Genomic DNA, 288,358 nt, shown 5'->3' on the forward strand with positions numbered 1-288,358 from the left:
TCATAGAGTAGTTCTATCTTTAACTTTTTGAAGAACCTCCATACTATTTCCCAGAGTGGCTACACCAGTCTGCATGCCCACCAACACTGCAAGACAGTTCCCCTTTCTCTACATCCTCACCAAACACCTGTTGTTTCTTGTATTGTTGATTTTTTTTTTTTTAGCCATTTGACAGGTGTAAAGAGATATCTCATTGTAGTTTCGATTTGCATTTCCCTGATGATGTGTGATGTTGAGCATCTTTTCATGTGTCTGTTGACCATCTGCAGGTTGTCTTTGGAGAAAAGTGTATTCATGTCTTCTGCCCATTTTTTAATTGGATTATTTGTTGTTTGGGTGTTGAGTTTTATAAGTTCTTTATATATTTTAGATAATAACCCTTTATCAAATATGTCATTGGCAAATATCTTCTCCCATTCTGTAGGTTGCCTTTAGTTTTGTTGATTGTTCCCTTTCCTGTACAGAAGCTGTTTACATTTCTATACACGAATAATGAAGCAGCAGAAAGAGAAATTAAGAAAACAATCTCATTTACAATTGAACCAAAAACTATAAGATACCTAGAAATACACCTAACCAAAGAGGTGAAAGATCTGTGCTCTGAAAACTATAAAACACTGATGAAGAATGTTGAAGATGACACAAAGAAATGGAAAGATAGTCCATGCTCATTGGTTAGAAAAACAAATATTGTAAAAATGTCCATACTACCCAGAGCAATCTATACATTTAATGCAATCCCTATCAAAATACCAACAGCATTTTTCACACAGCTAGAACAGTCCTAAAATTTGTATGGAACCACAAAAGACCCTGAATAGCCAAAGCAACCTTGAAAAAAGAAAATCAAAGCTGGAGGCATCACAATTCCAGGCTTCAAGTTATATTACAAAGCGGTAGTGATCAAGGCAGTATGGTACTGGCACAAAAATACACACATAGATCATTAGAACAGAAAAAAAATAAAAAATGAACCCACAGCTACATGGTCAATTTATCTTCAACAAAGCAGGAAAGAATATCCCATAAGAAAAAAAAGTCTCTTCAACAAATGGTGTCGGTTTCACTGGACAGAAACATCAGAAGAATGAAACTAGACCACTTTCTTACACCATAAACAAAAATAAATTGAAAATGGCGAAAGACCTACATATGAGACCTGAAACGATAAAAATCATAGAAGAGAACGCAGGCAGGAACTTCTTTGAAATCAGCTGTCGCAACTTCTTTCTAGATAGGTCTCCTGAGGCAAGGGAAACAAAAGCAAAAATAAACTATTGGGAGTATTGGTAATTTATATTTAGCTCTCTGATTCTTGTTTCATCCTGTTGGGGGCTATCAGTTTTATTAATCTTTTGAAGAATGAATTTTGAGCTTTGTTAATTTTTTGTGTTTAAATCATGGACTTATGTATTGACTCCATTATTTTTTCCTTCTGCTTATTTCGAGTTTAATTTACTCTTTGTACATTAAGATTTTTAAAACTTCCTTCTCTTATTACAATCATTTAAAGCTATAAATTTCTGGGGTACCTGGGTGGCTCAGTCAGTTGAGCATCCAACTCTTGACTGCAGCTCAGATCATGATCCCAGAGTCATGGGATTGAACCCTGTACCAGACTCCACACTGAACATGGAATTTGCTTAAGATTCTTTCTCTCTCCCTCCACCCATCTCCCCTGGGCATGCTTGCTCTCTCCCACTCTCTAAAAATAAAAAAATAAAATAAAAATAATAAAAAATAAAATAAAGCTATAAATTTCCCTCTAATGCCTTTGCCATATCCCATAAATTTCTATATGTTGTACTTTTGTTATTCAAGTCAAAATATTTTCTTATTTGCTTATAATTTTGTCTTTGAGCCATGGGATACTTAGACATGTGTTATTTAATTTCCAAATGTTTGGACAATTTCTAAATATTTTAGTTATTGATTTCTGATTTGGCTCTGTTATAAAATATAATATACATAGAATATATTCTATAATATACTAATCTTTGAAAATTTATTGAGATTTCTTTTATGACCTAGTCTATGTCTACTTTGATGAACATTCCATATGCATTTGAACACAATGTTCCTTCCAGAGTTATTGGGTAGAATGTGTTATAAATGTCAATTGGCTCAAATTGGTTGATGGTCTGCTCAGATCTATCCTCAAACTAATTTTGGTCTACCTCCATGAATACTCAGAAAGTGGTATTAAACTCTCCAACTATATTTTCCATTTGTTCTGTCAGTTTTCGCTTCATTAACTTTGAAGCTTTGTTATTAGATGCATACATATTTATGATTATGTCTTCCTAATGAATTGGTCCTTTTGTGATTTGTAAATGTACTTCTTTATCTCTTGAAAAATGCTTTGTCTTAAGCAGGAGGCATCACAATCCCAGACTTTAGCCTCTACTACAAAGCTGTCATCATCAAGACAGCATGGTATTGGCACAAAAACAGACACATAGACCAATGGAATAGAATAGAAACCCCAGAACTAGACCCACAAACGTATGGCCAACTCATCTTTGACAAAGCAGGAAAGAACATCCAATGGAAAAAAGACAGTCTCTTTAACAAATGGTGCTGGGAGAACTGGACAGCAACATGCAGAAGGTTGAAACTAGACCACTTTCTCACACCATTCACAAAAATAAACTCAAAATGGATAAAGGACCTGAATGTGAGACAGGAAACCATCAAAACCTTAGAGGAGAAAGCAGGAAAAGACCTCTCTGAACTCAGCCGTAGCAATCTCTTACTCGACACATCCCCAAAGGCAAGGGAATTAAAAGCAAAAGTGAATTACTGGGACCTTATGAAGATCAAAAGCTTCTGCACAGCAAAGGAAACAACCAACAAAACTAAAAGGCAACCAACGGAATGGGAAAAGATATTTGCAAATGACATATCGGACAAAGGGCTAGTATCCAAAATCTATAAAGAGCTCACCAAACTCCACACCCGAAAAGCAAATAACCCAGTGAAGAAATGGGCGGACAACATGAATAGACACTTCTCTAAAGAAGACATCCGGATGGCCAACAGGCACATGAAAAGATGTTCAGCGTCGCTCCTTATCAGGGAAATACAAATCAAAACCACACTCAGGTATCACCTCACGCCAGTCAGAGTGGCCAAAATGAACAAATCAGGAGACTATAGATGCTGGAGAGGATGTGGAGAAACGGGAACCCTCTTGCACTGTTGGTGGGAATGCAAATTGGTGCAGCCGCTCTGGAAAGCAGTGTGGAGGTTCCTCAGAAAATTAAAAATAGACCTACCCTATGACCCAGCAATAGCACTGCTAGGAATTTATCCAAGGGACACAGGAGTACTGATGCATAGGGGCACTTGTACCCCAATGTTCATAGCAGCACTCTCAACAATAGCCAAATTATGGAAAGAGCCTAAATGTCCATCAACTGATGAATGCATAAAGAAATTGTGGTTTATATACACAATGGAGTACTACGTGGCAATGAGAAAAAATGAAATATGGCCTTTTGTAGCAACGTGGATGGAACTGGAGAGTGTGATGCTAAGTGAAATAAGCCATACAGAGAAAGACAGATACCATATGGTTTCACTCTTATGTGGATCCTGAGAAACTTAACAGGAACCCATGGGGGAGGGGAAGGAAAAAAAAAAAAAAAAGGTTAGAGTGGGAGAGAGCCAAAGCATAAGAGACTGTTGAGAACTGAGAACAAACTAAGGGTTGATGGGGGGTGGGAGGGAGGAGAGGGTGGGTGATGGGTATTGAGGAGGGCACCTGTTGGGATGAGCACTGGGTGTTGTATGGAAACCAATTTGACAATAAATTTCATATATAAATAAAAAAAAAAAAAAGAAAAATGCTTTGTCTTAAAGACTACTTTTTCTGAAATTTATATAAACATTATCTGATGCCATTTGCTTGGTATATCACTTTCAGTCCTTTTTAAATGTATATTTATTACTGAAGTTGGCATGCAGTATCATATTAGTTTGAGGTGTACAACATAGTGGCTTGACAACTCTTTTCATTACTGAATGCTTAGCACAATAAGTGTAGTCACCATCTGTCACCACAACGTTATTACAATATTATTTTCTAATTTTTTTAATGTTTGTTTATTTTTGAGACGGAGACAGAGCGTGAGTGGGGGAGGGGCATAGAGAGAGAGAGACACAGAATCTGAAACAGGATCCAGGCTCTGAGTTGTCAGCACAGAGCCCCACACGGGGCTCAAACCCACGAACCGTGAGATCATGACCTGAGCAGAAGTCAGACGGTTAATCGATTGAGCCACCCAGGCGCCCCTACAATATAATTGACTATATTTCCTATGCTGTACTTTTCATCTCTGTGACTTACTAATTTTATAACTGGAGGTTTGTACCTTTTAATCACCTTCACCTATTTTGCCCATCTCTCAAACCTCCTGCCCTCTAGCAACCACCATTTGCTCTCTGTATTTATGTGTCTGCTTATTTTTTGTGTGTTTGTTTTCTTAAATTCTACATTGGAGTGAAATTATATGGTATTTGACTTTCTCTGACTTATTTCACTTAGCATAATACCCCCTAGATCCAACCATATTGTCTTAGATGGAAGATTATCCTCTTTTTATAACTGAGTAATACTCCATTCTGAATATATACTATATCTTCTTTATCCATTCATCTATCAGTGGATACTTGGGTTGCTTCTATATCTTGACTATTGTAAATAATGCTGAAGTAAACATAGGGGTGCGTATATCTTTTCAAATTAGTGTTTTCATTTTCTTTAAGTAACTACTCAGTAATAAAATTATTAGATCATATGGTATTTCTACTTTTAAATTTTTGGGGAAACATCCATACTTTTTTTCGCAGTGGCTGCACCAATTTACATTTCCACCAACTGTGCACAAGTGTTCCCTTTTCTTGGCATCTTTACCAATACTTGTTATTTCTTGTCTTTTTTATTTTAGCCATTCTACTTGTGTGAAGTACTACCTCATCGCAGTTTTGATTTGAATTTCAAGTGTCAGCCAACTGTATGTCTTTTTTGGAAAAAAAAAAAAGTCATTCAATTCCTCTGCCCATTTTGTAATCAGATTGGTTTTTCAGTTTTGAATTATATAAGTTCTTTATATTTTTTAGATATTAACCCCTTTTTGGATACATTATTTGCAAATATCTTCTCCCAGTCAGTAGGTTCTTTTCATTTTGTCGGTGGCTTCCTTTGCTGTGTAGTTTCCATCCTTTCACGTTCTGTTTACATGTAACTTTAAATTTAAAATGCATCTCTAATAGGTGCATATACTTCTGTCTTGCGTTCTTATCTAATCTAGCAATCCGACCTTCATTTGGAACATTTTACATTTAATGTAATTATTGCAATGGTGTGTTTGTTTTTCACTTGTCTCTTCGGTTTTTTCATTCTGTTGGCTCTTTTAATTGGTACTTTTATTCTGTTCCTTCTATTTCTCAGCTTTTTATAAAATTAATTTTTAGTATTCTTCCAGTGACAACAATGCATTCTTGTCAGAGTCTATTTGGAGTCAAAATTGTACTACTTCACAGTAGACACTTGTTACTTTACTCTTGACTCACCCCTCTTCACACTTCATACTCCACAAATCTAACTAGCCTTACAATAATATTCCATTTATCCATCACTCCCAACTTTTGCGTTTCTTGTGGTGATATATTTACTTCCATGTATATTATAAAGTCCACCTTACACTGCTATTAGTTTTGTTATAAAAAATTGGGTGCCTTTTAAGGAAATTATGAAGTAACAAAAATAATCTTGTATACCACCCATTTGTTTGCCATTTCTGGCACTCTTTTTAGCTATTCCTTTCTTTAGATTTGATTTTCCATATGGTACGATTCCTCTATCAGTCTAAAGAATGCTTTTAACACGTTTTGTTTTGCATTTCTGCCAGATCCAATTTATTACTGTGTTTGCATTTATCAGGAAAATGTCTTTATTTCACTCCATTTTTAAGGGGTATTTTCTCCAGATATAGAATTTTGAGGATTTTTTCCCCATCAGCATTTTATAGACATTTCCACTGTCTTGTGAAGTGCACTGTTTCTGACAAGAACTCAGTAAATATTTTTATTGTTTACTTTAGTGTTATGTGACTTTTTTCCTCTGGTTATTTTCAACAGTCTGACCATGATATGCTTAAGTGCAGCTTTCTGAGTATTTTTCATTGAATTCAGCAATTTTCTTGTATTTGCAAGTCAACATTTTCCATCAAATTTGGGAAAATTTGGTATTTAATTATATATTTGTTTCCACAAATTCTTTCTTTCTAGCACTCCTATAACATATATATTAAGCAAGTTGATAATATTCATGTGAGCCTCAGGTTCTGCTCCTCTGTTTCCTTTACCTTCTCCCATCTGCTGTGAAGCCTATCCAGTGAATTTTTTCACTTTAGTTACAGTACTTTCCTGTTTAAGAATTTCCATTTGGTTCTTTTTTATGGTTTTCATTTCTCTACTGAGATGCCTAATCTGTTGGTTCAATCAAACTACATTTTAATTCTATGAATATATGTTATCTTTTAGTTGCTTTAAAGTGTTTGCTAAGTCCAACATTTGAGTCATATCACATTCTGCTTCTGTGTACTACTCCTTTTCTAATTGACTATGGATCCTATTTTCCTGTATCTTTGCATGTCTGGTAATTTTTTTAATTGCATACTGGACATTGATAGTGACCTGTTACAGAGATTCTGGATTCTGTTATCCTCTCTGAAGGGTATTGATTCTTGTTCTGGCAGGAAGTTCAATTACTAGCTAATAACCTTTAAATGTGTAGGTTTGGTTTTATGCTTTGATATGGAGGATATGTGGAAATCCAAGACATTTCCCAAGCACTCTAACTTGGCAGAATCCAACCTCCAATGTCTATCTCCTCTGAAGATCTTGTTGGGGTTTAGTTTTAGGCTTTGTTAGGATAAATGTAGAGCAGAGGTGTTCAACTAAAGATGATTTTCTCCCCAGGTGACATTTGGTAATACCTGAAGATGATTTTAGTTGTCAAAACAGGGAATCGATGGGGAGCTACTGACATTTAGTAGGTAGAGGCCGGGGATGCTGCTAAACACCCTCAAACACACAAAGCAGATCTATACAACCAGAATTACCTGGCCCACAATATCACTAGTGACAAGGTTGAAAAACTTTCTTCTAACTTACTTGAGGGCATAGTCCTTACTTCTGCCTGGAGGATTAACAAGGTATTAACAAGGACCTCTAGTGACTTTCATCACTACTTGATATCTAATATCTCTGGTTTCCGGTGAGCCTACTATAGTCATGCTCTGAGGATGGTATTTCTGACAAGATGATCTGTAACATCACATTGCAAAGAAATGAGCACAATCTGCAGTCATTTTTACAACATAGCCATCTCTGCTTTTAATGCTAATCATTTTTAGTTCATATCAATTTTTCAATGTAAATCTTTACTTTTTTTGTTCACTGACCTTAATAAATGGAATCACTAAAAGTATATCATTATATTTTTATTATGATGTATATTTGATGTTTGTGACTTTGTTGAATATCAGATTCTTAAATTCAAAAGATACCTTAATCTGATGATACAAAAAGGTATATGTACTAGCCACATCCCTGAAAATTTACCTATCTGATTGATTAGGAATTAACTTATATACATGGATGTGAATATTTCTGTTAGCATGGAAACCTGACCCTTTGCATTACATTTCATTAACATCTTTATATTTTCATCCATACTATCGGTTTCTCTTAATAAGGGAATTTAAAGACAGCACCTTGTAATCAAGGAGTCAATGTGTAAATAATGAGTACAGTAAAATGCTGAAAAAAAAATTCTAACCTTCCCAAAGGAGCTTTATGATGAGGTTTTCTGGATGAGATACACTGCCTAGTGGAAGCAGAGTAGATCAGGGCCCATCATAAGTATGTTTTGTCTCAAGCTCCACATGTTCTTGTCATCATATACCTCAGAGCCTGCTCTACCCTGCTGCTTTTGACCCATATGTCAGTCCTTCCTCTCTCCTAAGACAAAATCCAGGGCTCAACTCAAATGCAAGTAATCTAAGATATTTCTTTCATCAATGCACTACCCTTCTAATCCATGAAGTGAGTTCTCTTTCTCTCCCCTATCCATTTTCACAATGTCATACACAATTAAAACTATTATCCTCACTCTAGAAATTATACTTCCTTACTTGGTTTGGAACCCTGTCTAGTGTTGGGTTACCACAAGTATGGTAAATTAGAAAATCAAAACATTCTGATATGAATACATAGAGAATAACAATATAAATGAGCCAAATATTTGGCATAAACAATATGAAGGTTATAACTAAATATCAATTCACTCATTGCATTAATTTGACTTTTGTGTCCATACCATGGTGTCTTTTCCTTTTCTGAGCATATGACATCATTTGCCTTTCCATGGGTAGTCAATATTGTTGCTTTTTGACTTGCTAGCAAATTCAGGGAAAATAAAGTCAATTAGGTACTCATTTGCTTTGTTCATTGTAAAATAAAAGTAGTATTCAGTTTCTTTTGACGATTAGAATAATGGTTAAGCTTCGCAAGGCTAGAAATATGGATGGTAACTTGAATATCCATAACTCAATAAAAGAGCTCTATCAAAAATATACATAAATATCATAAAAGTAATCTTTGAAACCCAGTAAAAATGTAACAAAACTATTTTGAAAAAACAATATTCTCTTGGTATTTATCATTTTCATGCCTATCCCATTAGGTAGCTGCCAAATAATCTCTTTAATGGTCAACAGCAATATGTTATTCTTTAACCTGACACTCATTTTAATGATAAAATTGTGTATTTAAATAAATCATGAGTCAGTAATTGTTATAAGGAAAATATGCCATCTTGTAAGCTAAATATATTGAATACCTAATTTCTGCTTATTTTACTCCTTCCAATTAGCACAGTATACTTTGATTTTAAATGAAAATAAATCTTGGGTTTTTTTGTTGTTTTTTGAGAAAGCGAGCAAGCATGAGAGGGGCAGGTGCAAAGAAAGAGGGGGACAGAGGATCCAAAGTGGCTCCACACTGACAGCAGAGAGCCCAATGCAGGGCTCAAACCCACAAACCCTGAGATCATAAGCCGAAGTTGGACACTCAATCAACTGAGTCACCCAGGTGCCCCAATAAATCTGTTTTCTCAAAAAAGATTACAAAATTGGTACTTTTATAGTTCATATTGATTATCCAATTACTTTTATTGATCTTACAAGTAGAATAGTATCTTGATCTACTACATTAAACAACACCAAAATATCTACAACTCTGGTGTCAATATTAATAATAACTAAAAATCAAGCAAGCATTTATAACTATCTGCAATTAAGGAAAACAGATTCAAAAGGCATATAATTGCAATAACAATAAAATAGTATTTATGTATTAAGACATACACAGCCAACCTAAATTTAGTACCTCAGACATTTTTATAATTATGATATTTATACAAACTTTGGAAACTGAGGAGCACACTGGCCAGTCACCAATGATCTTGAAACAAAATAGATAAAAGTGCTTATTTTGCTAATAGTATATGTTTAGCTCTTTAGTTTGACATTGTGTGGTACTGTTATCCCTTCTAAAGCATTAGAAATCAATACTACATGTGCCTCAAGCTTTTGTACAGATGAATGATCTGATGAAGATGCCCTCATTTCAGAAACTAAGGTCATTAACCTTTATCTTCACTTGAGCAATTTTAGGTTTGCTGAACCTAAAGAATGCCCGATCTCAGACTACTATGTGAACAGTGGCATCTAGTGGTCATTATGTCCCCTAACATTTTATAAGTCTAAACCCATGGGTATGCATGAAACAAGTGAAATCACCATGATGCATCATCTTTAATATTGACACAAGCATATTTCCAATGAAACCATATCAGAAAATTATACTTCCCAGTAGACTTTCTCTGATTCAGTAAATTTAAGGAAAAGCCATCACTGGGCTTCTAATCTTTATTCTTGATCAACAACTTTTACATAGGTAAATACCCTTTGTAGATTTTTATAAAAATCCAACTTTGTCTTCTTCATGTCTGAATTCTTGCTTCTCGCAGGGTGATATAAAGATCTCTGAAACACTATAAACTACTGAATAATCAGTTTTGTGGCTCTTTTATGAACATAGGGATTGGAATGTCCCAGCAACAAACAAATCCAACTACTCTATATGACAGTGCACGGGAGGGGCAAAATTAAGACATTCTAAAAGCCGCCAGTCTGTTCGTTATTATTGGATTAAGTTTACACTGAGATGTTATCAATTTTTGTAAACAAGGAACATCCATTTCCTCAAGATTTTCTAAAAAAAACTGATTCATGAAATGGAATTATAGACTCATTTTACCATCAAAAGTCATTGTTTCCTAAGTTTGACTGTTTCCTATTAATAAAAAAAGTCAGTACATTCTTTGGCTATTTTGCAGAGCCAGCCTGAGGCAATCCAAGCTTTTGTTATTTTCTTGAACCTTAGCTCATCATTCTCTATACATACTTCCTGCCAGAGACCTAAAACTATCCCCCCAATTCCTTTCAGGGCAATGCCAGGGAAACTGTATCTTGCTGTCACCATGAAAAATTTTTCCTAAGCACAAACTGTATGACTCCATAGTTGTTCATGGGACACACTGGGATTATCCCTTCCAGATGGACTGAGGTACCCCTGAAATGCCTAGACACACATGAAGAATACAAGTGGACATCACTATTGGCTTATTTCATTTCCCCTAACGGGCTAAGACTACACTTTTCTCTTTCTCTCTTTTTCTTTCTCTTTAACCTTTTAAGGCCCTGCTAATAACAATAAACAGATGCAAGGCCTAGACAACAGTTTTTTAACACACCAGCTTCTTCAAAATCAGAATAAGCATATTTAGTGCTCCCAGATCATTCAAACACCTACTACCTAGCCACATGCCATGCTAGGGATTAGCAGGGACCTTCACCTGACTCCCACTTGTGTGCTAAAAGAGGCTGTAGAAGCCAGGACCCCCAGTGACTGGAGAAAACGGTTCATAGGAGTGATATTTCTCAGGCAGCATCCAATTAGGGAACTATGAGGAAAAGAAAGGAACCATTTTATGTCATGTAAATGCTAAGCAGAAATGTTCCAGTAAGCATTTCACACCCAAGTACATAAGCGGTTAATCTTACTAAAATAGTGTGATTCATATGCATTTAAAATTAATACTAAGGTCAGATGAGGAGCTCTGGGTGTAAAGCCCAGGGTTTTCTCCAGTCCACTCCCCCAGTAACTCCCTAGTCTCTTCCCAAGTTTCTCAATTACAGGAAGATATGTGGGCAATGGCCACAAGTAGTCAAATGTAATGTTTACTAAGGGGACAGGCAGCCATGAATTGTGTTGGAGGCACCTGGCAGTTGCCTTCTACCGCTCTTCACTATACAGACTTCATTTTCCCTCTTGTCGTTCTCCCTGTTCCCTTTGTGTTACTTATTTCTGCCTGAAGCTAACAGTGATCATATGACGTGCTCCTGTGCCCCTGCCACTATCTGAACTGGTTTAAAACAAAGGTGATCTCTGAATTTCCAGTGGAAAATGTTGCTAACTACTCAACACTCAGCACATCCAGATAGTCTCAAATGAACAGCTATGGGCAATCACAGGCTATTACCGTCTGCTTATAGTAAGAACCTTCTCCCCCAAAATAATTCAGAACTTGAACTGACATTTTGAGTTGAAGGTCTGACTCTCTGTCACATTCACATTATCTTGACCTTGCACATTTTAAGGATGGATTAGTTCAGGTTATCAAATAAGTGACCTCAAAGTTACCAGCCCACAAAAACACTTTCATTATCTCCTCTCCCCACATAAACTATCCAAAGAGTAAAGTAAATTATGCTTTTTACTAATTGCCCAGGGTCATTCTCCACTGGGCCTGGAAAAGTGGACAAGGGTCTAGTTGAATAGCTGGATGAGTTGCCACCATGAGATCCCTACAAGCCTAGAAATAATTTGGTCTGGGTCTAAGTGCTAATATCATGCTGCCAAGTCTCTTTCTGAAAAGCATAAAAGCAAAATATCCCATTCCTGCAAGCAAACCAACCACAAGGGTGGTGCCAAGAACTTTTGGGGCCCTTTTCTTGGCCACCCGGAACGCTGTTGGCAGCACTGCAGAGATTAATATATTGTTGACATGTCCTAAAACCTTGTTAAATGTTTTTCTCTTCAAGACACGTTCGTAATAGGTTTCCAAGTTTGGTCGCTTTCCATTTCCCCAGTTTCTCCTCGCAAACCCCAGGAACTTCAGCCGATGCAATGTGACAGCGAGTGAAACGTCTGCCAGGGTGAAGGATTCTCCGCAGAGCCAAGGCTGGCGGCCCTCTTCTAATCAGAGAAAGGGACACGGAGAGTTAGGGGCAAGTGCTGTACAAAGAGACTCTGGCTGGCATCTTTTATCTCGGTCTTGAGGGCGAGTGTGAGTACAGCAAACGATGAAGGCCATGGTACGTTTTCTTGACAATCAAACTCAGCAAGTAATTGTATCCTAAAACAAAGCCCATGCCAATGTATCCCAAGCTAAGGGAAATTTGCTTGATATCTGTCAGTCACCTACATCCCTGGGTCAAACTAGAGCCATTTGAGCTCAAAGCCTTTCATTTTCAAAAGGATTCTGAGGAAGTGAGAGCCTCCAACCCAGAGGAGTCAACAGATCTTTCTTCCTGGTTTAGGAAAACAGCAGATAAGCTTTAGAAACACCCATAAAATTGGGCCTGAAATGTCACTCAAGTGACTGCAGCTCCTAGTTACTTATATAAAGCAGAAGTTCATATTGGGAAGCAACTTTCACATAACATGGTCTTCAACTTTGTTGCCAATTAGAATGGCACAAATGGTCCATGTGCATGTACCTGGGCAATGGCTTGGTGATGCACTTAAGCCCCAAAGTACAATACACGGATGCTCACCAGCCAACCTGCAGATATACACAGGCCAGGACCTGTTTTATACTCCAGATTGGAAGTACTGTCCCTGCCCAGAAAAAAAACTAGAGGGAACATTCAAGCAACTACTCAGGTTATTCAACCAAATGAACTACTGTAATTAAAAATGTGTGAAATGGGCTAAGTAGGAATCTCCCAGCTATAACTTCAAATTGTGCGGAAAAATCCTCCACCAGTCACATTTCACATATACACAGACTGGGATACCATGAGTTGCCTGGGTTTTGCTGAGTTCAGTATTATTGTTGCCATGATAATTTAAACTGCCCATGAATAAAAATAATAAAAACAGATTACAGGATGTTTTTGGCAAAATCTAAAAATATTCCCATAAATAGCCTGGTGTCCAGCAAAAGAGAAAAAAAAAAAAAACCCACAAATGAGAACCTACCTGGAGTTTCTTCATTTCTTCTTTGCAACTCAGTTTCAACCTGATCCAAGACTTTCTCCAATTCATCAAGAATTTTCTTCAAATATTTGACATTGTCATGGTCAAGAAGCTTTGACTAATTAGCAAAAATTACAAAAGAGGTTATTGATGCCTGCAAAAAAACAATCAATATAGAGCAAAGCAGATATAAACTCTTCCAGAGCTGGAGTCTATTTATTCGAGACAATGAGAAGATACAGAATAATGTTAAAGCAAAAGCAAACTTGAGGGAAAATACTCTGGCTTGGAGAATACTCCACGGGCCAGATCCAATGCTCACTGGCAACCCCTGTGGGACCAGCGGACCAGAAATGGCAAGGAATATGAGGGGCACAAAGGGACTCCTCTCAACCCCAACTAATGAATGGAACTTAAGCAGCTTTTGAGGAATGAAGGACTGAAGGGTCAGGCACGAAGAATGCAGAGAATTAAGGAAGAGTGGGTTCCTGAGAAACGGGAACTCTTGCACTTTTGGTGGGAATGCAAACTGGTGCAGCCACTCTGGAAAATAGTGTGGAGGTTCCTCAAAAAATTAAAACTAGATCTACCCTATGACCCAGCAATAGCACTGCTAAAATTTACCCAAGGGATACAGGAGTGCTGATGCATAGGGGCACTTGTACCCCAACGTTTATAGCAGCACTTTCAACAATAGCCAAATTATGGAAAGAGCCTAAATTTCCATCAACTGATGAATGGATAAAGAAATTGTGGGGCGCCTGGGTGGCGCAGTTGGTTAAGCGTCCGACTTCAGCCAGGTCACGATCTCACGGTCCGTGAGTTCGAGCCCCGCGTCGGGCTCTGGGCTGATGGCTCAGAGCCTGGAGCCTGTTTCCGATTCTGTGTCTCCCTCTCTCTCTGCCCCTCCCCCGTTCATGCTCTGTCTCTCTCTGTCCCAAAAATAAATAAACGTTGAAAAAAAAATTAAAAAAAAAAAATTGTGGTTTATATATACAATGGAATACTATATGGCAATGAGAGAGAATGAAATATGTCCTTTTGTAGCAACGTGGATGGAACTGGAGGGTGTTATGCTAAGTGAAATAAGTCATACAGAGAAAGACAGATACCATATGGTATCAGTCTTAGGTAGATCCTGAAAACTTAACAGAAGACTATGGGGGAGGGGAAGGAAAAAAAAAAACTTAGGCAAACCATAAGAGACTCTTAAAAAAGAATAAACTGAGGGTTGATGGGGGGTGGTAGGGAAGGGGAAGTGGATGATAGGCATTGAGGAGGGCAACTGTTGGGATGAGCACTGGGTGTTGTATTGAAACCAATTTGACAATAAATTTCATTAAAAATAAATAAAGGCAAAGATAATTCTATCAAAAAAATTCTATCTCTTCTTTCAAAGAGTGGAAAGTAAGGGGTGCTGTGTATGAAGTCATTTCCTTTGAGAAGCTCCCTTAGCTAAGATAAGATGACGGAAGATGGGAGGTTGAGGAGGGCGAAGAGTGTTGATGTTGGCTACATTTTTAATGTGCCAGAAGCGTGCATGTGTTCTTGGACCATGAGGAAAGAATCACTGGAGAGAGAAAGGCTGACTGTAACTGATGAATCAAAGCCCACGGCCTCCTTAGGAGGCAGACAAGTCAAAATGGATTAACTGAAAATGGATTAAAGCCTTGAACATAAGACTTAAAACTAGAAAGCTCCTAGAAGGAAACATAGGTGGTAAACTCCTTGACATAGGTCTTGGCAATAATTTTATGAATCTGACACCAAAAACAAAAGCCACAAAAGCAAAAGTAAACAAGTGGGACAGCATCTAACTAAAAAGTTTCTGCACAACAGAGAAAACCATCAATAAAATGAAAAGGCAGGCTATTAAACGGGAGAAAATACTTGCAAATTACATGTATGATAAGGGCTAACGTGCAAAATATATAAAGAACTCCTAAACACAATAACAAAAAAAAAAAAATCTGATTTTAAAACGTGCAGAGGATCTGAACACTTTTCCAAAGAAGACATACAGATGGCCAACAGGTACATAAAAAGATGCTCAACATCACTAATTATCAGGGAAATGCAAATCAAAACCACAAGATATCACCTCACACCCATTAGAATGGCTATTATCAAAAAGGCAAGTAAGAAGTGGTGGGAATGTAAACTGGTACAGCCATTATGGAAAACAGAATAGAGGTTCCTCAAAAAATTAAAAAAAGAACCACCAGGTGATCCAGCAATTCTACTTCTGGGTATTTATCCAAAAAAAAAAAAAAAATGAAAACACTAAGTTGAAAAGATGTATGCACCCCAGGTTCTTTGCAACTTCATTTACAATATCCAAGATATGGAAACAACCTAAGTGTCCATCCATGGATGAATGAATAGATGTGGTATATACACACAATGCAGTATTATTCAAGCATAAAAAAGTGAAATTTTGCCATTTTCAATAACATAAATGGACCTCAAGGGTATTATGCTAAGTAAAATAGGTCAGACAGAGAAAGACAAATACTGTGGGATCTCTCTTATATGTGATATCTAAAAGCAACAACAACAACAAGACAAAACACCAAGCTCACAGAGACAGAGAACAGATTGATGGTTGCCAGAGGTGGGGGTTAGAGGAGGAAGAAATGGGTGAAAGATAAAAAGAAAAAAAAATGAGGGAGGGGAGTATATATAGAATAAGCTTGCCAATTGCCTTATTGGTATTAAAAAACAAAAGTCAAAGGTCTAGTTAAGTGGAATACCTGAAGTGACAGATTCCCAGTACATATTATGAACTTGCTTTTTACGTTTTATAACTTTCCTTGGCAACCAGCATGGGCAATACCTGCCTTTTTATAGGCAACTGTCATTAGGTTTGAATATCAAATCTAACAAAGAAAACTTCTTTCTAAAAGCAGAGCATAAGCCAAAGGTAACATGCACTGGTGACCTGCAATATTTAAGTGAAGATGTTCTAGAAATAGTGATACTTTACCAACAGTGGAACATTTAATACAAACAGTGGATGTCAATTGAGGACAGCCTGGCTTACTCACTTTAAGTCGCTTCTGTTTTGCGATGTATGCCTCTTGTAAATCCGGGTTTTCTTCAGCAAGTTTTTTCAGTTCAGATTCTGTGTTACCAATTTGGCCTGAGAACAAAATCATTTTTGAAATAGTAAGTTATTTCCTCCCTTCTACACAAGAAACAAGGAGAAACTGGGAAACTCCATGATAAGAATACGAGCTCTGGGATTCACCCCCTCCCTCTGCCATGGCCTTACCCTCTCTGTGCCTCAGTTTTCTCAAATGCAAGAAAATGCTTCAGTTTTAATTTCAGTTTTCTCAAATGCTTCTCAGAGCATCTGCTGCATAGGTTAAGGATTAAATGTGAGACACCCAGGAAAGCACTCAGAGCAAGGCCAGCACATTAGAAGTGCTCAGTGCACGGGGCGCCTGGGTGGCGCAGTCGGTTAAGCGTCCGACTTCAGCCAGGTCACGATCTCGCGGTCCGGGAGTTCGAGCCCCGCATCAGGCTCTGGGCTGATGGCTCAGAGCCTGGAGCCTGTTTCCGATTCTGTGTCTCCCTCTCTCTCTGCCCCTCCCCCGTTCATGCTCTGTCTCTCTCTGTCCCAAAAATAAATAAACGTTGAAAAAAAAAAAATAAAAAAAAAAAAAGAAGTGCTCAGTAGTTGTTCTATCTTTCAATACCTTTCAAGTTTTCTATAATGGATTTCTATATGAAGGGAAGGCAAAAGACTCATTTGAAAAAATATTAACTCTAAATGATGGAATTATAGTCAGAACACTTGCTTCAAATCATATAATGAGTATTTATGTAGGGAAGGAGGAGGAACAAGACGTAAAGTGGGAAGAGGAAAAGGAGGACGGGGAAAGAAGAGGAGAAAAAGGTGGAAAAGTACAAAACGAAAGAAAAGTAACATTAAAAGAATTATAAAGGTGAGATATGATGTAATGGAAAGAATGTAGTTTCTGGAATTAGAAGATCTGCATTTGAGTGTTTCTAGTCAAACATCCCCAGAGTCCGACCACAGCCACCTTCCCTTACTTTCCTATCCCAGTCACATGTGCCATAGAGCACATCTCCTTCTCCACATCCCATGCACTGACCATACTCTGTCCTCAGAAAAGGAGAGAGCTGGTTATCACAACTCAAATCAATCCCAAATCATTGAATTTAGAGGTAGAATAATGGTTACACAGCCTGCAGTCTGGCTCCCTCGCGTAATGAAACAAGAATTAAGGACAAGAAATGTGAACTCAGTTCCACTTAATCCCCAGCAGTTTCCAGATTTCATGATTCTTAGTCCACATGTCTGTTAGAACATGTTATGTTCTTTTCTTTTCCACAGGCCTCTTTTCTGAGTTTTATCCAAACGTGGCCCTCAAGACTAGGAGCTGGAAAATCAGCTCCTATAGATAATAAAAGTCCAACTGAACAGCTGAAGCACATATTAATCTAGTGCATGGATCAATCTGTAACATGAGCATCCATGCAACAAACTCAACAACCCTGTGCCCAGGTCTTCATGAGATGTGCCAGGTCTCAAAAATGAATTAAAAGAAACTTGAGACAGAATTCCAAGTCTTTAAGATCATTACATACTGCGAATCCTTGTGGTTGCATAAGCTGGGATCATGGAGTCGACAGTTAGCTCAGGATGTAAAATGCAGCCATGTGTATAGGCATCCATTGGCAATGAGTCAAGAAGTTCTCGATAATGTTGTACCCGTGGATAATACATGCTTCCTTTATCAGGCATTAACCTGGGTGTTTTTTCTAAAAACATATATACAAACATTGAAGAAAAAGTTACAAATGAGATGTTACATCCAAAAGCAAAATCAAAAACCCAAATCTCCTCATCAATGTTTTCAATATTATATCAAGGCATTTAAAAGATGGTATCTCCCCCGCCCAGATATTCAAAATTTGAAATGGGCAGATGTACGAGGCTAGATCCCAAACGATGATCACACTGCAGTTCTCTCACTTCTCTACCTTACAAATTGCTACTCAACCCTCAAGGTCCAGTTATTTATGCCAACTCCTCTGTGGAACATTCCCTAACATCCTACAACCACCAATATCTGATTGGGTCAAATGTACCTCCTCGGTACATGCAAAATACCTTGTACGTATACCTTCATAGCCTTATCACCTTAATTAGTTGTTTGTATCTTTTTGACCCATGAGCTTCTTCAGGGCAGGGAGCCTATGACCTAGGGTCTACCACAGTGTCCATTATACTTTAGGCCATTGATAGAGGTTGGTTAGGTGAATGAAAGACCATTATGGAAAGATAAACAAGGACCACTCTTTCTGAGGTTCCAATTAATACCAAGAGTGGCCCTGCTGATGCTAGGTGAATGTGAATTGACAATCTTCACAGAATTCACCATGAATTTCTAGTATTTTATCTCTAGAAAGTGGGTTCTGCATGAATCCTCATGTGCTGGTTAAACTCTAGACTACTTGAAGGCAGGGACCATGTACTGTTCTCTGTTGAGTTCCCAGTGGCTAATATAATGTTTGGCTCATAGTAGATGTTCAGTAAGTTTCAACTAATGAACATATTCCCAAATTTCTAGTTGCTATAGAATGTTTGAGCTGGAGAAGCTCTGCAGCAGTTAACAAAGACACTGAGACATAGAGGCTGAGGCATTCTCCCCAAGATCCCACAGCTAATTAAAGGCAGAACAACAACTAAAGTCAGTAAGTCCTAATGCAGTGCTCTGTCTTATAACATCATTGTAACATCTCTAAAGGGTTCACAATTCACAGATTATCTAAAAAGAATAAATATGAACCAAATGATTCAAAGATCAGGGCTATGTCCCTTCAGAATCACTTCTTACTTTTGACCCTGAAACAGGCCCTGAAAAATGCCAACAAGCTCATTCCAACAAGTAAAAAGAACAGCCTCAATTTTATTAATTTATTTCTTAGTTTGGGTTATTTAATTTAGAATCCTTTTGAGCACCCCACACTCATTTATAAGTGTTGACAATTCAGAGTTGGTTGCAGAGCATTTCAGACAAGATCTCATAATGCCATAATCCAAGTGGAACAAGTTTTTTAAGCCAACAGACTATTTCTGACTCTCTAAGAAAAAATAAGATGGATTACTCCTCAAACCAGCAGACAAATATCTAATTCCCTGCTGGGAAGTCCAACTCTGAAATCTACATTGGAATAACTGACAATGAAGTGTCAGCCACATACTGCTTGTCAACAGTGAATTTACCCAACTAGAGCACACTTCCTTGGTGATCTTTGAGAATTTCAGTTTATCACTAAGATCCCAACCAATGCATGGTAGAAATTTCCATGAGGACAACAGACTGGAGTCCTTCTCAGGCCCTTGAAATACTAAAGAGTTCTTAACCTAATGTCCTTAAGTGCATACAAGACATAGGATTGCAAAGGAAATTGATTATATTGAAATATATTTATCAAATTATTTTTAAATTATAAAACATTAGTATGGGTGCCTTTTTTAACACATTAACAATATCTAGAAGCAGGTCTAATAACTACCATAATTTCAAAGTAATTATGAGCATAAGTTATTTTTAAGATATCTACAATAACTTGATATGCTATGAACATACCTGTGATTTCTATTGGTAACAAAGTCACAGGCACTCCTGATCAATTGCTGTGATTTATCCCTACACTAGAAATGAAAGGAAGTAATGTTTCTGTTGGAAATTAGTGAAAATAAAGATATAATAATTTTTCTCCTCTAGGATCTCAAATCTCCTGAATGCTATTCATAGACCACTAAGGGCAACAGTTCTCAAAGCGTGGTCTAAGAATCCCTGAGCTTCCCCAAGACACTCTCAGGGGGTCCACAAAGTCAAAGCTACTTTCATAGTAATACTACAATGTTAATTGGTTTTCACTCCTATTCTCTCTCAAGGATACACCAGAGTTTTCCAGAGGCTACAGGACATGTGATGGCTCCATCACTCTGACAGTTAATGAGGTGTGGGATTATTTGCGTGTTTCAAATTTTTCTCAGTTTTAATTTCTAATTTGGTAAATGTTGATAGATACAGCCCACAGAAACTAAAGCTCTCCAGTGTTCTCCATAACGTTTATGATAAAGGGGCCTGGAAACCAAACAGTTTAAGAACCACTGCTCTGAGGGTCCAAAAACCTCAAGTTAATAACCAAAAATGGTACAGTATTTTAAAATGCTTACAAGTGGTTAAATTTATGGCCAGTGGCTCAGGCTACTTTCTGGTGCCAGGCCTGGGGCATGTCTTCAGAAGAGCATACCACTTCCTTCTGGGAAAGTGAATAAAAGCAGGAAAAACACTGTCTAGTAATTGCTTTCTGGGGAAGTTCCATCTGCCTATGCCTGAGTTCTCAAAGGAATATAAATGTTTAAATCCATGAAAATAAGTTTCTTCTACTCAAGGCACCATTACAATACAACTATCTCCTCTAACACTTTGTCAGACAGACCATAAAATATCCACTGAACCAAAGCTCTCATCCAGCCTCAGGGTCTCTCTTCCAGGACCTCCAGAGCAACACCTGCCATGTGTTGTCATTGTCCTCCTCAACACCAAAGCACAATAGTGTCCACTGCCTCTGGAAACAGTTTTTCAAAAAGCAATTGGGAATTTCCTTTTAATTATACAGATCTTCCCTCTCTCATTCTATTTTATTTTTCAATCCTTCCATAAAGCATTTGTGTTAGAACACTAAAAGGAGAAGGAGAAGAAGAAGAAAAGGGATCACCTGGCTAGCTTAGAGCTATGCAACTCTTGATCTTGGGGTCATGAGATTGAGGCCCACGTTGGGTGTAGGGAATGAATGAATGAATGAATGAATGAATGAATAAATAAATAAATAAATAAATAAATAAATAAATAAAAACTGTTCTTGCTATTCTACCTCAGTCAGGAACGAAAAAGCAAAAGCAATAGAAGGCCTAAAGGGGCAGGGCAAGGAATCAGGGGACCTTTAAGAAGCAGGCATTGAAAAGAGTTTCCAGCATTAGGGAATAGGTTTGCTGTACTGGAAACCAGGATTAGTGACTAAGCTGGAAGAAAAAATAAGAATAAATGAATAAATTGGCAGAAGACCTGACTTCCTAGAAGAACTGAGTAGGGGACAAAGGCAGGTCTTGTATTGCACCAAAATTTTGGCAGCAAATTAGAAACAGACGGGTAGACACAAAGCAGAAATATGAGATAACGAGAGAAAAACATAGTTTTTTAAAACCAGAAAGAGGCGCGCCTGGGTGGCGCAGTCGGTTAAGCGTCCGACTTCAGCCAGGTCACGATCTCGCGGTCCTGTGAGTTCGAGCCCCGCGTCGGGCTCTGGGCTGATGGCTCGGAGCCTGGAACCTGTTTCCGATTCTGTGTCTCCCTCTCTCTCTGCCCCACCCCCATTCATGCTCTGTCTCTCTGTGTCCCAAAAATAAATAAAAACGTTGAAAAAAAATTTTAAAAAATAAAAAATAAAACCAGAAAGAAAAGACACAATGCAAGTGTTCTGCAGCTATTTAACAGGGACAAACAGTTCCCCACATTCTCAAGTCCCTATACTGCCTTGTAGAATAACCATGGCCTTGAGCCATTAAAAAAAAATTACATTGTTTATATTACATTACACTGTTTACCCAAGAGCAAAAATTTAAAAGAATTTAGGGTCTTACAGGCTAAGCTTCCATTATTTTACTACATTGACTACTCTGATTTCCTACGTTCCCCAGTGATGGCAGACAAAGAAGGCATAATTATGTCTTGTTTTCAAGAAAGACTTCCCCCTAGGTCTATTTGAATAATTTTCAGTTCTTACTATTAGTAGTTCAATGAAAACAGACCTCATTTCTATCTTTACCCCTTTGCTGATTTTTTAATTTTACTTATTAGATCACTTTGTGATGACATCGATATATAAGAAGGTGTGCATCATGTAGCAGAAAAAAACTGTACCCTTCAACTAGTCAAACACCAGGCTATTAAAAAAATATAATAATGTAAATAAGTTATAACCTGAGGCAAAAGTTATGGTTACAAACTGACTACAATTCAAAGCTGTTACAACTTTGGAATGAGAACAATCAAATCTAAACACAGATGAGGAAAAAACACATAATGTCAAATTATAGAAGTTCACTATATGCAGTCATGATCTGCTGAGACAGAGACAAATTTATACCATCATTTTCAATAAGCTTTATACCTTAAATGTTTAACTTCTCTTTATTGGTATTTAAGGCTTTTAACAGAAACATTTGTAATTGGGAGCAAAACTCCTTTATCAGACAGTTTGTTCCAATTATTGTTTGCACATAATATAGAACTAGAGTCTCTGCATTTTGACACCCCTACCTGTCCACTGAAATTGGACAAATCAAAGAGGGGAGAAAAAGTTAATTTTTAAAGCCACTTTCATTGGCACAATCATGAGTTTTAAAAGGTTCGTTTTCTTTTCCTTACCACATATATTTTCTCCACACTTGGTTAGAACCTTTGTGCTACTCTACAATTTCAGTAGATGTGCTAAAATACATATAAAGTAATTCAACTATTTATGAGAGGCTTTTATTAATATACAAAAATATTGTATAATTGGAATAATTGGAAACCCTTACATAAATAACTTTTTAATGTAACAGTGACTTCAGAATTAATGTTCTTTTTTTTTTTTTAATTTTTTTTTTCAAACGTTTATTTATTTTTGGGACCGAGAGAGACAGAGCATGAACGGGGGAGGGGCAGAGAGAGAGGGAGACACAGAATCGGAAACAGGCTCCAGGCTCTGAGCCATCAGCCCAGAGCCTGACGCGGGGCTCGAACTCACGGACTGCGAGATCGTGACCTGGCTGAAGTCGGACGCTTAACCGACTGCGCCACCCAGGCGCCCCGAGAATTAATGTTCTTTTTAAAAATCTGAGTTGATATTCAATAGATATTGACAAAGATTTTATCTATAAAATATATTTCCTAATGAGACTTATATACAATATTTTAATATCATACCAGAATACTTTATTTCCAAACCAAATTCCATTTCCTAAGAATAAATGATGTATATACAGACCTAAGGTATCAGATATGATCTTCAGAGAACTGTTCTACATTAAATTACCAAAATTCGATATCACCATATGAGATCCTTGATTCCAAGTTACCACTGAGTCATTTGGCAATAATAAATAGTAATGTTCTAGTATTCTGTAGTTATTTCATACTCATTTTTTCAAGTTATCTAGAGGTCAGATTAAATTCACTGAATGAGGTTATGAACAGTATTAGAAATATCCAGATTTTTAAATCTATATTAATAGTGCATATATTCAATTGTTATATCCACTGTTCCTGAGTTTCCCTAGTTTGCTTCATATCATGCCTTACCTAGTTTAATGAATTTCATGCTTTAATATATCTACTCTTCTTTACATGCACAAAGAGAAATAGGTGTCATGTATGTGAAAAAGTCTGTAAAAGTGAGTAGTAATAGCACATGCATGTAGTAAAGACAGGTTTGGTACTATTTTCAAGTTTATAGAATGAAACTATCTTTTTAGATTAGTAAGATTCCAATGATTAGGAATCTTTGAAATATTCCAGGTCCTTGCACCAATTAACACCCCCAAAAAATAGCTACTAAAAGAATAAAGAGATTGTTCTTCACCAGCCCTTGGTTGAGCAGCCATAACTGAATACTTCTAAATTCTTTGTTTAACCCATGTTCTGACCTCAAGAATAACACTGATATCTACAACCCATGTTCTGACCTCAAGAGTAACACTGATATCTACATCTATAGCTTCTTTCAAAAAAAAAAAAGCCATCATCCAATTTAGATATTAACTATTTTTAGGCTAAGACTTGAAAAAGATTGCCTTGGCTACCAGATTTCTCCCCTACTACTATTAGCTATCTAATGGACTTATCCCAAAAGCATAAGGATGTAAATAGCGATTATATACAAATGTTGAGAAATGTCTACAAGTCAGCAAGCCATCATTTTTAGTACAATTTCTAGCTGGTAAGCAAATAAGGTATGACAAATAACAGCAAAAGAGATACCAGTTGACTATATTCTTCAGGTGAATAAATTCACTTAAACTCTCCTCTTATAACCATGGGCAACTATACATCTCATGAAATCAATTCACTCATTATTCTAAGTTGTAAATGTTCTTTTAAGTTCCACTCATAATTGAACAAAATGTTGCATATTCTGACCAGTTCACAATTTGCCATGTTCCAGATAGAACCTATACTTTTAAAACAACTTCAGATCATACCAGCCTTTTATTATTAGCTTAAATTATTGATAACTTTTTAGCAAGCTAGGTCTCCCATCCTTCATTAATGCAGCCGATTTTTAAAAATAAAATTCACATACTACATTTAGTCTTGTTAAACTTCATCTTAATTATTTTTCCCTTTTATTGTTCCATGACAAACATTTCACAAGCTAGCCATTAACTATCCCAGCTTTTGTCATCCCTTATTTCCACAATGTCTTATTCAAGTCATTTATAGAATTGTTAGGCTCAAGTCAGAGAACAGAAACCTATAAGGACATCAGTAGAGATCCCTGTCCAGGCTCACGTCTATTTTCAAAAGTTCATTTTAATCATTTTAATGATTCATTTTAATCATTCAGAAGTATTAATTAAGCTCCTGTTAAAGAGCTTATATGAAGCACTATATGAAGAACTGGGGATTCAGCTGTTAGTGAGACAGACACTGCCTCTGACCTTATGGTGTTTACCGTGGTCTACCAGTAATTGAAATAAATGTAATAAAATTATATAGGATAAATCTTTAGCTAAATGGGCAACATGTGTAAGACATTTATAAATAAATATTCTTCAGTATGGTGGTTTGAATGTACATCACTTTTATCAGCCATATTTGGTCCTTCGTTCCACAAGGGTATCTTCTGAGACAATCTGAAGTGCTCTACTTAAACCAAGATACGTTATATCTAGAACCATGCCCAGTACACAATAGATTCTTTTTTTTTTTTTTTTTTAGGTGTTAAAGCCATTCTTCAGTAATGTAAAACTTAGGCTGGTTCCTTTTAACGGAGATACTCAAAAGTTATATATGTGTATAGACATATATAAAATTATATATGTGTGTATATATAAGTAATTTATAGTGCTGCTTAAAGCTTAAGCAATTAACACACAGTAATTTGCATTAGTGCTTCTGAAACTTTATATATGAATCACTTAAGGATCTTGTTAAAATGCAAATTGTGATTCAAGAGATCTGCAGTAGAGTTTAGGAGTCTGCATTTCTAACAAGTTCCAGGTGATATCAATGCAGCTGGTCAATGGAACACACTTTAAGTAGCAAGGATTGCTAGAATTCACTTTACCCCATCCTTGACAATTAGGATAGTAATATCTGTCTTGTCTGGTTCTTTTCCTAATATCCATAAGTTCTTAATGACAAATATAAATTATCTTAATGATAATTGTGATAACCCACACGTTTATTTTTTATTTTAATACTTTGGGATAAACTTCATCTGTAGACTACCTTTCATTTGGAGCATCTGGGTGAATCAGTCAGTTGAGCATCCAATTCCTGGTTTCAGCTTAAGTCATCATCTCGGGGTTCCTAAGATCAAGCTCTATACTTAGCATGGAGCCTGCTTAGGATTCTCTCTCTCCTTTCTCTCTGCCCCTCCCTCATTCTCTCTGTCTCCCTCTCTCAGAATAAATAAATAAACATTTAAAAAAGAATTAAATAGACTAGCCTTCATTTATATAACTTTTCTTGCTGTCTTCATATCTAAGTGTTTGGGGTCCCATAATCTTCTTTTAACTCTTCCCAATGGAGTGACTAATCTCCTGGGAAAGAGAAAAGAGTGAAGTAAGAGTTTATTGGACTTGCTTTATCTCTGCAATCGATAAAGCCCTATTACCTAATCTAAGAGGATAAACAGAGAAGGCAAGTCACCAAGGATATGCAACAAGTTAGCCAAAACTTCAGACTAAGAGCTAGGATCCTTGATTGTTTATTCTATTGGTATAGCCAGAGTTAAAGTCCTTAGTTTCCATATTTTCATCTTAACATTTAGCCCACAGTGCCTTCTCCTCTGATTCCATAAGTAGTAAGAAGAAGAATTTAATATTTCCCTTCTTTGAGTAGGGCTCAAAATGTATTTCAGTTTTGTTTTTATACAATCAAAGTAAAAGAAAAAGCCTAACAAACACTTTAAGAAAGCCTAATAATCATCATTACCATGTTGTAAAGTAACATATTTTATATTACTGAATATCTTAGAGAAGAAAGAATGCAAGAAGAGGAGAAAGAAGTGGAGAATGGTTAGCAATAGTAGTTCAAAGGATGCCAACAAGATATTTAAGTATGATTTTCCATTTATGTATCTTTTGGAGACTTTTGATGATTTAAAACAGAATTATTATACCATGATTTTGCTTTACTCACATTATAACCACTTCTCTCAAGAAATACAAATTACTTAACAGACCTGTCCATTTCCAAAAAGCTCAAGGTTGAGAAAAATTGTCTTAAATCAATTTGCCACCATTTTCAGTACTGTCCCCAGCATATAGATATAAAGAATAGGAAGTAATTATAAAGGAGAAACAGTTCATGACACTCTTTGGTTTAGGGGTGCCTGGGTGGCTCAGTCAGTTAAGCATTTGACTCTTGGTTTCAGCTCAGATAATGATCTCACAGTTCAAGAGTTTGGGCCTGTGTTTGGCTCTGTGCTGACAGCGTGGAGCCTACTTAGGATTCTGTCTCCCTCTCTCCCTGCCCCTCCCCTGCTCTATCTCTCTCTCTCTCTCTCTCTCCCTCCCTCCCTCTCTCTCTCTCTCAAAAATAAATAAACTTTTTTTTTAATCTTAAAAAGAAAATAATTCTTCGGTTTACACCAATGGCCAACTCTAATTAAAACCTCCAATCAGAATCCTAGGAAACCAAACACTCGGAATAAGAATAGGGGCAGCCCACTGTCAATCTAATTCCCTGGGGTTCCCTCTACACACTTTTAGGTCCCATACCTATTTTCCTTCTAAGTACCTCAGGCACTTTTTTAGCCTAGTAAGTTCCTTTCTCAGTTTCCAGGAATGTGGGGTTATATTCTGGTTTTATCCTGCCCAGTTAACATCAATGTAACTAGTGGCAGATGGAAAGCAACTAGATCTCATGTAGCTTCTTTTTCAGAAGAGCACTCAGCTGAAAGCTAGGAGCCTTCTGTTCTCTCAGTTGTGCCAGTGATCAGCTGTATGATCTTTGGCAAATATTCAAGATTTGGTTCATCTCAAAGGATTGTCATCAGGAGCAAGCAAGATGATACACAAGTGGCAATGACTATGGGAGACAACTGGTATAACATGAAGGTATGGATAGGAAAGACCTGCATCTCAGCCCCACTCTGCCATTAAATATCTGCATTACCAAACAAAGGCAACTGCTTTGTTTCTCTTTCCTCATGTACAGTGGGAATAACTAGTCCATCATGCCTGTCTCAGATGGGTTCTTTTGAAGACTAAATATAACAGAATTATAAGGCACCTGACATAAAACAGGCTGTCAATAAATGATTATTACTTAAAAGCATTTTACAAAGTTAAGTCTTAAAATTCTTCACAAAAGATATAAATTTAAACTATAGAGCAAAGATCTCCACATATACCAACATTCTATTCTCCCCTGCCTACATTTGATTCCTCTTTTTTTCTCCTATGGTGTTTAAGGTGGAACTATTTGGTAGACTATATAAAGCTGATTTTCATAGTGTACATTTCAAATAATTCTGAACTTTTACTTCGAGGCTAAAAATTCATCACCACAAACCACACACCTACAGAGGTGTTTCGGAAGTGAATTTAAAAGGAAAGTTCCAACATTAAAATTTGTAGTTTATATAAATTCTTTTAAATGGAGTTACACTGGCTTACATAAAATTTATGGTATTGACCTATTTTATATTTGTGTGCTTATGGAAATGGAAAAGGTTTTTAGCATGAAACCATCATCATAAAACCAAAAAAGGAAGGAAGGGAGGGAGGGAGGGAGGGGGAAAGGAAGGAGGGAAGGAAGGGAGAAGGAAGGGGGGACATACATATTTGTGTTGAAAGTAAATCCAAGAAATCACAAATAGCCTTAACATTACCATCCAGGAAAGTCTGTTCAAGATAATCAATGATCTGAGTGGCCTCACAAATAATGTTTTCCCCGTGGATAAGGACAGGCACTTCTCCAGTTGAGTTCAAACGCATAAACCAAGGCTCATTGTGCTCACTCAGGGGCAGACTTACATCATGTTCCTCGCACTTCAATGCCTTTTCAGCAATTACCAATCGCACCTGAAAGAGTTCACACTGGTTACTACAACACATGTAGGCTTTGAATTAAATGACATCCTGGATACCATTAAGCAGACTTTCTGTGCTTCCCTACGTTATTAATATTCTCCACATTCTTTTTAACTATTCCTAGTCTAGGAATTAACAAGTGAGATATATTCTAGCATCTTACTCATATAAATTAGGATAATAAAATAAGGAATGAAAATAATTCTGGCTATATTTATTCCACAGTGACTCTTCATCACCACTACTATCTTTGCGTCCTAAACCTAATTATGTGTCCTCCCCAGACAAGAATCTGATATATAGATGTGCTAGGCCTTGTTGACGAGAGCGAATGCGTACCAGAAAGAGTAAAAGAAGGAATTGTAAATTATGCATGTGGTTGCATGAAGGAACTTCCCTCTGCCTCACTCCCCTAAGCCCAGGGGACAAGGCCTCCTGCCCGAATACCTAAAGTGATGTTTTTTGTTTTTTGTTTTTTGTCGCATCTCATGAGTGGCAAAGCCTGAGTCATACCCTTTCCATCCCAGACTGATCATCCGAGCTCCCTCACAGCGCGCATCCCTGCCCTCAGGGAGCGCCTGCCCGGGTTAGGGCTTTAGGGGCCTACTTGCAGATGCGCCGGAGTACCCGAGAGAGCCCTGAGGGAGCTGTCCCGGTGCTGAAACCCGAGCCGCGCCGCCCGCCCCAGCAGAGGCCTGTAATTACCTTTTGAGAGCTGAAAGAATGTGTCCAGTGGTACAGAATGAGCCTAACCTCCGCGTCCGACTTGCCTTCCGCCATCAAGGGCGCGCCCCCTCTCTGCTCGTCCTGCTTCCGAGCCATTTTGGGGTGCGCGAGTACAGTAGGGCCTTGCCCGTCGGCCCTTTATTTCTCCCACCCACACTGCCCCGCAAAGCGTCGTTAGTTTTTCCGAGTTGCCGCCCGGATCCGGGAAAGATGGGTTCGCGCGGACGAACAGACCACTGGGAAGTGTAGTTTCACCGGCAAGAAAGCTGCAGCGCCGCGTCCGCCGAGATGCGGGCGTGTCTGCGCGCTTGGAAGTCTCTCGCGTGTGGAAGACACATGAAAGGCGCAAGTGGATGTGTTTGGGGAAATAATCTAAAATTAGAGTCCCTGTATACTAAGGTTAGTAATGAATAATGTCGAGTGCAAATTACTCATTGGTTTGGTAGGGTGGAGTAGAGGTTGCTCACGTATAAAAGCAGCAACTTCCTAGAATACTTAGGTTTCCTCTTGGAGGGTTTGTGCCCCAAGCGGAAAGGAAGCTCTGGTTGACAAAACAGGGTGAAGATCCGTGAGTTTTCATTAGAAGATGCTCTTATGGAGTCATGCAAAGGAATAATAATAAATGATAATAGATCTCATAACCAACGACGACTTAAAACAGCCTAGTTGTTAAACAGAATTTTTAAAGCAGAACTACCCGGGTTCATGTACTGGTTTTTGAAGTGGAGGTGATAATTCTCTTTAACCCATAAGGTTTTCCTGACAAATAAGTAAATACAATGTTGAACCCTCAAAATAGCCTGACATGATGTAGACAATAATATTCACAAGTTCGGTTGCTTTATAATATCCTCTTCATAGCCAGAGTGAAAACCATAATTTTATACTAGTTATCATTGTAGACCTCTTAAAATTTGGTATAATATTAAATTAATAAAAATTCTCCATTAGCCAATGTGTTAATATGACCATAAAATGAATGTTTGTATAACTCATTCAGTAAATCCTTACTGAACACCTACTACATTCCAAGCAATGCAGTAGGCTCTAAGAATACAAAGACCGGGCACTCAAGAAATGTCTGGTGGCAGAGACAACAATATAAATAGACAACACAATAGAGATGAGAACTGTCAGCCTTAGAATGAACACAAGGTTCTATAAGAAAAGAGAGGCAAGTATGCAACTCAGGTCAAAAAGGAAAGACAGGGGCGCCTGGGTGGCGCAGTCGGTTAAGCGTCCGACTTCAGCCAGGTCACGATCTCGCGGTCCGTGAGTTCGAGCCCCGCGTCGGGCTCTGGGCTGATGGCTCGGAGCCTGGAGCCTGTTTCCGATTCTGTGTCTCCCTCTCTCCCTGCCCCTCCCCCGTTCATGCTCTGTCTCTCTCTGTCCCAAAAATAAATAAAAAAAGTTGAAAAAAAAATTTAATAAAATAAATAAATAAATAAATAAATAAATAAATAAAAAGGAAAGACAAAATCTCATGAGGTCTTTCCTCCCCTTTACAACATTTCACTGTTCTCTATAATTCTTTTATAATTTTTAAAGATTTTAAAATGTCTTTTTATGGATATAAGCTCTGGGTTAATAAATTAATATGTTAATTCAATATGCAAAATGACCCTTACCAAACTTGTTTGTTTGTTTTTTGTTAATCAGTTCACTCTTTATAGTAGAAGGAAAAGTAAGACTTTGAAATGAGACAGAGTGAGGTTTAAATTCTGACTCCACCCCTAACTTGACCTCTCCTGAGACTTCGCTTTGTCATGTGTAAAATATGGATATATAAAAATATATGGCTGCTGTGGGAATTTAGTAAGAGAATGTATATAAAGCACTTAGGATATTGCCTGGAATATAGCGGTTGATGAAAGTATATGTGGAAACCTCCTCCATGAGATTAAGAGGACATAATATACTTTCAAAATTTTTACAACTACCTATATAATCCTCCATTTCCATTCCTCTTCAGAAAAAACTTCCTTTTAAATTCTTCAACTTCAGTTTCCAACAAATACTATACAGTTACCTTTCTTTAATTCACTCGCCTCACTATCTGAATAGAATCAACACTCTTGGCAGCTCTTTTGTCACTTGCTGCTGAAAGCATTCTCACAATAAATCTCAGGTCTGTCAAACACTGAGTACTTTCTCTATCATATCTTCCACAAAGCCATATAGCGAACACTGAATGAACTGATCCATTACTGTGTGGGTGTTTAATGTTAAGTATTCATAGATGTCTTTGGGAGTACAAATGTATACATAGCTTCTGAAGGGAAATTCATACATATGCATCAGAAACCTTGAAAATGGGCATAACTTCTAACCTAGCTATTCTTCTATTTTCAGTTTAACTAAGGAAGTAACTTTTAGCAAATCCCAGCAGATGGCCCTAAAAGTCTACTTTCTCTTTCGTCAGTGGTAATAGAAATTTTAGCTAAGCACATACCTGCTGAGAATAAAGACTGCATGTCCCAGGTTCCATCACACCTAAATGTGACTTTATGACTACATTCTAATAAATGGGATGTAATGGACATCCCATAGAGCAAGTTATGGGAAGTTTTCTTAAGAAAACTGTTAGTCCTGTGCCTCTTCTTCTTTATCCCATCCTGCTTCTGCGAGGGTGAATGCTGATTTGGACCATGAGGGATGGGACCACATCCCAGGGATGACCAAAGCCATGAGCTGCAGGGTAATTGAGCCCCTAAGGACCTGGGAGCAGAACCAACCACCACACCAATCTCAGTCTGCAAACCTCCAATTATTAGCTAAGCCATTGTAATTTTTTGTGATTACCAGGTGCTATTGCCTTAACCCATCCTCAAGAATATATCAATCTTATAAAATACAGATGGCTTTTATGTCTTTATGCTTCTACATATAGTAATTTTTCTATAAACAGATATGTGTTGCTTTTACCTCTTAAAGATGTGAACATTAAAACAACATCATTAAGTAAACAAGATAAGGAAACATGGTGGTGTTTGGGGGTTTCGTTCTGTTTTAATCATGCTAGGGGTAGGAAAAAAACTGTTATATCTTTACTCATTGATCCATAATTCCTGTTATTTTCCATCCCACTAAAATCCACTTGTAGGTTATATGAAAAATTTATTATCCATTCACTTGTTTATTCAGAGATTTGACTAAATTGTATATGTATTCTGCAGCTGTGTGTCCATAATAATAGATGGTGGGTTCCTGGAGAACAGCAGCCAGATAAAGGTCAATTTATCTCTTCAATATGCATTGTTGATCTTGTCCCAGGAACAAGGGACTGTGCTAGATACAGAAGACAAGGAGTTCAAACTCATAGTCACTGGGAACTCAAGTGTGAGGAAGAGAAATGAGATTTCAACATATGTGGTAATTGCTTTGATATTTAGGAGATTATGGTAGGAATACAGACAAGGCACCTCATACAGATGGTCTTCCCAGAAGAGGTGATGATCTTTACTGTAACTAGTACCATAGTAGTGCAATTACCAGTATATCCATTGTTATGCCGCCTCTGGCTCATACAGGCTCTTGAGAGCTGATGGTTACATTTTCAGGAATTTTACAAGCTGGATGTTCAACCCAGCCATTTCTAAAAATTATGTAAAATTGAACTGCATTTAAACGAATGATTTTTAAAATAAAGCTAACAAGAACTCAAAACTCCTATTTTGTTATTATTTATACTCTTGAGTTTATTTATGTCTCTTATATCTGTGATGGAAATCATATATAAGGGTGTGCTACAATGCATCCCTTCCTAACTCCCTGTTCAGGGATGTCATGTTAGTAACTTGAAATTAGTCATGGTAGGGGTACTGACACTACAGAAATCAGCAAGTAGTATATATAATGTGTTTTTTTTTTCAAGAAAGTTGGTTTTTAAATATTTACCAGCACACCACTGAATGCACATATTTAATATTTAATAAACTGTCTTGATCAGGAGAACTCTAAGTATATTTGTGAATGCATACATTTGTATGTTAATTTGTACTTGGTACCTTTCCCAACCGGCTTTAGTTCTGCTTCCTTCTCCACTTCTCAGACAACCACTCCCTACTTCCTTTTCATTCTTTTCACTGTGTTTAGGGAATAAGTAGATATGCATGCATCTATCAGCCCACTTTCAAACAATGAGCACTTTCTCTAGCACATCTTCCCAGCAGCACAACCATGAAACACAGTAAACACTGAGTGAATTGAATAGTGCATTGGTGTTTAATACTAATAATACCTTCTAAACAAAAGGCAAAATGTAGAATTTTTTTGCATTAAAGATCACAGACACTTTCTTACAGTTTCATTTGATCCCCATCATAGCCTGTAAGGCAGCTACTGCCCCTAATTTATAATTGAGGAAATAAGTTTAGCGACTGAGAGACTAGTCCAAAATCCTATAGTAAGTGAAAGAACTATAACTCAAATGTGACTTTTCTGACTACTCATCAAGGTATTATTTTCTACTACATTATGCTAGCTTTAAGCCAAAGTTGTGGACTTTCAAGCTTTACACAGCCTGTGATAGACTTTGAGGAAAATACAGTCACCTTCTTGAAGATTAGCCCCACAGTTACACATACTTCTATTAAAGCATAAACTGTCATATTAAATTACTGTTTACATATCTTCCTTCTGTGTTGCATTCTGAGCCTTGGTATCCCTAGGAACCCTAAATAGTGCTTGGTATATAAAAAAAATGCTCCAAACTGCTTTTTAAAAATTTATTAAATATTTATTTACTTATTTTGAGAGAAAGAGCTAGGGAGGGGCAGAGAAAAGGGGAGATAACATCTCAAGCAGGCTCCACCCTGTCACAACAGAGCCTTACACTGGCTCCATCTCACGAATCACAAGACATGACCTGAGCCAAAATCAAGGGAGACACTCAACCAACTGAGCCACCCAAGTGCCCCATCCAAACTGTTTTTTAATTAATAGAAAAAAATAGTAGCTAGCCATCACCGCCACCACAAGCAGCAAATAATGACAACAAAAAATAATAATTAATAATAAATTGTAGCATGTTTGGTTTACTGCTCTAGAAATTCTGTGTAAAGCTAATTTTATTTGACAGAATTTGATATTTACAAATCTGGACTGTGGATCCTGACTCTGAACTCTGACTCTGAACTCATGACTCTAAAGTGAACTGCCTTTATGTTAATATGTACTGAAGTTCTTTATTCATTTAAATATTTTAAAGAATGAAGTGAAAGTGAATTTGATTAATGTTAGAAATAATAGATCACATAACCTCTCCGTGCCTGAGTCACCTGACCTATACAATTACGATAAAAATCCTCCAGATATTCTGGCTATGCAGATATAACCAGTTTGGGAAAAGTCCTTGTGCTAGACAGTTATAATATGTCCCTTTGGTGTCCTCTGCTTCAATCAAGTCTTGATTTATCATAAAGAACTGTCATGAAGGAATGATGTATATATTTATAAAAGTTACTATTATTCAAGGTCCTACCAGTCATCTATTTTGGCAGGTATTAGGTAATATACGTATATGTGTGTGTATATATATATATATATATATATATATATATATATATATAATATATAATATATATTATTTTAACGTATATCAACTAAGCCAGAGATCTTGAAACCTTTTGACAAATTGTTAATACTCTAGGTTTCTGTTTTTTAAAGTACTTTTATGAATGACCACAAGAGGTCTCTATTTTTTTAAGAATAGTCTTTTTTTTTTTTTTTTTTTTTTTTTTTTGCTTTGCAAATTAGAAAACAGAAATGGTGGTATTCCCAGGAGAGTACATTTAACTAATTAAGCTATCTCATTCAAAATCAAATTTTCCAAAATCAGAAGAAAATCTTTTACTCATATGTAGAAAAACAGCATTGTCTCCACTTCCTCCTGATAATAGCAACCTTCTTACTAAGCACCCAGAAGCTACTTCCCCTCCTCTGCTTTGACCCATGCCAGTTATCTGACCCATGTGAATTGCATAGGATTTGTAATTGGTGTGAGCATAAGAAAAAAGGAGGGGAAGTCCTTATTTAGAAATTATTTTTGAGATTTTTTTTTTTTTCAAACGTGAATAAATCCTGTTGTCTAACATTCTCAAGCATCTGCAGGACTCAAGGTATTATCTAATTGAATGGGCTAAGAGATGGCTCATGGAGTACATTGATTTGGTAAAAGAACTGCAATAATTCTGGCTAGTTGACCAGAGCTCTAATCAATGTGACTCCTGTACTTGATTTATCATAGTGGTTCTCAAAGTGTGAACCCCTGACAGATCAACCTCACTTGGCAGCTTGCTACCCATTCTACTGAATCAGAAACTCTGGAGCAACTGGTGTTTTAAAAAGGCATCCAGGGGCGCCTGGATGGCTCAGTCGGTTAAGCGTCCGACTTCAGCTCAGGTCACGATCTCGCGGTCCATGAGTTCGAGCCCTGCGTCGGGCTCTGGGCTGATGGCTCAGAGCCTGGAGCCTGCTTCCGATTCTGTGTCTCCCTCTCTCTCTGACCCTCCCCCGTTCATGCTCTGTCTCTCTCTGTCTCAAAAATAAATAAACTTAAGAAAAAAAAATTTTTTTTTAAGCCCTCCAGGTTTCTCTGATGCCGGTAGAGTTTAAGAACTACCAATTCAGTATAAAATTGATGAACGGTTCCAATTCTCCATCCCTGCTTTGCCCCATCTGTAAAATTTATAAGGAACAGGGTATGGAAGTCAAAGCCTGACTTATGGTATCTGGGGAAAAAAGGCAAATAATTTGAAACTACTTCCACAAAACAGTCTGGTAAAACCATGGTGCCAAGTTACCAGTTATAGTTTATAGGTCCAAGATGCCAAGACACCTCCACCTTCCTCTCCAAAAATGCAGATTACCTACTGCAGGCTTCTGAGCAAAAGTCCCAATGACCTTAGAATAGCCCAAACTTGCTTCTGAAATTCTAAAATGTTGCCTCTGGTCTTTCTTGCATCCCAGAGCAAATAATCATATTCAATACCAAGTGCAACTTATTAATTCAGGAGGCTCTAGCTGTGAGGTTACTGTAGACTTATAATAATTTGATTAATTTTCTAGTCCCTCAAAGAATGGCTACTAATGTTAATGCACTAAGTTCTTTATTTTTGAGTAGAGAACTCACTTTGAGCCATATTTCTGGTGGAAAAAATTTGACATATCTGTTCACCCTCTCATCTATCTCATCTATCTCTGTGATGAATGGTATACACTTCAGAATAAACACATGAATATGGACTAATATATACTTTGAAGAAAGATGTATTTGTCTTACATGGTTGCTAATATTTTTTGGAGTGTTTACTGTGTGCCAGGAACTGTTTCAAGCACTTACGTGTAGATTGTATTTAACAGTTGCAAAATCCCTTAAGACAGGGAGAAATATCATCCCCATTTTGTAGATGAGGATATTGAGACATAGACAGGTCACAAAATTTCCCAAACCCACACTATTAACCCCAGAAGTCTGGTCTAGAGATCATGTTCATGCCACTACAAGATGCAGCCTCAGTATATGAGGGACAACCATAGCGTCATCAGCTCTGATTTCTCTAGCCTCATATGCAAATATTACCTATTCCTTCAGTCATCAACTGTTTTAGCTCAGGAATTTTTTGTCCAGGATTGTTTAGAGTTCATAGAAAACAATGGGGAATAACAGGACGGAAAAACTATGCTCTTAAAACTAAACACTTACTACAAATTTCTACCAACACCCCTCTAATAGTATCTAATATCTTTCAAAAGTTTACAAAGTGCCTTAAAAACAGTATTCATTTGATTTTCCCAACAATCCCCCTTTTAGAGATAAGGAATCAGCACTGAGATATGACGTATACCACCTCACTGATCATTGGTAGAGCAGGAACTAAAGGCTTCCAGCTCTAAATCCTATGCACATCCTATGCCACCCCACATCTTCCAAGAGGCTCCCCACTTGCCTCAGCCAAGATACGGGCCAACCCAAGAGCCCTCCATTGTTTATTACATCACAGTCTGACTTCGGTCCATTTCTTGACTGTCCAATGAAGGATTTGGACATAGCGATCCCATATCTATCATGGGATCCTCTCATTGTATGGGTGTGGTGCCTGCAGTTATACTTCACTGTGTAACTTGTCCACTTTAATTTAGTGCCACCCCCCACTGCAGACCACAGCATAGCAGTTAAGAGCTCGGACTCTAAAGTCAGAGCAGGAAACAAATCCTTGCTCCACCGCTCACCAGCTATGTGATCATGGGCATAGCTTCCTCACTTATAAACCAGGAAAAACAATCATATCACTTTCATTGGGATAGATTGAGGATTAATTGTGACTTATAAAATGTTAAGTATTTAACACAATTTTTTGCATAGGATATATAAGAATTAGAATAGTGATAGGATGGTAAAAGTAACCGGTATTTTTTTAACACACTGGGTAAATGTTACCTCTCCAGTCAGAGGAGTTTCGCTGCCACATTGGCTGAAACTTGGAACTTCATTTTTGGCAATTCTCTCTAATAATTTCATGTAAATTTTAGCTATTTACACTTCACAAATACATATTAAAACATCAGCATTAGGTGGAAATTAAATATTTCCAATGAAAGAAATAACAATAAAATACTTAGGTACTACGCATAGATCTACACAAGTTCATTTCTAGACTTGATGCTAGCCACTGGAGTAGATCACTAGAAGAACATTTTGATGATTGTATTAATCATATTAGGCAAACATCAATTATAATATGAAGGTAAGAGAGGTCAAGGAGAAAAAAAGGAGTCGCTTCCCAGTGTGCTTAACTAGTATTTGGATAATATCACTAATGTTTCTTTCATTAATGACAATAATAAAAAGGTCTATTTATAAATGTTTGTAGCTCTAAAAGCCTCTAGGATACTCAGACACAGTCTTAGAAAAAAGCATGTTCCCTACAAGATACTTACAGCTTGGCTCTGAAATTACAGCTTTGTACTAGTTATCTTTCCTATAGTTAAGAGTTTTCTTACCAATTTACAATGTGCTTGTGTAGTGTTTACCCTTTCACGGCAGAATGCCATTGTCTCAGTGGAAAGTGACTTTTTCTCCCCATTTCCCAATAAGTGCCTCAGGTAGCCTTCCCAAACACCTTATCATTCTCTTTTTATGTTTAAAGGAATCTTTCCAGGGATGTAAGATCATTCAGCGCTTATCTTTGTAATTCAAATTAGAATATTCAATAATACATTGGAATTTATTTTTCCAATACCCTCCCTTTTGTGTTCTTTCAGTCACTAAATAATAAGTGGAGAAGTTAATTTATGCCTACACTGTCTCTGGCCACATGAGAAAAATGGCATAAAAACTCAGAGACATAAGCTTTAAAGAAAGAAAATGCTAATGTTGCAAGGATTGCTCTAAGTAAGATTTTGCTTTGTTAATGTATAAATAGGACAAGATAAGGTTCTGGGCAGCAGCGTATCCTGGGCACCAAATAGTCGTCTATGTTCCTTTGGCACCAACTCCAACACAATGGAATGACTTTCTTCTTAACCACCCAATGTCACCAGGGATGCTGGGAGAACAAACATAAGAGCTAATGCTACAGAAACGACTTCATTTATCTTGTTGATCTTAACAAGATCCTAAAGAAGAATAAGATAATAGTGACAATAGAATAAAGTGCGGAATCTTACATGGAGATAGCAAAGTCTAAAGGAGCATTTGCTTTAATTTTTACATGCCTTTTTTTTTCAGATAAAAGCAATATTCTGGTTCATAGAGAAAAGATTAATTTAAATCCTAAGCATATAACTGAGACGAATGACAGCATGGAATTGAATCTGTACTTATTAAAGCTGCGTGAGAGAAATGGGTGACGTGACCACAACGAACCTGTTTACGACAACTCCCTAAGTGACATTGGGGACTGGTTGGGGAGACCAGTGAGCCTCACAGAGAAAAGGAGCTTGGCTTTAGAAGGAATTACATCTTTTTAGGGCATGGCAGTTTATTTTTTTTTTTTTATTTTTTTTTTTAACGTTTATTTATTTTTTGGGGGGACAGAGAGAGACAGAGCATGAACGGGGGAGGGGCAGAGAGAGAGGGAGACACAGAATCAGAAACAGGCTCCAGGCTCTGAGCCATCAGCCCAGAGCCCGACGCGGGGCTCGAACTCACGGACCGCGAGATCGTGACCTGGCTGAAGTCGGACGCTTAACCGACTGCGCCACCCAGGCGCCCCAGGGCATGGCAGTTTAATAGAAAGAAAAAAAAAACTGGTCAAATTCAGGTGATACTTTGGGTTCCAAAAAGATGTGTATGTCAACTTTTCAGCCTAAAAGACTAGTGTTCCATGCAAGTTCTGCAACCTAAAAGCCCAGTTTTGCCAATTCCAAGTGGCAAAACGATATGAAGATAGTAAGATCACAAGCACTCGGAGAAATGACCATACAGTATATGACACTGAAATACACACGAAGTGGGACAGATGAAGATGAAGCGCCATGAGTCCCAGAAATGTCGAGAGCCCAGAAACTTGGTCTGGATAGGAGACTTGAGTAGCTTTAGAGGGAGGGAGACGCCCCTTCCTCCCAGACTTTCCCAGAGCGAAGGTGCTGATTCCGTACAATGAAGTAGCTGAAATCCGATGGGCCCTCCTCAAATAACCGATGACCAACAAGAGCCCTCTTTTTCACCTTCCTCGTTACACAGGTGCCTTGATGGCTGTGGCAGCTGCAGATAACAGCAAGTTCTCAGGCAGACGTGCAAGGAAGTTCACGGCTCAGCTCTCAAGAGTCCTGAGCCAGCTGTCCTAAAAGCTGATTTAGAACTTAGTCCCCTGGGGCCAGAAGGCTGCAGGGCCCCGTCTAGCTCTGTGGTGGGTTCTGTGCCCTCTCATGTCGTGTGCTAAATCACAGCTCCAAAATCAAGCCTCTCAGTCAGCATCAGCTTTTGTACATGTCTCCTCCCAACTCCTGAGCCAGCCCCCCATCGCCAGGAGGCCTGCTTGGTGCTGCAAATGTGATCCTGTCTGTCGTTTCGGCCTCAGCAGAAGAGCGACATGACCATATTTATTGCTGTTGCTATTCTGGGGCCCGGATGACGTTTTTCTCCCCTTGTGGCTGAGCACTGCCCGTTCATCTTTCACCACTCCCTCCAAGTCTGCTAAGGCTAAAACCAGGGATACAAATAGACTCTATCAGGAGGAGAGTTATAATGAGAAGTTCTTAAGTATTCCCAGTCTATTTGCTTTAACGCTATGGCTTTAAAAGCTTTAAATTCTGTAGTCCTAAGTTTTACATGTGTACCGTTTGCATCTCACTGTTATCATAAACTGCTGTTGGTGGTAACTTTGCTCAGGAAAGAAAACTTTGCAAAGCTGGAGTGGGGGGGTGGGGGCGGGGATGGAGGGAAACCTGACTGATAAACACAATTTGGAAATTTGGCAAATGTTGAGTTTTCCACTGCTGTCTGTTGGGAATGTCCAAATGTTACCAGAGCACTTGAAGACCTCACTTGGTTCCATCCCTTCACTCCTCGTTACTAAGACACTCCCCTCTTGGGACATGGAAGGGACCAAATGACAAGCCGCAGAAATTCCTATTAAGGATACAATGATACAGGGCACAGGTGACAGCTCCTGGAAAGTAACTATATACAGATTTTCTAAATGAAGAACGTGGACACATAAATAACTAATTACCACATGCATTACCCCATGCACCAGAAGTGAGTGGCTCTGACTTTACCACTGGCCCCTAGTCATTTCCCAGTCCGTCAGGTCTTCAGCAAAGCTCATAATCCGTCCACGTTAGTGCTCACCTTGGCTGATCATCTGCACTTGGCAATAACCACGTCTCTAGCTTTGCTAACAGGACTCTTTAGGTTTCAATTGCCCTGACACAAATCACATTGGTAATGGACACAGAAGCAGAAAGCGTGGGGGAAGCAGTGGGGTGCAGGGGTGACATGTGTGCCTGTGTGGGCTAGGAACCAGCCACCTGGGTTTGAAGCCCTGCTCAATCAAGGCCCCGCTGGGGGACCTCTTTAAGCTTCCATTTCCTCTATAAAAATCAGGATGATAATAGTAGCCCCTCAGGGGTGGTTGTAAGAATTAAATGACAAAACTATATGGAAACACAGGAAGATTAAAAGGCTGAGAACGGAAGCCTTGTTTTTTCATTTTAGGGCAGAGAAATTTGCCCTCACTCTAGCACATTGTGGTTCTCCTTCCGTCTGGGCCTCTTAAAATGACAATACGCAGGAGTTGTGCTCCAGATTCTGATGTTTCTGGCTGCCAGCCGGGGAAATACCTTTTCAATGTCCAGGGTAGTATTTAAAGTGTACTATCAGCTGGCACTTGGATAATTTTCACCTGGACAGTCCATAAATTACAGAACAATTTAAATAGAGGCCCTTAAAACAAGGCCTGATTCTTAGTGTTAAAGTGATATAAATATATATCACATATGCAGCCTTCTGTGCCCTGATTTATGTTTTTGTCTTTACTCCCTCTTTTCAGTTGCATATTTCTGCATTCATTTCCACTGATGGTGGAATAACTAAATAAGAGACCCATTTCCACCCATTTCCTCTTAATTTTGTCCCTTTCCTGGTAATTCAGGCACCTGCCATATAATACAAGTCTCTCTGAGGTAAATACTCATTCTCCATTATCCCTCTCTCTGGTGGTGCGCATGGGGGCGGGGAATGGGTCTAGTGTTCTGGTGCCTTAGTTTTCACCCGACCTCAAGAAAAGGGACATCTGACTTGACAATCAGCCTCTTGTCCTCACTGGCCTCCCTGAGGTGTCTTGTCCAGGTGGATCTTTGGAACTTGAGCTCTGGCCTTGCTGCATGTGCTGGAGGGTTTATGTCTGAGGTCATGCATGGCCGGTCCCTCCAGCATGGGCAGGCGTAGTCAGCGTGTGGCGGTCTCCCCTCCCCAGCGCGGACTCAATCTTGACTCTAACTAATCGTCTGGAATTCAACCACATCTTCCATCCAGTCCCTGCCCTTGTGTCATCTACGCCACTGCTGATGGATGGGAAGACTTGTGACAACTTCCAACAGTAAACTTTAGTTGACATTCCACCTATATTAACCTGATCAATTTACTACTACATCATCTTCTGCCTTGTCAGGAAATGCACATTTATTTTACCGGCTCTTCTTTGCATTTGGAAAATTATACAAACTGTTGAGTGCTCAGTTTTACAGAGTCCCCACTCACATTTCTTTGAAAGCTGTTCTTTATGTGCCTGAGGGCAGAGCTAAGCTTTCCCAGGACCCTTAATATTTTCTTCCCACACTCCAATGGATGGGTTTGTGTACCTGACTTGGGAAGCTAGTGCTAGAAGCCTTTTCACCCACAAGGCCAGGGAGGCAGAGACCTCTGGATTGCCTCTTTCTGATCTTGTCTTCCTTGCCGTAAACAGGAACCATGGGCACTTGTTGACGACACCCCAGTTGGTCTCTCCTTAGGCTCAAAACTTAATGATCCCTCTTGACTCCACCAAACCTTGGATTCCAAAGATCCCTTTGGAGACTGTTAAAAGAAACAATTCATCCTGTCCCCATGGCTCTGTGAGAAGGAATAGTTTCCTCTAGGAAGACTCTGGGAATAACCCACTCTCATATAGAACTGTCTTCCAAACAGAAGTCTACATGCCCGTGGGAGTTAACCCATGTATTCTAAGGGGTCTAGTAATTCCAGATTTTTCCATCTCCATGGACTGTTGCTGATCTTGTATTAACGTTTAGGCTAACTTTGGCACTGAGTCTTTCTACTTTGTTTATGACTAATGAGAAGAGAGGCAGACCTAGTTGTAAATGATACACTTCTACCAAGCAATAGTCAAATGGCATGCCAGTACACCGTACAAAGAAAGGCTTCCTAATAGATCCCATACAGGAGTCCTCAAAGGCATCACCATGTGCTGAATCAGGAGAAGCTATGTCTCTGTGGGCATGGCTATAATTTTTTAAAATGTAAGCATTAGTTTCAATTCATCAAAACATCACCTGTCACATTAAATTCAGGTTGTTAATTTCAGTATTGCTTTCAACTTATGTTGTTTTATGTTGTAAATAAACTAAGCATACAGAAGTATACTTTGTGGTTTACATATTTAAGTATACATATGCAATGATCACACATTCAAATAAAAATAAAATTATTTAAACCACCATGGGAAGAAGATCTGGATAAATTTTTTTTTTCCTTCAAAAGCTATTTGTACATCTCTCAAGATTGAAAAACACCGTTCTCTAGAAGAGGGGGTCACATCTTGCTTCAGGGTGTGTATCAGAATGAACAAGGAGAGGTTGGCATTTAGCACTAATTTCGTATTTTTCTTTCCAGCACTACCCTTCTTCCTCTTTTTTTTTCTCTGCCTTACCTCCAACTATGGCGTAAGTGACAAAACAGTCGTCATTTCTTACTGACCTCTTAGAATAAGATCACAAATATGCCCTCATTCCTGCCTCCCTCCCCACTATCATCTCTCACCAAGATCCTCTCCTTTGCTCAGTGAGCCTCAGCATATTTTCCCACTTCAGTTCCTTCTATGTGCCAAGCTCTGTTCTACCTCACAGTTATTTCCTCTTCTCCAGCTGATCTCCTATGTATTTTCCAGGCTATTTCCTACTCGTTCTTCAGAGCTTAGCTTAAATGTCACTTTGTTAGAGAAGCATCTGAGCAGTATCTATTGGTATGATGGATGGGTAGATGGGTGGGGAGGCCTTTCCTGACCCTGCAATCTAAATGAAAGTATTGCTTGACATTCCTTTCCATAGCATTACTTTTTCTTCTATATTACAGCGATTTTCAATGATATATTAACTTACTATCTATCCACACCCCCCTCAGTGGACTGTACATTACATGATTATTACATGTAATTAAATATATATTACATAATATATATTATATATATAGTATATATACTATATGATATATATAACATATATATAGCAAATGAACAGAAGGAAAACCTGAAGACTACATTCACAGGAGTAAAGTAACTGAAAACACTTTAATGTCTTTTAAATAATGATGACATTAACATGGGACAATCTAAAGAATGATAAATTTTGAGGAAAATGATAAATCTTGGCCTTGGAGGTGAAAAAGAACCACAAACTAAAACCGCCCTTGCATACAGCCAGCCCCCTGAGACTCTAATCAAAGAAAAAATATACACATTATAGCCAGTGTGAAACTGACTATAAAGACTACAGATTTTTTTTTAGTAAAATTCAGTTAGCGATTGGGCAGAATGGCTCTTAAGATATGTATGATTCAGTCTTCTCTAAACCATTTGCTCATAATAGATTTTTTTTTCACTTAACGGATATAATTATTTTTTTTTAATCTAGAAGACGTGGTCCCAGGTTCATTTGGACACATTTTCTTCCCATGTGTTTAACCCTAAGCCCCTCCTATCTCAACACTGCTCTAAACTCCCAAGAGTGACAGAAAATCCAGCTAATCCAGGTACCAATAATCAGTAGCAGGGGGCAGGCCAGTGTGCCCAGTTGCCACAGTGCCCAGCTAGTCCAAGGCCACATGACACTTGCCAGGTAATTCTAAACTGTCTGGAAACCTCAGGAGCTGGGGCTCGAGGTCCTTTGCTGTGTGGTAACCCTCAGGTCTTCCCATCTTAGCCCAGACTCTGTGCCCTGCTGCTTCAAGATGGATGAAGGAGACAGTCCTCTCAAAGCCAGTGATCACTAAAGATAGCATAACTCCCTGAGTCAATGCTCCAGAGATGTTAGGGAAACGAATGGAGATTGTCCCTGGCCACCAACTGATTTGGTCTAGAGTTATCAGATTTTTGTTAAGGTCTAGATTGCAAGGCCACCCCATTAATGGCTTGTTTTATTTTGTAAGTATTCACTGTCTGCTGTGCATTTATCCTCAGGAGACAGGCTTTTACATAGTACTTTTGAATTTTGCTTTTAAAATGATGGGAGAATATTATTTGTAATATCAAAGCATTCTGAAAGAGAATCCATGCAAGAAAGATGAACTTATATTAGGATCACTGGTGTCAGGCAACATTGAATTTGTTTTATCAATTTATGGACTATAAGGTAGTCCACATGGAGGGACTGCCTGCCCTACAGTGTTTCCCTGAAGAACACTCTGATTCCTGAGCCCCAACTGAAACCCACTAAATCAGAATTCACCATGGGAGACACTTGGGCATGTGTATTATTTCACAAGTAACCCCTGGTGATTGTCATGAGGGGAGTTTTGGAAATTGCCCTACATAAGTGATTCTTCATCAGGGAAATACATTAGGATCATGGGGATGCTCTCAGAATGTATGTGATGAGATTTTGCTAGGGGAGGGGGGAACCTGAACAAGCATCTTTTGAAAATGTTCACCAAGAGATTCGAACCTGCACTTTGATGAAGTATCAGTCCTAAAGGAATATTTCATATGGATCTGAGGTGTGGAAATGAGGCATAATTTAGCCTAGGCTGTAACACAGAAGAAAAAACACGGTGGTGCCTACTTCCTCCTAGAAGTAGAAAACTTTTCAGACCAGCAAACACAGCAGGAATGATACACCAGTATACAGCTGGAGGTTTCTAAATGTCCACTCTGCCACAGCCAGGCAGACAACCTATGAATTATTCAATCAGTTGGTGAGTCAGAAATCACTCATGCCATCTGGACTACCCAGTCTTTTTCCATTTGGGACGCTGTTTTTGAGGGTCATAAAATTCATTAGGTCCACTCACTACTATACACATTACTGTGTCATACGCCAACCAGCAGTCTATGCAATCATGTATAAAGTACTGACTTTTAAAATAACATGCTAAGATGCAAAATTGATTACAATTATCAATAGGTAGTACAATTTCAAGGTTCAAATTAAAAGCAAATCAAAATGCTCTTCAGGGAGCACTGCCACCTGCTTCCCTTTATTTTTCTCTGTATCTTTACAGGTTTTTACATACATACAAATAAAAATACAGCCATGTTACACACACTATACCTTGTTTTTTGCATTTAATAGATCTTAGGGAGTTTTCCATATCATTTCATAGAGAACTTTATTCTTTTTTTCAAAAAAATGTTTATTTTTGAGAGGGAGAGAGAGAGCGAGACAGAGAGAGCGCACACGCAATTAGGGGAGGGGCAGAGAAAGAGGGAGAGAAAGAATCCCAAGCAGGGTCCGTTCTTTCAGTGCAGAGCCTGACGCAGGGCTCGATCTCACAACCGACCCTCAAAGATCATGACCTGAGCAGAAATCAAGAGTCACTTAACTGACTGAGCCACCCAGGCACCCCTAGGGAGCTCTCTTCTTAAGGGAAAGCTTAGAAAAGGGGAGTTAATGGGACAAATAGGAGCCCTGTAGTAGGTCCACAGTAGCAGTAGACTGTAGTAGGTCTTGGGGCTGTGAATGATTATCTTCTCCCTTTCCTCTAACCATTCTAAATTCCCCTCACCTACCTTAGCGGCAGGTTCTAGTGGTTTACCTGGTGGTGTGACCTAAACTTTCATTCCTAGAGGGTCTGAATCTTGGTAAACCATGCCTTTCTCATACCTGGGATGCTGAATGTGTGCATCCATAGTCATAAAGGGTCAGTGGAGTACCAGAAAGCACCCAATGGACCACCTGTGTTCCACATATCTTCCCTACTGTCCCCATTATAGAAAAGCCTCTTCCTCCTCAAAACTTGCAGTTAAACAGGACTCTCATTTTGTCCTCTTACAAAAGTACTTCCCTACTAGACACCCTGCAAAGCCCAGACTTACAGGGACAGGAAGAAAAAAGACCATGAACAGGTCATTGGACATGAGGTTGAGTGAGGTACACTTGCTTCCACCTCTTAGTTCCCAGGCCTATGGGTTCTTCCTACTGAGCATAGTGCTACACAGAAGCTGATTTAGTGAATATACTGCATCCTGAAGGGCACCACTCCACCTTTGCAGATCACTACCAGCAAACTGGAACTTGAGCTGTGCCTTTAGACCATTCCATCACTCTGTGAGGCTAGCTCCTCATAGACAATAGAGGTATGCAGTATCTAATATGTAATGCAGCATGTAGTAAGACCAATGGATCCCATGGTCACGGCTCATTTTAGGATCTCATTCACTCTGAAGTAGGTCCCCTGGTCACTCGTGACGTGCGAAATTCCATGCCTGTGATCAGGTATTCTATAAGTTCCTGGCTAGTGGTGATACTGGTTGAGAGAGTCTCTCCCTAGAGAGGATAAACCACTGGCTCTTCCAGGCTGGAAGGGGCTCAATATATAGTCAACTCGGCACCAAGCAAATTATTGGTATTCTCAAGAACTAGTCTCTGTTGCTGACAGGTTGGATATTCAGAGGCAGAAGTAGCTAAATTGGCCTTGATAAGCCTGAGTCCTTCTTGGCGGGCCCATGTATAACCTCCATCTCTGCCACTGAGGCCACTAAATTCATATGTCCCTTGTTCCAGATCTGGGGTGGTTGACAAGGAAGAGGGCTGACATCAACTGGCTGAGTACTTTTGTCTGCTTGGGTTTTCAGTGCTTCTCCCATGGAAGGCATTGGCATGCAACACAAAACTCTTTACATTTCCTGTCTATTCCCATGTGTTCATTCCCACGTCTCTACCCTAAACTTCCAGGTCTCCAATCTTCCAGTCTTTTTCCTTCCAGGCCTCTGACTAGATGCCCAGGCTGTTGGCCATTACCTAGAAGTCTACATGCATTCCTACCTCAGACCACTTTTCCTTCCACACAAAATAGATGACCAGGTTTACCACTCACAACTCTGCCCCTCTGAAAGATTCTCCCTCTCTAGAGACTTTCAAGACCACTCCTGAGTGCAGCCTCCATTCATTTTCAGCTTCACCCGCATACTGAGCCTGTCCATCTATAAACCAAGTGTGGCTTTTCTTCCTTTTTCAGCTAGTTGTATAGAACCCCAATCTTCCCACAGGTGAGAGTTAGGGAAGGGGTCCTAGTGCAACACTACAGATATGGGGGTCTGGGCAACCTGTTCTGGTAACTTACTCATGCCCCCTGCTTCCACTCAGCTTGATTCTGTACATACTGTATCCAACTTACAGTATACTATTTTGACCTCTTCTGATTTTTGTTTTGGCAGGCTCCACAAGACCCAGTTTATAATGGGAAATTCTAGATGACTGGTCCCTTGGTGTCCTATGGTCAAGCATTCCTTTTCTACCAAGGTCAAGCAACTTACCAGGAACTGTTTCTCAAAAGATAAACAATTCTAGGGGCTCTTAGGTGGCTCATCAGTTAAGTGTCCAGCTCTTGATTTCAGGTCAGGTGATCTCAAGGTTCGTGAGATCAAGCCCCGTGTTGGGCTCTGTGCTGACGGCATGGAGCCTGCTTATGATTTTCTCTCTCCCTCTGCCCCTCTCCCCCCAAAATAAATAAACTTTTTTTTTTTTAAATAAAGATAGACAATTCTCTTTTGCAGATGATATAGCCTTGCCTCAGATCCCCCACGGACCTGCACTGTGATTCTTCCACTGGGGCTTGCCATGATCTCCCTACTGTATCTTTTCTCACCACTGACACCAAACACCAACACGAAAGGATCTGCCTGATCATATGGCCCAAGAGGCAGGGGTGCCTGCATTACAGCTTGGGCCTTCTGCAAAACTCTTCCCTGCTCTGAGCTCTCTCCAAGATGGTAGCTTTCCTCCGTGTCACTCAGCACATAGGCTGCAGCAGTTTGCAAGTGTGATCTGTGTTGCTTCCAGGGCCCAAGAGGGCTACCTTTCTGGATAAGAAGGCATAAGACACAGCAGTTTGCCTTTTGTTTTGGAGGGGGCATCCTGGGAAGAATGCAGCCTTGATGTGACCACCACAGCAGATCCGAAGTTGCACCAGCTAGAGGCTGTCTGATAAGTACCCTCCTCACTGCAGGGTCTCTCTAAGGGAGATCTGAGTGCTGCTCTCCATGGCCACCCCATAGAGTGTTTCTACTTCTCAGTAAGCTTTACCAAGTGCTTGCCATGGGAAAGTAATAAGGAAAACGCCAGCGATGACAAAAATGCTAGGACATGTTTAAGGAAAGGAAGAGGAATTTAAGCTTTATCTGGAACACAGTCAGCACCTGAAGAATCCAACAAGGCTTCGAAGTGTGCATGTTGAGGTGAGCTGTGGATCAGGACAGCAACAGTTGGCAAGGATAAAACATTCTCCTGTGTCATTCAGTTAGAAGACAGCCTTTTCTATTATTGGCTATTATTTCAAATTCCATTCCAGAGCTCTTCATTCCCCAATTGTAACTTACCTTTCTTTTTACTGCCTAATAATTGATTTTTTTTTTCTCTCCTTCAGCTATCAGGCATCTACCAGCTACTTACCTTTAGTTGTGCCTTCAGCAAACTGTGTGCCTCCCTTCTTTATTCAATTCATTATAAAAGGGTTATCTCATCAATTTTCAAAACTTTTAACATCTTAATACCAACACTTCCATGAGCACCGGGTGTTGTACAAAGTGTTGAATCACTATATTGTACACTGGACAATAACACTACACTGTGTATTAACTAACTATATTTTAAGTAAAAATCGAAAAAATGCCAGCACTTCCAAATATGTTTTTATATTCCTTTGTCACCCCCAATGTGTGCTATTTCCAATATCCAGTTGCCTCAACATCTTCCTATTTTCAGAATAAAGCACTGTGACTTTCCAGGTAGCACAAGAGAAATGAACTTATCACCTTATGTCTGCAGATTCCAGGAGGCCTCCTCTTGCTCACCATCGCAGGCGTGGGTTCCCTTCACTCCCTCCCTCTGTAGGGCAGCTCTTCATGCAAGAAGGTCATCCTGTATAGATTTCTGCAAGAGAGCCCCTTCTTTTTTACCCACAGAGTGAAGCAATATGTATGTGATTCCTACAAACAGCTTCAGGTACCGTAGCCCACAAAAATCACTCTGTCCTCTGAGCTCCTAGGACACTTGGCATCTATTTGCTGCTTGTAGTTGCCTCCCTTGTCCCTTTATTACTTTTCTTTTTAGATCTTCTGCCTCTAAAGAGATGTTTTATACCCTTAGGAGCAAGGGCTGAGCCTTCTACTTCTCTGCGTCTCCAAACTTAACCCACTACTCATATATACATGTACATATCTGCACACATATGCACATAAACACAGACACACATACATTTTATGTTTGGCTTCATTCAGGTACTGGGTCTTTGGTACAGACCTGCAGTCCACACGGTGTCTTCAAGCTTACTGCCTGTTTTAAGTCTCCCTTTAGTCTGTTTTCATCTTTGTCACTGTGAGAACTTTCCTGAAACCTTTTGTAAGCCTTATCATTGGACATGTACACTAAGTCCACGTGGATCTCTGCCCATTAGGAAGAGCAGGCAGAGAGCCACAAGGGACAAGTCATGAGAAGAAACCAAAGCACTGCCCTTAAGACTTAAATAAGGCTCAGCTGGTGTTTTTATACCTGAATTAGACTATTTCTAAATTAGACTCATAGCCCCTAGGGCAGGATTGCCTAGTTGGATAAGATAATTCAACAAGTATCCAGCAATTATACAAAATTCTGCTACCAAGAAGCTAATGCTTAGAACACAAAAGACAGCCTAAAATTAAGGAGACTAGAAAGGGATAAGAAGAACATACAGGGGATGAGACAGCCGAAGTGGTGGGAGAGGTACAGAGCGAGCAGAGGCGAGAGATGCGGGTTTTTCAGAAGCTGAGGGAGAGAACTGCTCACAAGTATCAAATTCACAGCTGCCACTAGTGGGATAGAAATTGAAGAGCTGCCATTATATCTATCAGCTAGGAGGTCCCTAATGGTGAGATTAGCTTCATTAGACTCGTGAGGACAGAACCCAAATCGAGAGGCCTGCGAATGAGAGCTGGGATACGTAAATGTATATATGAACATATATGATACTTGAGTATGTATGTTTTATGAATGTAATAGACTTTCAAGGAGGTCAGCAGTTTCGAGAAGAACAAACATAGAGCACTTGAGGTGCACCAGGAAATTCGGACTGTTTTTACATGGAGGACACATGAGCATGTTTGTTGGACAGAAGAAAAGAAATTACAGCATATTCAAATGAGAGGAGGAATTGACCCAGAACAAGGAAAAGAAAAGGGATATCTTTTCCTCTGGGACAGAGTAGGTGGGAAAAGGAAGAAAATGAGAACCAATGTTAAGTTTCAAAGAGAGGAAAAAGAGGGAAGATGTTCCCAAGTTAGCCCTTCTCCTCTGTGAGGGAAAAGAAAGGCCCCTGTTCAACGGGAAGCAGCTGGGGCTGAGAGGGGAGCAGATGACAGGCATCTGGAAGTTTCCTGGGAAGAGATCTGCTGTGTGTGTGGAAAGACTGACATTTGCCATGGCAATGGCATTTAGTACATGATGTGATTGTCTCCAGAAGGGGCTTCCTAAGAGCAGGGGATGAGATTGGGGATTGGGCAGGCACCAGGAGATCACTGTGTAAAGCACAGTGTGGTAGAAATCATTCACCAGGGCCTTCAGGCAGAGTAGAGAAGGGCTAGGAGGATATGTAGTGCATGAAAGGAGTAAAGACTGGCTAGTCAAGGGCTTGTTCAGTGTGTGGAAAAGACCAGACAGTGTTGTCAAAGAGTAGGATTGTAAACTTCCAGCTTTCAAGCTGGCCTACGTCACAGTCAAAGTAAGGTCCAGACTGTGTCTGATGATACATTAGGATAAAGGTCATGATGCTAAGAAAGACAATGGACTGTGAGGCAGGACAAAGCTGCTCAGGACAATGACAGGGAACAGTGTGTGGGGTGAAGAGGGCATGAGCCACCAGTCCTGGATGAACATGGGGCAGTGACCTAGAGAAGATGGAGCCAAGTTAAGAATTATTTACTTATTGACTAATTGATTTCTAGTTTTTGACCTGCATTACCCAACTGTCTACTGAACATCTCCCCGGGATATATTTCTGAATCTTTTTCTCCTTAACAAACCTATCTTCCCACCTCTGTAATTTACTCTTCTTCCTCCATTTCTCTATTATTTCTTTAAATGTGTGTTTATTTTTGAGAGAGCACAAGCAGGGGAGTGGCAGAGAGCAAGGGAGACATAGAATCTGAAGCAGGCTCCAGGATCTGAGGTGTCAGCACAGAACCTGATGTCGAGGGGGCTCTCATGAACTGCAAGATCACAACCTGAGCCAAAGTCAGCCACTTAACCCACTGAGCCACCCAGGTGCCCCTTTCCTCCACTTCTTTGATTTTATACAGTAGCATCACCATTCATCTGTCCAGCTAGTCTAAAATATAAGAAATAAATGTCACCTTCACCAGCCCTTCCTGCTCTCCACCCAGCCACTTCCTTCCCTCATTTGAAAGCTCTAATCCTTGCTCCAGTGAAGGATGGTAATAAAGAGAACCATGTCTGAGGTGCCTGGGTGGCTCAGCCAGTTGAGCATTTGGCTCAGGACATAATCTTATGGTTCTGAGATCAAGCCCCACGTCAGGTTCCATGCTGAGTGTAGAGCCTGTTTGGGATATTCTCTCTCTCTCTCTCTCTCTCTCTCTCTCTTTCTCTCTCTCTCTCTCCATTCCCTGCCCCTCTCCCCAGCTTTCTCATACTCTCTCTCAAATTAGAGAGAGAGAGGGAACGAACTACCTCTAGAGTCAGACAGACCTGGTTTGAATCCCAGCTGGACCATTTCTACCCAGAATGATCTCAGGCACATAAATGTCTTAAACTTTATTTTCTTCTTCTGTTAAAAAAAAATTATACCACTAATATTAATCACATGGGTATTATGTTATTATGAGATTTAAATGAATTAATGCATGTAAAGAACTTAGCACTGCATCTGGCACTTAGTATTTGCCTTCAAAGTTTTGAAGACCATTAATTTTGGAATTTTCTTCCCCTTTTGATATCAAGTTGTCTGCAGAGCTTATAACCATATTTCTTAACTTTTATATCTATTCCACACTACATTAAATTTTTATGAATGCTGTATTACAAATGTGATAATGATACTCAGTTTGATTTATTTACCTAATGCAGTAATTAATTGCATGTGATTTTTTTACACACGTTGAAGCAACAAACACGCTTTAGACCATACACACCTACAGATTAGACTTTGTCATTTATAAATATTTACCAAGAATTTCAACAATTAATTCCAATATGTAAATAAAATGGGGTCCCCCAATACATTTTTAAGCACATCTTCATCATAAAGTATTAAATTCTAAACAAAACATCCTCACCAACAGGTTGTCACTAGACATTCACACTCAAAATGGCTTACGTTTTGTTACAAATTTTTTTTTAGAATAGAAGCCTATAATAGTTGAATTTTGAGCATGGAGAAAAAGAAACTGCTAGAGTGGTTGTTGGCCCCTGGGCTTTGATGGCCTCCCCCATCCCACCTGTCAAACCAACATTCACATTCTCTTCTTACTAATCCCTTCTTAAAGCTAAATTCAACTCCCCCTTATCCAGGGCAAAGGTTCAGAGTGAGAGGGAAAATAAGGACATTACTAACCCCGACTAGTGAACTGCAACATTATTCCACTGCTTACTATATGCAATGCCCTCACTGTCAGCACCTCTTCCTTCTACTTCTCTTTCCCAGTCTTCTCCAACCATTGAACCTGAACACTTACATTAACAAACACATCAGTGTGACTGGGGAAACATTCCATTGTGATGGCAGCAGGTAAGTGGAAGCATGGCTTAAATGGTTACTGTGCCAAAGTTGTTCTTTTGAATTTTGAACCAAAAATTCAATACTAATTTCCTCCCATGAAGAGAGCCAATGGCAGACTCAGATTAGGATTGTAATTACTTGAAATGGAATACCACATATCTGGTGGTGGATTATCTCTTTTAATGAAGATTCCTTCCAAAGAAGACATCTATTACGGACAGCAAGAGATAAAGAGACAAATGGCCTTGTCTCTTATCTTCCCCTAATCTCCATATTCTATCCAGATATGTGTGCATCATCATCCTCTGTCCACCCACCACAGATGGAGTAGACATCAGTCACAGAAGCCAGACACTTGCTCAGTGAGAGTTTATTTCAGAAAAATCCATCATTTGCATGAGAGCTCATTAGGAAAAGTTTTTTTTAAAAAGTGTTTCTGGGGGCGCCTGGGTGACTCAGTCGGTTAAGCGTCCGACTTCAGCTCAGGTCACCATCTCTCGGTCCGTGAGTTCGAGCCCCGCGTCGGGCTCTGGGCTGATGGCTCAGAGCCTGGAGCCGGCTTCCGATTCTGTGTCTCCCTCTCTCTCTGCCCCTCCCCCGTTCATGCTCTGTCTCTCTCTGTCTCAAAAATAAATAAACGTTAAAAAAAATTTTTTTTTAAAGTGTTTCTGGGGTGCCTGGGTGGCTCAGTTGGTCAAGTGTCCGACTTTGGCTCAGGTCATGATCGCACGGTTCGTGGGTTCAAGCCCCACATTGGGCTCTGTGCTGACAGCTTGGAGACTGGAGCCTGCTTCAGATTCTGTGTCTCCCTCTGCCCCTTTCCTACTGTGCGCGCGCACGCGCTCTCTCTCTCTCTCAAAAATAAACATTAAAAAAAATTTTTTTTAAAGTGTTTCCACCATGCTTGCAAACAAAAACTTAGCCGTGAGATGTTCATATATGGATTCTAACACAAACGGGTGTGTTATTTTTTAAACAATAAAAAGGCAAAAGGACAAAAGTTACTTCATGAGAAAAACAGTTTAAAAAGAAGAAAAAGATGTTGACTTGAGTAACTACACTGTTTTTCACATCAAATAGAACCCCAGAATAGATGGCAATGTGCGTCTCTATGCTAGATCCTGATCGTGGTGTACCCCATAACAGAGAAATGGAATTATGGCTCAGCTGCAAAGTCCTGGGCCCTTGTTTTCCCAGTGGCCTAAATCAATCCCTAGTCCAGGACAAGATGCTGAGCAAGACGCGTAATTATTCCAGGCCACTAGGGTAAGCACTATTCCGGGCGACTCTGCAGGCTGTGCCGTGGATGAGGGTTTCTAATTCTCTTTGGTGATTTGGTTCTGTGTAAACTGAGATTTTTCTTTCAGTATTTCAGCCAGATAAGCAGGAAAGGCCAGCTCCAATCCTGAGATAGAGCCAATCAAGGTCAATTTCGGTTCCTTTCCTGTGTAGTTTAATCTATTTTTCTCCTGCTCCCTTACCCTGACACCCTGACATCAGATCATTTTTATCTGATTATCAAATACCTACTGAGAGAAACTTTGGCAGCCTCTGGTGCTCCCCCAGTCATCCAAAAGCCTCTCAGCCTAGGAATATCATGAATACTCTGCAAAGCAGTGTCCTTGAGAGGCCAACCTAAGACTCCAGGCGATGAACCACAGAGAGGTGTCTCCCATAAATATTTTGAGGGTGAGGTTGAGACCAATGCCTGCTTTCACCAGAGACAATACTAACTTATTCAACTTGCCTTTTACCAAATCCCTAATTCTTGGTTTTGCACTATACCACAACATACTCAGTTATTATCTAACATAGAGAGGGGCAAACAAATCTTGTCATTCCCATTAGGCAGATAGTGACACAGAGGTTTGCAAGTTCAAAAGAGTTGCCTAAAGTGAATTCAACAAAGCAGTGTTGTAGCTGGAAAGTAGATCAGCTGACACCTGTCCCCAGTTTTTTAGGTCACAGGCTTTTTGTAAGTTTAGATTAAGCACTGTCTTACTTACCATATTCCTCCTTGAGATCTTCTATTTACTTTGGTAAACTGTGGATACCGGTGGAGAGGTACCAGGTGTACATTCCAGATACTTACACAATATTCAAAGACTGCTCTGTCTGCCTGTTGGGTACATAGCTCCTGACTGAAGAATTTCTAAGGTTGTCAGAAGAACAAATGAGGCATTAGGGGCTCTGATGTGAAAGGAAATAGCTCATACCCCTGGAAAGACAGATGAAAAACATCCTCTTCGTTATTACAAATAAAAAGCTAATCTATTTAGTCTGCGCCTTTTCAAATTTCATTGCTCCCCCCGCCCAGTATCTTCATTAAATAAATGCAAACACATGTGCTTAGAAATGGGTAGGTGTAAAAGAACATTCTGCACAATTATATCTAGGCTGCCGGAGATTTATATCACATGCATACATCTATCTAGGAGCTGTTAATTCACGATGACAGCTGAGCATGACAAATGCAACAGTACACAAGTTGGAATGCCGAAAAAATGCAACTACAAACCCCATGCAGACAAACACGCATACAGGAGTTTTCCCTCAACGCACACGTGGTCGCACTTACAGGAGCTTAACCACTTTGATAAACCCCAAACACAAACACAGGAGGCTCCGCCGCCCGCGAGCTGCCCCCACACATGCAGCCGCGCCTTCGTCTACCGGCAGGGATTCTCGCGCGTCCCTGGGTACACTCGCCCCCCACCGGCATCCCACTGCGCGAACACACGCGCGCCAACCGCTCCCCGCGCTCGCCCGCCCGCCGGGGAAGCGTTGGCTCCCGGGGCTGGGGGCAGGGCCGGGTGGGGCCGGAGCGCCGCGGGGCCGGGCCTCGGCGCCCGGGGAGGGGACGAGGGGCGGGCGCGGGGCGGCGCCCGGCTCACGTGGGCGGGCGGGAGCAGCTGAAGGTCCGCTCCGGAGCCTGGGCTGTCCTCTCGCGCGCGGCGCTGGCCGGGGCGGCGGCGGGGAAGGAGGAGGAGGAGGAGGAAGGCGGCGGTGGCGGCGGCGAAAGAAGAGGGGAGGACGGGGGCGGCGTCGGACTGGAGCCGAGCGGCGGCGCGAGCTGCCCGGGGCGCTGTCGTGAGCTCGCCCGCCGGGCCCCCATCCCCGAGCTACACCCTGCCGTGCCCAGCTCTGCCCGCGTCCGTGCCCCCGCGGGGAGCGCGCCGGGGCTGCCCCCCGAATGACGGGCGGAAGGTTCGACTTCGACGATGGCGGCACCTACTGCGGCGGCTGGGAGGAGGGCAAGGCGCACGGGCATGGCATCTGCACGGGGCCCAAGGGCCAGGGCGAGTACTCGGGCTCCTGGTCGCACGGCTTCGAGGTGGCTGGAGGCTACACCTGGCCCAGCGGCAACACCTACCAGGGCTACTGGGCGCAGGGCAAGCGGCACGGGCTGGGGGTGGAGACGAAGGGCAAGTGGATGTACCGGGGGGAGTGGTCACATGGTTTCAAGGGGCGCTACGGGGTCCGGCAGAGCCTGTGCACCCCCGCTCGCTACGAGGGTACCTGGAGTAACGGGCTGCAGGACGGGTACGGCGTGGAGACCTACGGGGACGGAGGTGAGCAGCGTCGCAGGCGGCTCGGCTGCTCCGTGAGCTGGTGCGGTGGGCTTTGCCCAGGCTGCGGGGAAGCGGGGAGGACGAGAGGCGCACGTGTCCGGAAACCCGCCAAAACACCTGGGAAAGCCTCCCACCCACCTCCCGCGCCAGCGTGGAGACGCGACTAGTGCGCGGGGGTTTGATCTGCCCTGGTTCTTGGAACGGGCTGTGTGTCCACACCCGGGGGAGCAAGGCGTGAATATACCTGGCCGGCGCCAGCGCTGCACTGCCACCAGGAGGGAGCGCCGCCCGGGTGGGTTGGGCTGGAGAGAGGACGCTGTCACTTGAGCCCGTCACATTACGTTCCTGATCCCTCCCTCTCCCGGCCGGGTTTGAAAACGCCACTCCCGTGGAGTTAGAGCGAACGCCCTGGGCTTGTGAGCCTGGCGGTCGGTGCTGACCGCTCCCCGGATTGGTTTCACGTGGAGTCGTATTTCGCTTCTGGTCCTCTCGTAGCCTAAAGATAGAAAACAGAACCCCATAACTAGGATGTAGGGGAATTGTGCCTTATTTGGAGTGCATTTGGAAATATCCTAGCTATGGAAGTGGAGAGGCCACCTGATGCAGGTGGGGCTCAGAGGGTGTGGGTTTTTCTTCCTAGTTTTCATTCGTTCCTTAAAGTAGTGGCTTTCAATCAAAAGAATGGTTGGTAGTCATTGTTGACCTGGAGAGCTTTGGGCAAATTACTAGGAAAATGTCTCAGAAAGGAAAGAGGAAGCCTCCGTTTTAAGAAATATATTAGAAAGCTCTGGTCCTGCAGTTGCTAAGTTAGCCACTTTACTCCAGAGAGTGGCAATATGGAATCACCAAATTGCATTAAGTTGTATGACCTCAACATGCTGGCTATGCACAAAATCACCTTATTTTAATATTTAACAGTATTTGCAAAATGAATTGTGTAGAGGCAGAGTCCTTTTTTTTTTAAATTACAAAAAGTATACATTACTGAAACAGGTGCAAAACCTGATGAATTTCCTTGTGCAATAAGTGGAGGATGAATGGGTTATACTTTGGCAAAATACATTTTCTGGTAATAAACATAATCATAGTTAATTGAAAAGGGTTATAGGAGGCAGTGTCAGCTTCGTAATTATGCAGCTCAGAGCTGAAGGGTATGAAAAGGATCCAATTAAAAGTTTCTCCAGCCCACTGCAACCTCAGTTAGGCCACTACTTATATAAAAGCTTATACAATTTGTACACTTCAGTTACTCAGAACACTTGGGCTGTATTTCAGATGCAAAACAGTACAATGGTAGAATTCGATAAAACGGACATCTTTCCATCCCACAGTATAAATAAAGGATATGGTTCTCATGGATTAAGGCGGGGGGGACTGTTTCCATAATACTTTTATAAGGGTCGCATGGGTCTTGAGCTCCACAGTAGTTAATTCGGGCCCTTAAATGTTCTGAATGGGCATATAGTGCCTTGGTTGACAGCCCTATAAATATGCTAGCTTGTGATTGGATTTTATTGGAGGCCCCAGATCTGTAATATAACTAAATTCCATGCTCAAAAGTAGAATGCAAAATTTATTTTTTAAATGTGCGTGTTATTTTACAACCTTTTAGGAAGGACAAGGATCGTTCTCTTCAGTTTGGGAAGGTTAAAAATAAATTCGTCTTTTAAAAGTTACTACTCATTAAACAACATCTCTTAGTTTAGAATATTCATTACACTTAGCAATAAAATACATGTATATATATATATAATATGTAGCAATAAAATACATGTGTGTATGTATATATATATATATATAAAATATGCAGCATAGCAAAGGTCCTCTATGTGTTTTAGAAGCTCAGTTAAGTGACTGGGATGACTTTATGGATAATCTGCCTTCTGCTTTAAAACTAACTTAAAAATTTTTTAAACCCTTAAAATTTGGCATCACCATAGGACTGTGGTTTTCCTTTTCTATTAAAAGAAATCAAATATGCTACCAATTAGGAAGGGAAAAAAAAACCCTTAAAAATCACTTTCAGGGTCTCCTCTGTGCAAGTTGATTTTCTGCTTTCTTTCATATGTCACTCCATTTAATTAGAAGGTCCTTAATCATGAAGTGGTGCTCTAAGTAGAGGTATATTGCAAGAACTTATTTTATACAAAAGTTTGGGCCAAAATAGGAAATATCACCTTCCCTATTCTTACTTAAGAATTAGCTTATTTTTGTCTCTGCACCACCACATGCCCATCCCTGTGCACCTTCTGTCAAACTTAGGGAAAATATGATTCCATGTATTTTGTGATGACATTAAACTAGAAGTTTCATGTGGGAAGTACCACTTATTTTATCAGTAATTTGTGTGAAGTGTTGCTGGCATAGAACTTGCCTGAAAATTAATTAAAAATAAATTAGTACCATAGTAATGAAATCACATCTAGGTGCCCAGAATTTTTTGCATAACTTCTGATCTGCACCTCATTTTTTTCCACCAGTCATAAAACTATTGAAAATATCTAGGAAGATGCATTGCTTTATCAACTGTATATGCTTGCATATGCCCATTCATAGCACGTAAATGTAAGTTTGGCATAGCACAGTATACATTTTACTGGAACTGGATGCCTTCCACTACAAGTTAAAATGTAGTTAAAATGGCTATATCTAGAAAACCAGCTCCCAGATGAAAAATCATAGAACGTAACTTAAAACCCATCAAAATACTTTTTACACTTGTGAAATACGCATCTTTATTTGAGGAATGGAGAGGAACTAATTAGAACTTTATTTGGACAGCGGGGAGAAGTTGGTACCCACCTGCTTCATAAAAATAGAAACCCTTTTTTCCTAAGTTCATTGACTAACCCTATTTTAAATTTCAGATGAACTACTAACAGTTTGACTGTAAATTGGTTTTTAGCAATTCTATGGAGGAAGTCTTCCATATACTGTGATTTAACAAAATAGGATGGGAATGTGGCCAATGCTGTTGCCCACCCCCCACTTCCCTGTTTGACAGTTAAGCATAGAGATAAACTTTCTAATTACTGCTATTGCCTCAAACTGCTTGGATTTTCAAGCAGTACTTATTTGGAAATTCTGAATGCTTGTCTTACTTTTGGAGATACCAGTTCAAGGAAGCTACTTATTAATTCTCCCTCACTGTTAAACATTTACTAAGATGATATGGTTGCATTTTAAAAGTATAAAACTTAATTGATCTCAAATAGCACCTTTGGAAACTATTTTTGCAAAATTAACTTGCCATGATGTAGAAAGGTAGGAGATGATTATAGGATCCCTTGTTTATCTAAACAAAATATTTTTTAAAAAGGTTGTTTTAGTACATGTAAGTCAAGTTGTAGAACTTTTATCCTAGAACTTGTATTTTATCTATATAGACAAAGGAAAAGTCAAACTTCAAATATCCTAATAATTTAATTCCCTTCCCTGTTAAGGTGGTGTATTTGGAAATGGCTAATATTCAGTAGAAACCTTCTTAACCTGAATTGTCTAAATGACTATCTTATCCTTTTGGGTTTACTCCTTTTGAGAAAGCTATGGCCCACCTACCTTCTTAGAAGTTCATAAAGGTCAGGTTCAAACTTTTACATTTGCCTAGAATAGGACATTCACAGTACCAGGCATCCTAGAATTTCATTGTTGCCCTGCTGTTAGGTCTGTTTATAGGACATAAATATATCAGAATAAACAAAAAGAGAAGGTAGTCTTGAAATGAGTCAAAACTTTTGATTTTGGATCCATTACAGTTTTAACGTCTAAATGTAATGAAATAATCACGTATTAACACAATGGTACAAAACCACTAGCATCATTGCTCAGTATTTAAAAAGTAAATGTATGCCACACAGTGGAAATCTGTGTGTAGCAATATAAAATGAAAGGCGACTGCAAGGTGGATCTATATAATCAGAAACTGAGAGAGGTCAAGACATTTGATTACATCAAATAATTATATCGCTGTAATTTATTTTCTATGATATTGTGAGTTACTATGAATCATACAGAAATACTTACATCTTAAAATTTCTAGATAACTTCTGGGGGATACTGTAATTTAAAATGTGCCTCGGGGCGCCTGGGTGGCGCAGTCGGTTAAGCGTCCGACTTCAGCCAGGTCAGGATCTCGCAGTCCGTGAGTTCGAGCCCCGCGTCAGGCTCTGGGCTGATGGCTCAGAGCCTGGAGCCTGTTTCCGATTCTGTGTCTCCCTCTCTCTCTGCCCCTCCCCCGTTCATGCTCTGTCTCTCTCTGTCCCAAAAAAAATAAATAAACGTTGAAAAAAAAAATTTTAAATGTGCCTTTAAGTAAAGGAAATGGCCTTGATTTTGAAAAGAAAATTCTAAACTCCTAAATTCAATTTTTTCCCTATGTTCCCTAATATTTTTTAAAGTTTACTTATATTTATTTTGAGAGAGAGAGAGAGCAGGTAAGGGGCAGAGAGAATCCCAAGCAGGCTCCATACCACCAGGGCAGAGCCCAACGCGGGGCTCAAACTCCCAAACTGTGAGGTCATGACCTGAGCTAAAAATCAAGAGTCCTGCAGCTGACTGAGCCACCCATAAGTTCCCTAATTTTAGTATTCAGTTTTTCATGTGATTATTTTAAAAGCAGCACTATGTTATTTTGCTAACTTGTTTAATAGAAAAGTCTACTGAGCACAAATGCTTTAGATTAGAGATTATCCTATTCCTAAAAAGGCATAATATTCATTGAAGTGATCTGGTGTCAACAGAGTTTTGAGGGACACTGTCAAACACCCCTTTGCTCTGAGATGAATTCCAGACTGTTAAAGAATGGAAGTTTTACTTTGGCCTTAGTCCAGTTTTTCTAGGGGTAAATAGCATATTCTTTTGAGCCATCATAGCTGTTTACTATAAAGTCATCAACACCTGCAGACCACAAGACACATAAGCCGTGAGACTGGAAATTTTGCTCTCGCTTAGGAGGGAACTCCTGCTCTCTGAGTGCTTCTAGTCCATGATGTGGCTCATGTAGTGGCAGTGACTAGGGAAATCCATGAAGAGAATGACGGGAGAAAGCAGAAATCTGGCAACGAGTACAGGGCAAATCTTTGACCATTTCACCTGGAAGTACAAAATGTTAAATTGCCCGTTTTTTTCATGTCCCACAATATTCAGGATCTGTATCATATATGTCAAATCAGTCTTTGCTTCAAAAATTTCTCCCAAATCTAATCCTAAATATTAAAGTTTTCCCTGCCCTAAAAAAAGATGGTGAACATGAAAGAAAGAAAATGTAAAGTAAAATAATGTGTTTGATGACCCATGTCCCGATCATTAACAATTTTAAGTCTTTTAGCTTGTTGGAATGTTATTGTGACAGACCTAGAGCTTTTAGAGCTTTTCAGCTGAATGAGTAAAATTAAAATTCAGGAAGAGAACTCATTTCATCTTCTGTGACACTGCCTTCCTATGAGGGATTTTGATCAGGGGAGAAAAGTTGTTTTCTAACGATCACTCTTTTTGTATTAGAAAGTGGTGGTTTCATCTGAAACATTCGTATAAATTTTTAAATGAAAAGGAAAATGACCAAACTTGGAAAATGCTAAACAATTACATTGAAACCACTGACACAAAATTACAGGGCGGGAACCCACAAGTGGATGAAACGTAAGGTGTCACTTAGAGTTGACTTGGATACGTGTAGGATTTGACCGTGAACCTGCCTGCTCTGAGTACCGGGCTCTCCTGGGACGCACCCAGGTGCTGGCAGGCGAGATCGCACCCCTTCCGCCCCCAACTCACATTGTGCTTTCTTGCCGTCTCTCTCGAAGGTACTTACCAGGGCCAATGGGCCGGCGGCATGCGGCATGGCTACGGCGTGCGCCAGAGCGTGCCCTACGGCATGGCCACCGTGATCCGCTCGCCGCTGCGCACGTCCATGGCCTCGCTGCGCAGCGAGCAGAGCAATGGCAGCGTGCTCCACGATGCCGCGGCCGCTGCCGACAGCCCCGCCGGCACCCGCGGCGGCTTCGTGCTCAACTTCCACGCCGACGCGGAGCTCGCGGGCAAGAAGAAGGGCGGCCTCTTCCGAAGGGGCTCCCTTCTCGGAAGCATGAAACTTCGCAAGTCCGAATCCAAGTCTTCCATCTCCAGCAAACGCAGCTCGGTCCGCAGCGACGCGGCCATGAGCAGAATTAGTTCCAGCGATGCCAACTCTACGATCAGCTTCGGCGACGTAGATTGTGATTTTTGCCCGGTGGAAGACCACGTCGATGCCACCACCACGGAAACCTACATGGGCGAGTGGAAGAACGACAAGCGAAATGGTTTTGGCGTTAGCGAGCGCTCCAACGGCATGAAATATGAAGGAGAGTGGGCAAATAACAAGAGGCATGGATATGGCTGCACCGTGTTTCCCGACGGCTCCAAAGAAGAGGGGAAATACAAAAATAATATTCTGGTCCGTGGAATAAGGAAGCAGCTTATACCAATAAGAAATACAAAAACTAGGGAGAAGGTGGACCGAGCAATTGAAGGCGCGCAAAGGGCAGCTGCCATGGCGAGAACCAAAGTGGAAATAGCAAATTCAAGGTATGTAAATGCAGGGCGGGTGGTTGTGCATGGTCGTTCAAAACAGTGGGATATCAAATATTTTGGTTGTCATTCTGTTGGTAACATCACCATATTTGCTTCTGTAACTATCAGAATCAAAGTTAGAAAATGATTAATTCCAATGGAATGAGAGTCAGAAATGTACCTGCACTATTCTGAACCTGGCCGTCATCGCAAAATGTGGAAGCACGTTGAGATCCCCCTGCTGTCACAAACGACTTCCCTAATACTTAACGTCGGGTCACTCAGACTGTGCACATATTCAGGAATCGAGAAAGTTACTTTCAGGGGTGTGTTGTTTTGTTTTAATACTACCACAGAGAATGATTTTTTCTTTTTTTCTTTCTTTTTCTTTTTTCTTTCTTTTTTTTTTTTTTTTTTTTTTGAGAAAGCCACCAAGATCTAGATATGGCAGAAATGGAAAGTTACAAGACCAAATCTCCTATGCATTGTTTACAACAACAGAGCTCAACTGTATGGGAATGGCAGAGGGACTAAGGCCGATACAAATTGTCACATTCTATGCTGGAATGATTAGATCACCGGTGTATTAAAAGGAAAGGGGTGGGGGGAACCTGCCATGGACAGATGGGACTGTCAGCGTGCCAAAGTTGGAAGAAAGTAGAGCAGTAGAGAAGGGATGGAGTGAGTAGGAGATCGCGATGAATTATAGATTGAGAAGTGGGGTGTATGTGGGCACAGAAGGACTATGTGCTTGAAGTTTTGCCATGAATAGCTGGATTTGGGGTCCAAAGAGAGGGATGGAGAAATCTATTGGGAATAGAATTGTCATATTGTAGACAAAAAAAGGAAAAAAAAGATGGTTATAAATGGAAAATATGATTTTTAGGCTTATTTACATGGCCACCGAATGGCCACAGTATCATGTGACTTGAGGCGTACATTTAGCATAGAATATTAAAAACCCTTTTCTTGCTTCAGTAATATTTTCCTGTAGAAGTAAATGTCCTTTGGAAGCCACAGAATATTAGCGTGTCTTCAGATTTTTATTCTTAGCATTGTATTAAGCTTCTCTTTTCTTTGGTTGAACCATACAAAATTTCTGATACTTGAACTTCTTGGTGTTCAAAAAATGGCGCTTGCGCAAGGTTCAACCTTATACTTTCAGACTTTTGACGTTTCTTTAAAAAATAAAAACTTTATGGTCACTGTTTACTTCTGAGTATCTGAAACATTACTTGGAAAATGAAGAGGTCATGTTTTTTGTGTTATATTGAGATAGGTGTCAAAAGTTTTCAGGGTTTCCATCTTTATCCCAAACTCCTCCTATTTTAAAGTTAATATTGCTTATTGTTAATTAGCATAAACTTTTGGGAAGGGCCTCTCTGCCCTTCTCTGTTGAGCATATTTTATTTTAGACCACAGTTTCCCTAATAGCCAAGCGTTGAATTACTTGCTTTTCGGTTTGCTTATAGATGGGATACTTGGCACCTCTAATCTTACTGGCTTCCTGGCCCTCAGCTAACTTTTGAGCTAGTGCTATACCTTTGGTTATGCCCTGGCGTCTAATTTTAAATGCACTCCTGGATTTTTCCATTTGCTTTCACCTTACAACCTAGTGATCCTAGTAGAAGCAGTTTGATCTCTGCAGATGCAAAGTAAAACTGTGCAGGACACTCTAGCAAATGATTTTCTTAAGCTTGTTTTAATTATTGACTTTTATGATTAGTTTAAATGGGAGGAATCTACATAATGAAAGGGAAAGGCTTGTAATGCAAGGATGTCGGATTATACTAGTATCATAAACTCCTACCCAAGTGCTAGCCACATCCTCTCTGTTGAAAATCTTTTGGGGGTACTGGTAATATAGTTTGAGATTACTGTGTTGTATAGTTTTTAATCAAATATACTTTTGGCCAGTTAACTACTTCCTAAAAATTTCACCTAGCTATCTTTTCAATGCTCAATTCATTATAGTAAGTGAAATAAGCCAGTCACAGGACAGATATTGCATGATTCCACTTAAGTGAGGTGTCTAAAATGGCCAGACTCCTAGAAATAGAGACTAAAATTGTGGTCGTCAATGGCTGGAGGGAGGAGGAAATGGGAAGCTGCTGTTGAACAGGTATAAAGTTTCAGTTAAGCAAGACGATTGTGCATGCAGTTAACAATACTGTATTGTGCACATAAAAATTTGTTACGAGGGTACATATCATGTTAACTCTTCTAACTACAGTAAAAAATATATGTATACTATTTGGATAATGCAATAGAGAAAACAAAATTCTCAGGTAACCTTTTATGTCTTCCTTACTTTCATTGTTTACTCCTCTTTCCAGATTCCTTGCTTTAATGACACTTCAGATATAGAGTTTTGCCACTTGTTTTTGTAGAAAATAGCTGATGGATTGACATTCCCCTTCAGTAGCTCTGAGTTTAAAGTTCTACATTCTTTTGAAAGCTTTTTTGTTTTTTTGTTTTTTAAACAAAGAGAGGGACACCTGGCTGACTTCATTGGTTGAGCCTCAGACTCTTGATTTTGGCCCAGGATCATGGGATTGAGCCCAACACTGGGCTCCATGCTTAGCCTGGAGCCTGCTTGGGATTCTCCATCTCTCCTTCTGTATCTCCCCTGCCCCAGCATGAAAGCATGCTCTCATTAAATGAATGAATGAATAAATAATAGAAAAAAAAAAAGCTTCCATTAAGGTTTTGGAGATTGCTGGGGGGTGGGGGGACTTCTTGCTATATTGTCATAAACCATGGCTCTTTATAATGTCTCAGTATCTGCTCAGTACTTCCTGGACCCTCCAGTAGTTACTGTTAGTGTTTTGGTTTTACAAAATAGCAAAAGTTTAACAACATAAGGTGACATTCTCCCCCTCATCCTGCCCCAGTAATGGCAAACTAACAACTAGAAATAACTACCTCCTGGCAGCTGCTGCTCTCAAAATCACTTGTTCGCCATTAGCAACAGAGGGAGATGATAACTTTAATAGTTACTGACCATCTTAGTTTGCCACCCAGATAGTGCTAATCATTATTCTGTTGCTGTTATTTCATAGGCTGTGGAGAATTTTTGTTACTTAAGTATCAGGGAGTTGGATCCATTTGTGTACCATCACCTTATATTATTCTGAAGCAAAGCTTCAAGTTGGCTTTGAGAGAAAATAATTATATCCTCCTCGGGGAGATCAGGGGACATGGAACCAACCAACTTGAGCTCAGAAACTCAAGAAGGTCTGTGGACCTTTCTTTTGCTTCGTTGAATAGGGAGTAGTGGTGTATCTCCGTAGGAAATGCACAGGAGGCGTATTTCAGAAGACTTATTGTGGCCCCTGTTTAATTCTTACAGATAAGAGAACGTGGGGAATAATGTTACCAGTAGATAGTAAAAATAATTCAGCAGATAAAGAATCAGTAGATACTGATCCTTTACTAGCAGGTTAGCACTTAAAAAGTGACAGCTCTGAGGCGTCTGGTGGCTCAGTTGGCTGAGCATCTGACTTCAACTCTGGTCATGATTTCACAGTTTGTGAGTTCAAGCCCCGCATTGGGCTCACTGCTGTCAGCGTGCAGAACCTGCTTTGGAACCTCTGTCCCCCTCTCTCTCTGCCCCTCCTCTGCTCACACTGTCTCTCTCAAAAATAAACATTTTTTAAAAGAAAGAGTGAAAACTCTAAGGGGTACTATTAATTTGCTGACTCCTGTAACTTTTCCTCAGGTTTCTGTTCTGATCTAAAAAGTACCAGCTGTGTAAGATTTAACAAAATGTTTTCTCCCCTTTTTGTCTTGGTCCTGTGGGTAAAAATCACCTGCTAGAATTGAGAAACTGTCTCACCCTTGTTTTTAAAGAAAGGTTCCAGATGTAGGGGAGCAGCTCTGAATATCTCAAGCCCCTCACATTCAGAGGCTGAGACCAGCGCTGTGCCCAAGATCACCCTTCCATACCTGTTGTTTCAATGACAGTTCTCATTTGGGCATTTTTACCCCATTTAACTCTTGTCTTCAGTAATTTCTTAAGACATGTTCAGAGTACTGTTTCTTGAGAAAAATATTTTAAGGAGTTTTAAAGTGAGGCATTTGGCTGAGATAGCATATGAGTGGCCCTCAGAGAACCACTCTTCTCTGGAAAAAGATCGTTTAGAAAAGGATGTAGACAAAAGAAGAGGTTTGTAGACTCTGAGCCCCAGAGGACATGGTTATCATGCTAAAGGATGGAAGAGAGCTGGCTTAAAGCAGTTGAGAACCTGGGGCACCTGGGGGGCCCAGTCAGTTGAGTTTTGAACTTTGGTCCAGCTCATGATCTCACGGTTTGTGAGTTCAAGCCCCACATCGGGCTCACTGCTGTCAGCACAGAGCCCACTTCGGATCCTCTGTCCCCCCCTCTCTTTGCCCCTCCCCCATTTCCACTCTCTCTCAAAAATAAATAAACATTTGAAAAAAATTTAAAGCAATTGAGAACCTTAGGCATTTGTTTGTACTGCCTTCGTTGAAGCACACAGATTCAAAGAAAGGAAGTAAGGTGGGAGTGTAGAGTGGAATGGAATAGTTACCCTGTTCTCTGACTCTGTGGCCAGACTGCCTGAAGCTGGGACGGTGCTCACTCGACTGGGCAGGCTTCCAGGACTACCGTGACATGTCAGTGACTGCTGCTCCCAGCCTCTCCTGAACTTCAGGGGGTAACAGCAGGGCCAGTAATGTCAGGAGGGAGCCCTGTGCTGTCCCTGGCCCAGCACTCTCCCTGCCAGCTTGTCACAGATGCAGTTGTACAGGGGACAGAAGCACCAGGTCGAATGTGGAGGCCTGAAGCCCAAGGAACTGGTGCACAGGTGTGCCTGCTGCACCTGTTTTCACAACTAGAGATTGGATTCCATGTTGCCAGGTTTGGACTTGAATATGAAAAATGACATCATTTTTTTCAAAACTCCTACATAAAAGACATATTTTCCATACTTTTTTTAATGTTTATTTTTGAGAGAGGGATAGGGAAAGAATGAGGGGGGGAGAGGCAGAGAGAGGGGGATGCAGAATCTGAAGCAGGCTCCAGGCTCTGAGCTGTCAGAACAGAGCCTGACATGAGGCTTGAACCCATGAACCTGCGTGAGCCAAATTTGGATGCTTAACCCAGGCACCCCATGCTTTTTCATTTAAAAAGGTATTTTAAGGGGCGCCTGGGTGGCTCAGTCGGTTAAGCGTCCGACTTCCGCTCAGGTCATGATCTCACAGTCCATGAGTTTGAGCCCTGTGTCGGGCCCTGTGCTGACACCTCAGAGCCTGGAGCCCGTTTCAGATTGTGTGTCTCCCTCTGTCTCTGCCCCTCCCCAACTCATGCTCTGTCTCTCTCACTGTCAAAAATGAATAAATGTTTAAAAAAAATTTTTTTAAATAAAAAGGTATTTTATGATTTCTTACCACTCTCCCTGTTTCTTCCATGGCTTGAATGATTCAGCCACGACAGCTTTCCTGAAGTTCTAAAGGACATCTTTGCTCATCCCTTCCCTCTTCCTGGTGCCCTGGCCCCAGCCAGCTGCTCAGGGCTGCTCTGTCTTCAGGTCTAGGCATCAAGTCTCCTCTTCATGGAGGGTTTACCCAACCTCATACCCTCCCACTCTACTGCCACCCCCTTCCACCTAAAGGCCCATTTGTCTGAGCTCTCGTCTAGTTCAGTATGTTTGTTTCACATCTCTTTCTCCAACTAGATCAGAAAGCCAGGCCCTGAAAGCAGCTTTGCTCACTTTGGTACACCCAAGGAGCTAGTTTAGATCAGGGCACTTTGGTAAGGGCTCCGGTAAATATTTGATGAATGAGTGAATTAAATTCTCACTACTTAGGCTATAAACACTTCTAATTCTGTTTTCTTGGGCATTTATAAACCAGCTTTAAAGGAAGGAAACAGCTCTCATAATTCATCATGCTATAATCTGACCGTAGTGAAGGAAGTACAGAAAATGCAAAAGTGCATGTTACAGGTACCTTTTTCCTTAACTGTGTCAACAGCATTAAAAAATCATAACAAAGGCAAGGCTGGGAAATAAGAACTTGAGGTTAAGGCAAACTCTTATCTCCATTCTTCATAAGTGTGAGCTGGTCCAGTGATACATGTGAGTGCTTCCCGTAAACAGATATGGAAACTCCAGGAAGTCAGCTTATACTCACTATAAAAATATTAGCTCATCCCTACCTGGTTGACATCACCAAAATATGGGATAAATCAGAGCAGAGCCTAAGAGCTTACTGTTTTTTAAAAACCTGTTCGCCGAATGCTCACTTGTCTTTTTTTCCTTTTGAAAGTTTTTCTTGTCTTACCTCTTTCTTTTTCCTGGTCATTTTTCTTAAGCTCAAAAAATAGCATTCAATGGAACAGTTCCTCACAAGATTACTTGACTTGATTCACTTCACTTATTAGTAATTAAAACCCAGAGTCAACCATGAGTCAGTGCACATTATGGATCCAAATTAAACTTCTCCCAATTTTAGAAAAAAAAAGCTGAGTCTCTTCCAAGTTATTGTGAAGAGCCAGGAATTTGAAATTCTTAAATTCAGTTGGAGAAAAGGATTCTCGTTCTCTTTTGCAAATCAAAATTCTACTTTATATTCTATCTTTCTTTTCTGTAATGTTAGTAGTCCTATCATATCTTTAAAAACCATTGTAGATTATCAGACCATTGTAGATGATCTGCTGGGGCTCTGGTTAATGTTCAGTTTTTAACGTCAGTGGTTTTTTTTTTTTTCAGGAAGGTTGAATTTTTCTGTAATGCCTTGTAAGCCATTTTAATGAAGAGGCTGTTAAGTAGGTAAAGTGATTTTGGAGGAAATCACCTAAAATATGGGAATTCACTACTGAGGAGAGCATTAATTATTTGCCTTATTTAGGCCTCCTGTACTCTTCCATATCAACCTCTGCTACCCGTCACCCCTTTCCCTGTTATCACCAGCTCTTCTACAAGCAGCTTCCAGAGGCTTCATTAATACACTCAGGCCGGGGTGCAAAAAAGTTATTGTAAATGGGAATTGATAGTTGCCTCTTTCTTTACAGGAGAGTTGTTTTAACAGTTGAATGAGAGAGTGGGTATCATAGGGCTTTATAAACTGTAAATAACCACATATAGTTTACGTTTTGTGAGATGTGTCGCCATTTAGGGGGTCATTACACATAACAGGGGAACCTACTGTGTTATGGGAACCTTGTGAAAATTTAGTGGGTCATTACACATAACAGGGGAACCTACTGTGTTATGGGAATCTTGTTTCTGAAGATCTTTCTTGAAAAAACTCTTCCACCTGCCCTCTCGAGTCCAGCCCCGTTCAGAAACTGAGGCCTGGAGGTGGCCGGGTGTTCTAATGATTTAACAAGTAGGTTCAAGCAATACAAATGTCACGAAAATTAGTCTTATGCCGTAATAATGAGAGGGTCACACAGTTATCCAGACTTCCGGGCCATTAGAAACATACTTTTTTAAACCTGGGGATCATAGAGGCATGGCTTTCCACTTTGATTAAACAGAGAACATAAGGAGGAGATGCTGTGTGTGGTGTGCATGGGATACGAGGTAGTGTTCAGTCCAGCGGAGATCAACTTGGTGAAAACTGGAGCAAAAAGACAACGTTCTAAGGGGAGGGTAAGCCAGGTTTTGGGGACACATGTCACCCTTGTTTTAACTATAGAAATCAGAGTTGGCTTAGACGGTACAAACCGCAGCAGGTTCGATCTCCTTTATCTCTGAAACGTGACATTTTCCTGATGCCGTAAATACGAAGAGTTAAAGCAGCAATGACTTTCTCACATACATGATGAAAGCCACAAGTGTGATAGCATCCATGTTCCATCCCATGTGCTCCTGGAGACAGAGCCTCTGTCTGCGGGTGAGTGGCAGAGCTCTGCGTGCACGCTCACAGAGCCAGGAGACTCCTCTGAGCGGCAGCTGCCCGACAGCCAGAGGACCCCGCTCACAACTTTCCATCATGGATTAAGCTGACTCCGCCAATCTCACTTTACTCAAGACACCAAACTGGCCGCTTGCAAGACTAGTGCCTTGCAAATCTTTGAGATGCTTTTCTTATTATAGATGAAATATGAACATTGTGTTTAGGAACAGGATCCAACAAATGCCAAAGGTATTTATGTAACTCATTCAGCTTTAGTACAACGGCCCCTTGAGAATAAAACTAAATAAGCCTTTAATAATTTTGCCCTTCTATTTTAGTTGGTGTTTCACATTTATTTGTATAATATGCTTCAATTCAAAATAAGCTTCTTTATCAGAAATTTAATTAAGATGTAAGGAATCAAGATTGCCTCCAAAAGAGTGCAACTCTTTGAAGTCAGATCTTCTTAGGAATTCCCTGTGTGCCGAAAGAAACTTATTCAAGTCAAGTAAAATACATTAATTCATTTTCTAACATTTTAAAAATAATTGTGCCAGAGATTAACAAATAACTGTTAGATTTTTGTCAGTTTTCTTTTGAATAAGGTTAAAATTTTGCTGAGTTTTACTACATAAAGTCCATCAAATTTTGATCTCAATTGGCTTGGTCCAGAGATCCCTGTTTAATTTTTTACATTGGTGTAAGAGCTTTTTGAATTAGTATTTCAAGATTTCCTACACTCACTTCCATCCATTGAAGGAAAGGTTTGATATTCATGTGGGGACCCTACTAAGTCAAAACATGTTAAGGAAAAATCCCATAGAAGCTGGACTTTCAGGTTAAGGAGTAGGAATGGAGGAGTGTCTGGTGACGCGGCCATACCCACCCACTGCCGGCCCTTGACCCTCATTCCCACCCCTCCTGTTCACCCTAGCAATTTGAGAATGAGTTGAGCTGTGACTGATATATACCTTGCAAAGATGAAAATGCCCTGGAAGGGTCATTAGCTAACACGTTAGTTAACACCCTGGTCTGAACTTGCAGAAAAGACTCTAAGTTACCAGCCCATTTTATAAGGTTTGGTTTTTTATCTCAGGGAAATAATGATTTTAATCACTCTTATAATATTAATCGATGACATACTATGTAAATGTAGTATTATGATTAGGATCCAGCTCTTCTAATCATACAGCCTGGTTAGGACAGATAAAATTGCAATTACCCAGGCACCTGGGTGGCTCAGTCCATTATGCAGCCAACTCTTGATTTCTGCTCAGGTCATGATCTCACACTTATGAGATCCCTCCCTCATTTGCTCACACATGCACATGTGTTTTCTCTCTCTCAAAAAATAAAAATGCAGTTACCTCTCAGGTGATTGGCACCTGGCTACAAGCTTGGCACATAGGAGGAGCTTAGTCATAGCCTGGGGCCGGAGGCATGATTGTGCAGGTGGTATCCAGCTGGTACAAAGGATAATGGCCCACATGTATTTGGGGTATTGTAAAATGTTTGGTATGGCTGGAAAAAAGACTACTTAGGTGTGGGGGGTGTTGAGAGATGAAGTGGAGATGAGATGAGGGGCTCACTGACCTATAAAGGGGGAGTTTGGACATTATCCCAAAGTCCGAGGAGAGCTACTGATAGTTTTAGGCAGAATTAAATGATCAAATTTAGAAAGATCACTCTGGATGCAGGTGATACAGGGACTGGGGAGAGTAAGGGGCAATACAATTGGAGGCCGATTAAGTGGTAATGTGCTAACTAGCAATCTAGGTAAGAGCCCATGGGCTGAGCTAAGCAGTGACAGCGGGGATAGAAAGAAGAAAATGTATGGTGACAGCGTCCCGGGCAGACTCCATAGGACTTGATGGTTGGTTGAATAAATGTGGCAAACCTAGAAGAGGCAGAGTCAGAGTGACCCCTGAGTTTCAGGATTGGCCAACTGGATGGATGCTAGTAGTGTTTATTCAGACAGGGACCGGAGAGGAAAGTATGGGTTTAGAGAGGGAAATTGGTTTGGATTTTGACTTCTTGAATTGGGAGATGCTGGCCCCAAAGACAAAAGGGAACATAGCCTGGAATTCAGATTTGTACCATACATAGAGAGCTCAGACCCAACCCTGAGGAACAAAGACATTTATGAGGCACATTGCAAAAGAGGAATTCCATGTCCAGGATACTGGAGGCAGCTCTTTTAAAGAAGCACAAATAAAGCACTTCTCATGTTAAGGACTAGGAGGAATCTGTTGCCTTAAGACCATGCAATTCAGGTATCAGAATATCTATTCTTGAATTTGTGAAATTATGCTTTCTAAGATTTGTGCTCAAAGGACCTACCCAGTGAGCAAGATCTGTTGGCCTGTTTCTTTCTTGGCAACATCCTGGAACAAAATATCACCCTCACAAATTATTGTGCCGAAGAAACATCCTTTGGCAAACATTTATTTAGTGCCAGCTCTGTCCAAATACGATACTAGGCCCCAGGAATACAAAGATGAATAAGAAACAAAACTTGCCATTGAGAGCAAATACCCTGGGGTGGTGTGTGTTGGGGGTGGGGGGGTGTCATAGCACTTCCGTGTGGCAGGTTGGGAGCTGTGAGCCAGATGGGGGCTGTGAGTTGGAAGCACCCACTGGGAAGCACCTGACCCGCTTGGGTGAGCTTGTCACCAACACTCCCCTGTGCTGTTTGCACAAGCAGCTCTCTGCCTGGAACGCCCTCACACCCACGCCCCTTTGCCTAACCTCTCTTAGTCCTTTGTGATCACGCTCAAGGTCCATACGGGACTGAATTAAGAAAACCTAACAAAATGTCTTTTCGTATATGTAATTTTACCCCTGACAGTAGCAGTGCTATCAATAGAATATACATAGGTAAGAGTTGAATAGTACTAGGGAGAAGATGACTAGCACTTTCTTTAAAAAACAACAGCAACAACTAATGGGGCCCCTGGGTGGCTCAGTCACTTGAGTGTCCAACTTTGGCTCAGGTCACGATCTGACAGTTCATGAGTTCGAGCCCCGCATCGGGCTTGCTGCTGTCGGCAGAGTCCACTTCAGCTCCTCCATCTCCCTGTCTCTCTGCCCCTCCCAGGCTTGCGTGCAGGCGTGCATGCTCTCTGTCTCTCTTTTTCTCTCAAAAGTAAACATTAAAAAAAAACTATTAAATTTTTCAGGGTGCCTGAGTGGCTTGATCTGTTAAGCATCCAACTCTTGGTTTCGGCTCAGGTCATGATCTCACGGTTTGTGGGTTCTAGCTGCATATCAGGCTCTGTGCTGACAGCGCAGGGTCTGCTTCGGATTCTCTCTCTCCCTCTTTCTCTGCCCCTCCCCCACTAGCTCTCTCTGTCTCTCTCTTAAAAATAAACTTAAAAAAAATTTTAAGTTTTTCAATAGTTAAATAATTTTAAATCACATTTTAACTCATCTCTGCATAGAGTCTGTAAGATGTGATTTTTGATGGTAGCAGAATCCCAGCATCATTTGGACATAGAAACATCAAAGTTAGCTATTTTGTGGTAAGTTGATTTTTTGGCGGTGTTTCCAGCTAAGGAAGCAGTGTCGACACCGCTAAACATTTCCCCCACGTATCCTACGCACCAGTGCAAGCACCCTTCCCCTTTTGCTCTGAGGATTGCAATTTCGGTGATGCCTTTTGGCCACATACAAACAAAGCTGACCTGGTTGAGTGCTCACCTGGTGTCTGAACCTGTGCCATGACCTTGGCATCTGTAACCTCCCTTAATCCCCATAGCAACCCCATTAGTGACGTAGAAAGTTCACAAAACAAGTAGGTGCCCTGTGTAGGGTGGACCCCAGGCAGTACAGCATCAGAGCCCAAGCCTTTAATGTCCACTAGATTTTGAGAGTTGGGGTAGGAAGTTTTTTCCTTTTACCCCACATACCTACCTTAGGCTCATAAAGGAAGATCTATCTGGGAGCAGTGTGATTTAGTCACATACTTCATTTTGCCAGTTTCATTTAACCAATATTCGATTGATAGCCACAAATCTTGTGGATGAGACAGACGGATTATGTCAGTTTAATATGGTAAATTCTAAGAAAAACTGAAACCACATCAGAAGAAAGAACACTGAACACATGTGGGGCTGAGCCTGTGCTGTGGAGAGTGAATCGAGATTCCGCAGGAAGCAAATGGTGGCAAGGATGCCCCAGACGGAAGGAGTATCTGGAGGAAGATGGAGTGGGATAAAAGTACATAGGATAGGTTCCTACCGGCCTTTGGATAGAGGTGACATTGCCTCTCCAGGTGTGGTCCATCCACCCCCTGCAGCAGATCAGAAGGGGCACTTAAAATCTTCTGGCTCCCACCTACTGCTGATTTCACATCTCTTTGGGTGAGGCTCAGAAGTTTGGTTTTACAAGCTTCCCAGGTTATTCTGAGGTATGCTGAAGGTTGATAAATGTAGGTTAAGATAGGATAGGAAATGATGTCATGAAGGTTTGGGAGCTGGATTGTCTACCGTTTGTTGGCCTTGGGGAGTCTTTGAAGGAAGGTGAGCAGGGAACCATCTGTCTCTGAGATGGCTATAAGTGGGGCCAAGGCTGTGGAGGCCTGGGCTGTGGACAGATGATAAAGACCCATGCCCTTGCCTGAGAAGCAGGAAATGAAATTAGCAGGAACTGGTGGGTAGAAGTGGTGGGCAAGGAACAGAGGCACATCTAAGACATTTGTGCGTGTGATATTCTAATGTTTCTGAATAAGATCAGTGAAAAGGTTCATCATTCCTGGAATGTGGCTCATTTATTTCAAACATATAAAGTAATCTTTCTGGGTCTCTCGTCAGTGGAGATGAGGAAGTGAGGAACTGGACCACACTGTCACAGAAAGCCCAAGTCTGGGCCTCCACTGTTGTGTGAATTCCCTTCCTTTGCCAGTTTTTGCACTTCACAAAACCACACCAACAATATTTCTTACAGAAATTATTCAGATAGGAAACATGGTGGAACATATCACTGACGTTTCACTTTTCCAACTCCAGATTTGTTCCTCAGTCAGAAGATGGTGTACTGAAAGGACAAATGTCCTATTGTGTATACTGTTAGGAACAAGATTATAGTGAGGGACATATCACCAAAATCAAAACCATTTTTGAAGTACCCATAAACATTCCAGGAGCAAAACTCACATGCCAGTCATTCTTGATCATCTGAGGGGTATTATTCAATGCTTACACACTTAGTACTGCCCTAGACCTGCAGTGAGAGAAAGGAAGCATGGGCCTGAATCTTCCACAAGTTTAGGGTTGATTGAAGAGACCTCATACCTGTAGGGAGTCGTTAAATAATGAGACACCAATTCATTCAGTCAGCTGTTTATTAGTGCCTGCCTCATCCCATACAGGTCTTGAAGTAGTTTATGTAAATGAATGGTCAGTCTTACGGGAATTAAAAAAGAATAGATGGACCAGTCCATAAAGCACCTCCCAAGGTTTTTTTTTTTTTTTTAAATTTTTTTTTTCCAACGTTTATTTATTTTTGGGACAGAGAGAGACAGAGCATGAACAGGGGAGGGGCAGAGAGAGAGGGAGACACAGAATCGGAAACAGGCTCCAGGCTCTGAGCCATCAGCCCAGAGCCCGATGCGGGGCTCGAACTCACGGACCGCGAGATCGTGACCTGGCTGAAGTCGGACGCTTAACCGACTGCGCCACCCAGGCGCCCCCCAAGGTTTTTTTTCTTGGCCTCTAGGAATATTTTGAGTTCTTTTTTTTTTTTCATGTTACCTCACAAACTTGACAGAGCATTTTTCAAAATTATGTTATTCTTCTTAACTCCTCACTAAATCAGAATAACTTTCAGCCCATTGTTGGAATGATTAAAATCTAATTATAGAGTGAGCAGACAGTCTCTAATGTTTCATTCTATAAATGAAAACAAAGGAAAGACAACCATGTGTAACAGTTTTCTCCCCGCCCCCTTCGGAATCTCCAGTAATAGGTTAATTTTGTGGTGTTAAAGTTCAGTTACTAACGTTTACTCTTGAAAAGTTTTCTTTAAATTACAGTTTGCTATATTTGTAACAGTTACAGAGCCTCCTCTATTCAGTGCCTGATAATGGAAATTTCAAAGGAAACAGAAGGCATAAGCCAACAAAGGGAAGGAAAAAAAAAGCCTCAAGAATCCCCCCATAAACAGTGTCTATGTGAACGTGTATGCATATGAATCTATGTAAATTCATGTGTATAAGATGCTGGTCCTAAGGGAATGCCGAGTAATGAGAAGGGGGAGAAAAATGAGAGAGACAGCATGAGTAAAGGATGTTCTGGTATAATTGGCGTGTCTGGTGTCAGGTGGAATTGGTCTGGAAAGATTTCATAAGGAGTTTGAGCCTTGAGCGATATTTTGAAGGGAAGCAAAGGCATGATTTGTCACAGAGGCAACAGAGATTTTACCAGGTAGGGCAAGAATAGTGTCTCTGATGACTCACAGCCTGAAGAGAAAGAAAAATGCTTCAAGGCAGTAGAGATCACCAGTGTTCATTATCTATGGGCATTACTGTGTCCTTGTGCTTCGCTGCAGTGGGTATTACTTTTGGCCTCATTGCCTTATTAACCTTTTGATGTTCTATGTTGATATTCCGCGGTGACTCCCATGGCCAACAGAACCTGAAAACAAGGGTCTTTCACATGCAGACCCTTCCCTCTCCCCCTCCTCCTACCACCCAGGAAAAAAAAAACTATCCAGAAAGTTAGTAAATTTGGGCGTAGCAGTAGTGGTGCTAGTCTGAAGTTCCTGAAGGCTAATGCGGTTGGTTTGTAGAAAAGAACAAAAATCATAGGAAGGTGGGAGGCTAGGGACACCGGATCTAACATTTCTGTTAGATCTTTACTCTGAAGCTTCGTCCTCTTTTGAGAAATCTTACAATATGTGTACAAAAACGTACTCAAAACCCTTCTGGATTGTACACCCCACTGCTGGTGTGTAGAATGTAAGAGGCACAGTATTTTGCTTTGTAGTGGGTGGTGTAGAGTACAGCTGAGTCATGGTGAGAGAGGAGGACAATTAGATAAGGGTGCTGACTATTGAAGGATCTTAAAAGCTCTAATCAGGTGTTATGCAACACACAAGTGGAAACCGTTTCAGAGTCCTGAGGAAGTTAGTAACATGATCAAAACAACATCTGAGGAGAATGGTTTTAGCTGTCATGCACAAGGTGGACTGGAAGCAGAGTTGGGACAGGACCATCAAGGGCATGAACAAATCAGTCTACATGTGAAAAACTGGATCCTTGAAAATGGTAAAGGAGAACTCATCTTGTATATCACTGGTTGTGTGCAAGAGAGTTAAAACCCTAAGGATCTGAGCATAGTCAGCTAAGAGCACACATGGACCGTATATAATGATGGTGACACTTTGGGGAGAGGGATAATGAATCTTTGAGTCCCGGACTTTCAAAGAAGAACAAAACAGAGATTCCTGTAAGGATGGTGCTCAGAAGCCTCTAAATGGTGCATTTAAGAGCTTCCAACGGAAATGAAAACATCAACATCAAAGATTTCCATAGTCACTTGTAATAGTTGTTAGGAAAATGAGTAGATAAGGCTGGGGTAGAGAAATGTAGAAGGAATCATTGGAGATAGCCATTTGTGGAAACAGGAATTATTTTATACTAAGATAAGTTTTAGGCAAGACACTGGCCAAGGTTTGGGGTTATAACCCACATCTCTATTCTCATAATTCCATTGTCTGAAATCAAGTCAAATTAGCAAATCCTTTTAATTTTTTATTTACTCTATTAATAGAGTAGCCATCGAAGTATCTAGATGGTCAGCCGTATAGTAATCAGAGCTTTCATTAACTCTTTATGCTGCCTGTTGTAAAAGGTTGAAATTGACATCTATGATTTTCTTTGCCTTAGAAAAGGTATCTTTGATTTTTGATTCATTGTTGTATATACAAAATGAATCAAGAAAATAAGCACATGACTTGCATGAAGATGCCTGAGTTACTAATTAAACAAAAAGCTTGAAAACTTTGCAGAAGCTAATTTCAGGCCCCAAACCTTATCAGCTGGGACCTCCCTCCAGAAGGACATTAGTAGGCATTTTACCCACACAGAGGAGGTAGGACCAAGAGCAGAGAGTTACGAGTCTTACAAAGAGCACGTGAGTTCAGCTTAAGATCAAAACCACGGGAGAACCGGGCGTCTGTTTTGTGATGATTATGTTCCACAGTAGCATCTACATTTTTTTCTCCCCCAGGTCTCTGCTGTAACTCGTTGCAAGTTTATTTTGTTTGACCCCTCTCTGGTTTGTAATAGAGAATCTGCGTGTCCTCCCAGAGCAGGAGTATCCAGGAACACAGTCCACCCTGCCTGCAAATTCTTGCAGTGGCAAGTCCCAGCTTGAAGAGGCCCCCTGCTCAGCAGGGTCTGACCAATCACCTGAGAGATCACCCCTCCTGCTGGAAATCAGGCAGGTGCAGGCGTGCTTGATGAGGTCCAGGGGTCTCTGTTGAGCGGTCTCAATTTTTCCATTAAGAAGAAACTGGTTACCTGTATATTGTGGTCTAGTCGGTCAGCAGTTTTTCTTATTCTCATGAAACAGGAAAATATGAAAAGAAAAACAACTTTCACTAAATGATGAACACTTATTAAATGAGTCAAAATATAAAATTGTAGCTCTTTCAAAAGCGTGGATTACATCGAGTCATGCTTTATAACTTTTGTCTGTCGGAGAGGACTCTGAATTAGCTAAGAATGTAAAAGTTTAGGTGTTCAAGCCATGGAGATTAAGGAGTTAAGGATTCCTTAATCAAGGATTCCTTAATTAAGGATTAAGTTTTTTTTAGGAAAACAAAGGTAAAACTTGTAGACAAATAAATATATTTACAGTCCCTGTACCAAGCAGGTGTAGTGACTTTTAGGAGCTTAAAATAGGCCATATGTAGCTGGTTTTCCTCATGACATTTTCAAGATTTTTTTTTCTCTTAATTTTTTTTGTTTTTCCTTTTCTTCATCCATTGTATCTCTGTATACAGTTAGTATGAAATTCTGCTCACCTCAGTACTAAATAATTTTTAGAAATCTGAGTTACTGCTGAACTAATGAACTATAAAGCTGTTTAGAATTACTATAAGTTTTTCCTAATAATTACTTACAAATCTAAATATGCTGGAATCATTCTTAGTAAGAACTATGAGAGTTATGCCCAGAATAAGATGTTTCTTATACCTAGAAAGAAAATGATAATTGTGAGTAAGTGGTCATTTTTGGTCATTTTTAGACTTCAGTAGTCTACTTTATGTTTATTAATATAGACTGTGTAGCAAATAAAGCTAATTCTATCTTACACGGTACATGGGATCCAGCACAAGTATCAAGAACTCATAGGCACTTGAAGTACTTGGTTTTGATTTGTTTGTCATCTCTTTCTTTAAAATTTTTTAATGTATTTATTTATTTTTGAGAGAGGGACAGAGAGAGAGGGAGACCCAGGATCTGAAAGCAGGCTCCAGGCTCTGATATGTCATCACAGAGCCCCATGTGGGGCTCAAACCCGTGAACCCCGAGATCATGACCTGAGCCGAAGTTGGACACTTAACCAACTGAGCTCCTCATTTGTCATCCTTGAGTTGATTTTCTCCCCCAGGGATTTAAAATCCACCTCAAAGCTAAGACCTCATCAGGTTTCTGACGGTTCATATATCAGTTCAATACTGCATACATATATATATTTTTTAATTTCTGTGCTGAGATCATTGCTTAAAAGTTTTTAAGCTTAATGAAAATGATCATTACTGAGTCCTTTATGGCTAGTGACACCGATTTCCTAGGGCTCAGTTACAGCACACACATGAAACCTGAGCGATAGGAGACAAGCAGGTGAAAGAGTTGAAGTTTGAGAGGTCTGATTCACTCATCACCTGGAGACTGTATCCCTTTCTCAAACAGGCTCAGAGCAGGGCCCAGGAGCGAGACCCCAAGAAACCCATTCACAGTCAACCTGAAGAACATCCCGCTCTTCCTCATGGTATTGGCCCCACCTTATGTTTGGGGACCAGGATGCCAGAAAGACTCTGGGAGCTGAGCAAACTGGGCTGAGGTAGGAGATTTTATTCAGATGTCATCTAACCATGTGACATATTAAGCCTTAGATTACTCGTCAAAAAATGGGATGATTTGGCATCCAGCTCACGGAAGTTGGGAGAATTCAATATGAATGCCCCTAACACGATAAGTAGCACTCAGTAGCTATTAAATGAACTGATAGAACCAGCAGTCCTTGAATACTTCCGTGTCGAGTACTGTATAAAGACAGCCCTCACCCTCTGAGGCATGTTCCAAGGCAGGAGAGGGAGGAGAAAAGCAGCAGATTCTATGATGTGATACAGCAAAAGACAGTGCATATAATAAAACAACAGAAGATCCCTAGGTATCTGGATGAACTGAGAGAGACTTCAAGGGGCAACTCTTGGGCCGTCTTGAGGAGACAAGTAGGCATTGCTGGGAACAGAAGGGGGAAGAAAGACTTTCCTAACAGAGGGAGCCACAGGGGAAAAGCGTGGAAGATTTAGACCTCTTGTTTGTTCCTTCCCTGATAAAATGCTATTGTCATTTATACTCCTGGGGTTCCAGGGCATAGAGAGGCAGTGTGTGCTCTTTGTGGTTAAGAACACATGCTGGGGGGGGCACCTGGGTGGCTCAGTTAAGTGTCCAGCTTCAGCTCAGGTCATGATCTTGTGGTTCGTTTGTTCGAGCTCTGCTTCAGATCCTCTCTCTCCTTTTCTCTCTGCCCCTCCCCTGCCTCCTTTTTTCTCTGCCCCTCCCCTGCTCGCACTCTCTCTCTGTCTCAAAAATAATTAAACATTAAAAAATTTTAAGAAAGAACACAGTGGCTACAGTCTGGGTTCAGATCCTGGCACTGTCAGTGATGAAACTCGGGCCTCACGTGCTTTTGTCTGCACAGTGGGGAAAGAACAATAGCTTTTCGCAGGATTATTGTGAGGGTTAAGTGAGGTAATAAATTTGAAGTGGAAAGTGGATGCTGGTTCACGTTAGAGTAAATGTTGTAATTATTTCAATCAGTGGTTCCTGAATACCACTCTGTGCACAAGCAGGAAGAGTGGGTGCTTTGGGAGAAACCAAAATGAGAGAGAGAGAAATGGCCCTGTCCTCCAGGAAATTTATAACCTAGTGGCAGAGATGGATAGGTCAACAACTTGCAGTGCAGCTGGAAATTAAACAAGAGCTATGTGGAGGTTAAAGCAGTGTGTGGGAGCATCACTAGAAAAGAAATCTGTTCCAAGGAGGAGGAGGAATTCTTCAGAGAAGTGCGGTTGGTGTAGACTTTTCACCCAGTGCTCATTTGGGCTTGCTTTGGCTCTGATGTGTGTGACTCAGCACAGGACCATCCAGGCGCATTGTTGGGCCTGTTCCCCTCTCCAGGCCGACTTTGTCTTGGCTCCTTTGCCATTTACCTGGACGGCATTCAAATGCTTCCCTTAGAACTGAAGCTGGAAGGGTGAATCAGGTAGGTCTTTATATCGTAAGCCAGGAAGAGCAGGAGCTGAGGGCAGTCAGGAACTGGGACTTTATCTGCAGTGGGAAGAAGTCAGGTTACAGGGACGTCCCCAGGCCTTAGGCTTTGGAGCCCATTCATGGAGTTCCCCTTCCAGCCCCTGCACTGCTTCTGTTTTGTTGCTCTTGGTTCCAGCGCCGACTCCCCACATTCAGAAGAACCCCCTCAGAATTTCAGGTCGCCCACCCCCACTGCTCCCTGAGCACAGACTGGAGTGAGGCCTGCACTGTGAATGGGAAACTGGATGTGAGAAAGCAGAGAAGTGATAGCAACCCTCCCCTATAGTGAAGGAGCACCTGCCATGCTCTCCAAGAGTCCCCATGTCCCCCAGGGGCTACCAGCTCACAGGTAAGAGGTGGGCTTCTGTTGGCCCGTGTCTTCCAACAGTTGGGTCCATGCTATCCTACTTCTGGCAGAACTGTCTCACGGATGGTGGTTTGTGCCTGACTCTGCCCCACAGCTTGAGCCCTGATGATGAGCCATCCCCTCTGTTTTGGTCAGGCTGGTCCTGGCAAGAGAGGCTTGTAAGTCAGCTCTAACCCAGTCATCTTTGCCTTTGAAAATCAAGGAAGAAGTGAGTGTGAGCTATGGTGCAAAGAGTTTCAGAAGGGAGAAAAGAGGGAAACAGTTCAAATAAATGTTTAACTGACAGCCTGATTTTCCCCAGAGAGGTTTTGGGAATTCTCTCTGGAATATGGTATAGTAGTTAAGAGCACAGATATTAGAGCCAAAGCATCTTCATGTCTTGGTTTTGTCACATTTTTAGCTGAGTGGCGTCAGGTAAACAATGTTACCTCTCTAAGCCTTAATTTCAGCATCTGTGAAATGGGTGTGATCATTAATAGTGCCAAGGGTTAAAATGAGTGCTCCCTGAGTTGGTATGTGTTAAGTATCTGGAACAGCACTAGACATCAGGAAGCGTTGTGCAGGCATGAGCTCTTTTTCCTGTTACGGAGCACGTAGAGAAATCTGGGGTGAACTTGTTCTCCTGAGGCCTCATTGGGCACACGTGAGGATACAATGCCTCTGCGGCACTCACTACCCGAGGCTTTTTTGAAGTTCAAGTAATATGCATGTTCAGTCACTGGGTTAGTGGAAGCCCATCGGCATTCATAGGTAGCTATAGAGGTTCTTTCCCAAAATTCTGGAATAGGATAGATGATTTTCTCCTAATACATCACTTACAAATAGGAAGACAAACTCCAGCCTGCGGGGTCCAGAGCCACACCTCTGTTTGAAGTGCCCAAAGGCTATGCCAGGGTGTGTGCCTGCTGTGAATAGAAAGACAGATTTCGGTAGCGCAGGTTTCCTTTCTGAGACTCAGACCAGCCTGATTCATTCGCCATTGTGTGCTGTGCACTGTGGAAGTTTAAACAGCTTTGAGCCCAACACCTGTGTCTTTGTCCGGGTCCTGCCTTGCAAAACAGGATCTGATTGGACTTCTCTTTTCCACAGTTACCCACCTGCACGCCTGCATTTCTGCATTCCTGCCTCGTAGTGCTTCAGCCAACTTTTCAGAAAAAAATAGACAGACTTGAAAGTATGAGAAGATGACGTGAAAGTTAGATAGAAAATTCTCCTCCTACTACGTTCATGTTTGGTTAAAAACAGAGAGGGGGTTCCGGGTGGCTCAGTCAGTTAAGCATTTGACTTTGGCTCAGGTCATGATCTCGCGGTCCGGGAGTTTGAGCCCCACATCGCACTCTGTGCTGACAGCTCAGAGCCTGGAGCCTGCTTAGTATTCTGTGTCTCCCTCTCTCTCTGCCCCTCCCCCGCTTGCACTCTGTCTCTCTCAAAAATAAATACACATTTGGGGCACCTGGGTGGCTCAGTCGGTTAAGCGGCCGACTTCGGCTCAGGTCATGATCTCGCGGTCCGTGAGTTCGAGCCCCGAGTCAGGCTCTGTGCTGACAGCTCAGAGCCTGGAGCCTGTTTCGGATTCTGTGTCTCCCTCTCTCTGACCCTCCCCTCTTCATGCTCTGTCTCTCCCTGTCTCAAAAATAAATAAATGTTAAAAAAAATTTTTTTTTTAAATAAAAAATAAATAAATACACATTTAAAAATTTTTTAAAAAGACAGAGCATGAAATGTCTATTGTATGATGATTAAAACATCCTCCTATTGTCCTTTCTTGGGCATGTCTGTTTAGGCTTTAGGGAAATAACTGAAACCCGCCTTTTCCCCCATATATAGTTGGGTAAATTTGCAATCTGCGAAGTGACATCAGAAGAATGGAGTAAAAAGTAGGGATCTAGAAGTCAGTACTTACAGACCCCTACGCGGTAGGCCATTGTGACAAATTTGGAAGACAGGAAGTACTTGTGGATGCTTCCATGGGTGAACACTGTTAGGAGTTCAGAAGTGGGTCTGAGATCTTCCTGGCTCTCTAGCAGGATGTCCTCTAGTAGTGCGGTTGTAACAAATCACCGTGGTGGAGAGTAAGTGCCATGATAGAGTCCATTGCATTTTTCAGACTCTTTTTAGTCCTGCGTGAAGTTTAAGAGAACAAAGGGATTTGTTTTTCCATGTGGGAGCGTCAGGAAAGGCCTCTGGGAAGGGGTTAGAGTTGGATCTTGAACGTTGGGAAGGATTCCTGCACACAGAAATGGGCAAGAGCACATCTTAAGCACAGAGCATGAGAAAAGGGCACAGAAGCGGATATGGGGGCGGGGGGCAACAGTGACACAATGGGGACCATCCCATAATGTACCCAGGTCCTGGTGTGCTACTGAAGGTTTGTGATTATTGTGCATTTTCCAGTTAAATACCTTTGGGGATATCTCCTTTAAAAAAAAAAAAAAGCTTTAATTACCATTATAAATCTGTTAGGCCATCTTGTTCTTGCTGAGCAGATTTGTGTTCTCTCTCTGAAGAGGGCCATATTGTAGCTGGTGGTGTATTTGTGATAGATGCACTCATTGCCATAAATGCAGCTATGTTAATCTCAGTAGTCATTTATTTCCTTTTAATGCCGTAAAGAAATGAAAATTGGATCTAACTGAATTCTCTCGCTCCATTCTCTCAGGTGAGGTTTCTATGGAAAATGTTCTTTTCCCCTTTTTGACGGTTGCTTGGTTTAATGGACCTTGTGGTTTTAGTGCAGATGTATTTCTTAGGACTGGTTTGTTGGTATCCTTTGTAGTTTACACAGCAGCCTCCTTTCCAGTAGTCCATCCACTCCCTTCACGTATGGGTGAGGCCATGTTTGCTAAGCAGCAAACTCTTAAGTAAAATCCTCACTCCATTGCACAAAAGAAATGCATAGTTTGAAAGTCACTTTTAAGGCTAAGTAGCTCCACACGGTGAAAATATTTACTACCTCTTGACAGAAACATGTGAACAAAAGGTTGTTCAAATAACCTAAGACTGTCGTTACAATTAGGTAAGACCGTGGTTTCATGGCCTCTGTTTAACTTAGTGCCGACTAAGGATGATAATCAGATTAATCTCTTTTGAGAAATTGTCCATGGGCTCAGCTTTCTTTTTGTTTCAGCCTCCTCCTAAAACATTTCCTTGAATGCTCATTGTCTGCTCCTTCACTGCGTCTCCTTCTGCCTCTTGCTTGTTCTTGACTTCTGCCTACATCTGCCTTTCCCCACCCCCAACCTTTCCCACTTCTGGACTTACCATCTATTATCCTTCTGGATGTCCAGCTCTGCGTGGTTCACTTTTACCCCAATGTCGTTTGTAGACCCAATTCATTTAATGGATGTTAATTGAGAACCTGCTCCCTGCTGACATGATGCATGTTCAAGAAATGGGTTTTCAAAGGCAGCACTTGCCCTTTGGGTGCTCATCATGTTATGAGGTGAGACAAACAAGTAAACAGCCCATTACAGGCAGAAGTGCTGGTGTGGCTGAAAATCTGCTGGAGAGGGCGGCGGGAGGCTTAGCGACCCACGGATAATGGGAAGATGAAACCTGCCCCCGCCATAGCCCCTCCTGGGGCCGCCTTCTCCAGTCCCCTCCATCTTCCTCCCTGCTCCTTGCCATTCCATACAGACCTCTTGTTTCAGTACTTCTTAGACTATACGTATGTGCTTGTTTTCACCAGCCAGTTCTTACCAGTAATTGTACACCTAACACTGGATGGGGGGTAGGACACATCCGGCAAACTGACTTGCCCAGGCTCGGTCTTTTCCTCTGTAAAGTGAGAACAGTGACTTCGAATTCTTGCCAAAGTTTTCCTGGCTTTAAAAAAAACAAAAAACAACACCTTATGATACTCCACTAAAATAAGTACATATTTATATTGAAAATCCTGTAAACATTTTGTCTTTATTTTGTGATGATACAGGCATGATTTAAAAGTTAATTTCTTTAGTAGGATTAATTTCTAAGGACAAAAAGGAGAGAGAACGTAGTTTTTCTTTTTGGTGTTTTTTTTTTTTTTAATAGTTCTGAATATGAAAGTTTGTTACCAATGCCAAAACAGTGACCTTGAAGGAAATGTATAGTCAGAGGGAAATTTTACTTCATTGGATTGAATTTTAGTCTTCTTCGAAAGGCTGTGTTTTTTGTCTTAAAAAGGAAAAACTGGACTAATTGTTAAATTGAATATAATAATGCAGTTTTGTGACCTTTTCAAAAACCATTTTGAAGTGATTTCAAAGATTCTAAAAAATATAAGGATTTAGTTGTTTCTAAATTCAGTAGCCCATGATTTTAAAGGTTTTGAATCTTAGTTTGAGTCCTCAGGATTCATCACAATTAGTCGAGAACATCCTTTTTTTTTTTTTTAATGTTTTTAATGTTTATTCATTTTTGAGAGAGAGAGAGAGAGTGTGAGTTAGTGGGGGAGGGGCAGAGAGAGAAGGAGACACAGAATCTGAAGCAGGCCCCAGGCTCTGAGCTGTCAGCAAAAAACTCTACGCAGGACTCGAACCCACAAATGGTGAGATTGTGACCCGAGCTGAAGTTGGTTGCTTAACCGACAAAGCCACCCAGGCGCCCTGAGAACTTACTTCTTAACATTACAGGGAACAGATGCAATTTTTAACTCACAGCAGTTCTTACTAGACCACTTCTTATATGCACAAGAACACCAAAATGAAACTGGGTTTTCTCCACCATCGGTGCACATCTTAGCACTTAGAAATTGGGAAATTTCTTTTTTTTTTTTTTTAATTTTTTTTTTTAATGTTTATTTATTTTTGAGACAGAGAGCGACAGAGCATGAATGGGGGGAGGGTCAGAGAGAGGGAGACACAGAATCCGAAACAGGCTCCAGGCTCTGAGCTGTCAGCACAGAGCCCGACGCGGGGCTCGAACTCACGGACCGCGAGATCGTGACCTGAGCCGAAGTCGGCCGCTTAACCGATTGAGCCACCCAGGCGCCCCAGAAATTGGGAAATTTCAAAAAGCTCCCCGTCAGCCCAGGCTCTACTGCTCATTGTCATTACAGGTGGCATTTGAGTCTTCAGAAGCCTGCCTTGATTTATTTTTTTTTTATTTCATTTTCATTATAAAGCCTTCCTGGGAAATGATTTTTGTTTTGTAGGCTTAGTTCAGTTTAGCTAATATTTATCATTTATTATTTGGGCAGGCCCTGGAAGGCTCATTAGGACGACCAGATATACAGTATAATTAACCATCAATGTAAGAAAAACTGCCAAGTAGAATGTTTAAAGCCAGATTATTTGATCACTCCTTTCATGAATTTCCAGTCTAATAGAAAAGATGGGACAAATAGGGAGCATATAGCTGGCCAATTCCATGGGTTTTATAGAGTGACAGGCATAACTGAAGTAACCACAGGTGAGTTAGGAAGACAAGAGCTTCATTTAAGAAATGAATTGGGGGTGCCTGGGTGGCTCAGTAAGTTAAGCATCTGACTCTTGATTTCACCTCAGATCATGATCTCATGGTTTGTGGGTTCAAGCCCCATGTCAGGCTCTGTGCTGACAGTGTGGAGCCTGCTTGGGATCCTCTCTCTCTCTGTCTCTCTCTCTCTCTCTCTCTCTCCCTCTCCCTCCCCCTCCCTCTCCCTCTTTCTCTCCCTCTCTCTCTCCCTCTCTCTCAGAATAAATAAACTTTAAAAAATGAATTGAGGGATGCCTGGGTGGCTCAGTTGGTTGAGCATCCAACTCTTTGTTTCAGCTCAGGCCATGATCTCACGGTTTGTGGGTTTCAGCCCCACGTCGGGCTCTGTGCTAATAGCACAGAGCCTACTTGGGATATTCTCTCTCTCTCTCTCTCTCTCTCTCTCTCTGTCTGTGCCCCTCCCCTGCTTGCTTGCACGCTCTCTCTCTCTCTCTGTCTCAAATAAATAAACTTAAAAACTTTTTTTAATAATTTTTTAAAAATGAATTATAAATGGCGTTTTGAAGGCAGTGGTGGCAGCATTGGAAAGAGCTGGGCTTACAATGAGAGCCAAGAACAACTTGAGTTCATGGTAAGGAGGACTAGTCGAGGGGATCCACTGACAGTGGGTATAAATGTAGCCTACTGAAGACTTGTTAACAGAATGTACTTTAAATAGATGAGGCTTTGTCGTGTGCTTATAAGTGGAAATTTTTTTTAATTTTAACCTTGTTTTTCGGATAAATGATAACATGCTCATGGTTCAAAAAAAATTTTTAATGTTTATTTATTTTTGAGAGAGAGGGAGAGCACAAGCAGGAGAGGGACAAAGAGAAAGAGAGGGAGACACAGAATCGAAAGCAGGCTCCAGGCTCTGAGCCAACAGCACGGAGCTGGACACGGGGCTTGTACCCATGAACCACAAGATTATGACCTAAGCTGAAGTCAAATGCTTACCTGACTGAGCTACCCAGGCACCCTCACGGTTCAAAATTTTAAAGTCACAAAATGGTAGAGACTCAGTGATAAATCTCCTTCCCACTGCTGACTTCAGCTAATCAGTTCCTTTTCCTAAAGGAAACCAGTTTTACTAGTATCTTCATAAAATTTTTCCGATATTTATACATACAAATATACATTTTATCCCCTTTAACACAAATGGTTACATACAAGTCCATAATTTTTTCAAGACATGTTAGGTCCAGATAAGTTTTAGAATTCAAAATTTATTGGATTTTAGAAAAAGCAATATGGTGCTTATAGCATAAATTACATAATATCTACAGGTGGTCTGAACAGCAGAGTAATCGAACATACTAATTCTCCAAGGAAACTGAATATTCTCACCATATGGGGTAAATAAGAAGTAACTAGGAACCATAAATAGCTTGTTCAGTTGCTCTCAGGTGTTACTGTCAAATAAATTCTGGCATTAAACTTATAAAAGAAAGTTTTGGTTTTTAAAACTTTAGATCTGGAATTACAGATAAAGGATTGTAGCCTAGAATGCGCACTGTTCTGTATCCTTTTGTTGTTTTTTACTTAATAGTATATATTGGAATTCATCCCATGCCAGTACATAACTTCCTCATTCCATAAACAATTAGAATGGACTCATATACTTGACTTCTTGTAGGAAGTAATTTAAATACATATAGTGGTTTGTGTACGTATCCATTTATGTGTGTATAGTTAGCAGAGTCAGGTCTAGATCAAATTATTAACTAATATAAGCCTCTTTACGAAACTCTAATGCCTGTTTTTAAAAAATAATAGTATGAAATATAATACTGGTTTATGAAAAAAATAAAAATAGTAATAATCGTCTTTGTGACACAGTTTAGCCAAACCAACAGAGCCATAATACACAGCATTATAATTTGTTCAGTGTTGGGGGGAAAAAAGCCTGAAGAACTAGAATTTCCTTTTCAGTATTCCTTCTGAGAATTCTTTGCCAAGCAAACATATGCAGATGTATTTGTCGTGTCATTATCATCATTCTTTGTAGAATAGTTGCTACTAGGAGAGGCAAGAAGCTGTTTAAATATCGGAGACGCTCTTTTTAATTGGTGTGTCAGCACCAATGACTGAAAGGAGAAAGCCTGGTAATAGCATGTGCCGTTGTCACCGTGCACCGGTGTTTGGGCAGAGGAGCCTGACTAAATAAGGCAATGCCCAACTGAGCCTTATCAGCGTTTGAGCGCAGTACGGAGGAGCAGCTGATGTGCGGAGCTTGTCCGCCCTCTGCAATTCCGTAACGTCTTGGCAGATGTGCATCTATCACCTACATCCAAAGTTAGGACCTGCAGTGCTCGCCGTTGTCGACACCTGCATCTTATTTTCTGTAGAGTTGGATGTGAAACATAAAATCTCTAGAGAGGATGAAAGAGAGAGCTCAGTTTACTGTTCCAAAAATGTGTTATGCATGTAAGCATACTTATTTTTAGTGATGTGTCAGAGGAGAGTTTGTTTAGGAGTTCATTCACCAGTCCTGGCTCGCGACAGCTTTTTCCCCAGCCACCACAGCGCCTCCCCAGCCGGCCTCTCCTCTCCGAGGCTGGGGTCCCAGGAAAGGAGATTTGCAGCCACTGCTACCCCTGGGACTCACTGGGTGCAGGTTGCAGGGGAGGGAAAGGAGGATGAGAGGGAGAAGAAGGGGGGAAACGAACTTTTAATCACATCCAGTCATTAGCTTGCCTTTTTTTCTTTTCTTTTTTCTTCTTCTTTTTTTAATTTTTGGTCTCCATTCTGCACTGTTTATGCTCTACCATTCTATGTAGTTATAAAAAGTAAGTGGCTTCTTTTTGTAGGAGTAAATCCAAGGGTTCAATTCTAATGCCAGCAAGTATGATTTTCAGTTAATATTAGTATTCAAGCCTACAAACTGGGCTCCTAATCCGGGCTTGGTTGTGCACGGCTTGGGGGTGAGGGATGACTGTGTACACATTAAAGAGCTTCCCAAAGTACCTGGTGATTAGGTACTGTACCACTAACAGAGCTAAGAGATAAAAATGAGTGTGGAGACAAAGCTCCAAGCTGGATTCCTAGCTGGTGTCCATCGTCTGTCTACCTACTTCTCTGTCTTCCCTCCCTCCTCTGGCCTTCTCCTCCTCCCCGCCTTCCCTCTCTCCCTCCCTCCTCCCTTTTGTTTTCTTAACCCTTTGGTGTGGAAGGTTAAAGTCATCACGGCCTCAGGTTCTGGCTTTCTGTCTGCAACCATTAATACAAGACCCCTCTCTTCTTTTCCCTCTTTCCCTTTTGTCTGTTTCCCCGGGGCCCATTCCCTTACCTTCCCTAAGCACTCAGTAATAAATGTTGATCCCATGCCATCGATTCTGTATAAATAGAAAAGTATAGTGTTGTTTCTATATATTTTTAGTTTATATGGCAGGCACTATGTTACACAGTTCATTTTCTTTTATTTCTAATTATGTTTAACATAACATGTTACATTTTTTATATAATGTTATAGTTTTGGGTTTGTTTTTGGGTTTTGTTTTTTTTTTTTTTTTTGCCACTCAACACTATTTAAAGATGTACACCTGGTATTCATGCTGCCATATGTACACCTGGGCCATTGGTTCAGACAGCTGCACAGTATTCTGAAGTACACACGCATCCTGTTTTCCTTACCATTCCCTTAGTGATGGATGCTTACGTTGCCTCTAACACCGCACTGTCACGAACAGCACTATAAAAACATTATGTTCAACTACCTTTTAAAAGCCAAGTTGCAGTTCATTAAAGTACCTCTAGGAGAAATCCTGGGGTACCTATTAAAATTCAAATGTATGTATTCTAAAGTTCTTAATTTAAAAGTTTTTGTATAGTTTAGAATAATGTTGGTGCCCACCACAGAATGAGTATTCTTGGCATCTCTGCCCTGATGGCACAGAAAAAAATAAAACTTTCTGATGGGGAGGATGGAATGCATTTTGTGGCTGGGCAGATAGCCTCTGGGTCTTCTGTTTTAGAATTAAATACTCGCACATCTTCCCTACTAATACTTTGGGTCTTTGAAAAGCAGAACTTGGAGGAACATTCTAGACTAGTGTGGGGGACTGATCTTATTCACACTCTGTAATTTAAGGTCATAAAGTATGGGAAGAACACCTGCTTTGGAGTCCAGGAATGTCTTAACTCTACCTTGGGCAAGTTATTTAACCTTTTTTTAGCCTTCATTTCTTCATCAATAATGGTAGGATTGTAGAGTCCTCCTCATAGGGACGTCAAAAGGATTAAATAAGCTAATACATGAGATGGATCTTTTGTGATGCCTGACACATAGTGAGCCTTCCATATGGGGTAACTGTGGGACATTAGGAAAGTCTCACCTCAGACTGGATTAGACAACTTCTCAAACATGTTTCCAAGAGCCAGCTTGGTCATTTCTCTGCAGCCTCTCCCCATCTTCCATCTGTTAAAATGTCAAAGATGGCGGGTAGTAGGCACTCCTGGGCAGGGAGAGGCTGGCAGTGGGCGGCACCAGTGGTTATAAGAAAAGGACAGGGTGTAGGAGGGGGAAATCCAACTGTGTTTAAGAAGATTTATCCCATGACCTAATATCATCAAAGTGTGAATGTGAGGAGATAATTGTGGGCTGAGTTAGGTCAGGGTCGAGTAGCTCCCACTAAGCACAAAGGACAGATGAGAACGGGTCTGGCACATTGTGGGGAGCCAGGGCTGGGTAGTTGGGCTCCAGCAATTGGAAGAACATGGAACGTCCTTTACAAACTCTCACGAAAACAGTGTATTCTTACCAAGTTTCCGTTAGAAACTCGTCCGTGCACACTTGCTTCCAAAGAAGAATGGGGTTATTTCAGTGTGTTGGCTACTAAGACTGGGTCTGTTTGCCTGAAATAAAGGGGTAAACACATCTGTCCACTTAGTATTTTCAGCTCTCTTAACCAGATTGGCTCACTGAGGGATCAGTAGGCTTTTTGCACCTACTATATTAAGGCAAGTTTTAAATGCCTAAGTGACCACTGGTAACATTCTGACCTGGGGAGGACAATGGTAAGCAGAGTTGGTTCAGCAGTGAATTTCCAGCTGATTATTAGTTTTATGTGTAGCTCACAGGATTGATAAGAACCTTTATCTGAATGATCAACTCAGTGGAAAGTTGATTTTGGGATTACGTTAGACTTAAATACAAAAACCAGCGTAATAGGTAAACCGTTATCACAGGTTGGCAGATTTCCCCCCATAACATTTCAGTTCTTTCCAGAAGATGGTCAGCATAATGTGGAAGAAAGAGCATGGGCTTTTTCATTAAACATACCTGGGTTCGGTCCCGATTCTGCTGTGTGCTTTGGGTTTGTTTTTAATGTTTATTTACTTATATTAACAAAGAGAGAGCACTAGTGCACGAGCTGGGGAGAGGGAGAGGGAGAGAATCCCAGGCAGGCTCTGTGCTGTTAGTGCAGAGCCCGATGCAGGGCTTGATCTCATGAATCGGGAGATCATGGCCTGAGCCGAAATCGAGAGTCGGACACTTAACCTGCAGAGCCACCCAGACGCCCCTCTGCTGTGTGCTTTGGGCAAAACGCTACCTGTGAGAACTTGCTTCCGTATATACAATAGACAGAATAATAGCCCTGAAGGACTATTGGCAGGAGTCCAATACGGTAATTTTGTTCATCGAGTGTGTAGCGCGGTTCGTGGAACATAGATGCTCAGTGATTGCAGGGTAGTATGTATTTGTGTATGCACACACACCCATTACAGTAGTGTAGTAAATATGAAAACTTTAATTTTCATGCTCCTCTCAGGGACTTGAGGTCATTTTTCAACATCAGCCTTAGCTCCAGGGTACTTGCCACGCGGTTGCCCTCTGCTATGTTGAACCCAGGGTAGCCCCGTGCGTTGCCATCTTTCCTCCCCCACCCCCACCCCCTCACCTTCCCAGTCACCTTCCTTCCTTTTGTATGGGCTGCTCGTTCCCTGCGGCTCCCCTCTCCCATCCATTTCATCACGAGTAAGCAAGGGGAATACCTTAGAAGTATAACTAATAGGAAAAACACGAGTGGAAAACACCTGTCCGCTTTGCTGAGGAGTAGCCCAGTTGGTGACAGTCACACCTGAAACTGCCATCCCCACGCAGGGGTCCTGACTGTCCCCTGAGGATGGCAGGTCCCCTTTCACCACCTTCTGGCTGGTGAACTGATACCGTTTACCCAACTAGTTAGGAATATTACTACTTCACATCCTCTGTGTCTGTCATAGAGCCTCCCATCAAGCAGTCCCCGCGGGCACTGGCCTGGGGTCACCTAACACAGACAGCCCCCCCCGTGTGTGCATGTGCATGTGTGTGACAGAACCGTGACCCCTCTAGACCTGAACTTCCTGGTCTATGTAAATGAGTTGGAGCCAAATGGTTTCTGAGGTCTTTCTTGCTTTCTGGATTTTGTAAAATACATTGATGTACTATTAATAATTCCAGCTTTAATTATCTGATTACCGGGGCGCCTGGGTGGCGCAGTCGGTTGAGCGTCCGACTTCAGCCAGGTCACGATCTCACGGTCTGTGAGTTCGAGCCCCGCATCGGGCTCTGGGCTGATGGCTCAGAGCCTGGAGCCTGTTTCCGATTCTGTGTCTCCCTCTCTCTCTGCCCCTCCCCCATTCATGCTCTGTCTCTCTCTGTCCCAAAAATAAAATAAACATTGAAAAAAAAAAATAAAAAAAATAAAAAAAAAAAATATCTGATTACAGGATGTTTAAAGACTGCCGCCAGCATTAGGTATCCACTTATAAGAATGATCCACCATGAATCCTCAAGGAGTCTTGGGCTATTATGCTCATATGTATTAGCACCTATTGCTAGATTTTTTTTTTTTTTGTATCTGTGTTGTCATGAAACACATACGACTTGAGTTTTTACTTTCCGCAGATGATCTGATTGCTGGGTGCAGGCTGTTTTTAGAGTTCTTTATCATTCAAATTGTAGGAGAGTTGTAGTTAGAAGGTACAGCTGCCTTTCCGACTTGAATCTGATGCCCCTATCTTTATTTACCAAAGCAAAACAATTCATCAGATTTAGTAGGAAGACTATCATCACTTTAAAAAAACAAAAGGAGGCCTGGTTCTTACTTACATGTAGTAAGCAGATTTCCCTAGAAATAAGTGCACCTGCCACAGTTCTTGAAAACCCAAGTCGAGGAGAACTTTAAAAACTCTTTACTTTTCCAGGGTAGTTGGATACCTCAGAGCTGTCAGGTTTTGTGGAGGGGCGGTGAACAGGAGGCAGGGGAAAGCCGAGGAGGTGGAGATCGGCATCTGTGAGCTGGAACATAAGCACTTGTATCCTATTTTAAAGGGGGTGGGGGAAAGTAGGTTAAGTTTGGTTATAAGAACAAATTCGAATTGTTCTCATTCTGATTCCTTAATTTTATAGATGAGGACGCTAATATATCAGAGGAAGGTGAGAGTAAGGAATCGGCGATAGAAGCCAAATCTCTTACATCCCAGGCAAAGCTTCTCCTGGACAAGGGCTCAGCCCCCTAGAGAAGCGATGGGCCCAGCTGCAGCCAGTGTCACCACACAAAGTGAGAAGGCCCGTCAGCCATGCCTTCAGGGGACTGAACGCATTTGGCTGCCTCTGAGGAAGTGAAAACCACTAGATCCTTCAGTCTTCTCTTCTCCTTCCCAATTTACCTCTCGTTTATTTTCAAAACTTAAGCCTCGTGTCAGGTAAACATTACTGGTGATGCAATTTTAGATCAGCTCTCAAAAAATTGGATCCTCGTTGGAAAAGCTGACCAAGGTAGATCTAAGATACAGAGGGTAGCCCATACCAGGTGTTTGTTCCTCAAGGAAAAGTAGGCCATTGCCACCTTAGACTAGGAAGCTCACCTGGCAGGCCACATACCGGGTCATGTGTAGAGACTTTGTGTCTCCGTATCCACAAACCGGTGTTTCCAGGATAGAAGGAGTGGCCCTGTGGGCTGTGGAAGCTTCTAACTGGTAATTACACTGTGGGTTGGGTGTGTCTGTGTGTGTCTTCAGATTTGCATATCTCATAATGAACACGCTGACAACCAGTTTGTGCCTCTAAGACTTTTAAGTAATCTGTCCATGGCTGCATAGTTTGCAGATGGTGGGACCAGGACATACATACAGGTCTTTTGACCAGAGCCCTTGTTACCTCTCTGCTGCCCCCTCCCATGAAGGTTAAGGGTTACATTAGTTTGGCACAAGATGATGCCTAATGCTGTCTGGTCACCACTTTCTTGTTGCATGTCACAAAGGTACAGACATATTGCATATATTACTTCCTTTTGTGTAGAAAAGGAGAAAATAGGAACTCACATTCCAATTTTCTTGTATATACTTAAAAAAACTCTGGAAGAATTTTTTTTTTTTTTCAACGTTTATTTATTTTTGGGACAGAGGGAGACAGAGCATGAACGGGGGAGGGGCAGAGAGAGAGGGAGACACAGAATCCGAAACAGGCTCCAGTCTCTGAGCCATCAGCCCAGAGCCTGACGCGGGGCTCAAACTCACGGACCGCAAGATCGTGACCTGGCTGAAGTCAGACGCTTAACCAACTGCGCCACCCAGGCGCCCCAAGAATTTTTTTAAAAAAACAGAAACACTGGTTAGCTGTGTCTAACACCAAGGTATGAATGACAGACAAGGTAAGAGGGAGAGTTTTTCCGTTATTATTATTTTTTTAATGTTTTTACTTTTCGAGAGAGAGAGGGAGAGACAGAACACGAGCAGGGGAGGGGCAGAAAGAGAGGGAGACACAGAATCTGAAGTAGACTCCAGGCTCTGAGCTGTCAGCACAGAGCCTAATGTGGGGCTCAAACTCACAAATCATGAGATCATGATCTGAGCCAAAGTCTGATGCTTAACTAGCTGAGCCACCCAGGCGCCCCTTCCATTATTTTTTTATATTTTATTGAGCCATTTGAATATATTATTTAGCAACTTAATATATTTTTAAGTTATTAAATTAAATGGATAAATATTATCTATAATGATGTTTTCTGTGCCCAGCTTCATCTGCATTATCTGTTTGTAGTGTCTTACTTGTATCACCTGTGATCCTCATAATGCTTCTGCAAAGTAGGTTCTACCACTGTTCTCAATTTACAGAAGAAGAAACAGCATCATAGCAAGGGTAGGTAATTTGCCCTGGGTTACAGGCTAGTGAGTGGTTAGAGCTCATTTGTATGCAGGCAGCCTGACTCTAGAACCCATGTTCATAACCAGTAGAGGCAAGGATTAGACAAACAGCAAGAAACTCAGTTTTGAGTGTGTTCCAATATGACACAAGAGATGTTTTTAGTTTGGCACTTTTGAAGTCTGTGAATCCTAAATAATGTGTCCACATCTATAGAGCAAGTCCAGGGAGACCGTGAAATTCCCATTATGCTAATCTAATCCAAGGATTACATTTATGCTGTGGTTGTAACAACATGCTGTAGATTGAGATATTGGGTTTTCAATGCCAAATATTACAAATGCTGAGACACCCAAGGACATGCTGAGGGCAGTAGGTGGGGAGGGAACAGTTCAGAGCCTCCAGATGGCAGGAGACAGCAGGGACCAGGATGGCTGGCAAGGCGGCCTCAGGGTGGCCGGGCAGGCAGAAGGCTTCAGATGCCACTACCGCGGGGGTGAGGTGCCCACTGCAGGGGGTTTGGTGTGTGTCACCCACTGAAACCCCAGTGAAAGGCCGCAGGACCTCAACATCTTACAGAGGTCGGAGGGAGGTATTGCAACCTGGTTAAAAAAAAAAAAAAAAGAATCCCACAGCTTGGAGTAAAATCATTTGAAAAGCTGGTGCAGCTAATAATCACTTGTTACTTGATAGCATCGATTATACTCTTATTTAAACTAAAAATTATCACTAAAAGATTATTCTATACAAGGATGGATTCATGCAAAAAGGAGAAACATATATGCTAATTTAGATAATACCTGGAACAAAATGTTCATCTTTTAGTAACTCAGATGATGAGGAAAACCAAGTTTTCCATAGGAAATGAAAAGATTACCATAGGAAAAGTCTGTGGCTTGACAAGGACTGGGGGTGGGGGGGGGTCAGTTCCTATCTGCAATTCAGATTAGCTCCCACCACTCCACTCACTAGCTCATAACCCAGGGTGGATTTCAGGAGGTATTACACATAAAGCTCTTGGAACGGATAATGCAAGTTAAACCTAGTGTGTAAAAAGCACTCAGTAAATGTTAATGGTCATCATCATCAATGCTTGCTTCACCATCAATGCTTGCCTGGTTAACTTAATACAATAAGTATATCCCAGGTGTTTATATTTTTGCAATGGTGGTATTTTGTTGAGTGTAGCTCATTGACGAGAAAGGACCTGTCCCTCTCCTTTGTGTCTGGTCCTGTCAGGGCGGCCTAATGACCAGAGTCAGGGCTGACCTCCAGGCAACAGAGGACAGAGCTCACAGGTCACTAACCTGCTTACAACTTCACAGCTTACTGTGGCCTGTTGTTGAGGTTGTGTGAAACCCGGGCCCATGGCTGCTCTAACCTTCTGGGACCTGTCCCATCCACTCACCCCTCCTTATACCCTCAAGCCCAGAAATTTGGCCTGTGCCCCTTTGTTTTCAGCTCTGACCACCTATGGTTTTAGGGTTTTGTCTCTTTAATGTATGTTTCTCTCCCTGGGCTCCTTAAGAAATATGATAGAATTTCTCTTCTCCTTTTCCCTGTCCTTCCTAGAAATGATGACACATATGCCCTCTGTTTATTTTACTTTTGGGACATGTGTGATCTGTATATATGTGTGTTCTAGTTGATAATACCAGAAGCACACAATATAATAAAAGTTGAATGCTTAAGACCTTATTTAAAACGTCTGTCAAAGTGCTAGTAATCAGGGCGTCTGGATGGCTCAGTCAGTTAAGCATCTGACTCTTGATTTCAGTTCAGGTCATGATCTCGCAGTTTGTGACATCAAGCCCCAGGTCAGGCTCTGTGCTGACAGCACGGAGCCTGCTTGGGATACTCTCTCTGCCCCTCCTTTGCGCTCGCTCTTGCTCTCTCAAAAAAAAAAAAAAACAAAACAAAACCAAAAAACCAAAAAACAAAGAAAAGAAAATACAGTGTTAATAATCATTTATTTTTTTTAAGCCAGAATTTTTTTCTTCCCTGCCTTGATTCTGTCCTAAGAGGACAGCTCTCACAAAGACCTTTCTGTCTCTGTGTTCTCAGAGCAGGGAGTGCAGGAGAGCCCCCGTCATATCCTGGTTATAGGAGGAACGTCCTGGTGACCATTAGCGCAGTTCCATGAGGGGATGTGAAGTTCCTTCAGGGACATTATGTTTCTGTTAGCTGTAGCCACAGTTATGTACTCCCATTGGCAGCATTTCCAGGGCGGGTTTCTGATACAGACTTGTAAATCCATGATTTATCCTAAATCCTGATGCATGGTTGTGGTGGAACAGTCGCTTACGTGTTTTTATTGTCTTGCTGCCTTTAAGAAAGTGAGCTTGGACAGTATGTGAGGAAAAGAAAAGGTAAACTGGGAAACCTGAGGTAATTTTCATTCCTAAAAGAATACCAGGGAGCCTGGCAATGAATGCATTTGGCAAAGAAGATGGCATTGTATGGATTGAAATTTGGAATTCGCTCTCCAAAAGCTTAGAGAACGAAAGGGTCATTTATTTTTTGCCTTGTGTTTTCACGATACTCAGAACGTAATGATATTCCGTGACACTTGTGTGCCTTCTAGTAAAAACACGCAACTCTGTATTGATCAGTTTTCTTCATCTCTGGTTTGCTACTATGTAGAGAAGTTTGAAAGCCTGTAGCCCTGACTACATGTAACCAAATAGTCTACTAATGGCCCTTCCTTTGTCAGGGACATTTAAAAGTGGTTTCATATTAATTGACAAGTCTGTGCGAGTGAATGCTTTCCTAACATAGTATGTGTAAAATGGTTTTCCTGTTCATTCCAGAAAACAAAAGCTCAGTCTTCTTTACTCCCTACTTGGGCCGTAAAGTTTATGCGGCAAAAAAAATCAAGTAGAATCTTGGCTGACACTAAGTCAGTAAATTGATCATTTTTGAGAGTCCGAGCAGTCAGAGTAAGGATCTCTCAAGTAAAGAGGCAGGAATCTGGTTTTTGTACACTTCAGCTGTCTAGGCTGGCTAAATGAATAGGGTCATGTAACTAGTCTGCATTTTAATCCCACTGCCAGCAAAACAAGTATGTTAGTACCAGCATTTGTACATCAAGGTCTAGAGGCAAAAGTTCCCAGACTTGTAAAATATTTCCTTAAAAGTTAAGCGTCTTCTGGTTCTTCATCACAGATCCTGCCTTTAGGCTAGCTTTGAACTTCCAAAGCTTACGAGCCCTCAGCGGAGTTCTCTAGAAAGGTGTTTTTTTACGTGGTATTTAACTTTTAATGATCAGGGTGCATTTCAGACCTGTTTTTCTTCTCTGAAGGAACAGCATAACTGCAAGTAAAAACTTACACTAATATCACTTATATCAAGTGTTAGCACTGAAGAAGGGTGGGGACCCCTCAGGAGGGGCAGGTTAGAACCAAGTGTTTCTTAGAATGTCCACTTCTAAAAGCTCAGAAATGAGAAAGCTGGCTTTCTAGGTGCATGTAATTTCTCTCAAGGCTCTCCCAATAGATGCGTCATATTTTACAAAATTCAACATTCGTATCTGGAAGTTGGTCTTTGAAAAATTATTCTGCAAATGTGCCAGTAGCACTTAGCCAAGAGCTGGAGGTGTTTTTACTTTTCCTTTCATTATTCCTGTTTCTCAGTTTACTCTGTAAGTTTTTGGTGACTACTCCACGGGTCCCTGCCATGGCTCATCGCTCCCGGGGAATAGCCCCCCGCCCCACCTAATGGATAGTAGGCACCTGGAAGGTGGACAGTGGGACCAAGCTAGTGTCGATGATACAGAATCTCACGCAGCTGAACGCAAAGCCAAAGCGCAATTGGATTATGTCAAAAAGGGAAAAGGTGCCACGTGCATTTGCCGTGTTTCTTCACAGAGCAGGCCAACTTAAATATAGCCTACTACCACAACTTGTCCAGAATTAAAATAGCCCAGAACAAGTGGCAAATGGCAGGCAGTGGGGCTCTTTGCCAAGAGATGGCTAAGGGACAGGGAAGATGGGCTTTTGAGATGGATTGTACATGCTTGAATAACAACAGCAAATAGGACACCCCGGGATCCTGCTTTGTAACTTAAATTTCAGGTCAGTGTACATTCCCAGAGCATAAAAGAGAAAACTGGTCAAAACACTCAGAAGCTTCTACGGGTATCTCAGAAACAGATTAAAATGTGCTGTATTATTAATTTTAAATTAGAATCTGGTTCCTGAATTCCAGTTTAATGATTTCTTATCATGAGTCAAGAACAATACCATTGCAATTAGGTTTTCCAGGCATAGGAGATGTTTTAACCGGTGAATTGAATTACATCATAACCCTGTGCTAAAGCCTCATTTTGACAAAGGAGCCTGGTGCTGTACATAATGACATTATAATTTAAAAATATAAGCAGCCCTAAAAAAAATACCATAAAAATAAATAAAAATGCAAGCAGCCCTGATTTAACTAGTTGCCCGGGCAGTGTTAGTGGTCAGCACAAGAGTTTTAGCTAGTATTTTGGTTAAATTATTTATTCCTAAAATTATTTCTTAGGTTGGTTTCAGTTTTCCTTACTTCCATCTCTGTCACATTCTCTGGGATTCACTAAACCAAAAAACACTTTATTAGAGGACTGTAAGTACAGTGAAATATTTGCCCCAGATGAGAACAAACAAAAAACTTTCAGACACTCATAATAGTGGTCAATATTTGTTGGTACAGAGATATATTTTAATCAGATATAATGTCCACATATTAAAATGTGTGTATATTATATATTTACATATATTTGTGTATTCTTCCCCTAAAACTCACTGTCTGATTAAACCTACCAAGTAAACATTTAGTACTACTTTGGAAGTGTTTAATGATAGAAGAGATTCATGGTCTTACAGCATTTAAATTGAAAGCTGAGGGGTACCTGGGTGGCTCAGTCGGTTAAGCATACGACTTTGGCTTAGGTCATGATCTCGCAGTCCAGGAGGTTGAGCCCCACATCGGACTCTGTGCTGACAGCTCAGAGCCTGGAGCCTGCTTTGGATTCTGTGTCTCTTTCTCTCTCTCTGCCCGTCCCCCCGCTCACACTCTGTCTCTCCCTTCCTCAAAAATAAATAAATATTAAAAAAAAAATTAAATTGATAGCTAATAGTTGCAATTGATAGTTACTTTTAAGATTACAAAGCAGGTTTAAAAAAATCATAATCCTGGGTCTTTCTGTTATATCTAGAATAAAAAAGATTTGCTTTAAAAATTAATTTCAGATTTGTAGAACTAAGGTGATAGGTAAGCTGTTTACTAGAATTATGCCAGCACTATGGAAAAGAAATGTTAACATAAATTCCATGAAGTTATTTATCATATTAAAATACATCCCTTGTGCTAACTTATTATATATATAGTGTCTCAGAGCTCATGATACGACAGAGGGCTCTTTCTCAGACCAGCATCAGAACCTTTCTCATTTCATTTTGCCATGCAAGATCATTCGTGTGAACTGCTATTGCTGTGATGTCTCAGAAAAACATTGCAGAGAAATTTCATGTTTACAACTGACTGTTGCCAACAGTGATCATCTGCCAGAGAGAGATTTAAGGGAAAAGAAGCTTTAATTTCACCACCAGCATTGTTGGAATTGCAGTGGGGTCAGAGCAGTATGGTGATGTGTACAATATAAATGTAGTTAAGTAGGGAAAGAAAAGTGAGCATGATATTTAGAATTAAGTAGAAGTATATGTGCCTGGAGTAGCAGATAATTTGAAAGTATTTCTAGACATTTGTAATAATTAAGTACCTGGAGGCTGTGTTTGAGGTAGGAGACATTAGGAGTTGATCATGAAGTGAGGATTTGCATCGCCATGGAGAGATGTCAGGAGAGACCAGCCAGGGGTGATTATCTTAGGAAGCCAAATCCAAGGTCTGAAACCTGGAGAAGCATCAGTAGGAAGACAAGGAACAGCGGGACATTCTGAACATTATGTAGGAGCTCCTAAGAGCGTAGATTCAGCTAAGGCTGCTCCCCAGCCTTGGTCTTTTGTGTGCTGTCTCCTCCTTGTCGTGGATGGAAAGAGCTTCTTCTCAGTCTGTGGAACTCCTCTTCTTACTCTGGAAACAAATGCTATTTTTCAGGTCATTCTAATTCCTCCTTGTAAGAAGCCCTGTCTCTAGGGCAGCGGAGTCCACACATACTCTAGAAGAACGAGGTCTCTTCAGGACGGGTGTGTTTTATGCATTATGATTGACTCTCAAAGGCATCTCCTTTCTTTGATGTCCTTCATGTTTTCAGGGTATCTGATGGACCCAAGGGTGCCCATTTCATTCTAGAACAAAATGAAGCCCGTGAAGTGTAATACTCCATTGTGCCCATTGTGACATTATTTGGGTCCAGAATTATAAATACATTTTACAGGTTTCTACCAGAATCGTACAAAGCCTCTCATGCTACACGGTTCTCTGCCTTAAGTGCAAGGGGATTTTTCACATTCCTACCTCAGATAGGGCAGAGCAGCCCTAAGGCAAGAGCATGTCCTATTGTCCCCAAGACTGTTGTCATTTCAGTAGCTACCGTGATTGTATTGAAAAGGAAGGAAACACTATTTCCAGTACTCTTGCTGTGACTAGAACTTAGCACAATCAGGAAATCCAACTTGGAAAGTATAGCCCAATGCTCTGAGGTAAACCTGCAGACCTCTAAAGCATCTGTCACAAAGCAGTGAAGCGGCACGTAAGACCCTGGATCTCTCTGCCAGGGGAAGCTTTGGAGTTTGCCAGGTAATTCTTCCTGTCCCTCCAGAGTTCAGTCTGACTTTCCTCCAGTCATAACATAGCAATTAGTAGATTTTTAATTTGGGGCCTCAGAGGAAATCCTTACTTTAATGCAGATCACATCCTAAATTCCCCCCATTCTTGGGATGTGCAGTATTCCTCCTATGCCTGGAATTCTTCCTGATATTCTTTGGACTTGATCTGAATCTCGGATTGGTGAGAAGTAGCTCCATTTGGGTTAATGCATCTGTCTCCTAAGGAATGGAGTCCCGGAAGACAGCCCCTGCATTCCCTGGGGCCTGCAGCAAGGGCCCATCCATGCTGCTGACAGGCATGGCATCCCAGGCCCCTGTGTCAATCCCACAGAGAAGAAAATTAAAGGTTAAAAGTTCATCAATATGTGTCTAGAGTAGAAACCCAGGCAGACAGCAGGCGGACAACAGGAATATTCCAAGTAGCATAAGCACCATAAAAATGTAGTATTGGAGCAGATCACTCATAGTCTATTGGGATCAGAAGGAAAAGATTATTATTATTTGAGCCAGAATATAACATGATTTTTTTTTACTTCCTTTGATTCCTGCCTTGTGTTTCTACCACCATCGCTAATGAAATATACATTTTTATCTCAATATACATATATTCATCTTCAAGACTGCCTCTGCCCCCCAAATCGTATTGTTACTTTTATTGAAAGATGCAGCACAGAAAACCAGTTACCCTGGTTTATATATGTTTTCTGTTTCCATTTTTCTGTGTCCCAGGGTAGGCCATTATTTTATCTATTGAATACTGGGATGAAAAATTGCTGTTCTCAGTTTAACACAGCAAATACTGAATACAGGTAAAATTACAACAGAAATTTTTTGAGATTCTCATGGAGATGAAGAAGAAAACTTTTTAAGAATTCCGGAAGAACTGGATGATCTTCTGATATCTCCTTTTAAAGTCGGAGGCGTTAATTACTGATTTGGTGATATGGGGAAAGGCAACTATGAGTTGGATGAATCTGTAGTATTTTTAACACCACCTAAAAATGTTCCTGCTAAAGAATACCCTTGATGAAAACCGAATCTTTCCTATAGTCTATAGTGAGATGTTTTCTAAGCTGTGTTATTTTCATTTGAAAGTCAGCCAAGACTGATTTTTTAAAAATATTTAAAGAAGAAAGCTCAAAATTTGCATTTTTCAATGGGAGTCATAAGTCTGTTAATTTTAAAGCATTGGATAGAGAAATGAGGGCAACAGAGAAAGGCATGAATATAAGAACAATGGATATGAATGAATTTTTATAGCAGAAAGAAGTTTATTACCGGAAAATGAAATTAAATACAATGTTTGCTAAAGCAAAATCCAGAGGATAATAATACAGAAATCATTTCACAACATAGTCACCCCACTTTGCCCTAAAGTTTCAAAGACGGGTTCTGCCCTTTCATCCCACTGGGGACCGTGTGGGCTCTCAGAGGCCCTTCCAGTTCTAAGTGCGTTTTTTCATCTGTCTGGTAAAGCAGAACTTTCGAGTGTCACTTCCTCAAAACCAGAAGATTAACATAAATCAGAGCAAATCCTGTATGCTTTTTATATTGTCCCCAGTACCTGTTGCAGCAAAAGACTGAAGATTTAAAGTAAACATAGTCAAGGATTCTTAGTCGAACTGTTGAGTCATTCCTTGTCACAAACCAGTCATGAAATAACTGGGTTACCTGAATTACAGTTTCTACAAGGAAACATGAAGTGACTAAAACTAGTTTGCTGAGAGAATAACTACAGCTGACCCTTGAACTTAGACATGGATTTTTTTTTCGGGTACAATACACTGCAAATATATTTTCTCTTACTATGTTCTTAATACCATTTTCTTTTCTCAGACTTCCTTGATTGTAAGAATATTAATACATATTTTAAAAATATGTGTCGATGGACTGTTTACATGATCAGTAAAGCTTCTGCTCAACAGTCGGCAGTTAGTAGTTAAGTTTTGGGAGAGTCAAAAGTTGCCCATGGATTTTTGACCATGCGGGGAGTTGGTGCCGCTCACCCCTATATTGTTCAAGGGTCCACTGTTTATCCCTTCTGTTTCGGCATCCCTGTCAAAGAAGTCTCATAAATTCTACACCTTCAAAACATGCACATTTAGCATGACAGAGCTCAAGATGCAGGATGGTTTTGCACGGCCAGTCCCAAGTCAGCTTTTGCTAATACTGTTCCACATCTAATGTTCAACAGAGGAATAGGTTCCTTGTTGTTCACCATCAAAGCATATCTAAATAGAACAAAGTGAAGTGGAAACTGGTAGATTTGGAATATTTAGAGAGCCGTTTTAGGTCATCTGAGATAGAAAACAGGTATCTTATTACCTAAGAGAATGTGTTTCAACTATGAGTTCAGGGAGGAATTCTGAGGGTTTTACATGATTTTTATGAGTGAATGCTGTTCTCTTAATTTTTCCTAATGTAGAAATATTTATCAAATGGAATAGCTTGAGCACCAGGGTGTACATTTAATGGGTACTGGTGGCAGGAAGGTGGAGATTAGGTCCACCTGTGAGCCAGTCACCCTGTCAGCCTGTCACTCAGCTGAACGCCATTGGCTGCTGTCATGTGTCTTGATCGCTGGGTAGTCTTAAATTGCTCTACTTCTTAGTCATACTGTACTTTAATTTGTAGCCATAATGGACCCCTGGTAAAGGATAAGAAGTATAACAACACTGATGAAGAAATAAAAATAGCATTGACATGCCAATTCTTTTTTTTTTTTTTTAATTAACTTTTGAGAGAGAGAGAAAGCACACATAAGCAGGGGAGGGACAAAGAGGGAGGGAGAGAGACAGGGTGGGGGGAATCCCAAGCAGGCTCATGCTGTCAGCACAGAGCCCGGTGTGGGGGCTCGAACCCACAAACCATGAGATCATGACCTGAGCCAAGATCAAGAATCAGACGCCCACCTGTCTGAGCCACCCAGGTGCCCCTGACTTGCCAGTTCTTATTACCCAGGTCTTCTCTGTTCTGAGGGTTGCAAAGTTCTTATCAGACACATCCAGATGTTTCTGTTACAGTGCTGAATAGAAAATAAAGTCATGATGTCTAGTGTCATTTTATTGAACGTGCATCCATTTTCAAATAATTTGACCCATCTTTTGTTACTAAGAGCCTCCTGGCTGATAATTTGAACTGAAAGTATACCCTTTAGTAGTATATCAGATTCAGTCTCAGAATAAGGAGTTTCTATGAATCTGCCATAGGAAAGACAGAAGCCTTACTTTGATCAATTAAAAAGCACCTAAAACTATAATAATAGTCTGCATTGATAGGACTTCGCAATTACCAAATTGCCTTTACATTTTTCTCTTGGTCCTTATTTAACCCTTGCTGTTTCCCCTGGTCCACAGTCCACCATTGGCTATGTGCCCTGTCTCCCTACCTAAGGTTCTGTCTCTGTCGTCCTCATTGATGCATCTACCCTGCATCAAGGCCATCTTCTACTTTCTATGCTTCTCCCAGAAGAGAGAGCCTTTCAAGAGGAAGATGTGATGGAATCATGGAGACCTGAAGTCAGGTCCTCCCGGTCCTGTTCAGCAATTCCAGTACTCCTTGTTTCCATTCCCTAGAACTTTTGTATAGTTCTGATTCCAAATCTTCACCTTTTTGACCCCTCAGATTCTTCCCACTGGCCCTAAATTTTAGCAGAAGACTAATAATGGCCATTTATTGATTCCATACCCTAAGTTAGGACTAAGTATTTCATATCAATCAATTGTGATCCAGAACAACTCTACAAGGCAATATCCTCCCCCATTTTATACATAAGGAATTGAGGAGAAAGGAATACAGTATGTGATAACCTGGAGTTTAAACCCAGGCCTGTCTGGTTTCAAAGCCCGCTGCATTCTCGAGCTCTCGCAGGCTTTCAAAGGATCTTTCAGATAACCTTAAAACATTGGATGGATCCATCACCGTTCTTATGTTTTTTCCTGTTTCCTTTCTTTTGCCTCATCCAGGACCTGTCTCCAGCAATTGTCACCTCAAAGATTCTTCATTTTCTGCTGTTGTCTGGGCATCTTTCTTCCCACCTCATGATAAGATCAGTTTTCATTTTCTTAAGAGTAAAACGTCTTTTCCCTTGGCCCAGCTAATCCTTCTAGTTACTGTCCACATTTCCTCCTGCCTTTCTGTGTCAAAGGTCTCCAGCATGTGGCCCACACCTGCTTCCTCCACTTCCTCTGCCCATTTCCTCACCAGCCCCCCATCCGACTGGCTTCTGCAGTGGGACTGCTTGTTAGTACTACCCTCTCAAAGGTTCTTATCAAGTTCAGCAGCCTCTCCTATGCCCTCCCCTTTCCCCAGCACCATCAACCCTTACTCAGATTCTAAATGTGCTTGTTTCAGCACCATTTCTATCTGTAGTAAGTAAGCCATTCATCTGGATACCGAGTTAGATACAGTATTTTGGGGTTATCTTCTGTGTTTCTCTCCTTACCCATTTACCATTCCACCAGTATTCAGCCTCTGTTCCAGGATTTTTATTAAGAGCTGGCTTAACACAGAGGCTGCCCTCATGTTTCAGACTTCTGATAGTCCTTCCCTTAAAACGTCCATGGATTATTCCTTCCAGCTCTTGCCCTCACTAGATACTTAGCATGCCCTGGCTTGGACTAGTGCAGTGGCTTCTTATCTGAGAGCCTAACCTTTGGTCTTTTCTCCTCACTTCCCCCAGCACACCTAGGATGCTCCATAAATACTTGTATATCGGGTGATTTTTTTAAATTTTTAATTGTAAAATATACACGACATAAAATCTACAGTCCTAACCATTTTTAAGTGTGCAGTTCAATAGTGTTTAGGACATTCACACTATTATGCAACCCATCTTGAGAACTTTTTTATCTTGCAAAACTAAAACCTATACCTGGTGAATGATAGCTCCTTGTTCCCCTTGCTTTAGCCCCCTGGCAACCACACGTCTTTCTGTCCCTATGAACTTGACTTCTCTGGGTACCTCATATGAATGAAATCATTGGATGTGTGTCCTTTTATGACTGACTTGCTTCACTTAGTGTAATGTCCTCAAGGTCCATCTGTGTTTTATAGCATGTGTCAGAATTCCCTTCTTTTTTAATGTTGAATAATATTCTGTGTATGTATACGCCATGTTTTGTTTATTGATTCATTCACTAATGGGCACTTGGGTTGTTTCTGCCGTTTGGCCATTGTGAATGAATGGTGCTGCTAAGAAAATGGGTGTACAGATATCTCTTTGAGACCCTGCTGTCACTTCTGGCCAGACACCCAAAAGTAGAATTGGTGGATCATACGGTAAATCTATTTTTAATTTTTTGAGCATCCTCCATACTATTCTGTATAACAGCTGTGCCATCTTACGCTCCCTCCAGCAGTGCACGAGCTTCCAAATTTCTTAGCATTCTCATCAGCACTTGTTGTTTTCTCCTTTTTGTTTTTTACAGTAGCCATCCTAATGAGCGTGAGGTAGTATCTCATTGTGATTTTCACATGCATTTCTGTTATGACTAGCAATGGTGAGCATCCTCCCATGCTATTTGTATATCTTCTTTGCAGAAACGTCTATTCAAGTCCCTTGCCCTTTTTTCAGTTGGCTTTTTTTGTTACTGAGTTGAAGGAGTTCTTACATATTATTCTGGGTATTAACCCATGATCAGATAAATGGTCAGCAAATTTTTTCTCCCACTCGGTGAATTACCAGTGATTATATTTTAAAGAGAAGTTGTAATCTTATTTAGTGCTTATTTAGTGCTAGTTTTTAAACTTTAGAATGACCTTCATTAAAAAGGACTTTTTCTAAAAATTATTTAAAGAATAAAACATACCTTAAATTTGTTTTTTCATCAGATTTTTCTCAGTGCATAAAATACATAGGGAGGTGACTTTTAGCTAAGTTGTATAAAATTCAGAATAAAGTAGAAGATAGCCAGTTATTTATTTGGCCTCTTTCAGCTGAGGATTATAAATGTGCTTTTGACCTGGCCTGTCCAGAGCTTTTAAGCTTAATAAGTTTGATCAAATGTTAGAGAATAAAATATATATAAGAATGAAGATTTGTTTTTCAAGCTTGAAAGTGTTCTGAATATAGAAGAAAATCCTACAAAGGAAGTTGAATAGTAGGTTCTGCTCGTCCGTAAGTTATGATGTGTGTTCCTCAGCTTTAACACACAGTGAGGGGTTAGAGTTCAGAAAACTTAGTATAACAAGAGCTTATTGATCTGGTGATTTTTTTTTTTTCAATATCCTGCCAGTTTCCAAAAAAGGATTTGCAGGACATTATGGTTCACATTCATAGTAGCATCCTGACATTGGGGAATGTTAAAGCCATGTAGCTAGAGAAGATAACCATACACATAGATTGAGGATAGTTTTACTCCCAAGATTCCTCGTAGCCTTAACAAAAAGAGAAATGATAGATTATGTAGTTCTCATCGTATGATACAAGGAGGTGCACAAATTTATCATCAGAGACCTTTTTTTTTCCCCCTGGGACTAAACTGTAAAAGGAATGTGTCCCAAGGTCTGTATAAACATAATGGTGTCACACATAATGGACAACATTTTACAAAAGTTATGTAAACATTCTTCATATGGATCTTGGTTCTTCCTCCCTCCCTTTGATAAAAAGCCAAAAGTATGATATGAATTATGATTCTATGAAGGGATTTCTATGATAGCTAAGGAGGTGTGGTTTGACTTTTGATCTCTGGGACAAGAATCATCTGTGGCCTAGACTTGCCTCAGTGTAGTCTCTGGCTAATAATGCTTTCAAAGCTGGTGTTATCACACCTCTGAGAAAGTTTGAGCCCTTGAAAGATCAAATACCAAACTTCAATGGGAATATCATGCTCCTTCGTTTACATTTTATGTCTCAATCACTTGCTATCACTTTTAGGAAAAGAAGCATTGGGACTTCCGCTCAGGTCATGATCTCGTGGTTTGTGAGTTTGAGCCCCTCGTCGCTCTCTGTGCTGACAGCTCAGAGCCTGGAGCCTGCTTCGGATTTTGTGTCTCCCTCTCTCTGCCCCACTCACACTCTGTCTGTCTGTCTCTCTCTCTTTCAAAAAATAAACATTAAAAAAAAAAAGTTGAGACAGGCATCTAAGGGGCCCGCCTGCACCTTAGCAGGAGGGAGTATATGCTGAGCCTTGCCAGGCTGGTCTTATCAGAGAATCAAATCAAGATTGAAAGAAAAGTTTCTTCCGGGTGCAATAACTCAGAAATCATGCCTCATTTTTAAGCCGAGGTCTGTGTAGTCACCTCACTGTTATTCCTGTCAGGAGTATTCCTTAACAGACTGATTTCTTCTTAAAAAGGACTACAATTATATACACAAGATGATTGGCTTTCACAAATCTGGGTCTCTTGTAAATGAATAAGGTCACAGTCCAAAAGGAAGGCTAACAGGTCATATCTGTTGCATTTTCTTACCATGATGTCTTAACCCAGGAAAGAGTTTTAGCTCTTATCAGGCATTTCCAAGAGAACCAGAAGGGAAATAGGATGGTCGGCAGTAAAGATAGAAGCAGGGTCTGTTCTGCCTCTGTGGTAGCCCCAGTGGGAGACGGTGGCTGTGACCAGACCAGGCGCAGGGATGCAAACAAGAACCGGCTGGATTGAGGATGTGTTTTGGAGGTAGTTCCAGCTGGATTTGCTGACTGTGGCTGTGGCGTGTGACCGAAAGGGAGGCCTCAGGGGTGACTCCAAGGGTGTAGGCTTCAGGAACTGGAAGAATGGGGTTGCCATCACCTGAGATTTGGATTCTTAATGCACAGTTGCTCTCATTTTAAAGTTTTCCTAATAATCTTCTTTAAATGTTGGGACATCAAGGCAAATCACACGTATGACCCCTGAACCAAGTAGATCATAGGCTCTGCCATCAAATTTTAAATCCTATTAGTGAGCTGACTTTGATTTAATATAACAAATTTTAAAAGACCTCAAAATCCACATTTTTTAAAAAGCAGTTACTGTTGGGGAGAGAATATATAAAAAGCAGAAAGAACAAAATTTGTAAATGTGGTATACAGTTTGTCCATTCTAAATTAAAATTTTCATCAGCCGTGTCAGCGAGTGGATGAGCGAAAGGTTGAAGTTAGAAGTTGGGACAGACATCTAAGCGGTCAGCATGTTACCTTAGCAGGAGTGAGTATATGCCAGGTGTGTTTAATATATTGTCGATAGACTTTTGTGTGTGTGTAAAAGCATTACTAGGTTTAAGAAAAATCAGGAAAGCAGGACTATTTTGTTCTGAGCACGGTGACTTGAGAGTTTGTGAAAAAACTATTTTGTTAAAGAAAGAAACTCCGATATTCATCATCAAATTACTGATTGGAAAAATAGGTTGAGATTAAGTACCTGTATACAGGGGATGCCTCACATCCGGAAATTTCACATTTACCATTTTGGCTTTTCACACATGACCTTTGTGGGGCTTATGTCCAGGGGGACATCACCCAGCTGCTTGTGTGAGCTTAGCCAGCCTCTCAGGTCTCTTTGCCTCTTCACCCATACATAGTAACTCTCTACAAGCTAAAACTGTGGGTCTATTTGTAAAATTATGGCCCTAACAGAAAGTCGACAGCTGATGCCCAGCTGAAAGAAGTTGCTTTCTACTTACTTTTCACTGCATTTTATGGGAGCGAGTGTATGTGATCATGGTGTTTTGAGATTGGTAAGGGTCTGACCACTTACAGATATCAGCAGTGTTTGAATATGTGAAAGATTTACTGGGCATGTGTGCTCCGTGTGTGTGTGTGTGTGTGTGTGTGTGTGTGTGTGTGTGTGTGTGTGTGTTTCCATGTGACCAGCTACAGCAGCAAGGCGTCCACTTTGCATTGTTTCAGCTGACCTCCCCAGACCAACTTGCCTGAACCCCCCACCCCCCCAACCCATGAACAATGGCATGTCTTACCACTTGGCTGAATAAAGGGGTTGTGTGTGGCTCTGGAACTGAGCCTGGGGTTTGAACACATGAATTCACTAACATGAGCCAGAGTTAAGCCCGGATTTTTCCCCGGGCTAATATCTAGACCTGTCAGTGGCCTGGCCACCCCAAGCTGGTAGTGACAGCAAACTCAGATGGGTTCCTTTTCTGCTTCCTGTCTTTGGGTCCAGGGCTACCAAAAGCACTCACGCAGGCCTCTCGTTTAGGTTTTGAATGTGGTTTTGACTCATCTTGCTGGCTGTGCAGGAGCCTTGATGCAGGGTGGGGCACTAGATGGAAAGGTTCCCCTCCCTGTTTGGGCTTACAGGAAGGAGCAAGTAAAAAAGTAAAGGGTCACGGCTTTACTGACACTGTACTTCCAAAATATATTTGTAGAAAGGTTAAGCTATATCTGTTTATTCTCCAGCTTAGCATATTGTAAAAAGTGGTGGAGATAAATGGTACCATTTTATGGTGGTGCATTGTGATAGTATCAGAATAAACTGTTTGTACTTAGGTTTACAGATTTATCATTGAAGGACTAGCAGATTTTATTATAAGGCAGCATAACTGTACTCTTCTGGCTTCATTAATTATGATGCCCAGACATAGTTAGGCTCTATCTAAGAATAGATAAAATGGAAAATAATTCTGAGAAAAAGGGCTGGGGATTCTGAGAAACTGAAAGAACATAACACAGAGCATCCATTGATTCTCAGACTCAACACGGGGACTAACCGTTAATTTTGTTTCCATTTCATGGTCCCTTATAACCTAAAATGTCCTCTATGATTCAGAAATAACAATTTTGATGATTGGAAGTTGATCCATTCATTTTTAATTGGTGAATTTTATTTTTTAGAGCAGTTTTAAATTTATAGAAAAATTGAGCAGAAAGCATGGAGTTTGTTCCCATGTATATATACCTCCTCTCCCCACACCCACAGTTTCCCCTATTATTAACATCTTGCAGGAGAAGTACATTTGGTACGGTTGAACCAGTATTGACATATTATCTAAAGTCCATAGTTGACGTTAGAGCTCACTCTTCTTTAGTGGGTTTTGACACATGCGTAATGTCACATGTCATACAGAGTAGTTTCATTGCCCTCAGTTTCTCCTGTGTTCCACCTCTTCATTCCTCCCCCACTTTTGCCCTGAAGCCTTGGCCACCACTGATCTTCTTACTGGCTTTATGGTTGTGTCAATCTGTTCATTTTTAAGCAACTACCCAGATGTTCCTAAGGAAGCATCATTCAATCCTTTATTCATAAAATGAGCCCCCAATAAACCCTGTGTGCTAGGCAGTGTTGTACACATTGAGAATCTAGCAGAGAACCAGAAATGTAAAATCCCAGTCTTTGGGAAGCTTACATCCTAGTACAGCCAGCCTCCAAGCTTCGCTAAGTCCTGCGGAGGAGTGAGGGGTCCCCTGAGGACACAGAATGAGAGGAGGTAGTTGGAGAATTTGAGAACGGGACCTCCTGCCAGTGAGCCCCCACCCCCGTCTCAGGTCAGACCCCATCTTCCCCACGTCCTTCCTGCAGCTAGTCCCAGCTGGCCTGCACCAGCTGCCACCTGCGTTTTCCCCACTAAGAACTGCTAGGGCACAATGCTATTTCCCAACTTTTCGTCTCCTGCTGTTTCTGAAATAAGCACAAGCACCTCTTTCAGACTTCCATTTAGCTTTTACTACTAGTTATCTACAGCCCTGCCTGGTGCTAGTAAAATAGGATGGAAGGTTAACAGAATTCTAAGAAATAGATGCCCATGACTATCATCTAAATACTAACTGGACAAGATCTTTGGAAGGAGATGACCCAGAGTTCCCCGTCTTGCCCTCTAAATCCTCTCTGCTTGGGCAGGTGGACATCAGTTCTCCTGCCTTGCCATAAGAACCCCACCCCACCCCACCCCCGCCATTCTCTACCCAGCTGCCTTCTCCCTCACCCTAGTCCTCTGGAAAGAGAAGAGGTTTTGTCAGTTGAGGATGGGCCAAGGGGCAGGTAGAAGATTGAAAGACATCTGTTTCTTCCTCCCCAACTCTGTCTCCTTGTTTCACACAAAAACCTACATAAAGTTAAATGGGCTCCTTAGAACCTCCAGAGCACATTCCTAAGAGCACATTCTGTGCTCTGCTTCTACAGGCTGGTGAGAGCCCATTGTGTGCGTGTCTCCCCAGCTACACATTCAGTGACATCACATTGGTCGCTTCAGTTGGTCAAGGAGGGAGTATTTATACCACGGTAATCAGTGCCACAAGTAAAGAGTTTTACGACTTTTTTCCAGAATTACTTTTCCAGCATGCTATCGGGCAGACCCTTGTCGATCAAATTCTTATTTTGATTCTACCATAGGAAATTAAATTCATGAACACTATATATTCATAAGCTCTAACTCTACTCTCCATGGTTTGGAGCAGGGGAGATTTGATCAGTCAGCAGGAGTCAGCAGGAGATTTGATCCCGTGTTTTGAAAACCAGGCTTTGCATCAAGCTGCACAGAACTTGCTCACCCTTTTCATTTCCCTTGAAAGGACTGAAGCAATATACGGGTGGTTTCATCCATGTCGTCGTCATTGATCTCTCACAATATGACCATAAAACTTGCAGTTGGAGGCGTGTGACCACGATCACAGCATTTTTCTCCCCAGACCGCAGACAGCTTGCATGTCCCTGTGTGATTAACAAGGTGCCGCCCTTGCTGACTCGCCCTTTGTGCTCCGTGTAGGACCGCACACGCACGAGCGAAAGCTGACGCCGCTGACCAGGCAGCTCAGGCTGCCCGCCAGGAGTGTGACATCGCAAGAGCTGTGGCCAGGGAGCTGTCGCCGGACTTCTACCAACCAGGTGAGACTGTTGTCCAGTGATGGGAGAGGTAGGGGTATTGCCTCTGGTTTCCTTTTTTTTTTTTTTCCTCCTTAAAGGTCTATGCCTCGTGAATACCAGCAGTACTACAGAACAAGTAGGTACAAAAAGTCCTAAGTATTTGAAGTCTGAGTGTTAGTGCTGGAGATTTGGCTTATTGCCCAGTGTCTCTCCCTTCCTGCCTCCCGACTCCTAGGCCACAAACTTGGAGCTGACAGCAGTAAATGAAATGGGAACCTAAAAGAAGCATCTGATTCTAAGAAACGGTGTTAGTATGTTAGTGACCACTGCAGATGTTGTAACAAATACTCCAAAATAAGAGGCACGTATAACAATACCATTAGCAGTAGTAAAGAAATGAGCTAGTAACTACTGTGACTAATTTTTTTAATATACTTGAACTAAAGTTCAAAGGACTGTGGTTAGGTAAGGAAGTAAATCACTTAAAAACAGGTTAATTTGCACAGATTAAGAGGAAATTCCAGGTCATAGTAGAAGAAATTAAAATAACCTCAAAAAAAATCAATCCAGATCATCTATCTCCCAAATGTCTTAAAATAGCAATATACGAATATTTGCAGTAGGTTTAAATATTTAAGTCCCTTTTAGTGGTTTCGTAGTAGATTGTTTCTATCCCTTTCTATAATGCTTGCCTCTTTTTTATATATGTTTCTTCATTGTTTTAGAACCCACAGCTCCCTAGTGATTGAGGGGCAACAGATTTCTAGATGAAGGGATCAAAATCAATGCTTTAAATTTCTTAGTATCACAATTTATAGTTTCTTGGTAAAGAATCTTTCCACACTGGTTTCTGTTAAGCTGGAAAACAAGCACCCTGCACAACACAGGTGTTCAATCCATGTTTGCTTCCAATAAACGTCCTAGAATCCTGGAGCCCACAGGGCACCGTAACTAAATGAACAAGGCAGGTCCAAGTGCACAGAATAACAAGATGCATACCAAAGCTACAAACTTGGCTGTAATAAAGGATGGAGGAATGAGAATGAGGGACATGGTGATTTTTTTTTTCCTACGAAGAATGAGGACCGGGTAAAAGGCTGGGTTGAGAAGACCCTGTTCTTCTAGGAGAATGGAGGGGGGCCCAGTCTAGCCGCTGAGCGCTAGGGCTGCCAGAGTACCTTCTGTAGTAGTTCACCTCCAGGGAGACAACCACAGTCGTGGGGGTTTTCTTTCATGTGCCTCCTTTTTAAACCTCTGGGTGAGATTTCAGCCATTTAATACATGCATATATTTCTAAGAAAGGGAAACTCTGCTCATTGCAGTGACCGCTGCTAGGAATAAACTATGTTCTGGTGTGAAATGAACTCACACTTCTCTAGTGCCTAAGTACGTCAGTCACTACCTGTTGGTGTGAGAGCTGCAGACAGAGTTCACCCACCCAGGAGGGACCGTCCTTTGCCCTCCCCAGTGACACTGCCATTGGGAAGCAGCTCAGCAGTCAGGAGCTAGTTCCGCTTCATGGAGGAGCCCTGGGCTGGAGCTACTTGGAAAGCAGACAAACTTAGTATTGTTGTCTGTTGTTAATTCTCCCAGGGAATAGCGTCCCAATAGATTTCTGTTAGGTGTTACCAAGAGGTAAATGATACTGAAGGTCATCTCAGTTGCCCAGACTAAATGGTTTTAAAAGCCTTTTATGGCATAAAAGCATTGGAGGGAAAAAAAATATTGTGGGAAAATGTAATTCCAGCCTCGGAGCTAACATGCCAGCTTCATACACGCAAGTTGTCCATCAGTAATGAATACATCACAGTAGCACGAGATGACAACGGGTCTATTGGAGACAAGAGCTAAGGGGAAGGCTGCAATCCCCTTTGACCCATAGCCAACTCTTCCTTCAGCAGCTGGATAGAAAGCCTTTTCTGTACTAAGTATTATTGATCTTCTCAAGGGAGCATAACTCAGGCTTTCCACTCTGCATTTATAGGGTGATCAAATCAGATAGACATTTCTAAAAGGGCTTTCAAGTCCTTTTTCTAAGTCAGGCTGCTCATTTAATTCACATATCTTAGATATAAATATTTCCATTGTTTGAAACGCATTTGTCGTACATAGAAGCTGTTGGCCCTGGAATAAAGGAGGTCTGTTGTAGCTTACACTTTGAACACTTTCTCAGGAGCAGGCAGTATTTTCAGATATTTACCATCTTAGTTAAGCTGAATGCTTTTAGTTCAAAACCACATTATTCTACAGTTCAGTTAAAAACTAAGGGGAAAATAGGAGCATGTGGGATGGCTTTGTCACTCAAAGGGTTAAGTTCTAATGAGTAACAGAAAGCATACCTGTGGAGGTATGTGAATGTACGTGTAGATAATTGCACGTGTACACACACAGAAACCTACACTGTCATGTGTGAGCGGCACAGCAAGGCATCCCCCAGGAACTCAGAAATGAGACTTCCCTCTGAGAGTGAAATTTTAAAATGAGCCTGTGATGCTGCACAAAGATATACAAAGTGAGCATAAGTAATAGCACAGCTGTATTACAGCAAGATTTCTTTGTAACCTAAGTGTATTAAAACATCTAAACAATTGGCCACCCAAAGTAGTGTAGAAAAAAAAAAAAAAAAGAAGCCACAGAGGCAAAAATTGGCAAAGCCCACCCAAACACTGTCCAGAGGACAGAGAAGCTGTGGCCAGAACCTTGGAGTATTGCAGTGGAACTGGCAGGGACGTTTGTGTTATGGGGCAGGATGCAGGGAACTGTGGCCAACCGTGTATGGCCTTATTGGCAAGATCATCTGACTGGGGAAATGGATGCATCAGCCCTGCTCAGCCTGATGCCTATAGATATTTGATTGATCTCATGCGTCTTGTCCTGAGTCCACGCTCACTGTAACCTTCTCATTTCGGGTGAGCTTGTCATGGAGGTCTACCATCAGGAACAGCATGCACTGGCGTTCCGGTGTAAGCCCCTTGGCCTGTGTCATGTTTACATTGCCCATTGTGAACTAATGACTTGACCTTCTGGTGTTATACATCAGGATTGTGAGCTCTGGTGATGTGATTCTGCCCCAGGGGATGGCTCTACTTCAAAGTGCTGATGAAATTGGGTTTCTAAGCCAGGAAAGCTGAGATGAGATTTTGCATGACTGCTAGGGAAGTGGAGGGGAGGATGACTGGGAAACTATGTGGTGGTTCTTTGTCCCACTGTTTCCATTTCCTTTCCATCAAGATGCTTACTTTGTTTTTAATTCCAAGTGATATTAAGTAAGGTGTAAAACTTATATTTTTATCAATTGTGGGAGTGACTGGGCTAAAAAAAGACTGAAAAACACTGCCCCAGAACGTGGTAAACATATTTGCTTTGAGCCCTCTTAAGAGATTGCCAGCTTATTCCCTAGGCAACATCCTCAGCAAGTTTTGCCTTCCTGTGTTTAAGCATGTGTATTAGTCAGCCCGGCTGCTATAACAAAGTAAAATACCACAGACTGGGTGGCTTAAGCAACAGACATTTATTTCTCACAGTTCTGGAAACTGGAAGTCCAAGATCACAGTGCCAGTATGGTTGGGTTCTGGTAGAGAGCCATCGACCTGGCTTACAGATGGCCTTCTTCTCCCTCTCTTCACATGGCCTTTCCTGGGTACATGTGTATGCAGAGAGAGAGAACTGTGGTTTCTCTTCCTCTTTAATAAGGGCACTGGGGTGCCTGGGTGGATCCGTCAGTTGAGTGTCTGACTCTTGATTTCATCTCAGGTCATGATCTTGTGGTTCATGGGGTTGAGCCCCACGTGGAGCTTCAATGCTGACTGTGTGGAGCTTGCTTGGAATGCTGTCTCCCTCTCTTTCTGCCCCTTCCCTGCCCATGTTCTCCTGTCCCTTTCTCCAAATAAATAAACCAAAAATAATAATAATGATAATAATAATAATAATAATAATAATAAGGGCATTAATACTATCATGAAGGTCTCACCTTCATAACCTAATGTAAACCTACTTACCTCCCAAAAGCCGCACCTCCAAATACGAACACATTGGGGGTTGGAGTTTCAGCATATGAATTGCGGGAGATACATACATTCAGTCCATAATAGCATGTATGTGCACACACATACACTCTGTACATTATTTAAAGTAAAAGTGAAGTCTTTAGGTTATTATGAGCCAGGGTTAAACTAAGGTCACGTTTGTGGTATGAATGATAAATCTTTAGAAATCAAAGCATATTTTCATTATTTAATGGTCTATGCTTATCATTAATATGTAGTATTTTTGGTTAAGAAAAGGGAAGTATCCTGAAACAGATGACTTCTAAACTCACTTTCCAAAACCCAGAATTCAGAGTAACTGTTTTCATAGCAAAAGGGAAATACAGGATGCCTGGATGGCTCAGTCAGTTAAGCATCTGACTCTTGATTTTGGCTTGGTTCATGATCTCATCGTTCATGAGTTCGAGCCCCATGTCGGGCTCTGTGCTGACAGCACAGCGCCTGCTTGGTACTCTCTCTCCTGTCTCTCCCCCTCCCCCTGCTTGTGTGTTCTTTCTCTCTCTCTCTCAAATATTTTAAAAATGATCTATTAGTTGACATGAAATTAATAATTCATGAGTTTGGTTATTCTTACCGCTTACTCATTTCAGTATGTTCGGTTCCACAAGCATGTGCTAAGAGCCAGCCCTGCGCAAGGCAGCGGAATGGACGTACCACAGCCTGCAGACAAGAGCGCCATGGCTACGTTCAAAGAAGTAGCAGTGTTTTTAAGGATGGGACTCTGAAGTCCTGTAGGAAACGGGTGTTCTTTCCACATAGAATATAAAAGTAATCCTGCTACCACTTATGTAATCTGTTTAGAATCTTCCAATCTTTACTGATTGGCAGTCTCCATAGAAAATATCTGATTTCTATTTAATGACTTCTGACGTTGCCATAAAGCATTTGCTATCCGCCCGGTCCTTGCAGGCATTTGTTTGGGGGAATCTTCATGGCACTGCTTCTGCCCATACCCAGCCATCCACAGCTCACCTGTTAGGAACTAGGTGCATACCCTGCTGTTACCATCTGCCGTATCTGTTCAGGGCCTCCATGCCAACTGTAGCAAGTAACCTCTCAGTGTTGGTGGATGACACGTGCTGAATGTTGTTTGATGTCGTGTGGCCTGTATCTGACTTCTTCCTCATATGAATCCCTGGGGTGGGGGAAGAGTCCCTCAGGATTCATAGATACGGTCTGTAAAAATAGATGAAAATGCTTACTGCAACAACTATCTACATGTATCCTAATTTTCCTTCCTGGAAATATTCTGACAAGTCTTTTTTTAATTTTTTTTAATGTTTATTTATTTTAGAGAAACAAAGCATGAGCAGGGGAGGGGCAGAGAGAGACGGAGACACAGAATTCAAAGCAGGCTCCAGGCTCTGAGCTGTGTCAGCACAGAGCCCAATATAGGGCTCGAACTCACGAACCATGCGATCATGACCTGAGCCGAAGTTGGACATTTAACCGACTGAGCCACTCAGGTGCCCCCTGACCAGTCTTTTTAATGAACTACTGTGGCTCCTCAATCCTGTGTCGCTGGTGTGGCCCTGCCTGACACACATTACTCCACAGAACAAGTAGCAAGCGCAACACATGCCTTCCAAGAAGATAGTCCAGGAAAAACTTCTGTCCTCTGCATTATATGTCTTGTTTAAAAAAGCATTTGATTTCACTCTAGAAAATCTAACTGTATATCCTCCTTCCTGGCCAGTCTCCACATGACTACACCATGTTGGAACCATTGCCAGCTGGATGTAATCATGTAAGGCTGGAGTTAGGTCCATCTCTAGTCAATGTTTTTTTTTGTTTGTTTTGGGTTTTTTTTTGGCATGCTGTTAAATGGCTGTATCTGGGTACATTAGAATCACCTGGAGCATTTGTGAAACATCAAGATTTCAAGGCTGCACTTCATAGTTATTCAAAGTCTCTGGGAATCATATCCCAGGTGCCTCTGATAGGCAGCGAATAGGGAGCCACTGCTTTACAGTACATTTATTTTCTTACCTAGCCATTTATGAATGCATAGTAAAGTTGAGAATTTTTTTAAGATGTAAAGTAGGCCCTAGAATGTACGTCCACCACTCTAGTAATTTTTTTTGTCATAAACTTGACATACAGTGTTCGTGTCAGGTGTACAACACTGTGATTGATATGACCATCCTATGCATTCTGCAAGCCTCACCTTAAGTGTAGTTACCATCAAAGTTATTACAGTGTTACTATAATATTGACTATATTCCCTGTGCCGTCATTTCCATCCCCTTGATTTATTTAGTTTTTACCTCTTAATCCCCTTCACCTATCTCACCAATGCCCTCTCAACCACCAGTTCTTTTCATAGATTTATGAATCTATTTCTGTTCTTTTTTGTGTGTTGTTTTTTAGATTCCACATATAAGTCAAATCATATGGTATTTGTCTTTCTCTGACTTACCTCACTTAGCAAAATACTCACTAGGTCTGTCCATTGTTGTCACAGATGGCAAGATCTTATTCTTTTTTATGGCTGAGTAATATTCCTCTGTGTGTGTGTTTGTACCACATATTACTTACTGATTCATATATAAATGGACACTTGGGTTACTTCCACATCTTGGCTATTGTAAATGCTACAGTAAACATACAGTAAACTTTTTGAATTAGTGTTTCTCTTTTCTTGTGGCAAACACCCAGTAGTGGGATTACTACTGTAGTGTATGGTATTTCTACTTTTAATTTTTTGACGAATGTCTGTACTGTTTTCCACAGTGTCTGCACCAATTTACATTTCCACCAACAGTGCACAAGAGTTCCATTTATTTATTTATTTATTTATTTATTTATTTATTTATTGAGAGAGAGAGAGAGAGAGAGAGAGAGAGAGAGAAAACTAGAGAGCAAGTAGGATAGGGGCAGAGAGGGAGACAGAATCCCAAGCAGACTCTGTACCGTCAGCACAGAGCCCAGTGTGGGGCTCGAATTCACGAACCAGGAAATGACCTGAGCCAGAGTCAACAGTCAGATGCTTATTAACCAACTAAGCCACCCAAGTACCCCAAGGGTTCCTTTTTCTCCATACCTTCAACATTTATTATTTCTTGTCTTTTTGATACTAGCTAGCTATTCCTACTGGTGTGAGGTGACATCTCATTGTGGTTTTGATTTGCATTTCCTTGATCATTAGTGATATTGAGCATCTTTTCGTGTTTCTGTTGGCCATTTATATATCTCTTTGGAAAAATGTTTGTTCAGGTCCTCTGCCCATTTTTTAATCAGATTATTTTGGGGTTTTGGTGTTGAGTTGTAGGAGTTCTTTATATATTTTGGAAATTAACCCCTTAATCAGATATATCATATGGAAATATCTTCTCCCATTCAGTAGGCTGCCTTTTCATTTTGTTGATGGTTTCTTTCTCTATGAAAAAGATTTTTATTTTGGTGAAGTCCCAATATTTTATTTTTGCTTTTGTTTTCCTTGCCTCAGGAGACAGATCTAGAAAACCTTTGCTAAGGCCAATGCCCAAGAGCTTACTGCCTGTTTTATTAGTTTTATAGTTTCAGATCTGATGTTTGGGTCTTTAAACCATTTTGAGTTTATTTTTGTGTCTTGTATAAGACAGTCATCCAGTTTCATTCTTTTGCATGTAGATGGCCAGTTTCCCCAACACCATTTATTGAACAGACTGTCTTTTCCTTATTGTATATTCTTGCCTTCTTTATCCTACACTGACCATATAAGCATAGGTACAATTCTGGGCTCTCTATTCGGTTCCCTTGATCTATGTGTTTCTTGTTGTGCCTATACCATACTGTTTTGCCTACTATATAGCTTTGCAGTATAGCTTGAAATCTGGGATTGTGATGCCTCTGGTGTTTGTTTGTTTTTTCAAGATTGCTTTAGCTATTTGAAGTCTTTTGTGGTTCCATACAGATTTAAGGACTATTCCAGTTCTATGAAAAATACTATTGGTATTTTGATAGGGATCTGTAGATTGCTTTGGGCAGTATGGACATTTTAATCATACTAATTCTTCCAGTCCATGAGCATGGGATATCTTTTCATTTGTATCACCTTCAGTGTCTTTCCTCAGTGTCTTATAATCTTCAGAATATAGGTCTTTCACTTCCTTGCTTAAATTTATCCCTAGGTATTTTATTCTTTTTGATGCAGTTGTAAATGTGATTCTTGTCTTAATTTCTCTTTCTGCTACTTCATTATTAGTATATAGAAACACAACATATTTCTGTATATTGTGTAACCTGCAACTTAACTGAATTCATTTACTAGTTCTGATAGTTTTTTGGTGGACCCCTTAGGATTTTCTATATATAGTATCATGTTATCTGCAAATAGTGACAGTTTATTTCTTCCTTACAAATTTGGATAAATCCTAAATTTGTAAGCTGCACTGTTACGGTCTCATATTTTCCAAATGAAGCACATGGGCTTTGTGACAGCTTTATTTCTCATGGTTCAGTGACTCTGTATCTTTTCCTCACAACTTTAAGAATGTATAAGCAATCGTGTTTGCCAGAGTCTGTTTTTTCTCCACTCTCTTCTGTATGGCTATTTAAGTTAAATATTAACTTTAGATTTGATCTTTAGATTTGCAAAAATAACTTTTGCTTGTACCCCTTAGATTGAAGACATTAAAAGAACTCTGTGGGACACCTGGGTGTTGAGTACCCAGTCAACTCAGTTAGTTGAGCATCTGACTTCAGTTCAGGTCATGATCTCATGGTTCATGAGTTCGAGCCCCACATGAAGCTCACTGTTATCAGCACAGAGCCTGCTTCAGATCCTCTGTTCCCCCTCTGTCTCTGCCCCTCCCCCACTCATCCTCTGCCTCTCTCTCTCTCTCTCTCAAAAATAAATAAAATATTAAAAAAATAAAAATAGGGGCGCCTGGGTGGCGCAGTCAGTTAAGCGTCCGACTTCAGCCAGGTCATGATCTCGCGGTCCGGGAGTTCGAGCCCCGCGTCGGGCTCTGGGCTGATGGCTCAGAGCCTGGAGCCTGTTTCCGATTCTGTGTCTCCCTCTCTCTTTGCCCCTCCCCTGTTCATGCTCTGTCTCTCTCTGTCCCAAAAATAAAATAAATAAACGTTGAAAAAAAAATAAAAATAAAAATAAATGTACTTTGTAATTTCTCTATTTCCGTAATGCTGTAAAATTGAGGGGCGCCTGGGTGGCGCAGTCGGTTAAGCGTCCGACTTCAGCCAGGTCACGATCTCGCGGTCTGTGAGTTCGAGCCCCGCGTCAGGCTCTGGGCTGATGGCTCGGAGCCTGGAGCCTGTTTCCGATTCTGTGTCTCCCTCTCTCTCTGCCCCTCCCCCGTTCATGCTCTGTCTCTCTCTGTCCCAAAAATTAAAAAAAAAAAAAAAAAAATTGAATAACAGTGAAGTACATATAAAACCAACTCTGATGAAATTTTGAGTATAAGGAGTCAGAGAAAAAGTATGTAAGGAACACACTGCCTCAAACTCTATCAGATAATATCCCTTATCACAGGAGGGTAGGAGGGGTTTTATAAAAAAATAAATCTGCCATAGAAAAATGAGGTTCTTTCTCCATGAAACACCAGCGTAAATGATCCTAATGGGTTTTTTGAAATAGGGGCAAATCTGTTGATGAAAGGTCACTTTCTGGTGCCACTGCCACTTCTTTCTCTTGGTGGAGGTATGTGCTGGTCACAGCACCAAGAAAGAATTCAGAAACAGGAAGATCTCACCTTTTGAGGGATTTGCAGATCCCCCTTTCTCTTTGCTCCACTGAGATACCTTTTCTGGGCCAGGAATTCATACTTTCAAAGAAAATTGCCAAATTTATTTATTTTTTTTTAATTTTATTTTGAGAGAGAGAAGGGGCAGAGAGTTAGGAGAGAGAATCCCAAGCACACTAAGCACAGTTCCCCATGTGGGGCTTGATCTCACGAACTATGAGATCATGACCTGAGCTGAAATCAAGAGCCAGACACTTCACTGACTGAGCTACCCAGGCACCCCGAAAATTGCCAAGTTTAAAAGGGGTGGTAGCCTTTGAGGGAGCTTATCAGGTTTAGAGAAGAAAGCACAATTGGTGACATAGGATTTTATCCTGTTTGGGAAGTTTGCATCCTTCAGACTTCTGGAGGATGGAAAGTGGGATAATGCTGTTTGCTATGTTTTCACCCCTGAATATAACCTGTAATTGTGGATCCTTGGGAATTGTCATTTCTTGGCTTAAGATACTACATTATATGTTGAATTACATTTTGTCTTAAGGAAACACAGGAGCTATGTGATTTTAGGTTTTTAGCTACTATAGCTATTTTCACATCAGCAGATTGGGATAATAATGCCTGCTTCCTAAGATTTTGGTGAGGCTTTAAACTTTGGGAAATACCTTGTATAAATAGTACATAGTCTCATAACAATAAGTTACTACTCAGCACAGGAAGAGCAATTAAAAGTCTAAGTGGACAGTATGTATTTTAAGTATTAAGGATAATTGTTCTTAAGCTCCTCTGTAAATCCTTTAAGTTTGGTGTGAGGGATGGAAGTGGAGGACAGGAAGGAAAGTGAACAGATGCCAATTTCTGTAAACAAATTGGTGGGGTGGTTTCTCCCTACTTACTCAAGAGATGCTGTTGTCAGCTCTTGCCTGTTTGCAGAGAAAAGGGCCACCTGCACTCTGTGACCTTGACTTCACCTCAGGAGATGAGAGTGGCTGATTATCCACAACAAGAACCTGTATCTCCCACTCCCCTTCACCCATTTTGCCCCTCCCACACCCTCCTCCCCTCTGGCAACCATTAGTTAGTTCTCCATATTTATGAAGCTATTTCTGCTTTTTGTTTGTTTTGCTTTTTAGATTCCTCATGTAAGTGAAATCATGTGGTATTTCATGTGGACTTATTTCACTTAGCATAATATCCTATAGGTCCATCCATATTATCACAAATGTCAAAAATCTTATTTTTCATTGCTGAGTAATACTTCAGTATTTATATATATGACGTTTTTATCGATTCATCTATCAAGGGACACTTGGGTTGCTTCCATATCTTGGTTATTGTAAGTAATGCTGCAGTGAACATAGAGGTGCATATATCTTTTCAAATTAGTATTTTCATTTTCTATGGGTAAATACCCAGTAGTGGAATTACTGAATCATATGGTATTTCTGTTGTTAATTTTTTGAGGAACCTCCATAGTGTTTTCCACAGTGGTTACACCAATTTATGTTTCCACCAACAGTGCGGAACGGTTCCTTTTTCTCCACATTCTCACCAATGCTTACTTCTTGTCTTTCTGATACCACCCATTCTGAAAGATGTAAAGTGACTGTGGATTTGATTTGCATTTCCCTAATGATTAGTGTTGCTGAGCATTTTTTCAAGTGTCTGTTAGCCATCTGTATGTCTTCTTTGGGAAAATGTCTGTTCAGGTCCTCTACCCATTTTTCAATCAGATTGTGGTGTTTGGGGAGTTGAGTTGCATAAGTTCTTTCTATGTTTTGGACATTAACCCCTCATTAGATATATCATTTGGAAGTATCCTCTTCCAGTTTTAGTAGGTTGCCTTTTTGATTTGTTCTTCTTTGCAAAAGCTTTTTATTTTGGTGTAGTCCCAATAGTTTATTGTTGCTTTTGTTTCTCTTGCCTAGAAAAGTGTTGGCTGAGGCTGATGCCAAACAGATTATTGCCAATGTTTTCTTCTAGGAGCTTTATGGTTTCAAGTCTCACATTTAGGTCTTTAATCTGTTTTTATTTTTGTGTATGGTGTAAGAAAATGGTCTAGTTTCATTCTTTTGCTTGTAGTCATCCAGTTTTTCCAACAGCCATTTATTGAAGGAACTGTCTTTTCCTTACTCTATATTCTTGCCTCCTTTGTCATAGATTAGTTGACCATATAAGCATGGATGTCTGGGCTCTCTATTCTGTTCCAGTAACATATTTTTGTGCCAGTACAATACTGTTTGATTACTATAGCTTTGGTAGTGTATCTCAAAATCTGGAATTGTGATACCTCCAGCTTTGTTCTTTTCCAGGATTGTTTTTGGCTGAATATTCAAGGTCTTCTGTGGTTCTGAACAAATTTTAGGATTATTCTTGTTCTGTGAAAAATGCTATTGTTATTTTGATAGGGATTGCATCGATTCTATAGATTGCTTTGTATAGTATGGTTATTTTAACAATATTAATTCTTCCCACCCATGAGCATGGAATATCTTTCCCTTGTGTTATCAGTTTCTTTAATCAATGTTTTTGGTGCACTTGTAAATGCAATTGTTGGGGCGCCTGGGTGGCGCAGTCAGTTAAGCGTCCGACTTCAGCCAGGTCACAATCTCACGGTCTGTGAGTTCGAGCCCCGCGTCGGGCTCTGGGCTGATGGCTCAGAGCCTGGAGCCTGTTTCCGATTCTGTGTCTCCCTCTCTCTCTGCCCCTCCCCCGTTCATGCTCTGTCTCTCTCTGTCCCAAAAATAAATAAACGTTGAAAAAAAAAAATTTTTTTTTTAAATAAATGCAATTGTTTTCTTAATTTCTTTCTGCCACTTTGTTAGAAATTGTTAATAGGGGCGCCTGGGTGGCCCAGTCGGTTAAACGTCCGACTTCAGTTCAGGTCACAATCTCGCGGTTTGTGAGTTTGAGCCCCACTTTGAGCTCTGTGCTGACAGCTTAAAGCTGGAAGCTGCTTCAAATTCTCTCTCTCTCTCTCTCTCTCTCTCAAAAACTGAATAAACATTACAAAAAATTTTTTTTAAATGTTTCTATACAAATTATTAGTATATAAAAATACAACAGATTTCTGTATATTAATTTTGTATCCTGCAACTTCTGAATTCATTTGTTCTAATAGTTTTTTGGTGGAGTGTTTAGGGTTTTCTATATATAGTATCTTGTCTTTTGCAAATAGTAAGTTTATATCTCTGTTACCAATTTGTATGCCTTTAATTCTTTTTCTTAATCTGATTGATATAACTAGAACTTCCAGAACTAGGTTCAATAGAAGGGGCAAGATGGACATTCTTAACTTATTTCTGATCTTAGAGAATAGCTCTTAGTTTTTCACCACTGAATATGATGTTAGCTATGGGCTTGTCATATATGGCCTTTATTATGTTGAGGTATGATCCCTTTAAACTCATTTGTTGGCAGTTCTTATGAGTAAATGATGAATTTTGTTAAATGTTTTTTCTTCATCTATTGAGATGATCATACAATTTTTATCCTTCATTTTGTTAATGTGGTATATAACATGGATTGATCTGCAAATATTGAATCATCCTTGCATCCCCCAGAATAAATCCCAGTTGCTCATGGTGAATGATTCATTTAATGTATTGTTAAATGAAGTTTGCTGATGTTTTGTTGGGTATTTGCATCTGTATGCATCATATCTTTTGGCCTGTATTTTTTTTGTAATGTCTTTGTCTGGTTTTGGTATGAGGGTAATGCTGGCCATGTAGAATAAATTTGGAAGCTTTACTTCCCCTTCTATTTTTTGGAAAAATTTGAGGAGACTGTGTATTAAGTCTTCTTTAAGTATTTGGTAGAATTCACCTTTTGAATGCATCTAGTCCTGGACTTTATTTTTGGGGAGTTTTTTGATTACCATTTCAATTTCATTACTAATAATTGATATGTTCAGACTTTCTATTTCTTCTTGGGGCACCTGGGTGGCTTAGTCAGTTAAGTGTCCAACTCTTGATTTCAGCTCAGGTCATGATCTCACAGTTCGTGGGATGAAGCACTGCATAGAACTCTGCGCTAAGCCTGCTTGGGATTCTCTTTCTCCCTCTCTCTCTGCCCCTCCCCTGCTTGTGCACAAGCTCTCTCTAAATAAACAAACATTGAAAAAAGATTTTCTGTTTATTCCTGATTCAGATTTGGAAGATTATATGTTTTTAGGAATTTATCCATTTCTTCTAGATTATCCAATTTGTTGGCATATAATTTTTTGTACTAGTCTCTTTTAATCTTTCATATTTGTGTGGTGCTGGTTGTTCCCCCTATATTTCTATTTTTTCCTTTCATTTTTCTTAGGAGTCTGGCTAAATGTTTATCAGTTTTGTTTGATTTTTTTCTGTTGTACATTTACTCGCTATTTCCTTTATTTCTGCTCTGATCCTTATTATTTCCTTCCTTCTACCAACTTTGGACTTTATTCCATTTTTCTAGTTCCTTTAAGTATAAGGTTAGATTGAGATCTTTCTTGAGGTATTGTAACCTGTATTGCTAACCTGTATTGAGATCTTTCTTGAGGTAACCTGTATTGCTATAAATTTACCTCTTAGAAGTGCTTCTGCTGTATCCCAAAGATTTAGATCACTGTGTTTTTGTTTTCATTTGTCTCCGTGTATTTTTTTATTTCCTCTTTATTTGTTGACCCATTGGTTGTTTAGTAGCATGTTGTTTAGTCTCCACATGTTTGTGGGTTTTTCCTTTTTTTTTTTTTTCTTATAATTTCTGGTTTCACACTGTTATGGTCAGTTAGGATTTTAATCTTCTTAAATTTATTGAGATTTGTTTTGCAGCCTAACATGTGATCTGGCCTAGAGAATGTTCCATGTGCACTTGAAAAGAATGTATGTTCTGTATATAATCTGTTAAGTCCATCTGGTCTAATGTATCATTCAAAGACACTGTTCCCTTATAAAGGGATAAAATGACAGTAATGTAATAACAGTAGGAGACTCTAACACCCACTTGGGTAGATCATCCAGGCAGAAAATAAATATCTGTTAATATTTGCTTTATGTATTCAGGTGTTCCAGTGATGGGTGCATAGATGTTTACAATTGTTATATCCTCTTGTTGGATTGATCCCTTTATCATTATGTCATGCCCTTCTTTGTGTCTTGTTACAGTCTTTGTTTTGTCTGATGTAAGTATTGCTATCCCAGCTTTTTATAAGTACATATCTATCAATAATTACCTTAAATAGTCTAAATGCTCCAAAAGACAGAGTAAAGGGATGGATGGAAAATAAGACCCATTTATATCTATATGCCTACAAGAGAGTCACTGTAGACTGAAAATGAAGGAAAGAGTAGGAAGATACTCCATGCAAATGAAAGCAAAAAACAAAAATAATAAGTCCAAGTAGCAACACTTTCTTGAAAGGCAGATTTTTCCATATGTAAAAATAACATGATTATTGTAAACAATCCTAAAGTATTTAGAAAAAGAAAAAAAAAATCTTGGGACTACAGAGTCAAAGACAACAACTGCATTGTCATGACTTTAATGCTTACAGAAAATGCTTACAGCCCCTGTGAAGAGACTCCAGGAAGTTTGAATGACCCATTGAGGAAGTTGCGTTAAAAATGTCATCTGCAGGTTCTTTTTTTTTTTTTTTTCAACATTTATTTATTTTTGGGACAGAGAGAGACAGAGCATGAACAGGGGAGGGGCAGAGAGAGAGGGAGACACAGAATCGGAAACAGGCTCCAGGCTCTGAGCCATCAGCCCAGAGCCTGACGCGGGGCTCGAACTCCCGGACCGCGAGATCGTGACCTGGCTGAAGTCGGACGCCCAACCGACTGCGCCACCCAGGCGCCCCTGCAGGTTCTATTCTTACTTACGCAGTAGACGCTTTATTAAATGTCAGTTTATTAAATAATTTAAATATTTTAATATACTAAACGGACTCTTGTCTGTTTAGTAGAGTATGTACTCTATGTTCTAATTATGCCACATAATTTGAATATGCAGATTAATTCTGGTGTTATCACCAGTGCTGCATCAACCTGAATTTCACCTCGGTGTTCTGCAAGCAGGCAGGAATGATCCAATTATTAGAGAAGTCAGAACTGTTTAACTTTTATAGCTATCACAATAGTATAAATAATGGTAAATGTTAACGTTTTCAGCAACAAATAATCTTTTCCCCTGGGAAATGAAGTGTGCTCATGCTTAATCCAAGCCTTGTCAATATTTTTAAAGGAAAAGAAACAAGAGGAATGGCTAATCTGACTAGCAAAAAATGCATATAGATAGCCCTAAGGAACAAGCCTTTACGCCTTGCTTTTATTTTATTACCTTCCCTTCTGTTGTCAATTTTTCCCCAGGCCCAGATTATATCAAACAGAGATTTCAGGAAGGTGTAGATGCTAAAGAAAATCCAGAAGAAAAAGTACCAGAAAAGCCACCTACACCAAAGGAATCTCCTCATTTTTATCGCAAAGGCACGACACCCCCCAGGTCTCCTGAAGCAAGTCCCAAACAAAGCCACTCTCCCCAGCCCTCCTCCCCGAAACCCACGAAGAAGCAGAACCCTAGCTCAGGGGCAAGACTCAACCAAGACAAACGGAGTGTGGCTGATGAGCAGGTGACAGCCATCATCAACAAGCCTTTGATGTCAAAGCCTCCCACAAAGGAGGTGGGAGCCATGGTGCCCCTTTCCAAGTACTCTGGCCGCCACCACATCCCTAACCCCAGTAACGGGGAGCTGCATTCTCAGTACCACGGCTACTACGTGAAACTGAACGCCCCCCAGCACCCCCCGGAAGACGTGGAGGAAGATGAAGGATCGAGCCAGTCTTCCTCAGCGCTGGTGCACAAGCCATCACCCAACAAGTGGAGTCCCCCTAAATCTGTGACAAAACCAGTTGCCAAAGAAAGCAAAGCTGAGCCAAAAGCTAAGAAGTCTGAACTTGCTATACCAAAGAATCCAGCAAGCAACGATTCATGCCCTTCTTTGGAAAAAGAAGCCAATTCGGTAAGTTGTGCAAGATGTGTTTTTTCTTTCTTTTGGTTCTTTTCAAAAAGAACCGCTTTTGGTAGCGGCGTAGGATAACTTGCATCTCGATGACAGCTCGGCTAACGAAAGTTCTGATGAATGAACATAGGACTGTATAGGGTAGAGCTTAGCATCTTTGTAGCCTAAGACAGCAAAGAACTGTCAGAGCAGAAATTCCTCCTTGCTGGCTCAGCCACCCACCTTAGACATCATTCAGATAGCTGGGCTATTGGTGCGTCACATGTTAGCAAGCCTTTACCCACACTTCTTGGTAAGTTTTGTGGTCACTTAGTTTGAGCTGCTGTAACAAAAATGCCATAAACTAGATGGCTTAAACAATATTTCTTTCTTGTAATTCTGGAGGCTGGGGAGTCCCAAGATCAAGGTGCCATAGACTTGATGTCTGGCAAGAACCCAATTCCTGGTTCGTAGACCGTCTTGCTGTACGTACCCTCACATGGCTGAGAGAGAGAGAAATAGCATACTCTGTGGTGTCTCTTCTCGTGAGGGCCCCACCCTCATGACCCAGGGCCCATCTCCCAAAGGGCTCCCCTCCAAATACCGTCACATTGGGAAGTAGGGTTTCAACATACAAATTTTGGAGAAACACAAACATGTAGTCCTTAACTGTAGCTAAGAAAGGAGTCATGGGACCCTGACCAGGGCCAGCACCTCTCGGAGCCCTGGCTGGGAAGAGGCTTTTCCACTACCATTCACTAGGTTCTTAGCCCTGCTTTGACCCTCACAACACACATAAAGGAATGGATGGAAAACAAGACCTATCTGTATGTATATGCGTACAAGAGACTCACTTCAGACCTAAAGAGACAGACTAAAAGTGAAGGAGTAGGAAAAGCTACTCCAGTCAGCATCTTTGGGGCGCCTGGGTGGCTCAGTTGGTTAAGCATCCGACTTCAGCTCAGGTCATGATCTTGCGGTCTGTGGGTTCAAGCCCTGCGTCAGGCTCTGTGCTGACAGCTCGAAGCCTGGAGCCTGCTTTAGATTCTGTGTCTCCCTCTGCCCCTCCCCTGCTCATGCTCTGTCTCTCAAAAATGAATAAACATTAAAAAAATTAAAAAAAAAAAAAAAGAAAAAAGAACATCTTTTCTAGCTATTGCAAATTATTCCCCTAAATACTTAGTTTGGATTTTACTCAATTAGCCAGGCTTTGCAACTAGAACATTTTCTTTTCAACTACTTGAGAAAATTGCTTTGGTCTTCTGACTTGTCAGAGATTTCAGTTTCCTGGTAAATGCTAGTTTTATTGTCAGTCTGGAGCACTTAAGGTTTTTAATTCTTCAACCATATTATTGCTAATGTCATTTGATAAGCATGTAGAGATTTATTTGTTCAATGATATAAGGAATTCATACTTTATCAAATTAGAGTTTATAAAATCTGGAAGCTGACCAACTGATCTTTTGACCTAGTCACATGTTTTTTGGAACAAAGGTGTTGCTTGTTAAATGTAGCTTAGGGAAGAAGCCACAGCTGACCCAATACTTAGTAATTTCTGAGACTTTTCCGTAAATGTGCAGATTAATAAATTGGGCAACAAGAATATAATACCACTGTAAGTTTTTTTTTCTTTTGTCTGTTAAGTTTAACAGGGTTAAACTGTTTACAATTAAACAGTAACAATGTTAAAAAATTGAAATTCATCTTTTTTATTAACTTACCTTTGATGTTTCTTAGGTTTATTTTGCTAATATTTACAAACACCAGTTCTCATCTTTTTAATCATCTAAATATAAATTAGATTAACTGCGTTAACTTCCTGAGAGTCATCCTCCATGGGGATAAATGGTTTTCAAAACAGACTAACTCTATTAGTGCTGGTTTTCCGGACTTACAAGGGTGAAATTCAAACAATGCAAGGCCATATACAGTGTCTTGTAAACTTTCTTTAAAATGTTACTAGTGTGTGATAAACTCACCACTTCCTTGTTTAGAAAAAGTTATCTTTTTTACTTCTGTGCAGAACCATCTGATTCTTGGAGGTAGCTGGGCACCCTCCAGCTGGGTAGGTCGGTCTCTAGGATCCCTTCCACACCTTAAGGTACATGAGGCCTAGCACTCCACAGCCTCTGTGCGTGACAGGAACCAGAAGTCAAGAGTGCCTTGGCACCTCCTTGTGAAGATTTTAACAATTAACCTTCTTTTCCTGATAATAACAGAAAGCTGCCTTTCACACTCCTGGTGACTGTTTTCCTGACAGTTAAAACCGTCATAAAGGTAGTTAATGAACCACCTTTAGAACAAAGGAATAGTGCATACAATTTTGACATAGACACTGTATAAGCTAGAGGTTTACAAATAACTTGAAAGCTCATAGGAGTATTCACAATAAAGCACACACTGGACGGAAAATCAGACTGAATCGGTGTTCCTGGTGGGCAGCTGAGAGATCTGGTTTGAGTCAGAATCGCCATTTTTAGGCTGGTTGGATACACTGGAATCTGGACTTTTAGTCACCAGCCTGTTGACTGAGACAGTATAGGCTGGTGGCTAAGGGTGTGGACTCTGGTGCCAGATTTTCTCTAAGTTCAAATCCCAGTTGTGTTGCTTCTCAGCCATGGGCCCTGGGGCAGGTTTCCTACCTGTTCTGTGAGTTGCTCCTCTCCACTGGTATCATAGTGTTGTTGAGGAGATTAATTGAGTTAGTGCTTCCTTCCACAGTTCTTAGCACAGCGCCTAGCACCTGGATAGGTGCTCAAAAAACAATGGTTATTACGGTTTCAACACTGTAGTTGCTAAAGCATAAAATAGTTCACAAATATTCCAATAGATTTGGACCCATTCTCAGGATCACCCTGGATATTGATCTTCTAGAAATAGAGAAAATCTTCTGGGACACAGGCTGACACTAAGCAAATAAGAGAAGGGAGGTGATGCCAAGGGATTACTCTAGCATCCCTTCTCAGGAAACATGTGACTCCTATGGGCCATGGTTGCACATGGACTAATGTCCCAGGGAAACCGTTCTGTGTGGTACCAACATTTTTGTAGGATTTTGCAACATTGACAACTTGTAGGAGCTACGAGAGACATCTTCACAGCCTTATCAAACAGACCAGCAAGGGCTCTCCTAAGAAGGAATCTTGACTCCTTCTGAGAACTGCCTGCACTTTTTCTTACCATTTACTCTCTTCCAAGTCTATTTTGAAATTTACCTAATCTTGCTTTTCAATTGTTATAAAACTTTAAGGCATCCCTTGAAGTTACACACACGCTGAAACCCTAAAAACAGTAAATACGTAAAAACTTGGCTATTAATACTAAATTGTGTGCTTTCCACGTTTTCAGAGAAGTTTTAGATTTAACATAAACTGTAGTAGCTCACCAGACTATTTCTCACAGTTTTAAAAGAGGAATAGTCTTTTGAAGGAAAAACAGTAAATTTCTTGAGCTAGAACTTCTTTCCACATTTTGCCGTCCTACACTTTCTTTTCTAACTGCCTGAAAGTTCTTCCAATCAAGACTTGCACTTTGCCGGCTACAGCTTCTTTTATTCCACCTGTTTCAGTCAGTCTTGAAAAGCAAGACTGATTTTTTTTTTCATTTTGCTATTTTAAGCTACAACTGGCTACCACAGTCATGTTTATGAGACTTCACCTTAAAGCTTTCCACCCCGTGCCCAGCCTAGGTATCTGAAGAACACAGAGGTCATGTCTCAATATCTACCTATTAAACATAGCATCCCAGAATTTATTTTCCACCTGGTTGCTGTTTGAACTTTTTATGCCTGGCTCACCCTCATCTCTTTACCGGGTCATCTTTAAAAATGGCTTCATAAATGGAGTTGTCCTAGTTGGATAAATAAATATATGTTAGGTGTTCAATATATACATACGTACCCATCCAAAAATGCTATCCAATTCAAAAAGATAAATTCAGGGAACTTGTACGGATTTATGAAATGGGAAGTAAAAAGTCCAGACTCACCTTAAACTTTTGAAGTTAGATTCACCAAAGGCACTTTCTCTGTTAGTCTGCTTTTCCTCGGACCACTATAAAACACTGAACTCTACATTATGTTGTTCTGACCCCATATACTTTTCCTTGCCTTTCATATCATGGTCTTTGGGAATTATAAATTAAATCCACTGACTTAGAAGAGTTAAGTGAATCCAAACTCCTTAACATACTCCTGAGCAAAATCTAATCAAAGTTTGTGATAGTAATAGCATTTCCTTAATTTCCATGCTGAGTTACAATGTTAAAAGATTATTTCAATTATTTTCTGAGGTATAAATTTTTCTTACATTATACATTTTAGGTTAATCATTATTGATGAGTTACATAGATTAGGACCCTTCTAGTAACTTAGGACCCACTGTTCTTCTAGAATAGTTGTATTCTATCAAGATTTGATGGTTTTTTTCTGCTACCATGAAATCATAGGGTATAGATGAAAATGCCATTTTTAAGAACTTGATTAGAAATTTTTTTTTTATTTTTTTTTTCAACGTTTTTTATTTATTTTTGGGACAGAGAGAGACAGAGCATGAACGGGGGAGGGGCAGAGAGAGAGGGAGACACAGAATCGGAAACAGGCTCCAGGCTCCGAGCCATCAGCCCAGAGCCCGACGCGGGGCTCGAACTCACGGACCGCGAGATCGTGACCTGGCTGAAGTCGGACGCTGAACCGACTGCGCCACCCAGGCGCCCCTAGAAATTAATTATTTTTAAACTAAGTCCTGTGGCTATAATAGGGATGTGGGGGAAAAAGGGGGCTCTGAAGTAGACAAAGTTTAATTTTAGTTCTGTAATTTGTTTAAACTGGATGAGTAACCTCGGGCAAGAAACTTACCCTCTCAGAGCTCTGTGAAATGGAACTCCTAATCACCTGTGAAGAAGAAATAACCTACCCAGAAATGCTTAGCCCACTGCCTGGTATATAAAGACGTGCAGTAAATGTTGCTTTTTCCTCCCGTTTACTTGGGGTTTAGGAACTAGGGTTTTTCTTCTTCCTAATACTCCCTATCTCAACCCGTGTTTACTTCCTTTTCTCAACCACCCTGACTTTACTAATCACCCTGTTCATCATTTAAGATGATGAATTCATAAGGTCAACTACCACACCCACAGTACCTGGAAAAGTACCAGATGATAGTAGGTGTCCATAATGGAAACCTGAATGAATTGGACAATCCGTATGCATGGGCACACAGTGGTGATCAATGCAGGGCCACTGTGGATCTCAGTCTAGGACAAAGACAGAATTTAACAAGAAGTGACAAAGTATGAAGTGTCAGGATAGACAACAACCAGGACACTCTGACCTCTGCCTCTGAGGTTGTGGGCCCATCTGGAGAGGAAACCTCCTAGAAGGGTATATGACCCAAGCTCTAGACCTTGTGACATGAGCAGTGGACCAATGACAGTTCCAGTCTTCCTTACTTAACACCCCCCACCAAAAATCACACAACTGTCCTCATCTGTGAAATAAGAATTAAAATAGCGACGCCACCCACCTAAAGCCAGTTTAGAACACATTTAATACTACTTAAGAATTAGACTCTATTTTAATAGTAAATACCAAGATCATGTCTCTGTAACAAAAATGGCCAAGCATGAGCAGCTCTGAAAAGATGGGTCATAAGGTTGCTTTTTGTTTAAACAAGTAAACAAAGTTTGGGTACCTTGGCTAACTGGTATTTGTTGTAGCCTTATTTATCAAAATAGGAGTCTGCAGTTCATCAAATAGAACTTGATTTCTGAAATGTTGTGGCTGTGAGAAAAGACGTAAAGAATTAGACCTGTAAAATAATTTCTGCAAGTGTTCAACTTCCCGCTCGCAATTTTTGCTTCAAGGATGTGGTGGTGTCGAAAAATACGACCAGGAAAAAGAGGGACCCTCATTTTGAGTTTTCCTAAATTTTTCCCGAGAGGCCTCAGTATCCTAAAGATCTTATTCTTACTTTCCAACTGCCTTCATGAAGAAACAATTCTTTCTCATCTAAATTATGCCTTAACAAAAAGTCATGCCCACTTTCCATTAGTTCCTGACCCCAGTGTGGCAAACTCTCTCTCACCCAGACTGTTGTCGAATGTTTTGAGGTGAATGTTGAGATTATTTGTAAGTCATTTTCTTAGATTAAATCAAGACTGGAGTCATTTCATAGTGAAAGTGCAGAGACGGCTCCATCTAAATACGGCTTTGCTATTTTTAGTTTATACTCTTTGGAGCTGTTGTCATTTGTTCATGCCATATTTACTGCAACGGGGTTTTTTTGTATTTTTGGTAATCGATTTTATGAGCTAGTTTACATATTGATGTTAACATGGAAATGTTATGCCTTGTTTTGTTCTGTTCATTTCCAGGGCCCTAATTCAGTCATGATTGTCCTTGTCATGCTGTTGAATATCGGGTTGGCCATTCTTTTTGTTCACTTTCTAACTTGATTGGAATTAGGAAAGGTAAGAATAGCCTTAATTTCTACATAAAAATCACAGTTTCTAACGTTCTTTTCCCATATTCAAATTTATTTTTTTTTTTTTAACTGCATATTGTCCTTCACTTTCATTTTGGCTGTGCCTGAATGTGATTCAACATAGTTACTTAATGATATAACTGTTTTGACCCCTCAGTGAAGTCATGACAACTAGCGGTGTTAGCCCACACTTCCCTGCCGTGGCATCATCAGCCCTTTAAATGGCACACCCCAGTCAGACTCAGACTCAGGGAAGGAGGCTTGGAATTAGGATGGGATCGCGAAAGAGATGACACTTGGAAAATTCAGCCAGAGGACCTGTTCATGTTCCCCTGGGAATGCTTTGTGGCTTTGGGGTCCTCTGGGAGCTGAAGCAAGCAGCCGTGTTGGAGAGCAAAAGTTAATAATCATTCTTTTTTAAAATCTGCTGAAGCAGCCCCATCCGGCGAAGTTCTTGGCATTGGCTACTCCATCTGTCCTAGCAGAGTGTGACTAAACTGGAAATGTATGGAGCTGCATTTTTTTTTTTTTCTTGATGGAAGTCAACAGCTGCCTTACTATTTTGCCATCGGACGTTTTTAGTAGGGAGCTGGGGAAACGAGCGACTGCCCGAGGAATGCGGTCGGAGGATTGTGTTGCTGTGGCCACAGTTCCAACGCTCACTCCTGTCTCATTGGAAGAAATAGGTAGCAGCATCACTCACCAGTCTTATGCCGTGACCTGCTGCTTTAACATCTCCTGGAATGTTCTGGGAGAGAACGTTTCGTTGGCTTGTGCACGACTATGTTCATTTTTGCCGTTTATTGAAGTAGGATGTATAGTCCTCTACAACGTGTGGTCCTGGCTGGATGAAACACACTTGTTGCATCTCAAGGAAAAGAAACGACACAATTCTAGAGAAGATGTGTTCATTTCGATAGCAATACATCATTGTTTTCATGTCATGCAGTCTTCCAAAACCTGTAACAGGCTGTTTAAAATTTAGCGATGTGAAGGCATTATACCTTCCTAAGAAAAAAATTGAAATATTTTTAACATTACCGAGATGAATTATTTATGCACTTAGGAGGTGCTAAATTTTAAAAGCTGAAAGACAACAGAATTCTAAGAAGTATAGTCAAAGTGTTGCATGGATTGCAGTAATCGGTGTTTAAAGGATTCAGTTTCATTGCTGACGTACTTTACAACCAAATAAAATCTTGTCAGTGACTATGTTAATTCCCATGAAAGTTAAGCAAGATGCTATTAATAACTGCTCTAATCTTTTTTTTTTCCTCCAACTTAAATTTTTGTTGAATACATTCAGGTAGAGCATAAAGCTTTGTTAAACCTCTGCTTCTCGATTTTATGCCTTTCGTGTCCTTCAAAGTCCTTTCGTAATTTTATTTCACATTTTAAAGGTTTAGACGTTTTTATTTAAATATTTGTCTTTTGCAGTCCTTTGTTATTCTGACATAATCTGATTTTTTTTTTTTGCTGTTTTATAATTTATCCTTTATTACTCAAACGCATGCTTACTTAGAGACACTACGTGGTCTTTATAAAAATAATTATTTAAAAAGAAATCAGGGGAGGAAAGGTATCTTAAATCTCTGTTAAGACATTACATCGTGGAGAAGGAGCTAGCTATTCCTAAATATTTTTCACAGTCTGCATGGTTTAATCAGATTCTTGTTACCTTGTTTGCTACCTTTTCAATGCAGAAGAGACAATTCACAGGTTAGCACAGGTGTGGACTGAATGCTTTGTCCCCTGCAGGGCAGTAACCCAGTGGTGTTTCTTGCAGAAGTGCAATATATTGAGAATCCTGGGTGTGACCGATATGGAATAAAGAAGAAAGCAGAAAGAGAGCAAATGAAAATTACAACTTGTATATTTATTTATTTTTTACATTTTGCTTTGACTTTTAAATTTAGGAAGTACGTTTTTTTAGCCAAGAAACGTTTCAGCTCCTGTGTCAGTCTCCGTACACTCACTGCGCCTTCCTAACCCCATAGCTCTTGATGCTGGGAAAGCGGATTTTTTTTAAAAAATAAAACAAAATATTTAATCTTATTAAGTGTTTATTTAAAACGTGTAATGCTTTGGAAATAATGGGTAACAGATAACTAAAGGATATGTTTATAAAGTCAGCATGTTCCATTTATAAATATGTGTATGATTTATAAGCTTTTTTAAAAACAAAGCTCAAATTGTTGGTATTTTTCTAAAATGTGCACAGCTGTATTTTACATGAAAGGCTCTTTCTAATGGGTTGTTATACTGTACTCTACATTTTGGACAGCACATGAAGTCTGCCAATGTACTTAATAAAACATGACCTTGTTTATTTAAAGTTTCTTGCTGTGAAAAAGAACTCCCTACCTGTGAGTTCCTTTATTTATAATCCTTGAAACCAAAATGTATAATGTACAGTTTTCACAACTGTATCTGCTCTAATAAAAAAAAAAGTTGGTTATTAATAAAGTTGCAGGTGTGTTTCCTTTGTGAGTAAATTATGTGGAATTTTTTGATGGTGGTTGTATTAAAAGAAAGATCTGCTGAAAAATTAACAATAGAAATGGGGTGTAAAATGCTCAGAGAAGCCACATCGTTAGGAGGTACTCATACCGTGATGTTATTTCTTTCTGCATTTCTTTCTTCCCGGGTGTTTCAGATAATTTTGTAAAATAAGATTCGTTTTTCTGCTGAGTGCCTTCATTATTTGTATTAGGGCCTTATCTGGGGTTTTATGTCTGCTCTTGTTTTTAAGGAAAACCCAGAGTTGGAGTAAATCCCCCTCCTGCTTGGGTACTTTTCAATTAATTAAAGTTTTTGGATCATTGTGCCCCAGATAAATTAATATTTCGCTGTGGCCCCTGTTTAGACACATTTCTGGAAGCTTAAGCACACTGTGCAGTTGAATAAGCTTACTGCCACTAGAATTTCCAGCCCCCGGGCTCCCTTTGAGGCCGTCCGATGCTGGCCTAGGCAGCCTTGACGCACCGCGAGCTGCCAATGAGGTATATAATAAAAGGACCACCTCCAAAACGGCTTCCCAGGGAGCTGCTGTGGTGCTCTTAAATTCCCAAATTAGTCACTCCTGTTGAAGGCTAAGGTATTGGAGACCCCAACATAAATAATGCATAAAGTTATCGCCTCTTAAGTTGTAACAGATTTATCAACTTAAATGATTTATCTCCTAGTAAATCCTAAAAGAATGGAACACGGAACACACTGTTTTGGAGCAGGCGGCAAAGGTACAGGGTGCAAGATAGATTATTGATTCCAGTTTCATGTCCAAACCACAAGTTTTGATGGCCGAAGCCAAAGCTGGGGTGAAGTCTTTGTGGTTGGGAAATCTGGAAAATATTCTACATGCCCTTTTAATGCAATAGCTATTTCGGGAGCTATGGTAAGCAGGCTCCCCAGGCATACGCTCAGTGCAACTCGCGGCCCTCCTCCCATGCTTCGGAAATTTGTGTAGCCTCCTCTTTCCAACTTACTATGTGGCTGTACACGTGGCATATTTCGCCAGTACAGGAACCCAGCAGTTCAGCAGGCTGAGTTTCATGATCCCAGGTTTGTGGTCCAGCATTTCCTTCGTACCCCAAAAGTACTGAAAAGTACTTCAGTGTTCTGCACTAGCCTCTATAGGAGTCTCATTTATGGGAGTAGGAGCAAATAACAAAACATATAGAATAAAATGACTACTGCTGAATGAATGGATATGGATAAAATTCTGGCTACGGTCATGATTAATTGTGGATTTTTCTCAAGCCCAGACCCTGGTTTCCTCATTTGTAAAATGGACATAACCATAGCACTTAGCACACACTTCGCCGCGTGGTGGTGAAGGAGAAATGAGCTCATTCATGTTAAGTGCTTAGTACAGTGCCTGGCGCATAATAACTTGTGTTAGCTTTTACCAATTGGAGGAACTAGGAAAAAAATTTTCTCTGTCTCAAACGCATTAAAAAAAATACAGTGAGGGGCGACTGGGTGGCTCAGTCGGTTGAACATCCAACTTTGGCATAGGTCATGATCTCACGATCTGTGAGTTTGAGCCCCGCATCGGGCTCTGTGCTGATAGCTCAGAGCCTGGAGCCTGCTTCAGATTCTGTGTCTCTCTGTCTCTGCCCCTCCCATGCTCGCTCGCTCTCTTCCGCGCTCTCAAAAATAAACATTAAAAGTTTTAAAAAAAATAGATCCCACTATAAAGGCCCCTTTTTAAAGGTTATGCCACAGGTCAGATTATGTTCTTTCCTCAGTGGTGAACACTTAACAGAGTTCCTTCTCTACACTAAAATGCCATTTTCTGTACAGTATGATGTGAGACATTGGCTTTACAAAGAATTTTCACGTCAATGACTTGTTAGATTCTTATGAGATCCCTAGGAAAGAATTCTCCAGTTAATGACTTGCCTGAGGCTACCTGCCAAAATGTTAAAAAAATTATATTAGTCCCAGATCTGACTCTCAATGTGCTATTTCATTTCATATGTTGGTTATCATTACTCCACACTGTCATCCTCATCAACCATAAAAAAGTAGAAAATATGATGAAATTGAAAGTAACAGTATGGGTTGAATGAACCCATTTTCGTAAGTTCCTTAAGGACACTTGGTCGATTTAACTATAGTAAAGTTTATTAGAAGTTCTGAATAATTTATACTCTACTGTTTCATGACTTTTAGTCAGGTTTTAATGATATTTTTGAACCTCAGAAAATATTAAATATTAACTAAAGTTTCACATTTAAATGGTATTTTGGAGTCAGAAGCATGTCATAAATGAATTCTGTGTGTGTGTATGTGTGTGCTTGAACTTGATCTCAAGAATTAACCTAGAAATTGCACATTGTGCCTAAAAGACTTAAAAGATTTAGACAAATACTGTAGTGGTCTTTTGATACTTCATCGCAGTGTTCCATATAGTTTCTTCAGTATTCTCTTGAATCCCAAATCTGATTTAGGTCAAGTATTAGAATTAACACAAGAGTGAGGGCCTAACCTTTGTTCGGCTAGTGATTGGTAAAGCAGTTCGCTTACTATGATAGTGTATCAATCTTTGCCAAGAATTTTGGAGAGAAGATGTGGAGGGAGAGATAGACTCAGCAAAAGGTATGACAGTATTGATGTACAAGTCTTTTCTTATTCCCATCCTTGCCCCAAGCAAACTCATTCATGAAACATCAAGAACTGTATCGAGCACTTGATGGAATTATGATATTTGTTCAAAGGAAAGCAACAGAGGTCTTTGATTTCAGGAATGTAAGTCACATTCCTGCCATTGATGGCACATATTTGGAAGAAAAGAATCTGATAGATAAATATCATATTCCCATGCAGTCAAAGTAGAAGCGACGGTGAAAAGCCAAAGATCATCTAAAATTCTCCAGTTCTGGGCATGTTCTAACAACAGCTTCTGACCACAGGAGCCAGTACCTGGAATCACGTAGCTGCTGCTGAGATTGATAAAAACCAAAAAGATGCTCACACATAGCATTGTTGTCAAGCCAACAGGTGTGGACTCCATCCCTTAAGGGCTAGACCTAGCATTTTGAAAACAGTTTTACATCAGATAATTGGGCCAAATAAAAGCAAAGGTTAGAAACATTCAAATCTATGGAACATTTAAAAGGATAGACAAGTGTCCCTTAAATCTGTTTCTTACTCCTCAGTCCACTGAGACCAAGCAAGAATTTGGGAAGTAATCTGAACACAAGAAAGCCGCAAAGAATGCAGTGCATCTGTGCCCAAAATAAGGTTTGATGCTATCTACACCTGTTTGTCATGATACAAAGTAATGTGGGGGACTCAGCGTAATTTTTCATTTCTCACTGTCCATGTCATTTCCCAGTATTTACGTACTTTACAATTTGGTTTTCTTCCATTAGGATTTTTGTGTATAGAAAGAACTCCATTTTTTCTAATAATCAGATCTATATTTTCCTTCACAAAAGAGAAGACCCTACGCTGTATTTTTGAGTTTCCATTGGCTCACTCCAGCTATCAGCAATTTACCTGTATTTGTGTTGACATTCTAAAGACTACCTGAGTAAATTATAAAGGAAGCACTGTAAACCTACTTGCTACCCTGCTCTTTAAGGAGTTTTACTTACTTTTATTTTTTACTTTTTTAAAGATTTTATTTTTAAGTAATCTCTACACCCAACGTGAGGCTCGAACTTAAACCCTGAGATCAAGAGTCACATGCTTGGGGCGCCTGGGTGGCGCAGTCGGTTAAGCGTCCGACTTCAGCCAGGTCACGATCTCGCGGTCCGTGAGTTCGAGCCCCGCGTCGGGCTCTGGGCTGATGGCTCAGAGCCTGGAGCCTGTTTCCGATTCTGTGTCTCCCTCTCTCTCTGCCCCTCCCCCATTCATGCTCTGTCTCTCTCTGTCCCAAAAATAAATAAACGTTGAAAAAAAAAAAAAAAGAGTCACATGCTCTACCAACTAAAGTCAGCAAGGCACCCCCCCCACCCTTTTTTTTTTTTTTAAAGACAAGCTTTCAGGAATTTTAATGTGGCCTATGCGTTCACTACACTGCCTGACCCCTCCGTGCCCTGCAAAACCTGAGCTCTCCATTGCACTGAATCATGGTTCTTTGTCAGTCTCCCCAGACCAGCAGCATGCTTAGACATACACAGTTTACTGGTGCACTTTGACAAACATAGCTGAATTGACGATATTAGTTCAAATAGAGAAGCATAAAAAGGCTTCAATTCAGCCATGCCACTCTCTCAGATGCCAGTTTATGGAACCAGCTACACACTTCCTTATGAGTTGTCCCCCTGTTCATTGGCTGTGCCAGCACCAAACAGCACATGTCCATTTTGGTACACTGTGAGGAGAGTTTTTGTGTCTGTAAAATGGGAATAATACCTGCCTCTTAGTGTTCTTATCAAAGTAGAGAACTTCAGTCAACTCCCCAACATGCGGTAGACTCTCAACATCTAGTAGGTAACTATTACATTTAATAGTCTCAACGTTACCAGCAATTTTTACTTATTCTTTCATCAAACATTTGTTATGCTACTGTTGAAATAACTTTCAGGTGCCTGGGTGGCTCAGTCGTTAAGCATCTGACTTCAGCTCAGGTCATGATCTCGCAGTTGGTGAGTTTGAGTCCCACATCAGGTGAGCTCATGTCCCGTCTCAGGTGAGCCCTGCTTCGGGTGAGCTCATGCCCCGCTTTGGGGAAAAACACAAGCCCCAAGTGAGCCCCGCTTTTCTCTCTCTCCCCCACCCGGTCTGTGTCTCTCTGCCCCTTACTCACTTGTGCCCTCTTTCTCTAAAAAAGAAGAAAAAGAAAGGAAAGGAAAAGGAAAAAGAAAAAGAAAAGCAAACATTCTAAGCCCACAATAGAGCCTCCTTTGCCTGGGGTGCTATGTCAACAAATCAGAACTTGAAAGAGAGAAAGAGAGAGAGAGATAGAGATAGAGAGAGGGAAGGAAGGAAGGAAGGAAGGAAAAGGAAGGAAAAGGAAGGAAAAGAAAGGAAGAACATTCTAAGTCCAAGATGGAGCCTCCTTTGCCTAGGGTGCTATGTCAACAAACCAGAACTTCAATAATTTTTGGATCCCTGTAAATGTTCCATTTGACCAGAAACACAATATATCCAGTCAGCCAATCCCCACACCCCAAGCCAACTCTGGGTCTGCTCACGCCAAACAAGTTTGAGTGTTGTGGCCCCAACCAATCAGATACTTTCTATTTTTCCTCATTCCTGTTCTTTATATTTTAACCTATAAAAGCATCCTGACTTCTATCCTATTTTGCAGTTCTCCAGAGGGAGACTGTTCACTTTTTGAAGTGTTAAATAAAGTTTGTTTACATCGCCTAAATTGTTTTCTTGAATATTTTTAATAGGACTTAACTGGTGTTTATTTAAATTCATTGAAATGAAATTCTTTGTTCATTAAGCATCAGATCCTCCTGCACTAAGGAGGGCATTCTGCATATAGAATCAGTTGGACCTCAAATAGTTAAATGAGTTCTTTCTCAAAAGCAAAGGACAGACAATAAAAATCAGGGCTCTTACTGATCAGAAGATACACTAGTGAGCGTTGATGCATTTCTCATTAGAAGCTTAGGCATGCTTGAATACGGAACACTCATACTAGGTACAACTGTTCATTAATGTCTATTACTCACAAAAACTGTATAAGAAGAAGATACAATTAAAGTGTACGAGAAATGAGCCTGACACAGATTTGCCACAATGATTATACTCTTGGTTGTAGGAACAAACTTCCTGATACAGGTAGAGCATCAAGATGTTCACTGATATGCAGAAATGTGTTAATGGACCTAGCTATTATGTTTAATCACTATGATTATGAACATAGGCAAATGGCTCTGTCTTTCAATGAAATTAAAATACATTTAATCAGAAATAGCATAGCAAAATATCATAATGTCAGATCTTCCAGTAGCATCCATTAGTGTATAAGTTCATTAATATTTATAAAGAAAGAAGATAAGAAGTTATCTGCTCAGTTCAGGGTATACATCTTGATAGCTTCTCTCAAATCCTGCATTCAGCTGAACTTGGGTGCTTTTCTTCAATAGAAAAACAGGAAAAAATTCTCCTGTTTGAAACATATTTCACTCACTATTTTAAGGAAAACCTGACATGAGATGAAAGTCACCTCCCTGGACTTTAAATAGCTTTTATATCATGAAAACACACACAATTTTTTTTTTCTTCTCACCAAATCTCATTCTATATAGACCACAACAGGAAGGAAACTATTTCAGTGGTTTTCAAACTTCAGTGAGCATTAGAATCATCTGGAGGTAAAACATTGCTGAGCCCCACCCAGTTTCTGATTTAGTAGTTCTGAGAATTTGCGTCTCTAATTTGTTTCCAAGTGATGCTGATGCCGCTGGCCAGGGGACCATGCCTTGAGAACCATTGCCTATATAATCAAGCAGTGTACAAGTATGAGGTACCAACTACAGTTAGGTAAAGAAGAGAAAGTAGAAAAAAACGCATACAACACATACTAACATCTGGTATCACAATATTATTTGATCCTTGTAATACCTAAGGGAACTAGGAAGCATTTTCCCCACTTTGCATACAAGAAACCCAAGGCCAAGGTGGGTGAAGAGAACTGTTTGACAAAACACAGCTAACTAGCAGAGCCAAGAGTCCCACCCAGGTACCTGGGGCTCCAAGTCCTGGGCATCCCTTTCCCCTACATCTCAGCAGCTCTGAGTCTGTCCTCTAGCCACCAAAAGGTTAGAACACAAGGCACATTGCAAAGTTGTTCTGACTGCTATCAGGCAAAATATGAAGGTTGAGTCCTCGGGGTTACTTGAAACAAAACACTGATATCTAAGGTTGAAGGTAATGCATTGTCCATGACTTGAATGAGGGTCATTCTCAAATCCATGTAGTGGTTTATCTATAGCCATTTCTCAAACCACATATGAAATTGGACCTCATTCTTTTAAGATCTGCACACTCAAATGCTTCTGTTTTATCAGATGTGCTCACATTTGTAAGCCTACACATAACTCTGTCCATCTGTGTAGTATTTCTCCCCTAGTTTTGACAGGAAAAAGAAAACAAAACTATGCCATTAAAGACGACAACAGCATCTGCACATACAGATTCCATCACGTCCTGCTGACCTTCCTCAGCCACCACCAGGCTAGAAGAGGAAACCCGATTCAGCGAAGAGAGAAGGCAGAGATTGGCAGGAAGCAAGGGGGCTTTTAGGAAAACATCCTGATCCTTATTTTTGTCAAGAGATGTGTGTGGGATTTAGGAAATTAATCCTTCAAAGAGCATCAGACAAGTTCCCTATCGGCCTCAGAGGGTTTATCTTCAACACTGAGATTTTCCACAAATGGCAAGAATAGACAATAAACAGAAGAGAAATACACAATGGTCAATAACCATTAAAGATGTTCAACCTGACTTGTAGCCAGGGAAACACAGATTAAAATAATGAGATTTTCAAAATCCAGTGCCTGTGACACTGACTACATTCTTAGTTGAAATGGAAAAAGGGCTTGATGTGGAGTCAGCGCTGATCTCAACTCTAGACATCTTTACTTTCTCACTCTGGGAACCTTTCCCAAACTCCAAGGAATGTCCCTCCTCGATGACTCCAAGCCACGCTGCTTGATTTTTATCCCTTTACTGCATGAACCATTTGTGTTTCAAATCTCTCTACTACCAGGCTGTACATTCCTTGCGGGTAGGGACTTTGTCCCATGTCTCTACCCACCAGTGCCTGATACATACATATGTCCAGTAAGACTGATGAATGAATTAATAAAACTGACATAACCTTGCCCACTTGGATCACTCACTTGCTGATGAAAGAAAGCCATCTTCTGCAACATGCTTTGAGGACATGACACTTATCATATTAATACTAGTAAGCTATATATGGGGGGGGGGGGGCGCGGAAATGAATGTTTGTGGAAGAGTAAGAAGTTTTAAGCATGTGTAGAAATCCTGTTCAGATGCCACTCATTTCTACTTGGCAAAAATTATGACTGAGAGCCTTTGTAAAAGCAGTTGGCCAAGTTAATAGATAATATATCCAAGAAGGAAAATAGGTAATCCACCTTGATTAAGAAAATGATTTGTAGGGGCACCTGGTGGCTCAGTAAGTTAAGCTTCCAACTCTTGATCTCAGCTTAGATCATGATCTCACTGTTCATGAGTTCAAGCCCTGCATCAGGTTCTGTGCTGATGGCACGGAGCCTGCTTGGGATTCTGTGTCTCCTTCTCTCTGCCCCTCCCCCGCTTGTGTGCTTGCTCTCGCACGCTCACGTGTGCGCTCTCTCTCTCTCTCTCTCTAAATAAATAAATAAATAAAATCTAAAAGAAAAAGAATGGTTTCTAATAAACAAGAATAAAGTTTCAGTTAGGCAAGATGAGTAAGTTCTAGAGATCTGTTGTACAACATTGTGCCTGTAGATAACAGTACTGTATTGTGACCTTAACAGTCTTTTAAGAGGGTAAATTTCATGCTGTGTTCTTACCACAATAAAAATTTTAATTACTTCTTAACACCTTGAAATATTTTCAGGCATTTAGGATTAAGTGGATGGCGAATGGATGCCAGGTGCTCATTATGAGATGAGAGTTCCTGATTCTTTATTTGCCTCAGAGTGGCAACTGTCGAGGGGAAGAAAAAATGGACGGATTAGAGCAACACTGAGGAGACAGAATTAACCCAAAGTGGTGATTTGGTATGGAGAATAAAGGAAAAGTAGGATTCCAGAATGGAATCCAGGGCTCAGGCTTGAGCCATTGAGCGCTAGTTAGAGTCCTTAACTAAGGGAAGATAGGAGGAGGTATGCCCAGATGGCCTGAAGACATGGAATTTAGTTTGAGACATGGTGGACCTGATGGGCTTGCGAGGTGGGAACAGTGGAGAGAATGCCATTGGGTATAGAGGCCCAAACTCCAGGAATTCTGTGATCAAGATGTGTACTGAGCATGTGGTGAAGGGAATGTGCAATGATGCGTTTTCCTCTTTACAAATTTTCTGTCTATTCATTAGAGCAGGTCTCTCAACAAGACTACACTCAGGAGATTTTTTTTTATCATGGTAGAATATATATAACAGAAATTTACCATTTTAACGAGTGTTAAATGTATAGTTCAGTGGCATTCTATTGTGCAGCCATCACCACTGTGCATCTTCAGACTTTTGTTATTGGTATTTTTTAATTGCCTCTTCACAAAAGTAACTATTTGGTCATTCATTTCACTAATTCAGGCTTAATTATTCCAGAGGTGTTTGAAGTTATTATAATAACTTCTCTTATCCCTGAGTCTAAGGTCACTATCACATCTAATGTACTCTTTTTCTAATTCATTTTATCACAGGTTTTGACGGTTAGACCACTGTACTGATCTGTAAGCTCTTAAGCTATCTTCAGCTGAATCATGAAGGTCAAGAAAGTTTTCCTTTACGAGGATGTGCCTGGGCCTGGCCATCAGGCCTGAGGGCAAAAGAGGGCAGCTGCTAATCACTCCTGCACAAACCCCTTCCCGCACAAGGTGGGACTGGCTTCGTGGTCCTCCTTCCGGTTATTTCAGCTTTGTGTGCCATTGAGCCTACCACTGAACTCATAGATACATTTAAACAGAAACAACAAAGTTTGATCTTGAAGTCCACGAGTATTTTTGAGTTATTATCTGGGTGGAAAGACCGAGTATTTGTTTACTGAAATAAAAAAGAAAAAAAAAAGGGAGTAAAAGAAAGAGAATTAAAGCTTCTGTAAGTCCTGGTAAACCAAAAAGGCAAATATATTTCTTCTTCTAAAATAGTCTTTCTTACCTCCTAGAACTCTCTTACCTCCTAGAAAACAGAGAGTTACCTACTCAGCCATGAAAATGTCTGTTGATCTACAGTTAAATGATAAATCACTGGATAAACCAGAATTCTAAATTTGCCAAAATCTTATGCTGAAATCCCAGCTACCTAAAACCTTACTACTAAGGTAGGGAATTGTTTTCAGGCAATCTCATTCCTCTTGGCTAGATTTCTGCTTTCTCAGAGTCTTTTAATCCTTGCAGGTGACCATGTGACCTAATTCTGGTCAGTGAAACTTTGCCAAGTCTTCTGGAAAGGTTTTTGCTTTCCTAATAAAAGGGATAGATAGCAGAGAACTCAGTGTTGCTGCACCTTCCTCTTTCATCTGTCTTGAATGTAGGTGTGATGCCTTGCACTGTGGCAACCATGTTGAAACCATGAGGCAACAAGCATAAGAACAGAACCCAACAAGAATGGGGAAACAGAAAGTTGGGAAAAGCTTGCGTCCTTAATAACATGGTTGAAATGTTCTTGTTAAACAATAAATGTCACTATGGTTTAATCCTCCTTTAAAAAAAATTAACAGCTGCTGCTAAAAAGGTAATAAAAGGAGGGAAATGATCCCAACATTATGCAAGGATAAAAGAGATTATCAACAGTATTCATCCTTGTTGTTTGCACCTACTCTTAAAAAAAAAAAAAAAAAAAAGACCATTTTATAAATCAATTTATTTCTGTGCTTGAGAGAATTGGACTTCTAACACATTGAAGATCTAAAGAAACATCAGCACAAACCCTTGACTCCTCTATGGGCCTTCCCTGAACAACTTAACCAGAACTGTTCACTTTCCTCCACAGGTGCATCCTACCACCACACCCCCAATCTCATACATTGCACCAATCAGACTCTATCCAGTCTCTACCTTTTGAGGGCTGATTGTTGGTGCCCCACTGTACATGCTTCATGACATCTTCTCATTAAATCTATTCTTTACAATAAATAACTCTATGAAGTATTCATCATCATCCCAGATTTACAAGTTAAAAAAAAACAAATCAGACTCCATGAGGTAACGTATATCCAATGGCACCCTCACAGCTAGTAGTAACAAAGCTAGAATTTGAAACCAGGTCTATTTTTGAAGTCTGTCTCATAGGGTTTGTGAGAACAGGCTTCCCAGTTTATTCTAATGGCATCATCAACCACTGTGCACCCAGGGCTGAAAGCCGACTTCTTTCTGTGGAAGCCACTGTTAACCTCCCACACATTCTGCCTCCAGTGTCTCTCAAATGATCCCCTCTTTTCCAGTCCCTTCACCGTCATTCTAATTTGGCTCCTGGTAACTACCAGGCAGTGGATCACGGGAGCCTCCAAACTGTTCTTCCTGCCCCCAGTCTGCCCTTTCTATTGCTGCTGCTAGGACTTGCCAGAGAGACAAAGCCAAATATTTCTAGAACACAGCTCCAAACCTGTGACCTCCTCATTATATAATGTACACCCACTGTTTCAGTGCCCTAAAAATAAGAAGAAACAGGGTCCAGTGCATTCACAGGACCAGGGCAGACCCTTTCTAACACAGCTTTGAAGAAGGATGTTAGGAGGTCATGCCCAAGTGGGACCCAGTCCCCTGCCGAGTCTTGGCTTTCCAACTGGCCAGCATTTGCCCATGAGAACTCAGCCAGGGGAAGGTCAGAGAGCCACACAGAAAACTCACTGGATATTCAAGTGCTAAGTTTGTATAACCACAGACAAACCAGGTGTGCATACTCCTGTCACTGGTGTGTAAGGACAGTTCCTGGGGTCCCTGAGTTCCAGGAGCTGCTCAGCAGTGAAGGGACCCTCACAGCCCTGGCCAGCCAGATTTTCCAGGTTCACATCAAAACACCTCAGGCTGCTGGCTTAATACTAAGATAGTGCTTCCAATAGCGGAGTGGGGGCAGGGAATCTCAGTCTTAAAAATTACAGCTTTATATGCATAAAATGGAATAAAGAATAACTTGCTTCTTTCATCACCCAAACTATAGAAAAGACATCCCAATGGAACTTTCCTGGTGGAGGTTAGCAGATGTTGAGCTCTCCATTCTGCACATCAGCATTCCTTCAGAGTATGAAAGGATCTCAAAAGACTGAGATCGCTAAAGTGCCCTTCCTAGAATCCGATTCTCCTTCCGACTCTGTGTGGTACCTCATTCCCAACCAGCGCCTTCCAGCTTTCATTTCCCACGCTTTGCACTTGTCCCCATTCCACAGAGCAGCTCCAGGCGCATTTGAAAGATGGGTGCCTCCACTGACCCTCCTCCCTCCTCCTGACCACTGCTGTCAGCTGCCCCCCCGCCCCCCCCCCACACACAAATACTCTGCTCCTCTCACCAGGCCTAAGAGAGAATGTCTATCCCAGACAAGAATTTCAAGGGGATAGATCAAAGGTGGTGGACCCAGACAGGTTGCAGGTCCTGTAAGAGAGTGGGCTTTTGGGCATTCATCCACCTTCCACGTTGATCTCTGTCCTCTTAGCCCCAGCACCTAGGGAATGGTCTGACCTTTGTAGACTCAACCACAGTCCAAAGCTATAGGTTATTATCTGAATCTGGATATCACAAGTGGGGATCCCCCAGGAAGCTGACTGAGATAGCGGTAAGCTTGCAGATGTCTGTCAAGGAGTGCTCTGAGGTCAGCACCTGCAGTAGGTTGGGGGAAAGCAGCAGGAAAGGGAGGGGAGCGCAGCTGAGCTGCGATGCGGCCTTAAGGAGGGCCTCAGCTGAGCAAGGGTGGGGGCACGGAAGCTGGAAGGCTGAGGTGCCCTTCAGAGTCTTTCCAAGTTGGCTGAGAGGACCGGGCCTGTCACCCGCCTTGCATCATGGGCAGCACCATGGGCAGCACTCACAGCCTGCACCACCCCGGCATTCCCTCTCTTCAGAGAAATCCAGGGATGCCCCCGTCACCCTGGCCTCTCGCAGGGACCGCGTCTCCTCTGAGCCCCGCCCAGCACCACAACACTCACAGTCTATCTTCCCATGTTAGAAGGGGTGGATGCTCAACTCCTTGTGGACAGTGACACACACCATGACCTACTGCCCTCCTCGGGTTGACCTTTCACTCCATGAAGCAGTACATTTCGAAGGGAAGAATGTGGGCTCTGGGCTAGAATCCGGACCTGAACCCTTACTTGCTCAGGCAGCTTAGACGAGCTAGTTAAACTCTTTCAACCTCAAACATTCCAACTATAACATCAGATAAAATACCCGTACCTCCCTCTGAGTCGTTTCTTCATGCAGCAGACTTACACCGAGCGGCCATGACCTACCAAACACCCCATGTACATTATCCCCAGTCCCTCCAGCACTTCTCTTCTTTCTTCAGCAATACCATTACAGAAGGGCCTTCCAAGGCCACAGGGCTCTGAGGGGTGTAATAGGACTCTAAACCTAAGTCCGCCAGATACCAACATCCGGGTTCCTCACACTGCTTCTACACCTGTGAAACCCCTCACAGGGCTGACATCATGCGCGGTGCACGTATCACCACAGCGATCAAGACCCTCTTCCATTTGGCTCCAAACCACTTTCCAGACTCATCTGCCATGATGTCGCTCCAGCCTCGCTAGTCTCTTCCCCCAGCCCAGGATTCACAGCCTCATCTGCCTTCTCTGCTGGCCCCCAGCTGCGACCCTCCCATCTCCTGAAACCCAGCTGAAACCGTGCTCCCTCTGTTGAGGCTGCCCTCCCCTGCCATTTAGAACAAATGGCTCCCAGGGGCACCTAGGCGGCTCAGTCGGTTAAGTGTCCGACTTCGGCTCAGACCATGATCTCACATTTTGTGGGTTTGAGCCCCACCTCGGGCTCTGTGCTGACAGCCTGGAGCTGGCTTCGAATGCTGTGTGTCTCTCTCTCTGCCCCTCCCTCGCACGTGCTCTGTCTCTCAAAAATAAACATTAAAAAAATTAAAAAGGGGGCGCCTGGGTGGCTCAGTCGGCTGAGCGTCTGGCTTCAGCTCAGGTCATGATCTCACGGTTTGTGAGTTCGAGCCCCGCGTCGGGCTCTGTGCTGACAGCTCGGAGCCTGGAGCCTGTTTCAGATTCTGTGTCTCTCTCTCTGCTCCTCCCCTGCTCATGCTCTGTCTCTCTATCTCTCTCACAAAATAAATAAACATTTTTTAAAAATTAAAAAGAACTAATGGCTCCTACGAGCAAAAACACTGTTTCTTACTTCATATAAGCTCTTCTGTCATCCTTCTTTCTCCACTTCTACTTGTTTCAGTCTCTTTTCTTCAGGAGATTATAAACTCCTTAAGGGCAATCTCAGTCATCATTATACTCTTCAAAATGCTCAGCAAAAGGTGTTTTCTTTTTACAGAAATAAGTGCTCAAAATGCATCTATTGAATTTCTTCAAAAAACCATAATTCTTTAGTTCCATAAAACCTCCTGAAAGCTCTAATTTCTTCCTCTTAAGAATGTTCATGATTTTTTTTCTTGGTAAAATTTCTTTCTTACCTTGTCTGTGGAAGGACTTTGCTTTGGAGAGTCACCTGGACCCGATGCCCCACTTGGTTTTTGTAGCCAGTGGCTGTGGCTCTTTCCTTGTTCATGAATCTGTGTCCCACACCCCAACCGCAGCCATTCGAGCAGAGAAGCTCAGGCTGATGGGGGCTCTGGCACACAAGCAGACCAATAAAGGGTTGGAGGTGGGCCTTTGGTGAGCCAGCAAGCTTGGGGAGGGCGTTCCCTCCGGGGTCATCAGGTCACCAAGTGAAAGTCATGTTCTCCAGCTTCAGCCTTGTGGGAAAGCATGAAATATTAGTGTGTCCCCCAGACCCCAAGGGGAGGTAAGCTCTTTCCTCTTCAGCTGATCCCTTAGCCATCCCCAGACACCAAGGAGAAGGCAATCCTGTGTCTGCCCTCTTGAGAGAGATCCTGGAAAATTGGTAATGTGAACACCTGCTCCAAGCCCTATCAGCTCACCTGAGAATGGGCCGGGAAAAGGAGAACGCGATGATGCCACTTTCTCAGAACCAGGCCAATTAAGTAAATGGAATTGAACTACCTTTTCTCTGGAAGAACAGGAGGCAAGGTGCTTTGGGAAACACAAATGTACAAAAGTAAACTCCACTCCCCTGTCCTCAGAAAGCTTGCATTCTGGCAAAGGAGACAGACACGTATTGACTCTCTGAGTCCCCTGGGTTTCCTGGGCCCAGCACTGTGCTACTGAAATTCTGGGTCACAGCAGAGGAAAAGCAGCAGTCAAAAGCCAGCTCGGTCACCACCCTGGTGGCCCCGCTGACAGAACAATACGTTAGTTAGAGCCTCTCAGATGATATATGCAATTGGACTGTCTCCAACCATCAGCTTTTACAGCTCAGATCAGTGTGTTTCTAATTCCCAAAGAAGAACAGAGCCTGTGTGCAGGAAGCACAGCTGAACTCTATGGCAGCTTGTTTTCAGGGCAGCGTCAGCAGGCGGAAGACAGCACGCCAATTACCCGCATTTCCTACCCTAACAACAGCTTTTCCTCCTTGTGAGGCATCTGCTGGTTCCATGCAGCGCTCTCACCAAGGGAACCAGCCAGAAAGTGAATTCCTTTGTATCCACTGGGCTCTGACGAGCTCTTCAACACAGGGAGGAACCACAACGCAGGCAAGCACTGGGGGGAGTGCTGCATAGAAAGGCCTGGGTTCCCCCAGGCGCTTTGGTGGTGGTTAAGCTTCCGATCCTTAATTTAAGCTCAGGTCATGATCTCACGGTTCATGAGATTGAGCCCCGTGTTGGGCTCTGCACTGATAGCCCAGAGCCTGCTTGGGATTCTCTCTCTCTCTCCTCTCTCTCTCTCTCTCGCTCCCTCTCTCTCTGCCCCTCCCCTGCTCATGCTTGCGCTCTCCCCCCCCCCCCCCAAAATAAATAAATAAACTTAAAAAAGAAAGAAAGAAAGTCCTGGGCTCCTTCTCTCCCTGGCCAGCCATAGGATGGTTCAACATAAATTTGTAAAAGAATATTGCAAGGAAACAGAGGGGGAAGGGAGGACTGAGAGGAAAGAGAGGAAGGGAGAGGAATAGAAACCTGATCCAGTGGGGTGGGGGGGGAGAGTTACAGAGAGGGAAAGAGGCAAACCATAAGAGACTCTTACATACTGAGAACAAACTGAGGGTTGATGGGAGGTGAAGGAAAGGGGAAAGTGGGTGATGGGCGTTGAGGAGGGCACTTCTTGGGATGAGCACTGGGTGTTGTATGGAAACCAATTTGACAATAAATTGAAAAGAAAAGAAAAGGAAAGGAAAGGAAAGGAAAGGAAAGGAAAGGAAAGGAAAGGAAAGAAAAGAAAACCTGATCCAGTGATGTGTCAGCAACAGTACAAGAGATTCCATATTTAAGAGGTCAAGTGGGAAAATTGAACTGGACTTTGAAGGGAGAGCAGAACATTTAATCTACCTTTTCTGGAGCCTTTTGAAAGCTTTGGACCTGGTCCAAGTTTACTTAAAATGTAACTTAAGGTGTTTACAAACCACATTTAGGTCTCTAACCAAACTCCTCACTCCCCTCTAGGTCCCTGAGGCTGTTATCTTTGTAATCCTATGCACTTCTTCCTTTTCATTGGTCAAATGTAATTTATCACCAACTCCCATCTATTCAATGTCACTAAATATTCTTTGAATCTATCCCCCACTTCATTTCCACTGCCTCTGACTTAGTTGGGCCTCTCATAAGTTCCCATCTGTATTACATAGTAAAGGCCTCCAGGGACAGGGTCTGCTCACCTTTGGTTTTGAGACCAGCATTGTACTACAGATCCCCAATGTGATACTTCATATGATAACAACCTCAAAGACACCATGTAAATGCACCGTGCTTCCTCATATGTCTCATGATTTTCTTTCTTTTCTTTCTTTCTTTCTTTCTTTCTTTCTTTCTTTCTTTCTTTCTTTCTTTCTTTTGAGAGAGAAGGGGAAGAGTGAGCAAGGGTCAGAGAGAGAGAGGCAGAGAGAGACAGAAGCGGGACTCATGCTCACCTGAAGCAGGTCTCGTGCACACACGAAGTGGGGCTCGATCTCACCCAGAGTATGGCACGAGCTCACCAACCATGACATCATGACCTGAACTGAAGTCAATGCTTAACCGACTAAGCCACCCAGACTCTCATGACTTTCTTTACCTGTGCTTTCACCCTACCTGGAAGGTCATCCCCCTCCCACCACACTTGTCCAACCTCATTCTTTAATGCTCAAGTCAATCATTATTTCTCCAAAGAAACATTCCCTGACCTCCTCAGAACGAATAAGCCCTTCCTATTGCTGTAGCAACCAGTAATTGTTACTTGCCTTGCCTTTTTGCCTTTTCCACTGTTGGCTCATTGGAAATAGAGACCATTCTTTATTCTCCTTTGCATTCTACCCTGGAGTTGGGAGCAAGGAAGTTGCTCAATAAATGTTTGCTGAATTAGTGAATGAATGAACAAATCTCTATGGAAGGAAAATGAGTCAAAACTACAGGGGGATGTATGCTGCTAAAATATAATGAAAAACTTCTTGTTTTTTTTTTTTTTTTTTTTTTTAATTTTTTTTTTTTTTTCCAACGTTTATTTATTTTTGGGACAGAGAGAGACAGAGCATGAACGGGGGAGGGGCAGAGAGAGAGGGAGACACAGAATCGGAAACAGGCTCCAGGCTCTGAGCCATCAGCCCAGAGCCTGACGCGGGGCTCGAACTCACGGACCGCGAGATCGTGACCTGGCTGAAGTCGGACGCTTAACCGACTACGCCACCCAGGCGCCCCAAAAACTTCTTGTTTTATACAGACAGTCTTAGGGGCACCTGGGTGGCTCAGTTGGTTAAGCATGCAACTCTAGATTCTGGCTCAGGTCATGATCTCAGTCGTGGCATCGAGCCCTGCATCGGGTTCAGTGTGGAGCAGGAGCCTGCTTGGGATTCTCTCTCTCCTCTCTCTTTGTCCCTCCTCTGCTCGTTCTCTCTAAATAAATAAATAAACAAACAAACAAACAAACAAAAACAGTTTTAAAAATGTTTCACCTCGGGGCGCCTGGGTGGCGCAGTTGGTTAAGCGTCCGACTTCAGCCAGGTCACGATCTCGCGGTCCGTGAGTTCGAGCCCCACGTCAGGCTCTGGGCTGATGGCTCAGAGCATGGAGCCTGTTTCCGATTCTGTGTCTCCCTCTCTCTCTGCCCCTCCCCCGTTCATGCTCTGTCTCTCTCTGTCCCAAAAATAAATAAACGTTGAAAAAAAAAAATTTAAAAAAAAAAAATAAAAAAAAAAATAAAAAAAAAAATGTTTCACCTCAACCTTACTTACATAAGATACATTCAAAATGTGACGCATACATGCCGTGGAATACTATTCAGCCACAGAAAACAAATGGACTATATGCTACAAAACGAATGAACCTTGAAAACATTATGCTTTGTGAAATCAGCTAGACACAGAGAGACAAATATTGTCTGATTCCCTTTCTAGGGGGTGCCTAGAACAGGCAATTCACAGACAGAAAGTAGAAGAGAGGTTACCAGAGGTTGGGGGAGGTAGGAAGGTAGAGTTATTGTTTAATGGGTATAGAATTTACATTGGGGAGGATGAAAAATTTGGGGGTATAGATAGTGGTGATGGGTTGACAACACGATGAATATATTTAATGCTACTGAATTGTACACTCACGAACTATTAAAATGATAAATGTTGTTATGTATATCTTACCAAAAATAAAATAAGGAATGGAGTACTGAAAGCTACCACATTGTGGATGATGTTTGAAAACATTGTGCCAAGTGAAAGGAGTCAGTCACAAAAGGCCACATACTGTATGATTCCATTTATATGGAATGTCCAAAACAGACAAATAGGCAAATCCACAGAGACAGAAAGTAGACTAGGTGGTTGTCACGGACTGTGGGGAGGGAGGAAACAAGGAGTGCTGTTAATGGGTAACAGGTTCCTTCTGAGGATGAGGAAAATGTTCTAAAATTAGATAATAGCGATGGTTGCACAACTCTCAATATACTAAAATCCAGCGAATTACACACTTTATGAGAGTGAAGTTGTTTTTGTTTTGTTTTGTTTTGTTTTACCAGGGTGAATTTACATGTGAATTAAATAGCAATAAAGCTGTTATGATAAAATTTTTTTAATTTTAATCTACTAGAATGGATTGCAACTTGAGAAATTAAATCTTTCTTTCTGAATCTTGAAGAGTCATATAAATAGTCATTGATCTAAACTGGTTTAGGACCAGGACATAAGCAGGATTGAGAGCAGCCTATGATCACTTAAAAAGTTCATAAGAGAATGAAATTCAAACTGACTGGATCGCATTTTTACCTATGAAGTTGGAGGGAGTCATAAAGTTTAATAATACACAGTATTATCTGTGTTCCTTTCACAGTGCTTATCTGGAAGACAATAAACACTTATATATAACTGTTGAGTAATGTGAATTAATGTTGACACTTTGGAAAGCTATTTGACACTATTTAGTGAAAGGTAAAATACAGTTATCCTTTTGACCCAGCCATTCCTCATTTGTAAATTTATCCTGGAGACGTATATTTGAATAATGAGTGATCTATCTATCTATATATCCATATATATATGGATGTTAATTGCAGTGCTATTTATAATAGCCAACATATTGGAAATAATTTAAGTATCTACCCATAAAGGACATGTTAAGCACATTTTAGTATTTCCACAGCACAGAGTGCAATGCACATATTCGAAGTGATTGAGTCTATATAGATTACAATAAACATTAAATTGTAAAAAGCATGGTATAGAATTTGTGTAAAATAAAGCCACTAGCTGTCTTCCCAGTATTCATTCTTTCCTTAATTCTTACTAAATGAACCCTGACTTTCTCCTGGGTTCCCCAAAGTACCTGAAAACAAACACCTTATTTCCCAGCCTCCCTTGCTGTTGGAGGTGATCATGAGCTGTAAGCTGGGCAAGGTCACTAAGAAAGCTGCTTCAATTAAGTTAACTCAGCCAGGAGAACACACCCGTTTGTCCTTTCTTTTTAATTTTGGCCTGGTACATGGATATGATGGCTGGAGCTGCAGTAACTATTCTGGAACAAAGAGCAACTTTGAGGAAGAAACCATGCTAGATTGATGGAGTATTGTGATAACCCGGAAGCTACCATTTGTCTGCCTCCCTCCTGCCTTCCTCGGACTCTTCACAATGGAGAATAAAGCTCTATCTTTTTGAAACCCCATATTTGGGGTTTCTACCACAAGCAGCAAAATCTTATCCTGATACAATTTTACCAACAGAGATGAATACTTTGTATATACAGGATGTTGTGACAAACTACAGACGGTGACTTGAAGGTCCGTGGTAGAAGGGAAACGTATTTATTGGATACTCTTTTGTACTGCTTGAATGTTTACTATGCCTATATCGACATATCTTAGGGGCTACCCCCAATTCTGTAGCTTCAGCTCTTTCTAGACCTGCTGTTCCCCCTGCTCACCTGCTGCTGTGGTTACCACACTGGTTTTACCAGGTGAGCTCAGGGCCAGTGTCTCTCTGGCTCCTCCCACCGCTTCAGAGGGAACACCACATGGTGGGGTCCAACCTCCACAGTTGCTAGGGGATCAGGTGAAACAACCTGAGGGGGCAGGGGCAATAACACCCCAGGGGTGAACTTCACCTTATGGAAAGACAGGGGGTAGAAGAGAGGCAACAAATACATTTCTTCCTCATTCATCCCCAGTGGACTGCTCCAGTGTGTGGTGTTTCTGCGCATCTTGTCTGGAGCCACCTCACGGGACAGAGAAACTGTCTAGAGCCCTTTGTGAAACAGCAGCCACCTTCTCAGTGTATGCGAAGTCATATGCCACCTTACATTTGCTTCCCGTGATTCCCTACCTCCACACCTCGTTTCTCACTCTGGCCAGTATGTCCTTGTCCCTCCCAATTAACCAATAGCACTTAAGCATTCCTTCAAGCTCTGTTTCCTGGGCTAAGGCAATGTGCGTATATTTCTTTTTCAACTAAAGAAGGAGAGAGAGAGAGAGAGAATGATTTAATTTTTTAGAAACCCAGCAAGCAAAACAAATGAGGGCACTGGACCCAAGCTAGTGGAGTTGGGGCTATTCTAGTCCATAAACTCTTTTACTCCTGCCTTTAACCAAAAAATTAAACGTAAGTCCTTTTTTTTTTTTTCTAACACAACCCAACATCCTTATTTTTCTTAGTGTATCTTATTAGGCCTTTTACACACTTTGGCAAGCAGTAAAAACAGAAAGTTTAAAACCACAACACAGGGGCGCCTGGGTGGCGCAGTCGGTTAAGCGTCCGACTTCAGCCAGGTCACGATCTCGCGGTCCGTGAGTTCGAGCCCCGCGTCAGGCTCTGGGCTGATGGCTCGGAGCCTGGAGCCTGTTTCCCATTCTGTGTCTCCCTCTCTCTCTGCCCCTCCCCCGTTCATGCTCTGTCTCTCTCTGTCCCAAAAATAAATAAACGTTGAAAAAAAAAATTAAAAAAAAAAATAAAACCACAACACATGAAAGGATCTGAACTTTTACTGAATGATTGAAACTCAAAGGGACAGCTCCCCAAACCAAGGACATATGAGAACACCTGCCTGTGCTGTCCTCATCTGACTTTGTCTGAAACTTAGAGACAGTCAAAATCCCATCATCCTGGAATCTGATATCGCAGCCTGCAGGATCCACGTGACAGACTCCAAGGCCATGCAGTGGTTTCTATGTTGATGCGGACTCTAAAATTCACTGGCAGCCAGTATTAAATCTGCAGGCCTGGGGAGCCATGTCTTTGGAGCTAGATGACCTAAGTGAGAATCCTTATGATTGCATTTCTCAGAAGTTGGAGTAATGGCCACATTCCTCAGGCATTCTTCTCCTGTAACACAGCTTCAAAGTCATCAGCTTCTGTTTCTACAACAGGGAGCCAACCCTGAGACCACAGGATTATCAGCCAAACACATACAGCACTTACAGTACCGGGGTATGGAAGCCTGACCTCTAGCTCCAAGATGCCAGCCTCTGACTCTCTTCCGCAAATCGAGGCTCCCCTTCATGCAGCCGGCCAATGTCAGGTTGGACACGTTACATCCGGGAACAGACAGAGAGAAGCTCATTTGCACAAATGTAGGTTGTGCCCATACACGCCAATGTCACCCTCCCCATGTTCTCTCTGTCCCTCAGCGTCCTTCCGTGCAAAGCGAGGCGATGGCAACACAGTGCAAACATTCTCACGGCTGTGCCAGGGACCAGTTGTTGTGTCTAGGCACCAAAAAGGCATTTTCAATATTCCACGCACGCCTCCAGCAGAAACTCTGCTGGCGGGTCCCAGCACCGCACCGCCCCATGGAAACAGAGCTGTCCACTGCAGAGGAGAGGTGAAAATTGCTGCCTTAACAAGAAACCAACAACCTGTACACTCACGTTTACAGAGGATTTATTCACAACAGCCAAAAGGTAGGAGGATCCCAGGTGTCCACCAACAGACGAATGGATACACAAAATGTGCTATATGCACACAACAGAATATTGTTCAGCTTTAGCAAGGAACAGAATTCTGACATGTGCTGCAACATGGATGAACCTTGAAAACATGCCAAGTGAAACAAGCCAGATGCAAAAGGACAAATGCTATAGGATTCCACTTCTGTGAGGTACCCAGAAAAGGCAAAGTCATAGCGACAGAAAATAGAACGAAGTTTACCAGAGGCCGGAAGGGGAGGGGAAATGGGGAGTTATGTTCAATGGGTGTGAGATTTCTGTTTGGGATGATGAAAACTTTCTGGAAATGGATGGTGGTGATGGCCGCACAACATGAATGGACTTAATGCCACTGAATTGTACACTTAAAAATGGTTAAAACGGTAAGCTTTATGGTATATAATAACACAATTAAATTTTTTTTTCATTAAGACAAAAATATTCTGTAAATAGAAATATTAAAAATAAACTATGCCGGGGTGCCTGGGTGGCTTAGTCAGCTGAGTGTCTGACTTCAGCTCAGCTTCTGATCTCACGGTTCATGAGTTCGACCCCCACATCAGGCTTCCTGCTGTCAGCACAGAGCCCACTTCAGATACTCTGTCTCCTTCTCTCTGCCTTTCCCCCATGTACGCGCGCGCGCGCTCTCTCTCTCTCTCTCCCCCCCTCCCTCCCTCCCTCAAAAATAAATAAGCATTGGGGCTCCTGGGTGGCCCAGTCTGTTAAGCATCTGACTTTAGCTCAGGTCATGATCTCGCAGGTCCATGAGTTCGAGCCCTACATCAGGCTCTGTGCTGACAGCTCAGAGTCTGGAACCTGCTTTGGATTCTGTGTCTCTGTCTCTCTCTGCCCTCCCCTGCTCTCTCTCTCTCTCTCTCAAAAATAAATAAATGTTAAAAAATTTTTTAATAAATAAACATTAAAAAATAAGCTATGGCTTTAACAGACATTCATTAAGTATCTATAATATGCTCAATTTTAAATGAGGTCTTTTGGGGGATGGTAAGCCTCATAAAGTGGTCAATGCCCATTAGCTGTTAACAAGAAATCAGTATGGAAAAAATAATATATGTACAATACATATATATATGTATATGTACAATAAAGTTGAAAATAATTCACATTTATATTATGCTTCCTTAAGAATTTCTTATTTCACTTAATCTAAACTGGCGCCTGAACCAAGCTATGTGCTCAATAAAATGCTGGAAGCTGGTATTGTTAGGTCTCTTATTATTATAATTTACAGATGAGGAAGCTGAGACACAGATGTTAATAACTTGCCCAACGATTATTATGTGGTAATGCCAAAACACTCTTGAAATATCAGTGTCTGAATTTATTGCACAAAATTATAACCACCTCAACCAAATGGTTCCCACAGTGTATAGAAGTGTCCATCACCACCAGGGCACAAAAATACCCTTTCTTGGGGCGCCTGGGTGGCTCAGTCGGTTGGGCGGCTGACTACAGCTCAGGTCATGATCTCACGGTCTGTGAGTTCGAGCCCCGCATCGGGCTCTGTGCTGGCAGCTCAGAGCCTGGAGCCTGCTTCGGATTCTGTGTCTCCCTCTCTCTCTGCCCCTTCCCTGCTTGCTCTCTGTCTCTCTCTCTCTCAAAAAATAAATAAATAAATAAATAAACATTTTAAAAAGGATTTAAAAAAAAATACCCTTTCTGGCTGGATTAGTTAGAATACAGCTGCTATAACAGATGTCAAAATAACAGAGGCCCAAGAAAAATAGGATAAGGGCACCTGGGTGGCTCAGTTGGTTAAGCGTCCGACTTCAGCTCAGGTCATGATCTTGCAGTTCAGGAGTTCGAGCCCTCCCTCAGGCTCTGTGCTGACACCTCAGACCCTGGAGCCCGTTTCAGATTCTGTGTCTCCCTCTCTCTCTGCCCCTCCTGCCTTCATGCTCTGTCTCTCCTCCAAAAATAAATAAATATTAGAAGATTTAAAAAAAAAAAAAGAAAAATGGGATATATTTCTCCCTTATATAGCAGGCAGTGTGGAAGTAGTCCATTACTAATGATGACATCCGTTGGGGCACCTGGCTGGCTCAGTGAGTAGAGCATGTGACTCTTGATCTTGGAGTTATTAGTTCGAGCCCACTGGGGGTAGAGATTACTTAAAAGTAAAATCTTTATGGGACACCTGGGTGGCTCAGTCAGTTAAGCCTCTGACTCTTGATTTCAGCTCAGGTCATGATCTTGTGGTTTCGCAATTTGGGGCCCTGCATCGGGTTCTGTGCTGGCAGCATGGGGCCTGAGGGGATTCTCTTTCTCTCTCTCTCTCTCTCTCTGCCCCTCCCACTCATGTGGTTTCTGTTTCTCTAAATATAAATAAATAAACTTAAAAAGTTTTTTAGGGCGCCTGGGTGGCGCAGTCGGTTAAGCGTCCGACTTCAGCCAGGTCACGATCTCGCGCTCCGTGAGTTCGAGCCCCGCGTCAGGCTCTGGGCTGATGGCTCGGAGCCTGGAGCCTGTTTCCGATTCTGTGTCTCCCTCTCTCTCTGCCCCTCCCCCGTTCATGCTCTGTCTCTCTCTGTCCCAAAAATAAATAAACGTTGAAAAAAAAATTAAAAAAAAAAAAAAAGTTTTTTAAATAATAAAATAAAATCTTTATAAAAAAGACATAATGACATCCCTTTGGTGTTGGGAACACAGGCGCTTTTGATCTTGTTCTGCCATTCTCGGTATGCAGCTGACACTGTGTAGTCTAAGACGGCTGCCATAGCTCCAGCCATCATATCAACATACCAGCCTAGGGGAAGGTGAGAAGACTCTGTAAATACTTCAGCCCTTTAAGTCCACAACCCAGAAGTTGTACACATCACTTCTGTGCACATCATAGAACTCAGTCGCATAGGTACACCCAGGTATAATGGAGCTTAGTGGTCATGTACTCAGCTCAAACTGGGGCTCTCTGGCTAACAGAAGAAGGGAGGTTGTTATGAATGTTATGAATGGACAATGTGTGGTCTTGTTGCATTTACCCCTTACATCTGGATAAAGTCAATGTCCCTGGCTCCTAATCTCCGCTGCTCCAGGCCGCTCTGGGGGGCTTCTCCTCCCCACCAGCAATTCATGCCAGCAATCCACTCTTCATTCTGCTTCTGTACTGTGCCATCAGCCACTGACAAACAAATGGTGCTGTTAGGAAAATCTACACTGGGAGACTGGAGGTGTGCATGGGAGGCAAGGAGATATTCCTTCAAATCAACTCAATCTGCTTCATGCATAACATTCATTGTAGGAGATGAGACAAATAGGAAACCATGTGACCTGCAGCGACTAGAACACTCAAGCCAAAGGTAGCCTGGCCACAAGGGCTTCAAGAAAGCAGCATTTTCTTTTCTAAGTTTACTATTATTATTTTTTTTTTTTTGAGAGAGAGAAAGGGCACAAGTGGGGGAGGGCAGAGAGAAGGAGAGACTGAATCCAAAGCAGGCTCCATGCCACCAGCACAGAGTCTGATGTGGGGCTTGAACTCACAAACTGTGAGATCATGACCTGAGCAGAGATCGAGAGTCCAATGCCTAACCAACTAAGCTACCCAGGCACCTCAAGAAAGCTGCAGTTTTAAGGCCAGGACTGTGCCGTCTTCATTTTCATATTCCCAGCAACTAGGATCACATAAAGCCTACCACAAAATAACTAACATTTGTTTGGCACGTTGCAGTTTACAAGTCTTTATCAAATTGTTACCCAAACCCCAAGAACTAGTTATAGTCATTGTGCCCATTTCATAGATCATGAAACCTCAGGTCAGGGAGCCAAATGGACCACTGCCCAAGAACACAAGATCAGGAAAGGTCAGAGCTGGGACTCGAATAGTTTCAGGGGAACATTGGATGTAAAGAATTTTCTATTGTAGCCAAGTCTTCTTTCCTTCTGAATCTATTAGTGCATAGCATAACTTTTAAAATCTAATACTAATCATACTTATGTAACTGTAGACTATTTATTCTTTAACACTAAGGAACATGATAACGAGGGTACCTGTCACTGGGTCAGATTCACTAATCACGTCAGATTCGCTAATATCATGAAATCTTTCTCCCGTGTGCTCAGTGTTCCTGTCGAGGGCTCTCCTTTTCCCCTGCATGCTGCTGACCCACTGGTACCAGCATGAAATAGGGTGTAGAGTCAGAGATCCTTAAACAGCATGGCAGTGGCCAATCCACATGGGACTTTACCTCCACTCCTGTCTCCCCACCAAAGCCACCTTGCACTCCCCACTGATGGCAAGCACAAGAGTGAGGAGGGAAGCAGATGTAAGGATGGGGCAAGGACCAAAGAACAGTGTGGGTCAGCTCTGGTGACCGCAAAGGCACTGGACTTGGGGTCAGCTCTAACAGGTCTGACTCTGGCTCTGACACTAGCTTGCTAAATGGCCTTGGGCAAGTAACTCAATGGCTCTGGCTTCAGTTTCTTCCTCAAAGATAACACCAGTCCAACAGAGAATTCCATGAGGAAATGAAATCCACTGCGCTATCACAAAGGTGACCAACACATAGTAGGCCCACAGGAAATGTATCCCAAGAATTCTACAGCTGAAGACCGTTTGCACCAACACTTTTGTTTCATAAGTGAAGATGCTGAGACTCAGAGAGGTAAAATAGAGTTCCCAAGGTGACCCAGCAGGGCAGTACAGAGTCAGGAATGGATAGCAGCTCTCTTAACTCCTGGGCTAGCACGCTGGGCCATATACCATCCTGCTCAGACTTGTGCTAGGAGAGTTGTGGAAATTCCAATAAGTATGCATGTTTCAGGAGCAGATTTAGAGAGCTGCAGAACATAGAGCTGGATACGTGCACAGGTGCACCCAGGCACACACGCGTGTACATACACACACACGTGCACAAACAGAAACTCTCCTTAAGGCAGAGACTTTGTGTCTCATTCACTGCTGTATCCCCAGTTCCTAGAACACTGCTTGACAAAGAGTAAATCCCAGGCAATATTTTTGGTTGACTGATGGAAACACACACACACACTTCTGCAAGACAGAGCATTCATGGAAACTCTACTGCTTCGTCCATATAGTCAGTCCTAGGATTTTAGCCAGACTAGTTGTGCCTGAGAAACTTCTATCATCTTCTAGAGTTTCTTCTGCCCAGTGCTCAGTACCTTCAACACTCTAAAGGCTTTTAGGCTCTAAACAGCTTCTCTACCATCAAAAATTAGCTTTTTCTCATCCCATTGCCTCTGGGGCCCTGATCTCCCCCAACAACAATCTATATGGCAACAGGTGGGATTTGTCTAATTCAATGAACCAATGGACAGATTGGCAAGAATTAATAAAAATCCTCAACAATCTAAATAGTATAAGGCAGGGTAGTAAGAGATAGCAAAAGATCAATGGGAAGTTACCATAGGACTTTCCTAGAGAACAAAAATATCATTCACCACTCTTTCCCGTGATACCCAGAAAGGAACATTGAGGGAACATACCTTGATCTAAATTATATCTGCTGTTTTTCTCTTTCCTTGAGGCCTTTAACAATAAGGAGCTGTTATAAGGCAGGCTGACACCATTCTTGAGAACAAGCACTTAAGCAATGTCTGTACACCCTGGCTTGTTAACGACCAAGATGTAGGATTCTTAGACAGGATGGAAAATGTAATTCAAGAAAGTCAGAAAGGAAAAGGTCCTGTAAGACAGAAGGGAGTTGAAAGTGTCCAAAGCTGATAAATAGGAAAACAGGTATGGAAGTAAAAGAGATAGCTATCATCTGAAAGAGGAGGTAGGCTTCATACATTCATTTGTTGATCCATGTTTTACTCAACTACTAATATGTACTAATACCTACTGAATACCAACTATCTACAAGCCCTATGCTCAGCACTATGGAAACTGTAAGAGCAAAAAAGATGGAGGTCCTGTCCAGAAAGAGATTATGGTCCAAGGGAAGAGACACATTTCAATCAAATAATCACACATTAAATGCAGAAGTCTTACTTGCACATGCTCTGTGTAAAGGAAGTTCTGATTGCAGCATCCCCTGTGGGTGCCCCACCCAGACCTCTGAGATATCTTTTACTTGTTTGGTAGGTGAGCTCATCCCCCAGCTGCCGTGGCTAGTTTTTACCTAAAGCCTCAACCTGCGCCCTTCTCTAGAGGGTTGTCCATTGACATCTCCTATAGGAAGAGCTTGGAAATTAACCCACCCCAGCAGCCCATGGCCAATCACTGACAGGTGGGAGTACAGATGCCTCCACGTTTGCCTCAAAGCAGGACAGACTTCAGCTCAGTTTACCCTACAGAGCTTCCTTCCAGATCAGGTTTAATCAAGATTTTGCCCAAAATCACATTCTTGGACAACAAGAATCTTGCTTCCTTCTCTCCCTTCCAGTTTTCCTGAGGGCACTCCTTCAATAAATTATGAGCACACACATTCCCACCTCAGGCTCTGTTTTTAGAGAACTTAATCTAAGACTATGATATTCTGAAAGTATACAACTAGGAGATCTCACCAAGTCAGGGGAAATAGGGAAAGCTCTCCTGAAGAAATGATTGAATTGAGGTGAAAGGAAGAGTCAAAATTCACAAAATGGATTGGAAGATAGAAGAGAGAGCCTTCCAGGCAAAGCAAACAGCATGAGCAAAGGTCCTGTGGCAGCAGAAAGCAAAGCTTTTTAGATTGCCTGCAAGGAGCCCTCAAAATGGAAATGATGCGAAATGAGACAGGTGGATGCAAAACATAAGGGCCCAACTTGTCTAGTTCCAAGCAGGGAGTTGCAGGAAGGCAAACTTCAGATTAATAATTTCGCAGCAATAGAGAGCTCTCACAAAGCAATGGCTGTCTTGAGAAGCCATGAGTTCCTATGAATGAGAATGTACAAGTAGAGAGATAGTTGGTATCTATCAGTGAACTTACATATGGCATTGGATTGGATGTTGGGAATGAAGATCCTTAACCTTTCAGATTTTAAAGTTCAACTATAGAATGTTTGGCCTCTTAAGTAGGCCAAGTAGCTTTAGTAAATATAGCCCCCAAATTCTGAGCTGAACAAAGGGCAGAGTTAGCCCCAGGTTAGGGTGAAGAGTAAAAAAGGTTGTTTCCACCCTGCTCCACATCCATTTCCCCCCAAGAGCACCACAGAGCCCTTGAACTGGCTTTCCCCACAGGAACCACCCTCTCCCTGAGAAAACTTTCTATAGGGCATTCCAGTTCACAGGTGTCTGCTCTCACCCAATTATACTCCACAGTCTAATGCATTGTTGCACACGTGGATTTAGAAATTAAACCACCTAGTTTCAAGTCCTGTCTCTGTATTTCCTGCTTATGTGACTTCAACTTGTCTTTATTTTCTTCATCTGTAAAATGCTAATGCCAATGATACAACCCTATTGAGTTTTATTAATAATAAATGGAATAATAAGCAAAAATCACTTAGTGTGGTACCTGGAACATCACAAATATTCATTAGAGACTGGCTACCATAATTTAAATTAAGGAACTAATTGCTAATAAAGCTCAATGCTGCTCTTTCTAGAATAGAATAGTGATTAATAGTATGACTTTGGAGCCAGTCTGCCTGGATCCAAATCTTGTCTCTACCACTTTCTAGTTGTGTGACCTGATTTGGACTAGTTACTTAATTGATCACGTACAAAATGGGGATAAGAAAAATACCTACTTCATCAGGTTGTGAAGAGAATTAAATGAGTTAATCGTTGTAAAGCCCTCAAACCAGAGTTTCACAGAGGAAATATCAGTAGATATTAGCTATTATTCATATTTGCAGAATTATTCACGTTTCAAATGATCATTCATTGAGAGTCTGAAGGAATGGATTTGTAATAGTGGAAGGTCAGATGGTACAAGTCTCTGGGGGAAGTTATGTCTTTTCTTTTAAGTTTATTTAGTTTGAGAGAGACAGAGACAGTGTGAGCAGAAGAGGGGCAGGGATAGACGGAGAATGAATCCCAAACAGAGTCTGATGCAGGGTTCAAACTCACAAATCATGAGATCATGACCTGAGCCAAAACCAAGAGTCAGATGTTTAACCAGCTGAGCCACTCAGGTAGGTTCCACATTTCTTTCTTTCTTTTTTTTTTTTTTTTTTTTTTTTTTTTTTGGTTTACTTATTTATTTGGTGGGGGGCAGACAGAGATGAAGAGAGAGAATCCTGGGGCGCCTGGGTGGCGCAGTCGGTTAAGCGTCCGACTTCAACCAGGTCACGATCTCACGGTCTGTGAGTTCGAGCCCCACGTCGGGCTCTGGGCTGATGGCTCAGAGCCTGGAGCCTGTTTCCGATTCTGTGTCTCCCTCTCTCTCTGCCCCTCGCCCTTTCATGCTCTGTCTCTCTCTGTCCCAAAAATAAATAAACGTTGAAAAAAAAAATTTTTTTTAAAAAAAAAGAGAGAGAATCCTAAGCAAGCTCTGCACTGTCAGCGTGGACCTCAAAGCAGGGCTCTGTCTCACCAACTGTGAGATCATGACCTGAGCCAAAATCAAGAGTCAGATGCTAACCTACTGAGCCACCCAAGCACCTCTGGGGAAGTTATCTCTAAGTCGAAGAGTCATTGGTGCCTATCAGATAGAACCATAACAAGAATTCTCTCAGGCTGTTCAAAATTCAGACCATACCAGTGGTCTGGGAGGCAACCAGGCCACCATGGTGTAGAGACAGAAGAACAGATGTCCTGTCACTCACAGTTATCGGGAAAGGGCTGTAGAGAGAGGGGCCCAGGCCAGGCTTCCTCACACATCCTATCCCAGAGCAGCCTTGGTCCCCTTTCTGCAGTGTTTAGTGGTGTTCAGCCTTTGAGGGAAGGACCACGTCTCCTTGGGGAAATCCTTTCCTATAGACCCTGGTGATACCAAACTCCTCCTCCAACTTCTTCCACTACAAGCACAAGCTATTTGCTATTCATCTTTGTATTTCCAGAGCTTGACAGTGGGCCTGACACATACAGTGACTTGGTAAGTCTTTCCAAACAGACTGGTCTGTCCATAGATGGCTCCATTCCTGCTCTGGCCTCCTGTCTCCCAATTCATTTCTGTAGCTGTTAAGCCAGACAACCTCCGGGAATTTCTGTTGGGAACATTCTTTAGGGGCTTCCTGGATTTCTAAATTGCAAAAGCAACATCTTCATCAGTGATTGCCGATGGTCTCAGAAGAGGTCGTTGGCAGAATGTACCAGGACAACGCCCTGAACTCATCTAGCACAGAGCTCAGAGAGACCCAGCAAGCAGACACATCCCAGTTTTCACAGCCCCACCCCAGGAAATTCCATTTCAGCTTGTCCAGGTTTCAAGAAAAGAGCTTCTTAGACCACTTCTCTTAGAGTCTTCTGGTATGTTCTGAATGCTCCGAGTTATTTAAGGACTGCATTATTTCCCCACGACTTCACCCATGATTTTTGATTCGGTCTCTCCTCATTCAAAATAGCTAGACCAGGCAGCCATGTGACATGTGTCTCTTTTTATTTCAAGATGCTATAAAATGTAGAAACATGTGGTACAACACCCTAACAATATTGCCTTGCATTTGGTACTTTTGTGTACCTTCAGTTAATCCTCACGAATATCTAGAAGAATATTCTTCCAAGGGCACCGGGTAGCTCAGTTGGTTAAGCATCAGACTCTTCATTCTGGCTCAGGTCTGACCTTGGGGTCATGAGATCAAGTCCTGTGTCAGACTCCACGCTAAGCGTGAGGCCTGCGTGGGATTCTCTCTCTCCCTCTCTCTCTCTCCCTCTCAAAATAAATAAATAAATTTTTAAAACTTATTTTCAAAAAAGAAGACTATTCTTCCATTTTACAGAAGAGGAAAGTGGAGCTCAGAGGCTAAGTGACTTGCGCAAACTGCATAGTGGCAGACGTGGGACATGACTTTGGGCCCCTGAGTTTCTTTTTTTTAATTTTTTTTTTATTGTTTATTTATTTTTGACAGAGAGCGAGAGACAGAGCATGAGTGGGAGAGGGGCAGAGAGAGAGGGAGACACAGAATCCGAAGCAGGCTCCAGGCTCTGAGCTGTCAGCACAGAGCCTGACGCGGGGCTCAAACCCACAGACTGGGAGATCATGACCTGAGCCAAAGCTGGATGCTCAACCGACTGAGCCACCCAGGCGCCCCGAGGGCCCCCGAGTTTCTATTCCCACTAGAAGTAGTTGTGACCTATCAGAGTCTGAGAGGAACTTGTGGATGAACCACTTCCACGTACTCCATCAAATTAGATTCACAAGAAAAAGTGAGCTAATTCTAAAAGACACAAACAACAATGGAAGCCTAAAGCAAGTCTAGAACCAGATCACACACGACATGTGATAGGGAAACACTGGTTCAAGACTAAGGCAAAGCTGAATTTATCAACAGGGTCAATGCTCTAAAGGATGAGCTAGGCCACTGCCAGTTTGCTCTACTAAAATAAGCACTAACCCCTCTCTTCACTGGCCCTCTCTTTACTGAGAGCCATGCACTGTGCTAACTGTGAGGGCAACAGTGGTAAATGCCTCAGTGACATTCCAGTCTGTAGGACCACACAAGAAATAGGGAACTCAATGGGTTACAGTGGAGTGTGGTAAGTCTTAAAATAAGAATGTGTGGGAGTGGAGGGACTCCACAGGCAGGTACTTTCTCCAGCTTGGCAAAGTCAATAAAGGTTTAAAGAGAAGGTGGTGTTTACACTGAGTACTGTGAGGCTAAGCAAAATTTGCCAACTGGACAGAAGGGAAGACGAGGGTGTTCCAGGTGAAAGGAACAACCTAAAGCAGAAGCAGGGGGGGGCTTGTGATCCCCACATTTGGGGCCAATTCATGAAACTTTATGTCATGCTAAAGAGTTTGAACTTGGTCTTAAAGGTGACAGGTAATATTCAGTGATTTTGTTTTTAAAAAGAAGTGATGTATCACATTTCCATTTTAGGAAGTTTATAGAGAGGATTATCTAGAAAAGAGGGTATACTGAATGGGGAGACTAGTTAAAAACAATGGCAGTCAAGTAAGTGAGAGTTGCAATTAAGAGAGCAGGAAAGAGGGTAAACTGCTTGAAGGGTATTTAGAAACTAGAAATTATTTCCAGCAGCTGGGAAGAATTTGCCTTTCTCTGCAGTGGAGGAGCAGAGCCTAGAGGAGGAAAGGAGTTAACGAGTTGAGATTAAACATGTTGAGCTAGAGACAACAGTGGGACATCTGGTGCAGGGGTGACAGGAGGTGGGAGATAGGAGTTTGGAGCCCGGGAGAGAGGACAAGAACAGGCCTATGGATCTTGGAATCACTGATATACAGATGGTAGCTGGGGTCACAGGTGTGGACGAGATAACTCAGGGAGCACACAGCAGATGAGGAGGACAAGGCTAAGGACAGCCTTGGGGAACAATAGTTCCAGGGGTGGGAGAAGGATAAAGAAAAGCACAAGGGAAACAAAGAAGTAACCAGAGATGAAAAGAAGGAATAGAGAGGAGTACAGAAGCAGAAAAGGGAAGTAAGCAATGGAGTGAACCTTGATTGAGCTGATTGAGCTCTGATTCAGTACCCAACCCTGTACCAGGAGTTTTACATATGTTCTCTCACTTAATGCTCCTGGAAAAATCCCATGAGTGAGTATTAGTTTCCTAATTTAACTAAAATGGAAATTGTATCCCAGAGAGGAGAAATAACTTGCCCAGGATTACATAGCTACCAGTGGTGAAATGGGATTAAAGCCAAACCTATCTGGCTCCAAAGTTACTAATACTCTTTTCATAGCATAAATTGCTTCAGAAAGGTCAAGTCAAATAAGGCTGAAAATGGCTGGGTGAATGTAAGAAGTCATTGTCCAAGCAAGGAGAAAACTTCACTGCAGTGGGTTGGAGAGGGAACAGAGGTGAGCACACAGAGACAGTGAAGGTACAGTTGTGTTTCGGGGGGGGAGGGGTTCTTTGAGAAAACCACCTTTACCCACTCAACAAGCATCCCAAAGTATTTCTGACTGTTCCTATTATGCACTGCACACTGTTCTAGGCCCCAGGCATGCCAAGTAGCTGCTCTTGAAGAGCCTGCATTTCAGTGATGAGGCACTTGTCATATTATATCAAACACAACATATGTCAGATGGTAGGAAGTCCCAGGAAAAGAAATACATGCAGGTAGAGAGTGAGAGGTGATGTGGACAGGAGAAAAGGTAGTACTTTAGCTAGGATAGTCTCCGATAAGACCCTTGAACAAACACTGGAACGAAGCCCTTAAGAGAGTGAGGCTTGCAAACAAACCCAGGCAGAAGGAACAGCGAGCACACATGCTCAGAGACAGGATAACACCAGTCACATTCCAGGTCAGCCAAGAAGCCAAGAAGCTGATGTGAATTAAGGAATGAAGGGAGTGACAGCAAGGAGATCTGCAGGGGCTAGGGCACAGGAAGCCATGGCAAGAAATCTGGGTTTTAGAGTGAGATAAGAATCTTCTGGAGGCAAGAGGTGCTGTCCTTGATCATCCCTCCCAAAGGGAGAGGTTACTGAATGAGAGCTCCCTGGAAAATGGTGCTCCACGCTCACCTCCTTTCTGGCTGGAGCACCTGGAGGGGGCATGGAGTGGTAGCAGAGTACTGATGAGCAGAAAAGCTGGTAGACCAGGGTCAAGCCCAGAGCAGGACACTAAGTAGCCTTCTGAAGCCCCTCCTTCTGTCCTCGAGGCACCTGGGTAGGGCATTCATCAAAGCCACCATGTGTGGAGTAACCCTGGGTACCCTAAGTATTCCTACTGGAAGTCTCTATCTCAGCCCATCCCTGCCACCTGGAATCCCTCCCCAAACAGATGTACTAGACAAAAGGAACCAAAACAGGAGAGGAACTCTTAAATATCCAGCACCTTGTACAACCTCAGGAAGATGCTATGTCCCAAAGTGGTTTCAGAGAATTAAAAGCTGATCCTCTGATCAGAAACCAAGGCTCCCTGGGTATGTGAGTACCAGCTCTACCCGCCGGGTCAGCTCTTCATGCGGGAAGTCAATCAGAGCCGTGCAGAAGGCACGCACTCCCCAGCACAAGTATTGCCAAGGGTATCCTGCAGCGGCTCTCACTCAGCCTTCTTCACATCCCAGCAAGATTCCACGTAAGGGAATCCATCAACTGGGGGGCACATCAGCCCTTGAAAGCCACGTGGAGATAGTTTTCCAGCAGAGGACATTTACTGTGACTTTACTGTCACTCCTTGTATTCTTTCTTCTAAGCCTATTGGTACTATGAGAGTATCAGTTGAGGTCATTAATATTGGGTGTAGCCTCCCTTCCATCTCTTTAGGGGTAACAGAAGCCAGATGACAAAGAACATCCTTCACGCCAGGGGATTTCCAAGGGCCGGCTCACAGGGAAGGGCTTTGGCACACCCTAAGGAATCACCAGGTATGAGGGGCAGTGAAGGCCCTGGTAACTGGTGACCCTCTGTCCTAGTCTGCTTGGGCTTCTCTAACAAAATGCCACACTGGGTAGCTTATACACACAGAAATTTATTTCTCATGATTCTGGAGGCTGGAAGTCCAACATCAAAGTGCCGGCCTGGTCACATTCTGGTGAGAACTTGTTCTCCTTGTTCATCTTTGGTGCCTTCCTGCTATGTCCTCACAAGGGAAAGGGCAAGGGGTCATTTATAAGGGCACTATTTCCATTCATGAAGGCTCCATCCTCATGACTTATCCACCTCCCAAGGGCCCCACCTCATAAGGCCATCATCTTTAGGATTTGGATTTTCATATATGAACTTTGAGGGGACCTATTCAGACCACAGCACCCTGGTTATTTGCATACATTGACATGCCCCCCTTTCCCTTCTTAATTATGTCTTGAACACCTGAATTTTTTTCACCCAAATCCAAAAGCTGCACCCAAATCAGAGGGAACTATTGTAGAGACAATTATTTCTCCACTTAGCTTTCTACCACCTTAGGTAGAAAGCTTTTTTTTTTTGCCTTTCTACGTAGAAATATGCAATTCTATAGAATGTCCCAAAGCACAGGACCACGTAGGTGGGCATTATCTGTAGTACAGCTATTTAATAATTTAGGTAATCACCTAACTATCCTTTTCTATCAAAAAATATTAAAATGATTTTAGTTGGAAGTAGAAATCTAAAAATATAACAGCTATGGAGTACGTGGGTGGCTCAGTCAGTTAAGCATCCAACTTCAGCTCAGGCCATGATCTCATAGCTTGTGAGTTCCAGCCCCACATGGGGCTCTGTGCTGATAGTTCAGACCCTGCTTCAGATTCTCTGTCTCCTCTCTCTCCCCGCCCCTCCCCCACTTGCTCTCTCTCTCTCTCTCTCTCAAAAGTAAATAAAACATTTTTTAAAATAAAAATATAACAGTTGTATATGATGAAAGTATCTTAAAATTCTGTTTTCTTCATTCTCCTATTCTTCATTCTCTTCATCTTGGCCAAATGGCTTCTATTTTTTAAATTTTTTTAAGTGTATTTATTTATTTTGAGAGGGGAGGTGCTGTGACATGGGTGGGGGGGGAGAGAGAGAGAGAGAGAAAGAGAGAATCCCAAGCAGGTTCCCTGCTGTCAGCACAGACCGCAATATGGGGCTGGGTCTCACAAACCATGAGATCATGACCTGAGAGCCAAGATCAAGAGTCGGACGCTTAACAAACTGAGCCACCCAGGTGCCCTCCAAATAGCTTTTATAGTACGTTCCTATAATATGATGTATTCCTCTAACAGCACTTACAACATTACACTGGCCTGTTTACTTGTATCTCTTATTAAACTGTTCAGACGTAGGAAAGTATGTTTCCCATCTTAAGGAAGTTCATAGTCTAGTGAAGTAGGGAGAGAGAGATAAGAAAACAAATGATGACTGTCTTAGTCAGTTTGGGCTGCCATATCAAAATACCACGGACTGGGTGGCTGATCAAGGTGCTGGCAGATTCTGTTCCTGATGAGGCGTCTCTTCCTGCCCCTGTCTTCGTGTGTGTGCATGTGTGTGTGTGTGTGTGTGTGTGTGTGTGTGTGTGTGTGTGTGTGAGAGAGAGAGAGAGAGAGAGAGAGAGAGAGAGAGAGAGAACACACTCTCTAGTGTCTCTTCTTCTTATAAGGATACTAATCCCATCATGAGGGTCTCACCCTCATGACCTTATCTGAACCTAATCATCTCCCACTAATGTCATTGTTGTGAATTGAAAGTTTGTGTCCCTCCCCCTAATTCATATGTTGAAGCCCTACCCCCCCCCCCACAGTGTGATGGTGTTTGGAGGTGGGATTTTGGGGAGATGATTAAGTACAGATGAGGTCATGAGGGTGAGACCCTCAGGATGGGATTCGTGTCCTTATAGAAAGAGGAAGAGACACTAGAGTGCACGCACAATCTCTCTCTCTCTCTCTCTCTCTCTCTCTCTCTCTCTGCCACATGAAGACACGACCAGGAAGAGAAGCCTCACCAGGAACAGAATCTGCCAGCACCTTGATCTGGCTCCAGAACTTCGAGAAATAAATGTCTGTTGTGTCAGCCACCCAGCCTGTGGTATTTTGATATGGCAGCCCAAACTGACTAAGACAGTCACCATTTGTTTTCTTATCTATTTCACTAGACTGTGAACTTCTTCAAGACAGAAAACAACTTTTTTCTTTTTCTGACATCTTTACATTTCCAGAAAAATTCATGAGTCAGAAGAAATGTTGAATCAATGAGTTGAATGGATCAATATGTTGCCACACACAGGAACGTGACCATTCAACAGAGAAAGATTTTGTTTGAACGTCTGGCTCTCATGGTAGGAATTTCAGGAATGGGGCAAGTGAGTGCTTTCTTATATTCTGGAAAGGCAGCTGCTTCTTTGGCTATGCCTGGGTGAGCCCTAAAAATACTGGTTCTCCTTTCTATTCCCCTCCTCGCTCCCTCTTAATTAGGCCTTCCTTAAATTGAGCACCAGCTTTATGCTTCACATAGATCTCTGGCCTTGAGAAGCTTTCTCTATGTAGAGATCCTGTTCCATCATCCACTTTTCTACCCTGGGCTTTATTCTTGCTATACCTGATGTGCAGCTTTGAAGAAAATCACTAAATGCACAGATCTTCGAGGCTAAGATAAAGTGTAATAAAATGATCTGGAGCACCATGATTTCCTTGCATAAACTTTTCAAATCATCTAAGCTGCAAGCAGAAACTCAAAATTGCCTTATGTAGGAAATGCTGTTTTCACCATTCCCTTAAAGCTAGAGAGAATTGCCTTCCATAAGTCAGTTACAAACTTTGTTTTCTTTCCTCTTCTATGTTTTTTTTTCCCCCAAGAGAAACATTCACTCTTTTTTAGCTACCTTGCAGAGCTGCGCTGGAAAGTGAGATGAATCGTCAAGTTTCCACAGCAGCTATAGGGAACCCGAGCTGGGCAATTGGACACTTGTGTATGGAGGACGTGTAACACCCATTTTACCCAGATGGAGCTCACTTATTTTCCGTAGCATTTTAAACCTGGGCCTGGGACCACAATTCATCCTATTTATAGTTTAACATGTAACATAATATTTACTCGAGGCTCCAATAGGAATGCTTCTTATAAATGTCAGTGGATTATTTACTATGGTAAACTAATTAGTTACATAAATGCTTCCCTTTTCAGGGTGGGTGAGGAGGAGACTGCTAATGCTTCTTGGATTAACCTAGTATTATTATCGTTTGAAGTTCTTTCACATTTTAGATAGTTATTACAAGACTACACAACTTTGCACACATAGAACATCTGTTGCTTACGTGACGTGAAGCGTTTTCATTTTAATTCACATGGTGAAATCAAACCACAGACTGCAAATGCCAAACATCCTGAATTCAGAGAGAAATCGCTGCAATCTGAACATGGTGGGGGAAAGATCAACGTGCTATGCTAATGTTCTTGACTGGCACTTCAAATTCACCTTGCTTTCACGACAATTATATCAAATATGCCAAATGGTTATAAGCGACAGAAGCACTGAAGGTCAATGATCCCTAAGCAACTATTACCGTGGTTGAAGGCAGTTTTGTTCTTGGACTTCTCAGGAATTCAGATCATTGGCAAGGAAAAATAGCAAATGAAATCTGTGTTTGAAGAATCATGTACAGGCATATTTCTCTTGGGTAGAGGGAGGACATGTTTTCCCCAGTCCTGATCACAAAGAGATTATCAATACAAAAAAAATGTTAATGGACCTTAAAATACAGTGAGGGAAAAAAATCTTGTTCAAAAAAAGAAAACAGCAGTGTGTGAGTTTTTAATACTTTTGGCACCTGTGCCTAATTTTTCCATAACCAGAAGATTTTAAGCAGGGGATGAATTTCTGACCAAGGAAGTAGCACAAAATGAAATACTGTCTGTGAAAAATATCACAGCTCAAAAAAAGTCATAATCAACTTCTGTATTTATTTATTTTTTTTTTTTTTTAAATTTTTTTTTTCAACATTTTTATTTATTTTTGGGACAGACAGAGACAGAGCATGAACGGGGGAGGGGCAGAGAGAGAGGGAGACACAGAATCGGAAACAGGCTCCAGGCTCCGAGCCATCAGCCCAGAGCTTGACGCGGGGCTCGAACTCACAGACCGCGAGATCGTGACCTGGCTGAAGTCGGACGCTTAACCGACTGCGCCACCCAGGTGCCCCTTCTGTATTTAAATATAATGCTGGGACGCCTGGATGGCTCAGTCGGTTGAGCATCCGACTTCGGCTTAGGTCACAATCTCACCGTTTGTGGGTTCGAGTCCTGCGTAGAGTTTTGTGCTGACAGCTCAGAGCCTGGAGCCTGCTTCGGATTCTGTGTCTCCCTCTCTCTCTGCCCCTTGCCCGCTCATGCTCTGTCTCTCTGTCAACAATAAATAAATATTTTTTTTTAATTTAAATATAGTGCTAATGACTATTGAGTTTTATCTGTACCAGACACAGCTCTAAGTGAGTGTCATGTCAACTCCTCAAGGTAAGCAGTGTTATCCTCTCCCTTTTAATAAATGGTGGGGAGGGGGCGCCTGGGTGGCTCAGTTGGTTAAGCATCCAGCACTTGGTGTGGCATGGATCTCTGCCTCAGGCTCTGTGCTTAGGATTCTCTCTCTCTCCTCTCCCTCTCTGCCCCTCTCCTGCTCGTTCGCTCTCTCCCTCAAAATAAATTAAAAAATTTTTTTAAAATAAAAATAAAAATGAAGGAATTCAGGCACAGAAAATTTAATGGCTCACCCAAGGTGGAGTACTGAGGCTAGAATATGGTAAGTGAAAAGTTGTCAAACTATGCTTTTGGGACTCTTGGAGGTCCCTAAGACATTTTGAGGGGGGTCTGTGAGGTCAAAACTGTTTTGTAATAATGCTAACCTGTTATTTGTCCTTTTTACTCATATTCTTTCACAGGTATAAATTGAAGTTTTCCAGATGCTATGTGACCTGGGACGTTGCAACACTTTGGATGCAGAAGCAGACAGAGGAATTCAGCTGGTTTCCATTACCCCAGACATCCAAGAGATATGCAAAAATGCAACAATGCCATTCTTCTCATTAAATTCTGGTTTTGTTTTGAAAAACATATTTTCATAAAAAGCCTGTTGTTTATGTTAATATGTAATGGGTTATTTTTAAGCGAGTTAATAAACAAAATACTTCCTAGATTTAATGTTCAATGTAATAAATATCTACACATATAACCCATATAAGCAAAAAGTCTTTGGGATGCTCAATAGTATTTAAGAGTGTAAAGGGTCCTAAGATGAAAAAGCTTGAGAATGGCTGTAGTATGGTCCTTCACGGCCTATGAGAGGAGCATTAACATTTCACAGGCACTAATGACAAAACAGGCCGTGACACCATAGCAGGATCTATATGTTGCCCAAAATCCAGATGGAAACAAATAAAACTCAGTCCAAGATCCAAAAGTTTTCAACACCTGAATATTTTGATACCGGACTTTGGAACTTAGATGGAAATTTTTAATATAAATGGTTTTTGGCTATTAAGAAGACCACTGCTAGTATTCCCTTTGCCTGAAATGTCCCCAAATAGCCACAGACCCCACTTGTTCACTTCGTGCAGATCTTTACTCAGATGACCTGGTCATCCTATTCAGTCAGCAATCTTCCCTCATTCCCTCCGTTACTCTCTACCCCTTTGACTTGCCTTATTTTTCTTTACAACAGTTAACCACACCTAACACATACATTTTTTTTTTCCCAATGCCCTCCACCACATGAATTAAAGCTGTTTAAAGACAAGAATGTTTATCTTTTTACTGTGTAACCCCAGCACTCAGAACAGTGTCAGAAACATAGCAGATAGTTGATGAATAAGTATGTGAATAAACGAATGAATGTTTTATGTTTTATACATATATATATATATATATATATATAACCCACATAAGCAAAAGTGCAACAATGCATATATATAATGGAAGAGCAAGAACAAAAATAAAACAGGTGTTGCAAGCATAAATTATCCAAACAAATCACCAATACTGAGCAAATACTTGAGTAGACAATTGTAGAGACAGCACAGTATGTTTGCTACATTTTTTTCCCCTCTTCTGGGCACACAATTCCAGCTTCCCTTGCAGTTGGGACTGTGAGGCTGAGTTTTGGCCAGTGCTTCTCAAACTTAAATACTCATATAAATCACCTGGCAATCTTGTTAAACTGTAGATATTAATTCAGTGGGTCTGGGGCCTATGACTATTTCTTTTTTTTTTTTTAATTTTTTTAATGTTTTATTTCTTTTTAAGAGACAGAGACAGAGCATGAGCAGGAGAGGAACAGAGAGAAAGGGAGACACAGAATCCAAAGCAGGCTCCAGGCTCTGAGCTGTCAGCACAGAGCCCAACAAGGGGCTCAAACCCACTAACCACAAGATCATGACCTGAGCCGAAGTCAGACACTTAACTAACTGAGCCACCCAGGCACCCCTATGACTATTTCTAACAAGTCCTCAAGTGACAATGATGCTTCTAGTCTGTAGCCCTTAAAAAATATGCCATCTTGGGGCACCTGGGTAGCTCAGTCGTTTAAGCATCCAACTTCAGCATAGGTCATGATCTTGCGGTTTGTGGGTTCGAGCCCCTTGTTGGGCTCTGGGCTGACAGCTCAGAGCCTGGAGACTGCTTCCCATTCTGTGTCTCCCTCTCTCTCTGCTCCTTCCCTGCTCATGCTCTCTCAAAAATAAACAAACATTAAAAAAAAATTTTTTTAAACATGCCATGTAGAAGCAATAACACCCCAGCAGCACAAAGAACACCTAACCTCCAAATTGTGGTTTCTCCTGTAAAAGGAACTACGACTCCTTGGAGAAATGGCTGTTTCTAGGACTGAAAATAAGAGCTTTGAGGATCTGGTTCTGCCACAGAGTAAGAAAGTGCTTACTTATGCCAAAGGGACACAGGAGCCAACTGAAACAGTCCCAGTGTCCAAAGCTGGAACAATTTGGGTCACAAAATTAAAAAAAAAAAAAAAAGTATTGGATTACAATCCAAACTATAAAATAAATATACAAGAGTCTATATGTATAGAGGTAAATAATTTAATTAATTAATTAATTAATTACAGAGAAGAGACCAGCGTCCTGTGCAGAAGAATTCCAAATAATTTGTATAGTCTGTCTTCAAGGGGGAGGAGCACAACTTCCCACTCCTTAGGGATAGGCTGTGCATAGGGACTTTGTCCAAAGACTATAGTATTGAAAGACGGAAAAGAAACTAGCTTTATGGTGGAGACACATGGCAAACACTACCTCAGCTAAGCGATCAAGATCAACATCAACAGTGAAAAATCATGTTGATAAGTATATTGATATGATGTAATGACAATGGCCTCTTACCTCTGTGGTCTTTCTCCAAAACAAAAATACATAAGCCCAATCTAACCATAAGAAAAATTCCAACTGAGGGACGTTCTGTAAAATACCTGACCAATATTTCTCAAAACTATCAGGCCATCTAAAACAAGGAAAGTCTGAGAAATAGTTACAGCCAGAAGAAGCCTAAAGAGACATGACAATTAAATGTATTTTGGCACCCTAGATGGGATACAGCAGAGTGGCTACAAACCACAGAAATATATCCCACTAAACAAAATGAATCCCCAACTTAACTTCCCCTTACCCTGGTCCTAAAAATGCTCACAGCCCCTCCAAAACCACCGGACACACAGGAGAGTGAGACGAAGGAGTCACAGTAAAAAACATAGCAGTCATAATGAATTGCAGTTAAAATATCTTTTGCAAATTTTACAAAAAACACATAAGCACATTCCTAGGGCCCTCCCAAAGCCTCAGAAAAAGCCCATGCAGAGGAGGGTACCAGAAGCTTAATCTCGAATAGCTTCATGGCAAATCCACCTTTGGGCATAGGTTGCCTTTAAAGTCAAACATTTGGATACTATATAGTATGGACTGTGGAGTCAAGCAGCCCACAGATAGAATCCTAGCTCCATAATTTAGTAGCCACAAGATTTTGGGCAAGGTTCTTAACCTCTGTGGCTCATTTTGCTCCCCTGTAAAATGGAGATCATAGGAGTACCTACCTCATGGTGTTATGAGGATTCAATGATTGGCACATTGTGTAAATATTCAATAAATATCGGCTGTTATCTTTCTTAATGGTAGGGGTGCAAGGGGCAACAACTGGTTTTTCCATTTTGAATGGAATATACTGCCAAGCCCCATCTGCTGTTTACCATGGTAAATTCACAGTTTGCATTTGGATGGGGCCTCTTCAACTTCATCTTGCCACTGAAATCAAAGACCCATTTCGATGACAACATCTCTTCAAGCAATTCTGGCCTTCAGATAACAGTCACTAACAAGCTTTTCAATAACCCAGGACTCCCTTCAATAATGTATTTCTCAAGGAATTGCAAAGGGAGGGTCCTCTGTGTCTTCCTGAGGGGGCATAATTAGCTGGTGGTTGGAAGATTATACATGATAAAGTCACTCAAGGATCCCTAACTCTTTGAATTCCTTCCTGTACCTGCTTACAAAAGATTTTTAGTATCTCAGTTTCATTTGATGGGAGCTGTGTTGAAGCCCCATTTTTGTTGGTCAACTAATCAAGCTAAAAATTGGAATGACTTTCAGCTGCTAAAACTAGTACACTGATCCCAGAATCTCTGGTAAGCCAAGTCTTTTCCACAAACTCATTCTGATTTAAAATTAGATTTCTTGGGGCGCCTGGGTGGCGCAGTCGGTTAAGCGTCCGACTTCAGCCAGGTCACGATCTCGCGGTCCGTGAGTTTGAGCCCCGCATCGGGCTCTGGGCTGATAGCTCGGAGCCTGGAGCCTGTTTCCGATTCTGTGTCTCCCTCTCTCTCTGCCCCTCCCCCGTTCATGCTCTGTCTCTCTCTGTCCCAAAAATAAATAAACGTTGAAAAAAAAATTAAAAAAAATAAAATAAAATTAGATTTCTTCCTCTTTGTTTGGGAAGCATCCCATCAAGAATTTATTTCCACATACATTCTCTAGTATTTTGGTGACAGAAATTAATAGTCCTATAATTCTTTGTTATGGAGGCCTCCCCTTCCCAACTTAACTGTTTTATCAGGCTCTTGGGGCATGCTGAGGTCTGATACTAGTTACATGTTTAGAGTTAAGGACCTGTGGGGTTGAGGGGGGTAGATGGTGGTGAGTGGGTAAGGCCTGAGAAGAACTGGTTTCCCACTGGGAGGGAGTTGCAGCATCTTCAAGTGAGAGTACGTCCCCTCCCTTCACCACATGAGAAACTGAGCTGTTTTGACTGACAAGGAAGTCTCTGAAGTCTGGGAGTCCAGCTACCTCTCTGAGTCCTTCACATCCTCCCACACTTCCTCATTTTAATTCTTTCTGTAACACAATGTTTTTCCATTTTTTTGGTTATAAGCAGAATTTTTAAGATAGAATAAAAATAGAAGAATACTTTGCTTATAATAAAGGTAACTTATTTCACGACATTTGTTTTTCAGTTGTCTTGAGAGGTGTGTGTGTGCATGCTGGATCATGATGTAAGAAATAGGTCTTGTAAGGGTTGTGGTCAAAAACATTTGAAAGCTACTTGTGTAAAAGTCTTGACAAAACTGTAGCTTTGACTAATGTAATTCAGCAACATAAATTTGAATTTGGTTTTGGGCTCCCTCAACTATGCAGCTTTAGGTGGTAAGAGATTGTTTTGTTTTGTTTTGTTTTTAAGTAGGGTCACAGAAAGTCAAGGAGTGAAATCTCTGCCTTCAGCTGAGGACTTGTGTATTTGGGTTTATCATTCTTCGTTCTTTAGATTTTCTAGAAGAACCCATTCCAACCACTACTCTTGAGTTCTCACACCTTCACATTCTGTGTCCTCAGTAATATGGTCCCCCAAATACTGTCTTCAATGAGTGCTTCAATGCAGGTAACAATGGACAATAAGTTAATTAGTATTTGCCACTTCATATTGCTGGGGAGGAAAAAAACTTTCCTCTATCGTTCAAGATTCGTATAACTGGACTAAGAATTAAATTGACATGAGACAGATTAACAGGGGGAAATTTAATTTCAAACATAAGGGAATCCACAAGACAGACAAAATGAGGTATACATATCATCCTGAGCTGAAGAGATAGGGGTAGGGGCCCAGCACTTCAGAGGGAAGGAATGCAATTTACAGGAAGGTGTAAAAGAGCAAATTGTTTGGTAAACAGATATTTGCTGGACCATTCAGAAACAATGGGATAGAGAGAGGACTTTGATCAAACGGGCCTTGCTAGGCTCCTCTCTGTCCACCATACCTAGTTCATATCATAATGCAGTTATCTATGGTGATAGCTCTCTTCCTGGAGCAGCTCCTCTTCTAAATTCTTTCAGGTAGTTGAGGGTTGGGGGAGGTCAAAATTCCTTCCTGAGTCTTTTGAGTTTTGGTTATTTTCAGCTCAGCATAATTTGCATGACAAAGTGGCCCATCTTGGGGTCATCTGCCCTCAGACCCCTACAATATTAAAAGTTGTCCATGATTAACTAATACTAATGGAATTTTTACCAGACTCTTCCCAATTTTCATTTTTCTTCTCTCTCTGAGGACTGGTTGTCTGCATCACATTCCTCATTATTAATGTCTGTATCAAAGGTTTTTTTTTTTTTTATTTTAAGCATTAAAAAAACATTCTAAATAATTTCAGGAGAAAATAAATTTACATTGGAAGAGACTAAGTACTTGTGATGAAAGAAAAAAACCCTCTATTGGCCTGAAATATATGGGAAGTAATTTTAGATTTTTCTAAGTCAGCTTGACTGTTTAAACCAAAAGCCTAATTTATGGCCCACCAAGCATACATCATGCACCTACTTTGTAAATGAGTAGTCTAAAGGAAAACCATCTTCTCCTTAAAATATTGATCAATGTGGGGCGCCTGGATGGCTCAGTCGGTTGAGCGTCCAACTTCGGCTCAGGTCATAATCTTACAGTTTGTGAGTTGGAGCCCCAAGTCGGGCTCTGCACTGATAGCTCGGAGCCTGGAGCCTGCTTCCGATTCTGTGCCTCCCTCTCTCTGCCCCTTCCCCGCTCATGCTGTGTTTCTCTCTGTCTCTCAAAGATGAATAAACGTTAAAAAATCAAAAAATAAAATAAAAACATTGATCAATGCTACTACTCCCTGCATTCCTTAACATTAAAACCTGTGATTCTTGCCTATATGCTAATCGATAATCTTTCAAGCTTTCACAAGATGTAAAAAAAAAAAAAAAAAAAAAAAAGCATATAACCCTTTAAAAACAGTTCATTCCTCAGAGAACCTTTTTCCCTATGAAAAGTGTGTTTCCTGGCAACTGTCCTCACTCGGGCTCAAATAAAACCCTCTTACTTTTAGAGATTCTAAAAGGTTTGTTCATTTTGTGTCAACACCTAGAAGTCTAGAGAACACTGGTAAATAGGCTAGAACCAAATGCAGGTTCTGGACTCAGTACTGAAGCCACCACCTTAAAAACATTTCTCAGCAGTTCCTGTATCTTTATCTCTTTCCACTACTATTCAAAATCCTAGGCAGGAGCATTAGATTGGTTGAGCATGGTCACATGTCTGCATCTTTCCTGCTGGAGGCATGAAGGAATTTCTATAGTTTATATGAAGTGGAGGAAGGCCTTGCCTAGCATGAAATTGCAACCTATTGCAGATCCTCAAGAATAAAAAGGAGGTCTGGATGTTAGGAAAAGAAAAAAAAGTCAAATGTCTGCCAAAAGTTTTTGTCCCATTCTGCAACTATGTGGGTGCTGTCCCTCTTTCTCGCTAAACTGTGAGCTACTTCAGCAATTATCTTGTTTTGCTTTGTATGCCTCCAACCACAGCCCTGGATTAAAGATGGTCATCAAGGGGCAGCTAGGTGGCTCAGTCCGTTGAGCGTACGACTTCAGCTCAGGTCATGATCTCACACTCTGTGAGTTCGAGCCCTGTGTCGGGCTCTGTGCTGACATCTCGGAACCTGGAGCCTGCCTTGGATTCTGTGTCTTCCTCTCCCTCTGCCCCTCCCTTGCTCACACTCTGACTCTGTCTTTCAATAATAAATAAACATTTAAAAAAAAGTTTTTAAGATAGTAATCGAGAAAAGTGTTGGGTTGTTTTTTTTGTTTTGTTTTAATAAAATAACTTCTTGAATCCTTGAGAAACACAAACTAGAGTCAAGGTGAGCGACTCTACAAAAACAAAACAAAACAAAACAAGATCAAGAATAGTTCAATCGTCCTGGACTCAGCAGCAAGGTCACCCAGAATCTGTAAGAGACAAAAAAGCCAGACAGCTGAGACTCGCATCTACCCCCAGGCTGGCCTGCACAAAGGAAAAGGATCCAGGAAGAAAAATCCAGAAATTATGCTAACTAGGCAAATCGGTGATTAAGTCAGGATCAAAATCTAGAATCTATTAATTCAATATCTTCTTTTAAAAAAAATCTTATCCTCTTTTTATTTTTTTAAACAAAAATTCCCTTGGGGCACCTGGGTGGCTCAGTCAGTTGAGCGTCCAAGTTCAGCTCAGGGCATGATCTCGCAGTTCGTGAGTTCGAGCCCCGTGTCAGGCTCTGTGCTGACAGCTCAGAGCCTGGATGCTGCTTCGGATTCTGTGTCTCCCTCTCTCTGCTCCTCCCCCACTCATGAGTGTGCGCTCTCTCTCTCTCAAAAATAAATAAAGCTTATAAAAAATTTAAATAAAAATTCCCTTTGAATTATTGCATTTTCTCAGCTGCACCAAAAGTGATCTAGGCTAATGTATCTATCAGGAGAGACAAGGCAAAGCTGAGTTGTTCCATGGAGACCCAGAAGAGGTAGGATGACCAAGAGATCAATGAGGCTTGATCAAGAAGCCCAAGACAAGAAACTAGGGGATTCCTTTTTCCTTGGGATCACTCACCTAGGGGTGGGAGGAGGAAGAAGAGCCAGGGAGGGAAGCAAAGAAAGTGAAATCAGTAGCAGTTGGAGGGAGTGGTGGTTGGAGGCAAACTAGAGGGACAGATGTCAGAACAGGCATCTCCAAAAGAAAGAAATGTGCATTCAGCTGATGGCCACATTCTAAATCGCACAGAGGGAAACAGACAAAAAAAAAAAAAAATGTTCAGCACAGTGAAACTGTAGGTCTAGACAATCCAAAACTAGGATGCCTAGCTCCTAAAGGACAGATGTCTGCAAATTGCCTTCAAACAGTGAAACATTTGTGGTTCCTTTTAAATATGTCAGAATTAGGCTCACTAATAATTACAACACTTCCTTTGTCTCTACTTTTCTCAGTTCTCCATGTTCCTCAAGTCAGTAACATTAGGATAATTATTTCAGAGAGAGTGATTTAGGATACTCAGAAGGCATCCTAGCCAGAGTCGAACCACAAACCCTTAGGGCTTCCAACTTTAGAACTCAGGCTGCGGCTGCTGCTTCCTGGTTTGTTGATTAAGATGCATGAATGATAGTTTTTTTATAGATTTTATGACTTCTTCATAAGTACCAGTCATTTTAAATTCAAAAAATCCTTTCTAATTTTGGTAGTCAACTGAACGCCTTGGACATTCTTGCTGGAGAATTAGTACCTCTTGGTGGATGGCCTTCACACCAGACTGTTACATCTATTAATAGTCATGTGTGGATCTTTTTCTGGCCAGAAGCAAGTAAATGCTCCAGGTTTAATTTGTAATATACAAGAATGGATACCTGTTCATTTGGACAAAATATTTTTAAAATTTTGAAACTCTGAGACTTTTTAATATCTGCTACTGACCTACTATGTCTTATCCTTCGAGTTTCCTTACAAACAATTTTACTGAGTCCTAGAAAAGAAGCGCTAAAGCTGAATGGCTGGAGATATCAGAGTATTAATTAGAATCAAAGATTTGCTATTTATTGGGTTCTTCAGAGAAGCTTAAAAACTTCTGGGAATTGGGTCATGTCCTAAAGAAGAGTGGCTTAAGTCAATGTTTACAGTGTTTCTTTATGGGTGTGTGAATTTAATCCTCTGAACCACCAATATTTTGTAGTTGGGTTCCCCTTATGATTATGTCACATGCTCAATGTCGTTTTTTATTACTGACATTTCCCATGCATATTTCAACCTGACACATGCCTCCTTTCCCAGTTACATTACAAACTTCTAAAAGGCAGAGCCTGTAACTCCTCTTTATTTCCTTGCAATACCTGCTCCAGTACTTTGCATCAAGTAGGTGCTAGAGAGGGGCACCTGGGTGGCTCAGTGGGTTAAGCTTCTGACTTCGGCCCAGGTCGAGATCTCATGGTTCATGAGTTGAGCACTGCTTCATGCTGTCTGCTGTCAGTGCAGAGCCTGCTTTAGATCCTGCCTCCCTCTCCCTCTGCCCTTCCCCAGCTCATGCTTTCTCTCTGTCTCAAAAATACATAAAAACATTAAAAAATATTTTTTAAAAGTAGATGCTAGATAGATGTATGATCACTGATGAAACCAGCAGAAACCATAAATGTAGAGGAGTTGACCAAGTAAGGGGAGAGATGAGCAGAGCCATGAGCCCAGCGCTCAGAAGCTGCCAGCACATTGGCTACACATCATGAGTCACACCAAAGAAAGGGTGACCCTACTTCCCCACTTGAAGAAAAGAGCTTGGTCCTGGCCATTTGGAGCTTATCTCCCACCTGTTCTAACTTCATCTGAGAGATCTGGTTGACCATCATACGGTTGTGCTCCTCAACCCCTCCTCCTGCCTCTTCACTTACATTCCTGAACTAACAGAGAAGCAAAGTAACTAAAAGGAAATATACAAACATGGTCATCACATACGCAATAGGCATTACTGTCAGAAAGGACGTGTGGAATCCAAAGGGGCCCCAACCTAAAGCCCAGAACCCAATAAATAGCAAATCTTTGATTCTAATTCATACTCTGATATCTCCGGCCATTCAGCTTTAGGGCTTCTTTTCTAGGACTCAGTAAAATTGTTTGTAAGGAAACTCGAAGGATAAGACATAGTAGGTCAAGATGTTGACACTCTTCTGAATTGAGGTTTGGATGAGAAAAACCTGAGGGAGCCCAGTCCTTTCAAGGATGCCCTAAGAGCTAAAGGCCAATCCCTTATTTGGCCTGATTTTTAAAAGATCTGAACAATACATTAGTTTCAAGACTAACCCTAGATTTAATTCTATCACAGAGTTGGACCAGTGAACCTAGTTTTGGTCTAATATTCCCAGCTGCACCCACCAGAAATAATTGATCTAAAATATTTATTCAGGGATTATTCTGTCCAAAACATGAACGAAGTGGATACAAAGATGACAGACACAGGCGTATAGACCCACTCAGACGCTGTCCAGTGGAGATCAAACACATTCCTTGTAAATTATAAGACAATGTAAAACAGGGCTAATGCCATACAAAAGGGGCATGAGGAAAGTCCTGTGAGAATTCAGAAGAAGTAGAATTCTCTTCTACTTCATGACAATCAGGAAAAGTTTCAATCCAGCATATCATAGAAATTGGTGGGTTCGGGCCAGAGCTAAACTTGTGTGCAGAAAGACAGTCGGAGATGCAGCTGAAAAGTATTCTTACGGGTCTTTAAATTCTTCAAGGGGCAGTAGAGGACCTTACTTTTTTTTTTTTTTAACTTTTCGAAATTTTTTTATTTTCTGTTAACCTTATTTCCATTTTGTTTGCCTTTGTGGAGGGGCAGCTTAAGACCACTCCGGGGTTGTTCCTACCAACTCAGTGCCCAGAACAGTGGGAGCTGCACACCGGTCCTCATGGCAGGCTGAGAGCGCCAGGCTTCAGGAGGGAACTGCTGAACAGGCACAGAGGGCACCCGCGGCGCCTGCAGACCAGTCTGCGACTTCAGTTTGAGTAGCGGTGACCTCACTGGAACTGGCGCAGTCCATCCACCCTGAAATTCCCCCTTGCTCACAGCCTTTTCCTTTTCAACCTCTTCAGGTTCTCTGTAGAAGCAGAGATCAGGCGTGACCTCCCATGGGTGTTCACGGGAAATGGCATCATGCACGTGCAGAACTTCCTGGACCAGCGACCACCACGTCAGACCCACTGAGCGAGCTCCCTTGTTGTTGCAAGGCGCGGCAATGTCCCGGCGCAGAGGAGAGTTTGTGTTATGCAGAGTGATGGCAGGGGGGTTACCAGAAGATGCCTCTGTGGGAGGGTGGTGGTCAGCCCTGGGATCCTAACCACCCCAAGTCTCGGCTCCCGGAAGACTGCCTGGATCCGGTTAGTGAAGGTTCCAGGAGTGAAGTGGCCGGCAGTGGGACTGGCTCCAGTAGCAGCCGCAAACTTCAGCCCAGCTCGCTGGCCAGGATTCCTGGGTGATAGGACACTGACGGGAGCCGTTTTCAACAGCAACAATGGCACAAGCTGCCAGCAGAAGCTTCTCCCATGTTCTCTTCAGATGCCATCACATTTCCTTTTATAGATGTACTGTTCCATCTGGAAGTCAAGGTTTGTCCCACCTAAGTGGGGTCCTGCTGCAAGGAATTTGAGGACACCCTCCTCCTCCTTCATTTATAGGACATCAAGGGCTCCAGCCATTGTGAACATTTCTCTTTAAGTTATGATGGGAATGCAGAACAACACCATATGGACCCCTCCCTGGGTAGTGTAGAAAGGGGGGACCTTACATTCTTGGCCAAAGAGTTTGGGTTTCTTTCAGTGGACAGAAGGAGCCACTGTAGGTTACGAGCAGAGGAGTGCCATGAACTGTTCCTATGCAGAGATGAACCTAGCAGCAAGAAAGAGAAAGGACCAAGGTGAGGAAAAATGGAGTGTAGACAGAACAAAAGCGATGATGTTCTTGGTGGTGGGAACAGCAGGCAGCGAGGACTGGAAGCCACAAGTCTGGCTGTGGTGGAATCTGGGGAAGAGGAACCAGATGACCTGACATTCTGCTCTGGGATGGCAGGCAATGGAGTAGTATCCTTGACTTCATGACCGAACACAAGTGGGAAGACAAACCAGAGGAGAGAGAACAGTGTTGAGACAAACAGAAAAATTACTTCAGAGTAGCGCATAGTACCTGTGTGGGCTTTTTGTAAAATGTTTCTAAGACCCTCATTACCAGGAAAGGGTACCATGTATTTTTTTTTTTTAAGAAAATAGTTTTTCTTAATCCAAATCTGAGCTCACAAGTCAGCATCTAATTTACTTTTTACCATGGCTTTTCAATACTATTGTCAAGTGAAAGGAGCTTCACATTTAAAATTTATCTTCAACTCTGCTTTTTCACTACCATCCTGTTAGCCCACACCCATGGACAAGTTTTCTCAGGACGGCTCAAACTTTCATTTATTCCTCCTTAAATTTTATTTTAAAAATATCTACAATGTGTTCCCAGTAGTTCTGAAGAAAATGTAATTGTGGAGGAAGTTTTACCACAGCTGTCTCCAGGCACTACCTTTCTCCCTCTTAGATATCCAAGCTACTTTCAGTTTGCTTGTTTAGCTCTTCTTCCTCTTCATGGCATCATGTAACTTCTCCCAAATTCCTTCAGTACTACATGACAGGATGTACAAAATTCTTCAAGACTTTTTTTCCCCAATGCACTCCAGCCCCGTTTTTCTCAGTCACACTGGATCATGGTGAGCCAGCATGAACTCCAGGCTATGACTTCCCCAGCAGGTATCTCTATGGAATTGAAGAGGACATTAGCCCAAACCTATAAATTCTGGATCTGTCGCTTTGCTTTGGTTGTTCAAGTTCACCCAGCCAAATGCACAAATCCAGGTGGAAAGTAAGCCTCACTGGACAGTCATCAAGAGGAGCAGTGCTATAACCTCAGAAAATGTTTTAGATGTTTAATTTCTACCCATAGTTGTCACCCATTACGCCCCTGCCCATTGGGCTATTTTTCTGTGATAAATCTCCAGAACTTCTCCTTTCAGAAACTCTTTTTTCTACCCCATCCTGACTCCTCTTCCCTTGATAAATGATATGCATAGACATATGTATATATACATAAATACCTGTTTTCTTCACGTATGGGAGTAACTCCACTGTCAATCACCATTACCTGTACATGTAACCCACTTAACCGCACTCTCCATTTTGGAAACTCCAGTTCCCTGAAAAGTTCCTCTGCTCCACAATTATTTCTGTGTCTTGGAATCATCAAGAACAACTCATCACAGATATTTTCTCTTCCCCTGCTCAGGCAGCATTAGTCCCTTTGCTTTTGTGGTGTGAATGTCCCAGCTAGCCACGAGATAGTTGTCCTGTGGGTGCCTGCTGGCCTGGCATCGATGCTCATGCAATGTACCTGAAGGAATAAAGAATATGCCACCCTGAAGTATGACTGTAGAAGTTCAGGACACCCTACCCCAAAATATGCAGCTTTGGTACAATGATTATTCTGAGCTACAGGCACTTGAAAACCAGCGAATGCACGCAAGGGCTTTTTCTGAACTGCCCCTTCTTTGCCCTAAAGACACATCTTCCCATAGGAACTAAACTGTCATGAAGGTCCTCCCCCAGAGTTTTACCATCTAGGAAAGATTGACCCCTGTCACAGGAGAGGAGACAAGAAGTGGATACCACACATAAACTTCATCACAAACTATCCTCCCTCCCTCCCATCTATCCTTCTAAGGGCCCACTCATCTTTCCTAAAAATCATTTACCCTCCTCTAAGAGGCCTACATTTCCTTCCCCTTTCCCTATTAAGATGGTATTTATATTGTAGTAATCATTTTGAAATATATATATGTCAAGTCATTACTCTATACACCTTATATCTATATAGCATATGTCAATTATATCTCAATAAAACTGAAAGAAAAAAATAAACATAATAATAATAATGAATTTTTTAAGTAGATGGTTTTTAATCCTGAATCCCAAGCCACCTTGCAAGTTATTCATTTTTCCCTGGTTATCTCCCATGTATACATGAAGTATACGTGTTAGTAAACTTCAGTTTGTTTTTCTCTTGTTAATCTCTCTTTTGTTACAGGGGTCTCAGCTAAGAACTCAGAAGCGTAGAGGGAAAGTCAGCTTTCCTCCCCTGCATAGCAAAGCCACGTGTTGTATCAACCAATGTAGCTGACACTGGATATGACTTCTACCCCCACATGACGGTAAGGGCACCAATTCCCAAGGCTTCCAAAGCTTTGGATGCCCCTCCTTGGCCACTGGTGAGGCCTTCTCCTCTGTCTCCTCCTGCTGCTGTGCCAGAAATCAGTTGCACTGGGGACCACTGCCAGAACCCAAGGCACCACTGAGGCACAGGAGCTACCAGAGTGCCCCAACTCCCAGTACTCCAGTCACTCCACATTCCAGGTGCCCAGGCCTCTCCGCCCCTTTGTCATTGTGTGGGCTGCTCTCAAAACAATGCAACTCTGTACTCTCAATGTTTCAAAGAGAGTTTGTGTAGAAACAGCTCTTCCTTTCTTTGTTATACCAAAAGCTCTCCCCACCCCCACCCAGGGATTAAGACACAAGTCCTTTGGGGGTTGGGTGAGGGGACTAAAAGACAGAAACAGCTACACTTGCAATAGTCCTTTTCCTTTGATGCCTGAGGCGTAGCTACCTGACCAGGCTGGGGCCTGCTTGAATCTCTACTCTCTTCAGTAATTTATTTTCTGTGAGGTCCAGTTCCTTCCAACTGGTCCTGACATTTCTGAATCCCAAGAAAAGATCCCCTTCATCTCAAACTGTTCTCGCTGCCGCCTGACCCCCTCCACTCCCAAGGCAAGAGAAGGGGATCCAGTGAAATTACCTGTAAAGTAGTGGGTGCCTCTTAGAAGGGAAGTGGGTGTGCATTTGCTGAGCTGAAAGATCAGCAGAGTGACCTGATGCTTCCATCGGAGCAAAGGAAACTGTGGTAAATTTGAGGATGAGCTTTACAGCAGTCCCTTAGCATTTGGACACAGAACTAAATTTAGAAAGGAAAGCCTGCTTTGCATCCAGAGATTTCCAAAGATGAGAGGCTTTGGGGTGTTACCTGCAACAATAGGATGAGATGGAATCATGGTGACAGTAATGAGTGTGGAAGAAGATACAGCCCTGACCCCACTCCAGATCCCTGTAGCCTTTCAAAGGGCAAGGAAGAGGACCTTGGCAGCTTCTGGAACCTCACAGAAAGGAGTCGTAGGGAAGAGAGGGAGCACAAGCCATGGATGTGCCCTGAAGGACCTGGATGTAGGGATTTCCCACCCAGAAAGATGCTTAAGGGTGTGGACCACTGTCAAAGACCAAAGAAAGATACACCTAGCCCCTCAGCACTAGACAGGGATGGAATGTGACTTCATTGTCCAGAGACCACCCTAGTGACTAAAGCCACCACCAGCATAGAAAGCCAGCTGAGCCAGAGTAAGACCAGGGCAGTCTCCTTCCTCAGACAGAGTCAGGCAGTGGGAGCAAACCCAGCCTTCACTCCATTTCTCTTCCCCAATATATGGGAGAAGCTAAAGCCTAGAAAAGAGCAGAGGGCCTGGAACCAGATCAGTGGCTCATGTGCATGCATATGTGAACACACCCCCAACATACAAGATTCAGAGGAGGAATGAGAAAGAATGAGAAAGTAGACCTGCCCCCCCCCCCCACCACCACCCTGCCACTTGCCAAGTCCCCTGATCCAAAGCCTGGCTGGATGCTCAGACATTCAAACTGACTATAGTATGCAGCTTTACATTAGATTAGGCTGTCCTGAGTTTAAATAACTGAAAATGACTGGGAAGTTATCAAATCTGTTCAAGACGTTTTTATGGGCTCTGCACCAAAGAGAAGCCTAGATCCAGGACTGCACAGTTGGGGGCAGTGAATGGGGGAAAAGATGGTACCTACCAAGTTCACACTGATCAATAAGCAAGTTACATTTGCGATGTTCTCTCTTAAGCACACAGAAGATCTAACACCTTTCTCCAAATCTCCTTTCCAGGGCTCGAAGTTGTACAGGAGAGAGATTAGAAGGAAATGCAGTCGTATTTCAAGAAATTTCCTTAAACCTCTCAAATTGATTTGGGTACCTTTTATAGCCACAAACTTCCCAGGATTATATGTTGCCTTTGCTCTCATCTCTGTTCCTCCTAAATTGAAGCTCTGGAAGTTGGGATGAAAGCCATGAATATAGAGAAAATATAAATTGTGCAAATTAATCTTATTCCTTCTTCCTCCCACTTTAACCCCTGCTCCTGCCTCTGCCTAAAAAAGACATTTGGAACATCTACTCAGCAATGAACAGACCTTTGTGCATTGAGTATGCTCTTGTAGCAAGCATGATCTGCTTGACCAACTTGAGATACAAATCAAATCCCAACTCTAATTAACCTCCCAAAGCCTCATCTATCTTTTTTTTTCCTCCAGGAATTCTAAAATCTTCCTCTTGGGAGATTCTTGGAAACCTCAGAGATTCACTTAATCCACAGGAAGTGAGTGCAATGGAAAGCGAGAGTCCCCACCATTACCATGCTTCTGCCTGCCACGCAATGTCACTGTTGAACACTGGTCCTGCACAGTCCAGCGCCCACAATGGCTTACTGCCCGAGTAATGGCTCCGAGTTAGCCCCCTATAACTTTACTTTATAACCAGCTCTCTGGCTTCAGACTCACATGCTAAAGCACTGTTCTCCAAAGCAAGAATCAAGCAAGTAGGCTTCCAGCCTCAGCCACATTGTGCCTCAGCCTTCTCCCAAACTGCTTTGGACCTTTGTGATGAGTCTAGGGTACCTAATGCAAACTGGTCCACCAGACTCTAAGAGCTGTACGCCTTGTTAAGCCAAACAAAAGATTCTGGTACACCCTTCAAAAAGGCCTTGCATTAAGCATACTAGAGATTTTCACTCAAATGACTTTTTTCTGAAGAAAGATCTACTCCAAAATTTTTTGCCATATCCACCTACACTGTGGATTACTGAAATTTCTCTTGCTAAAAACAATTTTACCAGGCACCCTGTTGTGTATTTCAACTCTTAATTAATAAATTTCGTACTACTCAGGAACTTTGGGAGTGGCATTGAGGTTTAACTCTGAAATGACCAACATATTCTTCCTTGGCTGAACCAAATAGTAATTTGGTGCCAGATTATTGAATTGTAACCCGACACACCCCCTCAATCCACTCTCCCTCCCTCCTCTTTGTTCCCAAGAACACTTTTCCTCACTTTACAGTTGGGTTTGGCCCATGAGAGGCATCTGCAAAAGATGAGAGCTAGGCCGTGACCACAACAGACCCCTTCTCCAGTTGGGTGGCCGCATCCATATACCACCCTTCCCAGCTTCCAGTGCCCATGCTTCCTCCTCTTCCACCACTCCCCAGGACACTGCACTATTCCTTGTTTATTTCTCCAATCCTGCCCGTGACTTGAAAAAATGTCCCTCTACAAGATTATCTTCAGATTTCCAAATTTGCAGGTGCCATCTAGTTTCTGCTCAAACCATGACTGATACATCAAGAGTAAGATGAGTAGTCTCTCTAATTTAAGCAAACCATGCTTCTGATTACTGCAACTTTGTATACAAAACACTCCCCTGTGGCCAGATTCAAGAGGACTCTCAACCATAGCAATATCCCTAGGCCACAACTTAAAATAGTCGACCCTCTTCTAATACCAACGTTGTTCTTGTGGAACCTTAGGGTCAACAATTTCTGCTGAACAATACTCTGCAGCTCTGGGCCAATGGCAAACTGATTTTCAGTGAATTGGCCTTTAAGCATAATGCTCATTTGGTAAAATGACTTTGGCAACTTGATTTTTGGTAAAGTGACTTGCTTTCACACTCGATGCTTCCCTTGTACCACCAGTGAGTTTCCTTGCTGTTTTGGTTTTGAACCTAATGTCTCTCCTACTACACTGTAGGATCCTTTCAGAGGGAGAATCATGTGCTATTCATCTTTGTGTTTTCCCCAGCCCTCTCTTAGGGCCTGATACGGTGTTATGCACAAATAGCTAGTCAGTAAATGTTGGTGAAAGAAATGTTGGTGAAAGAAAGCGAGTGAACAGAAGACACAGTGAAACACTGAAGCAAATCAGAGAATCTATCAGAGATACACAAACTGTTATACATGGACAGAGACGGTTCCTATCTCAGTGTGAAACAGTCACTGAGAGAGAAATGAAGGAGGTGGGGGAAGAGAGGGATGGAAGGAAGGTGTCAGAAGAGGAAGGATGGAAAAGAAGAGGGAAGGGAAAATTAAGAAAAGGAAGACAAAGAGGGAAACATCCTTTTATAAATCTATCCTTTTTTAAAGATGCTTTTAAATGCTTATTTACTTATTTACTTTTAAGACACACAGAGAAAGAGCACAAGCAGGAGAGGGGCAGAGAGACAGAGGGAAGCACAGATTCTGAAGCAGGCTCCAGGCTCCAAGCTGTGAGCACAGAGCCTGATGCAGGGCGTGAACTCACAAACTGTGAAACCATGATCTGAGCCGATGTCGGATGCTTAATTGACTGACCCACCCAGGTACCCCTTTTAAGATTTTAAGCAGTAATCTTCACACCCAACATGGGGCTCAGACTCACAACCCTGAGATCAAGAATCACATGTTATACCAACTGAGCCAGCCAGGTATCCCTGTAAATCTGTCTCAAGTAAAAAAAAGAAAAAAAAAAAGAGATCTCTATAATCAATGACTTACATAAGCAAGTGCATAACTGAAAGGATTTTGCCACTAAGGCATCCTGCATGTCTCTAATAAAGCCTTTAAAAAATTGCGAGTAATTACATAAATAATGCCCAACATATATCTTCTTGAACAGTATTTCCAAATTTTGATTTGAAACCATACGGATTGTTTTAACTCTCCTCAGAAAAAAAACCTCTCTTGAAATTTAAAACTCAAACCAGAAGCCTGACCAGGATCCAAATGTGAATATGGTGGAACTGTCTCTGATTTCTAAAATAGGACCAGAGAAATTACTTTCCCGGCAGTATTTTTAGCAGTGTGAGGGAAGGCGCTCCCTGTGCTGTTTCTTGGCAGGTTCACAGTCTGCCACTCCTGAGCCTGTCCCCTAAATCCTCCTGCACCAGGCAGCATCCACACCCCTGCCTTGGAGCCTCCGGAGTGGCCCGCACAGATTACGGCAGTTCCTTTGCCTGAAGTGAGACATCTAAGACAGTGAGAGCTTATCTCCCTGACAACTAAGCTGAGAATAAGAGTTCATTTATCGCTCAGGTACGAAGTTCCAGAAACGGTGCAATTTAAAGAGAAGCTAATTGCTGTTTATTTAGAGTAGATCCTCTGTGTAGTTAATCGATCCTTTGGAGAAGTAGATGTAATTCTCCACAGATAAGGAAAACGGAGGTGTGGAAAGGAAGAATAGCCTGTCACATGTTCCTCAGCCAGTTAATCATAAAAGCGACATGAAATTAATAACCAGCATTTGTGTGGTACTATTGCTTACCATGCGCTCCTACTACTGGTCCTCACAGCAAACCCAAAAGACAGCTTGAGTAAGTTTTATCATTTTTCCCATGCCACAGAAGGGAAAACTGAGGCTCAGAGAAGGAAAGTAAATTCTTTCCATCCGTACATCTCTAAAGGAGTAGAACCAAGGGTTGGGGCTGTGACTTCTGACTTCCCTGAGCCAGTGCGGTAGTGCTGCCCAATGGCTCTGGCACGATAGGCCGCACACTTGGGATGATGGGGACTTCCCTGCAGCGAGCATCAAAGAAGCAAACTGCCCAAGCCAGGGCGGCCTGGCGAGGATGTCAGAGTGGCAGAACAGTGAAGGTTATGTCTGTATCTAGATGATCCCTAGATAACGATGTGGCTCATTTGAGAAAACAAAAAACAAGGGGCAGATGGGGCAGGTAATCCTTGACCACAAATGGCATCTGGCTTATAGAAACCACTTCCTTGCAGAGCATGACTCAGGAAAGCCAGGTGACCATATGTCCCATTTCTCTGGGACAGTCATGATCTAGGCTGTTGTCCTGATAGAAGCAGGCATAGTGCCCTCCTGCTCGCGAAAGCATCCTGGCTTGCACAGTAATCATATAGTCCCCCTACACACAGGAATTTGTATCTCATAACTTTCTAAAGCAAAATGCTTCTCCTACCCTCTTTGATACTCCAAAACATAACTGCAATGCCAATTTTGATCAAACAGGTGCATCACAACATACTAATGTCAGGAACCCAAGGCAGAGTTCAGAGCAGAAACCAGACTGAACCAATTTATGTGGAATTTACACTTTCTCAACCCTTTCAAGTTGGTTTTTAAAAAAAGAAAAACAGTAAATCCTACGTGTTCCCCAGGTTCACTGTAAATGAAGCTCCCTAGAAATTTTCCCACAGCAAGCATCATTGCTAAGAGACAGCCAGAAAATATCTTAGTGCTGGAGCTCTTTGTTGCTATAATAATGAGCCTATATTTGGAGGAAAAGAAGCAACTTCACTTTTTTAAAAAAAAAAATCACACAGATACAAAATATAATCTAAGACAATACTTGAAATTTTTAAATCCTCAAAAAAAACCACTCAATGTCATTTTCTCTAGCACTACAATGACACAAAGGAGGAGATATTACAGGTGTTGAATTACTTTCTATCTACTTTCAGACATGGCAACTTGTCCTTGGTCATTTTACAATCAGCCCACGGGTTTACAGTTTCCTAAGCAGCCTTTCTGTCTTCTAATTGCCTTTAAAAGAACCAACAGTAAAAGCTAGAAGCCTTTCCATGCCCCTGGGCTTCACCCCAAGACAGCACATCACATACTTTCCTGCATCAGCAGATCAGATTACATGTGCCTGAGAGAGCCCCTGCCTGATCTCCAGTTCTTGAAGGATCCATTACTGTGTTTTCCAGGCACCTATGGGACTCCGCCCTCCAATTTCTCACTTACTGGCTTCAAAGGCGACTCTCAGTGTCATCAAGATTAAACCAGATCTTAGGGAGGCAACATAATGCCATACTTAAGAGCTTGAGCTTGAGTCCAAGACTGGAGTCCAAATCCCAGCTCTGTCATTTACAAGCCATGTGACTTTGGTTAGTTTATTTACGTCTTCATCTGGAAAATGGGGATGATGGTGCTGCACAGCTCACAGGGTTTCTGAGGAGATGCAGTGAAATAATTGATACAATGCCTGGTACATAGTATGTGCTCAAAAAGTATCCATGTCCATTCTTAGAAACTGAACATGGCCTAACGTTTCAGGTGACTTAAAATCATTGTGGTAAGGGAGAAGGTGGCTTTCATAAAAAGGTGGCAGAATTTGGAATCGGAAAACTTGAATTCTAGTCCTGGTTTCCTCACTTAGTGGCTTATATGGCTTTGGATTAGTTTCTTTGAACTGCAACCCTTCCCCCCTGCCAGCCTTATAAAATGATGATAAATACATCCTAGAGTCATTGAGAGGATCCAATAAAATAACATAAGGAAAATTTTTTTGTAAACCCCACATCTTTAAAATTATTATTATTATTACTCAAAATGAGACTAAGAACATAATGTAATGTAATTAAATGTAATGTAATGAAAATGTCCGGTCTCTTAGCCAGACAGTTCCACATACGAGGATCTCAGGACCGAGCTGGAGGGCTATGGGGAGCCCCATACCCTGGACCACACCAACCTGGCTGCTCCATTTCCTATTCTGGCAGCTTTCACAGGAGACTGTGAAACAGCAGTTTCACAGGAGACTGCAACATGGGAGTTCTCTTCTTGCCATGTACAATGTTCCACCAACTCCCCAAAAAGGAAAATGATGCGTAGAAGGGCAGGCTGGTGTGATGTGTCCTTCTATGCCCACAAGTCCAAACAAGAAGCAACAGATGACACCGTGCACAATCTCTAAGAAACACTCTTGGTAATATGGTAAAAAATGAGAACCCGCCTAGCTCACTGGGAAATTGCTCATCACAACTTTGTCATATGTGCTTTCCTGGGGTAAGGGAAGAAAGACGTAGAGGAGGACAATTGTTGGTATCCTCACACAAGGCCTAAAAGGAGGGCCTAAGTAAGAAATGACCTCTACAGCAGCAAGATAGGACATTCAAAAAAAAAAAGCAATCATCCCCAAAGAGAAGCTTTTAAATTAGCATTTTAAAATTTATAAAGTATTTTTATATGTTACCTTAGGGAAGCCTCTTGTTATAGTATTTCCCTTCTTCCAAGCAACATCGGACACCCGTAGACACTTGCATTATTTTGTAAACAGGATCCCAAAGCACCAGAAAGGTGAGACTATGACAGCACACTCTTCCCTTAGCCATGCCCACCTGGTAGTTCTAAACCCAGGTCTATGTAATCAACAAAAGAACATATGGATCTGCTATAGTTTGTGAAGAATCATGTTAATTTCAGTGCACCTGTATTCTCCAGACAACTGGTTTTGCAGAACGTGTCAATTCTCACCTCTAGCTCTTCTGTACCCATGAAAAGCAAGGAACAGAGCTGAAGGATTCCATTTGGCTGTTCAATTTGAGAATTAGGAGATTTATACAAAGTTAAAGTTGACCCTACTGTCACTGAGTATATAATTTGAGCCATTTCTCTAGTAATGGAAATGGAGCCATACTGAACCACCCTCAGACTCTCACTCTGGCTCTTAGGGTGAGCAGATAATGAAACTTAACAGTGCAATCAAAGGCTTGGAAAGAATGACCACCCCACAGACAATTACCCGCACACCCTTGGTATCTTGAGCTCAGTGCTACAATACCATGAGCAATTCATTTCAGGAAAAACAGCAAAAGGAACTGCTGCCGCCTAGGAGGTAGCTGCATTGTTATTGTGGTGAATGAAATACACAAGCTCCTGGAGCAGGAGACTTGGGTTCAGATCTCAGCTTCTCTAGTTACTGATCACTTGGCCTCAGGTATGTTGTTTTACCACTCTGACTTAGCTTCTCATTTGTGAAATGTGGATAATAATAGTATCTACCTCACAGGTTTAGCATAGAATTAAATAAATTAATATTCTAAAACAAAGAGAAAGTGTCAGGTGTACAATAAGCATCCAATAAATGTTGGCTACCATTATTTGAGTTTGAAGGTGATGATACTAATGTAAGCACTGCAAGATTCTATTTTGTCACTGACGATGGTAACAAAGACCAAACATCTGCTTTTCTTATAACAGCCTTCTGTGGCTCCATCCATTAGGAATTCAACAGAGCCCTTTCCCAGGTTATATGTTCAGCCTCCTTCATCCTAACCTAAATAGTTATGTACATATAGTATACATTTTAGTTGATGGGTAAACTATGTGCTAAATGTTCACTGAGCTGCCAGCTACAGGTGTGAGAGCACTGCCCTTCCAGACAACTTAAACACCATTGATACTTCATTGTCATTCTCAGAGCACCGCCTGCTATGTAATCAGTGCAACAACCTACATGTCATGCCAACTCTGGAGGCAATGTTTTGCCTAAAGCTTTGTTTAGCAGCCTCCATGTGGGAGTTTGCCCACCCAAGAAACGTGTAACAAGGCAAGCAGAGCAAGGGGGAACTGGGCAAGAAGGCATCAGGGTCAAAGGCATTGCCTCAAATTCTCTAGACGGTACAGAAAAGCAGTAAGTAAGCAGTGATTAATTTCCACAAGGAGGACCCTTGCAAGATAATGAACTGAATTGCCATAAAGTCCGTCAGAATTTGTGTTTCATCTTCCTTTGAGCTCTGTGCACAATAGATCCCATTCCCTGATTGCTGGGTATTGCTTCAAATTCAAGAAACACACTATGTTCTGTTTTTATGGTAATTGATGGTCTTGTTGAGAAAATGTACAACTCTATCAGTGGCTGAACCAATTGTTCAATTAAGTTGTCTCTGCATTTCCCAGGCCAGGTGATTCAGTTGTTAAAGGAAGCAAGCAACCTCCTTGCTTTCACAGTAGGGACTTCTTTTTCCCTCCCCAACAGCTGCCTCACGTGCTATAACTAAAGATCCCATACCACAATTGAAAAGAAGAACATGATCTCTAGTTCATTTATTCCTACAGAATAGGATTCTCTATAGTAAATTATAAACCCAACACTTAATAGAGGTCAGAATACAATTAAGTTTTTAATACATGCATCTGCGTATGTGATGAAAGCCAAGCAGCTGCCTTCAACTCAGGGCTTAGGGGAAAACGGAAAGGCATTTGAAAATGCAGGGAGACATGTGCATGGAAAGTGGATTTTATGGCTGTGAGGCCAAGAAGCTGGACATCTGATTGACCTAGTACCTCTGCCCACACAGCTTCACAAGGAATCCATGGTACACAGGTAGACACAGCTCTCCTGATCCCAAGATGGTAGCTAAGAGAGATCGCCTCACATTTCAGGTGGTAAGAGGGCTGGAAGAAATTTGCAGAACTCTTCCTCTGACTCCAAACCCTCTAAAAAGAGTTGGAGGATCTCAGTGCCATGGCATAGACCCCCACCAACGGAGGCATACAGGGCAGCTTTCCTGATTCTATAAATACACACAGCTCTGTGGGGCACCTGGGTGGCTCAGTTGGTTAAGCATCTGACTCTTGATTTCAGCTCAGGTCATGATGTCACGGTTCGTGAGTTCAAACCCCATGTCTGGCTCTGCACAGACAGTGAGGAGCGTGCTTCAGATCCTCTATCCCTCCCCTCTCTCTGCCCCTCCCTTGCTATCTCTCTCTCTCAAAAGTAAACATTTTTTAAAAGACAAAAAAAAAAAAAAATGCACAGCTGTAATTACAATATGTCTTTGGTACTCATTCTAATCCTCCACAATTATGAATTGAGGAAAACTTTAGTGAAGAGAAATATCTCTGACCAGTTCTTCCCAGATTGTCTTATTCTTTAATTATCTGGTTCTATTTCCACAATGGGGCTCTTATTTTAACAGATGAAGCTTCCTGAGCCTTTGATCCCTTTCTTCAATACCTACCAAGGCAGTTTCAGCATGTCCACCTCATCTACTGGATGCCAATGTGGTTTCCATGCTTCAAAGGCCCATCCCATCAGCAGATGAAGACTGGCTCCAAGATACCCATGCCAATGTACTAAATTCTGCACCATGTCAAACATTGTCCCATATCAGCCTCATGTTCCAATGGTTCCTCATGTTCCTGGTCCAAACTCTCAAGATCAATTCCTAAACTTAGTCTTTCTTGTTCTTGCAAGAATCCTGTCTTGAAGCTCTGTTGATGAATAATCCTTTGCTTTTCATAACAGAGAATGTCTGTTCCTACTTGGGCCATGCTGAAAGGTAATTCTTCCTAGTGACTGGTCTGGAAACAATGAGGAGAAGCAGATCTTGAGAAGGCCAAGGGTGTTCCTGGGGAATATCCATCTTGGGTTAGTCTCTTGGATGGTCTCTAGATGTTGCAGATTGAATTGTGTCCCCTCAATATGCTGGAGCTCTAACTCCCAGTACCTGTGACGGTGCCCTTATTTGGAAACAGGATATCATCAAATTGAGTTCATTCTGGACTAGGATTGGTCATAATCCAGTATGACTGGTCTTTATAAGAAGAGGAGAAGACACACAGGCCAAGAGGGGAGAATGCCATGTGAAGATGAAAACCAGGACTGGAGTGAGGCACCTACAAGACAAGGGATGCCAGGCATTGCTGGCAACAACCAGCAGCTTGGAGAGCGGCATGGTACAATTTCTCCCTCAGATGCCCTAAGAAGCAACCAACCCTTGATTTCAGACTTCTGGCCTTCAGAACTGCCAAATAATAAGTTTCTGTTGTTTCTGTAATTTCCCCTTTGTGTGTCGATTTGTTATGACAACCCTAGAAAATTAGTACACCAGCCAACAGGAAGCTGCTCTCTCTACTTCTGCCAGCCCAGAGCAGTCTAGGGAACCTTGAAGCTTATACACAAATATCTTCATCACATATCTCAGGGTCCCACCTCTCCCCTAGCAGGGCCTTAATATTAGCACAGAGACTTTCTAGGGCTATAACTCTATGACACTTACTGCAAATCTTGTGCCTGGTTTTCAGCTCCACCCACCTTCCAGCTTTGGAAGATAAGGGCCTATTTAGCTGCTGTTGCTGTCAAGGCCCTCTAGCTCTCACAATGTGACTTCAGTTGATGGGTGGCTGGTCCGAATATGCCATTTTCTTCCTTCAGGGTTTCCATGGCCATTAACACTAGCCAACCAGTTCTTCAATCCTTCCATCATTACCCACATTTTTCAAGCATGGGAACTATTAGATAAGCCATCTGTCCTCTTCCTGCACCCCATCCACCCCAGATGAGCATTTTAGTAAGTTTGATACTATAGACACCAAGGGTTATCACCACAATATGAACCCAAGCGCTGGGGTCATTGCTGCCACCTGGCCAGAGAAAGATCCAACTTCACCTCATCCCATGGGTGTGCTCACTAGGACCACTCCTGATACCTACCATGTAAGATTAGAATCTCCTGGAGGGAGAGCTTGAGACAAGGATTGAGTAAAAGGAGTTTGGGAAGTGGTCCTAGGAAACACCATAAGGGATTGGAGAGATGAGAAAGAGAAGAAAGGAAGCTAAGACAGATATGTTAATGAGCTGGTTACCAATTTGGGTGGGAGGAGCTAAATCCTAGTGGGGAACCCTGGGAGACCTCACAGAGCTCCCCTCAGAGTGTTCCCACCTCTGGGGCAAGGATTCTGGGGTATTTATCCACCAGCTCCCATCTGTCACTGATTGCAGGCTGCTCCCAGATGTGTTAATTTTCCAGCATTTCTGGTCTGCCCTGTGTCTGGGCCAAGCACGCTCCTAGGATCCAGAGAAAGCCCCACACAGGGAAGTGTAGGGAGTTGTAGTAAGAAACAGCTGCCTGTTCAGGAACAGTGACGCTGAGGGACCGTAGATGGAACACACCCCATGCTGCTACACCCCCACTATAACAAACTCAGGGACAATGGACTTGAGTTGGGGCAGAAGTGAGATAAGGTCTGAAATGGGAGCATAAGAAGAAAGTTGATGCCACTTTTCCTTAGTCACTGCCCCCAACAAACAGAGTTTTTTACTTAAGTGTTCAGGGTCAAGAAAGCTAAGAGGCCATTTGTTCAAGGACAGAGTAATTAACTGTATTTATTCCACTGAAGTTGTTTCAGTCTTCTCTAGCTGCTGCACAGAATATACAATCCCTTCTGGAACATTATTTGCTGTGTGGCTCAGAAACATCTTGCTGGTATTGCCACCGCGGCGCTAAAAACATTTCCCCTGGATGTGTGCTGGTGGAAGACAACTGCTAGACAGGATGCTAGCCAAAACAAACAAACAAATGACACCATGTAGAAGCCATTTACTATATTGCTATTTCTTGGGTTTACTTGTCACCTCCATGCTGGATTCCAACATTTGTTATTTAACTATTTCTAGTGAAGATCACAGTCTAACTTAGGGACTGTAGCCATTTGGAAACAAATAATTTACATGCTCTCTATAAAGATATTACAGTTGGTCTTGAAAGAAAATATAAACCATGGTGTCAACATAGTTGCTTAGGGCTGAAAAAAATATCATTTTTCCCTTCTGTCTGTTTCATGCCAAGTAGAGCAAAGCCTGGGATTTTTTTTTTATGTTTGTTTATTTTTGAGAGAGAGACAGAGCATAAGAGGGGGAGGGGCAGAGAGAGAGAGGGAGACACAGAATTCAAAGCAGGCTCCAGGCTCTGAGCTGTCAGCGCAGAGCCCGACACAGGGCTGGAACCCACAAACACAGGGCTCAAACCCACAAGCCATGAGATCATTACCCAAGCTGAAGTCGAACACTTAACCGACTGAACCACCCAGACACCCCAGCTTGGGATTTTAAACAAGGGACTATAGGAAACCTGGGTGACTCAGTCCGTTAAGCATCCAACTTCGGCTCAGTTATGATCTCATGCGTTCATGAGTTTGAGCTCCGCATCAGGCTCTGTGCTGACAGCTCAGAGCCTGGAGCCTGCTTTGGACTCTGTGTCTACCTCTCTCTCTTCCCCTCCCCAACTCACTCTCTTTCTCGCTCTCAAAAATAAACAAACATTAAAAATTAAAAAAAAAAAACAATAAAACTAAATAAGTAAGGGAGTGTGATGCCAGTCCTCCGGATGGTAGGGCAAGTAGGCAAGACAGCAACTGGCTAGAATGTGTTACCCTGCCTCTCTTGTTTAGCAGAGAGAGTTTTCTGCAATTAATATAAACCCTTCCAATAATAACAGGTTGAACCATAATGAAATTTCTGGTCTTCTCTGATTTTTTATTGCAAAAATTGCAAGTGTCATACTGTTTAAAGTAATAACTCTCCAACTGAGTTACATGAGTGTAGATTGAGGTGCTATCAGCTAAAAATGCCTGGGGGCACTCACCTGGACCCACAGCAAATCCCCACAGACATTTCCCCTTTTGGAGCCATTGCTATGGCTGGACCAGCTTTTTTGGTTGTTATTATGATTGCAAGATGCCTTCAGCAACAACCATCATCAGGGAACTTATAAAAAGAGAGTTTATTACTCACAAGTCCTAGAGGGTACATGACATACAACACATCCAGAGCCACACAGGAAGCTGGAGGGAAGGACAGTGGGGAAGAGGAGAGACTTGGGGTTCTGCTTTTATTGGGATCATGGGCACAGTGCCTAGGGTTTTGTGGACTCACTCTTTATGGGTGAATGTAAAACATAAGAGCAGGAATTAAAGAAGTAGAAATGAAAAGCAAGTGGTCAATTGACCAGAGCTTTCTAATAAAAAAAGAAACTTCATGGGTGGGGCAACCTGGCTCTTTATCTAGTTGTGAGGCTGGGAATGTGTTTATTCAAGAGGGATGTCTCTGAAGTGGATGCAATCAGCAATCAAAAGCTTAATCTCAGGCACTTACATTGCAATCAAAAAAGCGAGCGAACAGGTGCTTACATTACAATGAGCTTTCCTGTCCACAGCAAGGGTTCAGCCTGGGTCCAGCTCACTCCAAAATAAAGGCAACAGGAAATACAAACCAAACCACATCTTTGATGAAACTAGAAAACATACAGAGCCCCAAATACAAAATACAAGGAGGAACTGCCAAATGCAAGAGTGTCAAACAGGGATGTGGAACGATGCTGCAAGAGAATGCCTGTGGCTACAAATCTCAACAAAAGGAGCAAAGCACTGATTTGTAAAGCAGGTGACATGCACAGATGGACAAAACAAATAATTCCCAATTTAGAACAGGCTCCATGGATTGGGAATGACACCAAAGAGAAGCAGGGGGTTTCAAAGCTAAATGAGAAATCAATAATCATGCCATGTTCGCAGGAAGCCATCTGTCTGTGAGGCAGGGTAGATACAGTCACTCATTCTTGTTGGCTAAAAGGAAATAAAGGGGTCTACGTTAGCCTACATACAACTACCCCATCTCATGAAAAATAGTCACTGTGAATCTGGAAGTGTTCTTGCTAGCCTGAATATGACCTGACTCCCACGATCCCCTCCCAACGTGCCCAGGACACACACCTCCCTCCTGCAAATAGCTGGTTCAAGAAGATCTCACCTCATTCAAAGAAGAATACTCAAAAAGGATCCAACTCTAAAACAACATAATCTTCAGAGTAATGGCAAAAGATTGGAAACACTGAATGTCCATCAATAGGCAACTAGTTCAGTAAATTATAATACCTCCAAACAATAGATTTCTGTGTATCTGTTAAAAAGATTGAGGTAGCTCTGTACATACTAATAAAATACTTGAGCTTGTATTCTATATTATTCAGCATAGCCTAAGTCATACCGCAATAGTAAACATATCCCTAATATTTAGTAGCTTAATACAATAAAACTTTTTTTTTTAACATATAACATGTGTCCTGGGAACAGGGGGTTTGCTCTGCTCCATATTATCCTAACTCAGGGACTGGGGTTCATCATCTAGAACATCATAATCACAATAGCAGGAGGAAGAAGGCAAAAGAGAATTATGTATCTGCTCTTAAGTCCTTCTACCCAAAAATGAAACATCACTTCTGATTATGTTGCATTGGATAAGGCAAGTCATATTATCATCTAACTATAAAGTGTCAGAGAAGTGCCTTCCTACTGCATTAGCCAAAAATAAAAGTGGAAATAGTAATGAGCAGCAATGTTTACCATCATCCCCAAGAATTATTATTAAGTAAAAGAAGAAAGCAAGCTTTATTCTTTACATCAAAAACATGTTACAAGGGCACAGGGGTGGCTCAGTTGGTTAAGTATCCAACTCTTGGTTTTGGCTCAGATCATGATCTGATGGTTCATGAGTTCAAGCCCTACATCGGACTCCATGCTGACAGCACAGAGCCAATTTGGGATTCTCTCTCCTCTCTCACTTCCCCTCCCCTGCTCACATGCTCTCTCTCTCTCCTCTCTCTCTCTCTCTCTCAAAGTAAAGAAATAGGCTTCAAAAAATAAATTAAATAAAAACATACTACATACACTTTATATTGTTGATATACACTGAATATTTCTGGAAGTTTATATTGATAATAAGATAACTCTAGGTAAGTATAGAAAAACTGAATGGTTTCATTTTCTTTCTTTTTTTTTTTTTTGAGAGACAGAGAGAGAGAGAGAGAGAGAGAGAGAGAGAGAGAGAGAGCGAGCGAGCATGCAAGCAGGGGAGGGGCAGAGGGAGAGAAAGAATCTTAAGCAGGTTCCATGCCCAGAGCAGAGCCTGACTCAGGGCTCGATCTCACCATTTTAAGATCATGACCTCAGCCAAAACCAAGTGTCAAACTCTTTGGCCTCTGCACTGATAGCATGGGGCCTGCTTGGGGTTCTCTCTCTGCCTCTCTGTTCCTTTCCCGCTAGCACACATGTGCATACACACACACACACACACACACACACACACACACACACATGCTCTCTCTCAAAATAAATAAACAAACAAACAAACAAAGAGTCAGACACTTAACTGATCTTAATTTTAAGATTTAATTTTCACTGTATGTGATTTTGTAATTTGTATATTTCATACCATATGCACGTATTATCTACTAAAACCACGTATTAAAAACAAACAAAAATAAAAGGCCGATGTCCTTGACCTGGAAACATAAAAGGCAATATGAGAGAATCTATCTCCATTTGTCCCCCCTTGAATGAGGTGATGTGAGGGTTTCCCAGAAAGGCGATGTAAGCCCTGAAGATTTTTTTTAATTATTTAAATTTATAAAGATTTAGTCATCATGGCTTAAAAATACAATTTCCAAATAGGGGATGTTTTTAACTCAGACACAAAGTCAGTAAATCATGTTCTGAAATAAACTGATAATGATCAATGTCTATAAAAACAATGGCCAGGGGTGCCTGGGTGGCTCAGTCAGTTGAGCGTCCAACTTCGGCTCGGGTCATGATCTCACGGTTCGTGAGTTTGGGTCCCGTGTCGGGCTCTGTGCTGGCAGCTCGGAGCCTGAGCCTGCTTTGGATTCTGTGTCCCCCTCTCTCTGCACCCCATCCCTGCTTGTGCTCTCTGTCTTTCAAAAATGAACATAAAAATAATTTTTTTTAATGATGGTCAGATTACTGCACAATGTAACTACCCACTTTCAGCCAGAATGACAGAGTGATAAGTGCATTAGTTTGTGGAGAATGAACTCCCTGATGAGTACCCATTATGAAAAATATTAGATAACAAGCAACTAGGGAGAGATGCCAATTCTTGATTACAGCATTATGCCTGGGGTGTGAACCAGTCATCTGTCTATCAAAGAAAGCCCAACTACTTTCTAAAAGCAGCAGGAACCTATCTCAGGAAGAGAAGGATGTACTTTCCTTATATAAACTGCATGTCTAGTACATTTCCCCAGCCCAGTATCATTTTTAATGTAAACGTCATCTTGCTACAGAACTCATTGTGCCTTCAAAGTTCCTTAGATCACTAATTAGTTATGTCACATTAATAGCAGCTTCTCAGTTCTGTATCTTTCCATACTGATAGTTCTGTTGAAAAGAAAAAAAAAAGACCAGCTAAAGTCAGGGAAGACACTGATACTTTCTGGGCACTTGCATACCACCCTATGCCCCACATGATGGCCTCATGCCACACCTCCATTCCAGGAACACAAGGGCTCACAGTTGAAATAAACCACTCCCAAGGGCCCAGTATGGGACGCTGACCACGGGCAGAGTGAGGCATTGTCTTGAAAGCCTTTATTGGTAGGATCCACTTTGCTCTAGCTCTGTGTGCTGAGGCTGGGGCAGGAGAGATTCTGAGTATTGATAGAGCTCATCACTGTTCTTTTTCAGCCATCCTGCCTCAGAGAGCTATCCAGTTTATATGTGCCACAGCAAACCTGGGATTAAAGTACATCTTGAAATAGCCTGCACATAAAAAGATAAGTTCAAGAACAGAAGGAACAAAAGGTGAAATAAGAGGAAGGGAAATATTTTCTTCTTATGAAATTGGCCTACATAAAATAGTGCAACATAAATGTAGATTCTTGAAAAGCCATATGAAAAATAAGCATCTACACTGCCTTTGGATCAGGACAGACTCTTAAAGGAATAAAGGAGTTGCAAAGAGGAAGGAGCCTAATTCTCATGACCTCACAGAATACCAAGGTCCCAGGGGTACCGCAATTCAGCCCAAAGAAAGTGACTCTATAATGAGTAAACCAGTTTGGGGAACTTGTTCTATTCCATGGCTTTTTGTCGTTTTCAACATAGCCAACAGAATAAGTTATTTTTTAACAAAATTCTACATAAATATCAACTAATAAGAAAAAAAAAATGTTCAGCCAGACTATATGTCCTGATTTTCTATTTAGGAACTATAACCACTGTATCTCGATTTGTATGAACAGCATTTATTAAGCACCTACTGCATGCCAGGTACTATGCTAGATACTAGAATACATCGTTAAGAATGCCAGTGCTGAGACCTCAGAAGTTGATATCTAGACATGTAACAAATAGCTTATAGTGGCTGTATTGATCATATTGCTTGGCATCTGATGGCCAAGCAATATGATGGGAACTCAGTAAGTACTGATTGAAAAAATAAACTTTAAATAAATGAATGATAGAGATTTATGAAAAAGAGAATGCCTAAGTCTGAACTGGACCAGGGGAGAAAGTCACAGAGGAGGTCTATATCTCCTTCTCAACCCCATAAATTAATATTCATTAATATAAGAATGAAGAGTTTGTAGATAAATAACAGTTCTTCAGAAAGTTGGGCAACAGGCAGGCCTTCCAGACAAAGGCAATCAAGCATAGAAAGGCACTGAACTGTGGGAGAACAGGGTATGTTCACAGGACTGCTGATAGATCAGCACTGCAACAAGGACTCCTGTGAGGAGGTGGTAAAAGGTGAGGCTTGGCATGTAGGTCAAATCTAGATCAGAAAAAACAGTGAGGAGTTTAGCACCTCTGCTGGAAACAATGAGGAAGTAGTTGTAGTCTTGAAAGAAAATCTCCTTGGCAGCCATCTGGAAAATGAAATTGAATTCATCAAGAATGGACACAGGAAGGAGAGCCAAAATAAGACAGGCACAAGAGGGAGGCTTTAGAAACTCAGAAGGAAAAGGTAGAATTGGCAGGGAGGTCTTGGTGACTATGGAAATCTGGAAGAAAGGGAGAGAAAGGAAGACAAAGAGGACAGCTCTGAAGATCCCAGTTTGAGTGACTCTGAAATACTTGGAGAGTCTGATTTGAGAGGAGGTGAGTGTACAAAGCCAGGGGTTGGGAAGGAGATACAGATCCTAAGTTCAACTTGAGTACATTGACCTTCAGGTTAATTGGAACCTGATGGGGGCAGATTGTGCGGCCAGGAGAGATGGTGATAAGTTAAGACTTGAGGGTCACAAAATCATTGACCAGGAGCTTCTGGATAATCTGAAGGTAACAACCAGTATCCTAATTACTATAAAAGCAATTAACAGAGGAGCCTGGTTGTCTTAGTCAGTTAAACAACTGACTCTTGATCTTAGCTTGGGTCTTGCTCTCAGGTGGTGAGTTCAAGCACCGTATTGGGTCCATGCTGGGTGTGAAGCCAGTTAAAAAAAAAAAAAGCATATAACATTATAACATCTATTGATATTGTTAACATGCCTGACACTTAGTGCCTTACATAGATTACCACATTTAATTTTCATAACTCTTTAAGGGAAATATAGTTATTATCCCCATTTTTCAGTTGAGTCAACTGAGACAAACAGAGGTTATATAAATTGGCTTAGTTCTTACAGCAAGTAAGTGCTGGAACTGAGATACTGCCTTCTCTCTAGAGCAGAGAGGTTCTAAATAGGAGGACAAGTCCAGAATCTACCCCAAAATGTTTTGGTTTCCCAGCACAATACTGTTACAAACTGAATTTGAATAACTTTGGCCACAGTCTGCACCTCATCCCCCAAGTTCACCACTAGCATACCATAGCATCTTGTACCCACCTACATGCTGTGATGGACACTGACATGCACTGTTCAGCTCCCCTCTCATGGAAGGATTTGTCCCAACCAACTGTAAGTTCCTTTAGGGTTTGCCCCAGCTGCAGAGAACTGTCTCTCCCAAGGTCCCACCCCTTCTAGAGCAGCCCACATCCAATGGCTGATCACAGATAAGAAGGAAATAAAGGCCAGATCATCTCGACCTAACACAGAAGGACTCTGATTGGCCATTCCAATGTCAGAGTCCTGGTGAGGTTGAATGAGGCTCTCATCATGCACTGCAACTCAACTTCTCCCCCTGCCCAATCCTGCATCCTTCCCTCCCTTCCATAAGTGTCACTGTCCAGGGCTCTTCCCAAAGAACATTTTGCTCACTAAACTCCATCCCAGAGTCTGCCTCCTGGAGAATCTAGCCTATGACATATAACCTGCCTGTTCCTTGAACACATTAAATTTTGACATCTATGAAAGGGGTCAAGCACTGCCTTATGAGCTTCTGAATCCTTAAGACTTAGAGCACTTTAATATATGAACAAAAGCAATTTCAGAGGGACTTAGCTGACAGCGAACAAAAGTTGATTCAGATTCCTGTCCAGGCAAGAAAACCTACTAGGAGTTCAGTCTGGGGTTGCTCCAACCTTGGTTCCCATCTGCCCTCCCTTTATTTTTTAATGCTTGCCATTGAAGACTCCACACCTTCAACCTAAACTTCCTAAGCCCCAGCCCTTTCCAATTCAACAGGGGATAAAGTCTCAGGATATAAAGCAGGTTCTCTTCTGCTCCACTCAGGACAGAGTCAATGTAAGCAGAAGGAAGGCAATAAATCTCACTGTTACTCATTCATTTCTGTGACTGAGAATGTTGTCTGCCACCCAAGAATCCTCCATTAAAATGCAAATAATCTTAGCATATATATGTACATGCATCCTATATGTCTCCAGTATTTATGTATTGATAAAAAGATGAAAAGGGCTCACACCAAAATGGAAACAAGGGTTTTCTCTGGGAGGTACAATTACTGGTATTTATTTTCTTTCTTTTTCTACATATGCATTTTTCTAAGATGAGCCTGAGATGTTTTTGTAACAAGAAAGAAAATATTAAAATGATTTTTCCAAGATAAAAGGATTGTACCTTTCTCCTGTACAAATAACCTTGGAAACGGAAGCCCATTAAGCTATGAGCCTGAGAGGAAGGTATTAATACCTTGCTGTTAATTAGTTAGAAAGCCAGTCAGCTCATATGAGAGCACTGAGGAAATGAGATGATTGATAGGCTCAGACAGGATAGAATAGTTCCGCATTAGGTGAAACTGGCCGAGGTGAGGGGACAATTTTATGATTAAGACATCTGAGGTCACCCAGAGGAGGAAGACTTTGCAAACGTGGACATGGGAGACATTACAATAACCTCATCCGTCACCCTCCTGTCATCCATCTTTCTCTGCCAGCTCCCAAGGCATGTCGAGGAGGGAGCCCTCAGCTGAATGCACTTTTGCTCTTTATGGCCACATGGGGCACCTGCCCAGAACCCCTGCCTACCTCCCTTCCCCCTCTGATGATTTCCGAAATCTCCTTTATCTCTCAACCTTGAATTTAGAGTCCAGAATTAGGCCAAAACACTCAATTCCTTGTCTCCCCTCCTCCAGGCCCCACCCTAGCCCTTCTCAGCGTTCAGAGCAGAGAAGAGCCCTCCAAACGGAACCAGAGATACAAACACAAGGAAGAAAAGGGGACTGACTCCCAGCTTGTTTCTTTTACACTCCATTGACACCCTCCACTAAAAACTGCCTTCACCTGCATCTCCACACCCCTTGCCTTATGACCTGGCAGCCCTCTCCCAGCTGGCTTGTTTTTTTCACCTTCAAGGACACTGGTTCTGTACCATACAGTAGGGTCTGCTCATTCCCAAATGGCCCACAACCAATGCAGTCCATCTGCATGTGGGAATGTACAGACATCTGTCCTGCTCCATGGAGGACAAAGGCTGAACCCCTGTCTCTGCCTGAGATGTCTCTGTCCCCACTCCTAACTGTGCAGATTCCCCCATGTTGACATGCACACCCTGCCCTGCATGTTTCCCTCATATCCAGAAGGTACTAGAGCCACACAACTCCCTATCCCCTGCCCAGACATTAAAGCTTGGCTCAGGGAGTGGGGAGGCAAGGAGAAAATATGAGAGCCCTAACACCTTCTCTTCTCTGTAGTAGACAAGGTTGGTGCTTTGCCCAGGTCCTCTTGGGTCATCTTTTATCATTTTGTACACTACCTGGATTTCACCTCAACAACCAGAACCTAAGGATCTTTTCTGAAAGAGCTACCAGAACCTGCTTTGCCTGAATACCAAAAAAACTGGAAGCATCTGAGAATGTGTGTGCCCAATGCCCAACTCCCTCCCCTCCATGATCTTTAACTAATAGCTGATGGGGGCAGAAACATGAAAGCCTCAGGAACCTTGCTGTGGGTTAGGATAGTTCTGGTGCACAACCTGTACCCTCAAGTTCCCCTGAGGGAACCCTCTGGGCTACCCTCTGGGTTCTCCTTCCATGTGCTGATGTCCCACTTCTTCCTGGTCTCCCTAACTACTGTCTTTAATACATCACTTGCACAAGAACCTTCCCTCAGTGTCTGCTTCTGGGGAACATGACTTTAGTCACTGTCCCTCTTCCCCTCTTCTTTCTTCTTCCTAGAAGGGGGTGAACACAAAATCCTTCTCTATTCTATATTCCTAATACCATAGTTCGGCAAACTTCACTTCTTATAGTACAGAGATGACTGACTTTTTAAAATATTTTTCTAAAGAAGTACCAGGAATGAGTCAGCACAATCTTCTTTCGACAAAACAGATACACTCAAAAAACTGAAAACCCAGGTACCCTTTTGGACTCAGCAATAATAGACAGCTGACAAGAGCCTTGGGCCAAATGAATTTATCTCAGAATTTTAAACTTAAAATATCCCTGACCCCTTTATTGAATTTCATGTTAAACCTGTTCAATTATTTTCAACCAAATTGCAAGTTATCCTCCAGATGCTGAATTTGACCTGCTTTTAAAAAATGGGTTAAAGACATTTCAGTGTGCTCCCTCTGACATCGTTCCATAATTAACATTAACTTTAAAATCTGAGCCAGCCCTCTTTACAACAAACTGCCAATAAAGCATGGTCTGCAGAGACCTGGCTGGGTTTAATATGATACAAGAAGCTCCCAATAATGGGATAATACCTTCTTCTAGTCAATGCTGCACATGTGGTACATAAGGAAGCACCATTAGGTTTGTACTGGTATAACAAGGCCAAACCTAGAGTTAAGCCATTCACCATAAAACAAAAGATAAATCATGAGGTCTGTTAGAAATCCAGAGTCCCAATCTCCAGAACAGAAAGTTCAATGTTTGTCTTTCTACCAACATTCTAGGTTGACTTTAGGTATTTCATTTTATAATCTCTAAGTGGAAATGTTCCAAAGTATGCTGATGCTTGATGATTCAAACAGTGTCCATCAAATTAATTTTCATCCTCCTGTGAATTCCATCATATTCTGCCAAACAGAACATGGTAAAGCTGAGAACTATTGCCAAAGTCATGGGTAATTCTGAAATTCAGAAACATAATTAAGCCTAAAACAACCATTGTATATATGAGAGTGTGTGTGTGTGTGTGTGTGTGTGTGTGTGTGTGTGTGTGTGTGTGTTTAGAGAGAGAGAGAAAACATATTATATATAGTATAAACTACATATACATACTAAAATTTCAGTGGTTTTTCCAATGCCCTGAATAATTCCATTCCATTCAGCAAATGACGATTGTTTACCTACAATGGACCAGGCAACGTGCTAAAGATTCAAAGTGATGTAAAGTGATCCCTTGTTAATTTCTCCCTCATTTAAGCCCCCTAAACACAGAGCCTGTAACTCTCAGTATGTATCAGACTCACGTGGGGCACTTTCAATAAGATTTTTTGTCCACATCACACCCTATAGAGATTCTGATTTACTGTTTTTCATCCAATCTAAGACATTATTCGCTATCTGAAGGACACTTTATGTACAACTAAGAAAGCAAAGTGCTTCACATTAAATTATTGCACAGTTCCTTTCTTATCACATCAATTATAAGAAGCATCTATAAGAAGCATTTATTGCTGAGATGTTGAAATGTGGGGAAAATTGCATTTAGAATCAACTAAAAATAGCAGTTGGCCTAGTTTAAAGACATAGGCATCACTGTGTTTTAAATGAGCCTAAGGTGATTCTAGTAAGAACCACTACCCTAACACTTTTGCCACACATCTTATTATTCACCCATCCTTTCATTCATTCAAGAAGCATGCCTTGGGGTACCTGGGTAGCTCAGTTGGTTAAGCATCTGACTCTTGACCTTGGCTCAGGTCATGATCTCACGATTTGTGAGACTGAACCCCACATTGGGCTCTGTGCTGAAAGCATGTAGCCTGCCTATTATTCTCTCTCTCCTTCTCTCTCTGCCCCTTCCTTCCCCGCTCATTCTCTCTCCCTTTCTCTCAAAATAAATAAACTTTAAAAAAAAAAAAAGAAGCATGGCTTCAACACTTAATGAGCTGCAGATGCTGTACAATGTGTATTTTTATGTTTATTTATAATATAAATATGTATAAATATCTCTTTATAGATATATACAGATATATACAGAGAGAGAGATTGATAAGAGAGGCAGGGACAGTAGAGATTAATATGGCATGATTCCCATCTTTAAGGAGCTCATGCTCTGGTGCAGAAGAGACAGGTACATTAGTGATTACAATTATTTTTTGTCTCCCTCCCTAGACCATGAATGCAGTAACTTTTCCTTAAATAAAATGGCTCTATTTCTAATAAAGTGGGAGGGAACATACAAACCCTCTGTCTCATAGATGAAGACCCTCACCTTTTTTATGCTCTGGTGCCTTGCCCTTCCACACATCAGATCCCTATAAATCAGAAACCCATGGGCAATGTTGCTGTTTCCAGTTAAGAAGCAACTAGACATTTAGCAGTAATCACAACAAGGAAAGAGAGGTGTAGTCCACTAGAAATAGCTGAAAAATCTAAGCCCCATTGTCAACAGAATCAGAGACAAGAAAGAAGATCACAAAATTAAAACCTGGAACGCTGAGGGAAAAGAATGGCAAGCTGTGGAGGTGGCTGATAGAAGATATGGCATTAGGGATTAGAAACAGCCAAGACCACAAAATTTACCAGCAGTGAAAGGTGACAGTAGGCAAGAGATCTGATAACAAAGAGCTTTGGGGCTTAGAGTTAAGACTGAGTCATACAGGAGAGTCCTCTTTGAGGAACTACTGGGCTTATCTCAACATGACAGCTTTGTTTCTGAATAGATGAAATCTCTCCTGGATGCTGCTCATCACTAGAAAATAGAACTCCCCATTTAGACTTCATCTGGAAAACTTTTATTGAGTCTGCCTTGCATATTTAAACTTAACATGTTTACACCCAACCTCCACCCAAAGTATGCAGTTTAATATATACAAATGGATAATCCAAAAGAGAATTCAGAGCAGGTTTTCATCTCTAAATTATGTTCTAATTCATATACCTCTCTTACTCCTTTGATAACCTATTATGTGGATGATCTCATATAGGATATATCCAAGGAGACTTCACACCATATCCAGAGTGCATCAGCAAATGACTGCCTGAAATACTCAGAATTCTACCCATAAAGGAACCATGTATATGTAAACCCAGTACCAGTTCCAAAAACGTAGTCAATAATGCATTTAATCAGGGTAAAGACATGGATGGATCCTAAGTCTGTTTTGTTTTTTTTTTAATTAGTATACATTCTAGACTGTGGGGCTTGAGTACTAGCAAACAGTTCATCAAATGATGAGTATAATGAATGCTTGTGTTGGGCCTACTATTAGGTTTCATCTGTGAAAGAGTTGAAGTTATGATATTTAGTCCCTTCACATAGAGAGTTTACATATCACCATGACCTTGTTCATACATTCATCTATCATTATTGAGTTCCTACTTTGTACCAGGCATTAAGAGACAAAACCTCATAGTTCAGTGGAGGAGAGAAACACATAAAACCTATAGTTGGTACTATGAGGCATTTAGTACAGCACCTGGTAATTCCAGATGCCAAATCCATGTTTGCTGACCTGAATGAGCACAGGTATTCATGTGACCACTCGGAGCTCCATTTGGCTAAAGGACTCATTGTCAGGAAACATAGAACACCAAGCTGGAAAACAGGCAGGGAACTGGGTTATTAATGACTTTGTAAGCTATGCTGAGAGGTCTGAATTTTTTCTGGCAGTGGGAATGACTAAAGGTTTTTAAGCAGATGGATGGCATAATCTATGCTCTGTGGGCAACATTAAAGATGATGGATTGAAAGAGGTGAGTCTGGAGCCATGGAGATCTGTTGGAAGGCCAGGGCAATGGTTCAAGTGAAGAATGACAAAGGCTTGAACTAAGCCAGTGGTGCCGGGGATGGGTAAGACATGTTTATGAACAGAATTGACAGAACTCGAGGACTGGATGATAAGGTTCTGAGAGAAAGGACAGAATCAAGAGTGGCTGGGGCAACTGCACAGGATCTTATTTGTAAAAATGGATTACAGAAACAGGAGTGAGTTGGACCAAGAGGAAAGAGGCAGGTAACAGGTAAAACTTCAGACATGCTGAAGTTGAGATGTCTCTGAGACATCAAAGTTCAGATCTCTAGTGTCCAGTCAGTGTGAAGAGAAATATCTGAGCCAGAGACACCTTTTATATCTTCAAGAGATGCAACTAAGGAAACAATATGAACAGAGAAACATGGAATGTTTTCATATGTTAAATACCCTTAAATGGGGTGATCAGGGTTCAGAGTTCAGAGAGCAGGGAGGATCATGCCAGCTGGCAGGGTAAGGGAAAGTGAGCTTGGCCTTAAGGGACAAACAGAATTTGGACAAGCTGAGGAAGGGAATTTCAGTCATCAGAACATGCACATACCAAGTCAGAAGGTGGAAGTGGAAGCTGAAATTAAGGAGAAAAGACATCATGACTCAGTAGGAAGGGAGGAGCAGGTTACTAAGGTGCCTAAAAATCACGAAGAGGAATGAAGTCGCATCATAATAGAGAACAAGAAGCTCTTACACATTTTTTAAGAACTTCATGATGGAAATGTTTAAACACTCAATCCACACACAGTTTATAAGACTCTCCCCATGGGTATTTATATGCCCAATATAAATTTATCATCTCTTCAGTAAAGCCCTTAGATCATCTACATTTATACAGAGGACTCTTAAAAAGGAAACTTTACAAAAGATATACCAGGATGAGGAAGCAGACTAACAGTGAAATTTCACAATGTCAATAAATCACTCTGCGTAACAAATATTTCCATGTTCTACAGATGGTGCATAATAACTGTTTTGTTGAGCAGCTTATGTCTTCTGTAATGAAAGATCCTATTTAACACATGCTTTCCTTTATCCTTGGCCACCAAGGCCACTTTCTTTTATTTTTCTTTTTTTTAGTGTTTATTTTTGACAGAGAGAGAGAGACAGAGACAGAGCTTGAGCGGGGGAGGGGCAGAGAGAGAGGGAGACACAGAATCCAAAGAAGGCTCCAGGCTCTGAGCTGTCAGCACAGAGCCCAACGCGGGGCTCGAACTCACGAACCATGAGATCATGACCTGAGCTGAAGTCGGACGCTCAACCGACTGAGCCACCTAGATGCCCCCAAGGTCACTTTCTATGATAACTCTGAAATATTTATGAGTGAGTTTGTTTGTTTTTAACTAACAATTGGGTCAAAAATATAACAAAGGAATTTCATGCTCCTTCTGGATCAGAGTTAGCTTGGGAGTCATAGTTTGAATAATAGGGACCCAACCTCTTCCACTCTCAGTTCATGTGAGTTGAGGAGACTGACACAATAACTTCCTACCACTATGGCCACCACCTCCGCAGCTCCACAAGTAGGCATGTAACTAGGGGTGGTCACTGTAATTGGTTCAAGAATGGATATATAACCTGAGTTAACCTAATGAGATACTGGCAAATACCACTGGGTACTTAACACAGCTCACCCCTTCTTCCTTGCTAATAAAACTCTGACTTCGTTTAGTTACTTGGTGATGTGAGAGCAATGTCCAAAGGCTTATGCCTAGCCCCAAGGGACAAATATTGACAAGCCTAAAATTATCAAAATAACTCTATTTCCCTTGAGAAGGATTGGTAAAGTATAAGCATGTGATGTAACCTACCCATGAGGCATAAGGAGAGGTTTGTTCAGCAGCTTCTGGAAAGTGTTTCTGCATTCTCAAAAGAAGACACAAAGCAGGGACTTACTTATTCTTTCCTACCTTTGGACATTGTCATATGAAGATGTGATGGTGGGATTTGTTTCAACTATCTGAGAAAATAAGGAGAAGGCCAAGAGAGCCACAGAGAAGCCAACATGACTGACCCCTTGAGTTTACTAACTCTGAAACTGTCTCTATCTCTGGGCTTCTTGCTATGTGAAAAAAAGTAAGCCATTTTATACAGTTTTCTGTTACCTGTGGCCCAAATCATCCAAATCAATTCAGATTCAAATCTGCAACTCTTGCTGCTACTCTAGGAAAGTAGAAGTTTTTCTTCTATTGATGTGACTAATCAGGTAGAATGTGACCCAGAAGCTCCCACCAGTCTCCATAGGGAGACAACAGTCAGAAAATATAATCAACAGAGAGGGAAAAACTGTCTAGAGATGGTGACACAAAAATTCCTAATGATATTTTTTGAGCACCTAGATCCAGTTTTCCATGAAATTACTCTCCAATTTTTCAATTACATGAACCAACACATTCCCTTTTCTGCTCTTGCTAGTTTGAGTGGCATCTCTTCCAGTGGTAATTTAAAGAGACCCACACCTACACAGGTAGGGAAGGAGAAAGAAAAACTGGTTGAGATAACATACAGAAAACCCCTAGGAGAATGTCTAGTACTCTGGTATTGACTGGGCATGCACTAAACAATGGTGGAGCTTAAATCTAAGTTTTCTGTACCTCTTTTATTCTTCAGTCAAATCACCATTACCATAAGAATATTCAATGGGTGCCAGCAGTCTCTACCTCCTCAATCTCAAATGTTCCACTGGCTTGAAATAAAACCAATCCAAGCATCCATACCAGTCCCCAAAACAAGTTAAAAGAGAAAGGAAGCAAAGTGGTCAGTGAATATAGCCTTTCCTTCTTCCTACTCTGAAGACAGTTCTTTTTATGTATTAGGTCATTTTAATATAAATTATCCCCAGCTGCTTCATCCTCAGTTTCTGCCAAACAGCCGGGAAGGATTCCCAGCATTTTATCGAGTATAATCACATCCGCAGGTCACATCTGGCTCAGTCCTCCATCACAGCATATTTGGTTAATATGCTAATGTTTGTCTACTCTATAAAGTTTCAAATCCTTTGAGACCAAGAACAGTCTTTTTCAATGAACATTCAGTACCTAATGTGGCATCTTACACACTGAAGACACCCAACAATGTTTGCTAATTGAATATGTAAATGAATTCAACCTCAAAATCTCCTTTAATTTATATGAGAAAACAGAGGTGTTCTTTAAAAATGAGCCATGCCAGACAGGTTATTTGTCTGTCAAGGGAAATTCTTAGCTGCAAACAGCAGAATATAACTCAAGCTGATTTATTAGAAAAAGATTTCATTTAAAAGATATTGGGTTGCACATAAACTGATAGAGGGGCTGGAGAACCAGTCACAAGGATTATCTTCTCAAAACAAAGCCCAGTTTAAAACCACAGAACTGGTCAAAAAAGGAAACCACTACCACACTAAGCACTGGAGGAAGGTGCTGCCTTGGCCATCAGGACAAACAAAAATGGAAGCTCCATTTCCAGCTTGTTTCCTTATGTTCTGCACACCTAAATTACAGACTCATGAAAATGTATCTGATTGACAGAGTCTGGGTTCCCATGCTTGCATCCTTGCTGTAAAAGGATTTGGAATTTGAGTCTAATTCCATATTGGGAAGGTAAAAATTAATTGTAAAAGAGGTTTTTCCTAAATATAGAAAGGCCATCTAAAAGATGAACAGTCATGACACATGATCACTACTTTGGAACTTAGAATTTTAAGCACAGTCACCTGAATGAGTCCCATATCATCTGGACTAAAGCCCTCAAAGGAGGCAAAAACTGACTCCAGGTCTCTGTGAGCTGACTCTTCAAGCTAATCTCCTCTGGTCCACTTGTTGACATTGGCCACTCAGGCTGCCTTTGGGGCAGGGAGAAAACTAGAAAGAGATGTTATAAAGGTGTGTAGGTTGAGTTTAAGAAACTTGTCTCAAACAATTGGTCCAAAATGAATGCTGAGGAATGTGTATCCATTATCTCACAACCAACCTTTTGAGGTGGGTAGTATTTTTCTTCACTCTACATCAAGGAAATTGAATAGCAGAAAAAGCTGTTCAACTGGAATTCATCACCACAACTACCAACCCAACTCCATGCTGCCCACCTTCTCTGACGGACCCCACTGCACTCTGACATTTTTGTTTTTAAGTCTTCTGGCACTTGTGTATTTTTTTGTAATGTTTATTTATTTTCGAGAGAGAGTGCACAAGTAGGAGAGGGGCAGAGAGAGACTGGGATAGAGGATCTGAAGCGGGATCTATGCTGACAGCAGAGAGCCTGATGAGGGGTTTGAACTCATGAACTGTGAGATCGTGACCCGAGCCACAGTCAGATACTCAACCAACTGAGCCACCCAGGCACCCCCCACCAACTTGTGTATTTAAAATTTAACAGATTGGGGGGAGCGGGGAGCACCTGGGTGGCTCAGTTGGTTAAACGTCTGACTTTGGCTCCATTTACGGATCTCATGATTCATGGGTTTGAACCCCATATCAGGCTCTGTGCTGACAGCTCAGAGCCTGAAGCCTGCTTCGGATTCTATGTCTCCCTCTCTCTCTGCCCCTCCCCTGCTCGCATTCTGTCTCTCTCTCTCAAAGTAAATAAAAACGTTTAAAATTTTTTAAAAATTAAATTTAACAGGGGCACCTGGGTGGCTCAGTCAGTTAAACGCCTGACTCTTGACTTCGGCTCAGGTCATGATCTCCCGGTTGGTGAGTTCAAGCCCTGTATTTGGGCTCCTGAGCTGACAGGGTGGAGCCTGCTTGGGATTCATTCTCTCTCCCAATCTCTCTGTCCCTCCCCCATTCATATTCTTTCTCCCTCTCAAAATAGATAAATAAACTTTAAAAAAAGTCTTAACTAAAATATTTTTGTTTTTATTTCTGTATCTTTCAATTTCCCAAGTGTTTATTATGGTATATTTTCCAAAAATGCTTCTTGCACAAAACAAGATACACTTTACAAAAGCCTAAATCATCCACACCCTCTGCCTTTATTGACCTTGAATCCTATATATCACAATTGCTGAGAAAGACTTCTTTCTTTCTGTGGGAGAACTCAAATAATTATAGCATGCCACATAATACATACAATGCTCTTTCGCTAGCATAATGTTTACCCTGACAGGCAATTGTTTTTTATAATGACTACTTATATGAAAATAAGGCTCCACTGAAAGCTATGAAAAAAAAATCAATTCAAAAGAGAATCTCTAATTTGCCAACACTGGGGAGATGTTTACCAATATGCACACTTCATTTATGAGCACTGCCCACTGGAAAAACACCAACAGTTCACAGATTGTTCCAAGAATATATCTTATTGACAAGGGAACAAAATGGAATCGAAAACTGTCAGCTCAGTTCATTTGTTGACAAATTAGCCATGATAATCGGTAATTCCTAATTTCATGATTCCTAACAGAATCGAGTCTGGTGAGTGCTAAATGTATTTTGTTGATATCCCATAGTAAGGACGTTGTTCATTATTTTTACCTCATGTCTTTTAATGAAAGGCAGTTACTGTCATGGCAAGACATAGGTATGAATTCTGGCTCTGTCTCTTCCTATCTGTTATACTTTGGGTTAATTATTTCTACCTTTCTTAATCTTCATTTCCCTAACTCAGAGCTGATATATCTCAGGGGTTTTTTGAGAAGGCCAAACTAAATTTCTGCATTAATTTAATAAAGCAGAAATGTAATAAACGTTAATATATTTAACACATACAGTATAAATTTCTGCCAGAATTCAGTGGTAGGAATAAACATGATTTTCCAGGTACTTCCTTTAAATTAGTATCAACTAACATACTTTATAACAGACCAGGAGAGCATATCAAGTATGAAAATTAAGAACATGCTAAAACCTTTCTCCCATCTCAAATCCCTATAAATGACAAGAAAAAATTTGTAATTAAAAACCGTACTAGAGGGCCTCCTGGGTGGCTCAGTTGGTTAAGCCCCTGATTTCATCTCAGGTCATGATCTCATGGTTCGTGAGTTTGAGCCCCACTTCAGGCTCTCTGCTGTCAGCACAGAGCCCACTTCAGATCTTCTGCCCCCTAATCTCTCTGCCTTTTCCCGCTCATGCACTCTCTCTCTCTCTCTCTCTCTCAAAAATAAACATTTTTTAAAAAGCTATTAAAAACTGCACTAGAAAAAAGGTTTTGCATAGTGAAGGAAACCATCAACAAAATGAAAAGGCAACCTACAGAATGGGAGAAAATATTCACAAATAATGTATCTAATAAGGCATTAATATCCAAAATATATAAAGAATGTACACAATTCAACACCAAAAAAATATATATATATATATAACTTGATTTAAAAATGGGCAGAAGACCTGAATAGACATTTTCCCAAAAAAGACATACAGATGGCCAACAGACACATAAAAAAGGTGCTCAACATCACTGATCATTAGAGAAATGCACATCATAACCAGAATGAGATATCACCTGACACCTATCAGAATGGCTAGAAGTGAAAAGCTAAGAAATAACAATTATTGGCAAGGATGTGAAGAAAAAGGAAGTCTCATGCGCTGGTGGTAGGAATGTAAATTGGTACAGCCACTGTAGACAACAGTATGGAGGCTTTTCAAAAAATTAAAAATAGAATATGATCCAGTTATTCCACTACTGGGTACTTAACCAAAGAAAACAAAAACACTAATTCAAAAAGATCAATGCACCCCTATATTTATAGCAGCATTATTTACAACAGCCAAGATATGAAAGCAGCCCAGTGTCCACTGACAGATAAATGGATAAAGAAGATGTGAGAGATATATATAGTGGAGTATTAGCCATGAAAAAGGATGAGACCTTGCCATTTGCACTAACATGAATGGACCTAGAGGATATTACGTCAAGTAAATAAATCAGACAAAGAAAGCCAAATACCATATGATTTCACTTAGAAGTGAAATCTAAAAAACAAAGTGAATAAACAAACAAAAAGCAGAAATAGACTCAGAAATACAGAGAAAAAACTGATGGTTGCCAGAGGGGAGAGGGTGGAGAGATGGGCAAATGGATAAAAGGGAGTGGGAGAGACAGGCTTCCAGTTATGGAATGAATAAGTCACTGTGATAAAAGGAACAACCTAGGGAATATAGCCAATGGTATTATAAGAGCATCACATGGTGACAGATGGTAGCTACACCTGTGGTGATCACAGCATAATGTATACAATTGTCCAATCACCGTGTTGTTCACCTGAAACTAACGCAATGTTGTGTGTCAACTATACTTCAATTTAAAAAAGAAGAAGGAAGAAAAAAGACTTGGTACCCTCAATAGACCAGAAATTATAGAAATTCCTCAAAAATTAAAGGGAAATGAGTTCATATTGAAGGAAAAAATAATAGCCAAAACAGACATTAGAGAGCTGATGAAGAGAGTGAGAAGGTCTTTGGGTACCACGCTGAGAGCCAATAGATAAATAGAGCAAGAGAAGATCCAGGTCAACCAAAGGTTGGTTGGTTGAGGTAAAGGAATCCAAGAACTTTGAATACTTTGTCATTCTCCTTGTGCCATGCAGGTTCAGAAAAGGCTTCTGTTCCAAGGTAAGAGCAGTGCACAAGCAGAAAGATGCAATTCCTGATACTAGGGATTTAAGACCGAGCCCAGTGCCACCAAGAAGGGAGGGGAAGCATCCATTGCCCAGGAGGCCACAGGCTACATCTCAGCCTGGAATCCTGGAAACAGGTCAGGTAACCAGATATTGCAGAGACAGACTAACATAGGAGCTCAGATTCCAGATGAGTATGCAAACTCAGCAAGTATTTAAGAAAAAGTAATCTTCCGAATGAAAAACACCACAGTCATCATATGGGTAAACATCCAAAGAAACAAAGGAAATGGAACAAACAAATGAGACTTTAACAAAAGCATGTGTGATATAGTTAACAATTCTCAGAGGAATTAGAGAGGATGATGTCTCCTTTTAACCAAAAGTAGGAATCTTAGAAAGGGAGAATATGATTATTAAAAAATATATAATGAAATAAATACGCTAAATAATAGAAAATATGTAACTAAGAATGGTTACTTAGAAGATACAACTGAGATACACCACAACTCAAAAAGGAAAAATGGTAAATATGAAAAAAAAAGATTAAAAAATTCTAACATCTGCCTAATAGGAATTCCAAAAAGAGAGAATAGAGAAAAGACATACTCACAGAAATAACAGAAAAAAAGATTTCCAGGAAAAAGAAAAATTCTCATAGTAAATGGGTTCATCAAATGTCTATCAAGATGCGTGAAACACCTAGACAAACACCTAGACAAAAAATGAAATTAATGAAATAATTCAGTAGCTGGGGTGGAGATTATCTACAAAGAAATAAAAATAAGATTATTATGAGTTTTCTCAGAGACAGTAATGGATGTGAAAATACACTGAAGCAGTATTTTTAATTTTAGTAGTAAAATAATTATGATTTTTGAAACTTTATGTTCACTCACAATATCATTAAAAAAAGATATTGCAGACATGTAAGGATTTTGGAAGTTTTCCACCCAAATTTCATTATCTGAAAGAATACAAGAAAATCAATCCTAACCAAAACAAATAAACCTAATCCAAGAGAAAAAGTGACACATTCAAAATAGTGGTGAAAAGCTAAAAACCTTCTCTGTTAAGTTACGATTCCAAATGACCTTGACATGGAAAACAGTGGCTGGGGAAATAGAGAATAGTGGGATTGTGGCAGGAATATTTGGGACAGGAGGAAAGAAGTAAAAGTGGGCTCTAGTTCTTATCTGGCTTAGGAAAAGAATGTAGATATTAATTAATTCTAGATGTTGACACAAAAATATGCTTATATGTAAGCTGTAAGCATCTTCAAGTAATCACTAGAAGACAGATAATACTTCACTTTCAAACCAATGGACACAGGAGAATGGAAGCTAGAAAACTCAATCTTCACCCAAAAGTCAGGAATGGAATTTAAGGAAGAGGCCAGGGGAAGGAGAGAAAAAAACTGAGGAAAAGAGAAGTAGAAATTAAGAATGTCAGAATAAATCCAAACAATCACAATACATGTGTATTGTATACAATCACAATAAATGTGAAAGGGTTAAATACTTTATTAAAAGACAGAGACTCATTACTTTTTTTTTATTTGTTTCTAATCCAGCCAAATGCTGTTATCATAAAGGGACCTAAAATAACATGTCTTGGGACTGAAAATAAAGGAATGAGACAAGATGCATGAGGCAGAGACTAAGAAAAATAAAGCAGGAGTAGAAATATTAATTTCAGACCAAAAAATTTCAAGACATAAAACTCTTCTTGAGAGAAAAGATACATAGAAGGGTAATTTCACTTTCTTCAATGAGTATCTATCTATTGTACTCCTACCACATGTAGGTACTACTACTCTAGGTTTGGGGGATGTAGCAATGAACAAGACAGACAAGATCAATCTTTTGTGGAATCTAGTGGGATACAGACATTCAGTCCTACCCCTTAACATTTGGAGTACTCAGGGTAACAGTACAAACGCAAGTATAGATACTGTATGCCTAAAACATTAAAAGTCATAATTCAAACAAATTATAAAAATTGATAAATTGTTAGATAAAATATTTTCTGTCCTCCTACCTTGATAAATATTCCTGCATAACAACTTAGAAGTGTACATTCAAATTTGGAATTTTTTGGATTCCTTAAATTGCAGAATCCAGCCCTTAGCCCATATCCCCTTTCTTGTCCATCCCCAACTCTGTTACAGGAAGCCTTGAGCACACATGCGCTGACTCCCTACGTAGCGTGTGAAGTTTCATGCACATTTCCTCCACACACCCCTTAGCTGGCCATCCCTCAGACCTCAAGATGTATACACAGGCAGTACAGTTCACTCTTGGGAAATGATTCCCAGGGATGACATCTATGTAGATCTTAAAAACTGGCACAAGGCAACTTGGGCAGAGAATTCTGGAGTGCAGTTACCCCTTGCATGATCTAAAATTGGGGAAAAGTTGATGAAGGCTCTAGAACATGTATTTTTGCCCTCATGGATCCCTGGGTGTGTGGATGGGGTACAACTCTAGGAGGGTCAGAGTGGGATCCTTAAAGCAAAGAGCCCAAAACAAGGGCACCTCTAGTCTAGATCTAAGGCAGTACTGCTGACAATAAACATAGGACAATCAATCATTAAAGGTGAAAATCGGGGCGCCTGGGTGGCGCAGTCGGTTAAGCGTCCGACTTCAGCCAGGTCACGATCTCGCGGTCCGTGAGTTGGAGCCCCGCGTCAGGCTCTGGGCTGATGGCTCGGAGCCTGGAGCCTGTTTCCGATTCTGTGTCTCCCTCTCTCTCTGCCCCTCCCCCATTCATGCTCTGTCTCTCTCTGTCCCAAAAATAAATAAACGTTTGAAAAAAAAAAAAAATTAAAAAAAAAAAAAAAAAAAGGTGAAAATCTCCAATAATGTGAAATGCTATGAAAAGATTGAAAATAGAGTGACAGAAAACCCAGTGACTGGCTTCTTTGATAAAATAGTCAGGAAAGGCAACTCTGAAGAAGAGACAGTTACAAAAGCCAATATCTGAATTAAAAAAAAAGAAAAAGAAAGCTGTACATTTAAATCAGAGGGAAGAAAATTCCAAACAGAAGACTAATAGCTAAGACACATTCCCTAAGGCAGAAATAAGCTTGGTGTGTTTCAGGAACTGAAAAGTCCCAAGCACAGCAGGGAAGGAGGAGAGTGGCAGATGAATTCAGCAAGGTCAGAACAAGCCAGATCGTGTAAAGTTTTGTGAGCAAAAGTAAGGAGTTTAGAAGTTATTCTCAGTGGGAAAGAAAGATATTAGATTTTAAGTAGAGAACAATTAAATTTATGTATTTTATTTCATTTTATTTTTTTCATGTTTATTTTTGAAGGAGAGAGAGAGAGACAGAGTGTGAGTGGGGGAGGGGCAGAGAGAGAGAGAGAGAGAGAGAGAGAGAGAGAGAGAGAGAGACAGATAGACAGAATCTGAAGCAGGTTCCAGGCTCTGAGCTGTCAGCACAGAGTCCGATGCAGGGCTCAAACTGTGGGATCATGAATGGAGCTGAAGTCGGACACTTAATTGACTGAGCCACCCAGGAGCCCCTGATGAATTTTTAAAGGTGAAATGTGGGCTAGCGTGGCAGTTTGGAATAGAGGGGCCCAAGACACAAGAGGAATTTGGACTTACTCTAAAGTTTTTTTCCATGAGCCTCTAGCAGGAGCTCACGAGAATGATTAAGGACCGGGCAGGAGATCAGAGAGAGTCCCTTTTGCAAGTGTAACAGAGGGATCAGCATCCACAGGAAGGTCAGGCACAAAGTCCTAACCCTTCATCCTCAAACACACATGCACCTGCACCTATGCAAGTCACAGTCCACTGCTGACAACAAAAGGGAAAGAGTAAACCTTGAAGCCTGCCAGAGAAAAGAAACAACACTAATAGAGGAACCAAGAAAAAAATACAGCAGACTTCTCACCAGAAATGATGCAAGCCAGAAGGCAATAAAGTGACAGCCTTAAAGAACTAAAATAAAAATTGCTAACTCAGAATTCTATACCCAGAAAGAATGGTGTTTAGGGGGAAAAAAAAGAGAGAGAGGGGTCTGGGTGGCTCTGTTGGTTGAACATCTGACTCTTGATATTGGCTCAGGTCATGATCCTGGGGTCATGGGAACCAACCCCCGGGTCAAGACCTGCGTCAACCTTCATGCCAAGCATCAAGCCTGCTTAAGATTCTTTTTGCCTCTCCCTCCACCCCTCCCCCTCTCATGTGCTCTCTCCCCGCTCCCAAAAAACAAATAAATAAACATTTTTTAAGAAAGAAAAAAAAAAGAAATGTAAACAAGGGAAGATATTTTTGCATGAAAATATATGTCAGAAATTTATTTTAAAATAAAATTTAGGGAAATTTTTCTCTCAAAAAATTAGGGAATAATTGAAAAAACAAAAAGGCAAAATACTGCTAATTGTAAAAGCCAGAGGACAGTTACATGAGGATTTATTATAATGGTTCTTCTACTCTTAAGTATTTAAAACTGTAATAAAATTTTAAGCATTTAATTTTTAAGCATTAAGTAGGGAATAAAAAAGTAAGATTACATCACAGAAAATTTAACCAGAGAAAATACTGTTAACAAGTATGGAAAATATCCTTTTAGTCCTTCTAAGATACAGATGCATCCAATTTTTTTCCAAAACTAAGAATAGACAGTTTGTACCATGTGCTAATCTAATATTTTCATTTAGTGATATAACCATTACCTCCATGTCCTTAGAAGTTCTCTAGAACAGTTCTTAATGGCTACATTGTATCCCATCTTATGGTTATGGTAAACTATAATTTAAATAATGCAGTTCTAGAAATTATTAATCAATCAATCATCAGTATTAATAGATGAATCATCAAATAATTGGTTTTAGACATTTTTAGAACTGCTTCATTTCATCAATCAATATGTACAAGACAATGCCAAATGGTACGGTGCAAATCAAGAAAAATCACTTTATGGGGTGCCTGGGTGGCTCAGTTGGTTAAGCTTCTGACTTCGGCTCAGGTCATGATCTCACGGTCCGTGAGTTCGAGCCCCACGTCAGGCTCTGTGCTAACAGCTCAGAGCCTGGAGCCTGTTTCAGATTCTGTGTCTCCCTCTCTCCTCTGACCCTCCCCCATTCATGTTAAAATAAACGTTAAAAAAAAATCAGCTTATGATTCATTTGCCGTGCTTAAAAGAGCAAATCTTTCATGGGATAAGAAACTGGTTTCTTTACAGCATGAAGACAGAATAAAAAATAAGATACAATGACATACTGAGAGAGGCTTCTAATTCCTCCAGAGATAGGATCCCACAGAATAACCTGAAGTAAATTCTTGTCTGAAGTAAATTCTGAGATCTTGAGGCATACTCCATACGTGATCATTGTAAACACAAAAAGTCTCATAAAAAGTTTTTGTTTTACATTTTTTACTTCTCCAAGTCTCTGGTAACTTCTAATGGTACACAATTGACAAAAGACTGTTGGTTTGTACACAAAGTAGTCAACTAAAAACTCTTTAAAAATTGCATTTGCTATAAAAAATTATCTTCTAAAGGAATAGAAAAATTTCACTAGTTTTAGCACCTACCAAGTGTGTCCTGTTCAGAGTCCTGATTCCCCTTTTACACTCATGGGCCTGAAGGATCTTTTCCCAGTTCACACACACAAGCATTATTTCATAAATGCCAGGAGGTAATTGATCTAAAATAAATTTTATATGTTATCTCTATATATTAAGTGTTTAGAAACTCAAGATTCTTAAGGTGAATTTGCCTCAAAGATAATTGTGTCATTCTTTACCTGTTAAAAATCCATGGAAAGGGGCACCTGGGTGGCTCAGTCAGTTGAGCATCCGACTTCAGCTCAGGTCATGATCTCACAGCTGGTGAGTTCGAGCCCCCTGTCAGGCTGTGTGCTGACAGCTCAGAGCCTGGAGCCTGCTTTGGATTCTGTGCCTCCCTCTCTCTCTGCCCCAAACCACTTGCATTCTGTCTCTTTCGCTCTCAAAAATAAATAAACATTTAAAAAAATTTTTTTAATCCATGAAAAGCCTACAGAGAGTTAAATTTTGGTTTCTTAATTACCTACTGGCTCAGATATTAAATATTTGTTATCTAAATTGTTGGAAAGCTAAAGTGCACTCAAGAACATTTCCTTTAATTCAGGTAACAAAATAAAATTTCTTCTCTTAGAGGTTTAGGTTTTACAGTGTACATTGTAATTATTGGATAGAAGGGCAATGAAGTAGTCTTTAGCAAATCCTGCTACAAACTATACATAGAACTTTCTAGCTGCTTATTCCACAAACCCTTATATAGGCATCTGGAATCATTCAAGAGGTTAAAAAAAATATTTAATTATTTTCAGTATCTGGAAGCTATAAATGACAGATTCCTTTGCTCACTCTTGCCTAAAGTTCTCACAATTTCCATTCTGTGACTTTTCTTTTCATCCTGAAAACACCCTTAGGCTAGACATGTAAACATTTTAATGTAAAACTAAGTTTTTATTTAGTTACAACTATATGCAGCTCTATAGAGCTCCTTGTAGTCCTTGAAACAATTTAAAAGCTTAACAATCTTAGCTAGCTAGTGAGACAATGAGTTGATACAGCAACTAAAATTGCCTTTATAGTCAATAAAATAAAAATAAAAGCTTTGCAATGGTGAGAATGACAATGTTGAATTCTGTTGTTCCCTTGGACGGGGAGAGCCATCTTTAGTTTGAGATGATGATTCTTCTTTCCCTCTATCTTGTGACTAAGTATTTATGGCAACCCTAACGGTTTTATAAGATACTAGAAGAGGAGCTAAGTCTGTAAAGATTTCTTTGCACAACACCTATTAATGGCATTTGTAATTTTAGGCTTACTAAATATTTCTAGATGATATTTGAAGAAAATAATGTATGTGTGATCACTATCCCATTGATAACGTATGCTTGGTCACTATCACTACCTCATTTAGTTTTCAAAACAGAAATTCTGATTTATGTTTTTAATGGATTTTTTTTTTTTACTTTTAAATTAGCCTCTTGCTTTAAACATAAAATGGTGTTCATTACATTGATATTTTCAAGAACAATACCAAAGTTTGGACAACCTCAGTGGGGCTAAAGCCCTTTGCATATTATACCCATGCCATTCTCTAAAGGGTGAAGAGATAAAATGAAGGTTGAAGGTCAAAATAATTAACTGTCCATGTCTTTCTTATTGACAGTATTATCAACACCCAGCTCTCCACAAACTCAATTCCAATTCCATACAATTTGAAGCCCTGTTCAATGCTTGAATACCATCCACATTTTCTCATAATGCTTGCTAAAGGAAATTCAAATCCTGGCGCACTGGTCAAAGTTTCCTTCACAATTCCTTTGCAAACTTGATCTTCGCCTTCTCTTCTGGTAACCCAGTGTTCTGTATGTTCCCTAGGGCCAGTTATCATCACTTTCTACAGTCTACAAAACTTATCCAGGCACGGAGCTGTCTTTGAAATCAAAGACACATCATGCTCAGACCTACTCTAAATGCTGCATGAGTTTCTGATCCAAACTTTTGATCTGCCATTTGTTCCCTATTCCCTTGTCTCCTGGGATCCTGGCCCAGATGGCACTTTTCGTTGGTACTATGCCCTGCTCCAGTCATAGAACAACAAAAGGTTTAATTTCCAAATAGGGAAGCAATGTTTCAGAACTCATGGTATTCTATGTAAGGTAACATATTTGCAAGATGTTTCAAAGACTTGGGTATCTGTTACCCCAACTGATCATTCTTAAAGTTTTGTGTATGTTGACTAAGCTATAAATATTTTAGCAATGGATCCATTCGTGTTTTAAAGACATTATGCACTTACAAAAAACACAAGGCTCCTATCCATAGAATATTTCATGTAGCTTAGGCAAGATACTTTTACATGTAGTAAGGGAATACAAAAAGGTTAACAGATGGGATATATTTGCATTAGTATCTTACTCATAGAAATGAGGAGGTGAAACCTTTTTTCTTAGGAAGTTACTTGGCAAAGAACCTAAATAGATTAGCAATTTTAATGATGAAAATCTGATAGCAAAAAAGAAACCAATTCTCATTTAAATGTCCTCATTTGGTCTCATTTACATGAGGGTGGAGGAGGAAAAACAGGAGGGAGGAGACACCTAAGCAAGTATGTGAAATTTCTTTATTTATTAAAATTTTTTTAATGTTTATTTTAGAGACAGAAAGACAGAGCACAAGCAGGGGAGGGGCAGAGAGAGAGGGAGACACAGAATCCGAAGCAGACTCCAGGCTCCGAGCTGTCAGCACAGAGCTCAACGCAGGGCTCAAACCCATGAACCGCAACATCATGACCTGAGCCTAAGTCAGATGTTTAACCAACTCAGCCACGCAGGTGCCCAAGTGTGCGAAATTTATTGAAGAGGATGCCTGGTCTAAGAAAATATTTTAGTTGGGAGGTAGTGATTTAGAGGCCTAGTAGAAACAGGCTGTGAAATTACAGTAATAAGGGACACAATACATAACTAAACGTACTTCCAATTAAAATTCAAAACCAAAACAATTTGTATGATCAATTATTGTAAGGGACTGTGCAAGCCACCAGAAGAGATACAAATAGCCCATTTCTGTAAAGGGATAACTCCCCTGCCAAACATAAGTCAGTAACTTCCCCTGCAGGGTTCAAAAGGCCCCCATGACCAAGCCCCTGAGTCTTCTTATACTCCATAACTCAGTAATACAAAAGAACATTAGCATTTCCATTATTTCACTTTTTCCTATCTTTACACATGCCATTCAATAGGCTGTCTACCCACCCAGTAAGTATTATCCTTCAAAACCTGACTCAATTATCTCCTCTTCCATATGAAGTAAGGTGTTATCTCCAGGTTGGTGCCACAAATGAGCCTTCAGCAAACGTGCTCTCTTTTGCCAACAATGATTCTCCATCTGAAATGTAGCTTCTGGCTCATTCCCAAGCCCTGGGAGGGAGAATGCCAGACCACAGGGCATCAAGTGACATTGCAATTTGAACTATCGTGAACTGGGTGTTCATCTGACTATGTGGAGCAAGATTCCATTATACACTAGAAATGGTATGACACAGTTCAGCCTCAGCATGTTTAGAAGGTACATCTGTTCCTAAATCCACCTATGATGCCATTGGGGGTTCCCTATGATCAGTGAAGAGAGGAGGAATATGCTTGAGCTTGGTAACAGATAAATCTGCACTGTGCGTCTCTCAAGCCATCCCTAAAAGATAATGGTTAAGGTAAACCCACACTATGGGCAGAACTTTGGGAGGTACATCTGGTTGTCTGCTTCATAAGAGGGGGGGAATGGTTAAAATCTGGATCTACACTAACTCATGGGCAGGGACTAACACTATTGGCTGGCAGATTAATGACATAAAGAACAAAACTAGAATATTGGTGATAAGGGTAAGTGGAGGGGAGACATGTGGATGGACGCTGAGAATAAATATGAAGTATGAAGTGTGAAAATGTTCACCAGTATCCACTTTGGAAGAGGCTCTCAGTATTCAGGTACACAAAAATGACCTGTTCAGTTTCTGCCAAGCAGCTTCATTTCTAAGCCTCCTCAGTGTTTGCTCAATGGACCCATGTAAAAAGTGGTTGTGGTGGGGTGTCTGGGTGGCTCAGTTGGTTAAGCGTCCAACTCCAGCTCAGATCATGACCTCGTGGTTCTTGAGTTCAAGCCCTGTGTCGGGCTCTGTGCTGACAGCTCAGAGCCTAGAGCCTGCTTCAGATTCTGTCCCCCTCTCTCTCTGCCCCTCCCGTTTGCGCTCGCGCGCTCTCTCTCTCTCTCTCTCTCTCTCTCTATCTTGAGGGGCGCCTGGGTGGTGCAGTCGGTTAAGCGTCCGACTTCAGCCAGGTCACGATCTCGCGGTCCGTGAGTTCGAGCCCCGCGTCGGGCTCTGGGCTGATGGCTCAGAGCCTGGAGCCTGTTTCCGATTCTGTCTCCCTCTCTCTCTGCCCCTCCCCCGTTCATGCTCTGTCTCTCTCTGTCCCAAAAATAAATAAACGTTGAAAAAAAAAAATTAAAAAAAAAAAAAAAAAGAAAATAAGTAAATATTTTTTTAAAAAAATTTTAAGTGGCTGTGGTAGCAAGGGTGAAGGTTATGCATGGACTACCACATGCTGAGTGCCCAACCAGGAAGAGTAGAGGCCAACACCAAACCCCTGATAACACACTGTGAGGTGGTGATGCTGTCCTAAGGATGCAGTATATGCCTTAAATAGTTTCATCTCCCCCAGAGGTAGAATGCATGGGTCCAGGAACCGGAAGAAAGAGGTAGAATGCTCCCTCACCCTACAGTATCTAGTGAGGTTTTTCATCTTGTCCCCACAACTCAAGGAAATTCTGTGTCCTACCAACCTGACTGTGCACTCCATGGGTTTAGATGTCTTAGCACCCAAGGAAGGCATGCTTCCACAGGAAACACAATCATGTTCTGATGAATTCTGAGGCCCTCCTCTAGCCTTTTTGAAATTCTCATGCCTCTGAGTCAACAGACAAAAGAAGGTCACTCCACTGGCTACAGTGATTGATCCCAGTTACTAGGAGGAAATCAGATTGCTGGTACAAAACGGAGGCATGAAGAACCATGTTTGAAATGCAGAGATCCACTAGAGCACCCCTTGGTACTCTCTTACCTAATAGGCCTGGCCAACAGGAAACTGCAGCAACTCAAAACAAAAATCTAAGGATTCAGATCCATAGGAATGAAAGTTTGGGCCACCCCATTAGGTAAAGCGTTTTATCTAAGTGAGATGTTAGCAAAGGAAACATGAAAAGGCTGTTAAATGAAGGCAACTATGATTACCAACTATGTCTTGTGATATTTCACATTAATTATTGTTCCCCCTCCTCCCTCACATCCTCATAGCTTCATACAAATAGCATAGGTAACTACTAACATTTTAATTTTCAGCTGAGAGGATGACCAGATAGATGACATCAATATCAGTGATGAACTGATGGCACTGTGTTCCCTGTGTCAGGACACAAACATTTACCAGAGTGAAGAACAACAATGGATATAGAGAGACAGGAATGGACTGTGTTAGGTATCATCTTTCCCTCCTTCTCTTCCACCCTGTTCTCTGCTTCCAGGAGGCTGACCTTTAAGGACTCCGTCAATGAACTTCCTTGCCTCCTAACCTATGGTGGAGGAAAATCAGGGGATCACAGGACAGAATTAGAGTGAGGATGGGGTATTTTCTCCCTCCACTCTCCCTCACTATAGAGTTCCTGCCTGTATCCCCCCATCTAGGTTTCAGCTCCAGCCAGTAACTGTTTCCTCCCATCAACTTCTCTGAACCTCTGCATAACTAGTCCCCACGTCTTCCACTACCTCTTGTGAGTTCCCTACACCCTGACTGGGAATAGTCTCTTCATCCTGTGGACACACCATCTGCTTGCTGCCATGACACTGACTGACACAAGTATCTCTCTTACCCACTAAAATAGGAGTTCCTTGGGGGCAGGGTCTATGCCTAATTCACTGTTGTATTCTCCAGCGCTTAACTGGTGCCCGGTTTATAATAGGCGCTTATTAAACATTCATTGATTAAGTGAATGATGAAATACAAATATCTGTAAGACAGTACAGACTATACATAAGAACAGGGCACCACACACAACAAGGAAAGACAAGTGGAGCTGAGATCCAGTCTACACAGAGCTGGCACAGAACTGTCTTAGCCTGGACCCAGAGGCAGGGGTACCTTTTCATAATTAGTCCAACCAGAGGGGTATATTTTGGCAACATGCACACCAGCAGGTGGTCTTGCATAAGAAAAAGATACGACCTAAGTACTTTGGGCAATAGGGAAAGGTTTATATCACACAGTAAAGAAAGATTTCAGCTAGGAGATGTCTCATGATTACATTTATCAAGAGATAAATGCATTGCTATTCAGTTACTTACTTATATGATCTTTCCCATTTTTTTTTAACATACCATAAGAATGAAACAAGGTATTTTTAGCCAAGCCTACATAACCTCAGACATTCATAATAGGATTTTTTTCAACTCTGATCCAATTAGTTGAGGGCTAACTTAGTAGTGGAAGATGCTTCCAAATACTTAACACATGACAGGGCTCTATAAATAAATAGTGACAAGTGAAGTTCTGATTTGACCACAGGTGTGCAGACAAGGACTTACACAAAGCTTGAGTTCTCTCAGTGGAAAAGAAAAAGCAATTGAAAACCAATAAATATTTTTTCAGTTTGCTAAACATCTAAATACTATGAGATAAATAATTAAATACATAAATAGCAATGCTCTGCTTCAACCCTATCTGATTACCTTAAATAAATAACACAAATAACTAATGTCAATGGTTCACCAAAATTGCTATCCACAGGACAGATCAAGGGTTAACTCCACTAAAGTACCTTTATTTGGTAAATGTGGATTCATTTCAATCACTTGTAAGAAATACTGAATTTTATATTGCAATGATAATTTAAACAATCTTTGTAACAGACTACAATGCTCTGATATTAGCATTTGTGAAACTCTCCGGTACTTAGTAAAAATTATAGGGCTTGAGGTTTAGTGAAAAGAGAATTAGTGAGCCTTCACATTCGTAAAGAAAAGTTTATTTTAAGATTTCCATGGCAAGAAAATGGATTACTCAATAGAGAACTCATGCATTTTAATGGTTATATCTGACCAGTCCTTTTGGCAAACCCAGCAGCTTTTGTTACTCTGATCCACTGGGTTAATTTAAACCACACCTGTTTAGAAGGGTATCTAGAGAATGTCTACAAGTTTTGACCTATATCTCTTCATTCAGAGTTAATGACAATATATTTTTTATATCATATTTATGTCTCAGGTTTCAGAACCCAATGAAGAGGAGCACAGCCAGTTTGCCATTTTGTGGGTCACTTCCTGGAGAAAAAGTCTCCTTGACATTTTTTTTTTCCTCTTCTAGAATGAAGACAACATTGCTTCGAGTTAGGCTGACTTAGATTCAAATTCTAACAGTCCTGGTTTTTTTGATGGTGTGGATTCTAAGACGCTCAGTCTCCCCGTTTATAACATTGGGCTAATAAGAACTATTTTTACAGGATTGTTATCAGGTATATAAAAAATGCATATAAAGCATCCATTTCAGTACCAGGTATTTAATATGCGGTAGCAGCAAGGTATTCACCATTATCCATGTTGCTATTATTCCAATTACCCCATCAGGACCTTTAAGATACCAGTTTGAGTTCAAGAAACTGCAGTGGTTAGGAAAATTACTCCAAATTACTCAGTAAGGCAGAGTGAGTCACTAGTAAGTCAGTGTATTTTACTCAATGATACGCACCTAGTGATGATTGGCTTCTTTAAGCCTTTTTACTATATGAAACATAATGTAACAAAACAGAATTCTTCCCTGACTGCAGTCAGAAAACTAGTGCAGGGGAGGAGTTCATTGAAGGCTGCAAGACCTCAATCAGTCCCAGAGCTCTGAGGAAATTAGTTTTTCATTTGTCAGTGTTGGTCCAGATTTATGCATCCTCTGTGAGCAACTGACCATTTTCACTATTGCCTAAAATATAAAATCTCCATAAAATGATGTTTGCCATTTTTGTTGCTATAATTGTCGCCGTCCTTCATTTAGACACCGTCTATAGGTCTTCTATCAGATAAATGAATCCAAATCATTTGAAAGGCCTATCTACGCTTGGCTTGTATAAACGGGAGGGTAACAAAGAGGGCTTGAGGGGCCTATCCAGTGAAACTGAAAATCTCAAAATTCCAGCCATTTTGTAATATCAGTGTTGAAATAAATTTACATAAGGAATTAGACAAACTTCCACAATGTTATCAATCCATCGCATTATCAAACCTCTCCTACCTTTCTTCTTCCCCTGACTCTGAGACGATATCTAACAACAAATAATTTACCCCAACCTTTCAATATGCCAAATGTCTTTTTCCTGTACTTGAATGATTTAAGAGAAGTGACTTTTTAAAAAAAGCATTAGGAATATCAGGTTTTACAACAAACCATGTGGGTGGAGGGTTTTGTTGGGTTGCATTTTTGTTGGTGTGTGTGTGTGTGTGTGTCTGTTGGGTTTTATTTATTATTATGTGTGTGTGTGTGTGTGTGTGTGTGTGTGTGTGTGTGTGTGTGGCTGACAGCAAACAAGTCTATCTGAAAACACACTAAGCTCCAGCAGGTGCCCAGAGCTAATTTGGTTTGGAACTATTTTTAAAAAGCACTAGCTACATTTTATAACAAGTCATACCAAATGGCTATATTGTTTTTTCTGTCTTTCTACAATCCAGGGGCCAGTTTTAAAATGTGACTCTAAACATAAGGCCACGAACTGGCCACGAACTAAACATATCTATAATACTCAGATTCCTAAACCTTCTCATAGATCCCTAGACACAAAACATTCAGAGATTTACACTTGAGTTGCCACTTAACACATTCCTTCATAAATTCTTTGCATTTCCTGTCAGTAGTTTTCATTTAAATCGAGTGACTTTTAGTTCTGGCCAGCAAGGATGATGTGAAATGCTTCCCAGCAGGCAGATTCAACCGGATTTGTCAATCCAACCACCTGCTGATGTCATGTGTTCTGGCTTCAGGATATCACGATGGATATTTACTCTCCCTGTGGGACCCTATGGCAGCCTTGTCACTGGCATTCCTCTAATACTCCCAGATTAAACACCCACTTAGGTGTGGTGTTTGAAGAACCCTCAGCTTTGAATCACTCTGATACATGCATTTAGCCTGGCCTTTCCTTTCTCAAATACACAAATCCTGTTTGGATTAAGATACAAAGATTGGCTCTTTTGGTTTATTTATTTGTCTCATCTCCGTATATCCAAGCACAGAAATCACTAATGTTGTGCCTAGAGTCAAGCTATTTATTCGTTCTAGTATTGAAGGAGCAGGTGTCATGTGAAGAGCAAGAGTTTGGGAGGCAGCCTAACCTGGCTTTGAGTGCCTACAAGTCCACTCGGCAGTGTGCAATTGTGGGCAAGTCACTTAACCTCCCCGACCGAAATGGAGACAACACCGACCTCACAGAATTGCTGTGGAGATGACATGTGAAAACATATATAAATATATATATATATATGTATGTGTGTACATACATATATAAATATATATATGTGTGTATGTACATACATATATATGTGTGTATATATACACACATATATGTGTGTATATATATGTGTGTATATATATGTGTGTATATACACACACACATACACACAATTTATACACACACATGTATGTAAACATCTATGATACCTAACACTAAGTCAGCGTCATAATAAATGCTCAATACGTTTTGTTTCCTTTCCGTTGCTTCTCTTTAGGAGTGCTTTTTCTGTGTGCTTTGTGCTCATTGTGCCCTAGGGAGCTTAGTGGATCACATTCCAAACACCCCCCTTCCATCTGACCCTCACAGTAGCTCTGTGACATGACCATGGCAGCTATCAGTAGTCTTGCTTCTCCCATTGGGAAACCAGGGTGCAAAAAGGTGCAGTACTTTTCCCAAAGCCTCGAAAAAAGGTAGTAGGTAAGGAGCCCAGACTAGAACATGGCTCATCAAATCCAGTTCTTTCTCTCTAGTTTACCATTGCCATTTGATTTTGTTCAACACACCGTTAATTATTCAGTGAAAACCCCTGGGTAGCGCCCATCCTTGGCAGACTCGGAAAACAGAGTCGTGAGCACACCGCAGGAAGAACCACACGCTGTCAGAGACGTGTCCGCTCCGGCCCGTCTCTGTCCCTCTGCCGGTGTAGCCAAGGATCCTACTGGGGGAGGACATGGCTGCCTTCCGTGCCATCAACTTCAAAAGGCTGGGGCATCAGGGCCAGAAAGAACCGCAAAGGGCAAGTGGTGGCCTAAAGCCAAGGTGAAGATGTGACGAGCTCAATGTTGACGTTTTGAGGTTGAAGAGACAATAGGACGGCTGGCTTGTTCTCTTGCCCACTCCGCCCTCATTCAAAGGGCTTGCTCTGTGACACACAGTCCTCTCAGCTGCTCTGGGAGGCACAGGGCAGAGCTACTGTCTGGTTGGCAGTCAGACTTGGACCCCAGACTCCCAAAACTTAATTCTCATCTATGTGGTCTCAAAAAAAAAGCTGCTTTGTGTTTTGGTATTAAAAAACATTTTTAAGTCATTCCTGGAATTTTCTTATTTCACTTGGCCTTCACAATCACACTGGATTGTAGACAAAACAGATATTCTTTTTTTAAGAAGTCCACGGTTCAGACAATGTTGGCTGGTTAGAGGTGGGACCAGAAGGGGAAACCAGGCTGTCTACCTCCTCATCCTGAATTCTTTAAGCCACCTCACCAGCTCGTATCGTAGCCATGGGAACCCAGTCTTTCTCCCTCATATTCTCCTACTATGAAGCGTACAGGGAATTCTGCAAACATTTGCTGAGTGCATGAACAACAAAGGGACAATGAGGAGCTACATGTTCCAGTTTTCTACTCATTCTGCCTCTCTTGTACTGTGAATGAAATGCCCAGAAAACTCAGCTGGAATAATCAAGTCATTTTTGTCCTGTTGTGCCACTTTGTCATGTTGCCACAAGCCAAAGCAGTAACCGACCAAAGTCAAGGCATCCAGAACACTCTTGAGAAAAAGTCGAGCAGGGAAGATGGCATGAAATAATCCGAAAGAACAAAGAAAAAGCCCACAAAGTTAAAAACCACAAAATTAATACACCCCATCTTTGCTTGGTAGGCACTTCTAGTTTTTCTCTGCTGCTGACCTATGAAAATTGTAAATGTGATTTTAGAGCAGGAACGTAGTGAAACCATTTGGTCAGCTCAGTTAGAAGTCTGACTCATCACATATGAAAAGTTGGAACATGAAAGTATTAAAGAAGGCAAATTATGGGAGGCCTGAGAAAGCAAACAAGAGAGAAAGTGAGAGACGCAGAGAAAATTGATTTGGGATACTCCAGGGATGACAAATAGTGAAACAAAATGTTTTTGTTAACATATCTGTCCAAACTCAGTCAACAAAAACCCCTCAGATCAAACCAAATTATTCTTCCTTAGATTCCTTTGACTAACTCTTTTCATGTTATCATTGCTCCTAACATTAATTAATCAGGTGGTCAAGATCCTCCCTTGTCAAAATATTCTGGATACTTGGAAGATTTCTCAACAGGCTAACCCTCCACAAGTGGATTGCTGGGCACTCAAGTACTTGTGTATAATGCTTCTCACTCCAATGTGAAAGGCAAGACAGCCTTCCAAAACCAAACCCACCTGTTATCTGATCACATTTCTGTTTCAGATTTAATCTAACTTCAGGAACACTGAGGGGCAAAACCTTTTATAAATGAAGTTAAAGCCATCTACAATATGTGAGGGGAAGGAAATGTGTGCAGAATGTTTGGAGTTCTAGGAAATGTCTCTTACATTTCTGGTTTTCGTTAAGTATGGTGGACGCTATTTGACATTATTCTCCTAAACGTCAAATCAACACATTATGCATCCGTGGAAACAGAAAAGTCTTGCAATAGGGAAGACTACAGCAAATGGGTAAGGGATGAGAGAATTACTTCAGAATGCCAAGAGAAAATATATGTCTGTCTGTTTGGTTGTTTGGTGGGAGGATGGGTAGGAATCGGAGCTTCTGAAAAATCTTAAAACAGTGCTTCTCAACCAATGACTCCACCTCCCGAGGACATTTTGGGCATTTGTGGGGGTTATTTTATTGTCTAAATGGTCAGAAGATGCTAAAGACATTTAGTGGGTGTGGGCCAGAGATGGCAGGTGTCCTGAAATAAGCAGGTGGGTGCCACAGCGCAAAGAAATATTCTATGTTCTGTACGATTTGTCTAGTGTCTCGCCCTAAATCTGTGTAGGTGAAGAACCTATTTATAACTGTCCAAACTGTATGCATGTGCTTTAGATTTAAATTGAAATCATTTTTGCACTATTTTAATGTATTTAGGGAAATTGTGGGGAGTGGGGTGGGGAAACTGCCACTGTGGGGTAAAGTGAGGGAACATCTTGCACTATTTGCTCCAAACTTTACCAAGAGTTGTTCACTGGTTTCAAAAATCACATTGCTAACATAATGCCACTGACTGAATCTGAGCCATCACTAAGCCACCTCTGTATGCGTAGCCATTACCAGTCACCAGAATTTCTCAAATCTGGCTCCTTCAGTGTGTCCTCTTGTGTAGAAATGTCAAAGCATTTACTTACTGAAATACAGATTTTCCTATGAATCACTGTTCTTTCATTTGCAACCCTGTAGTTGAAGTCATTTTGTAGATATTTTGTATCATCTATAAAACACATTGCAGAACAGTAAAGGGAGCGTTGCAAATGTTTTGATTTTGTATCTCCATTTCTTCCCCATTTATTACTTGGCATGTTGGAGTTAGGAAATTATCTGTGGATGCTAACCTTAGTGGGTGAAAATCTAATAAGAAACAGTGTATTGCATAGTCATAGAGGATCTCCTCACAAATTGTTCACTAATCACAAAAGAGAAAAAATAGTACTTTGCAGAGAAGAAGCCTGGCAAATACCACCTTAATCAAATGATCAAGGTTTCAAAAAATATATGTATATATACATATATAGAGAGACAGAGAGGTGGGGGAGGCAAAGGGAAGGAGAAAGGAAGGGAAGGAGTGGGGAAGGAAGCAAAACAAAACTGAAATGGAAGCTTGAAAAATCTACAGTAAGAATCTTTATTTTTTTTTATTGTTTTAAGTGGCCTTTCCACCCATGATGAGACTTGAACTCATGACCCTGAGACCAAGACCCAAGCTGAAATCAAGAGTCGGATACTTAACCAGCTGAGCCACCCAGATGCCCCTGGAGCGATGATCTTTAAATCATTATCTGACTACTTCATGTATAAGTCTTTGGGGGATCTGCGTTATATAAATTACCATAAATCTTCCATTTCATAGGTGTAGACAGACTCATGGAGGTATCGAATAGTAACAATGGGAGGAGGTGATATTGACAAAGAAGAAAGAACAGTACAAATTGAATAGAAGTCATGATTTTTTAAACAACAGTGGGTGTGGACATATAACAAATATACTTTGATTCTGGTTTACAAACTTTTATGAATTCAGTGAGACTTGAACATAAGAGAGACTGATAGACTCTTTATGCCAAACGAAACCAAATCCAACGCATCACTCCAACCCTATCCCACTGTGTGGATTCTCCCAGCATTTACAGATGGCACTTTGCACATGCTCCCAAATTCCAATCCGTAGCTTTCTTAGAAGCCATGCACTTGAATGTGTTCTGTCCCCATAATCGTGCTCCCAAGTACAAAATGTTAAGAAAATGATTAGCCTACCAAAGAATTTTTTAGAAAGATAGGCAGACCAAGGACTTCAAAGGTTTTAAAATCTTTCATGAGACCCTGAACTTGCCCATATTGTGCAAAGAGGGGTCTGAGACGGGGCCTTTCCCTTTCCAAGAGCCCAGGACCCAGTGTGCGGCCTCAGCGTTCCACCCCAGCTAGGAGTGGAGGGTCCCCGTGCAGCCCAGCAAGCACGGAAGGGTTTGCTCCTCTGCAGGCAGTTGTCTTTTTCCTGGCAAACAAGCCAGGTGCCAGAAACTTTACCCAGATGGGGAGGGAAAGAGAAGAGAGGAAGCAGGAGGGGGATGAAGGTAGAAAATAGAATCATTAGAAAAAGGGAAAGATGATGTCAAAGTGATTCCAATCGGAAACAATTTCAGAAAAGTTATATATTTTTTCAAAGTATTCAAAACCTCTCAAAGCTCTTAAAAGGCGCAAGCCTGCATGGAGGTGTTTTTCGGCACCGAGGTCTCTCACCCAAACTGCAGGAAAACAGGAAAGAAATCTCGCACTCAGAAGTCACCCAAGTAAGCACGCTTGTGTGAGCCCTGTTGCTGGTTGGGTTTAATTTCTTTGTGCTAAACAGAAACTGTTCTCACAAGTTAGCACCAAGCCTGGGGACTCCTTGCCAGCGTGCTTCCCAGGGCTGCCATCATTTTGTGCTTTTTGTCTCACCTGTTTCTTTCTGCTGCCTGTCAGACACTCCTCTCCCTTTCACCTCAACAATGGATAGACCTCTCCCAAGTCACTTAGTTAAATCTTATTTTATCTTGCAGCTATCAGGAAAAAAACAAAGTCATTTGGGGTCATTGCTTCAAGGTTGAGAAGCCTGAGCCACCCACCTGCTCCTGCTCATCAAAATTAAATCTGCCAAGTGCTGAGTTGCTTGAAAACGTCCCGTGAAGTCATTTAAAGATGCAGCTCTTCATATAGCTAGCAAAGCATAACTTTGAGACCTACACCTTGCCACAATCACAGAACCTCTCCACAAAATGTTTTCTGTACTGCAGAGTAAGTTCCTATCTGAAAATGGTTTCCTATTTGTATTTCACTAACACAGAGAGCATTCTCTCATGTAACCAACCATGTAATCTTGCTCACAGTAAAGAATTTTCTTGAATAATTGACACAACACTGTGTTAGTTTCAGGTGTACAACACAGTGATCCAATGCTCGTTTATTTTGCAAAATGATCACCACAATAACCGCAAGTGTTTTTTCTTCTGATGAGAACTTTCAAGATCCCAGCTACTGTCAAATATGCAATGCAGTATTATTAACCATAGTCACCATGCTGTGCATCACGTCCCTGTGGCATTCATTTTGCAACTGAAAATTAGTACCTTTGGACCCCCTTACCTATTTTGCCCACCTCCCACCCCCTCCTCAGGCAACCACCCATCTGTTCTTCACATCCATGAGTTCCATTTCTTACTGTTCATTTCTTTAGATTCCACATATGATCTCGTGCAGGATCTTCTTCTGACATGTTTCACTTAGCATATTGCCTTCAAGGGCCATCCATATTGTTGAAAATGGCAACACTGCATTCTTTTTAAAAAAATTTTTTTAACGTCTATTTATTTTTGAGAGAGAGATAGAGAGGGAAGGGTAGAGAGAAAGGGAGACACAGAGTCCAAAGCAGGCTCCAGGCTCTGAGCTGTTAGCACAAAGCCCAATGCAGGTCTCGAACCCATGAGCCATGAGATCATGACCTGAGCCAAAGTTGGAAGTTTAACCGTCTAAGCCACCCAGGTGCCCCAACATTGCATTCTTTTTTAATGGATGAAAAGTCCATTGTGTGTATTTATATTCCACATTTTCTTAACCCATTCATTCATTGATGAACAGTTAGGTTGTTTCCATGTCTTGACCATTATAAATAATGCAGCAATGAACAAGGGAGTGCACTTACCTTTTTGAATTATTGTTTTCATATTATCCTTTGGATAAATACCCAGGGGTAGCATTGCTGAATCATATGGTAGTTCTATATTTAATTTTTTGAGGAACCTCCATACTGTTTTCCATAGTGGCTTCACCAATTTGCATTCCCACCAACAGTTGTCCAAGGATTCCCTTTTCTCCACATTTTCACCAGTACTTGTTAATTTTTGTCTTTTTGAAAATAGCCATTGTAACAGGTGTGAGGTGACATCTAACTGTAGTTTTGATTTGCATTTTCCAGATGATGAGTGATGTTGAGCATCTTTTCATGTGTTGGCCATCTGTCAGTCTTCTTTGGAAAAACGTCTATTCAGTTCCTCTGCCCATTTTTTAATCAAATTTGGGGGCGGGGGGGGAGTGTTACTGAGTTGTATGAGTTCTTTATATATTTTATTTTTATATTAACCCCTTATCAGGTATACAATTTGCAAATATTTTCTCCTATTCAGAAGGCTGCCTCTTCATTTTGTTGATGGTTTCCTTTGCTGGGCGGCAGCTTTTTAGTTGGATGGACTCCCACTCGTTACTTTTGCTGCCTTTTCTTTTGATTTCAAATCCAAAAAATCATTGCCAATGCCAATGTCAAGTAGTTTAGCACCTATGTTTTCTTCTAGAAGTTTTATGGTTTCAGGTCTTACATTCAAGCCTTTAATCCATTTTGAGTTAATTTTTTGTGTATGGTTCAGCTTCAATCTTTTCATGTGGTTATCCAGTTTTCCCAACACCCTTTACTGAAGAAACTTTTCTTTGTCCATTGCGTATTCTTAGCTCCTTTGTCAAAAAATAATTGACCATATACACATGGGTTTATTTCCAGGCGCTCTACTCTGTCCTATTGATCTATGTGTCTTTTCATGCCAATATCATGCTGTTTTAGTTACTATAGCTTTGTAATATAGTTTGAAATCAGGGATCACGATGCCTCTAGCTTTGATCTTTCTCAAGATGGTTTTGGCTATCCATGGCCTTTTATGTTCCCATACAAATTTTAGGACTGTTTGTTCTATTTCTGCGAAAAAAATGCTTTTGGAATGGGGATAGAGATTACATGAATCTGCAGATTGCTTTGAGTAGTGTGAACATTTAAACAGTATTATTTCTTCCATTCACGAGCACAAAATATCTTTCCATTTACTTGTGTCATCTTCAGGGTGCCTGGGTGGCTCAGTTGGTTAGGCATCCGACTTTGTCTCAGGTCATGATCTTGCGTTTTGTGAGTTCCAGCCCTACATTGGGCTCTGTGCTGATAGCTCAGAGCCCAGAGCCTGCTTTGGATTCTCTGTTTGCCTCTCTCTCTGCCCCTGCCCTGCTCGCTCGCTCTCTCTCTCTCTCTCTCTCTCAAAAATAAATAAAACATTAAAAACTTTTTTAATTAAAAAAAAGTTTATTTGTGTCATCTTCCATTTTTTTCATCAATGTCTTACAGTTTTCAGTATACAGGTCTTTACCTCCTTGGTTAAGTTTGTTCCTAGGTATTTTGTCCTTTTTGATGAAATTGTAAATGAGATTATTTTATTTCTCTAATAGTTTGTTATTAGTGTATAGAGACAACAGGTTTTTATATATTGATTTTGTATCCTGCAACTTTACTGAATTCATTTATTAGTCCTAATAGTTTTTTGATGGAAAATTAAGATGTTCCGTATAAAGTATCTCAAATTTGTGACAGTTTTACTTCTTCCTTTCCTATTTAGATGACTTTTCTTTCTTTTTCCTAATTGTTCCAGCTAGGACTTATAACACTAAGATGAATATAAATGGCCAGAGTGGGCATCCTTGTCTTATTCCTGATCTTAGAGGAAAAACTTTCAGCTTTTCACTATTGAGCATATTAGCTGTGGGCTTGTCATATTTGACCTTTATTATGCTGAGTAGACCCACTTTGTTGGGTTTTTATCATACGTGGATATTGAGTTTTTGTCCAATGCTTTTTCTGTGGCTATTAAGATGATTATATGAAATTTATCCTTCATTTTATGTTGAACCATCTTTGCATCCCTGGAATAAAACCCAGTTGATCGTGGTGTATGATTCCTTTAACAAATTGTTGAATTCAGTTTGCTAATATTACATTGAGGATTTTTACATCTATGTTTATCAGAGATATTGACCTGTAATTTCCTTTTCTTGTGTCCTTTGTCTGCTTTTAGTATCACGGTAATGCTGATCCCATAGTGAGTTTAGAGGTGTTCCTTTCTCTTGTATTTTTTGGAAGAGTTTGAGAAGGATTGGTAGTAATTCTTCTTTGAATGTTTGGTAGAATTCACCAGTAACACCATCTGGTCCTGGACTTTTGTTGAAAGGTTTTTGATTACTGATTCAATCCCATTACTAGTGATCAGTCTATTCAGACTTTGTACTTCTTCATGATTCACTCTAGGTATGTTATACGTTTTTTAGGAATTTATCTGTTTCTTATAGGTTTATCAAATGTGTCAGAGTGTAATTGTTCAGAGTAGTCTCTTATGACTCTTTGATGTGGTATCTGTTATCTCTTTTATGATATATTTGAGTCCTTTCCTCAGTTTTGTTTACCTTTTCAAAGAACCAGCTCTTAGTTTCATTAATCTTTTCTATTGTCTTTTTCGTCTCTATTTCATTTATTTCTGCTCTGACCATTGTTATTGCCTTCCCACAGTGAAGGATGTTTTAAAGACAAAAGGTCACTTGCATCTACAGTATAGTTTGTTTCTATCTTTCCTCCCTCAGCAAGCAGCTGAGATTACCAGAATTTTGCATTTTAATAGGTTCAGGTCCAAGAATTAGACTATCAATCTCTACATCATATTATTGACACAAACATTCATTTTACTCTTCCATCAAGAACAGCTGACTTGCCAGTGTCTTCTCTGGGTATCTCCATCTAGTCCACTTCCCTTAAAAACCCACACCTCTCTCTGTCAAATAATCTAGGGCACAATATTACACGATAACCTAAGTCCTGAATAAATGCCATGTAAAGTGTGCCCATACCAGAGAGCGACTGCCAAAGGTTTTTAGCACACTCTTCAAAATGAATTCCAAAGAATCATTTCATGAAATGAGTTATTATAGATATAACATTATTACATAATTACATAATATAACATTATTTACAAAGTTCTTAAAGAAACTTTGCAAGTTTCCTGCTCACTGTGGCCCTTTGTTATGTATACACAACATCTCATCTCAGTGAGGAGGGGCACAGTCTCCCACCGTGGGTTTCCTTGATTCAAACTAGATGGTTAAAGTCACAATCGCTTTTTTTTTTCTTTTTACTTTTGAAAGAGGGAGAGTGGGGGAGAGGGGCAGAGGAAGAGACAGAGAGAATCTTAAGCAGGCTCCACACCCAGTGCAGATGTGGGGCTCAATCCTATGACCCTGGGATCATGACCTGAGCCGAAATGAAGAGTTGGATGGTCAACCAACTGAGCCACCCAGGCATCTGATGGCATCAGTTTCCTCATGTGAAATTAGGGAGCTCACTACATGACCCATTAATTCCCTTGTAGGTCTAAATCCTCTGTTTTCCTGACTCCACAAGTCCACCTAGATAATGGTCAACCCAGCTCATATTCTCATGGGCTCTGCAGCTTCCAGAACCCTCTCTCATAACCTACCTCATATAAGTTTCATAACATCTGCATGAGGCAGGTAGCATTGACAGTTTTATATTCACTTTGCTAATATCGACACTAAGCTCAGTCAATCACAGCCAGGTATAAGCAGGACCTTGACTTGAACCCCAACCCAGAGTCCTCAATTCCTAGTCTGGTTCCTTTCCACTACACAATAATATCCCTCACAGGGGCACTGGCTTGGCTCAGTCGGTAGAGTATGCAACTCTTGATCCTGAGGTTGTGAGTTCAAGCCCCACGTTGGGTATAGAAATTACTTAAAAATAAAAAAATTAAAAATAATAATAGTCCTCACAAAGTTTCAATGAACCACCACTAAATCTATTCTATAGGAAATTCTTGTTCTGTACTACATGTTTCCATATAAATTAATCTGGATCATGTCACATGCAGGTGTCATCCCTTGGAGATTTTTGTCCTGAGCAGTTAATATTATTTTCCTTAGGAAATGTGACAGTCCTGCACTCACATTTTTTTTGTCGATCACAAACCCTGCAGTATCCAGGACTCTAATGAGCACATTGTTGGCTCAAAGATTATCCCCTCCAGGGGCCAGTCATGGTGAAATGATGGAATTCACTTAATCTATATCAGAAGGGACAAAGTCCAGGGAGGAGGTAGAGGGTCCCTGAGAACTCTTCCCTGGGAGGATCAGAGAAGGTGTATTAGTTCCCTGGGGCTAGCAAATTACCATGAACTCGACGGCTTAAAGTGGAGAGAATTTAATCTCTTGCGGTTCTGGAAGCCAAAAGGCCAAAATTGGTGTCAATAGGTCCATGCTCCCTCTGAAGGTTCTAGTGGAAGATCTTCCTCACCTGTTCCAGCTCCTGGAATTCCTTGGTTTGTGGAAGCATAAGTGTAACCTCCAACTGCATCTTTACAGTTGGATCTCTATGTCCTCTCCTCTTTTTATGAGGATGCTAATTGTTGGATTTACAGCCCACCCTACGTAGAAGAGGATATCATTCCATAACCTTAACTAATTACCCCTGCAAAGAGCCTACTAAGATTTTGAAATCAGCAATAGAGAAGAAAGCCATCCAAAGAGGATTCAGGAGCAAAGATATAAAAGCAAGCAAGTCCTGGGCACATAGGAGGCGAGCTATAACAAAGTGAGAAGGAGGGTGTATAGGTCTGCTCAGGCTGCCATAACAAAATGTCACAGACTACTGGCTTACAAATGTATTTTCTCATAGATCTGGAGGCTAGAATTCCAAGATTAAGGTGCCATCAGGGTTGGTTTCTGGTGAGACCTCTCTTTCTGACCTTCTCATGGTGTCCTCACAGGGCCTTTCTTCTGTGTGTACACACAGTGAGAAAGACAGCACCCTCTCTGGTGTCTCTTCCTCTTCTTATAAGGACCTGAGTCCTATAGGTTTCAGGCCCCACCCTTAATGACCTCATTAAACCTTCATTACTTCCCTAAAGGCTCTGTCTCCAAAAAGAGTTGCATTGAGGGTTAGGGCTTTAATATATGAATATGGGGGGGGACACAATTCAGTCCACAACAAATGATCTGGGGCCACATCAAGAGGGGTAAAGATTACTAACTAGGCCAAGGAGTCTGACCTCTGTTCTGTCAATGGTAGGAAGATACTAGAAATCTTGAAAGTCGTTATGAAAATGTTTCCAAGGGAAACACCATCCTTTTCATTTTCCTGGTCAATAAAACAAGAGCTATTTTCTAGAGGCTATTTTCCAGACAAATATCCTTTGACGACTGACTACATCTTAGAAGATTAATCTCTTAGAATTTCTTGCTCTCTCTGATATATAGCCTATGAAGCAATTATGTCACCAAAAGATAGATAATTCTTAAGGACCATTGTTCTTTATTCTAAAAGGATTAATGACCACAGAGAGCAGTTTCACCCAAAAGCACCAGGATTCTGCCAGTTCTTAGTTCCATCAAACAGACATCAAGACAAAATAAGATATACCTGTGAGATTAAGATAATAATAACAACAACAACTGTGGTTTGGCTAGCTTGCACCACAAGGAATATTCGCAAACATTTTTCCAAAGCCTTACTCTTTCTTATCCAGTTTCCAAAAGAAATTCTCGTCTTTTAAAATGCCCTGCTCAGTAAAATGTGAGATGATAAGCAGCAGTGAATGCCAGAGAAAGACAGTGGCGGGGTACTTCTGAAATTATTCATCTCTGACTCTTTCACCTCACAGGTGAGGAAGCCAGAGCTCAGAGATGTGCAGTGGTTAGCCTGAGATCCCACAGCTACAGTAGAAAGTCTTGCTGGACACAGATAAGAAATAAGTTTCGGAGGTCTTAACTGGCGAAAAATTGGAACTACTTTAAAACTGAATCAACGTTATGTAGTAATTGCTCTGTCCCAGCCACTGTTTGGAGTCAGTGTTTCTCAGGCATTAATGTGCATGGGAAGACCTGGGGAGCTTGTCAGAATGAACATTCTGAGTCATTAGTTCTGGGGTGGGGCCTAAGAGTCTGCATTTCTTTTTCTTTTTTGTTTTCTTCTTAAGTTTATTTTTTTTGAGAGACACAGCACAAGCAGAGAAGGGGCAGAGGAGAGGGAGAGGGAGAATCCCAAGCAGGCTCCACACTGTAAGTGCAGAAATGCTCACGGGGCTCGAACTCATGAGCCAGGAGATCATGACCCGAGGCGAAATTAAGAGCCAGCCACTTAACCGACTGCACCACCCAGGCACCCCCTCCCCCGCAGTCTGCATGTCTAACCAGCACCGCCCCCCAATATTGCCGACCATGCTGGTCTGAAGACTACACTTCGAGTGCTTTGCAAATATTAACTCGTTTATTCTCCAAAAAATAACCCTGTTACTATTACAGATCCAGATACTGTACAAGTACTATTACTATCACAGTTTTTAACAGAGGAGGAAACTCAATTAAACAGTTAAATGAATTGCCTAAGGTCACACAGCTGGAAATGGCCAGAGCCAGGATTTGCACCCAGACAGTCAAACTCTAACCTGGGCTCTTAACTACCTTACCGTTAGGTTCCTAAAAGCAACCCAAGATCATCTCCCTGTTTACATGTCAGCCTTCAAGGCTGAGTCATTAGGACTGTATTTTAAATATGTAGCCATTAAAATAATAATGAGGGGCACCTGGGTGGCTCAGTCGGTTAAGAGTCTCTTGATTTCAGCTCAGGTCATGATCTCTGGGTTCCTGCGATCAAGCCCCGGAGTTGGGCTCTGCACCGCCAGCACGGAGCCTGCTTGGGATTCCCTCTCTCTGCCCCTCCCCTGCTTGAGCTCTCTCAAAAATAAATAAATAAACAAACATTTAAAATTTTTAAAAATAATAACAATAATAATAATGAAGACTATGAAAGAAAAAGTGAGGGAGGTGCTCATACAATGTTAAGTAAAAATAACAGAACACAAATACATCAAACTAGGCCAGGCCCTCTGATTACCAGGCTCTATCACTTGAGCAGGAACAAGGCAACTCATTACCACAATAGCGTGACAGGTTTTCCCTTCTCTCTTTTTCTTCCCTCTCCTGGAAACCATCCCCAGGGAAATTGCACTCTTGCTCCAACCCCCCAAACACACACTGAAAGCGGGTCTGAAGAGAGAACCAGTACCACCTGTGGGAGGAAGCCAGCCAGAGGCCAGCATTCACGGCTTGCTCTCATCCACTTAACACACCTGCTGAGAACGTGTACTACCGAAAGTAGTAGACTTGGGGATGGAAAACAGTCGAAAGCCTCTGCCTTCGTGAAGATTACATTCTAGTGGGAGAAGCTGACAACTAAAACAATGAGAATAAATAAGTGTATTTAGTCTCCTCCTGAACAAGAGTTACAGAAAAATACAGGCCTATCTCATTTTATTGCACTTCACTTTATTGGGCTTCACAGATACTACTTTTGTTTTTTAACAAATTCAGGGTGTGTGGCACCCTTGTGTCAAGCAAGTTTATTAGCACAATTTCCCAACAGCGGCTGCTCTCTCTGTGTCCCTTTGGTGATTCTCACAACATTTCAAACTTTTTCATTATTATTATATTTGTATGGTGATCTATGATCAGTGATTACAACTCACTGAAAGCTCAGATGATGGCTAGCACTTTTTAGCAATAAAGTATTCTTTAACGTATGCACGTGGTTTTGTGTCTTTTCACACATAACGCTATTGCACACTTCGTAGACTTCAGTATAAGGAAAACAACTTTCACATGCATGGGAAACCAAAAAACCCATGTGACGGCTTTATTGCAGTGGTCTGCAACCAAACCTGCAATTTCTGTGAGGTATACCCATCACAGAGCAGAGGGATCAGGGGTGCTGGAGGCAGACAGCAGATTGCAATGGTAATTAGGGCCATCCAGAAGAAGGTGACCTTGGAGAAAGGGCTTGGAACGAAGAGGTACACACATATCTAGCGAAGAACATTCTAGACAGATGGAGCATCAGGTGCAAAGGCCTGAAAATGGAAACACATCTGGAATGTTTCAGGAAAAGCAGGGCCACTTCACCTGTAGTGAAAGAGTAGCAGGAGACCAAGTCAGAGAAGTAACGGGTGGGGGAAAGGAGAAGATCTTGCAGATCCTAACAGGCCTTGGTAAGGGTTTTGGCTTTTACTTTGAAGGAAAGAGAGAGTCACTGAGGGTTTGGGCAGAGAAGTGAAATGATCTCACTGCTGTACTGAAGAACCCAGCTGGCTGATGCAGGGAGACCTGGGCAGAAGCTTGGAGACCAGTTAAAAGGCAACTGCAATCATCCGTGCGAGACATGTTGGTGGTTCCGACTAAAGTAGTAACAGTGATGAGGTGCCTTGGGTGGCTCAGTCGGTTAAGCGTCCGACTTCAGCTCAGGTCATGATCTCACGGTTCATGAGTTCGAACCCCACATCGGGCTCTGTGCTGACAGCTCAGAGCCTGGAGCCTGCTTAGGATTCTCAGTCTCCCTCTCTCTCTCTCTCTGCCCCTCCCCTGCTCACACACTCTGTCTCTCAAAACTGAATAAACATTAAAAAAAAATTTTTTTTAATAATAAGGTAGTAACAGGTGGGGAGAAATGGTAATAAGATTCTGGATATCATGATTTCTTGAAGGACTATGAGGAAAGAGAGGAGTCAGGGGTGCTTCCTACACATGAAAGAAGTTGTCCTTAACTGATATGCAAAAGACTCCAAGGGAAGTTAACCTGAAGGAAAGATACAGAGTTAGGTTTAAGACACACGACCATGGTAATGTAGAGACACAGAATAGATGGTTGGCCATCAGCATCTGGAATCAGGGACAGAATTGGGCTGGAGATGTACCTGTGATCGCTGTTAGCATATAAAGCCATGACACCACAGGAGATTTCCAAGGGAGTAAGTCAACTCAAGAAAAACAAGAGATCTAAGATCTGAGCACTGGATGTATCACTGAAAAGAGAAGGAAGGAGCAAGGATCTGGGCAGATGTGGCCAGTAAAGTAGGAGGAAAAACAGGAACCCAGGACATCTTGGAAGTCAAGAGAAGAAAGCGTTTGCTAAAAGAGATGGGGTTAACTGGGTCAAGTTTGCTGAAAGGTCAAGTAAGGCAAAGACTGAAGATGGAGCTTTGGCTTTAGCAAGACAGAGGCCCTGGGCAGCCTTCACAAGCAGTTGCAGGGCAGAAAGGAGACAAATTTTTTTATCCTCAGAAAGGATAGGAAAACCTCAATGGAAGAGAAGAGAAGAGAAGAGAAGAGAAGAGAAGAGAAGAGAAGAGAAGAGAAGAGAAGAGAAGAGAAGAGAAGAGAAGAGAAGAGAAGAGAAGAGAAGAGAAGAGAAGAGAAGAGAAGAGAAGAGAAGAGAAAGCAAGAAAGCGTCACAGTGTCTGGCACTAAACCTTTAGGGAGGGAAGAAGGGACAGTGCCTTTGGCATTTAAGGGACAGACTTGTGTGTAAGCTGAGCAGAGATGTGCTGTGTGTGTATCAGCCTTTATTTTCTCATGACTCAACAGATTATGCTGTTAATTTACTGACTCTTTGTTCTCTCTTCAACTCTGTCCTGAATAAGCTTAATCTTTTAAATGGAAGAAAAAAATTAAAGGTCACCTACCAGCAATTAAGCCATCACTCAGATGAAACCTGGACTTCATTCATTACGTAAAAGGGATGCTTGCAACATTCTCCTTCAAGTCAAGATTCATTGCTCCCACAATGGATTTTTGCTTTTCATACTGTTGCCATACCTCTGGAACCACAATATTGGGAAATGCACGCTGTCCTTTCTCAGTATTCCATCCAAAGAGGCCAGACTTCTACATTCAAGGCCAAGCTTGCTCTTTCCATCATCACACACCCCGTCTCCCGTAAAATCATCTCCTGTCACCAGTATTCCTGCCAAGTTACCCATTTAGAACTGTCTCTTTCTTTTTCACACAAAGCCATATGTGGAAAGCAGAAGAGATGATATACTTAAACCCATCAGAATTTCTTTATTTCAAAAATGGAAGATATGCCTCAAAAATTCCTGAACAGTACCTTCTACCTCATAGCAATTACCAACTGCTTATTCCCCAGTTAAACCAGAAGATAAATGTATTCTTGAGAAAGCACCTAAGACATTACACTGCTCACCTTCTGCTTTGTTTCACTTGATGGAAATAACTATCATTATCTTCTGTGGCTAAAAAATGGGAAAAGTTCGGTAAAAATCTCATTATTTTATATCCTACTATGAAAATAACAGTAACACAACCTTGATTGAAGATTACTTTTATAGCATGATTGAAAAGAGGGCACTGCAGAGAAAATGAACTAACCCATTAATAGTGTTCAGGAAAGATATTTAACCCACTTAAAATATTATGTATTTGTTAAAGGAAAGCTATCCGTACACTATTAGTACAGAAAGGGAGTTTATACGTTTATGTATAATCGATAGGCATTCAAGAATTCACTATGTCATTCCTACTGTTTCTGTTGTAATTACTGATCCACACACACTCACACTCACCAACATTCATGCAAGTATTATACAAACAACTTACCAACCCACACGTTTTATTTGCCAACACCCACACCCCACCAGCAAGTAGGTTTCCCAGATTAAAAAAATAAAATCACTGGTCCTTTCTTTTTGTCCATAATAACAACTCTCTCTATATTTGAGCTGTAAATGGACTACTCCCTAAACTGCATTTTCATAATTATATAATTACAATTTGAGCAGGGTAAAATTAAGAGAGAAAAATGTTATTTCTCGATGGACTAAGAAATAACCTATAAAAAATTTGCCTCTTCTCCATGCCTGTAGAACTCATCACACGGTAGAAGTAGTCAGAATCCGTGCTTAATAACTATACCAAGATTCATTTACTAAACTCAAAATAAATAATATGCTTTCTTAAAATGCTATTTTTAGATGAGTTGTATAAGCAACCTGCAGAAGATGAAAATTGAAGGCAGCTCCTCACAAGATGTAAGTTTGAGAGGCATATATTAAGAATCTTCCCAGCCCAAGACCAGCAGATGATGAAATCTGACAGATTGGCTGGCATTATCTCCCCCATTCTGGGTGCATGTCTCATGCAATCTGCTCCCACGGGGCTGAGCCATTGCCTTGTTCTAAAAACATCAACCACACATATACCACCTCCGATCCTGGAAACTGAAGAACTCTACACTGCAGTAAACATTTGTTCTCTGAAGTTTTCTTAACTAAACTTTTAGGATTCAGATCTACCACATGTTACGAATGTACCAAATGTACAATATTCAGAAAATTTCCTCCATTGCTATCCACAATAGTTCAAAAATATTTGTTCAACAAACATCTATTGAGCACCTGCTTTGTGCCAGGCACTTTAGCAGCTATTAAGGATGTAAAGCTAAGTCTAAGATTAGTTCCCTCTTAAAGGAGATGGACGTGTATGTGAAAAACAACATCACAAATAGGACACTACCAGTGCGATAGGAGAAAAGAATGCAACGCGATTCATTCTGCCTGGGAGATTGAGGAAAGCCACACTGACGAGGTTATATTTAACCTGGTTCATAAGGATGAACAGTTCACCGAGGGAGAAGGACAGAAATCGAGTTCCAGACACTGCAAGGTTGTAAGACCTATTTGGGAACGTGAAAAGCTAGAATGGCCAGGGGAAGAGCATAGAGGAGATTAAAGCTGGAATGACAAGTTGGGCAGGACGGGTTTTGAATGTCATGCTTTTATTTTACTCTGAAACAGTAAGGAACATGAATGCATTTTAACCAAGAAAGAACAAGCCAATCAAATTATATAAAGATAATTGTGGCAGTTTAGAGGACGGACTAAAACAGGAGGAGGAAATCGGGACTAGAAGTAAAAGGGTGCCAGAGCAAAGAGACAGAAGGAGGCAAGAGCTCTTCCAGAGGTGAGACAAATAGGAATCAGGGACCTTTGGATGGCAGAGTGAAGAAGCAGGGGTATTACATGGATCCAGTGATCCCAATGACAATGACAGATGAGACAGACTCTCATGATCCAAAAGCAGAAATGCAGGAGGTGGAGCAAGTTTGTGTGAAGAAGTGAGTTCAGCATTAGCGATTAGGTGCGTTTTCTAAGAGTGCAGGTGGAGAGGGGTGGGGGTCAAGCAACCCTAAGGCCAAGAGTCACCAATGCTGAAGTTAAAGTCAGCCAGTAGGAAAACAAGAGACAGAAGCAAGAGAGAAATGGATGCCCAAAAGTGAATGGATTTGACCAAATGACCTGGATGTTGAGATGTTGCGGCCACATGCACGCGAGAGCATAATCCAAGCGGATGGAGTGTACATCAGGGGTGGATGTTTTCAGCTGCTTAACTTCAAAGCCATTGCCAAACCTCTTCTTCCTAAAACTGGACACTCATTTCCCCAGTTGTTTTTTTGTTTTGTTTTTCTTTCTTTGTTGTTGTTTTTAGTTAGAGGTGGCAATGTGGGGGTACAGGAATTGAGCTGGGAGCCAGTGGGAAAACTGTCAATTCTCTAATAAAAGGAACACACATAGTTGGTCTGCTTTGAATGAGGAAATGGCATCTAGAGGTTCTTGGGGCTAGCTTGTCACCATGAGATGAACAAAAGCCAAGGCATTAATGATGATGAGGTAAAAACTAGGAAGCCCCAGCGTCCAGCTCTGGGATATAAGGAACTTTTAGGCAAAGACCAAAGAAAAGCAGTATCATCAGGGGAAAATCAGGCTTCAAATGGGTCAAAGAAGAGAAAAAGGTCTTCTAAGGAAATGTTGAGGAAAGGAACCGTGCCCTGCCGCTGCCCCAGCACCCACCACGTATCTGCTGAATCAATAAATATTGAGTGGATAGCTTCATGGAAGGGCTTGAGGGAAGGCCGGCAAAGCAAGGTGGCCTCCATGAAAGGAGAGAGCTGAGCAGCCTGGGGACGCAGTGGGTTGATCAGTTAGAGCAGTTTGTCCCTTGGACAGAGGTCTCTGATCACAGTAAGGAGGGAAGAAGGTACCGGCTGAAGGTGAAGAGGGGAAGGCAAGCGAATTATGCTCTCTCTCTGGTTTCAGGTCCCAGATTCCAGAGAAAGACAGAAGTACAGCTTGGTGAGAAAACCATCTGAGCCAAAATATTGGCCTGGGCACTTTTTTTGCAGGTCCACTGGCAGAGGCAGTTCTGAAGCCCTGATGTTTGGGAGTTCTACATCCTTAAGACTGTGAAAGAGCAGTCTTATCCTGGGAAGCTCACGGCAAAGCTCCATGCAGGCACTCTTTAGGGGACCTAAGTCATCATGTAAGGCAATGTTGACTCAGCCTGACTCAGAGGAAAACCATGCATCTACCAGCGTCTCCACTCATCTTTTTCTCCAGCATTGGCCATTTGACAGTACCGTAATCTCAGGGTTCCTGCCTGTGGCTAGATTTCATCTACGAGGACCAATTCCAACGGTAGGGAGGTAGACATTGGACAAGAAAGAACCAGCCTGCTGCAGGCTTCCAGGTGAAGCGATCTTGCAAGGTGGTGCTGCTTCAGCAAGCTCTCTGGGTAGAGAATGACGGCCCAGCAGCTGGAAGAAACTTGCCATCTGAGAAGTGCTCACAGAATTTCCCACAAAACCACACAGCTGCCTAAATTTTACTGCAGCTTCGTTTCCCCTTGAAAAAACCCCCCTTCCTACACCACTCCTTCCTGTACAAATTCAATAAGGAAAATACATCTAATGATACCTTATGTGGTCTTTTTACAAAGAGGAGCCAAAAATGTGTGTGTCTGTGTGTGTATGCGCGTGAATAAAACATCTACACCAGAATCACGTGGAGAAGGAAATAAAATTGTCTTCAAGCATTACAGTGCATGTGGGCACTGCTCAATTCCCAATATTGGGATGTATTTTCTGTCATTTAAATATCTAAATGTTCCACTTAAGGAAGAGTGACATTTCCAAATGTTAGTTTCCTACATGTAATTCCAAGAGTCTTACCAAATTACTGGAGAAGGTGATCTAATTTCGAATAGCCCAAGTATGTATTCCAGTTACAACTGCATTTAACATTTTGATCCACGTTCGTATCCTCTGCACGCATGACCTAGTGGAGAGGACACCCTAACAAAGTACAGCGCCACCTATTGACCACACACTAAAAATACAGCCTCATGGTCCAATAGTGTATATTCAGGCTGACAGGCTATACGGCTTTGAGTCACATAATGTATTTCATATGAACTGACCTTTAACATTTTCTACAGATTTAGTAGAAGCAAAATAGAGGTAAAAATTAAAAACTCTGGCAAGGTATTCTGCCTCACTTCATTCTTTTAATGTTATTTCTTACATCTCTATTACAGGACATCTTATTGAATATTTGTATTCAAATATAAATGAACCTCACTGGTTCGTTAAGTACATATTTATCGCATACCTGCATGTGTCAGACTCTGTATCTGGCAAGAGGATTACAGTGGTAAACAAGACTGACCTGGCCCCTTGCTCTTTTGAAGATGATAATATAGCCTGGGTGGCTCAGTCAGTTAAGTTCTGACTTTGGCCACAGTCACAATCTCGCTGTTCGTGGGTTCGAGCCCCACATTGGGCTCTGTGCTAACAGCTCAGAGCTTGGAGACTGCTTTGGATTTTGTATCTCCCTCTCTCTCTGCCCCTCCCCCACTCATGTTCTGTCTGTCAAAAACTAAATAAACATTAAAAAATTTTTTTAAGATAATAATACAGTAGAGCTTTGAACATCATGGGGGTCAGAGATATTAGCACCCCTCTCCATGCAGTTGAAAATCCACATAGAACTTTTGACTCCTCAAAAACTTAACTACTAATAGCTTACTGTTGACCAGAAGGCTCACCAATAGCATAGTTAATACATATTTCATCTGTTATGTGTATTATATACTGTATTTTAAAAGTAAGCTAGAGAAAAAAAATCATAAGGAGAAAAAATAAATTTGCAGTATTGTACTGCATTGAGTAGGAAAAAAAAAATGCATGTAAGTGGACCCGAACAGTTCTAAACCCATGTTGCTCTGGACTCTGACCACTTCTTGTCACCTCCACCATGAACATCCTGGTGTTCTCCTTCATGCCTCCTGCCTCTGCAAACCCTCTCAGCAGAGTAGAGAGGGAACCCTCTAAAACCTAGGTCAGATGATGAGACTTCTCAGCTCTAAACCTTCCAAAGTTTCCATCTCATCCAGAGTAGAATCCAGAGCCCTCACTGCAGGAGATGTGTAGCCTCCCCCCACCCACCTAAATCCACCCCCCTCACAATCCCCATCATCCCTGCCAGCCACACGGTCCTCCCTGTTCTTCCTCAAACCTGACAAGCCTCAGGGTCTCTGAACCTGCTAGTCCCTCCACCTTAAATGCCCATACTTACATGGCTCGCTCCCTTACTCTAAGTCTAAGCTCAAATAGCCCATCTGGAACACCTCTCATAAAATCGAAAGCCCCGCCCCTCCGTGTTGGCACTCCTATTCTCCTTGCCCTGCTCCACCTCTCTCCATAGTTCTTATCACCATGTGACCTCCTATGTGGTAGTCTCTGCCTTTTAATTTGTTGTTGTTTTTCCTATTAGATTGCATACTAGTGTATGGCCTGTATTTGTTGGATGAAATCTCTCTCACTTCTCACTCTCCAGGACCGTGGTTCCTGAGCCTGAACTACTGGCTACGACGCTGCAGTCAGATACGAAAAGCCCTCACGTTAACCCCCTGGGCTAGGACAAAGAAGACCTTGCCCCACAGGGCCAGCTTCATGGTGGACAACCCATGTAGTCACAGAGCTCCATGCTCAGAGGGCCCCATACTTGAGGCTCTGTAGTCATTGACCTGAAATTCTTAATAGCTTTTGAATAAGGGGACCTTGATTTCATCTTGCACTGGACCCTACAAATTATATAGCTGGTCCCGTTTTGACAGTTCAGGGTAGAGATGCGTGAGTAAAATAGCTCACTGAGAATATCCACCGAAAGATGAACGGTGCTCATAGTGCATGACCATTTTGGTAAGTCAGAACCACTAATTCAAGGAGGAGCATATGGGATTTTCACCCTTTTCAGTCCAAAACAGCTAAACCCTTTAGGGAGTCATGGGGTTATTCCCGGCAATTCTCTGCCAGCACCTTTCTCACCCCCATTTCCCCTCCCACCACAGTCAGTGATGAATGGCAAGGGAGGCAATCGCATGTTAACAGAGATAAAATTGTAAAATTATTGTGTGGCTTAAATTTAAAACAGACAGGGAGTGCCTGGGTGGCTCAGTCAGTTAAGCATCCAACTCTTGATTTTGGCTTAGGTCATGATCTCACGGTTTGTGAGTTTGAGCCTCAAGATAGGTTCTGTGATGGCAGCATAGAGCCTGCTTGGGATTCTCTGTCTCCCTCTGTCTCTGTCCCTCCCCTGCTCGCTCTCCCTCCCTCCCTCCCTCCCTTCTTCCCTCTCAAAATAAATAAACATTTAACAAATTAAAAAAATTAAGGGGTGTCTGGGTGGCTCACTCAGTTAAGCATCCAACTTCAGCTCAGGTCATGATCTCATGGTGAGTTCTAGCCCCATATCGCACTCTGTGCTGACAGCCCAGAGCCCGGAGCCTGCTTTGGATTCTGTGTCTCCCTCTCTCTCTGCCCCCACCCCCTCAAATAAACAAACATTTTTTTAAAAACTTAAAAAATTAAAAAATGAAATAAAATAGACAGGAGGATTCCATTCTAGTGGGAAAAGCAATGGTTTGTGGTTTTCCTTTAGACGATGCCAGGAGGGAAGAAAGGGTATTGAGCCCAGGAAAGAGTGAGTGTTTAGGGATACATGGTGCAAAGAAGAGACCAGTACAGGAAGGTAAGGAAGGGACATGAAATATCTTTGAAGACCTAGCAACTGCTTTGTCTCGGCTCAGGAAACCAACAAATGACTCCTGGTGCTGTCCTAGTCCTGGCAAGTACAGTGACCAGGACAAGCCAGAGCACGGGGGTTCCAGCTGACCCCTGCTGGCTCTCCAAGGAAGTGTCCATATGCATGGTGCTGGCAAGCCCTCCCAGGCAGGGTTTTTCCAGAATGGTGGATCACACAAAACAAGCAAGATTCCTGGGAGTGGGGGAAGCGGGCAGGTGGGCTAAGAAACACTTTCATGCCTGTTTCATTTAACAGAGTGATGACTGGGTGATCCGTGTGGAAACATAAAGGGGAACAGAGCAGCTCATGTGTTTAGATGGCGGCTAGAACGGTATCATAGGCAGTATCATCTCTTTGAGAGCCTGAACTACTGGCTACGACGCTGCAGTCATGGAACAGAAAAACATGAAATTTTTAAGATGTTTGCTTTGCCTCTCAGTTTGCCTCTCTCCTCCAGCCCCGAGTGAAGGCAGTCATGAGAAGGTGACAGACAAAAGGCACTTTTTACATTCAAGTGGTTACCGGTAAATTCTCCAGTAATCCTTCAAAATATTAAATGTAGGATGAACATTAGATCTCATTTTCATTTGATCCAAAGAAATTTATCTGGACAGAATCTTGCAGAAAACTGCTTAAAACTCCTTAAGACGGAACGAGAAAATTTGTATCACCTTATCTATGACACAAGAATTCATTTTCATTTCCTTTCTACAGTTTTCTTTGCCTCCTTTAGGTCTAAAAAAACAGTTTCATCAATGCAAACTGATACTGAAAACTTGAGGAAACAAAGGCATAGTGAATGCTTCCAGTGAAACTTGAGGAAATAAAAGCATAGTTATGCTTCACAGGTCAAGATCTGCTTTTAAATATACTGGGAAGAGTAACAACCCTACAACCGACAAAAAAAAAAAAAACGATTTTCCATCAAGAGTCTAAACATGGACTAGAAACTTTGTCACATCTCCTTTTGAACTTCCCTCCTTCCTGAACTGCATCCATCCCAATTCTTCTGCAATATTCACCTAACACAATCAATCAACACACCTGAACTTATTAGGTGCTTACCAGGTACTTAACAAAAGTATCAGTGAGGCTCTCAGGTCTTCGCGTTTGCACCACAGCAAGAACACAATGGAAGTCTTATACAATGTGGTACCATTACTTTGAGAATTCAAAGGATGAAAAATGAAGTGGATGGGAATTTAGTGGCTGAAGACAGACTTGAATTTGTTCTTGAAAGACAGGGTGGATTCAGACAAGTAGGAAGGAAAAGGGGGGGAGGGAGGAAAACATTAGCGATGCGGGAAGCTTTCAGAGAAAGACCTACAGAGACAAGAACAGAGGAGAGAGATGTTTGAGGCCAACCTACTTTGAATATTAAACACAGTTTACATCAAGGTGACAACAAACTATGCCTTTCTTCTAGAAATAAATAAAGGGAACATCTAAAAGAGCAAAAGAAGTTCTTGTGACAGGGAAGGCATCCTTTGTTAGACTGTTAGGAAGGCTCACTTTTCACATTCCTGTGAGACAGAGAGTAGGCAGCCCAGAAGCAAAAATGCCCTGAGTGAAACCATGATGTGATTCAAGTCTTTTAAAGCAATAGTTAACCTTGGCCACCAAAAAGTTTGTATAATTCCGTATGTCTAAACCGAAGCAAGATTGATGACATCAGAACCTCTAGGGTGGGACCCAGGGGATGCTAGAGCCGATGACACATGACTGCTGACGACTTTGTGGCAACCCACCTCAGGCTCCTTAGGATAAGCAGGTTGTGATAAAGTACAAGCTCATTTCTTAATGACAGTAGTTCTCAAACTTTAGGGAGCCTTAGCTACATACAGCTCGGCACCTGTCAAAATGTGGACCCGCAGGCCCCATCCCCCCAAGATGTTGATTCGGCAGATCTGACTATGGTTCGGTAACATGAATTTTAAGCAGCGCCCCCACCCCTCAAGGTGATTCTGATACAAGTGACTCTAGGACTGTATTTTGTCTTGCCCTCTGAACTGTCTCCCAAGCAAACCCATAAGCTTCAGATTTAGTTTTCTAGCTTTTGCCATCCAAATTTGGAAGAATGCCTGAGAGGCCTCCATTCCTGTCCTGATTTTCTTTTCCCTAGAAGCATTCGATACTCACACCAAGAAGGGAGAGTTTGAGAGATGCTATTATAAACTCAGTATTTGTGTCCCCCCTCCCCAAATATCATATGTTGACATCCTAACCCCCAATGGGATAGTATTTGGAGGTGATGCCTTTGGGAGGTAGTTAGGTTTAGATGGGGTGATGAGTCTGGACCCACACGACAAGATTATTTACCTTAGAAGAAAAGGAAGAGAGCCCAGAGTGCCTCTTCTCTGCCACATGAGGACACAGGAAGAAGGCGGCCAGCTGCAAGCCAAGAAGACAGCTCACATCAACGACCAAATCTGCCAGAACCTTGACCTTAGACTCCCCAGCCTCCAGAACTCTGGGAAATAAATGTCTGTTATTTAAACCAGCAGTCTGTGGCACTTTGTTATATAGCAGCCCAAGCTACGATACCACAGCTCAACGCTAAGGAGCGGGGGATCTGCCATGAGAAGTAGCCTAAAAATACATCCCCACCTCTTCCCTTTCCCAGAACCATCCATTTTATGTCCCAGGAAACAGACGAAGCTTGAGCACACAGGTTCTAGCTAAAATATTAGCCGTCTTGGACCTCAGTCTAATTCTTCACTAGAACTAAATCTGACCATTTTTGTTAAGCTTTGGTTTGTAAGAACAAAAGGCAGGAACCTTTGGCTTTCAGAGACAGAAGAGCAGATTGTAGCGGCTGTGGCAGTCCTGTGGCTAAGTCGAACCAGCCATGGATGGGTGCAGGGTGCATGTACCTCATGCAGGGTGCAGTGAGCAAAGGAGGCCTAAGCTGATTCACTCAACAAAGCCTCCCTGAGTGCCTACTGTATGCCGGGTTCCCAGCGGCCAACAGAACTGGCCATGTTCTCCCTACGTCTCGTGGGGAGAGACCGAAGGTACTCTCAAATGGTAATAGACACTGAGAACTGGGAGAGAAATTGGGAGGAAGGAAGCGGCTATTTCAGGTTCTCAGGAAGGCCTCTGCAAGACGGACACTTAAGCTAGGACTCAAACAACACGAAGGAACTGAGCATGCGAAGATCCAGGGGGAAAACAGCAGATGCGGATCCCCGAGATCAAAAAGAGTTTGGCAGGTTTGAGGGACAGGAGAGATTCCGGTGTGGCTGGAACATGTGAACTAGAGCGGAGGGGAGCTGGAAAAGTAAACAGGTTCCTAACGGGGTGAAGGCACCACTGTTGCTACAATACTAGAGAGCAGTTTCACCATGAACACTCCTGGTGAGAAACCCTGGCTTTTGCGGGTGATTGCCGCGCTCTGCCTCACACGCTGATACGACAAGTGTGTAGGTGGATGATTTCTAGCTTGGGAAGCCATCACCTCCCCTAGCACTATCCAGGTTGGAGTTTCACTTTTGCCACTTTTTAGCTGGCAGATGTTTCCTGCATCTGTAAAATGGGGATAACAAATACCTTACTCATAAAGTGGTGGCCATTCTATAACATATGTAGATCATATGTGGAGATAATACATGAGGGTAAGTGCATAAAAGTACTTTTCTTATCCAAGAAGCTTTGTTTCAATTTCTCTAAGACGTTGTTACAAATTGAACAGAAAATCTCTCCGGAGGAGTCACACCGTAAATTAAGATTAGTCATTTGCACTTTGGTGTGAGTTTGCAATTCTTTCTCCAAAGTCCCACCAAGCTGGATCTGAGTGGGGAATTGGGAGGGGTAGAGTGAGAGAACTTTTAGATTTCAGAGGAACCAAAAGAAAGCAGAGACGACTAGATGGGGAAGGAGGGCTATAATCTCTGAAATCTTCACACTGTTTAAATTCTTTAAAAGCTTTTTTGTTTTTCTTTTGACTAATCTCTACACCCAGCATGGGGCTTGCACTCCTGACCCAGACATCAACAGTCACATGCTTTACCAACTGAGCCAGCCAGGCTCTCCCTTTAAAAACAATACAGGGAAAGAAGCATTTATTCTGCTTTCCCTGTACACACTGCATTTCAGGGTAACCAAACATTGATGAGAGAAGTTTCTCTTTATAAAAAGCATTTTAGCTAAGCCATTAGACGCAGTGATGAGGTACCCAGGTGACTCAGTCAGTTAAACATCAGATGACCTCTTCAGCTCGGTTATGATCTCACAGTTGGTGAGTTCAAGCCCTGTATCAGGCTCTCTGCTTTCAGCACAGAGCCCACTTCAGATCCTGTCTCCCTCTCTCTGCCCCTCCCCCATTTGTGCTCTCTCTCCCTCAAAAATAATAAACACTTTTTAAAAAGGAAGAAAAAAAAGGAAAAAAAGAAACAATGATAGAATTAAAATATTACCATTCAGCAACCTAACGAGATAATAGAGGGAGGTAATGATCTTGAAAGGTTGCTCACACCACAGAGAACCAAGCGTTTTGTGTCTCCTGATAGAAATGCAGCACCAACACCTGGGAGGCATTTCAGCCCTAAACTCAAGCCAACATCTTTAGATCAAATGATCAGCTTTATGGAACAAAGGAACATGCTAAACATCATAGGGAACCAACTGGCAAAATCCAGATTATGAGGAACTCTCTTGAATAAATCACCCAGTTTCAACAAAATAAATTGCAAAGAAAAATAGAATGTGAGGGCAAATTTGTAGATTAAAAAAAAAAAAAGATTTATGAGGTGCCTGGGTGGCTCAGTGGGTTAAGTGTCCGACTTCGGCTCAGGTCATGATCTCATGGTCCGTGAGTTCGAGCCCCGCATCGGGCTCCGTGCTGACAGGGCAGAACCTGCTTGGGACTCATATTCTTTCTTTCTCCCTCTTTCTCTCTGTCTCTCTGCCACTCCCCCCTGCTCTCAAGCATGTGCATGCTCTCAAAAATAAATAAACTTAAAAAAAAGTTAAGAGGTACCTCGACCAATTGCAATGGATGGACGGATCAAAAGATCCTGATTCAAACAAATCAACTATAAAATTAAAAGCTTATGAGAAAATCAGTGAAACTTGACTCGATATTTGATACTATTAAGGAATTGCTGCTAATTTTTTTTTTTTAGGTGTGATGATGGTATTGTGGTTCTTATTGGGGGAGTGGGGGAGGGTTGGGGAGGAGAGAGGGAGAATCTTAAGCAGGCTCCCTGCCCGACATGGAGCCTGACGCAGGGCTCAATCTCATGAACCAGGAAATCATGACCTGAGCCAAAATCAAGAGTCGGATGCTTAACCGATGGAGCCATCCAGGCACCCCTTGTGGTTACTTTTTAAAGAGTCCTGATCCTTTAGAAATATATACTGAAATACTTACACATTTACATATATCTGTTTATAGAGGTTTATATATGTTTACCTGTAAAATATATAGAATACCTGGGATTTGCTTCAAGTTCATCTAGTAGGGAGATGGGGAGTGTTTTTAATAATAACACAATAAGAACTAAAGAAATCAGAAATGTCTTAAAATAACTTTATAGTTTTCCTTAAGATTAGTGCTTCTATACACATTTCACTGATTACAAAAAGCTCCATAAGTTGGAAGCATTACAATATTTGAAATGAGGCATGATAGTAACAATAATGATGAGTAACATTTATGGATAACCTGTACATTTGACTAAAGCCAGCCAGAAACATGCTCAGTCAGAAAATGGTGCAACCACACTGAAAAAGGCAGCAAGAAGAAAAGAGGCCCTCACCATGAGTTCCTGGAATTTCTGTCTCCCCCAAGTTCTCTGTGAGCTGTTGAAGACCAGGGAACCAGGTTGTATTCACCTCCGTGGTCCCAGGTCTTTGCACGAAGCCTGGCCCCCAGCAGCATCCCAGATGACTGGAGTGAGGAGGGGGTGGGACTCTGATGTCTAGAGCAGCGAGAAAGAAGCAGAGGTCAACCTGCTTGCACTTGGTAGGAACCAGTGAAAGTACAAGACTCCACTATCCGAATCTACTCAATCTACCCGAAGCCGAAGTAACAACCAATACAAGAAAACTAAAAAAAGTAAGAGAGTCAATAACCAAGGATGTGGTTTGTGACTTTAAACTGCTTTAGTTTCAGGGTGCCTGGGTGGCTCAGTCCATTGAGTGTCTGTCTGACTTTGGCTCAGTTCATGATCTCACTATTTGGCTTGTGAAGTCGAGCCCCACATTGGCTCACTGCTGTTAGCCACTTGGGATCCTCTGTCCCCCTCTCTCTGCCCCTCCCCCACTTCTCTCTCAACAATAAATAAAAACATTAAAAAACTAACAATAAACTGCTTTAGTCTCTCCTCTGCTCGAGGAGCGTGGCATCCCCAGGTGAGTCTGGGAACTAAAGCACTTTGAAGGAAACCTAGCCCTCACCCACAGGGGCCAGCAGAGAGCTGAAGTCCTAAAAGAAGCCGAAACCACATCGGTAAGGTAGGGCCTCGGCACCTCCTGCTGGGAACTTCCCCACTTTGTATCAATGTTTACTTCTCCAGCTGGGCAAGAGAATGTGTATAAGGAGGGTTTGAGAGGAGTGTTGGGAAGCAGAAAATTGGTTAGCAGTGTGGGAGGAATAAAAATTACTGGGACAAAGTGATAGTGGAGAAGTGGAAAGTTTTCATAGAAATATCTTGAACATTGACGGGAAGTTGAACAAGAACCTTGCCCTCCCTGATTTTTCTCTTTCACTTTGCCCTCATTGCATATCCTGCAGATGGTTGTTAGACCATCTTTATTGGAGATCAAAGTATATTGGTTTCAGGAGGACAAGTTACAAACAGCATTACCTGAAGATGGGCAGATGAACAAAAAACAGAAAAAGCCCCCAAGGAAGAGGAAAACCTCACAACTTCTAATTAGGTTTCAGAAGAGTATCTTTGTCTTCTAATTTTTTTTTAGTTTCAGGGAATAAGGCAGGAGTGTCATGACTAGAGAGGGTAATGCCAGGACTTGGAAGGTCTGGGCATGTGCATGGTGGCCAAGAGATGACCTGCTCTTCCCACATTTTCCAGGAGAGAGAATCTGCTGCCCCAGTTGCCCCAAGTTGCTGCCAGATGACCCAGGCCTGAGGAGTGACCATCTCTGACCTCCAGGGACACAGTGCAAGGGCCTAGAAACCAGGCACCATCTGAGAGAATCCCAACTCCAACACTTGGAGGAGTGCCACATTCCTGAGTCTCAACATCCTAATCTGCAAAATGGGAATCCTATTCTAGAAAATCTAGAATAATAGAATGGGTGGTTGGGAGGATTAAAAAAAGACCATGTCGGGGTGCCTGGGTGGCTCAGTTGGTTAAGCATCCAACTTCGGCTCAGGTCATGATCTCGTGGTTTGTGAGTTCAAGCCCCGCGTCAGGCTCTGTGCTGACAGCTCAGAGCCTGGAGCCTGCTTCGGATTCTGTGTCTCCCCCCTCTCTCTGTCTCTCCCAGGCTCAAGCTCTGTCTCTGTCCCTCAATAATAAATAAATGTTAAAAAAAAAAAATTAAAAAGACCATGTAAAGCACCCTGTTCTGTGGCTGAATGCTTAAAAATCAGTAGTTGCCTTCCTTCCCTGCCCTGCTCCCATCCTATTCTTCCAGCCCCTCCTTTCCCGGTTATTCATTTGGCCCCACTCAACAAGAAAATCCTCTAGCTCCACTGAGAGCTATACGCTGACATTACAGGATGCTTTGTTTCCGGAACAGGGCAGATAGTCAAGATACCCAAATATGAGTTTTTTTTCTGAATTCATACTCTGAGCTCTAGAATATGAGAGACATCCAATAATATATGCCTACTCTTTCACCAAAAGTAAGTATTCTTAATTAATATTTGACAGGGTTTTTTAAAAACTTTTTATCATGTTTAGAACTGCAAATACATACATAGGGAGAATTGTATAAAGAACCTGTGTGAGCCCATCTCTAGTGGTAATGGTTATCAACAATTTAGCATTCTTCTTTGTTCTATCGCCTTTCCACTTTTGCTGCGGTCTTGCTAGATGTCTTATTATACCACCACAAATACTTCCAGATATATCACTAACAACTAAGGACATTTTCCATCATAACCACAATTGTTGTCTCAAAAGTGTCTTACTGTGGTTGCTTGTTGGAATCAGGAATCCTCCACATTTGGCTGATATTCCTTGTCTTTGTTCATCTACAACAGTTCCTGTGGTAGCCAGAAAGTCGCCCCATGCAGATCCCCTCAAGAGAACCTGTAGCCAGCTGCAGCGTGCAAGGTCAGTAGACAGCCCCCAACTCCAGCTCTTTGGAGATCAGAGTCAGGAGCCCCCAGAGCCTCATCACCTTGGATCGCACTGCTCCCCGAGCAGCCAACCTTCAGTGACTAAGGCCAGGGTATAAACACCCAGCTTTCCGATCTGACACAGCACAGACAACTCTAATGGACAAGGTTTGCCCCATACAGCACCACCGCATCGGCCAAGGTTTTGCCAGACCTGCGCCTCAATGGGCCCTTCCCCTCTGCTTCCCGGCTTCTTCCATTCATAGGCACTGATCCTTAATCACACAGTTTGCACCAAATTGTGTCTCAGTATCTGCTTGCAGATAATGTAATTTACAACAGTTCTCTTCCATTTGTTTTCATACTTTTTACTAGATGAAAAAAACCGGGACTGACCTTGTATTTTAAAATACTCTTTTGGGCATCCCTGCATTCACTTCTCAAGAGCGGAAATTCTAAGCCAAACATTCTCATTTTCACTAAAGGAGATTTCCCATCAACTAAGATCAAAAGAAATCAAAGAAATACCAAATACCTTAACATTCCCACTTGATTTTCTAAAAAAGCTAAACTATTTCGGGGCACCTGGGTGGCTCAGTAGGTTGAGCGTCCGACTTCGGCAAAGGTCATGATCTCGCTGTTTGTGAGTTCGAGCCCTGTGTGGGGCTCTGTGTTGACAGGTGAGAGATTGGAGCCTGCTTCAGATTCTGTGTCTCCCTCTCTCTCTGCCCCTCAGTCAATCATGAGTGCGCATGTGCACTCTCACAAAAATAAACAAAAATTTTTTTAAAAAACTAAACTGTTTCATATACATTAATGTTAAATTGCTAACATCAACAAAATAAGCCATGAAAGAGGTCTAAATTCCTATCCAAAGACTACTGTCATATTCAAGTTATAATAAATCTATCAATCTTTTTTTTCCTAATATAGCAAGGGCCAACCTAAGTAACAACACATTGTGGGGAAGCTGCATGAGTTACAATTCAAAACATGTCCCAGAGTACTTGGTCACAGAAATGAAAGATTGGCTGGCTCAAAACAGTCTAAACTCCAATGCCCCAGATAAATGATTTGAGCAAGCCACTTTCCCTCCAGAATCTCATTTTACTCATCGATAAATTAGAAAACATTACACTTCCAACTTCACAGGGCTGTTGTGAGGCCTGAGAGAATATGGAGAAAGCGCCTCTGACACGGCTACATACTCACAGCCGTAGATCCCCACCCGGTCTCACACTTGGGGTGCTAAGCTGCTGACTGAGCTTGTTCCCCACCCCTCCTCCAGTGCCTCTGAACCGAGCCAGGTGTGTGTGTTTAGGTCCCCGACACTGGGCTCCCACCAAATGCCCACACCCTCGAGGTCAGAGACAACAGGTTTCAACACTGTCCCATGGGCTCTAGCTCATGCTGGTGAGGTCCAACTCCCCTTGCTCTCCACAACTTTCTGTCTTTCATTCCTGACTGCCTGCCCCATGGACTTCAAGCTCCAGCATCAGACGGACACTGAGATCACAGCTTTATAACCAGTTCCCATGACTGAATAAGGCCAGATCCCTTGGTCCCCATCTGCTAGTGATTCTGCTCTCTGGCTGGACCTTGACTGACACACCCACCCCTCATACCACCGAGCACCACAGTGCTCCCCACCGTCCTCAGAAGTACTGCCCAGAGCATGGCCTCCCCTCCCTCCAGCTTGTCTCAGGAATTCCCTGGATCTTTGAGCTTTCCCTCTTTGACAGCAACTTTGTCAAAGGCCATAAAGCTGCTTAGATTTTCCACAGGTTTGAAAGAAAAGCCCCTCCGTGTAGACTGGCGTCATTTCAGAAGGGAATTTGTCAGTGTGTACTAAAACCTTTTCCAAAGTGAACATATCTGCTGCCCCAACCTGCTGTTTTTAAGATTTGAAAGACACAATCTTGGATGTACACAAAGGATTATCATGTCAGTTTAATTTATAATGGCAAAATATTGGGAAAATATTAACCAGAAGACTGATTAAACTATATTTTAGCCATATGGTGATGATTATGCATCCATTAGAAGAGGTAAAGGAACAAAATAAATTGCATTTTACAGAAGAAACATACACAGCCCATAAAAATATGAAAAATGCTGGGGCACCTGGGTGGCTCAGTCAGTTAAGCATCCGACTCTTGATTTTGGCTCAGGTCATGAGATCATGATCTCACGGTTTGTAAGATCAGGCTCCATGCTGATCCTACTTGGGATTCTCTCTCTCCCTCTCTCTCTGCTCTGCTCCCCCTGCCTCAATAAACAAACACAAAAAAAGAAAAACATGGGACTTCTGTCCTCTAAAATAATATATATATATAATTTTAATTAAAAAATAAAAACAAACAAAAAAGAAATATGAAAAGTGCTAACTTCATTAAGATTTAAATAAATGCAAACCAGGATTACAAGATACAATTTTACAGCCATTAGTTTGACAAAATTTAGAAGTTTGATGGGGCACCTGAGTGGCTCAGTGAGTTAAGCGTCCAACTTCGGCCAGGTCATGATCTCACGGTTCATGGGTTCGAGCCCCACGTCGGGCTCTGTGCGGACAGCTCAGAGCCTGGAGCCTGCTTCAGATTCTGTGTCTCCCTCTGTTTCTGCCCCTCCTTCACTCATGCCCACACGCTCGCTCGCTCTCTCCAAAATGAATAAACTTAAAAAAAAAAAAGGTAGATCTGGGGTGAAGGTTAGGAGACTATAATAGGAAAATGTAGATACAAGTTTTGGGTAACATTCTAGTTCTTGGATTGAGTGATAGGTACACAGTATTCATTATTAGGCGTGATAACTAATAGTGATGTTACACATAATATTTTGTGTATATCATTTTTTTATTACAAAAGACATTTTAATTGCAAAAGTCAAGTGAAGTCAGTTTTGAGGGTGGCCAGAGGAGGGTTGGTTGGGGCATCGCGCACTGAAGGGTTAGCTCTGTTGGCAATATAAAATACTGAAAGAAAGAAGGACTATGTAGGACGACTTTTTGTTTCTACATATTTCTACCTGTTTCTTCTAACCATGTTTCTGCATATTTCATAAGCTCTGCTTCTCAAAAAAAGGTCCTTACAAGGTAGTTGATGCCATGTAAGTTACTTCTGCCAAGTCTCTGAGTAATGCTTCTGAGCAGCTGAATAGCCTCATAGTATAGTGGTAATGAGCTCATGCTCCAGAGCCCACCTGCCTGGCTCTGAACCTGCTCTACCAATTTCTAGCTATGTGACCTAAGGCAAGTTTACTTAGTCTCTCAGTCTCATTTTTGTAATCTTTACAATGAGGATGATAGTAAGAGTCCTACCATATTTCACTCATGTGAGAATTAAATTATTTAATTGTGTATTAAAATGCTTGACACTGGATATTTAGTAACAAATTTTTCATTTCTGGAAATATGGTACACTAGGTACCCATGACAACATTCCTGCAATAAATAAATACATAAATAAATACCTCAAAAATTTACCACATAAAATATTTTATTTTTTTTTTAATGCATCCTCAGTCAGCAAGAAAATAAAAACTACTTCTATCCTAATTTTGGTCTCTAGTACCATTCCCCACAAAAAGAACCCAGGGCTCCCTGGAGAAAGAGCTGATTCCAGAAGTAGAACAGGAAGAATAAAAGGGGAGCCTGGGACATTTGGGTGTGCTTGAAAACAAAGACACTTTGAAAGATTAATGGAGTCATAACAAAAGGACCCAAGACTCAGTTCAAGGAGATCTACATGGCCTAACAGTAGCATTAAAGAGAATGAATTAATAATAATGATATAATAATATTAATAATAATAAAATAATAAGAGTTGATACAAGAGAGGGCAGGGGAACATCTTCACAAAGAGAAATTTATGCCTTGCTCTTAGGCAGATAGGAGGAAGCCTAAAGTCTTTCTGCATCTGCTATTTCCCGATTGCCATTTTTCAATCAAAATAATCCTCATGCCAGGGGTGCCTGGGTGGCTCAGTCAGTTGAGCGTCCGACTTCAGCTCAGGTCATGATCTCACAGCTTGCCGATTCAAGCCCTGTGTAGGGCTCTGTGCTGACAGCTCAGAGCCTGGAGCCTGCTTCAGATTCTGTGTCTCCCTCTCTCTCTCTGCCCCTAACCCACTCGTATTCTGTCTCTGACTCTCTCTAAAATAAATAAACATTAAAAAAATTTTTTTAAATAATCCTCATGCCAAAATGGCATATTTTTAGATGATATATTCTGATCCCCATCAGTAGGTAAACAACATGTGGTGAATCTTTACTCATACTTTAATCCTACTATTCATCAGTAAAAAGAAACAAACTTCTGATACATACAACATGGCTACATATCAAAATAGCACATTCCACATGATTTCATTTATATGAAATCTAGAAAAGGAAAATATCATTTGTAATGACAGAAAAAGGCCACTGGATACCCAGACACTGGGAGGACACTGACTGGAAGGAAAACAAGGAAACTTTTCGCGGGGTCATGGAAATGTTTTAGATCTTAATTCTGTTGTTGGTGACACAGATGTATGTATTTGTCAAAAGTGCTCAAACTATATACTTAAAATGACTGCACTTTATGTAAATTACTACTCAAGTTGGTCTAAAATATAAAAAATATTAGCAAACTGAATCTAGCACTGCAGAAAATGAAACAAACTCATCCCCTGCCAGAAAAGAAAACCCCTCTCATGACCAAGTTAGTTTTATTCCATGAACAAAGGTTAGTTTAGTATTAGATGAACAATTAATGGCACTTACTACATTAATAAATTAAAGGAGGAAAATCTATAATCATCTATAGAAAGATCATGAGATAAAAGTTAGCAACCATTCATAAATATATGAATTTTTTACTTTGGCAATCTAGGACCAAAAGGGAGCATCCTTATTCTGATAAAGAGGATCCACAAAAACCCTGCAAGAAGTCTTTAGTTAGGATTAGCTATAATTACACATTCAGGTGCTACCGTTTAATGGCTAATGTGACATGTTCCACAATTCAAGAAGCATTGCTGAACCTACTAAACGCCAGATTTGGGCTGCAAAGAGATAGAATTTATAGATCGACTTCAAAGACACAGAAAATCTGTTGATGGAGTTTTAAACATAATCATTTAAGAAACTCATTCATTTGAAGTGAGATTTAAACATTTATTTTAAATGCAAACTAACATGGGATTAATACCAAGTGGTTGATATCTTTACTTCACTGACAAATTATATATATATGTATATATATGTTTTATATTTATATTTATATACATATATTTATATACATATATATATATATATATATATATTTTTTTTTTTTTAAGAGAGAAAGTGAGCACAAGCAAGGGAGAGAAGCAGAGGGAGAGAGAGAATCTTAAGCAGGCCCCAGGCTCAGCATGGAGCCTGACCAGGGCTCAATCCCATGACCCTGGGATCATGACCTAAGCCAAACTCAAGAACTGGGTGTTCAACTGACTGAACCACCCAGGCACCACATTGACAAATATTTATTGAGCGCAAGGCACTATGACCAGATGTGAAAAAAAAAAAAACAAAAAACAATGAACCAGAGTTGGGAGACTTTTTTTTATTTTTATGAAATCATGTAATGTTCTAGGGATTTGTCATACAGGAGAGGTAAAATTGTCTCAATTACGTTTTATTGTCTACATTTTGTGTTTATCATTCAAGAATTGTATCATTGAACAGGTTTCCCAATGCACAGGCTCATGAAAAATTCAACAGCTTATTAAGGACTGGGAATTTTCACAGCAAAACTAAGACATGTCATATTTCTGGTTTAGGGTGTATAATAAATTATTAATAAAGACTCGTACAATTGTTTTTTCGAGAAAACAGTGACAAGGGGAAAACAAAGATCAATTGGTTTTGCAACAAAAAGGGCGGCAGTGACTGGCTAAATATAAGTCAGCATCTCTCGCCAGAGCACAACTTCAAACAAATTGAAGAAAATTACAAGCTTTGGTGTGTCGTGAAAAACCACATTGTTAATCTGCTCCAGTGTCTGTTCTTTGAGTTCCCTTCTCTATTTAGAAGAGCATAATTATTCGGCTTCAATAACTTTGCATTTACTTTTCCTTCTGGCTTCTTCTTTCTAGCATACACTGTAAGGTCACCAGTACCCTAAATGGCCAGCGGTCTCTTTTCAGCCTCACCTCTCTGCTAATTTCATAGCTGGCACTCTTTTTGTTACCCCTCTCCTCACCCAACTTTTGTGATGATGCTTGTGTTCCCTAATTCTCCCTCCACCTCCTCGAACACTTCCCACCCCCCCCACCCCCCCCACCCCCCCGTCTTCTCTCTCCCAGAAGGATTCTCAAGTAACCCATGGCTGCAGCCTCCACTGAACAGTGATGGTTCCCATACCTGAACCCCTCCCCCCTTTCTCCTGCACTCCAGGCTCCTGCTTCTGCTCCTGGAAAACGCCACTTCAGAATGTTCAAAACTGAATGTACTGTCTTTCTCTTACTAAACCTCTACCTTCACCTGTGCCTTGCCATTAATAACATCACTGCTCACCTGAATGCCAAAGCACCAACCTCAGAATCAGTGCCTCCATTTTTCTCATCGTTGCCATATCCAAAGGGTCTCCAGTTTCACCGACTCAGCTCCTGAGCATCTACTACTTCTGGACACTCCTCATCTCCAGCTGCCCTAGTTAAGCCTTCATCCTCTCTTACCTAGATTATAGGTGCTAGGCCACCTGCCTCCAGTCTCTTGCCTTCACCCCATTCTGCCTCCAGGGTGTTATTTTAAAATACAATCTGCTTAACTTGCTTTCCTGCCTGCTTGAATCTCTCAATGTTTTTCCAATGCCAACAGGTTAAAGTACTATTTCCTTAGTATAAGATGTAAGGCTTAAGAAAAAAAAAAAAACTGGATTCTACCTATTTTTTCAGCTTTATTTCATATTTTTCTCCACACTGCACCCCCACACAAAATACACATGCACACCTGTTTCTCCCACACTCACATTATGCTGCAGCCATACTGAACTGATACTTCTTGAAGACGCCTTTCTCTTTCGTGCTTCCTTGCTTTTGTACATGTGAGTCCTCTGCTTGGAGTGCCCTCCCTTATATCCAGGGTCACCAGATTTAGCAAATAAGAACATAGGATGCCCACATAGATTTGAATATTCCTAGATGGCATGAAGTATATCCCATATACCATGTTAACAATTTCACCTTTTACTCACCGATAAAACTCGGGTTGGCATTCAATGCTAAGAACATACCTCCCTCACCACAGTGTGGCAGAATGTGGCCTCTTGCTTTAAATGTCACAGATGGGGCGCCTGGGTGGCGCAGTCGGTTAAGCGTCCGACTTCAGCCAGGTCACGATCTCGCGGTCCGGGAGTTCGAGCCCCGCATCAGGCTCTGGGCTGATGGCTCAGAGCCTGGAGCCTGTTTCCGATTCTGTGTCTCCCTCTCTCTCTGCCCCTCCGCCGTTCATGCTCTGTCTCTCTCTGTCCCAAAAATAAATAAACGTTGAAAAAAAAAAATTAAAAAAAAAATAAAAAAAAATAAATGTCACAGAAATGCATGTCTGTCTCAACTGTGGATGTTGTTTTAAAAGCTACTGTTATTCAGCGCTAAGATTAGGCTAAGGGATTCACATGCATTATGCCTTGTTTATCATTTCAGTTGTCTTTGAGGTAGGTAATATTACTAATTTTCATTTCATAGATGAAGAAACCAAAGCCTTGAGAAGATACAGAGCTTGGCCAAAAGTATATCATAAGTGGGGAAGCACCAGAATTTAAACCCAAATAGCCTCACTGCAGAGCTCATATGATTCACCTTTGTGCTTTAGTAACTACTTATGTTTGTATAGTACCACGCACTTTATGAAATGCTTTTTTTCTCTTCCTCATGAGACATCTTGCAGAAAACTATAAGAACAATATGACCAAGACTCGTGTACCACCATCCACAAAAATTACAACACAAATAAAGCCAAAGCCCAATAACATTCTCTTCCCCAGTACATACCATGTTTAATTGGTGCTTATTCTTCTAATTCCTGTATATGTAGTATACAGTGTATAATATTTTATATATTTAATATACTATTTCTGTACTGTATTTGTCAGCAACTTGCCTTTTTCTCTCCTATTGTATTTTTTAGACTTAGTCAATGTTGACATATGTCATCCTAGTCATTCATTTTCACTGCTATATAATTCTTCATTGAATGACTATATCACAATTCATTCATTCTCTTGTTACATGGATATTGTTGCCACTTCTGGGTTTTTGTTTCTTGCTTTGGCTTTCATTTTGTTTTGGATTTTTGCTTGGTTGATTTTGTTTTGTTTTATTATTGGTTAGAAGTAAAGGCTATTACTTAATTTTTATACATGGCTCCTCACACACACATGCAGGAATTTCTCTTTAGTAAGTATGTAAAGAGAGGGGTTTCTCTTAAGTGTATGTCCATTATTATATTAGAGGTCCTAGACAACAGAGTAAGACAAGAAAAAGTAAAGTCACAAGAATTAGAAATTAAACTGCCAGTATTTACAGTCAATTTTATTGACTACATAAAAATCCAAAATTCAGGGGCACCTCGTCAGTCAGTTAAGCATCTGACTCTCCATTTCAGCACAGGTCATGATCTCACAGTTGATGGGTTCCAGCCCTACATCAGGTTCCACACTGACAGTGTGGAGACTGCTTGGGATTCTCACTCTCCCTTTCTCTCTCTGCCCCTGCCACACCCCACCCCCTACTCACATGTTCTCTCTAATAAGTCTTTTAAAAATCCAAAATTTAATAAGCCAAAAATTGTATGAGAGCTCAACAAAAGTAGCTATACACTTAATGTTCAAAAACCTGTTGCATTCTTATACTATTGCAACAAAATAATTAGGACATATAAAATTTAAGAATAATTAGGAATAGGGGCACCTGGGTGACTCAGTCAGTTAAGCATCCAACTTCTGTTCAGGTCATGATCAAATAGTTCATGGGTTTGAGCCCCCCATGGGGCTCTGTACCAACAACTTGGGGCCTGGAGGCTTCTTCAGATTCTGTGTCTCCCTCTTTCTCTGCCTCTCCCCTGCTCACACACTCTCTCTCTCTCTCCCCCTCTCTCTCTCTCTAGAAAATAAATATTTTTTAAAAATGGAAGAATAATTAGGAATAAATTTTATAAAAGATATATAAGGCCTTTAGGAAGAAAATGATAAAAAAATATAAGATGCATTATAGACCTAAATAAGTAGAAATACTCAATATCATAAAATGTCAGTTTCTCTCAAAGTAATCTGTAAATTCATTGCAATTCTAATCACAATCCCTACAAGATCACCACAGACTGGGAGAAAATACTTGTAATGCATATATCCAACAAAATATCTGTATCTTGGATATAAAAAGAATCATACAAGTTAAGTGAAATAAGTCAGAGAAAGACAAATGCCATATGATTTCACTCATATGTGGAATTTAAGAAACAAAACAAGCAAAGGTAAAAAATGAGAGAGAGAAACAGACTCTTAATTATAGAGAACAATCTGATGGTTACCAGAGAGGAGAGGTGTGGGGGATGAGTTAAATAGATGATGGGGATTAAGGAGTGCACTTGTCATAAGCACAGGGTGATGTATGGAACTATTGAATTACTGTACTGTATACCTGAAACTAATATAACACTCTATGTTAACTAACTGGAATTAAAATTTTTTTAATTTTTTTTAAAAAAGAATCCTACAGGGGCGCCTGGGTGGCGCAGTCGGTTAAGCGTCCGACTTCAGCCAGGTCACGATCTCGCGGTCCGGGAGTTGGAGCCCCGCGTCAGGCTCTGGGCTGATGGCTCAGAGCCTGGAGCCTGTTTCCGATTCTGTGTCTCCCTCTCTCTCTGCCCCTCCCCCGTTCATGCTCTGTCTCTCTCTGTCCCAAAAATAAAAAACGTTGAGAAAAAAATTTTAAAAAGAATCCTACAAGACAAAGTAAAACAAATAACATAGGAATATAGGCAGTTTATATGTTGTGGTTCAAAATACATCACAAATTCTATCCACACTTCCTTCAAAAGGCAGAGTTAATTCCCTTCTCTTTGAGAGTGAGCTGGGTTTGGTAACTCATGTCGAACAAACAGAGTAAGATGGAAGTGATAGTATGTATGTGATTTTTAAGACTAAGTCATAAAAGACATCACGAACTTCATTTTTGGGTAGTCTTGGATTTATTGCTCTGGAAAACACTTGCCATGTCATGAGGACACTCAAGCAGCCCTCTGGAGTGGTCCAAGTGGTAAGGAATTGAGAACTCCAGCAAATAACCATGTAAGTGATCCATCTTGGGATCAGATTCTCCAGCCCCAGTCAAGTCTTCAGATGACCACAGTCCCAACTGATATATTGAG

General features: G+C 41.3%; 2 protein-coding genes, 1 long non-coding RNA gene and 1 pseudogene across 10 annotated transcripts; 1 reads left to right on the forward strand and 3 right to left on the reverse strand.

Moving 5' to 3' along the window:
• Positions 1-9,206: 9,206 nt before the first annotated feature.
• Positions 9,207-56,927, reverse strand: GDAP1 (ganglioside induced differentiation associated protein 1). 5 transcript variants are annotated; one of them, XM_086695239.1, is made up of 8 exons: positions 56,704-56,927; positions 56,132-56,277; positions 50,173-50,290; positions 28,555-28,747; positions 18,016-18,189; positions 16,446-16,540; positions 13,402-13,516; positions 9,207-12,393 (listed from the first exon to the last, which is right to left on the reverse strand). In XM_086695239.1, exons 3-8 carry the CDS (start codon positions 50,212-50,214, stop codon positions 12,011-12,013), a joined length of 1,002 nt encoding a protein of 333 aa, XP_086551365.1. In that variant the 5' UTR covers positions 50,215-50,290; positions 56,132-56,277; positions 56,704-56,927; the 3' UTR covers positions 9,207-12,010. The 5 variants fall into 5 exon arrangements, with proteins under 5 accessions (XP_086551365.1, XP_086551366.1, XP_025778477.1 ...); XM_086695240.1 differs by having other exon boundaries at positions 56,132-56,343; XM_025922692.2 differs by lacking the exons at positions 50,173-50,290; positions 56,132-56,277; positions 56,704-56,927 and adding an exon at positions 29,462-29,680.
• Positions 56,928-57,177: 250 nt separating this feature from the next.
• Positions 57,178-142,723, forward strand: JPH1 (junctophilin 1). Of its 4 annotated transcripts, none has more exons than XM_086695235.1 (6): positions 57,178-57,697; positions 63,499-64,258; positions 116,990-117,108; positions 133,150-133,799; positions 140,148-140,243; positions 140,415-142,723. In XM_086695235.1, exons 1-5 carry the CDS (start codon positions 57,319-57,321, stop codon positions 140,226-140,228), a joined length of 1,989 nt encoding a protein of 662 aa, XP_086551361.1. In that variant the 5' UTR covers positions 57,178-57,318; the 3' UTR covers positions 140,229-140,243; positions 140,415-142,723. The 4 variants fall into 4 exon arrangements, with proteins under 4 accessions (XP_086551361.1, XP_086551363.1, XP_086551362.1 ...); XM_086695237.1 differs by having other exon boundaries at positions 140,691-142,723; XM_086695236.1 differs by having other exon boundaries at positions 140,694-142,723.
• Positions 142,724-181,660: 38,937 nt separating this feature from the next.
• LOC147572043 (uncharacterized) lies at positions 181,661-182,762 on the reverse strand. Its single transcript, XR_015246712.1, has 2 exons — positions 182,640-182,762; positions 181,661-182,063 (listed from the first exon to the last, which is right to left on the reverse strand). It is a non-coding gene; the product is annotated as an uncharacterized LOC147572043 (long non-coding RNA).
• Positions 182,763-193,907: 11,145 nt separating this feature from the next.
• LOC147572044 (small ribosomal subunit protein uS2 pseudogene) lies at positions 193,908-195,627 on the reverse strand (annotated as a pseudogene).
• Between the last annotated feature and the right edge of the window lie 92,731 nt (positions 195,628-288,358).

Source organism: Puma concolor, chromosome F2 (genome assembly GCF_028749965.1).
Source record: "Puma concolor isolate L17-30 chromosome F2, mPumCon1.1.hap2, whole genome shotgun sequence".
Taxonomy (NCBI): Eukaryota; Metazoa; Chordata; class Mammalia; order Carnivora; family Felidae; genus Puma; species Puma concolor.

What these genes read in the sequence shown, in the direction of transcription:
- GDAP1 (XM_025922692.2), bottom strand. Translation starts at nt 29,578, where the DNA reads ATGGCTCGGAAGCAGGACGAGCAGAGAGGGGGCGCGCCCTTGATGGCG. An exon ending in TGAACAGACTTTCCTGGATG is followed by an intron (nt 18,190 to 28,554) that starts GTAATGTTAAGG and finishes ATATGTTTTTAG; the next exon opens with AAAAAACACCCAGGTTAATG. An exon ending in TGCAACCACAAGGATTCGCA is followed by an intron (nt 16,541 to 18,015) that starts GTATGTAATGAT and finishes TTTTGTTCTCAG; the next exon opens with GCCAAATTGGTAACACAGAA.
- JPH1 (XM_086695235.1), top strand. Translation starts at nt 57,319, where the DNA reads ATGACGGGCGGAAGGTTCGACTTCGACGATGGCGGCACCTACTGCGGC. An exon ending in GGAGACCTACGGGGACGGAG is followed by an intron (nt 57,698 to 63,498) that starts GTGAGCAGCGTC and finishes TCTCTCTCGAAG; the next exon opens with GTACTTACCAGGGCCAATGG. An exon ending in TGGAAAAAGAAGCCAATTCG is followed by an intron (nt 133,800 to 140,147) that starts GTAAGTTGTGCA and finishes GTTCATTTCCAG; the next exon opens with GGCCCTAATTCAGTCATGAT.